The sequence below is a fragment of the Bufo bufo genome, chromosome 5 (assembly GCF_905171765.1).
Source record: "Bufo bufo chromosome 5, aBufBuf1.1, whole genome shotgun sequence".
NCBI classification, from domain to species: domain Eukaryota; kingdom Metazoa; phylum Chordata; class Amphibia; order Anura; family Bufonidae; genus Bufo; species Bufo bufo.
The window spans coordinates 83,371,121-83,659,478 of NC_053393.1; the positions used below are offsets into that span (position 1 = coordinate 83,371,121).

The following is a 288,358-nucleotide window of genomic DNA, read 5'->3' on the forward strand; positions in this document are numbered from 1 at the left end:
GAACATGAAATTGTTATTCAAGCAATAAAGTACTTTCTGGACACAAAAAGCACATGGTTTCACAAACGCAATGAATTTGTATTGATTTTATTGAGATTTATACTCACTATGCAACGGTACCTTTTATGATGCAAAGTACCGCGATGGGGACTCCTTGTGCACCGACTTTTGCAAATCTTTTTTTAGGGTGGTGGGAGGATAAAATAGTTTTTTCAGAAACACTTTCGCAATTTACGTGTCACATTTTATTTTGGGGCAGATTCATTGATGACGTATTGCTGTTTTGGGAAGGAGAAAAACAAGAATTTATAGAATTTGCAAATAGACTGAATGACAACGACATAGGTATGCATTTTACCTTTGAAATTCACTGAAATGAAATCCGACCTCGACAAATAGTCTCCTCCATTGGACTAGTTGGCACCCGACAGCATTAAAAAATGGAATACCGGTTGGGCAATATTTAAGAGCTAGGAGGAATTGTACTACGGAGGAGGCTTTTAAAATAGAAGCAGATGATCTATTCAAATGCTTCAGGGCTAGAGGTTATCCACGGAAAACCCTGAAAAAGGCCTTTAATCGAGCGAAGAGTCAGAAAAGAGAGGATCTCTAATTACAAAATAACAGGAATGACTGTGCACAGGAAACTAAAGTAATAAGTTGTAGTGGAACGTATGATGGTAACCACCAACAAATAATAAATATTTTGAAAAAACATTGGAAAATACTTACAAGTGATTCGGATCTGAGCAAGGTATTATCACCCTATACCAGTGTAACCTACAGAAGAGGACAGAATCTCAAGGACAAACTTGTCCATAGCTTCCTCCCTAAAATACAATCGGAAAATGAATCTTGGTTAAAATCAAAAATTATGGGGTCATTCCCATGTGGGAATTGCTCTCTATGCAAATATTTACCCAAAATTAAGAAATTCCAAAACCCAGTTCATGGGCGTGAATACATTATTAGAGATTTTTTCAATTGCCGAAGTAGCGGGATATTATATGTGGCATCCTGCACCTGCACGAAATTATATGTGGGCAAAACGGTGCAGGAATTAAGAAGGAGAATATCAGGACACATCAGTGCCATAAATACGAAAAAAGGATACTTCCCTCTATTGACATATCACATATGCCCATAACAACAACCTTGAAGTCCTTAAATTTTGTGGACTAGCAAAAAAAAAATTGGGTTTGAGAGGGTTTTTTCTATTTGTGCCATATTGTGTCAGTGAAAATGGATCCGTCCCTATTGACTTACATTGTGTGTCAGGACGGATCCGTTTGGCTCAGTTTCGTCAGACGGACACCAAAACGCTGCAAGCAGAGTTTTGGTGTCTGCCTCCAAAGCGGAATAGAGGCGGAACGGAGCCAAACTGAGCCAAACTGATGCATTCTGAGCGGATCCTTATCCATTCAGAATGCATTAAGGGCAAAACTGATCCGTTTTGGACCACTTGTGAGATCCCTGAACGGATCTCACAAACGGAAACCAAAACGCCAGTGTGAAAGTAGCCTATAGATACAAAGTATCAGTGCGTGTGAATTGTCAGCCACATTGTATCAAACTGAGCAATGTGGACTAGTGAGCTTAGAGGACCATTCATGGGTCCGAACATTGTAAGATAACTATCTGGACATGTAGAGCGGCGCTCTCCCTGGCTGTGAGCTCTGTGCTGCAATTGGACAGCGCTACAGCCAGGGAGAAGGAACGCCCAGGGAGAAACAGGGCAGACTCCTCCCTGGTTTACCGATAGTAGCAATTACCATACAGCACGGGAGAAGGTAACGGGGCCACAGCGGCGAACAGCATGTATTTGAACTCACAAGAAAGCTGATAAGTGAATGTAGCTTGCGAGAAGAGTGAAGCTACATGACAGCAAACTGTTAGGCCTCTTTCACACAGGCGTCCCGGATTTGCTCCGGATGCGTCTCGTTGCTCCTGAATGTGGTACCCAAACCCGAACCCAGACTTATTCACTGAAGTTCGGGTTTGGGCTGGGTGTTCTATTAATTTTATTATTTTCCCTTATAACATGGTTATAAGGGAAAATAATAGCATTCTTAATACAGAATGCTTACTAAAATTGGATTGAGGGGTTAAAAAAAAAATAATAATTAACTCACCTTATCCAATTGATCGCATAGCTGGCATCGTCTTCTTGTTTCTTCTTTCAGGACCTGCAAAAGGACCTTTGATGACGATAGAAATCTTCTATCTTCATTCAGCAGGACATGCGCTGACGTCACCGCGCTCACCACGTGGTGGCAGGAGCAGTACCAGCTCCATCAACAGCAGCCTGAGTCTACAGTCACTGATGAGTAGCTTTCAAAGTGATAAAACTACTCACCAACAGCAGGTAGACCTGGAACAGGACCTGAACCAGCAGGTGGTGGCATACTTGGACAGCATCCTGCCACCCAACATTGAAGATCCGCTGGACTACTGGGTAGTAAAACTGGATTTGTGGCTGCAACTAGCAGAGTTTGCCCTGGAAAATCTGTCCTGCCCGGCCAGTAGTGTGGCATCAGAGCGGGTGTTTAGTGTGGCTGGGGCCATAGTTACCCCAAGGAGAACCCGCCTGTCCACCCAAAATGTGGAGAGACTGACCTTTGTCAAGATGAATCAGGCATGGATCAGCCAGGATTTCCAACCACCAATGCCTAATGCATCAGACTAGATCATCCATTGTGCCACACCAACACTTTGATAAAAGAGACTGGTTTCTTCTGGCTACCTGTCTACTACTCTGATGCTGCAACCTGCCTGATGCCACACATCTGATGCCAAGTGCTCCTTATTTTACCCACCTTCGTCAGCGGGTACTGGTATGCCACCCACCACCCTACTCTGTTACCGGGTCACTTTGTGGTCTCCTGATGCAGTTGCTGCTGCCATCTCCAAATTATGTCACCTTGCCACTCTGTGGTCTCCTCATGCTGCTGCCATATCCAAACTAGGTCACCTTGCCACTCTGTGGTATCCTGCTGCTGCTACCATCTCCACATTATGTCACCTTGCCACTCTTTGGTCTCTTCATGCTGCTGCCAACTACACACTATGTCCCCTTGCCACTCTGTGATATTCTCCTGATGCTGCTGCTGCTACTGCCATCTCCACACTATGTCACCTTGCCACTCTGTGGTCTCTGGATGCTGCTGCTGATACTGCAATCTCCACACTATGTCACCTTGCCACTCTGAGGCCTCCTGATGCTGCCGCCACCTCCAAACTATGTCACTATGTCACTATGCCACTCTGTGGTTTCCTCATGATGCTGCCATCTTCACACTATGTCACCTTGCCACTCTGTGGTATCCTGCTGCTGCTGCCATCTCCACAATATTTCACCTTGTCACTCTGTGGTCTCCTCATGCTGCTGCAACTGCCATCTCAACATTATGTCACACTATGTCCCCTTGCCACTCTGTGGTATTCTCCTGATGCTGCTGCTGCTACTGCCATCTCCACACTATGTCACCTTGCCACTCTGTGGTCTCTGGATGCTGCTGCTGATACTGCAATCTCCACACTATGTCACCTTGCCACTCTGAGGCCTCCTGATGCTGCCGCCACCTCCAAACTATGTCACCTTGCCACTCTGTGGCCTCCTGATGCTGCCGCCACCTCCAAACTATGTCACCTTGCCACTCTGTGGTCTCCGTAAGCTGCTGTCATCTCCACACTATGTCACTTTGTCACTCTGTGGTATCCTCCTGATGTTGATGCTGCTACTGCCATCTCCACACTATGTCACCTTGTGACTCTGTGGTCTCCTAATGCTGCTGCCATATCCACACTAGGTCACCTTGCCACTCTGTGGTATCCTGCTGCTGCTGCCATCTCCACATTATGTCACCCTGCCACTCTGTGGTCTCCTCATGTTGCTGTCAACTCCACACTATGTCACCTTGCCACTCTGTGGTATCCTCCTGATGCTGCTGCTACTGCCATCTACACATTCTGTCATCTTGCTACTATGTGGTCTCCTGATGCTGCTGCCACATCCACACTAGGTCACCTTACCACCCTGTGGTATCCTGCTGCTGCTACCGCCATCTCCACACTATGTCACAATGCCAGTCTGTGGTCTCCTCATGCTGCTGCCATATCCACACTATGTCATCTTGCCACTCTGTGGTTTCCTGCTGCTGCTGACATCCTAACAATATGCCACCTTGCAACTCTGTGGTCTCCTCATGCTGCTGCTAATGCCATCTCCACATTATGCCACCTTGCCACTCTGTGGTTTCCTGATGCTGCTGCTACTGCCGTCTAAACACTATTTCACCTTGCCATTCTGTGGCCTCCTGATGCTGCCGCCACCTCCAAACTATATTACCTTGCCACTCTGTGGTCTCCTCATGCTGTTGCCATCTCCACACTATGTCACCTTGCCATTCTGTGGTATCCTCCTGCTTCTGCTGCTGCCATCTCCACACTATGTCACCCTGCCACTCTGTGGTCTCTGGATGCTGCCGCCACCTCCAAACTATGTCACCTTGCTACTCTGTGTTATCCTGCTGCTGCTGCCATCTCCACAATATGTCACCTTGCTACTCTGTGGTCTCCTCATGCTGCTGCTACTGCCATCTCCACATTATGTCACCTTGCCACTCTGTGGTCTCCTGATTAGTGTTGAGCGAACAGTTCGAGCATAGTTCGGGTCCGTACCGAATTTGGGGTGTTCGTGACACGGACCCGAACCCGAACTTTTTCGTAAAAGTTCGGGTTCGGGTTCGTCGTTCGGCATGTATTTTGGCGCATTTTGAAAGGCTGCAAAGCAGCCAATCAACATGCATCATACTACTTGCCCTAAGATGCCATCGCAGCCATGCCTACTATTGGCAAGGCTGTGATTGGCCAAGTGCAGCATGTGACTCAGCCTCTTATAAGCTTGTGCGCACGTCGGGACGTGCTCACTCCCGATGTGAATAGAACAGGGTTAGACGCAGCTGATGCTAGGGCGAGAATAGGCAGGGATAATTGAATAACTGGAAGCAAATTTCTCTCCTCCACCTGTGATTCATCTGAACAACTGCAGCTGAGCTGCTTTTTTGATAGGGATTGGCTATTTTTTAGAGTGGCCAGAGTGATTTTTCCATCCACATGTACCCGGGCTGACCGCCGGCCGCCATTTTGCGACTTGTAGTGCTGCAGCAGAAGCTGCCACAGTGTGCATTCCAAAGCTCCAAACAACACCTGGGATTCAGACCAATAGCGATTTAGCAGCACAGTCCAAGGCTATTTTTTTTAAAGGTTGTGCAGACCATTTTGTGGCACATGTTACTGGGCTGATAGGCGGCGGCTATCTTGGGACTAGTGCTGCAGCACAATCTCTCCCAACGTCCATTAATCACTTGTAATAGTGGTCTGTGCCATAGAAATCCTACATCAGGGACTTGGGTGTGCTTGTGTCACCCCTACTAATACCAGTCCACCTGTAATCCATACAGTGAAAAGCCATAAAGTATTCCAGTGAGGGAATTTTTTTTTTATTTAAAAAAGGCCAAGTTAGTTTATCTGGCGTTCAATATACTAGATACAGTTAGGCCTGCGTTTCATACATCTGGAATTAGCAAACTAATGTGCTGGGGTTGGGAAAACATATATGTACCCATACTAGAATCTGTCAAAGAAAGCGGTACTCACTATAACAGTCATTCCATCTGTAATCCATACAGTCAAAAGACTGAAAGTATTCCAGTGAGGGAATTTTTTTTATTTAAAAAAGGCCAAGTTAGTTTATCTGGCGTTCAATATACTAGATACAGTTAGGCCTGCGTTTCATACATCTGGAATTAGCAAACTAATGTGCTGGGGTTGGGAAAACATATATGTACCCATACTAGAATCTGTCAAAGAAAGCGGTACTCACATATAACAGTCATTCCCCTCTGTAATCCATACAGTCAAAAGACCTGAAAGTATTCCAGTGAGGGAATTTTTTTTATTTAAAAAAGGCCAAGTTAGTTTATCTGGCGTTCAATATACTAGATACAGTTAGGCCTGCGTTTCATACATCTGGAATTAGCAAACTAATGTGCTGGGGTTGGGAAAACATATATGTACCCATACTAGAATCTGTCAAAGAAAGCGGTACTCACATATAACAGTCATTCCATCTGTAATCCATACAGTCAAAAGACTGAAAGTATTCCAGTGAGGGAATTTTTTTATTTAAAAAAGGCCAAGTTAGTTTATCTGGCGTTCAATATACTAGATACAGTTAGGCCTGCGTTTCATACATCTGGAATTAGCAAACTAATGTGCTGGGGTTGGGAAAACATATATGTACCCATACTAGAATCTGTCAAAGAAAGCGGTACTCACATATAACAGTCATTCCATCTGTAATCCATACAGTCAAAAGACTGAAAGTATTCCAGTGAGGGAATTTTTTTTATTTAAAAAAGGCCAAGTTAGTTTATCTGGCGTTCAATATACTAGATACAGTTAGGCCTGCGTTTCATACATCTGGAATTAGCAAACTAATGTGCTGGGGTTGGGAAAACATATATGTACCCATACTAGAATCTGTCAAAGAAAGCGGTACTCACATATAACAGTCATTCCATCTGTAATCCATACAGTCAAAAGACTGAAAGTATTCCAGTGAGGGAATTTTTTTTATTTAAAAAAGGCCAAGTTAGTTTATCTGGCGTTCAATATACTAGATACAGTTAGGCCTGCGTTTCATACATCTGGAATTAGCAAACTAATGTGCTGGGGTTGGGAAAACATATATGTACCCATACTAGAATCTGTCAAAGAAAGCGGTACTCACATATAACAGTCATTCCATCTGTAATCCTACAGTCAAAAGACTGAAAGTATTCCAGTGAGGGAATTTTTTTTATTTAAAAAAGGCCAAGTTAGTTTATCTGGCGTTCAATATACTAGATACAGTTAGGCCTGCGTTTCATACATCTGGAATTAGCAAACTAATGTGCTGGGGTTGGGAAAACATATATGTACCCATACTAGAATCTGTCAAAGAAAGCGGGTACTCACATATAACAGTCATTCCATCTGTAATCCATACAGTCAAAAGACTGAAAGTATTCCAGTGAGGGAATTTTTTTTATTTAAAAAAGGCCAAGTTAGTTTATCTGGCGTTCAATATACTAGATACAGTTAGGCCTGCGTTTCATACATCTGGAATTAGCAAACTAATTTGCTGGGGTTGGGAAAACATATATGTACCCATACTAGAATCTGTCAAAGAAAGCGGGTACTCCATATAACAGTCATTCCATCTGTAATCCATACAGTCAAAAGACTGAAAGTATTCCAGTGAGGGAATTTTTTTTATTTAAAAAAGGCCAAGTTAGTTTATCTGGCGTTCAATATACTAGATACAGTTAGGCCTGCGTTTCATACATCTGGAATTAGCAAACTAATTTGCTGGGGTTGGGAAAACATATATGTACCCATACTAGAATCTGTCAAAGAAAGCGGGTACTCACATATAACAGTCATTCCATCTGTAATCCATACAGTCAAAAGACTGAAAGTATTCCAGTGAGGGGATTTTGCTTATAAAAAATAATATATTTCATTGTGGTGCGAGTTGAATCGCAACAATGAAGAAAAATACTATTAAGGGACGAGGACGCGGTCGTGGTGGTGTCCGTGGAGCCTCTGTTGCTGGTAGAGGACGTGGCCGTTCGGCCCCAGGCGCACACAGTAGGGAACGAACTCCCTCAACTAGCCGCCACTACTTCTCCAAGACAGCCGTGCCTTCCCTGCACATGCAAGTGTCCGATAAAATCAAGTGTGCACTGCGCAACGCCATTTGTGGCAAGGTCCACCTAACCACAGATACGTGGACCAGTAAGCACGGCCAGGGACGCTATATCTCACTAACTGCACACTGGATGAATGTAGTGGCGGCTGGGCCCCCGGCGGACAGTTCCTTGGCGCACGTCCTTCCGCCCCCCTAGGATCGCAGGGCATCATTCTCTGCCTCCTGTAGCCTCCTCCTCCTACTCGGCTTCCTCCTCCACTGCTTCCACCAGCTCATCCGGTCAGCCACACACCTTCACCACCAACTTCAGCACAGCCCGGGGTAAACGTCAGCAGGCCATTCTGAAACTCATATGTTTGGGGGACAAGCCCCACACCGCACAGGAGTTGTGGCGGGGTATTGAACAACAGACCGACGAGTGGTTTCTGCCGGTGGGCCTCAAGCCAGGCCTGGTGGTATGCGATAATGGGCGAAATCTCGTGGCAGCTCTGGGACTAGCCGGTTTGACGCACATCCCTTGCCTGGCGCATGTGCTGAACTTGGTGGTGCAGAGGTTCATTCACCACTACCCCAACATGTCAGAGCTGCTGCATAAAGTGCGGGCCGTCTGTGCGCGCTTCCGCCGTTCACATCCTGCCGCTGCTCGCCTGTCTGCGCTACAGCGGAACTTCGGCCCTTCCCGCTCACCGCCTCATATGCGACGTGCCCACCCGGTGGAACTCCACCTTGCACATGCTGGAGAGACTGTGCGAGCAGCAGCAGGCCATAGTGGAGTTTCAGCTGCAGCATGCTCGCGTCAGTCGTACTGCCGAACAGCACCACTTCACCACCAATGATTGGGCCTCCATGCGAGACCTGTGTGCCCTGCTGCGCTGTTTCGAGTACTCCACCAACATGGCCAGTGGCGATGACACTGTTATCAGCGTTACAATACCACTTCTATGTCTCCTTGAGAAAACACTTAGGGCAATGATGTTAGAGGAGGTGGCCCAGGTGGAGGAGGATGAGGGCTCGTTTCTAACACTTTCGGGCCAGTCTGTTCGAAGTGGCTCAGAGGGAGGTTTGTTTAAGCAGCAGAGGACAGGTTCACAAGTCGCCAGCCAAGGCACTGTACTGGAGGATGAGGAGGATGAGGAGGAGGAGGTGGAGGGGGACGAGGATGACGCAAGTTCACAGCGGGGTGGCAGCCCAGGCCCATCACTGGTGCGTGGCTGGGGGGATACGGTGGACGATGACGATACGCCTCCCACAGAGGACAGCTTGTCCTTACCCATGGGTAGCCTGGCCCCACATGAGCGAATATATGCTCCAATGCCTGCGCAACGACAGCAGAGTTGCCCACGTTTTAACGTGTGCAGACTACTGGGTGGCCACCCTGCTGGATCCCCGGTATAAAGACAATGTGCCCACTTTAATTCCTGAACTGGAGCGCGACCGTAAGATGCGCGAGTACAAGCCGCACGCTGATAGAGGCGCTTTGAGAGCATTCCCACATGTCACAGGGGAACAGGTGGAAGGTGAAGGCAAGAGGAGTGGCAAGAGGTCGCAACGCAGCTGTGTCACGGCCAGCTCATCTGAGGGCAGGGTTAGCATGGCAGAAATGTGGAAAAGTTTTGTCTCCACGCACAGCTATCTCACCGACACCTGATACGGAACGTGTTAGCAGGAGGCAGCATTTCACTACCATGGTTGAACAGTATGTCTGCACACCCCTCCACATCCTGACGGATGGTTCGGCCCCATTCAACTACTGGGTTTCGAAATTGTCCACGTGGCCAGAGTTAGCATGTTATGCCTTGGAGGTGCTTTCCTGCCCGGCGGCCAGCGTTTTATCTGAACGCGTATTCAGCACGGCAGGGGGCGTCATTACTGACAAGCGCAGCCGCCTGTCCACAGCCAACGTGGACAAGCTGACCTTCATAAAGATGAACCAGGCATGGATCCCACAGGACCTGTCCCTCCCTTGTGCAGAGTAGTCCTTATTAACTGCCTAAAACATGTCTTGTGTGGCTACGGGCCACTTCTTTATTTGATACAAATTTTATGAAACCCACAGTTGAATGAAACTCTTCTCTGTCTGGGCGCCGGGGCCTAACCAGATGAAAGTGGCCGGTTAAACTAACGGGTGACATGAAGCCATAACCTCTGCCATGCTACCTCTGTCTTCTGTCTGGGTGCTGAGGCCTAAGTCAAATAAGCGGTCTTCTGCTGTGCTGGGGGATATGAAGCTAATCTCTGACCTCTCTCCTCTGTCTGGGTCCAAAGGCCTAAATCACTGAAAGAGGCCTTCTCCTGTGGTGTGTGATATGATGCCAGAATATGTGCTGTGGGGCCTCTCTCCTCTTCCTGGGTGCAGGGGTCAAATAAACTAAATTGTGGCCTACTCCTGTGGTGGCTGATATGATGCCAGAATATGTGCTGTGGTGCCTCTCTCCTCTTCCTGGGTGCAGGGGTCAAAGTAACTAAATGGTGGCTTCTCCTGTGGTGGCTGATATGATGCCAGAATATGTGCTGTGGGGCCCTCTCTCCTCTTCCTGGGTGCAGGGGTCAAAGTAACTCAATGGTGGCTTCTCCTGTGGTGGCTGATATGATGCCAGAATATGTGCTGTGGTGCTCTCTCCTCTGTCTGGGTCCAAAGGCCTAAATCACTGAAAGAGGCCTTCTCCTGTGGTGTGTGATATGATGCCTGACTATGTGCTGTGGTGCCTCTCTCCTCTTCCTGGGTGCGGGGGTCAAAGTAACTCAATGGTGGCTTCTCCTGTGGTGGCTGATATGATGCCAGAATATGTGCTGTGGGGCCTCTCTCCTCTTCCTGGGTGCAGGGGTCAAAGTAACTCAATGGTGGCTTCTCCTGTGGTGGCTGAGATGATGCCAGAATATGTGCTGTGGGGCCTCTCTCCTCTTCCTGGGTGCAGGGGTCAAAGTAACTCAATGGTGGCTTCTCCTGTGGTGGCTGATATGATGCCAGAATATGTGCTGTGGTGCCTCTCTCCTCTTCCTGGGTGCGGGGGTCAAAGTAACTCAATGGTGGCTTCTCCTGTGGTGGCTGATATGATGCCAGAATATGTGCTGTGGTGCCTCTCTCCTCTTCCTGGGTGCAGGGGGTCAAAGTAACTAAATGGTGGCTTCTCCTGTGGTGGCTGATATGATGCCAGAATATGTGCTGTGGGGCCTCTCTCCTCTTCCTGGGTGCAGGGGTCAAAGTAACTCAATGGTGGCTTCTCCTGTGGTGGCTGATATGATGCCAGAATATGTGCTGTGGTGCCTCTCTCCTCTGTCTGGGTCCAAAGGCCTAAATCACTGAAAGAGGCCTTCTCCTGTGGTGTGTGATATGATGCCTGAATATGTGCTGTGGGGCCTCTCTCCTCTTCCTGGGTGCAGGGCTCAAAGTAACTCAATGGTGGCTTCTCCTGTGGTGGCTGATATGATGCCAGAATATGTGCTGTGGTGCCTCTCTCCTCTTCCTGGGTGCAGGGGTCAAAGTAACTAAATGGTGGCTTCTCCTGTGGTGGCTGATATGATGCCAGAATATGTGCTGTGGGGCCTCTCTCCTCTTCCTGGGTGCAGGGGTCAAAGTAACTCAATGGTGGCTTCTCTGTGGTGGCTGATATGATGCCAGAATATGTGCTGTGGTGCCTCTCTCCTCTTCCTGGGTGCGGGGTCAAAGTAACTCAATGGTGGCTTCTCCTGTGGTGGCTGATATGATGCCAGAATATGTGCTGTGGTGCCTCTCTCCTCTTCCTGGGTGCGGGGGTCAAAGTAACTCAATGGTGGCTTCTCCTGTGGTGGCTGATATGATGCCAGAATATGTGCTGTGGTGCCTCTCTCCTCTTCCTGGGTGCAGGGGTCAAAGTAACTAAATGGTGGCTTCTCCTGTGGTGGTTGATATGATGCCTGATCTCTGCTGTGAAACCTCTCTCCTCCATCTGGGTGTAGGGGTCAAAGTCTTTCAAAGTCGCCTTCTCCTGTGCTGATTGATATAAAGCTGATGGTTGTGCCATCTGACATGGTTGCAAGGGTCTGATTCAATGGGGGCCTACTCCTGTGGTGGGTGATCTAAATGCCTGATTCTCTGCTGTGAAACCTCTCTCCTCCGTCTGGGTGTAGGGGTCAAAGTCTTTCAAAGTCGCCTTCTCCTGTGCTGATTGATATGAAGCTGATGGTTGTGCCATCTGACATGGTTTGCCGGGGTCCCATTAAATTGTGGCCTACTCCTGTGGTGGTTGATATGATGCCTGATTCTCTGATGTGGAACCTTCTCCTCTGTTTGGGTGAAGGGGTCAAAGTAACTAAATGGTGGCTTCTCCTGTGGTGGCTGATATGATGCCAGAATATGTGCTGTTGGGCCTCTCTCCTCTTCCTGGGTGTAGGGGGTCAAAGTAACTCAATGGTGGCTTCTCCTGTGGTGGCTGATATGATGCCAGAATATGTGCTGTGGTGCCTCTCTCCTCTTCCTGGGTGCGGGGGTCAAAGTAACTCAATGGTGGCTTCTCCTGTGGTGGTTGATATGATGCCAGAATATGTGCTGTGGTGCCTCTCTCCTCTTCCTGGGTGCGGGGGTCAAAGTAACTCAATGGTGGCTTCTCCTGTGGTGGCTGATATGATGCCAGAATATGTGCTGTGGTGCCTCTCTCCTCTTCCTGGGTGCAGGGGTCAAAGTAACTAAATGGTGGCTTCTCCTGTGGTGGTTGATATGATGCCTGATTCTCTGCTGTGAAACCTCTCTCCTCCATCTGGGTGTAGGGGTCAAAGTCTTTCAAAGTCGCCTTCTCCTGTGCTGATTGATATAAAGCTGATGGTTGTGCCATCTGAATGGTTGCCAGGGTCTGATTCAATGGGGGCCTACTCCCTGTGGTGGGTGATCTAAATGCCTGATCTCTGCTGTGAAACCTCTCTCCTCCGTCTGGGTGTAGGGGTCAAAGTCTTTCAAAGTCGCCTTCTCTGTGCTGATTGATAATGAAGCTGATGGTTGTGCCATCTGACATGGTTGCCGGGGTCCATTAAATTGGGGCCTACTCCTGTGGTGGTTGATATGATGCCTGATTCTCTGATGTGGAACCTCTCTCCTCTGTTTGGGTGAAGGGGTCAAAAGTAACTAAATGGTGGCTTCTCGGTGGTGGCTGATACGATGCCAGAATATGTGCTGTGGGGCCTCTCTCCTCTTCTGGGTGCAGGGGTCAAAGTAACTCAATGGTGGCTTCTCCTGTGGTGGCTGATATGATGCCAGAATATGTGCTGTGGTGCCTCTCTCCTCTTCCTGGGTGCGGGGGTCAAAGTAACTCAATGGTGGCTTCTCCTGTGGTGGCTGATTATGATGCCCAGAATATTGTGCTGTGGTGCCGCTCTCCTCTTCCTGGGTGCGGGGGTCAAAGTAACTCAATGGTGGCTTTCTCCTGTGGTGGCTGATATGATGCCAGAATATGTGCTGTGGTGCCTCTCTCCTCTTCCTGGGTGCGGGGGTCAAAGTAACTCAATGGTGGCTTCTCCTGTGGTGGCTGATATGATGCCTGATTCTCTGCTGTGGTGCCTCTCTCCTCTTTCTGGGTGTAGGGGTCAAAGTCTTTCAAAGTCGCCTTCTCCTGTGCTGATTGATATAAAGCTGATGGTTTGTGCCATCTGACATGGGTTGCCAGGGTCTGATTCAATGGGGGCCTACTCCTGTGGTGGGTGATCTAAATGCCTGATTCTCTGGCTGTGAAACCTCTCTCCTCCGTCTGGGTGTAGGGGTCAAAGTCTTTCAAAGTCGCCTTCTCCTGTGCTGATTGATATGAAGCTGATGGTTGTGCCATCTGACATGGTTGCCGGTGGTCCCATTAAATTGGGGCCTACTCCTGTGGTGGGTGATCTAAATGCCTGATTCTCTGCTTGAAACCTCTCTCCTCCGTCCGGGTGTAGGGTCAAAGTCTGTCAAAGTCGCTTCTCTCTGGTGCTGATTGATATAAAGCTTATGCTTGTGCCATCTGACATGGTTGCCGGGGTCTGATTCAATGGGTGGCCTACTCCTGTGGTGGGTGATCTAAATGCCTGATTCTCTGCTGTGTAAACCTCTATCCTCCGTCTGGGTGTAGGGGTCAAAGTAACTAAATGGTGGCCTACTCCTGTGGGTGGGTGATATGATGCCTGGTTCCTCTGCTGTGGAACCTCTCTCCTTTGTCTTGGGTGCTGTGGTCAAGAATAATAGTAAGTGACCTTCTCCATGGTGGGTGACTTGAAGCCTGATTCTGTGCTATGGGACCTCACTCCAATTTAATATTGTTTAATTTTATTTATTTTATGTTAACTCATCATTTCCCTATCTACATTTGTTTGCAGGGGATTTAACTACATTTTGCTGCCTTTTGCAGCCCTCTAGCCCTTTTCCGGGTGGGTTTTTACAGCCTTTTTAAGTGGCCCTAAAGAGTTCGGGTCCCCTATTGACTTCTATGGGGTTTCGGGTTCGGGATGAAGTTCGGGTCGAGTTCGGATCCCGAACCCCGAACATTTTTCGAATGTTCGGCCCGAAACTCGTCGAACCCGAAACATCCAGGTGTTCGCATCAATCTCTACTGTCTGATGCTATCGCAACCTCCAAACTATGTCCACCTTGCCACTCTGTGGTTCTCCTCATGCTTCTGCCATCACCCCTCTATGTCACCTTGCCACTCTGTGGTATCCTCCCTGATGCTATTACTGTTGCCCCTCCAGACTCAGTCATTGTGCCATCTCTGGCCTCCTGATGCTGCCGCCACTGTCAGACTCTGTCATTGTGCCATTCTGTGGTCTCCTCATCTACTTCCACCTCACCACTATGTCATAGGGCCACTCTGTGGACTTCTCATGCTGTTTCCCACCCTCCCACATCATGACTGGGCCACTATTTTGCCTTTCGGCCTGACTGACATAATGATTTATTTGACCTTTCTTCTGATCTGTCAGAAGGAAAGAAAAACTAGACGCACAACGGATCTGTCTGAGTAGCAGCTGTAAGGTGCCTTATGGTCCCATCAGAATGGCTTATGATTTAGAAGCCAAAATTAGGAGTGGTACAAAACACAGAAGACATGCAAATATTCCATTCACATGTCATGTCAACTTACATCCACTCCTGTTTTATTTGGCATTAGCAATAGTGTTGAACGAGCATGCTCGGCCGTAAACAGTTTGGCTACAGCATTCTTGATGATCGACACATGGCGGTATTCGGCCGAAAGATAGTGTAGGGAGTGAATAAAAAAACTTTAAGTTGAAAAACTTATCAGAGACCCAAAAGTCCTTTTAAGGACTATTGTGTGTGGCAGCAATATCTATTTTTAGCGCATCCTGCCCCAAATAGCGTGCAATAGTTAGGCTGCTGCAGACAGTGACATAATCTGTGCTACATCTCCTGTGTAACGTGTGCACATCCCAAAAATATCTGTGACATCCAGTGTACTTTTTCAGTAGACAGTGTCCGCTGCAGACAGTGACATTACCTGGGTACATCTCCTGTGTAACGTTTCCTCATCCCAAATACCTGTGACATTCCGTCATTTCTTATTAGCCACTGGTGACATCAGCGACATTATCTGCGGCATTATCTCCTGTGTACATTTCCACATCCTAAATACCTGACATTCCCTGTAATTTTATATTAAGACGCTGCTGACATCAGCCGACATTATCTGTGGTATATCTCCTGTGTGTAACGTTTCCACATCCCAAATACCGTGACATTCCCTGTAATTTTTTATTAGCCGCTGGTGACATCAGCAACATAATCCGCAGTATTTCTCCTGTGTAACATTTCCACATCCAAATACCTGTGACATTCTCTGTAATTTTTTATTAGCCGCTGGAGACATCAGCGATAGTTATCTGCGGTATTTCTCCTGTGTATAAATTTCCCACATCCAAACAAGTTATAAGAGCTTCTAAAGCTCAGGCAGAAGAGAAATTAGCTCAGTCAGTGAAAAAAAGGCTGTAAGGCATTCTTCAGATACATAAATGAAAAAAGGATACTAAAACAAGGAATTACCAAATTAAAAACAAAAGAAGAAAAGGTATATGGAAGAAGATAAAGAACTAGCTGACTGCCTCAATGAATACTTCTGTTCAGTTTTTACAAAGGAAAATGAAGGAAAAGGACCTTAGGAAGAAGACTAATGAATCTTTTGATGCATGTGTCTTTACAGAGAAAGAGTTCTAGTCAGCTGTCTAAAATTTAATACAAATAAGTCACAGGGGCCTGATGGATATACCCCAAAGCTATTAAAAGAGCTTAGCGGTGAACTAGCAAAACCATTAACAGACTTATTTAACCAATCACTGGTAACAGGAGTCCATCCCAGAAGTTTGGAAATTAGCAATGTTGTGCCCATTCGCAAGAAAGGTAGTAGGGAGGAATCAGGCAACTATAGGCCAGTAAGCCTGACATCAATAGTGGGGAAATTAATGGAAACCATACTTAAGGAGAGGATTGTGGAACATCTAAAATACCATGGATTGAAAGATGAAAAACAGCATGGATTTACTTCAGGGAGATCATGTCAAACTAATCTTATAGATTTTTTTGGATTGGGTGACTAAAATAATAGATGGCGGAGGTGCAGTAGACATCGCTTATCTAGACTTTAGTAGGGCTTTTGATACTGTCCCACATAGAAGGCTTATCAATAAATTGCAGTCTTTGGGCTTGGACTCCCATATTGTTGAATGGATTAGGCAGTGGCGGAGGGACAGACAACAGAGGGTTGTAGTCAATGGAGTATATTCAGACCCTGGTCTTGTTACCAGTGGGGTACCTCAGGGATCTGTTCTGGGACCCATATTGTTTAATATCTTTATCAGCGAAATTGCAGAAGGCCTTGATGGTAAGGTGTGTCTTTTTGCTGATGACACAAAGATTTGTAACAGAGTTGATGTTCCTGGAGGGATACACCAAATGGAAAAGGATTTAGGAAAACTAGAGGAATGGTCAAAAATCTGGCAACTATAATTTAATGTTGATAAGTGCAAGATAATGCACCTGGGCGTAAAAACCCAAGAGCAGAATATAAAATCAGTATACAGTCCTAACCTCAGTATCTGAGGAAAGGGATTTAGGGGTCATTATTTCAGAAGACTTAAAGGTAGGTAGACAATGTCAAAGAGCAGCAGGAAATTCTAGCAGAATTCTTGGGTGTATAGAGAGAGGCATTACCAGTAAGAAAGAGGGAGGTGCTCATGCCGCTCTACAGAGCACTAGTGAGACCTCATTTGGAGTATTGTGCGCAGTACTGGAGACCATATCTCCAAAGGATATTGATACTTTGGAGAGAGTTCAGAGAAGAGCTACTAAACTAGTACATGATTGCAGGATAAAAACTTACCAGGAAAGATTAAAGGACCTTAACATGTATAGCTTGGAAGAAAGACGAGACAGAGGGATATGATAGAAACTTTTAAATACATAAAGGGAATCAACAAGCTAAAAGAGGAGAGAATATCTAAAAAGAAGAAAAACTGCTACAAGAGACATAGTTTTTAAAGTTAGAGGGGCAAAGTTAAAGTAATTTCAGGGAAGTATTACTTTACTGAGGAGAGTAGTGGATGCATGGAATAGCTTTCCCTGCAGAAGTGGTAGCTGCAAATACAGTGAAGGAGTTTAAGCATGCTATGGGATAGGCATAAGGCTATCCTTCATATAAGATAGGGGGCCCAGGGGCTATTCATAGTATTCAAGTATATTGAGCAACTAGATGGGCAAATGGTTCTTATCTTGCCAAACAAATTCGTATGTTTCTATGTTTCCACATCCCAAATATCTGTGACATTCCCTGTCATTTTTTATTAGCTGCCGGTGACATCAGCGACATAATCTGCGGTATTTCCTCCTGTGTAACGTTTCCACATTCCAAATACCTGTGACATTCCCTGTCATTTTATATTAGCCGCTGCTGACATCAGCGACATTATCTGCGGTATTTCTCTTGTGTAACATTTCCACATCCTAAATACCTGGGACATTCCCTGTCATTTTATATTAGCCGCTGCTGACATCAGCGACATTATCTGCGGTATTTCTCTTGTGTAACGTTTCCACATCCCAATACCTGGGACATTACCTGTCATTTTATATTAGCCGCTGCTGACATCAGCGACATTATCTGTGGTATATCTTCTGTGTGACGTTTCCACATCCCAAATTTTTTTGCAAATACACTTACAAATCCTACGGTACTGTACGTGTGACATACTTTCAAGCATATAACATTTAAAATGAAGAAGGCAAGCAGTAAGGGGACAGGGAAGTGGTCGTGATGCTGATGGTGCATGCAAGAGGCCGTGGCCCTGGGCGCGTTGAAACTGTGCCTGCTGCCAGAACACAAGAAAAACAATTATCCACGATACCAAGCATGATGTCCAGTTTGCAGGGCGGGCGCATGACAAGACTCTCAAAGTCAGACCAGTGCGACCAGGTTGGTCGGTTGGATTGCAGCAGATAATGCTTCCAGTAGGTTAAGCACCACCCTGTCTTCCACCAAGTCCAGTCTCAGTAGCCAAGAGTCTGGTCAACAAAATCCTCACCCTTGTCGTCCTTCCTCCCACCATGGAGAGTCTTGCAAGTGATACCACACTCGGATATTCCGAGGAGCTCTTTTCAGCGCCATTCCTTCAGTTCAAGCCCGCTTGAAGAGGGACATGAGATCTTGTGCCCTGATTCCCAAACTTTTGAGCAATCACAGTCACAAGAAATAGTGTTTCACGAGGTGGTTGATGATGATGAGACACAGTTGCCAGTAAGTCAACGGCAATTAGTGTCTCAAGAGGTTGATAATGAGGATGAGACACAGTTGTAAATAACTGAGGTTGTTAGGTCAACAAGTCAGGAGGATGACCAGAGTGAGGAAGTAGAAGAGGAGGTGGTGGACAATGAAGTCACTGACCCAACCCGGGAAGGGGGCAAGCCGAGCGCGCACAGCAGTACAGAGGGGGAGGAATCCCCACACCGCAACAGGCTGGAAGAGGCAGTGGGATAGAAAAAGGAAGAAGGTGGGCCACACCAAACAACTGCTCCCCGGAGCACACCCTTGCGGAAATCTCCCTTGCCAAGGGGTAGGTGTTCTGTAGTCTGGTGATTTTTTGAGGAAAGTGCGGATGACAAAATAATTGTAATTTGCAACCTGTGCCATACAAAAATGAGCTGGGGCGTGAACACTAGCAACCTCACCACCACCAGCATGATCCGCCACATGGCATCAAAGCACCGTAACAGGTGAGCCGAAAGCCTGGGTCCACAATCTGTGTCTGCTGGTCACACCACTGCCTCCTCTTCCCCTGTGTTACATGCTGGCCAATTTCCTGTCAAAGGTGCAGGTCCGGATGCCTCCCACCCTGCACCTGTAACTTTGCAAGCACCATCAGCGACCACATCCACTTTCCGTGTCCCAGCGCAGCGTACAAATGTCCTTACCCAGCCACCTACCCACACGCCATAGCACTAAATGCACAACTTTCCAAATCACTGGCGCTGGAAATGTTGCTATTTAGGCTTGTGGACACTGAGGCCTTTAGCAGCCTGATGTCAGCAGCCGTCGCTCGTTACGCAGTCCCCAGCATCCACTATTTTTCACAGTGTTCCGTGCCCTCCTTACACCAGAATGTGTCCTGTAACATCACCCGTGCCCTGACCAATGCAGTTACTGGGAAGGTCCACTTAACCACTGACACATGGACAAGTGCTTTTGGCCAGGGACACTACATTTCCCTGACGGCACACTGGGTGAACATTGTGGAGGCCGGGAGCGAGTTGTACCCTGGGATGGCATAGGTTCTACCGACACCAAGGATTGCAGGCCCTAAATCCATCAGGGCTTCCGCCACCACCTGCGTTAGTGGCTCCAACCCCCACTTCTCCTCCTCGGCCTCCTCCTCCACTTCCACCTCAGAATTGTCCTCTTGCAGCACCAGTAGGTCATCAGTTGGTAGCTGGAAGCAGTGTAGCACTGCAGTGAGGAAGCGTCAACAGACCGTGCTTAAGCTGATCTGCTTAGGTGACAAACAGCACACCGCCGCAGAGCTGTGGCAGGGGATAAGAGACCAGACTGAGCTGTGGCTCTCACCACTCAACCTAGAACCAGGCATGGTTGTGTCTGATAATGGCCGTAACTTAATGGAGGCTTTGGAGCTTAGCAAGCTCACACACATCCGATGCCTAGCCCACGTCTTCAACTTAGTGGTATAGTGGTTTCTCAAAACCTACCCCAATTTGCCTGAGCTATTGGCGAAGATGCACCGCGTGTGTGCCCATTTCCGCAAGTCATCGACTGCTTTCGCCGGTCTGTAAACGCTTCAGCAGCGCTTGCAATTGCCAGGTCACCGACTGTTGTGCGACGTGAGCATGCACCTGAACTCCAAGTTCCACATGTTAGCCAGGCTTTGTGAGCATCAGAGAGTAGTAGTAGAATACCAGCTGCAACATGGTTGTCGCCTTTCCAGTCAGCTTCCGATCTTCACAAGTGAGGAGTGGGCATGGATGTCTGACCTCTGTGAGGTATTAAGAAACTTTGAGGAATCAACACGCTATTATCAGCATCACCATCCCACTTCTGTGTCTACTCAAACGCTCACTGCTCACAATTAAGGCCAACGCTTAGCATGTTGAAGAGGTGGAATTGGGGAAATACATTGCACAGGGTGATAGCCAGACCACCCTCAGTTCGTCTTCTCAGCGCGAATTGGACATTGAAGAGAAGGAGGAGCAGGAGGCGGTTGCCTCCGCTACAGAGGGTAGTACCCATGGAAGTTTAATTCCATCTCTTCAGCGTGGATAGGCAGAAGAGGAAGAGGATGAGGGTATTGAGAGTCTTGCCTGTTGGGACTCTGGCACACATGGCTGACTTTATGTTAAGCTGCCTTTCCTGTCACCCACTCGTTTTACGCATTTTGGCCAACACCGATTACTGGTTGTTCACCCTTCTCGATCCCCGCTACAAAGAGAACTTCTAATCTCTCATTCCTGTGTTGGATAGGACGAGTAAAATGGTGCAATACCAGACGGTCCTTGTGCAAAAATTGCTCCAAAAATTTCCAGCTGACAATGCTGGGAGCGGAGTACGTAGTTCCTTGGGCAACCGAGGAGGGGAGACGAGGGGAAAACACAGCAGTTCCAACAGAGGCAGGTCAACACTCTCCAAAGCCTGGGATAGTTTGATGACACCCCGCCAGCACACTCACCCTGACATGCGCCCTAGTGTCACAAGGAGGGAAAAATTTGGGAAATGGTGAAGGAGTACGTAGCAGACCGTGTCAGCATCCTCATGATCCTCTGCGCCTACAACTACTGGGTGTCCAAGCTGGACGCGTGGCACGAACTTGCGCTCTACGCCTTGGAGTTGCTGACCTGCCCTGCCTCCAGCTTTTTGTCAGAGCAGGTATTTAGCACTGCTGGGGGCATAATAACTGATAAGTGCATCTGCCTGTCAACTGAAAATGCTGACAGGTTGACTCTTCTAAAAATTAACAAGGCCTGGATTGCCCCTGACTTCTCTACTCCACCAGAGGAAAACGGCTGAACATGAAAGCACTTTAAATGTGCTTTTTATAATGTACTGAATACACTGTATTCCCATGTACCCCTTCCACCACAAAAAGGGTATATGGTTCAGTCGTCCTTTTCTCATCCTCCTCCTCCTCCTCTTCCATCATATCAACATGCTTATTAGTCTGCCCTGGCATATCAATTTTAGAGGGTCAGCTCACCAGCAGGCCCTCACCTACAATCTTTTAGAGGGCCAGCTCACCTGCAGGCCCTCGCATATAATGTTTTAGATGGTCAGCTCACCAGCAGGCCCTCAACCATAATGTTTTACAGGGTCAGCTCACCAGCAGGCCCTCACCTACAATCTTTTAGAGGGTCAGCTCACCAGCAGGCCCTCACCTACAATCTTTTAGAGGTTCAGCTCACCAGCATGCCCTCATCTATGATATTTTAGATGGTCAGCTCACCAGCAGGCCCTCAACCATAATGTTTTACAGGGTCAGCTCACCAGCAGGCCCTCACCTACAATTTATTTGAGGGTCAGCTCACCTGCAGGCACTCGCATATAATGTTTTTGAGGGTCAGCTCACCAGCAGGCCCTCAACCATAATGTTTTACAGGGTCAGCTCACCAGCAGGCCCTCACCTACAATCTTTTAGAGGGTTAGCTCACCAGCAGGGCTTCGTCTACAATCTTTTAGAGGGTCAGTTCACCAGCAGGCCCTCGCATATAATGTTTTTTAGGGTTAGCTCAGAAGCAGGACCTCAACCATAATGTTTTACAGGGTCAGCTCACCTGCAGGCCCTCACATATAATATTTTAGAGGGTCAGCTCACCTGCAGGCCGTCGCATATAATATTTTTGAGGGTCCGCTCACCAGCAGGCCCTCAACCATAATTTTTTACAGGGTCAGCTCACCAGCAGGCCCTCACCTACAATCTTTTAAAGGGTCAGATCACCAGCAGGCCCTCACCTACAATCTTTTAGAGGGTCAGCTCACCTGCAGGCCCTCACCTACAATCTTTTAGAGAGTCAGCTTACCAGCAGGCCCTCACCTACAATCTTTTAAAGAGTTAGCTCAACAGCAGGCCCTCAACTATAATGTTTTACAGGGTCAGCTCACCAGCAGGCCCTCACCTACAATCTTTTAGAGGGTCAGCTCACTAGCAGGCCCTCGCATATAATGTTTTTGAGAGTCTGCTCACCAGCAGGCCCTCAATCATAATGTTTTACAGGGTCAGCTCACCTGCAGGCCCTCGCCCATAATTTTTTCAATGGTTAGCTAAGCAGCAGGCCCTCACCCATAATTTTTTCAATGGTCAGCTCAGCAGCAGGCACTTGCCCATAATTTTTTCGATGGTCAGATCAGCAGCAGGCACTCGCCCCTAATGTTTTAGAGAGTCAGCTCTGCAGCAGACCCTTACCCCTAATGTTTTAGATGGTCAGCTCAGCAGCAGGCCCTCATCCGTAATGTTTTTGAGGGTCACCAGCAGTCCATCAATCATAATTTTTCAAGGGTGTATGATGCCCTGCTCTATGTGTAATAAAGGGTATATTGTAGTGCCGGTTCCTTGTAATTTTTGGAAGCCTTTTCACTTAGTGCATAGGCTTTATGAGTGTAGGAGCCCCACTACCTGAACAATTGTACCACAATGTGAATGAGGCCCTCCATTATGTTATATACAGGTTGTATCGGAGTGCCTCTTCCTTGTAATTTTTGGCAGCACTTGCACTTTATATACAAGTAAATATACAGGAAAGAATGTTTCCTAACAATTTTTCCTCTAAAATCGATTTTATCTTTGGTTTTGAGCGTATTATTGTCAGTCTGTAAAAGTGGCGTACTACTCAGACAACATCGTTCCCAGCAGCAACCTGGGATTCCAAGATGCATCCAGACATCCTCCCCATGCTGTTCCTGAACCATTTTGGTGGTGTTTCCATCAATTTCTGACCATTTCCTATGAACCAGACACCCTCCCCTCTTCAGAGCAAGGGGTGCCTGGTTTAATGCTCGGGTTCTTTCATTAACTTCCATTGTGCACTTTGCTGCTTGATCAACACTAATTTGCAATATTGATGGATTATTGAGCAAATGCTGACCGAGTGAAGGTGTATGCTTCACAGACAGGATCCGTTTTTTGTGGGTTATTGTTCTGACGGATCAGAGGAAGGGCAAATTAATCAGTGACATCAACATAAACTTACTGCTGACACCCTCTCCACTCTGTCCATGGGGGCTCTACTTGTGTAAGCGTTTAATAGAACAATTTCTGTAGACTTCTACGTGAAATCAGCTGACGACGGTGTAAAAGGAGTGCACTTATTCTTGATGCTAACATCGACCTGTAAGGCTGAGTTCATACTTGAGTTATTTGGTCAGTTTTGGCCCCGTGACTGCCCTAATAAGTGAAGTGTGCAGTGATTCTAAGAGCGACGCCTGTCATCTGCATGTCATACTGACTCACAGTATTGTTTCACTACCACAACAGACTCCCAATGCGTTCTACACTGCTATAAAGGCTCTCTGCAGCCCGGAAATAGCTGTTTTTAAGGCAATTCACCGCGAATAAATTCGTATTGAAGAGAATTTTTCTGAAAAATTTGGCGAACCAGCCGAATCGAATTTTTTAAAAATTCACTCATCTCTAGTAAGGAACATGTACAAGATGTTGTGGTCTACAGGATTGGATACCAAGCCTGGATTTTAGGGAGTTGACCTGTAGGAGCACACACTCACATGGTCATTTTATTTGTATAGTCTTTGCTGTATGACCACTTGTGAAAAATAATAACGATAGATCATCCATATCACAAAGTGGAAGGGAGAGCAGCATGTTGTCATGAAAATACAATAAAATCTTCAGGCATAATTTTATTGAGCAGACTGACATATATAAAGGTGAGTTACATTGCAGTGAGTCCCTGAGGAACTGGTGCAGAGGATGGGAGTGGTAGTGGCCCTGATGAAGTGCTGTGTCACGGTATACTTCCTCAGACCATTGATTTTTGGGGATCAGTGGAAATGTAGTTTTTGAAGAATAAGGCCAGAAGTGAACGTATAACGGTCTCTTTTTACTAAGTGCATCATATACTTTTTAGTGTATTCAACAATTGGATGCAGTTCTGGGGTATTAGAGGGCCAGAGTAGTACTTGGAAGTCTTGGTCATGTCTTGCTGGAAAATCCCATCTGCCCCAGGGTAGACAATCAGCATGTATGGGTGTACGTGATCTGCAAGAATGGATTCATACCCAGATTGATTGAGAGTGCTTTTCATATGGATGAGTGGGCTCAGAGAATTCCATTGAAACATTCCCCAGACCATAACGCTGACACCACCAGTTTGTGTTTATCCACCAATGGTTGCAGGGTGCTTCTTGTCTGATGTTTCTCCCCTAACACACCAACGTCCATCCATTCGATGCAGCAGAAAATGAGACCCATCGGTGAAAGCAGACCTTTGCCAATTAGCAGAGATCTAATTTGATACTGCTGTGAAAATGGAAGCATTTCTGCCGATGCAACTTTGATAGCAGAGGTGCAGTGACCATCTGTATCCGTTTGCTTTGGAGCCCCATATGCTGTTGGGTTCATTGAACAGTTATTTTAGACACATGTATGGTAGCCCCTGGTTCCTTTTTGGCTTTGTAGCAGACATTCACCTTTCACATGAATGGCACATGGTGCCTCGTTATTTCCACATTATTTATTCACTATGGTGCTTTTTGTCCCGTTATTTCCCCCCCCCCCCCCGATACACTTTCACCAAAGCAACATGTGAACAGTTCACAAACTTTGCAGTTTCAGAAATACTGGCGCTCTTGGCCAAAGATGCAATAAACATCCCTTTTTCGCAACTCTGATAAATAGCCCCCTTTACCCATGACAGCAAAAAGGGATATGTGTGCAGATAGCCTATCACACACCCTATATACTTACCAAACCAGCTCACCACATCTGACTTCTTTCAGGAGCTATGCACTGCCAACAATGAGAGCAAAAATGGTCATAATAATGTGACTCATCTATACAATTTTGTGAGATTGTTTAATTTAGGCACTAAAATCTTTGCTCTTTCTGAGTTCAGTAGCCCAAGTGGGTGGTCCTATCAGTACCTGTCATAGTGAGCTACCTTCAGAACCGTGCTCAAGGCATGGCCTGGCAAGCATCCTGTAAAGAGCCTATAGACTGCAATAGTATTCTATTGCAGTCTATGGAACAAGTGATCAGAAAACCTAAGGGCACTAAGAATTATAGTTATACAAAAAAGTTTTTTAACAAAATAAAAAAACACTAAAATATTAATAATTCAAAATGAATCTAAAAATAAACAAAAATATTAACATAATTGCTATTGCAGTGTCCAAAAATATCCAAACTAATAAAATATTTTTCCTGCACAGTGAATGCCTTAATGGAAAAAAAATAACACAATTCAGGCTACTTTCACACCTGCGTTCGGGTGTCCGCTTGTGAGCTCCATTTGAAGGGGCTCACAAGCGGCCCCGAACGCATCCGTACTGCCCTAATACATTCTGAGTGGACGCGGATCCGCTCAGAATGCATCAGTCTGGCAGCGTTCAGCCTCCGCTCCGCTCAGCAAGCGGACACCTGAACGCTGCTTGCAGCGTTCGGGTGTCCGCCTGGCCGTGCGGAGGCAAGCGGATCCGTCCAGACTTACAATGTAAGTCAATGGGGACGGATCCGTTTGAAGATGACACAATATGGCTCAATCTTCAAACGGATCCGTCCCCCATTGACTTTCAATGTAAAGTCTGGACGGATCCGTTCAGGCTACTTTCACACTTAGAATTTTTTTTTTAACTATAATGCAGACGGATCCGTTCTGAACGGATCCAAACGTCTGCATTATAGGAGCGGATCCGTCTGTGCAGACACCAGACGGACCCACTCTGAACGCAAGTGTGAAAGTAGCCTCACTATTATTTGGTCACCTGGCCCCTCCCAAAAAATTATATAAAGTGATCAAAAAGTCATATGTACTCCAAAATGGTACCAATAAAAACTAGAAATTATCTTGCAGAAAACAATCCCTCGCACAGCTCTGTAGACAAAACTGTAACAAGATTATGAGTGCCAGAATATGGCGATCCAAAGCAATTTGTTTGAAAGGTTTTTAATTTTTTTAACTTGTTAAACATAATAAAACAACGATATAACTTGTCCCACAAGAAATAAGTCCTCATATGGCTAGGTGAACAGAGAAAGTAAAAAAGATGTGGGTCTTAAAGGTGGGGAGGAAAACACTAAACCACAAAAATCTTTAAGGGGATAATTCATACATTTCACGTTTCACAGAAGATTTCCCCACAAATATATATATATATCAGTCTGGTCAGCTCCTCCTGCTCTAAACCCTGCTGCCTGCATAATGCACTGCATTTCATGGTGTCAGGTTCCCTTTAACTTCCCAAACAGCATAAAAATGTTATCAGTCTTTAGTTCTATATTGAATAGCACAGGTTAAGTACTAATTACTAGTAATGTAACTGTATGCTGTAGACGGTGAAGCGATAGAACTGGCTTTCCTATCTTCCCCAGTTTGAAAGCTCAGCTGTTTCACTGCAAGAATTGGCTGCCAAGTCTACTCAGTATGTGCACATTTATTATGCTTATAATTAATAGGCCCTGTGCTTGCTAAATTTTTGGAAAGCAGTTCACAGCCTGCCCAGGTAATGCCTTCTGACAACGTTTTGAAGAATGATTATGTAATTTGGCAAAGTTCTAGCAAAAAAAAAGTAGCTTTTTTTCTTTTTTGTAATGCATAGCCTGCCATATGGCTTGAGACAAGGCTCAGCCAGATTCCACAGGCACGTATTGGATAATATCCCACAGTACTTGGAAAAGAATTTGGCTTTCTTGCCAAAATGTGGACTCTGTTAATCTCCTATTATTGTGAGGAAACCAATTCATCTGTATTAATTATAAACAAATTTTAATTACTTCAGTAAAAGCTCATTATGTACATATTGGTTGCCAACCCAAGTGTTTGAACCCTGTAAAGCTTTTAACGAAAAAAAATTAGGCTTACAAATAACAGTAATTTCTTTTTATTGAACAGGATAAACTGATAACATGTTTTTTGCCTGCATGTGGCCACATTCTTCACACTTCTACATTTTTCCTATAAGAGATGACTGCTAGTAAAATGCTGTGATTTGTATTTCATAAAAACAAACAGTAACAGGCGGTGAGGAAATATACAAGGATAACGAAGACTCTATAGCACATTAATTTACAGCACTGAACCAGGGTGTGGAAGAGTATGAGTGTATAAAGAGACCTATACCTCATTATATTTGATGCTATATATATTACTTTAATTTACAATCAAAACTGCAGTACTAACAGAAATCTCAAAGTGACTTTGTGAATAACTACATCACAAGAGTGAAGATTGTTTTTGCTTTATATTATCTATATCTATAAGTACACAATGAATCTGTAGTCCGGGTACTCAACGTTCTTTTCCTGGACACCACTCTGCTGTTGGATGGTGTGCATGTATCAGTTCCCAGAAATCAAGCATCTCCAAAAATTCTCAGGTGCCTGAAGTAGGCTACCAAACCAGACACATAGCAAGGAAATTCCACACACTTGTAAACAATTAAAGGGGTTGTCCCACAAACAATAGTCTACATTTTTCAAACCAGCATCATTTGTAATTAAATATAATTAACAAGTAGTATAGCTAATGAGCTATTCAATAAAATAAGTTTATATAGAACCATCTACTGGTTTATCTTTTCCTTATTGCTGTGTCCACCATGGCTGAGGTATATACTCATGCTCAGTTCCATCCTTTAACTGCCACTAGCTGTATCTGCTGTTAGACACTAGGACAGTTACAGAAAGAAGATGGGGCAGAAAGGACATACATGACCCCCTGAGAAAGGACAAGCCCCCCAACCACTATGAAGCTGGCATTTTGGCCATTACTATGAGAACTACTATGTCAATATTGTCAACATATCCTTTGGTTTAACACAGGCTTTCAAAAATAGGACATGTTAAAATTTAGGCTGCTGTCTGGACTGCTGAAGAGTTGTACTTATCAATGCAGCTAATATCACTGAGCCTTTGTATGCGTCAATGATTTCTGATATATCGATTAGTCTCTGCAAATCCTTTGTTGCTTGATGACTCCTAATGCTGCCTGTCTCGTTAATGTTGGAGACACAGTCCTTATTGTTGGAGACTGTGGCGAAACCAACCTCGCCACTGGGTTTTGGAGGGGCCTGTTTGCCAGCCTCTTGCCCCAGGATTATGGGCCCTCTTATCAGCCCATGCTAAACTTTTGAACCCCTGGTCTAATTCATGCCATTTTGGGATATGTTAAATGTCTATGTGTACTGTAAGCGGTGGGACATTGTATATTTGAGTAGTGATGTCTGTCTTATTGTCTCCACGTGTGTATTGGCGATTTCCCTTTGTCCTGAGAGATAATTGAATTACTCCTCGGTTGTCTCCAGGACAGAAGACATTGTGTATTCTCCTGCCTGTGATGATTACATTAACCCGTGTAAGGTAATTGTATCACAGGCAGAGGGGAGGATTTTGTGTGGGAGTGTTTTACTGTATTGTACGTGTTTATTGGTTGTTTTTACAAAACCCTGTGGGTGGTAACCTTGTTGGAAAATGTGTATAAGTCAATGTTTGTGTGTTCAATAAAGAGTTCCTGTTTTACCCTTCATCATGTTGAGGCTGGTGTTTGGGTAACTGATCAACACTAGGGGATTGCTATACACTGAAGATTTGCTATACTCCCCTGGCTATAACTACTAGCTCTTGTAAGAGCTGTTCCTGCTCTCTGGATTTAGGAGAGGTTCACCCACTGGAGCCTGGAGCCTTGTCGTAGGTCCAGGGTGGGTAGGAGACGGCGAGACCTCAACCAAGCTTCGGCAGTTCGTGGGGTCTGTGGCGGTTATGGTGTCAAGTGGAGTGCTTAGAGTCCTCGGGAAGCGCTAGGAGCATCCATCGACGGAGGTACCCGGTAGGGGTGCCAGGAGATCCGTTACAGAGACCATTGCCAATTGTACTTCATTAAGAATATCATTTGGTTATCTTATCAGGATATCATATTGCACCATGACTTTATGATTCCATGATTTTATGAGTCAGCTGCAGTGTCCTTAAAGAGGTTGTTCACCCCCAGGGTCCTTTTGGGCACATGCCCCAGTGAGATTGGACCTGTGGAGGGAATACTTCTTACCTGATCCCCGCCACCCCACTGCCACTGCAGATCGTGGTCTCCCCTCATCAACATCCAGTTTGATGCAGACCTCATGGCTGACTGGGTGCAGTGGTGATTCCCATGGCGAGGTGTGCCCTAAAGGTCTTTGGGGGAAGAACAATCACTTTAAGATCATGTACTGAATTTGGTTTATTACCAGACAATAAGTTCATGATGAACAGGAGATACACCAAGGCCACAATTTCACAGAAAACTTCCCTTTAATGGGGTTATCCAGGTTGCACCGGGATCCCATGTGGCAGCCACTTCCTGGATCACGTTCCATACATTGGGCATGGTCATGATCCTATCCTGAATCCTGGATCCTATCCCGCAGTGCATGTGTGAGTCTGAATCGCTTGCCACAGTGTACATCACGTGATCCTGGAAGTGGCCGCCATACAGGATTGCATTGTAACCCGAATAACCCCTTTAAGGGGGAATATAGTATGGATAAGTACTTTAGATCTCCTAAACGAGTGATTAAAAATCGGTTCCATAAAAATACAGATGTTGATACTTCACAGGTGACCTCTGATAATTTGAAAGCAATTGTAGGTGTAGTTGTAACTCTATCTAGCCCTCTGTTTCAATATCAACACAGCATTGTCTATTGAAATGTCTGTGGATTGCACCAAAAAAGTCCAAACCACTCTTGCCTAAATATTGAAGCTGTTGAGGAATAAAATAGTTCAATAATACATCTGGAGTCCAAGATGGGGGGAGCTCAATCTGTAATGATATGTTTTCCATTTGAAACATTTGCTAATTGTGGGTGATTTGGATAATATAATAGGACACCTTCACACACTGCAGATTTATTTGCAGTATTTTCTGCAACAAAAAATCAGTTCAGCTCATTTCAATGGGGCAGCAAGCACATGAATTTCTGCAAGCCCCATTCATATGAATTAAACGGATTTTCAGTTGAAGAAAATTCTGAAACAAAATCAGCAGCATGTGAAGGCACCTGTATAGTAAAAATAAGATTAGGGAAGATGATTTTAGGGAAAAAATGTTATTGCCTCCTTCTGTAAAGTTATCAGTGAATTAGGATGATATCTGGAGGCACTGCCATCTGTAAAAAATGTATACATGCTACGGTAAAAGTTAAGATAGCATTTTTTTAACTGATTAAACTTTGGATAATGAATTTGCTTTTTTCATGGTACAATCTATGATGGGCCTCAAAGCATTTCAGATCATTATAGACAGTGATGAGAAAAATAAATTGACCAATAGAATAAAGATCAATGCCTTTTTGGCTACCTTTATTAGGAAATAGAGATGAACAAATTTCTGGAAATTTGTTTTGGGTCCAATTCTAATGAATCAGTCTGAAGATTTCATTTGTCAATGAACAAATTCGACCCTGATCAAAAGTCCTCAGATTGTTATTGTAATTTCAAGTTATGTATGACACTCGGAGGTCTATGACTAATTTTTCCTCTTTTTAGACTCTTTTTTTGTTTGTTTCTTTCTTTCGTCTTTCAAGCTCTTTAAGGCAAAGACACCATTAGTAATGTCAAAGTGACAGTGACATATATAGCTATGGTTGACGGTGTTAGACAGCCTGTTTAATAAAACATCTCACTGTCAGATTCTCTTTGCTTTTTAAAATTATAAAAATTTCCAAAAATTCTCCCTTATTGGGGGCAGAAGTGGCAGTAGTAGCAGCGGCAGCAGCAGTACAGTATGATTAGTGATAGACAAGACAGAAAATGTACTGTGTAGGAGTAGTAGAGGCAGTAGGGGAAGCTGTAGCTGCAGCAGCAGTAGCACTATAGTATGTGATATGATGGACAGGCAGACCACGGCAGTGGCATCATGGTGATAAATAGCCACTGTTAGCAATGGCAGATCTATTTATAGGCATCATCCCAAAATGTGTGAAACTCCTCATGGATCCATTCTGGATTCATTTTCACAAATATAATGTTTTCTACACTGGTGGGGGACAATTCTAGTAGAACAGAGAAAAACAAAAATCCGTAACCCGTGAAGTGGTAGAAACGACACCGGGAAGGAGAGGACGAGCGCCAAACTTCTAATCTGTGATGTATATGCACGTGATGTAAATAGCAGATGGATAGATAAATACCCCGATAGATTAACATACAAGACAGACGGATATAGTATTGTTATCCTTGATTCTTAATGGTATTAGTGCCAAATTACCTTTGCTGTTATCAAAATACAACTGGACTAGACCCAAACCAAACTCTGGACACTTCCCACATAAGGAAGTATCTCAGACGGCGGTCAAAGAATATGCATAAAAACAGGTAATATGAGCCAAAGGCTTTTGCCACTCACTTCACAAGGGGGGTCACCTCCAGGATAAACTCAAGACACCTGGGGTGATTCCCCCCTGATCCGAGGTCGTTCGTAGAATAGTAGAGATCCAGGTAAGTGGACCAAATCTGCAGTGAGGATGGAAGCAGCAGCCGAATCCTTTACTTCATGAAATCTCTTTTTATTGCAAATAAAACAAGCTCAACGCGTTTCGGGGGTCCATATAATATCCCCCTTCCTCAGGAGCACATATGAAAGATAAGTGATGGTCTACAGATATATATACAGTACAGACCAAAAGTTTGGACACACCTTCTCATTCAAAGAGTTTTCTTTATTTTCATGACTATGAAAATTGTGGATTCACACTGAAGACAACAAAACTATGAATTAACACATGTATAGGCACGGTAGACGCCGCATTTTTGTGAGGGGAGGCGCCAGCACCACTACAAAAGGTGGGAGCGGCGAGCTCCCGGGTGACGCCGTCTTCAGCTTCAGCTCAGACGTCACTTCCGGGATTCTCCTGCCGGTGCTCACGCTCACGCTCTTGCTCCGGCGTCGGCGTGGAACGCGATCCCCCTGATACGTCCTCCGGTGGGTAAGTATGAGGCGTGCAGCCGAAGCGAGGGGCCGTACATCGGTACACACGGAGGGTAAGTAGGGGCGCAGACACCAGCCAGACACATTCATACTCACCAGCGGCAGCCGGATCACTGGCACGCACACCCGGTCCTTGCGGCGCATCAACCCGCCTCCTCACATGTTTTCGTCCACAGGTTGTCGCTAGTGGCAGTTCGGTATCTCGTACTAAAGCAGCGCTTACTGTGGGTGTTTTGAAGGTATTGTCTGGGGATGATAGGGCCGTGGCACTGCAATTCTGGGATTCGATCATCAAGTACATCTTCCTTTACAGGGCGCCAGTCTCAGTAAATAATTGAAGGTAATGGGAGAAGAAAAAAAAAAAAGGGGGGAGTATCTGCCTGTGGGAGAGGGAAGGGGGGGGAAGAGGAAAGAGGAAATGTTGGCGATGGTGACATTATCCTGCTGCATGATAGGTCGTGTAGGGGAAATTTTCATAAGGGGCAGTACGGCCCAGGTATTCTGCAACAATCAGCTGCGCCCCCTCATCGCTGGGGCGCTAGTCGCGCATCACCATGTATTGTCAGGCTCACGTGTCTGTCTGTCCTCTCTGAGTACCCAAATACGCTTAGCGCACGCGGGGCGCGTGTTTGCAGTTGGCTCAAGCTACGCGTGCCGGGTTTAAGGGATGGTAAATGTGGATCAACGGTCAATGATTTAAAAGCGGTCCGTGACGTGTAGCGCTCTGGGGCGAAGGGGGTTGGGCTCCAATGGTCAAATGATCGTGGTTAGGATTGTTACCTTCAAAGCTACATCCGTGTGTCTGCACTTACATTTTGTCCTATACGCCATTCACTACTAGAGCAGCGTTCGCTGTTGCATTACATTAATACTCTGCTCACTTTCAGATTGCATTCATACGGCTGCTTTATACCATGCTCCTCATATTCATACTCAGAGCTGTGCCCATACTAAGTTTTTAGGCTCCACTCACATCCAGAGCTGCATTTACCCACTTGTTCTTACATCATGTGTTATACTCCGCTTTCACTTAAAGCTGCATTTCTTTTCATTGCACATAATGGTTACTCTGTATTCTTACTAGGGCTATCAGCACACCGCTCTGATACTGCTCTTCCAATAAACATAGCTGCTTTCTTTTCAGGCTTACGTTTCTTTCCTCGGTGGTTTGTTACATTCCTTAGGCCTACCCTTTTCTGTTGGTGTTCTTTGAATACTGGTTGGCATTCACTCAGACTGGTCTCCTTTACTTCTGGTTCGCATTCACTCAGATTGATCTCCTGCCCCAGTTAACCAAATAGCTCCCTAGTGGACAGTGGGCCAATAGGAGTAAGTTCCTACAATGTTTTCACAGTTGATCATTTGTTTGTCATGACAAGGGTCTTCTTAGCGAAATGCAATGCCTCTGGCTCTTGTTTTTCTCCCATCGGTTTCAATGTCGCGGTTGGTTAATGTTTCGTTTATGCAAGTGGTTTGGATCACTAATGTCTATGCATTTTCCATTAGGTCTGGCTCACGTTTTAAATTACTTATCGTCACCGTAAGGTCATCCAGGTCAGTCTCTTGGCTCAGGGGGCCTCATGGCTTAGGGGGCCCGATGACCGTTCTTCATGTTGTTCATTAGGGGTACAAAATGGTGTAGGCTGGTTAGAGTCCTAGGTTGTCGGAGAGGGTCATGGTTATGCGAATCCCCAAGTCATACTGGAGCTGCATAAGTGGTCATAAAAAATTAATAAAAAAATATATATAATAAAAAATCCGCCATTAGAATCTCTCTCGCATGGCTCCGCCATTAGTCTCTCACGCATGACTTCTCCGTTTTAGTGTTACACATATGGCTCCACCATTAGAGTCTCTCACGCATGGCTTCTCCGTTTTCAGGTTTACACATATGACTCCGCCATGAGTCTCTCACGCATGGCTCTCCGTTTAGTTTCACACACATGACTCCGCCATTAGAGCCTCCCATGCATGGCTTCGCCATTAGTCTCTCACGCATGGCTTCTTCGGTTTTTAGGTTTACACATATGACTCCGCCATTAGTCTCTCTCGCATGGCTTCTCCGTTTTAGGTTTACACATATGACTCCGGCATTAGTCTCTCACACATGGCTTAGCCATTAGTCTCTCACGTATGGCTTCTCCGTTTTAGTTGTACACACATGACTCCGCCATCAGAGCCTCTCACGCATGGCTTCTCCGTTTTAGGTTTACACATATGACTCCGCCATTAGTCTCTCACGAACGGCTTCTCCGTTTTAATGTTACACATATGACTCCGCCATTAGAGTCTCTCACGCATGGCTCCGCCATTAGAGTCTCTCACGTATGGCTTCCCCCTTTTAGTGTCACATATGACTCCGCCATTAGAGTCTCTCACGCATGGCTCCGCCATTAGAGTCTCTCACGTATGGCTTCCCCCTTTTAGTGGTACATATGACTCCGCCATTAGAGTCTCTCACGCATGGCTTAGCCATTAGAGTCTCTCACACATGACTTATCCCCTTTTAGTGTTACATATGACTCCGCCATTAGAGTCTCTCACGCATGGCTTAGCCATCAGAGTCTCTCACGCATGGCTTCCCCCTTTTAGTGTTACATATGGCTTAGCCATTAGAGTCTCTCACGCATGGCTTAGCCATTAGAGTCTCTCACGCATGGCTTCTCCCCTTTTAGTGTTACATATGGCTTAGCCATTAGAGTCTCTGACGCATGACTTAGCCATTAGAATCTCTCACGCATGGCTTCTCCATTTTAGTGTTACACATATGACTCCGCCATTAGTCTCTCACGCATGGCTTCTCCCTTTCAGTGTTACACATGTCTCCGCCATTAGAGTCTCTCACGCATGGCTCCGCCATTAGAGTCTCTCACGTATGGCTTCTCCGTTTAAATTTTACACACAACAACGCCATTCGAGGCCGGCTGCGTAGTCCCACAACAAGTAAGTTCCATGTCTTTTTCTGCCTTCAGACCCGCTCGCATGGCTCGGCAATCTGTGGCTCGCAATACAATTTTCTCGCGGTGGCTCGCACGTGTGAATTGTGCCATTAGAGTCTCACTCACGTTATTGTTTTCCCTGACTTTTATTTTCTAGGTTGTTGGGTTTCATTGTTTTCTTTATTAGCAGTCATCCCAAGCCTGCCTTTGCGGACATCATCTTCTCCCAGGCATGCTTACTTCATCTACACACTCGGGCTGAGGGTGTTGGTGTCCGGCCTAAGTCCTGGGTATCGGTCCATCTTCCAGTAGGAGGTACAGTAATAAGGCGCAGCTTACGAAGTCTGTCATGTCTTCTGACACGACAAGTCCTATCACGACTACAGGCGCAGCATACACAGTTTATCACGACCTTAAGCATTTCCTGTCACAACTGCAGGTATTGTGTACGTTCTGTCCTTATTACAGGCAACATTAGCTCGTTAATCGAAATAGCCATGTATTCCTGTGGATGGTTCCCCAGGCCTGGTGGGTTTACACATTTCACTTAATTTACTACTACAGTAAGACGGCAGACACCATGCTCTGACTTGTGGGCCCTTAATAGGAAGTGTGGCCTGGGGAATAAGTAGAGGTAAAGTATTTTGCCACCAGGAACAGTTGGTGCCCGATCAGGGCCCTGGGCGGATGGTTGGAATTCATCTAGGCCCTACAAACAGATTCACCATTGTTTGTTTCAGTCTGCAGCTCTCAGGATTCAGACCTTCTCGTAATATGGTCATACGTTAGTCAACATAGGAGTAAATCGTTCCTGGTTACCGGCCACTCTTTCAATTGCATCAGCATTAACCATCTCCAAGAACAATGTGGCGGTACACATGACAAAGAGGTAAGGTAGATGGTAGTCACTGTGATATATACGGTATATTCCGCACCTCCATCGTGAAAGGTCTTTTCCGTTCAAAATCGGGTGTCGTAACGGTATGTATATATTTACTCCAAACAAGGTCTGCTCTTTTTGGCCCCTTCAGGCTGCCCTACCACGGCAGTCATGGCATAATTCTACTGCTTGTTGTAGATAGGGGTAGATAGGGTAGGTCCACCTTTCTGATAGCCTATCCGACCACAGGTATTAAGCAAATATATTGCTGCATTTGTGGGAGGGGAGGCTGATTACAGGGCTAATTACACGCACCTGTGGGCCCAGGCTGGCTGATTGCTAGGCTGATTATACGTACCTGTGGGCCCAGGCTGGCTGATTACTAGGCTATTCATAGGCACCTGTGGGCCCCGGCTGACAATGATTCAGCTGATCTCCCCTACTAGCTCTTGGCTCCGTTCCCCTCAGCATTCAAGTCTTCCTAAAGCACGTCCGGATCCTCCTCTCCAAGCTAAGGGTAAACCCGCGATCAATCACGGGGCATTCCTTTAGGATAGGCGCAGCTTCCGCAGCTTCAAATATAGCACCCTGGCGCACATCAAAGAAACTAGGTCGGTGGCAGTCTTCATGCTATACCAGGTACATTCCCAATCCACGCTCCGAAATGTCTTGTGCTTTTCAGAAGGTATTACTGTAAGTCCGTAACATGAGTCCTTTGTACCATCCGTGTCTCACGCGTGATTTTTGGCCCCTTTAGGCTTTCCTTACACAAGCAGTTCCGCCACACCCCCACTGCTAACGTTAGGGCTCATCATCTGCTAGCCGATCCGATCACAAGTATAGGCGCGGTAGACGCCGCATTTGTGTGAGGGGAGGCGCCAGCACCACTACAAAAGGTGGGAGCGGCGAGCTCCCGGGTGACGCGGTCTTCAGCTTCAGCTCACCCGCCCACCCACAGCCCTCAACTCACACATCCTTTCAAGGTGGCCCCCTTTAGGCTTTCCTTACACAAGCAGTTCCGCCACACCCCCACTGCTAACGTTAGGGCTCATCATCTGCTAGCCGATCCGATCACAAGTGGAATTATATACATAACAAACAAGTGTGAAACAACGGAAAATATGTCATATTCTAGGTTCTTCAAAGTAGCCACCTTTTGCTTTCATTACTGCTTTGCACACTCTTGGCATTCTCTTGATGAGCTTCAAGAGGTAGTCCCCTGAAATGGTTTTCACTTCACAGGTGTGCCCTGTCAGGTTTAATAAGTGGGATTTCTTGTCTTATAAATGGGGTTGGGACCATCAGTTGCGTTGAGGAGAAGTCAGGTGGATACACAGCTGATAGTCCTACTGAATAGACTGTTAGAATTTGTATTATGGCAAGAAAAAAGCAGCTAAGTAAAGAAAAACGAGTGGCCATCATTACTTAAGAAATGAAGGTCAGTCAGTCAGCCGAAAAATTGGGAAAACTTTGAAAGTAAGGGCTATTTGACCATGAAGGAAAGTGATGGGGTGCTGCGCCAGATGACCTGGCCTCCACAGTCACCGGACCTGAACCCAATCGAGATGGTTTGGGGTGAGCTGGACCGCAGAGTGAAGGCAAAAGGGCTACAAGTGCTAAGCATCTCTGGGAACTCCTTCAAGACTGTTGGAAGACCATTTCAGGTGACTACCTCTTGAAGCTCATCAAGAGAATGCCAAGAGTGTGCAAAGCAGTAATCAAAGCAAAAGGTGGCTACTTTGAAGAACCTGGAATATGACATATTTTCAGTTGTTTCACACTTGTTTGTTATGTATATAATTCCACATGTGTTAATTCATAGTTTTGATGCCTTCATAGTCATGAAAATAAAGAAAACTCTTTGAATGAGAAGGTGTGTCCAAACTTTTGGTCTGTACTGTACACATAATGAACAAATCAAAACAAATCGAAAACGGGCACCAAAAACTTGTGGGCATGGCTACGGAAGTGACGTCACACTCGGTCACCTTAGGGGTATAGAAATAAATCTAAATCTGTTTTACAGTAATCCCAAAGGAGGACCAACAGTGCTATGATTTGAATCAGCAAAATAGAAGAAAAATTAAGTAAGGAATCATCTGCAGTCACCTTGTCCGGCAACTGCAGATAAAACCGGACATGACATCAGTGGAACGCATGAAATTTGCATACAAGTATTCCACCAGACCTTCAGATGAAAGCAAAAAACTAATTCATACATATAAGTGACATAGTTTAGGATATATTTTACCTCTTCAATGGTGAAGATAAAAGGAATTGTCATGGTCCGTGCAGCTGCGTGTCAGCATGAAAGGCCGGGACCAGTGGAACGCATTTAGTGACGTCTGCGCTCAACTTGAACAGACCGGATGCCGACACCACAAGCGCACGGAGCTTAAATAAATGGGAGGCCCCATGAGATCCATGGCAACTGTGGAACGCAAGCAGGTCAGCGTGCGTTCCATCTCGATGCCAGTCCTCTCTATCCTTGCTGGGATAGAGTGTTTTTGTATACACTGAAAAGGAGCCGATGCCCCATAATACATATCAGAAGGGCTCACTTGCGCTCAAATTGTATATAAATGTGCACGCAGAATGACAATGTATATTTTAGGGATCACCAGGGGAGGCACAAACAAACCTTTAAAACATAAAGCGGTTAGTCTAAACACATGTATGTATATACAAACGCAAAATACAAATGTGATAGCACTCTGCAACCAGCATTCTGCCCTGCCTCTATGCCGGATTAGGCATTGGTGTACATTTTGGCCGAAGCGTAATAAGCCACTCACCACGTCAAGGTCGCCTCTATGGAGTGGTCCCTAACACTAGTTCCTACCTGTTTATGGGCCATGACAGCCACACAAAGTCCAGGGAATGCAGGTCAGCGTGCACGCCAAGCACACTCTGCTTTTAACCCTGTCCGGTGCCATTACAGCTTTCATCGGATCCAGGGATGCAAGTACCAACATGCATGCTGAGCCCACCATATACTTCTCCTGGAGCCAAATGGCTACTGGTAGGTTCTATATAAGCAGACTCAGTTTTATACTGTCTTTAAAACCAGCCTCCAGGACAGATATATATATTAATTGGGTATAAATAAATGAATAGTGCTTTAGTATTGAATTCATTCTATGAAATAAATTAATAAATATTTTTTTATATATATAAAACCGTTTTTGTCGTAGAGAGGCTTATCGATAGGGTACTTATAATTAGAATACAATATTATAAAATATTTAAAAAACAGAATAATTTACGGGCTAATTCTGTCAGATTTGGTGTGACAAACCCCTTCTGCTATGCTGAATACCTAAAGTACTTTGGAGGTTGGACAATACAGTACACTGTGCTACGGATCAGTCAGTATGGACCCACTGTGCCAACTAACCTGAGTGGCATATCGCTTACCCTAAGAGAGTTACTCTGGCACTTCCTCGGGATTCACCCTTTAACCCCTATACTGAAATCTGGACTTCTCTGTGGGTTTGCATTTTGAGCAGTCACTAAGGCCTGAAAGGATTTTTTTTTAGATCCAGGCATCGCACAGTTAACTTGGTTGAGTTTAGACTCAGGATAGACTTGCAGGGTGGAAAGTGGCGAATCACACAGAAGGCGGGCAGGCTGGAAACTAGACTGGAGCACAGACTGGGTGTAGAACTGAAACACAAACAGAACTGAACTGAACTGAACCAGAAATGCAGGAGCACAGAGGCATGATGGGTACTGGACTGGAACACTGCAGGAACAGACAGTAAATAATGTAGGTAAATCACAATAGCACTAGATCAAAAATCTGGTCCACAGAGAACCTAAAGCTCAGGTACCCTCTGCCTGGAGAGGGTGCCTTAAATACCCAGGGATCCTAAGCTTTTGGCTGCAAAAATTTTGGGGAGCATGCACTCTGGCACTTTCTGGCCACTGTTCCAATCTGCTGATACAAAAGTAAGGGAACAGAGTATGTGGCAGAGCACACATACAGTTCAGGTATGACTGAACCTGTTTTTTCAGGTGGTGCGTATCCATTTGCTGATGTGCATCAGCTTGGATCTTCAAAAAGGATTCCAGCAAACTGAATTGGCTGCTGCAGCTTCTACTGCTTGTACCGGTAGTACTATAAGAAATAGCAGAAGGTTAGTGTCTCATGGGGGGACATAGAGGGGCCTTCTGGTCAGACACACAAGCAACAGGCACTTACTGGGCAAAAGCAGTGGTGAGCTAGGTACAGAGCGCATCCTTGTAATACAACAAATTTGCCTCCCTTTCCCTTTGGTGATCTCATGCATGATATAATCATTGACCTCTTTACACTTCTACTGCTCCAACATATGCAAGATGGAATTCCAGCGAATTGGAACTGTGCAGATCAAGCAGTGCAAAGGCAGACCATCTGTCAGACCGTTCTGTCACTGCAAATCCAGGAGAGCATGCTTAGCAACATAAGAATGACTGAAATGAGCAGACACTTTCCTGGATATGGCCAGCACCTTCTCCAAGTGGCAGTGTGTTAAAAAAAAATGTACCACAAAATGAATCAAAGTGCCATGCAGGGATCATGTATTCTATGTCCCAATTGCAGCGCAGGCACAATGGTCCTGCCATTGTCCCTGGCCAACTTGAACAGTTGTACTTGGTGGGAAGAAATCCAGTAGGAAATTTGCTGCCTGATGCACATGGCTTCTCTCCCCCCCAGACTCATCAGTTTACACATATGAAAGGAGGGAGGTGGAGTAGATACAATGCTCTGCCCTGTTTCTTGAAGACCATTGAGGAGGATGTGGAGGAGGTGGATAATCACCTGGGTTAGGAGCCAGAACTACTCAAACGTGGAGGTGTCAATAGGACCTGACCTTGTTGCTGTGGTGTAGCGTCACCACTGCCGCTAAAGCATTTACCCAGTGGCTGTAAGAACTGCTTCATGTTTGGATGGGGTCATGTACCTTGCTGTACAGCAACAATTCCAAGGAGCTGCCCACATTCTCCACCATGTGACCATGTACAACAGTTCCCTAAAAGCACTGGAATCCACTAAGTTGTATGGCAGCATCTTTACCTCCAGCAACTTGGCCAGGTTGGAGTTCAGTTTTCATGCAAGTGGACTACTAGGTGCATATAGTTGTTTCCTGGCTACACATTACATTATGGATGACTGATGATGAAGTGGAAGACAAGGAGGAAGGGTAATCTGAGTGGGAGAAGCAGTAACTAATTAGGTTGATTATGATAATGAGGATAGTCTTGTTCCGATTGCTGTCCAGATTTTTCCACTGGATCTGTTGATGCTTCCTCATATGCTGCAATAGAGTGGTGGCTACATTTGTGTTTGACTGCTCACAGGTTATTTTTATCCTGCAGAACTTGCATGCTGCTGTAGTTTTGTTTGCAGGCACTGTGGAGAAAAAAATTCTAGATGGGAGATACCTGTATAGAGCTTGGCCGAGGTCTGACAAATTCTAAGCCATCTAAACCTAAAGGCATAACTCTGGGCATAAAATTCTCTCTTCCTTTGCTCTTGATTTTTTATAAACCTCCCCATTGTGTTCAAACCCTAGCACAATATGGAAGCAGGTGTTAAATCTGAAAGATGACCTTTTATTCCATAAATAATCCGCCATCCTCTCGCTGTATTCTACATTGTAAGGGCGCAACGTGTGCCTTAATTCATTTAGGAAAGTAAATGGCCGTGTTTACATATCTGTAAATGGCATTAGTAATGTGAGTAGGGCTGTCGCTCGGCAGGGAATGAAATGCGATCCGGGACGTGTGAGAGAGAACAGGCAGGCGGCTTTCCGATGATTTGCTCTGGGAGATCAGAGATGTACCCAGTTGTGTTGCAGATGTCTGCAGCATCTCACAATACTAAACCCATTTACAATGCAAATACCCTCGAGGTCGTGTTATTGGCCTTCAAAGATTCGGCTCCAGAGACTTCACCTTTTAGGAAGTCATCCTTGTCCCTGACTCTCGTGCCTTGTTTTTTTTCCTTCTAGCAGTCCTTGAGCTACTTTTGGTAAACAGCTTTTATGAGTGTTTATTTTATAATGGTATATTGCAGGTGGCAGCACAGCAGGTGTGGATGTTAAGGAACCATGTGAGCTTGTCTGTATGTGTCTCAGCAACGGTTTCCCTTCAACAACGGTTAATACAATTCTAATTCCTTCCAGGAACCACAACAGTAATATATTTCCTGCTTTTTTTTTTTGCAATTGAGGCTGAAGGTAAAGAAAAGTCTCATTGCTTAGTTCTATAGACAAGGATGGAGACTTGTAATGCATTCATTGGAGTGCAGCTTGCTTGTAATTATCCTCCTTGGCAGCTGAACGAAGGTGGTTAATATTTTAATCATAAATTAATGATGATTTCTACTGCTGTAATTTAAAACACCATAGAAAACAAACAGGAGCATCCAATTGTATGTGTGAAGCTTTATGAAGTTTAGGGCATGGCTACATGGTGATTTTGGGCGTGATGTGTGTTTTTTATTTTTATTTTACGGATTTATATAGCGCTACTATAATCCGCAGCGCTTTACAGACATTAGCATCACGCTGTCCCCAATGGGGCTCAGAATCTAACTTCCCTATCAGTATGTCTTTGAAGTGTGGGAGGAAACCGGAGTACCCGGAGGAAACCCACGTAAGCACGGGGAGAACATACAAACTCCACACAGATGTTGTCCTTGGTTGGATTTGAACCCAGGACCCCAGCATTGCAAAGTACCAGTGCTTAATGTGTTTTCCCTTACCTGCAGCAGGATCTGTGAAGCTATAATTGCTGGTCACCCCACTGATAGTAGCACAACTGCTGTGAAGAATATCCACTGTGTTGGACTTTCAGTCTATCTGGAGCAGTGTTCTTCACAGTTGAGCTAATTCTGTGGCCCTCAAGACCCTTGGAGCAGGAGCAGATGTTCTTGCTTCTTCACTCCTCAATAGCCTACCTCTCTATAGAACTATCTAGAACCCCCCATCCTGGCAGGAAGTAGGAACAGCTCACTCCTAGTAAGAGAAAGGGAATAGGAGGATAATCTCCATTCCTAAAGCCAACCATACCTTATCATTGCTGATGTACATTACTTAGAATAATTTGTAGGTCTGGGGCATTGCAGTAGAAGGATCACAAAACTTTTGAGGAGTTCGAAGGTTCAAACCAGCTTTATTAAAGTCTCCTAAAATAGTGTTAAACTGTCAAGCATCACTTCAGCAAAGGTTTGCCATCCTGGGTCATCTGTTGTCCAAGTTATGTGAATCCCATACCAGAAAAAATAATTGAACTGTTCCTTGGAACTGCTCATGGTAGAAGGTCACCATGGTAGACCAACCCTGATAGGTCAGGAATTGTTATCCTAAATGGCAAATCTTCCTAGCTTACTTCCCACACTGTGCTCACAAGGGCCCAGAAGGCTGAGATATAAGGAGCTGTCTGATCAGGTCCTTGTCTGATGGAGCTACCTTAGCTGTCTCTCTTTGTGCACCTTGGGACAATGATCACCATAAGCAACCCAACTAACCGAAGGGTGACTTTGCAGAGTTAACAAGGCAAAATCATTCTTTAACTACATCTCAGCTTCCTGGACACCTGTGAGTGTGACATTGGGAGAGAGATGTTGTGGTTAGCTGCAGCCACACTTTTTCAGGTTTGGAATGGAGTTCACCTTTAATAGTGTCTTGAGACAAAGCACTTCGTCAGATGGAAGAATTCAGAAGAGTATTGTCAAGGTTGTAACAGGAGGCATGTCATAAATAAGTCATTTCACAAAGGAAAATATACATTATTTATAGCCCATTGGACCAGAATGCTATGTATAACATACGATAATGGAAAATGTCCATTACTGTAACTGTTTCTTTTGAGCCAAGGCTACTGGACCCCAATGAGAAATCTGTAAAAGTGGCCCTCACCTGCCATGTATCATTTATAATGCTGGTGTTTTTAATTACAAGAATAATGAACGGTGTCCATTATAAGTCAATGGGGTCTATCAGGACTTGTGTAAAAACAGTTCCAGCATGGATCAGTTATGAAGAGAACCGTGGCAGTAAAGTGAACAGAGTCATAGGCCATGTTAACGATTGCATCAGGATTCAGGCCAGGTTCAGGCACCTAAATTCTGACATAGACCATTGAGCTTCCACTTAGTTCAAGTAAATAATAAAAATACATGGGGAATGATGAACACACATGTGTGCATACAAGCCACACATTAGCTCCAATTAAAGGGGTTCGCCTCTTTCTGGCTACTTGTGACGAATGTGTATGTAAGTATACATCCTTTGATATTTTGTGCCGTTTGCTATATTTCATATGCCATACCCCCTTCTAAGGCAAATCTTCTGTGCTGTTTGCACAGTGGTCCTGTCCCTACGATGGCCGCTGATGGAGGGTCATATGACCAGACACATGACTCAGCCTCCTCCATTCAAACACACTGCATGTGCAATAAACTCCCAAACTCTCAGGGTGGCATACCTTATGAAATATAGAAAATGGCACAGAATTTCAACAAAGGCTATATTAGTAAGTGTCTTATAGTCATCTTACATACACATTGGTCAACAGAAGTCAGAAAGTGGTAAACCCCTTTAATTATAATGTGACTATTCCACAGATGGATCTGCTGGCCAATCTCTAGCAGATGTCCAAGTTTCAGCTTTAGGCTAGTGACACATTTTATTAAAAAATCCAAGGAGGTGCAGTGTGAACATGGTCTAGCTGATTTAGGCATAAGAAGGTACACATGATCTGACATGTACATCCCTACTTAATATTGGTGACATACGAGAGTGAAGTGTTGGATGTTCATTACATGCATGGTCACTTCAGAACAGCCATATTTTGCTCCAATAGAAATTCCATGTGCAATGTATTGTCCATGTGAAAGATAGTTCCAGCTCCCTATGCTACATAAGGACGCAGCTGTCATTGTAGTGTGAAGATGCAAATTCTTACCAGCACAATCCAGGAATCTTCTCAGTGGAGACTAAGAAAGCAGAGGACGGTATATCCCTTGTTGCCTGGAAACCACCATAACAGCTGGCCTGGTACTAAACAACGTGTCCATGCATGATGGTGCTTTATAGAAGTGGAGGCTACAGAAAAAAATTAGACATGGGTGGTGTGGAGTAGGGGGGCAAATATAATTTACTCTTACATACCTGAAAACAAAATACTGTCCTCTCGAGTAATGTTAGGTATCTATGTCATTATGTTAGTGGTGGCAGCGCTGGCATCAATCCTGGTGGATCCTCTAGAATATTTGTTCTGATTTCTGGACACTTTTTTCCTTATTCTTTACTTGATAAACCCTGCTCGTCTCTGCTTCCTGGTCCCTCTCAACACACAGGAAATGATTGTTGGGCCAATCACTCGCCGCAGTAGTGACCCCAATCAGGCAATGATTGGCTAGCAGTAACTTCCTGTGTGTCGAGGCAGAGATTGGCGAGGGACCCAGGAACCATTGGAATAGGAGTGACAGGGGATTTTTTTGCCTTCCTCTGGATCAACTTGCAGGATAACAGGCCGAACTGGATGGACAGATGTCTTTTTTCGGCCTTATGTACTATGTTACTATGTTACTATGCGACATATCTCGAATTGGTGGCCTAATATTCGCCATCCATTCTTAAATTCTAGAATTCGTGATCTCCAGTCATTATTTTCTTGATTGCGAAAATCCGCAATCGGAAAATTCACAATTAAAATTTGGGATATGAAAATTCGCGATTAACACTACTCCTAAATTCAAAGACATTGCAGCCTTATCATTGGCCCACAAGCAAGAAGCAGTGAGAGATCATGGGTACTGATGAAAAATCGATAATATTCGCGATTACGAAGATATAGCACTATATTCTAGATATTCGCGAATTCTCAAAGTGCCAATATTTGCGATAAAAATTTGCGATTAGAATATTTGCGATCAATACAAATAATCACTTTAATTCACCCGGTTACTATAAAAGACATAATACCCTGTATGTAAGGCTAAAAAAAATAGGTTTATGTTGGATCCACTGGATCCACATATTGCACCTACCTGGAGCAGCAGCCACTTTCCCTGCAGAGACCTGGCAGAAGGCCAGAAGGCTGATGAGAGGTTAGATCATAGCTTTCACTGTTCATTGGCATTATTGACGGTATCTGCTATATTACCTGTGTATCAGAAGGACAATTACTAGGCATCCATCCGTGTTGCATCCGTGGCTTTCATGGTCCCATAGACTATAATGGGCGTGATGGATCCGTGAACACGGACAAAATAGAGCACACATCCGTGCTAAAAACACTGATGTATGAATACACACATTAAAATGAATGGGGGCGTGTGCTCTCCGTGGAGAACACGTACAGCACACGTCCGTGGAACACTGACGTGTGAATAAGGCTTAGCTCTCAATGACACTTCTGCACCTGTCCACAGGTATTTTGTCCCACTCCTCATGAGCAAACTGCTCCTGCCGTCTCAGGTTTGAAGGGTGCCTTCTCCAAACTGTTTCAGCTCCTTCCACAGATGTTTAATAGGGTTTAGATCAGGGCTCATAGAAGGCCATTTCAGAATAGTCCAATGCTTTGCTATTCTTGGATGTTTTTAGCTGTGTGTTTTGGGTCATTAGGGTGCCTTCACAGGCAGACGGTTTTGTGGCAGAAAATTCTGCGACTGAAAATCATTTCCATTCATTTGAATGGGGTAGCCAGCACATGGATTTCTGCGAGCTCCATTAAGGTGAATGGAACTGATTTTCAGTCGCGGAATTTTCGGCCACAAAATCTGCCGCGTGGGAAGGTACTCTTATCCTGTTGGAGGACCCATGACCTGTGACTGAGACCAAGCTTTCTAACACTGGCCAGCACATTTCACTCCAGAATGCCTTGATAGTCTTGAGATTTCTTGCACAGATTCAAGACACCCTGTGTCAGATGCAGCAAAGCAGCTCCAAAACATATCTGAATGTCCATGTTTCACAGTACAATGTTCTTTTTATTGTATGTTTCATTTTTGCATCTGTAAACATAGAGCTGATGTGACTTCTAGGACATTCTCCCTAAAGCTTTGTGGCTTGTCAATATGCATTTTGGCAAATTCCAGTCTCGCTTTTTTAGGATTTGCTTTCAACAGTGGCTTACTCCTTGGTTGTCTTCCATTAAGTTGGCTAAAATAGGAACGGAGGGTGCAATCTGACACTAATGTACCTTAACCTATAATCTCTTTGGAAGTTATACTGGGCTATTTGGTTACCATTCGTTTTATCCATATCTTCAATTTATCATCAATTTTCCTTTTGCGAGCACATCCAGGGAGGTTGGCTACAGTCCTGTAGACCTTAAACTTCTAAATGATATGTGCAACTGTAGTCACATGAACATCAAGATGTTTGGAGATGGTTTTATACCTTTAACATGATGTACTTTTCATCTTTCAAATAGGCAGACTGACTGATTCCAAGTTTGAAGACACTTGTGATGCTAATTACAGGACACACTTTAGTTTAGCGTGTCCCTATGGTCAAATTATTTTCAGTCTTTTCCAGGGGGACCATTATTTTTGTCCAGGCCAGTTTTCTTAGTTTGTTTTCTAAATTATTCTGTTGAACCACAGTTCAAAAGCAATGTCTTTAGTTGATTAAATTTTCAGTAATTTTTTATTTATTTTTACTTTTGGCAGTTTCAAGTTCTTTCAGTGTATTTTAGTGCCTTTTTTCCATCAGAAATGCTGTATATTTTGAAAGCGGACCTACCCTTACTCTGCTATGTCCTGACCTTCTCTCCCATCTTTCCCCTTTGGATTTAAAGGATCATGTCCATTACAGACACATATGTCCTATCCACAGGATGCCAGTTGGTGTGGTAGTACCATTGTTTGTGTTTCTCTCCTCCCATGTTATAGGGTTTTTATTCTTGAAACTGCCCCTGGAAGCAGCACGTCATAGCAGAACCTGAAGAGTAGAGGAACAATTCCGACAGGGGGGGGGGGACTGGCCATAAGCCTTAAAGGGAATTTTCCCGGCCCATGGGACCACCTGAGCCCTCCTCACTGCCGCTGGCCGGGTATGCTCTACTGGAGTAACTACAGGGGTCATTATTAGAGGATGTCAATTTGGACCAGCCTACAACATTCGGGCCACCTTTGTTTTTTTTCCAGGGCCACTTTAAGTTCCCAGTCCGCCCCTGACTTCCCCACTCACTGCCGTACAACAGAGCCTGACAACAGTGAGTACGAACAGGTTCAGCAATATACATGAGTTTCTCCTTCCACATCTTATTAGACATGAGGAGGAGAAGGATGGACTGTGGCTGGTTGCACAGAGAGGGATTAGAGCAGGGATCAGCAACCTCCGGCATGTTTGCTGTTCTGAAACTACAACTCCCAGAATCATCCTTTAATTTCTATGGAGGTTACAAGAACAGCTGAGTAAGTGTGCATACTGGGAGTTGTAGTTTGTGCCTAAGATTGCAGATCCCTGTATTAGGGAATTGTCAAGTGTTGGAGGAGAGCTGCAGCAGCCCGTCATATTACTCTGGGAACCCCAAGTTAAATGTATAGGTATACCGATGTAACCATAATGAAAACCTCCATGATTTACTTGCAGAGAATTATAAGGCAATACACAGCATCTATTCTTATTTTGTGATTAGACCACATTCGTTTTTTTAAAAGGATTAGGGCCCCTTCAGCTCATAGATATCAATGCAATCACCATGACTTTGCTCTTCAGCAGCTTATACAACACCAAAAGGACCTACTTATAATGGCAGTTCTGTTGCCTGAGGGAGCGGAAAGTTAATGAATGACCTCTGCCTCATATTTGTGTACATCAATTCCATGTTATGCCTTTGATCGTCCAGAGACACAATAACACCAATTCAGTCGACTGTAGAGTCCCCTCTGAAAGACCTCCATGTATGAGCCCAGAGTTCATGAGTTAAAAGTAGCATCGTGATCATAAAAAATTAACTCAAAAGAGTTAAAATGACGCCTAAATGTTTCAAAGGTGTTCTGGTTAACAGATGTCAGAAACGATGAAGAAATGTATCTATATCCTTCTGTCTATCTATCTATCTATCTATCTAGAAAAAATGAACTCCGCAGCACATCCAGATAATGAAAAAGTAAACAGAAGCTTTATTCACCAAGCATGCGACGTTTCAATCCTCTCAATGGGATTTTTCTCAAGCAGTGACATAGTGGGCAGTGCAAAGTACATATTTAAACATGTTCACATAATTAATCAATTACTGAGTAAATTACAAGCATTTAAAGAAAAATCATAAAAAGTGTACCCAATAGCAAAGTTATCCTTAAAAAAAGATATTTCATAACATTACAAACAGTGTTACAGTACAACCAATATCTGTATCAAATCCAGTATACAGTGTACAGACAAAAAGCATTATAATAGCAATCATGACTAGTTCAGGTGCAAATCATAATGATAATCAAACTGTGCAGGTGTACCTCAGTGAGAATGATGAATACAGATCACGGGGATGTGCGATGTAGACAAAACACATGGGTCGCGGCGTCTCAAGTGTGTCAATGCGCATGTCTTGAGGACCTTCCTGGGGCTCCCGATCACATGATCACCCCTTCTGGTCATTCTTTGTAATGCGCATGTCACAGGACCTGTGAGCATGTGACCACAGCATGTGATCATTACTCCGGTCATGTGTTTAAGTAAATCGTCCGGTCATGTGCTTCAGTGTATCACATGATCGGGATGGGCAAGTACCAGGAATACAAATGTTCAATGCTGGTCAACCACATAAACAAGTATAATTAGCACTTCTATTTCCAAGAATAGTTATGAGGGACATATATATATCACCAAAATTAAATAATATATGTACAAAATATGACGCAATGCATCTTCCTGAAAGTATAAAATTATGCAACTGGACATATGAAATAGTGGAACATATATGGCTGTGAGGGTGCCATACAGCGGATCAGAGCCGACTCAAGCGCATCGAATCTCAAGGGCAGTATCGTACATGGAGTCCCAGTCAATGAAGGAGAGAAATATGTATAACCGTATTCAACCGGAGGTACCTTATGTTGTATACAGCAAATCTATAGGTAATAGGCGGATGTACCGCCGCTTTCCTAGTTATGTAAAGACTTAATTTATACATTATTGACTCACTCCCTAGTCCAAACGAGGAGATCAGTAAGTGTGACTTATGCGGTTATCACAAAGTCCCAACCTGATTTGTCCAACCTGTCCGTTGGATACCATCCCTGGAAATCCAACACGGCAGAATCCGGACCGACCTCTGGATTCCGGGGGTGCATCGGGAGATATCTATAGACTGTAAAATCCTATCTCCAAAACTGATGACTCGAAGGGTCTGTCCAAATGTGAATACGAGCGCTTGAGTACAGCAGTCTAGTCACGCCAGGCAATCCAGCATCACCCACATATAGTCAACCATCCGTATGCAAGTAGAAAAAGAGGAAAAAGTATAAAGGCACTCAATATATCCGCGCACCCGGGCAAGCAAAGTCCGGTGCAATGCAAGCCAAAGACCTGACCGCATAGCCCAATGTGCGCAGAGACATGATCCCGCACCACTTATTTTAAAAATATTTTATTTCAATAAAGAATATATCTATGGAGTAATCGGTGTATATATAAAGGTCCCAATCTGATCCAATGAAAAACGTCTTCCCGCGTTCACCCTATATTGTAGATACACGCAATATTCACCAATATCCTGAGGATAATAAAAACAAAATATAAGAACACCTTGTTATATGAACAAGGGGCACAACCACTTAAAACTCAACATAAGAGCAGGCGAGCAGAACTGGGGGCGCAATCACCTAGGACAATAACCAGGGCCTATAATCGACATTCAATCCCTCTGGTTTTAAGGTGTTAAGTTTGGCAATCCATCTCATCTCACATTTCTTAAGAAGGGCAAGTCTGTTCCCACCCCTCCGTGGTGTGGGGATATGGTCTATCAGCATGCATTTAAGGTCCCGCTCCTTATGGTCCATGTCAGTAAAATGTTTCGGGACTGGAAGATCCATCCGTTTTTTACGGATGGTATATCGATGTTGATTGATTCTGCTTTTGAAATCCAGTGAAGTTTCCCCAATATATAATAACTGACATGGACACCAAAGGATATATATAATGAAAGAGGATTCACATGTCAAAAAGTGTTTGATGTAGTGCTTCTTCTGCGTGCGTGGATGTAGAAAAAAGCTACCTTTTTGCATGTAACGACAGTTGATGCAATTTAAGCATGGAAAACAACCCAGTTTAGGACTACGCAAAAAAGTTTGGCCCACCTCCTTTTGTGTACCTATATCAGTAAGGATTAATCTATCTTTTAGGTTCCTAGTTCTTTTATATGACATGAGGGGAGGGAGATGAAATTCCTCAATCCCCTCATGACCACTCTTCAAAACTGACCAATGTTTCAGAATGATTTGCCGAATGTGTGTACTATCCTCTGTATATGTGGTTACCAAGGGAATTCTCTTATTTGGTTGTTCACTCTTTTTGTTTTTCTTGGTAAGAAGCTCTGTACGTTTTTTATGTTGTATAGAGTTGAGGTGTTGTTGAAGTAACGGTACAGGGTAGTCCCTATCGATAAAGGACTGGGTCATGTTTTTAAGAGTGTCCGATAATTCGTTCTCATTACTGACTATACGTTTGGCGCGGTAAAACTGACTCAAGGGAAGGGATTTAACCATGGCCCTGGGATGTGCACTGTTGTACCTCAATAGTGTGTTACGATCGGTGGGCTTAGAATATAAGCCCGTCGATAACACACGATCATGTAAGGTAACCACAGTGTCCAAAAAATGTAATTTTTCACATGAATGTTCCAACGTAAATTTGATATCAGAATCAATAGTGTTCAGAAATTGAAAAAACTCCATGAGAGTCTCCTCTGACCCTGTCCAAATCAAAAAAATGTCATCTATGTATCGCCACCACTTCAGAACATGTCGGAAGTGGGGCGATACATAGATGTGTGTCTCCTCGAGGAAGGAGACCGCCATGTTGGCATAAGTCGGGGCCACATTAGATCCCATGGCGGTCCCCTTCCTCTGGAGATAAAAATGGTCCCCAAACAAAAAATAATTGCAAGTCAGCACCAAATGTAGGAGTTGTATTAAAAAGTCTTGGCATTTAGTTGAAAAGGTGGACTGGGATAATGCCTTGGTAACTACCTCAATCCCAAAAGTGTGCCTGATTGAGGTGTAAAGGCTAGTGATATCCAGTGATGCTAGGATCACATCAGATGTTAGAGAAACCTCAGCCAACTTATTCAAAAAATCAGAAGTATCTTGAATATAAGATTGGGCTGACAATGCATATTGTCTCAATACTCTATCCAAAAAGATAGAAATATTCGACAACAGGGAACCTCGACCAGACACAATTGGTCTACCCGGAGGGGTGTTGAGACATTTATGTATCTTGGGCAATAGGTACAGGAGGGGTGTAATGGGGTGTGAGACAGTGAGGAAGGTTCTGAGCTTATCATCAATAATGCCCGCCGTACTGCTCGCCTGCTCTTATGTTGAGTTTTAAGTGGTTGTGCCCCTTGTTCATATAACAAGGTGTTCTTATATTTTGTTTTTATTATCCTCAGGATATTGGTGAATATTGCGTGTATCTACAATATAGGGTGAACGCGGGAAGACGTTTTTCATTGGATCAGATTGGGACCTTTATATATACACCGCTTACTCCATAGATATATTCTTTATTGAAATAAAATATTTTTAAAATAAGTGGTGCGGGATCATGTCTCTGCGCACATTGGGCTATGCGGTCAGGTCTTTGGCTTGCATTGCACCGGACTTTGCTTGCCCGGGTGCGCGGATATATTGAGTGCCTTTATACTTTTTCCTCTTTTTCTACTTGCATACGGATGGTTGACTATATGTGGGTGATGCTGGATTGCCTGGCGTGACTAGACTGCTGTACTCAAGCGCTCGTATTCACATTTGGACAGACCCTTCGAGTCATCAGTTTTGGAGATAGGATTTATACAGTCTATAGATATCTCCCGATGCACCCCCGGAATCCAGAGGTCGGTCCGGATTCTGCCGTGTTGGATTTCCAGGGATGGTATCCAACGGACAGGTTGGACAAATCAGGTTGGGACTTTGTGATAACCGCATAAGTCACACTTACTGATCTCCTCGTTTGGACTAGGGAGTGAGTCAATAATGTATAAATTAAGTCTTTACATAACTAGGAAAGCGGCGGTACATCCGCCTATTACCTATAGATTTGCTGTATACAACATAAGGTACCTCCGGTTGAATACGGTTATACATATTTCTCTCCTTCATTGACTGGGACTCCATGTACGATACTGCCCTTGAGATTCGATGCGCTTGAGTCGGCTCTGATCCGCTGTATGGCACCCTCACAGCCATATATGTTCCACTATTTCATATGTCCAGTTGCATAATTTTATACTTTCAGGAAGATGCATTGCGTCATATTTTGTACATATATTATTTAATTTTGGTGATATATATATGTCCCTCATAACTATTCTTGGAAATAGAAGTGCTAATTATACTTGTTTATGTGGTTGACCAGCATTGAACATTTGTATTCCTGGTACTTGCCCATCCCGATCATGTGATACACTGAAGCACATGACCGGACGATTTACTTAAACACATGACCGGAGTAATGATCACATGCTGTGGTCACATGCTCACAGGTCCTGTGACATGCGCATTACAAAGAATGACCAGAAGGGGTGATCATGTGATCGGGAGCCCCAGGAAGGTCCTCAAGACATGCGCATTGACACACTTGAGACGCCGCGACCCATGTGTTTTGTCTACATCGCACATCCCCGTGATCTGTATTCATCATTCTCACTGAGGTACACCTGCACAGTTTGATTATCATTATGATTTGCACCTGAACTAGTCATGATTGCTATTATAATGCTTTTTGTCTGTACACTGTATACTGGATTTGATACAGATATTGGTTGTACTGTAACACTGTTTGTAATGTTATGAAATATCTTTTTTTAAGGATAACTTTGCTATTGGGTACACTTTTTATGATTTTTCTTTAAATGCTTGTAATTTACTCAGTAATTGATTAATTATGTGAACATGTTTAAATATGTACTTTGCACTGCCCACTATGTCACTGCTTGAGAAAAATCCCATTGAGAGGATTGAAACGTCGCATGCTTGGTGAATAAAGCTTCTGTTTACTTTTTCATTATCTGGATGTGCTGCGGAGTTCATTTTTTCTACACAATTTGGAGGTGGATCGCCTACTCAGCCGCTGGCACTCCGTTTGTACTATATTGACAGTGGTGCTGCCCACATTTCTCTATTTTTGATATTGCATCCAGTGGAGCTAAGCACACCGTGATACACCAGATGACTTCGGATACCAATCTTCCCACTGAGGACCTGTTTACACCAGGCGTCTTTTCGTATTCCCAGGAGCAGGCGAGCAGAATTTTGGGCGCACACAGAGGTGATGCAGAGTTTCTATCGATTCCCAACATTACAGATACAAAGCGGGACTTTGAACGCACTGCCAAAAAATTGGTGAGTCTTGATTTGCACCTTACTACATTGGGAGAATATTTTAAAACCAGCAAGGTTCCCCGGGGATTAAGAACACATTCGCAACCAACTATGTATATGCATGATAACGAATTCCGTATCAAATATGAATCTATTGCAAATAAGTTTGCACTGGATCTCATATTATTGAATATGGAATTCTTGCAGAAGGACTTGGCTGATACTACAGAAAAACAGGAGTCTTTACAATCCACATTGCAGTCTTTACTACCCACAGATGAACACCAGGAGTACCTGGCCAGGCTACAGCCGCACTTGGATAAACTTAGATCCGAAATTCAGGACACAAAACGCAGTAAATGGCAGCGTGATGCACTTGATTACAACTCAGGCAATGTGTACAATTGGACAGCCAATCATCAATCACAACAGCGATCTCAAAAAATGGGGAAAAAAAACCCCACGAGGGACTTAGTCCAAACACAACAACAACAAAATAATACCACTGTGGAGCCTTTTTTAGAATTTACGATGAATTCAGCAAGAAGAAACGAACGCGGCGTGGAGGCCGCAAACGTCACCGCTTCCGACATAAAGACAAGGAGCAAAAAACCATTGGTCAAAAAACGCAATTAAATGATACCAACATTGTGGTAAATATTTCCTCTCATGTTTTATCAGATGTACAGTTGAACGTTTTGGCCAAGGGACTAAGCTTCTGCCCTAACAGCAATACAGATTGGTTACAATTAGAAGCTGATCTCCATCAGTTTTTCCGTAGGCTGAAGCTCAGAACCTGGTTCTCAACACGTTCAACTATGACAAATATATGTTCTAATACTGAATTGAAACTGAGTGATTACAATCTATTTAACAAAAGTGATTTCATTCCACCGGTGTCTTCTCCTGCAATTGATTTATTTGTAGATGCGGTAATGAAAGATGTCAACACGCTTAAATTGAATGACAAGAAAAAGTTTTTGCACCCCAATATTACACAGACTGAGTGGCGTGCTGTTGATGAGTTAGTCCGTGACCACAGTCTCACTATCAAGCCTGCCGACAAGGGCGGTGCGATTGTGGTCATGGACACTCATCAATACATTGCTGAGGCAAACCGCCAGTTGGAAGATTGTGAGGTGTACCAAAAACTTCATACTGATCCCAAATGGGACATTGAGAGGAGAATTCAGAGCTTGTTACAAGAAGCCAGTACGGCGGGCATTATTGATGATAAGCTCAGAACCTTCCTCACTGTCTCACACCCCATTACACCCCTCCTGTACCTATTGCCCAAGATACATAAATGTCTCAACACCCCTCCGGGTAGACCAATTGTGTCTGGTCGAGGTTCCCTGTTGTCGAATATTTCTATCTTTTTGGATAGAGTATTGAGACAATATGCATTGTCAGCCCAATCTTATATTCAAGATACTTCTGATTTTTTGAATAAGTTGGCTGAGGTTTCTCTAACATCTGATGTGATCCTAGCATCACTGGATATCACTAGCCTTTACACCTCAATCAGGCACACTTTTGGGATTGAGGTAGTTACCAAGGCATTATCCCAGTCCACCTTTTCAACTAAATGCCAAGACTTTTTAATACAACTCCTACATTTGGTGCTGACTTGCAATTATTTTTTGTTTGGGGACCATTTTTATCTCCAGAGGAAGGGGACCGCCATGGGATCTAATGTGGCCCCGACTTATGCCAACATGGCGGTCTCCTTCCTCGAGGAGACACACATCTATGTATCGCCCCACTTCCGACATGTTCTGAAGTGGTGGCGATACATAGATGACATTTTTTTGATTTGGACAGGGTCAGAGGAGACTCTCATGGAGTTTTTTCAATTTCTGAACACTATTGATTCTGATATCAAATTTACGTTGGAACATTCATGTGAAAAATTACATTTTTTGGACACTGTGGTTACCTTACATGATCGTGTGTTATCGACGGGCTTATATTCTAAGCCCACCGATCGTAACACACTATTGAGGTACAACAGTGCACATCCCAGGGCCATGGTTAAATCCCTTCCCTTGAGTCAGTTTTACCGCGCCAAACGTATAGTCAGTAATGAGAACGAATTATCGGACACTCTTAAAAACATGACCCAGTCCTTTATCGATAGGGACTACCCTGTACCGTTACTTCAACAACACCTCAACTCTATACAACATAAAAAACGTACAGAGCTTCTTACCAAGAAAAACAAAAAGAGTGAACAACCAAATAAGAGAATTCCCTTGGTAACCACATATACAGAGGATAGTACACACATTCGGCAAATCATTCTGAAACATTGGTCAGTTTTGAAGAGTGGTCATGAGGGGATTGAGGAATTTCATCTCCCTCCCCTCATGTCATATAAAAGAACTAGGAACCTAAAAGATAGATTAATCCTTACTGATATAGGTACACAAAAGGAGGTGGGCCAAACTTTTTTGCGTAGTCCTAAACTGGGTTGTTTTCCATGCTTAAATTGCATCAACTGTCGTTACATGCAAAAAGGTAGCTTTTTTCTACATCCACGCACGCAGAAGAAGCACTACATCAAACACTTTTTGACATGTGAATCCTCTTTCATTATATATATCCTTTGGTGTCCATGTCAGTTATTATATATTGGGGAAACTTCACTGGATTTCAAAAGCAGAATCAATCAACATCGATATACCATCCGTAAAAAACGGATGGATCTTCCAGTCCCGAAACATTTTACTGACATGGACCATAAGGAGCGGGACCTTAAATGCATGCTGATAGACCATATCCCCACACCACGGAGGGGTGGGAACAGACTTGCCCTTCTTAAGAAATGTGAGATGAGATGGATTGCCAAACTTAACACCTTAAAACCAGAGGGATTGAATGTCGATTATAGGCCCTGGTTATTGTCCTAGGTGATTGCGCCCCCAGTTCTGCTCGCCTGCTCTTATGTTGAGTTTTAAGTGGTTGTGCCCCTTGTTCATATAACAAGGTGTTCTTATATTTTGTTTTTATTATCCTCAGGATATCGGTGAATATTGCGTGTATCTACAATATAGGGTGAACGCGGGAAGACGTTTTTCATTGGATCAGATTGGGACCTTTATATATACACCGCTTACTCCATAGATATATTCTTTATTGAAATAAAATATTTTTAAAATAAGTGGTGCGGGATCATGTCTCTGCGCACATTGGGCTATGCGGTCAGGTCTTTGGCTTGCATTGCACCGGACTTTGCTTGCCCGGGTGCGCGGATATATTGAGTGCCTTTATACTTTTTCCTCTTTTTCTACTTGCATACGGATGGTTGACTATATGTGGGTGATGCTGGATTGCCTGGCGTGACTAGACTGCTGTACTCAAGCGCTCGTATTCACATTTGGACAGACCCTTCGAGTCATCAGTTTTGGAGATAGGATTTATACAGTCTATAGATATCTCCCGATGCACCCCCGGAATCCAGAGGTCGGTCCGGATTCTGCCGTGTTGGATTTCCAGGGATGGTATCCAACGGACAGGTTGGACAAATCAGGTTGGGACTTTGTGATAACCGCATAAGTCACACTTACTGATCTCCTCGTTTGGACTAGGGAGTGAGTCAATAATGTATAAATTAAGTCTTTACATAACTAGGAAAGCGGCGGTACATCCGCCTATTACCTATAGATTTGCTGTATACAACATAAGGTACCTCCGGTTGAATACGGTTATACATATTTCTCTCCTTCATTGACTGGGACTCCATGTACGATACTGCCCTTGAGATTCGATGCGCTTGAGTCGGCTCTGATCCGCTGTATGGCACCCTCACAGCCATATATGTTCCACTATTTCATATGTCCAGTTGCATAATTTTATACTTTCAGGAAGATGCATTGCGTCATATTTTGTACATATATTATTTAATTTTGGTGATATATATATGTCCCTCATAACTATTCTTGGAAATAGAAGTGCTAATTATACTTGTTTATGTGGTTGACCAGCATTGAACATTTGTATTCCTGGTACTTGCCCATCCCGATCATGTGATACACTGAAGCACATGACCGGACGATTTACTTAAACACATGACCGGAGTAATGATCACATGCTGTGGTCACATGCTCACAGGTCCTGTGACATGCGCATTACAAAGAATGACCAGAAGGGGTGATCATGTGATCGGGAGCCCCAGGAAGGTCCTCAAGACATGCGCATTGACACACTTGAGACGCCGCGACCCATGTGTTTTGTCTACATCGCACATCCCCGTGATCTGTATTCATCATTCTCACTGAGGTACACCTGCACAGTTTGATTATCATTATGATTTGCACCTGAACTAGTCATGATTGCTATTATAATGCTTTTTGTCTGTACACTGTATACTGGATTTGATACAGATATTGGTTGTACTGTAACACTGTTTGTAATGTTATGAAATATCTTTTTTTAAGGATAACTTTGCTATTGGGTACACTTTTTATGATTTTTCTTTAAATGCTTGTAATTTACTCAGTAATTGATTAATTATGTGAACATGTTTAAATATGTACTTTGCACTGCCCACTATGTCACTGCTTGAGAAAAATCCCATTGAGAGGATTGAAACGTCGCATGCTTGGTGAATAAAGCTTCTGTTTACTTTTTCATTATCTGGATGTGCTGCGGAGTTCATTTTTTCTACACAATTTGGAGGTGGATCGCCTACTCAGCCGCTGGCACTCCGTTTGTACTATATTGACAGTGGTGCTGCCCACATTTCTCTATTTTTATCTATCTATCTATCTATCCATCTATCTATCTATACATCTATCGATCTATCCATCTAATCTATAATGTGACATCTAAATGAACTGTGGTATGTTTTATACTATATATATATATACTAGCTGAAGGACCCGGCTTCGCTCGGGTATATTTCATCTATTTCATTTAATGTTTGTGTGGGTCGTTAAAAGATATCAACACTATCCACTATAACAGTGACATCTACAGCACCCGCCCCCTTAACAGTGACTTCCACAGCCCCCCACCCCTTAACACTGCCCCCCCACAGTGCTCCATTCCTTTAAAATTGGACCTCCACAGCAGCCCACCCCCTTAACTTTGACCTTTACAGCAGCCTTCCCCTTTAACAGTGAGTTTCACAGCATACCACCCCCTTGACAGTGACCTCCACAGGGGCTCGCCCCCTTACAAGTGGCCTTTACAGCAATCTGCCCCTTAACACTGACCTCCATAGCGGACCATCCCCTTAACTGTGACCTCCACAGCAGTCTGCCCCTAGGGTGGCCAGAGGTCAAGTTTTAGGTCAAACAGTCCGGCTTTAATATTTCCTGTCCTCCATCTGGCGCAGAGCCTGGACAGACACAAGGATGTCCTTTTGAACAGCTCACTCTCAGACAGCAGCACTGTACTGTCTGAATGTGAGCTGCAGGAAGAAAGTCACCGTCCCTCCCACCCCTGCAGCTGACAGAAGTTGATTTTTAACTTCATTTTTTTCAATCCCTGTCGGCTGAGGAGGGCTTGGCCTAACAAGATCAGGGTGTGGCTTAGCTGGACCTAGAAGTTGATTTTTAACTTCATTTTTTCAATCCCTGCCAGCTGAGGAGTGGGAGGGGGCGTGTCCTAAACTGATGGGTGTGGTTTAGCGGGACCTGGGGCGGGATTTTAAATTCATCTTTTGAGGGTGGACACATTGTGGCAGGGGGCGTGTCTGGGCTCTTCCTGCAAGAGTGATGCCCCTCTGAGCACCTTACTGCCTCATTTGCATACCAAATAAACTGGATTTTCAGAGGATAAAAACATCTATTGCTGGAACAAAGGCACATCTCCTACAGCAGTGAAGAAAAATGGCTGGGTTGTTATGGAAACCTGGAGTAAAGCTGTGTATGTGGAGACTAAGGGCCTGCGAGCTTCTATTGGCTGATAAGGGTCATGTGACCAAGCTTCTATTGGCTAATGCATTTTTGGGGAATATCTCAGGAACAGTATGTGCTATAGAGCTGAGAACTGGTCTAAAACCTTCCCAGACACCTGATGTACCTGTGTGCCAAAGTTCGTGATTGTAAATGCGACGGTGCGGATTCCTTTAACGGACATACATACATACACACACACATACACTCAGCTTTATATATTAGACTAGCTGAAGGACCCGGCTTCGCTCGGGTATATTTAATCTATTTCATTACATTTTTGTGTGGTTCGTTGAAAGATATCAACACTATCCACTATAACAGTGACATCTACAGCACCCCGCCCTCAAAACAGTGACCTTCACAGCCCCCACCCCTTAACACTGACCACCCCACAGTGCTCCGTACCTTAAAATTGGACCTCCACATCAGCCCACCCCTTTAACTTTGACCTTTACAGCAGCCTTGACAGTGACCTCCACAGGGGCCCGCTCCCTTACCTTTATTTTTTCAATCCCTGTTGGCTGAGGAGTGGAAGAGGTGTGGCCTAACTAGATCGGGGCGTGGCTTACCGCAACCTAGAAGTTTATTTCTAACTTCATTTTTTTCAAACTCAGTCAGCTGAGTGGGAGGGGGGGTGGCCTAACCGGATCGGGGGCATGTCCTTTTGAACAGCTCTCTCTAAGACAGCAGTACTGTGCTATCTAAGTGTAAGCTGCAGGGAGAAAGTCACCCTCCCTCCCACCTCTGCAACTGACAGAAGTTGATTTTTAACCTTATTTTTTCAATCTCAGTTGGCTGAGGAGTGGGAGGGGGTGTGGCCTAACCATATCTGGGGCATGTCTTTTTAAACAGCTCACTCTAAGACAGCAACACTGTGCTGTCTGAGTGTGAGCTGCAGGGAGAAAGTAACCCTTCCTACCACCCCTGCAGCTGACAGAAGTTGATTTTTACCTTCATTTTTTCAATCCCTGTTGGCTCAAGAGTGTGTGGGGGCGTGGCCTAACCAGATCTGTGCGTGGTTTAGCAGGACCTTGAAATAGATCTGAATAGGCAGAGGAGTGGGAGGGGTGTGACCTAACCGGATCAGGGGCGTGTCCTTTTGAACAGCTCACTCTAAAACAGCAGTACTGTGCTGTCTGAGTGTAAGCTGCAGGGAGAAAGTCTCCCTCCCTCCCACCCCTGCAGATGACAGAAGTAGATTTTCACCTTAATTTTTTCAATCCCTGTCTGCTCTGGAGTTGGAGGGGCGTGGCTTAACTAGATCATGGGTGTGGCTTAGCTAGACCTGGTTCCGGGGTTTTAAGTCTTTTGAGAGTGGACACATTGTGGCAGGGGGCGTGTCTGGGCTCCTTCCTGCAAGAGTGATGCCCCTCTGGGCACCTTACTGGCTCATTTGCATGCCAAATAACCTGGATTTTCAGAGGATAAAAACATCTATTGCTAGATCAAAGGCACATCTTGAAATAAGGTACTAAGTGCTATTAGGCCATGGCTTTACTTCAATAGCAATTATCCTGGTGACAGATTTCCTTTAAAGCTCTCCTACAGCAGTGAAGAAAAATGGCTGGGCTGTTATGGAAACCTGGAGTAAAACTGTGTATCTAGAGGCTGGAGGACCTGCGAGCTTCTATTGGCTGATAAGGGTCATGTGACCAAGCTGCCTTTGGCTAATGCATTTTTTGGGAACATCTCAGGAACGGTACATCCTAGAGAGCTGAGACCTGGTCTAAAACCTTCCCGGACACCTGATGTACCTGTGTGCCATATTTCGTGATTGTAAATGCGAAGGTACGGATTCCTTTAGCAGACATACACACACACACACACATACTCTTAGCTTTATATTATATATATATATATATATATATATATATACACTGCTCAAAAAAATAAAGGGAACACTTAAACAACACAATGTAACTCCAAGTCAATCACACTTCTGTGAAATCAAACTGTCCACTTAGGAAGCAACACTGAGTGACAAACAATTTCACATGCTGTTGTGCAAATGGGATAGACAACAGGTGGAAATTATAGGCAATTAGAAAGACACCCCTAATAAAGGAGTGGTTCTGCAGTGGTGACCATAGACCACTTCTCAGTTCCTATGCTTCCTGTCTGATGTTTTGGTCCCTTTTGAATGCTGGCGGTGCTTTCACTCTAGTGGTAGCATAAGACGGAGTCTACAACCCACACAAGTGGCTCAGGTAGTGCAGCTTATCCAAGATGGCACATCAATGCGAGCTGTGGCAAGAAGGTTTGCTGTGTCTGTCAGCGTAGTGTCCAGAGCATGGAGGCGCTACCAGGAGACAGGCCAGTACATCAGGAGATGTGGAGGAGGCCGTAGGAGGGCAACAACCCAGCAGCAGGACCGCTACCTCTGCCTTTGTGCAAGGAGGAACAGGAGGAGCACTGCCAGAGCCCTGCAAAATGACCTCCAGCAGGCCACAAATGTGCATGTGTCTGCTCAAACGGTCAGAAACAGACTCCATGAGGGTGATATGAGGGCCCGACGTCCACAGGTGGGGGTTGTGCTTACAGCCCAACACCGTGCAGGACGTTTGGCATTTGCCAGAGAACACCAAGATTGGCAAATTTGCCACTGGCGCCCTGTGCTCTTCACAGATGAAAGCAGGTTCACACTGAGCACATGTGACAGACGTGACAGAGTCTTGAGACGCCGTGGAGAACGTTCTGCTGCCTGCAACATTCTCCAGCATGACCGGTTTGGCATTGGGTCAGTAATGGTGTGGGGTGGCATTTCTTTGGAGGGTCGCACAGCCCTCCATGTGCTCGCCAGAGGTAGCCTGACTGCCATTAGGTACCGAGATGAGATCCTCAGAGCCCTTGTTAGACCATATGCTGGTGCGGTTGGCCCTGGGTTCCTCCTAATGCAAGACAATGCTAGACCTCATGTGGCTGGAGTGTGTCAGCAGTTCCTGCAAGACGAAGGCATTGATGCTATGGACTGGCCCGCCCGTTCTCCCGGCACCTGAATCCAATTGAGCACATCTGGGACATCATGTCTCGCTCTATCCACCAACGTCACGTTGCACCACAGACTGTCCAGGAGTTGGCAGATGCTTTAGTCCAGGTCTGGGAGGAGATCCCTCAGGATACCGTCCGCCACCTGATCAGGAGCATACACAGGCGTTGTAGGGAGGTCATACAGGCACGTGGAGGCCACACACACTACTGAGCCTCATTTTGACTTGTTTTAAGGACATTACATCAAAGTTGGATCAGCCTGTAGTGTGTTTTTCCACTTTAATTTTGAGTGTGACTCCAAATCCAGGCCTCCATGGGTTGAAAAATTTGATTTCCATTTTTTTTTTTTTGTGTGATTTTGTTGTCAGCACATTTAACTAAGTAAAGAACAAAGTATTTCAGAAGAATATTTAATTAATTCAGATCTAGGATGTGTTATTTTTGTGTTCCCTTTTTTTTTTTTGAGCAGTGTATATATATATATATATATATTTAAAGCTGCAACATCAGAAGGAAATGTTCCAGGGGGTATTAAAAAAATAAACACACCATGATATGATACCACTCGATAGACAAATCTGTGCTGCTTCTTTTTATTAATCTCTGCCTATTTTAATGAGAAAATAGGGGGTATTAATTACATCTCATTATGTTAATATATATCTTGGCATGTTATGTGCATTGTAGACATAGGGTTGCATTGTCATGGTGCCAATTTCATAAGAAAAAGTTAATTAAAAATAATTGCACTAATTGTCTTAATTAAACATGTAATTAACATTGTTCTGAACATATTTTGATGATGCATATTTAAGCCTATTGATCTTTTTTTTTTTTTTTGTGCAAGTCGAGTTCCACAAAATAAAGCTGTTTACGCTTTACCATGCATCGACTAGGAAGGAAAGAAAAGTGTTGAAGGTCTTTTGCGGAGTGAATTCATGGTGGGGTGGGATTTCATGATGTTATGAAATATAAAAATTGGAATATAACAAAATATTCTCCTGATGGAGCTGGAAAGCAAGATCTATACTGACTTCATAAACATTTGTACCCACGGCCAGATACGTTCCTTTGATGTAGAATAGAGATGAGCGAATTTCTTGAAATTCATTTAGGGTCTGATTTGCACAAATCTGTCGTCATATTTGATTCAGGTCCGAATAAATTTGACCCAAACCGAAAAATGCCTCAACTGCCCTGAAAAATCATGTATGACAATCTGAGGTTTCCTAGGACTGTATCCAACCCATTTCATACTCTTTACAGCCAAGACAGCCCAAAAATGATACATTTTTCGTGGCAGATACCTTCTTATTTGTCTCCTTAAACTGAAAGCCACCATTTTGAGTGATTCATGAGAAATAAATCACAAAAGTTTTGGATTAGCTACAATACAAATTAGTTTGATAATTCATAATGAATTTGATTAGGGTAATTTAGAATTATTTCCCTCATGTCTAATATAGGAAGAGTATAGAAAAGTGATCCTCTGTATGGATGGTGTTTGATGGAGGTTGATCATATGCAAGAGAAGGGATTTACACCTCCTAGAAGAAAACGTTTTACTATTTATGTGGGGTGCTATTAGCTACCATGACTGTTCCTATCTGGTATTCATAGAGGGAACATTAACCAGACTGTTCAGGAGTGATGGTCAGTTCGGGAATGCCATTTTATTTTTTGGGGACGTTACAAGGCTTAGAAGTTTAGAAGCAAATGTTGAAATTTTTCAGAAAATTTCTAAAACCCACTTTTTCAGGACCAGTTCAGGTCTACTCCCCTCAAGGTATTCAAAACTGATTTTACAAACCTTGTTAACCCTTTAGGTGTTCCACAAGAATTAAAGGAAAATAGAGATAACATTTCAAAATTTCACTTTGTTGGCAGATTTTCCATTTTAATCCATTTTTATACGGTTTCTGGAAGGCAGATTTTGCTGGACTGGTTTTTTGACACCATGTCCCATTTGAAGCCCCCCTGATGCACCCCTAGAGTAGAAACTCCAAAAAAGGGACCCCATTTTGGAAACTACGGGATAGGGTGGCAGTTTTGTTGGTACTAATTTAGGGTACATATGATTTTTGGTTGCTCTTTATTATACTTTTTGTGAGGCAAGGTAACAAGAAATAGCTGTTTTGGCACCGTTTTTATTTACAACATTCATCTGACAATACCAAATATGACTACTTTTTTTGGTTATTTGTTTCAGTTTTACATAACAAAGCATTAAAAAAATTATTCTTTAGTGTCTCCACATTCTGAAAGCCATAGTTTTATTTATTTTTTGGGCGACTGTCTTGTGTAGGGTCTCATTTTTTTCGGGATGAGATTATGGCTTGATTGGCACTATTTTGGGGTGCGTATGACTTTTTGATTGCTTGCTATTACACTTTTTGTGATGCAAAGTGACAAAAAATGACTTTTTTACACCGTTTTATTTTTTATTTTTTATGGTATTCACCTGAGGGGTTAGGTCATGTGATATTTTTATATAGCAGGTTATTACATACCTAATATTTCTACTTTTCTTTTATTTATGTAAGTTTTACACAATGATTTCATTTTTTAAACAAAAAAAATCATGTTTTAGTGTCTTAGTTTTTTCAGTCCATAGTTCTTTCAGTTTTTGGGAGATTATCTTGGGTTGGGTATGATTTTTGCGGGATGAGATGATGTTAGATTGGCACTATTTTTGGGTGCGTATGACTTTTTGATCGGTTGTTATTACACTTATTGTGATGTAAGGTGACAAAAAATGGCTTTCTTTACACCGTTTTTTTTTATTTTTTTTTTTACGGTATTCACCTGAGGGGTTAGGTCATGTAATATTTTTATAGAGCATGTTCTTATAGACACGGTGATACCTAATATGTATACTTTTTTTATTTGATTAAGTTTTACACATTACCAGCATTTTTTTAACAAAAAAAAAAGATGTTTTAGTGTCTCCATATTCTGAGCCATAGTTTTTTTTATTTATTGGCGATTGGTTTAGGTAGGGGCTAATTTTTTGCGGTGACGGTTAGATTGATACTATTTTGGGGGCATACGCCTTTTTGATCACTTGGTGTTGCACTTTTTGTGATGTAAGGTGACAAAAATTGCCTCTTTTTTACACAGTTTTTATTTAAAAAATTTTATGGTATTTATCGGACAGGGTGGATCATGTGATATATTTATAGATCCGGACATTACGGACGTGGTGATACCTAGGATGTGTGGGGTTTTTTTTTCAGTTTTTTTATCATAAAATAAGGGGAAAGGGGCGTTTTTTTTTCTTTTATTATTTTATTAATTTTATTAAAAACATTTTTTGTAACTTTTTTTTTCTTTACTTTATTTCTGATGTTCACTTTTGGGGGTCTGATCCCCTCTGCAATGCATTAAAATACTGTACATCTGTACTGTAATGCATTGCCTGTTAGTGTATTACACAGAGTAATACACTAACAGGTTGCCTAGGAGACCCAGCCTGAGGCTGGATCTCCTCGGCTCCCGTAGAAGGCAGTTCTTGATGCCGTGCAAGTCATTGGGCAGCCTCTGCATGGCATCGGGCTGCCTTCTGAGGCATCGAGTCCCCGCCACAGCAGCGCGGGGACTCGATGGGCTCCCTCAAACACAAACCCCTTCTATGCCGCGGTAGCGGCATAGAAGGGGTTAATCTGCAGCAATCACCGATACGGCGGGTCACAGGACCCCCCTTGGCATTGACCCAGGGGGCCTGCTGATTGATTTCAGCAGCCACCCAGTTCCGATCACCAACCGCAACGCGGCGGTGATCGGTAATACACAGGGCGTACAGGTACGCCCTGTGTCCTTAAGTACCAGGACATCAGGGCATACCTGTACCTGTAAGAGGTTAATGTAGAAGGTTCAACGTTCAAATCCCTACAGAAACTTTTAAAAAATAGAGGCTTAATAAAACTTAAATACACAGGGTGTTCCCAACAGTAAAACATTTAATTTTATTCAGAAAAAAATGGATCAAAATGTAAAATATGACCAAATAACACCCATATTAGCCTACACCAATCTTTTTAACATGTGTAACCAGTATTTTTAAAATGTTTCTGTGGGGATTCAAACTCACAACCTTCTACATTATTGTATAATACAAGGAAACTTCCATGCTGTTTTTAACAGAAGATAAACTTCTATGAGGTTTTTCAGCACTAACTCAGCATTGAGCTTTATAGCCCAGTGGTTAAGGTTCTGGCTCTTAATGTAGAAGGTTGTGAGTTCAAATCCCTACAGAAACGTTTTTTTAAATAGAGGCTAAATACAGGGTGTTCCCAACAGTGAAAAATTTGATTTTATTGAGAAAAAAAATGGAGCAAAATGTAAAATATGATCAAATAACACCCGTATTAACCTACAACAACCATTTTAACTTCTGTAACCAGTATATTTCTGTGGGGATTTGAACTCAAAACCTTCTACATTACAGGTAAAAACCTTGGGCTATAGAGCTCAATGATACGTTACTAGTGAAAAACCTCATAGAAGTTTATCTTGCATAATGCAAGAGAAACTTCTACGAGGTTTTTCAGCAAAAACAGCATTGAGCTCTACAGCCCAGTGGTTAAGGATCTTGTCCTTGTGAGTTTGAATCCGTACAGAAACATTTTAAAAATAGAGGCTAAATGAAACTTAAATACACAAGGTGTCCCCAAGAGTGAAAAGTTCGATTTTATTGAGAAGAAAAATGGAGCAAAACGTAAAATATGATCAAATAACACCCGTATTAACCCACACCAACCTTTTTAACTTATGTAACCAGTATTTTTTGTTGGGAAAGGTGGCAACCCTAACAGCCCTCCCAACTCAGGGCCTCTATAGGCCTGCTCACTGCAGCAAGCTTAAGCCTCATCAGGAGTCATTTCGTAAATAATAATTTTTTTCTTTTCATCGCAATATTCTGACCGTCATAACTTTTTTATAGTTATGTCCACAGAGATGTGTGGGGGCTCATTTTTTTGCGGGACAATCTGTCGTTTTTGACAATACCATTTGGGTTGTGTATGACTTGATCACATTTTATTCAATTTTCTTGGGACATAAAGTGATGAAAAAAACTCGAAACGGCCTATTTTAAAAAAATTTCTGTTACGCCATTCACCATATGGGCTAACTTTTTAAAAATATTTTAATAGTATGGGCGCTTTTGCATGCGGCGATGCCCATAATTCAAAAAATTTTTTTTTCTTTTTATTTTGGGGAATGGGGGTGATTTTCATTTTTATGTTTTTTTATATTTTCAAAACTTAAAAAAAAAAAAATTATTTTTGGTAATTCCCCCAAGTGGACCACAACTTACAATCATCAGATGTAAATTGCGCCATTATTCTGTATAGAAATTACTTCATCATAGTTCAGTGCTGCCATCTAGTGGCCTGAACTGGGATATACTAACAATGAGCCTGGAAGCCTAGTACAGGCTGTGACTCATTTTTAGAACAGGGTGCTTTCCCTGATCTCCTCTGGGGGAAGAGCGCCTGAAGAGGAATCCCGCACTTCTGTTTTTTAACACTCACAGATGCCGTGAGTTAGGGGAACTCATTGCTGTGAGCGGAGGGTGCATGTGGCATATTCTGGGGCCATGAGGGTGAAGAACTGTGTGAGGAGCTTTACAGGGTGTAAATCTGTGAGGGAGCGCCCGAATCGACAGAATGTAATTATGTTGTTAGTACATTATTACAAGATTTGGGGCCCCACTTTTGATTTTGCCCAGGGCCACATTTAGTCTAAAACCGGCCCTGCCTACATGGCCTAAAATTACCCTATTTAGGTGCCCTGACATGGCATGTTTTGCTATGTCTAGCTCATCAGGGGTCAGTCAAAGTAAAGGTGGTCAAACAGCTGCCTGGTGATGGTTAGTACAGGGCATCTCAGGCTAACTACTACAGGCTATATTTGGGTGGCCAGACGTCCGGTTTTAGGCCGGAAAGTCCAGTTTTCTGGCTCCCTGTCTTCCGTCCGGCGCAGGGACTGGACGGACACAGGGATTTCCACCCTTTCAGTAGCTCATTTCAGACTGCGCTGTCTGAGCGTGAGCTGCAGTAACTGACTGAGGCTTCTCTCACCCCCAGTCAGTCACTAGAGCCGCAGACATTGCTCTCTGTGGCTGACTGAGGGGGAGAGAAGCACCCCGGCAACCCCCAGCTTATCTTCCATTCAGCAAGTTCTTCCAGCCGGCAATGGGGGGCGTGACTTCACCACGGAGGGGGCATGGCTTTACAGAGGTGGGCATGGCTGGTGAGGTCCGGCTTTCTGGGGTGAAGCCAGTGGCCACCCTAGGCTAGATACAGGCATGAGCTAACAGAATAGGGGGTGTCTAACCACACTCTACTGCTCATAAACAATGATTCTATAAGGGGACGAGTGATGGCATCAACAATTGCTCCTTCCTATACTCTGGAGAAGATCTCTTTCACTAATGAGTACAGGATTGTTGGGAAGAAACGCTTCCTTCCCGACAATTGTCTACTAAATCTATCAGTGTAAAGTAGTGTTGAGCGAATGTATTAGAATGTATGGGCTCCAATGAGCTGAAGTTAGGTATTCACGAAGTCATGCATTTTCCACTTTAAAATCAACTACTGAAGTTATTCAAAGAAGTAACACACGACTTTGTGAATAACAACTTCGGCTCATCAGAGCCCATACATTCTAATACTGTACGGAAATGGATCTCCGTACAGTATTATTCCGAAGTTTTAATCAAAGCAACTTCGAATTAAGCATTCAAAACTCGCTTCGTTCAACACTAGTGTAAAGGGACATATACATATACGTACACTAGAGGCAATGCAATTAACTCAGAAATCTATCTTCCTGTGAATATATTAAGTTAGCTCGTGCAGTGGCCTACCACCGGCCTGGATAATAGGGAGGGGGAAAGAGGCAACCGCCCAAGAGCCTCCACCACTGTCGTGTGCTTTCCAAATACTCTCAGCAACAACCTTTCTCCATTTTCCTGCACTGCTAGCTAGAAGAAATCCGGTGGTTGAGTATTTATGTACAGAATGGCTGCCCCCAAACACAACAATGTCTTTGGATCACGCTGACTTTGGTCGAACCTGCTAATTATCTAATTAGTAAGACATACTTAATAAAGCCACACATTATGTGACACTACAACGTTTTGCTCACAGTCCTTCCCCTACCTTGGTACATCCCTGGTCAGAGTGATATTCCATGAAGACAATTGTTCCTGTTATTGCTAACTAAACTAATATTTATCATTTCTTAAAGGGGTTTTCTAGTTCTATTATATGGATAATGTATCCTCATTAACCACCTCAGCCCCCATAGCTTAAACACCCTGAAAGACCAGGCCACTTTTTACACTTCTGACCTACACTACTTTCACCGTTTATTGCTCGGTCATGCAACTTACCACCCAAATGAATTTTACCTCCTTTTCTTCTCACTAATAGAGCTTTCATTTGGTGGTATTTTATTGCTGCTGACATTTTTACTTTTTTTGTTATTAATCGAAATTTAAAGATTTTTTTGCAAAAAAATGACATTTTTTACTTTCAGTTGTAAAATTTTGCAAAAAAAACGACATCCATATATAAATTTTGCTCTAAATTTATTGTTCTACATGTCTTTGATAAAAAAAAAATGTTTGGGTAAAAAAAAAATGGTTTGGGTAAAAGTTATAGCGTTTACAAACTATGGTACAAAAATGTGAATTTCCGCTTTTTGAAGCAGCTCTGACTTTCTGAGCACCTGTCATGTTTCCTGAGGTTCTACAATGGCCAGACAGTACAAACACCCCACAAATGACCCCATTTCGGAAAGTAGACACCCTAAGGTATTCGCTGATGGGCATAGTGAGTTCATAGAACTTTTTATTTTTTGTCACAAGTTAGCGGAAAATGATGATTTTTTTTTTTCTTTTCTTACAAAGTCTCATATTCCACTAACTTGGTATCTCTGTATTCAGGAGAAGTTGGGGAATGTGTTTTGGGGTGTCATTTTACATATACCCATGCTGGGTGAGAGAAATATCTTGGCAAAAGACAACTTTGTATAAAAAAAATGGGAAAAGTTGTCTTTTGCCAAGATATTTCTCTCACCCAGCATGGGTATATGTAAAATGACACCCCAAATCACATTCCCCAACTTCTCCTGAATACGGAGATACCAGATGTGTGACACTTTTTTGCAGCCTAGGTGGGCAAAGGGGCCCATATTCCAAAGAGCACCTTTCGGATTTCACAGGTAATTTTTTACAGAATTTGATTTCAAACTCCTTACCACACATTTGGGCCCCTAGAATGCCAGGGCAGTATAACTACCCCACAAGTGACCCCATTTTGGAAAGAAGACACCCCAAGGTATTCGCTGATGGGCATAGTGAGTTCATAGAAGTTTTTATTTTTTGTCACAAGTTAGTGGAATATGAGACTTTGTAAAAAAAAAAAAAAAAAATCATCATTGGAACAAAAATTTCAATCTTTCATGGACTCAATATGCCCCTCACGGAATACCTGGGGGTGTCTTCTTTCCGAAATGGGGTCACATGTGGGGTATTTATACTGCCCTGGCATTCTAGGGGCCCTAAAGCGTGAGAAGAAGTCTGGAATATAAATGTCTAAAAAATTTTACGCATTTGGATTCCGTGAGGGGTATGGTGAGTTCATGTGAGATTTTATTTGTTGACACAAGTTAGTGGAATATGAGACTTTGTAAGAAAAAAATAATTATTTCTGCTAACTTGGGCCAAAAAAAATGTCTGAATGGAGCCTTACAGAGGGGTGATCAATGACAGGGGGGTGATCAATGACAGGGGGGTGATCAATGACAGGGGGGTGATCAGGGAGTCTATATGGGGTGATCACCCCCCTGTCATTGATCACCCCCCTGTAAGGCTCCATTCAGACGTCCGTATGCGTTTTGCGGATCCGATCCATCTATCAGTGGATCCGTAAAAATCATGCGGACATCTGAATGGAGCTTTACAGGGGGGTGATCAATGACAGGGGGGTAATCAATGACAGGGGGGTGATCAGGGAGTCTATATGGGGTGATCACCACAGTCATTGATCATGCCCCTGTAAGGCTCCATTCAGACGTCCGTATGCGTTTTGCGGATCCGATCCATCTATCAGTGGATCCGTAAAAATCATGCGGACATCTGAATGGAGCTTTACAGGGGGGTGATCAGTGACAGGGGGGTGATCAGGGAGTCTATATGGGGTGATCACCACAGTCATTGATCACGCCCCTGTAAGGCTCCATTCAGACGTCCGTATGCGTTTTGCGGATCCGATCCATCTATCAGTGGATCAGTAAAAATCATGCGGACATCTGAATGGAGCTTTACAGGGGGGTGATCAATGACAGGGGGGTAATCAATGACAGGGGGGTGATCAGGGAGTCTATATGGGGTGATCACCACAGTCATTGATCACGCCCCTGTAAGGCTCCATTCAGACGTCCGTATGCGTTTTGCGGATCCGATCCATCTATCAGTGGATCCGTAAAAATCATGCGGACATCTGAATGGAGCTTTACAGGGGGGTGATCAATGACAGGGGGGTGATCAGGGAGTCTATATGGGGTGATCACCACAGTCATTGATCACGCCCCTGTAAGGCTCCATTCAGACGTCCGTATGCGTTTTGCGGATCCGATCCATCTATCAGTGGATCCGTAAAAATCATGCGGACATCTGAATGGAGCTTTACAGGGGGGTGATCAATGACAGGGGGGTGATCAATGACAGGGGGGTGATCAGGGAGTCTATATGGGGTGATCACCACAGTCATTGATCACGCCCCTGTAAGGCTCCATTCAGACGTCCGTATGCGTTTTGCGGATCCGATCCATCTATCAGTGGATCAGTAAAAATCATGCGGACATCTGAATGGAGCTTTACAGGGGGGTGATCAATGACAGGGGGGTAATCAATGACAGGGGGGTGATCAGGGAGTCTATATGGGGTGATCACCACAGTCATTGATCACGCCCCTGTAAGGCTCCATTCAGTCGTCCGTATGCGTTTTGCGGATCCGATCCATCTATCAGTGGATCCGTAAAAATCATGCGGACATCTGAATGGAGCTTTACAGGGGGGTGATCAATGACAGGGGGGTGATCAGGGAGTCTATATGGGGTGATCACCACAGTCATTGATCACGCCCCTGTAAGGCTCCATTCAGACGTCCGTATGCGTTTTGCGGATCCGATCCATCTATCAGTGGATCCGTAAAAATCATGCGGACATCTGAATGGAGCTTTACAGGGGGGTGATCAATGACAGGGGGGTGATCAATGACAGGGGGGTGATCAGGGAGTCTATATGGGGTGATCACCACAGTCATTGATCACGCCCCTGTAAGGCTCCATTCAGACGTCCGTATGCGTTTTGCGGATCCGATCCATCTATCAGTGGATCCGTAAAAATCATGCGGACATCTGAATGGAGCTTTACAGGGGGGTGATCAATGACAGGGGGGTAATCAATGACAGGGGGGTGATCAGGGAGTCTATATGGGGTGATCACCACAGTCATTGATCACGCCCCTGTAAGGCTCCATTCAGACGTCCGTATGCGTTTTGCGGATCCGATCCATCTATCAGTGGATCCGTAAAAATCATGCGGACATCTGAATGCAGCTTTACAGGGGGGTGATCAATGACAGGGGGGTAATCAATGACAGGGGGGTGATCAGGGAGTCTATATGGGGTGATCACCACAGTCATTGATCACGCCCCTGTAAGGCTCCATTCAGACGTCCGTATGCGTTTTGCGGATCCGATCCATCTATCAGTGGATCCGTAAAAATCATGCGGACATCTGAATGGAGCTTTACAGGGGGTGATCAATGACAGGGGGGTAATCAATGACAGGGGGGTGATCAGGGAGTCTATATGGGGTGATCACCACAGTCATTGATCCCGCCCCTGTAAGGCTCCATTCAGACGTCCGTATGCGTTTTGCGGATCCGATCCATCTATCAGTGGATCCATAAAAATCATGCGGACATCTGAATGGAGCTTTACAGGGGGGTGATCAATGACAGGGGGTAATCAATGACAGGGGGGTGATCAGGGAGTCTATATGGGGTGATCACCACAGTCATTGATCACGCCCCTGTAAGGCTCCATTCAGACGTCCGTATGCGTTTTGCGGATCCGATCCATCTATCAGTGGATCCGTAAAAATCATGCGGACATCTGAATGGAGCTTTACAGGGGGGTGATCAATGACAGGGGGGTAATCAATGACAGGGGGGTGATCAGGGAGTCTTTATGGGGTGATCACCACAGTCATTGATCACGCCCCTGTAAGGTTCCATTCAGACGTCTGTATGCGTTTTGCGGATCCGATCCATCTATCAGTGGATCGGTAAAAATCATGCGGACATCTGAATGGAGCTTTACAGGGGGGTGATCAATGACAGGGGGGTGATCAATGACAGGAGGGTGATCAGGGAGTCTATATGGGGTGATCACCACAGTCATTGATCACGCCCCTGTAAGGCTCCATTTAGACGTCCGTATGCGTTTTGCGGATCCGATCCATCTATCAGTGGATCCGTAAAAATCATGCGGACATCTGAATGGAGCTTTACAGGGGGGTGATCAATGACAGGGGGGTAATCAATGACAGGGGGGTGATCAGGGAGTCTATATGGGGTGATCAGGGGTGATCAAGGGTGATCAAGGGTGAATAAGGGGTTAATAAGTGACAGGGGGGGGTGTAGTGTAGTGGTGCTTGGTGCAACATATTACTGAGCTGCCCCTGTCCTCTGGTGGTCGATCCAAACAAAGGGGACCACCAGAGGACCAGGTAGCAGGTATATTAGACGCTGTTATCAAAACAGCGTCTAATATACCTGTTAGGGGTTAAAAAAAATCACATCTCCAGCCTGCCAGCGAACGATCGCCGCTGGCAGGCTGGAGATCCACTCTCTTACCTTCCGTTCCTGTGAGCGCGCGCGCCTGTGTGCGCGCGTCCACAGGAAATCTCGGCCATCGCGAGATGACGCGTATATGCGTGACTCTGCGCAGGGCTGCCACCTCCGGAACGCGAATCTGCGTTAGGCGGTCCGGAGGTGGTTAAAGGCCCTCCGTCATTTCCGTTTACCACCCTACTCGTGCTCTCCATTCTGTTAGGGACCTAAGATTTAAATCCTCTATAATTCGTACCTCTCACTCCCGTCTTCAAGACTTTTCTTGAGCTGCACCTACTCTCTGGAATACTCTGCCCCGGAATATCAGGTCAATTCCCAACTTCCCTACCTTCAAACGTGCCTTAACCCTTTCCTGACATGTGACGTAATAGTACGTCATGGCGGCAAGTGACTTGCCGCATTTGGACATACTATTACGTCATGGTGATCGGGGGGGCACCGGAGCGGTACGCGCCCGATCACTGCAGGGACCCGGCAGTCCGCCCTGCTGTATCCGCCAGCCCTATGGGTGACAAGGTAGCCCGATGCCATGCACAGGCTGCCCAATGACTTGCACGGCATCGGGACCTGCCTTCTACGGGTGCCCAGAAGATGCCAACATAAAGTAGACATATGGGGAAAGTTAAGTAATACATATTTTATGAGGTATTGCTTTCTTTTTTTAAAGCAGAGAAATTTTCATTTCGAAAATTGCAAATTTGGGATTTTTTCATAAATTAAGTTTAAATTTATTGACTTAAATTTATGACTATCATGAAGTATAATGTGTCACGAGAAAACAGTCTCAGAATGGCTTGGATAAGTAAGTAAAAGCATTCCAAAGTTATTTCCACATAAAGTGGCGCATGTCAGATTTGCAAAAAATGGCCTGGGCAGGAGGGTGAAAACTGACCTGGGGTAGAAGGGGTTAAAAACACATGTTTTTAGGCAGGCTTATTAAGCTTCCCAAAATGAATGTTCCCCGAGAAATACCCTTCCCCACCGACTGCTCAGGCCTGAACTCTATCTTCTAACAGTCCCACACCTGAAGCAGATTAGCCTACACCACTGCTTTCAGTTCAATAATGGCTTGAATCCTACTTATCACAAACAACTACCTTATGTGTCACCCCTAATTTATCATAGATTGTAAGCTCTTGCGAGCAGGACACTGACTCCTAGTGTTTTAGTTGTATATTAGCTAGTTACTTTTGTTTTGTACATGAACCCTATGAACCCTATGAAATTGTAAAGAATATGGTGGCGCTATATAAATAAATATTATTATTATTATTATTATTATTATTATTGATAAAGGCGATCAATAGCTGATCTGCAAGGGTTCGACAACCTACGATCAGCTGTTCTGCGGTAGCCCCGGCACCAGAAGTCAGTGCTAGAACTACAGCTCTATCCACTGTATGCAATTTGCAGGCAGCATGTTATAGAGAAGAATGAGCTGAGAAGACTGATATATAAAGTTGTGGGAAAAGATTCAGTAAAACTGGTAATTTATACATTTAAAGAGCATCTGTCAGCAGGTTTGTACCTATGACACCGGCTGACCTGTTCCATGTGCGCTCGGCAGCTGAAGGCATCTGTGTTGGTCCCATCTTCATATGTGCCCGCATTGCTGAGAGAAATGATGTTTTTAATATATGCAAATGAACCTCTAGCAGCAACATGGACATGGCCATTACACCTAGAGGCACCTAGCAGCTTTCTCCCCTCTCCCCATTGTAAAGGACTTGCATGTGTATGGGGGTTCAGGAGAGATAGTTGTTGGATGAACAGTTGTTTGGCAGATAGCTATTCAATGTGTAAGGTCACCTTTAGACAGAAGTAACTAATGCTAATTTTAGTATAGAGTCAGTTGCTTTAGAGTGAGTAAAATTTAATAAGATGCACAGACCTCACATCACAAGGCCGTCCGAGTTCCAAATCTATGCCAGATTTGTATGTGGTCGAGCTATCGCTGTAGCAACTACTGCACCCATCCTTGCCACCACTACCACTCCAGTCCTCCTCACCGGCTCTGATGGGCGGGTTTTAGCGCTGTCCTAGCCGTTTTACTGGCTAGGGCAGCGCTAAATCCCGCCCATCACTGCCGGTGATGTCACTGGGCTTCCTAGCAGCCCCATGGAGAGCCCGGTTTGTCACCGGATCGCCAAAAAATGCCTTTGCCCTGCACGATTTAGCGTGGGCAAAGGAGAGCATCAGAGCATGAACTTCTCCGATGCTCAAGTCAGGGGGGCTGCCTGGGTGAAAATGGAGGTATGTCCGGGTTCAGCTCTGAACCCGGACAACCCCTTTAACTTATGGCTTTGTCATCTAGAAAATTTTAATGTATAATGTATGACCAGTTTAAAGAGGTTTCCAAGTTGAACCAAAAATTACCCAGTTGGAGGAATGTGATAAAATGACAAAAGAAGCAATACTGACCAAATTTCCCTTGCTAAATCCAGAGCCACTGATCTGGTCCTTCCCACTGATCTTTATTAATATGGCCGCAGGCGTTCTGTTCACCAGGACAGGAAGGGGGGATCCTTATTTTTTAGATTGTGGGGGTCCCAGCGTTTAGAGCAGTTAGTCATCCACTATCCTGTCTATACTGTCATACTTGGCACAACCCCCTTAATGCCTCTTTTATTACCTTATCACAATCACCCCCTTCCCAACACCACCACCACCACCACCTTGGCCAATTTTTTGGCCAACTCAGAAAACCTCTTCAAGGAGTTGTGATCTTCTCAGGACCTGTCCGAGATCTAATCGTAGATCTCGATCTTACCTAGGCTCTATCCTGTCCCCATTGCAATCCATACATTTTCAGGGGTGATTTCTGTATTAGTGAAGGACCACTGAATAATACAGACATTTTGCATTATTCAGTATAACTTTACTTGCTATTCTCTAAATCTTTATTCTTTATTAATAGCTTACAAATAATATATGAGATGCATTTATACGCACTACAATATTTAAAATTCCAATTACATCACAGCCAAGTTTACAAGAAGTAAATGATGGTCTGCGTGGTGATGGGCACATGCGGGCTATTTATAAGCTGTTTAATCCTGGGCAGCCCTGCTAACCAAACAGTGCATACCATCAATATATACATAGTGTAGAAGCAGCATTTCACTGTACATCTATCAGCTGGCTCCAATATGTCAGACATCGTTTCGGGAAACTCACAGGAGCGGTCTGCCAGCTATCATTTTTTTAAATCATGGAAGGAAAATTCTCTTAAACACTTAGTTTAGTGGAAGCCACACAATTCATCAGAGACTTGTTATTTTACCCGACAATATACATCTTCCTTGGCTCTATTCATCAAAGTGTCTGGATCCTGACCCTGTTTTTTCAATATGTCTTTATAGAATTAGAGAGGTTTTCTAGTATATATCCATAAAAGAAAGGTTCTGCAGGATTCTAATATGCTTTGTGCGTGTTTGCCTTATGGCTTGAAAGATCTTTGTTAGCAGTCTCTGAGCATAAAGAGGCCAGCCCTGTATGGAGACTTACTGGAAGTACTCCATGGATATGGAGAGTTAATGGCAATGCTCCATGGGAAACAAATCTGCAAAGAGGCGTCTCCCAAGGAAAGGAACCATCTCGTCAGTACCACAAATTGGAAGTGGTTCCCGATGAGTCAAGATCCGACTTTCCTAAAAGCCTTGGGGCCAGATTTATCATGACTCTGACAACTCACTCCACTTTCACATATGGCTAAAGTCAGTTTTAGCCAAGTCAGATTTATGATCGGCCCTTTAAGACTGTAATAAATGTGGTTTGACGGTAGCAGTTTATCCGTCAGTAAGCAGCTTTACAAAAGTCGCACATCTTTACCAAAAAGTCGCATGTTCTATTAAAAAGTCTCAAAAGATAAGCATGGTCCTCACTGGAGTGAAAATGCGCATTTTTTTGCGACTTTTTTGCGACTTTTTAAATAGTCCCAATAGTAAATCTGTCTAGAGATTAATTTACATAAGAAAACACGCCCACTTTCAGAAAACTGGCGAGCATAGTGCAGAGCAAAAAAAAGTCGCAAATTTGTGCGCAGTTTTAGCGTTTGCGCATTTTTTTGCGACTTTTTCACTCCATTATTCTGACTTGAGCTAATGATAAATCTGGCCCTTGGTATTTAACAAGGGAATATAGCCAGGCCAGATATCCATCCATAGACAGTACCAAGGCATCTCACTGAGCCAGCCAGAATCCTTCTCCGTACTGACGAGGGGAAAGCACTCTGAAACAGCTGTCTATGGATGGATATCTGGACTGGCTATATTCCCTTGTATAAACCCGAGGATTGTTGGAAAGTTGGCTCTTGACTCATAGGGAACCACTCCCAAAGGGTGACACTGGTGAGATGGTTCTTTTTCTTGGGAGATACCTCTTTGCACAGTCTTTGAACATAATCATATTGTTTTAGTCAAAATTTTATGGGTTCTGATTTGGTTTAGAGCTTATTAACTTGTGTCTTTTTACAGATGCATGTGGCCGATCCAAGAAATTTAGTTCATGTCCTATTCTGGTCCATGTCTTTGAACATGGACCTGGTTATCAATTTGAGACAATTGTCTCTGAAGGTAGCCAGGTCTGTATCCAACCCGCACATATAGACCTACTGCCGTATTAAAAAATCATCCATGCTTTGTGTCTGCAATATTGCCAATTTTTAATATGGACGCCTGAATAAGGTCTTAGGGTTCTGATTTTTTTAGAGGATATAAAAACAGATAATGGATCTTTTTTTTTTGGTTTGTCCTGATGACTATAACTAAGTTCCATTATATAAATGTAGCCATGCACATCCGCATATTTACTACCATATCGTGCAGGATGTTTTGTGTTCTTTTTTTCGTGATTTTAAAAAATTTGTCTTGAAGGAGAGGCACCTTCAGGTGTGAATGCACTCCTATCTTGGGAGTAGCATTCATGTGCACTTTTGCCCTTCCTATCAAACAAGCCGCCTTGATTAGGTGGTACATATAGCTGTGCGTGCTCCTCCTCTCATTGGATGCTTGGTGCACACAGAGGTGACTAGGAGCAGCACACTATATGTGCAGGGTCTGCGTTCCTGAGCATAGATGCCCAACGGCATAGGTAGGTTTAGAGTAGGGCCTGACTGAGACCACCATGGCGCGGGTAGGTGGGCACAGATGTGTTTTGATCAAAATATATTGGCTGAGAGTCTCAGATTTTATCATTAGAGTGAGGGCTTAGTCCATATATTATGTTTGCATTTATTGTTTTAGTGCATTATTTTCTGTGATTTTATTAATGTAGCCATGCACCTCTGCATATTTAGTACCATATCGTGCAGGATGTTTTGTATCTTTTTTCCGTGATTTTTTTAAGTTGCATGATAACCTGCTATGTAATGGACATCTAGGTTAGTCTGAAACACACCTCCTGGGATATGGCTCAGGCTACCATTCTTTCCCTTCCTCATGCTTTATCCTGCAGATCTCTGCCCTCATATTTGCTTTTGTACATAAATATACGTCCAGGAAAGTCAGTGTATGTGGAGAGGATTTCCTTTACAGCAAATGAAGAATCATTAGAAACTACAGAAAACCAAGCCACTGGGCAGATGGACAGCATGATGGGGCTTAAATCGGGTTCTCCAGGAATTTATAAAATTACTGAAAATAGCATTTATAATGGCTAGTTTTCTCTAGGGTGCAATCTGGGGGGGGGGGGGATAGGATCTGTTAGCACACACAAAACCCATCTTAATAACACAGCTGGTTGGGTTACATCATAGACTTTCCTGTCCATCCTCTCTGAACTTCCTCTTCCCTCCCTTAGTACACACAGTTGATATCTTATCGTAATTCATGATAGCAAGAGTAAGAAGGAGACCTGAGATAGCTCATTAGCTCACTGCTTTGAAGAAACCCATCCAGCTATATTATTAGGATGGGTTTTATGTGTGCTAATAGGGCAGCAGCCATTTTCTTTCCCCTGCTGCTTGACCCTAAAGAAAATGAGCCATTATAAATAATAAAAGCTATTTGGGAATGTATTTATAATAAAGTAATATTTAGGTATTTTCTTTCATTTTATTTTATGAATTCCTGGAGAATCCCTTTAAGTGAGACTCCACAACTCTGATGTCTAAATACCTTACAGTCCTTTTCCATAGGCAGATTTATATTTGTGCAGTGAGCCCCTGAATGGCTGGTGCAGAGGATGGAAGTGGTAGTGGCCCTGGATAGCTGTCATGGTGTACTCCCTCAAACTGTTTCTTCCTGGGGATCAGTGCAGTGGAAATGTAGTTTGAATATTCAAGCGAGAAGTAAATTCATAACAGTCTTTCTTTACTTGTGGCACATCCAACAGTATGAAGTACAAAGTACAGATTCTGGCAGCAGATGAGGAGATATGGTGGATGATTGGATGGTAATTTGATAGCACTAGCAAGCACTTGCAGATATAGGTGTCCATGGGCTTGATGTTTCTATGGCCTAGCAGTGGTTTGAGTGATGGGTGTCTGAGCTGTAGTCCCTCACCTTGTAGCAGGGTCTGTAAAGCTGTATTTTGCTGGCTGATTACTCTGTTATCTTGTTGCACTGATGCTTTCTGGAAGCAGTATTCCTGATTTTGCTGATCTCTCTGGAGTGTTAGTCTCACAGGAGAATATTATCGGGTTCTGAGGAGTAGGAGCTCTGACATGTACTTCCTCTCCCTTCTCTGTCTGAACTATAACTCCCCCTCCTGGCAGGAAGCAAGTCCAGCCAACTCCTGCCAACAGGGAAGGAACAGGGTGGTTCGACCTGTTCCTGCCAACCATTACCAACCATTCCCTCCTCTGCTGGAACACACTGCCAACACAATGAAAAATACAAAACAACCACATTTACAGATACCCCCAGGTCTGCGGTACTGCACTTGTAAATGTCAACAATCAATGATATAGCAAACCAATTGGAGTTTGCTTAAAGAGACCCACCAGTAAATACAAACAGTTTTGGGGAGAAAAAGGAGATTCAGAGAGTGCTGCTATAAAAAAAAAAAACAGACCACATTTATTACAATTACTATTAAAGGGGTTATTCCCTCCTATAGATCCTACTTACCCCGCTCCCTGACACCCGCATCACTCCAGATCCCTGCACGGCTGACACTGCATCTCCCTGTCGTGCGGATCAAAACATCCTACGACGGGGGTGGGGGTGGGGGGGTTGCAGCCAATAGCAGGCCGCAACAGTGACCAGCCCCTCTAGCATCGTGAGATACATCACTTCCTTAACTCTCTACATAGGTAAGCATAAGTACAGATGAGCGAGACAAAATCCATTTGAAACTAATTGAATTGGACCTGAATGTTTTAAAAATTCAATGTGCATCAGGATCCAAATTTTTGGTGAATCTATTTGGGTGAATTTTATGAGAGCGAGAGAGAGAGAAATGATAAGAGATGGAGAGAAAAAAATGCCAGAGACTGGAGAAAAAAAATATGAGTTGTAGGAGACCTCATACAAAGATTTTCAGGCCAACTGGAGCACTTTCGATTTGGGTAGAATCGAATATATATATATACACTCACCTAAAGAATTATTAGGAACACCATACTAATACGGTGTTGGACCCCCTTTTGCCTTCAGAACTGCCTTAATTCTACGTGGCATTGATTCAACAAGGTGCTGATAGCATTCTTTAGAAATGTTGGCCCATATTGATAGGATAGCATCTTGCAGTTGATGGAGATTTGAGGGATGCACATCCAGGGCACGAAGCTCCCGTTCCACCACATCCCAAAGATGCTCTATTGGGTTGAGATCTGGTGACTGTGGGGGCCATTTTAGTACAGTGAACTCATTGTCATGTTCAAGAAACTAATTTGAAATGATTCGAGCTTTGTGACATGGTGCATTATCCTGCTGGAAGTAGCCATCAGAGGATGGATACATGTTCTCATTCTGTTTACGACAAATTCGGACTCTACCATTTGAATGTCTCAACAGAAATCGAGACTCATCAGATCAGGCAACATTTTTCCAGTCTTCAACAGTCCAATTTTGGTGAGCTCGTGCAAATTGTAGCCTTTTTTTTCCTATTTGTAGTGGAGATGAGTGGTACCCAGTGGGGTATTCTGCTGTTGTAGCCCATCCGCCTCGAGGTTGTGCGTGTTGTGGCTTCACAAATGCTTTGCTGCATACCTCGGTTGTAACGAGTGGTTATTTCAGTCAACGTTGCTCTTCTATCATTTTTGCCCACAGGACTGCCGCATACTGGATGTTTTTCCCTTTTCACACCATTCTTTGTAAACCCTAGAAATGGTTGTGCGTGAAAATCCCAGTAATTGAGCAGATTGTGAAATACTCAGACCGGCCCGTCTGGCACCAACAACCATGCCACGCTCAAAATTGCTTAAATCACCTTTCTTTCCCATTCTGACATTCAGTTTGGAGTTCAGGAGATTGTCTTGACCAGGACCACACCCCTAAATGCATTGAAGCAACTGCCATGTGATTGGTTAACTAAATAATTGCATTAATGAGAAATAGAACAGGTGTTCCTAATAATTCTTTAGGTGAGTGTATATATATATATATATATATATATATTGTGGTAATGTGAACAGTGCTGGAAGGCATGTTGTCCCACTTCAGGTACCTCAGATGGGTGAGACAGATAAAATCCAGAGAGTGGCAGTAGTTTGCTGAGACATTTTTGTATACATTTTCTGGGCTGGATTTTACTTGGACTGGTGGCTAGGCTTGGTAGAGGGAGTTGCCAGTCCACACCCTTCCAGTACGGGTTTTCCTTTCTACCTGAGGTGATCGGAGGTGAGGCCTGCTGTAATCAGGCTGGCATAAAGCGCCTCAGAGTAGGTCAGTCTAGGGAGAGATACAGAGACCCAGAGCAGAGGCTCTGTGTGTGGTCTCAGCTTGCCAGGCTGAGAGACCAGGGCATTGTGACAGCCCGAAGTTTGGGGAATGCTGTGACGCCGGGATTCAAGGGTCACAAGGCCGGAGTCGGAAGGACTGTTGGGCCACACTTCCCCATACAGGTACGGGACAGATTACAGCCGGAGAGGCTGGGGAACTACGGGCTGAGAAAAAGCCGCATATGGGTTCCGTGTGTGAACAGGGTTCTGTAGCTGAGTCAGGGCCACGTTAACAGGTGTAGTGAGAGCCCAGTCGGGCAGGTATTTGTTTTGTTTTGATGCATGTGGGAACCTCACCACCCCAGTGATTATTAACTGGACTGTTCCGTGTATGAAAATATGTCCCAATAAATGCAATGTTTGGCCCCGAAAGCTGCGGTGGACCACAATTCTTGTGAGAATGATCCCCCAAGTACAGCGATCCCTTACAATATATATAAATATATATATATATATATACATACACATATACTGTATATAGTCTTCGTAATGAATGCAGCCGTATTTATAGGAATATTAGCCAGCACATAGAGAGGTTAATCTGAGGCCGTCTGTGGTGGTAAAATCAATAGACGTGTTTGAGACATTATGTTCAAATATGGAGAACATCTGAAATTCTTAGACGAGCTCTCTATCCCTTTTCTCTATTCAGCCTAATCATTGTGTAATGGGTGTTCACAGGACTGAGGTTAACAACAATTGGAGAAATTCAATTTCCTTGACCGTGGAAACATTCTTTGGGGAAATCATCTAAGTCTGAGACATCACGAGATCCGATCATATTTATGCAAACCATTAATTAATCAATGGGATTTCCAAAGGCGGATCAAACCTCCGTGCTCCCTGTCTAATGACGCTGGCCGCTCCAGCACTGTAGTCTGTAAATCCATATGTCAGAGGCTCGGACTTAAAGGGGAACCTGTCAGAAGATTCATGCTTCCCTAACCAACAGCAGCATGAGGTACTGACAGGTTCCCACGTGATAAAGAACTAGAGGAGATTTATCAAAACTGGTGTGAAGGAAAACTGGCTTAGTTGTTCCATAGCAACCAATCAGATTCCACCTTTCGTTTTCTGATTGGTTGCTATGAACAACTAAGCCAGTTCTACTTTACACCAGTTTTTATAAATCTCCTCCTATGTTTTACTCTTGAATACTGTGGTGTTTCAGAGAAAACATAGGATTAAAAAGAGTTGGGCGCAGTGTCGGACTGGAGTACTTAGGGCCCACCAGTGTAACTGATTCTGGGGGCCCACCTTAGGGCTCCTGCACACTAACTTATTTTTTTCCATGTCTGTGCCGTTCACTTCATTTCAATGGGGCCGCAAAAAAATAAAAATAAAGACTCTGTGTGCATTCCGTGTCTGTATGTCCGCATGGCTGTTCTGCAAAATGATAGAACATGTCCTATTATTGTTGGCATTACAGACAAGGATAGGACTGTTAGAGGGCGGCCATTCTGTTCAGCATAATGTGGAATGCACACACCCGGTATCCATGTTTTGCGGATCCGCAATTTTCAGACTGCAATACATCCAACGGTCGTGTTCATGATCACTTACAGGGATAACAGAAATATGAAAGATGAAGTATGATGGCAGACATTCACAGCAACATGCACAAACATACATGCGGCAGAAGTTACACATATATGGATATCCTGTACTTAAGTCAGTCAGAAACAAGACACAAGCAGCGCACACCAATCACTCATTGGACCCATGTGGCACACAAGACACTTATACGTGCGTCACATGCCACTGATGCATATGTCACATACTACACATACACCACTGATACATAGATCATATATAGCACACACCAATCACACAAAGGAAACACGTAATGCACACACCAAGACATTTATACCTAACCCTATTAAGTGTGGCACACTTAAAGGGGTTAACGGGCTGTCTCACTTCAGCAATTGGCATTTACCATGTAGAGAACGTTAATACAAGGCACTTACTAATGTATTCTTATTCTCCATATTGAGTCTTTTCCAGCACATTATACACAGCACGTATCCATGGTTTTGACCACCATGTAATCCAGCAGCGGTGGCCGTGCTTGCAGACTGTAGGTAAAGGTGTTGGCCTATGAGCACTTCCAGCCTTTCCCTATAGTGTGTAAGCACGGCCACCACTGCTGGATTACACGGTGGTAATAACCACGAATACGTGCTGTGTATAATGTGATGGAAAGGGGGCAATATGGAGTATCACAATACATTAGTAAGCGCCTTGTATTAGCTGCATGATAAATGCCATTTACTGAAGTGAGAAAACCCTTTAACCCCTTTAAGCAAAAATGTCTGGCATGAAATTTACCAAATCTTAACCTCCTCATATTGTACATAATCTACATTATAATTAAAAGGGTTGTCCTACCATAATGACCTATTGCCTATCTACAGGATAGGTGATAAATATCAGATTGCTGGGGTCTGACTGCTGGAACACCCACTGATCATGAAAAAGGGATCCTGAGACATTCAATTACATTACCACCAATCTATGTACACAAGGGTCTTAAGACCACGTTCCCTTGATCATGGGGGTCCCAGCAGTCAGACCCCCATCAATCAGACACTTATCACCTGTCATGTCATAGCTGTGGGACCTTGTCACATTCCCTACCCTTAAAGGCTTTCTTTGGGTGTAAAAATAAATAAATAAAATTAAAATAAAAAATCTGGCCCAAAATATTTGTCAAACTAAAATAGAAATGCTCGTCTGTTAAAGGGCCTGTGTCCACTTTTCTAGTTATCCTCTATCCACAGGATCGGGGATAACTAAGTGATCTGTGGGAATCTGAACGCTGGAGCCCCCACTGATCCCCCTTCTTGACTGAGTGGCAGGTCGAGAATATGCCCTGCCTCTCCATCCATTCTCTATGGGGTCGCTGGAGATGGCAGAATACAGCGCTGGCTATTTCCAGTGGTCCCAAAGAGAATAAATAGAGCAGCAGGGCATATGTGGGGCCTGCCACACCATCAAAGAGGGGGAACAGTGGGGGTTGCAGAAGCGGACCCCACTAATCATATAGTTATGCCCTATGGTGTGGAGAGGATAACTTGAAAACTTGGACAACCCCTTTAAATCCTCCACCACTCCACCACCAGTATCTCTTTACATGGCAGCAGTGATGCCTGTAAATACGGAATATCATCACTACCACCATGTCAACCATACGTGTCAATACTGGAGAATATGACGCACTGTGCAGAATTTTTCGGGCATAAGTCCAACCCCCTTTGCAGGTCACAACCTGTAACAAAGTCCAAGCAAAGGCGCTAGAGGAGCAACGTGAGCAAAGTGCACAAACAGAGGATCATAACTGAAACAGAGGCATTAGGGTCACCTGAGGCAGGGTAATAGTGGGCATCCTGGAGCAGGGGTAACTGGAGAAGAGGCAATATAAGTGGTGCATTTAGAATGGGGGCATCTGGAGGTGGGGCACTAATGGGGGCGCACCTAAAGCAGAGGCATTAGGGTCGCCTGAGGCAGGGTAATAGTGGGGATCATGGAGCAGAGGTATTAGTGGGGCAACTGGAGAAGAGGCAATATTAGGGGTGCATTTAGAGTGGGGGCATTGGGAGGCATCTGGAGCTGGGGCACTAATGGGGGTGCACCTAAAGCAGAGGCATTGGGGGGACCTAAGGCAGAGTCCCCCCAATGCCACTCTGAACTCTGCAGAGAGCAGCACACATACACAGATCTGAGTCTACTATAAACAAATCCCCTATTTCCCCCTTACAGTCTCATACAGCTCACTACTGTCACACACCTGAGAAATCAGCCGAGCACTGCAGAGGAGTCATTCTCTCCAGCAGCCACAGTTTTCTGACAGCAGGGAGGGCAGGGGGGTGGCCAGACATGTTCTCTCCTCCTTCACAGCCAGCAGCCCCAGAAGTCTAAATGATACTACGGGGCCTCCTGTACAATGTACACCAGTAGGAGGCTGCATCACTGTGCGATACTGCCACCTAGTGGTTACAATAATTATCTCTCCTGAGAAACAAGAGAAATAATTACTCCTCCATCTTATCCAGGCGCAGGAGACTAGGGGCCTACCAAGGAATCCCCCGCCTCCCTGATGGGCCAGTCCAAGCCTGGTTCGGCGTGGGAAGAAGTGTCCACTTGGTAGTTCCCCTTGGGCAGAGAGAGCTAGGGTGCATTTCAGGTTCCATGTTATACAAGGATCTCTTACTGTCTACTGTACCTGAGTTATGTAACCCTTCCCTTGTCCATGGGCTGAAGATCTTGCCAATTTTCAGGAATAAATGTTTTTTTTTTACTTTTTCCCGATAATTGGCCTGTATAAATGTGTCGCTGATCACACAACCAATGAGAAAAACACTTTTGGGGTCATTTATCAAACTGGTGTAAAGTAGAACTGGCTTAGCTGCCCACAGCAACCAATCAGATTCCACCTTTCATTTTTCACACCTCTGGAAAATGAAAGATGGAATTTGATTGGAATCTGATGAGTGAAGTTATGGAAAATTCGATTTGGTTCCTTCTCCGAATTTCACAAAGAAATTTGTTTTGTGATGAATCACTACTACTTACTCGTAGTGGGCGCAATGACGGGGCTTTCATTGGTGATCGCGGCATCTGAGGTTACCATTTAGGCCTTTCAGGGTTTAATCAGGGTAAAAATAAATAAATACTCACCTTATCCATTTAATCACGTAGAGGCCGTTGCGGCCATCTTGATTGAAGACGTTGCGCAAAATCTTGCTTGGTGACGTGATGATATCATCACGCTGGCTGGCGTCATACGTCACCACATGTGAGATTTCGCTCAAATGGATGAGGTGAGTATGTTTTGTTTTTTTTATACCGCCAAACGCCATTTCAGGGAAAATTGATTCGTAACTATGAAGCACAAGAAAATTCGGCTTCGCAGCTAATCGAATTTCTCCTGAAATATGGATTGAAGTCAGTTTGTTTGACTTTGATTTGCTCAACACTAGTGCAGACTTTATCTTGTGACCTGTTATTTTTGCTTTTTTTTGCATTCTGTAAGGCTTGTTCTAGGTTCTACTGTATACTAATATATAGGGATGTGAGAGTCTGCTCAGTTTCTATCAGAATTCTGGTATTTTTGACAGCAAGAATCATGCTGCACACAAAACAATTTTTGCCATCAAAAATATCTAAACCCCTGCCGACAACTGAATGAGCCTAAATTGGGGATGTGAAATAAAATGAGGCGTACGGAAATACTTCTTTTACTAGAGGTGTGATAGATCTGTGCAAAAACCTTCAAATAAATAGCGTTAGGGACTCATACCAGTAAAGACTAGAGGTAAACGTGGAACAAACATATTTAAGCTCCGTTCACATTAGCATCATGGAGTTCCGGCAAAGCCTTGCCAGCTATGATTAAATTAATTTCAAATGAATCCCAATGATTTCTTGACAGATCCAAGGCTTTTGATGCTGCTTCGCATCCCCTCAGGTTTCCGTAATTTTTGCAATTCCGTAAATTACTGCAGCACTCCAGACTATGCTATTTTTGCCGTCAATGACGATGTAGACCAACGCGGATGTGAACAAAGCTTTAAAGAGCTCTCAGGAAAAAAAATCAGATTGCTACAAAAAAAAAAAAACATACAAAGCACATAATAAACAAAAAATGCTCAAAATAATCCTTACCCACCCCGACCCTGCAAATAAAATACAACAAATGGAATGACCCAATGGTTTTTATTGTCGACAAATTTTACTTTTCGGCTAGTTTTTCATCAGCACCAGATCCGCAAATAAGGGTTATAAAAAAACCACAATTAAATTGGAGATCAGATCTCATAGGAAGAGGCGTCAGAAACAATAGAACAGCGGCATTGCTTGCATTAACCCTTAGAACCCTGCTCGCTCATCATCAGGAGTCTCTGCATATTATTTCAGATTGTAACAGAAGGGACTTAAGTGCAGTTGATGACTACCTAAGCCAAATTTGGGAACAGAGGGAGAGAGCATTTAACAATATTAAACCTGCCTCCAAAACATTACAAGTGGTTTTAATTATAATTGACCTACATGTGTTATTGTATTTTATATCTTCATTAGCGCCAGGATGTGGTCCTTGGATGGGGCAGGAAGGACTGGTCGTTTGACATATTCCAGGGAGTGTCGTTGAGTGATGCTGCTCTAAGTTCACTTTCTTCATTGGGGAAATAGGGTTAACTTTTGACGTCTAGGCTTGACTCACACCAGGTGATGTCTTCTGCATCACTTCTGAGGGCAGGTTTGGAACAGTCCCTGAAAGTCTACACCAGATGTATACAGCTGTCTACCTATATTGTATTATACATTGTTATTGACTCCATTGCCATTGACTGTAAGCTTATAGTGACTCCCATAAAAAAAATATTTCTGTGGGGATATACATTTCTCAGTATAGAGCAGCATTAGGCTTTGTCAACGCTACGTTTCAATACAGTTGAGGCAAAGGTCTACCAGCAAAATGTATGACAAAAGGACAGCGATAGTCTATGGGGATCTTTGATGTCAGGGCGCAGAACATAGACCCCAAATATGGTGTACATCTAGCTTTTATACCCCACGAGCCATTCAACATTACATGCTATGCAATAAGATACAATGTATGCCATTCAGCTTACAAATAATACACACAAAATATTTTCTCCCCTGAATTGTACTTCAGTTTATTTTCCGACTTGTCATTTCACAAAATAATCATTACAGTAATAAAGTAACTCAAGCAACTCAAACATAGCAGCCATACCCTCCTGGTCCAATCATCACCCCCAATCGCAAACTTTATTATATCATCACTGATACATCAGAGGGATCGATAAAAGACAAGAACTAGAAGAAGACAAGTCAAAATTTGACCTGAATTTTCCCACAAATTTGGATTTGTCAGAATCAGAATTTCCTGAGAAAATTTTTTGGAAAAGAGTGAGAGAAACAGAGAGAGCGAGGGAGGGAGAGAGATTGATTTTCCAGGCACTAAATGTAATTTCGATTCTGGTAAAATCGATTCGTAACCGAATCGAAACTCAGGGTCGATTGAGACTTTTGTATGAATCTGACCCCAAAAATGTTTTAGGAAATTCGCTCATTTCTAATATGGACAATCAGAAAAAGTCGCTGCCTACAACTGTACCGTTTATATGAAAATGAATCCGATGATTTCCGCAGCAGAACTATAGGACTGCGCAATGATAGGAGTGATATTCCAATGGGATGCTGCTAAGAGATCTTTGTACGTATGTTCTGATGGAACATATTCCAGTATTGGGTAAATCGGTAGTCCAGGGGACCCTTGGGTCTCTATACCTACCTTCCCTTATTTTACATACATCATCCTCTTCAGAGATCCTCTTATCCTGAGCAGGTCTTCCGCCTTGGGTCATGCTGGGCAACCTAAAGACATTTCATGAAGAGACGTAAGGAGCAGTTACACCTCTTTGTTTTCAGCACCACCATTACTTAATGAAAAAAAAAAAAAAACAAACAGACAAAAAAAAAAAAGAAGTAACAGAAGGGGATTAGTGGAGACGAAAGAGAGAGGCTGGGATTGTAACTGCACTGTCTGCACAGTGATGAGTCCCAGGCAGAGAGGCAGCCAGGAGGAGCTCTGCATCCAGATGGCCAGGGAAAGTGCTGCTCTTGGGTTACTGCAGGGCAGGCGGCTTGGGAGCCTGTTACAAGTCCACCAGGTCTGAGAGAGAAGAGAACAAGGGAGAGTGTGAGTATAAAGAAGTAACTGGCAATGTGCTCTCCCCATTGTTAGCATTACTTGACCCCCTGTGACCTGTGCAAGACACAGATGTCTGCTACCTCTATCACCTCCCACTGCTGGGAGCCCTCCCACCCTTGCACCTGGGTAGCTGAGCCTGGCTGTCTGCTGCCAGTGTGCTGCTTGGCTTTACAGGGAGAGCAAGAGAAATAAACATTGAAGAGAGAAGAAGAAGGAGGAGGAGGAGGAGGGGAGGAAGAGATTGCAGCCTTATGCTGGAGATCAGAGCAGATCAGGCTCCTTCCTCCTCCATGACAGAGCCACATAGCCCTGGTCGCCTCTCTGCAGACCACCAGTGACAGCAACAACCCGTGACTTCTCCAGACCACTCTTGTCTGCAAACACCAGGATCTTGTCAGCTCAGACCCCCCACCCCAGTGGTGTTCCCCCCTCCCCACCCCCTGCCTCAGTCCTCAGGAGCTGTGGGCAGCTGGAGTTCTTCACTTAGTTTGGACTTGGATCATCTGGACTTGCAGCATTCCTCTTCTTCTCCACCACCACCACCACCACCACCTTGGTTATTATTACTTTGTGCACCCCTCCTTCTTCCCCTCTTTCACTTCTGCACATCAGAAAATAAGGAACTTTTATTTGCAGTTACTGGACAAGCCTGTGGCGAATGGTGGGAATTTCAAGCCCCTTCCAGTGTAAGTAGCCATCAAGTCATGTTTCAGTGCTTCTCAATGAGCTATTATCTGCCAGACCTGGGACCACTTACCTTGTTTCTCCAAACTGCAGCTATGCATGACAATTTAGAGGTGTTGCACAGTTTAAGGTCATGTCCTATAGGGATGGGTTGCACTAAATTAATACCTGAGATTTGTAGGTTCTGTCATCTTCAGGATTTTGCTTTGTTTAGTTTTTTTTTTGTGTGTGATATGCACATATTGCATTGATAATTTCATTGTTTTTCAATAGGCCATACAAATCCTGGAGATCAGCCTTCATTATGTGTGTTGGTATAGGGGTGCTTTGCCCACCACCTCTATGGGTGGCTATTAGTTATATATATATATATATATATATATATATGTCTGTGTGGTCGTTTAGTCATATATATGATGGTTTCAGCTTATATTGATTAAAAAAATATTCCTTTATGAAACTTGTGGTACCTGGACAGCAAATCCAGGCTATAACAGGACAGTCCTGGGAGGATTAGGTAGTAGTGGACAGCCATAGCTATCTATGCTCCAAGCAGGCAATATTACACGGAAAGCTCTAGGTGCTAACATGTATCCATGTATGTCCATCTCTGCCTCCTCTACTGTATACAGTCATACTGTATGTACACTATGGGGCGAGCCTGGCTGACATAAAACAGGAACTGGCTCACACTCCATATACAGTATGTGAATAGCAACCAAAGAGTAATCACTACATAGTGTCTTACCATATCCATGGCTCTGGAGAAGCTAAGTTGTAAATAATAATAATAATAATGATAATAATAATATCAATAATAATTAGAACAATAACAGTAGTAATAATAATAATATTAATAATAACAAATTAAATAATAATAGTCACAATTATAATAATAACAGTAATAATAGTAATAATAGTAACAGTTATAACAATAATAACAAAATTAATAATAATATTAATAATAACTAATTAAATAATAATAGTCACAATTTTAATAATAACAGTAATAATAGTAATAATAATAATAGTAACAGTTATAACAATGATAACAACATAAATAATAATAGTAGTAAAAATTATAACAATAACAGTAATAATAATAATAATAGTAGTAACAATTATAACTAATAAATAATATTAGTAGTAGTAACAATTATAACAATAACAGTAGTAATAATAATAATAATAATAATAGTAATAATAATAATACACATAATATAGCACATTACAATATTATAACCATATATTAAGAGGAGGAGTGTTTTCATATAGATATTGCCCCCCTTTATTGTATCTATTTGGATATAGGGCGGGTGAAGGTCCCTGGCTGTAAATCCTATCCCCCAGGCTGCCCCCTTTAATGGATTGATCTGCAGTCTGGGCCAGGGCTTCTGCTCCCTGGTATATAGGTGGACTGAGAAGTAGGTTTATTTCTTGCTGCTGGAGCCTTTAATCCTGTGGTGGAAATGGACAGGCATCTGGCCTGGCCGCCGAGCAGATTGAGCCTGGCCAGAGATAAGCAGGAGCAGCTTGGGGAGGCTGATAGTGTGCTCTGGGCTTCCTGGTGGGACACACAATGTCAGGCAGAGTTTCCTAGCTGTGGAAGCAGGTTTCCTTAGGAAACACAGGCAGCTTCCTCCAGTGTTTTTCAGGCTCCAGCAAACCTTTCCAGGAAATGATCAGTCAGATCAATAGGCACATTGACATTTTGCATGGAAAAAAAAAGAAGCTGAGTTTTGTGGGTGCAGATGCTCCTTATGGACAGGCATATGAATGGTGGGAGCACCCTGGTGGCTATGTGGCTGAGGGTAGTAGTCCCTGTATGTGGAGACTTAATACAACACTGCCACATTATTCCTGGGTCAAATCCTAGAAATCAATGGATGGATCCATAGGCAGCAGGATTATCTGTGTAGAGTTAATGCCCAATCCAGAACTGGCGAAGTTACCCTTGATATTGCAGCTTCCTTTCAGGCTATGCTGGGGGTTGTAGTTACACTGCTTTATTAGTGACATGGATGTTTCTTCTCCTGGTTGTGACTGATCTTCCATGGCTCATGCAGGAGATGCCACCTGATAATGGGATGTGACAGCCATTGTGTGTCCCTGAGAGATGGCCAGTCTGTATGGAGTGCCTTTATCAGGGCAGTGCACTTGGCAGCTCCGTGCACCTTTAATGATGTCTTTTTTTCCAATTAAAGGAGCTGATTATAGCAGTAGATAGCTGAGGGTATATTGTGAGCTGTGGGAAGCTGTCATGTGTCCTGTTATCTGCCATGGAGGGGATCTGGGGACTGGGTGCTCGGTTCTCACGCTCCAGTCCCTCCTCATACAGCAAATCATCATCCCAGAACCAGGTCACAGCATGCCCACAGTAATGTCATGGCCACAGTCACTTATATACACAGGTACACACAGCTAAGGCTCCTGAGCCTCTATCTATCTATCTATCTATATATCTATATATCTCTTATCTATCTATCTATCTATATATCATATCTGTCAATTTTCTATCTATAATCTATCTAATATTTATCTAGTTATGCACCTATCTATTCATATAAAAGGTCTATCTCTCTATCTATTTCTTTCCATCCATATATGTTTTTGTCTATCTATCTATCTATCTATCTATCTATCTATCTATCTCCTATCTATCTATCTAATTATCTATCTATCTATCTATCTATCTATCCATCCAGTATCTATCTATCTATCTATCTATCTATCTATCTATCTAATTATCTATCTATCTATCTATCTATCTATCTATCTATCTATCTATCTATCTATCTATCTATCCATCCAGTATCTATCTATCTATCTATCTATCCATCCAGTATCTATCTATCTGTCTATTTCTATCCATCTATATCATATGTGTCTGTTTATCTATCTATCTAGCTATCATCTATCTTTCTGTCTATGTCCCTCCATCGTTTTGATATATATATATAGATCATCTATCTGTCTGTCCATCAGTCTATGTCTCTGTCTATTTTGAATAATACAGATTATTAGCAGTTATACAATATTACTAGCTGCCTATATACACCTATAGATTGATATATACTTCTTTCAAACTAAATGTAACACATAATGTATAAAGACATATTTGTATCTATAATTATCTTTTCTAATTATAAACATAATTGCAGATATTTTAGATATTTCCAATTCCACACATTGAAAAGGGTAAATCAATAACGATTATTGTAGATTTCTGTGTCTGTCCTGTAACCTCCAGGACCTATAGGTAAAACTACACTTTACCACATACAGATACCAAAGAAGTGATATAATACACTGATGAGGTATAATATGGTGTTATATATCTAATAGTACTCAGCAGCTCCACCGGCTGCTTCTAGTTATTTGCATTTGTAATGAATCTAAAATCATAAATGTATTTAATGATTCAATCTGGATAAACTGATAATTGTTTGAATAGTAAATCTAAAAGGTTATATATATATATATATTCTAAAATATTTCATTATACACAAAGATAGATAGATAGAAATATAGATAGAAGATAGATAGATAGATAGATAGATAGAAGATAGATAGATAGATAGATAGATAGATAGATAGATAGATAGATAGAAATATAGATAGAAGATAGATAGATAGATAGATAGATAGATAGATAGAAGATAGATAGATGGGTAGATGATGAGATGTGAGCTGGTCATCTGCAGCTCCTCTCCCTCCTCACACTACAGGAGTCCCCAGGAGACACACGTATTTATAGACCAGAATAAACAAACTAGTCCCTAAGAGTTAGGTTCAGCTCTGCTACATCTCTGCCTTGTTACTGTGTGCAGAGAAGACCCTCGGCCGCCGCTCACATCCCTCCTGTCTGCATTACTGGAATAGACCCCCGAGTATGTGTAGTGACACCCCTCCCCCATCACACAGTACATACCTGCCAAGAGTGATCTATCATCTATTATCTACTATTTATCTATTCTATCTATCTATCTATCTATCTATCTATCTATCTATCTATCTATCTATCCATCTAATATCTATCTATCTATCTATCTATCTATCTATCTATCTATCCATCTAATATCTATCTATCCATCTAATATCTATCTATCCATCTAATATCTATCTATCCATCAACCTATTATCTATCTATCATGGGGTTAGACATTTTCATAGTAAGATAATTTAGCAATAAAATTACATGGAAATATATATTGCTGTTATGGAGGGAATGGAATAGTGTAAAACTGTCCTCAATTTCCTACCTCATAGCAATATCTATCTATCATCTATCTATCTATCTATCTATCTATCTATCTATCTATCTATCTATCTATCTACTGTATCTATCTATCTATCTATCTCTATGTATTGCACTGTCTATTATCAATCTATCCATGGATCCATCTATTATCTCTCTCTCTTATCTATATGTCTGTCTATATCAGTCATAAATGATGTGTTTGCCAATTAACATATGTTATATCTATCTAATATTTATCTATGATCTATCTCACATCTATTATCTATCCATCTATCTATCTATCTATCTATCTATCTATCTATCTATCTATCTATCTATCCATCTATCTATCTATCTATCTATCTATCTATCTATCTCACATCTATTATCTATATATCTATCTATTATCTATCTAGCTATCTATTATCTATCTATCTATCTATCTATCTATCTATCTATCTCATATCTATCTATCTATTATCTATCCATCCATCTATTATCTATCCATGTATCTCTCTCTCTCTCTCTCTTGTCTCTGTAACTTCAGCCAAAGAAGTGTAAAATAATATCAATGATCTGAGAGATGAAAGATTTCCCCCTTCCTGTCACCCTTGTATAAACATCAGGATTATCAGACCCTCTCCAGGCCGGCCCTCACCCCTGTATATAATGTCATATACAATCATTGTCAGTAATTAGCCTGAATCATTAATAAAACCCATTAGACACCATGGAGCTCCATATTCCTAAGCATCTGCTGGAGGAGAGAGGCAGGGAGATGCTGGGGGTTATATACTGGAATTTCCAATGTACTTATGATACCGGCACATATGTGTAATTAATACATAGAGGCAATGTGAATCTGATGTAGCAGAGCTGTGTGTGTCATTTGTTATACAGGGGACTCCACTATTGTGTTTGTTGTAGCAGCTTTCAGAATGGCAGCGGATCTGTTTCAGATCTTTAAGACATAGAGACATATTTCTTACCTGTCTGGAGGGGAACATTTGGGACTATTTTTAAAGTCCTTAAAAATGAGATCAGATTTAAATAATTGATTAAAAAAATTGCACAGTTGCTTTAATTTTTGACACTGGGTTCTCTGATGCAGATTATATTTGGGTTTGTGGAAAAATAAAATATTATTAACTATTCAAAATAAATCTCCAAAGAGCTTAATGACAAACTCAGTTCTGCTACATCTGCATGCCTATAGGAATAGATTTGGGGATGGAATAAGCTGCCTTCCTGGTACTAGGCGGTGAAGGTGCCATATTGCTGTATGTAGATTATTACATGTTTTCTGCTATTATTTGCATTGTCTTATGCACAGGGCATTGTCTCACTATCTGCTTTTGTATGAGAATCACTGTGTTACATCTTTGCCAGTATGCGGCCCAGCCCACCCCCTTCCTCCTGTGTGGCACACACCTTCCTCTTCTGTCTTCCCCCCTTGCCCCATGGCCTCCCGTCTTCCATGTGGGCCCTGCTGATACTGTAATCAGCCGGCGCACATTGCCTGTCTCCGCAGCCTCACACATTGTGCTGATGACAAGCCTCTGGCTCCAGATAAGCTAAGAAGGCTGCTTCATGAATACAGAAGCCTCTGGACCTCGCCTGCCCTCAAACACTTACTTTTTCCTCACCTTCCTCTCTTTTGTACTCATTTTTTTCATACATTTTGCCACATAATTATTTTTCTCATCTAATTCAGTTTTACATTTTAAAAGTCGATATGAGAACTTTTTAGAACCGTCTTTCATATATATTTTTACTCTATCTAATTAATCATCTATCTACAAATGTATCAATTATCTATCTATCTATCTATCTATCTATCTATCTATCTATCTATCTATCTATCTATCTATCTATCCATCTTTCCGACATCCAGAGGATAGGTCATCAGTATAAAACACTCGGAAAACACCTTTTTATAGTCTGCACACTCTAGCCATTTACAGAAAGGCCCTTACGCATGATTTTAGTTTTTGTAATTATTCATGTTCCGGAGTATGTATTTATTAGTAGTGATGAGCGGCAGGGGCAATATTTGAATTTGAGATATTTCGCAAATATTTGGTAGAATATTCATCATATATTCGCAAATTCACGAATTCGAGGTTATTTTCTCGATCGCGAAAAATCGGCAATGTAATATTTGCGTAATACGCGCGAAATACAGGTGTGGGTCACTTTTGCTACATTTTTCAAGCTGCTAGAAGTTTCCTGAGACTGGAGAAAATGGTCGGCATGGCAGAACATTACAATAGCTTTATATGCAGATAGAGTGCTCCAATATATTCGTGATTGCGCTAATCAGCAATTAATTATGCGCATATTTTGGCGCAATACGTGAAACTTCACATTTTAGCAGGTCTGACTACATATTACTGATTGGTGCACTATGTATTGTTGTGACATCACAGCACTATGTCTGTAGCATGTATGTATGGACAGCAGAACCTATCACACTACCTAACACCCTGCACTGCAACATCTACACTATATCAGGATATAACCTACACTGACTACCTCCCACTAACTATCTGTATTATATATATAAGCTATCTAACTAAAACTAACTAACTATCTAATGTAATGACACAGGAAAACTGACAGCACAGCAATCACACTGCTGTCTCTCTCTCTGATCTGCAAATTACTGCATACAAGGGCTGCTGGGGAGGTTCTTATATAGTAAGGGGTAGGCAACTTTCCTATTGGTTGCTAGGGATGTTGCTAAGCTCAGACAAAGACATTGCAGCCTTCTCATTGGCCCACAAGCAGAAGGGAGGTTACTGATGAAAAAAAATATCTAGAATATTGGAAAATCACTATATTCTAAATATTCGTAAATTCTCAAAGTGCCGTTATTTGCGATTAATATTCGCTATTCAAATATTTGTGCCCAACACTATTTATTAGTATATAGAGTGTTTGTCTTTGTGTGTATGAGGATATAGTACAAGTTCCTGTGTGTGTATGAGGATATAGTGTCTATATGTATATCAGTATACAGTATGTGCCTGTGTGTATGAGGATATAGCGCATGTGCCTGTGTGTGTATGAGTATATAGTGTCTATATGTATATCAGTACACAGTGTGTGCCTGTGTGTGTATGAGTATATAGTGTCTATATGTATATCAGTATACAGTGTGTGCCTGTGTGTATGAGTATATAGTGTCTATATGTATATCAGTATACAGTGTGTGCCTGTGTGTGTATGAGTATATAGTGTCTATATGTATATCAGTATACAGTGTGTGCCTGTGTGTGTATGAGTATATAGTGTCTATATGTATATCAGTATACAGTGTGTGCCTGTGTGTATGAGTATATATATAGTGTCTATATGTATATCAGTATACAGTGTGTGCCTGTGTGTATGAGTATATATATAGTGTCTATATGTATATCAGTATACAGTGTGTGCCTGTGTGTATGAGTATATATATAGTGTCTATATGTATATCAGTATACAGTGTGTGTATGAGTATATAGTGTCTATATGTATATCAGTATACAGTGTGTGCCTGTGTGTATGAGTATATAGTGTCTATATGTATATCAGTATACAGTGTGTGCCTGTGTGTATGAGTATATAGTGTCTATATGTATATCAGTATACAATGTGTGCCTGTGTGTATGAGTATATAGTGTCTATATGTATATCAGTATACAGTGTGTGTCTGTGTGTATGAGTATATAGTGTCTATATGTATATCAGTATACAGTGTGTGTCTGTGTGTATGAGTATATAGTGTCTATATGTATATCAGTATACAGTGTGTGCCTGTGTGTATGAGTATATAGTGTCTATATGTATATCAGTATGCAGTGTGTGCCTGTGTGTGTATGAGTATATAGTGTCTATATGTATATCAGTATACAATGTGTGCCTGTGTGTATGAGTATATAGTGTCTATATGTATATCAGTATACAGTGTGTGCCTGTGTGTATGAGTATATAGTGTCTATATGTATATCAGTATGCAGTGTGTGCCTGTGTGTGTATGAGTATATAGTGTCTATATGTATATCAGTATACAGTGTGTGCCTGTGTGTATGAGTATATATATAGTGTCTATATGTATATCAGTATACAGTGTGTGCCTGTGTGTATGAGTATATATATAGTGTCTATATGTATATCAGTATACAGTGTGTGTATGAGTATATAGTGTCTATATGTATATCAGTATACAGTGTGTGCCTGTGTGTATGAGTATATAGTGTCTATATGTATATCAGTATACAGTGTGTGCCTGTGTGTATGAGTATATAGTGTCTATATGTATATCAGTATACAATGTGTGCCTGTGTGTATGAGTATATAGTGTCTATATGTATATCAGTATACAGTGTGTGTCTGTGTGTATGAGTATATAGTGTCTATATGTATATCAGTATACAGTGTGTGTCTGTGTGTATGAGTATATAGTGTCTATATGTATATCAGTATACAGTGTGTGCCTGTGTGTATGAGTATATAGTGTCTATATGTATATCAGTATACAGTGTGTGCCTGTGTGTATGAGTATATAGTGTCTATATGTATATCAGTATGCAGTGTGTGCCTGTGTGTGTATGAGTATATAGTGTCTATATGTATATCAGTATACAGTGTGTGCCTGTGTGTATGAGTATATAGTGTCTATATGTATATCAGTATGCAGTGTGTGCCTGTGTGTGTATGAGTATATAGTGTCTATATGTATATCAGTATACAGTGTGTGCCTGTGTGTATGAGTATATAGTGTCTATATGTATATCAGTATACAGTGTGTGTCTGTGTGTATGAGTATATAGTGTCTATATGTATATCAGTATACAGTGTGTGCCTGTGCTGTTATGAGTATATGAGGTATGTGTCTGTGGGTAGGTGGCCATAAATATGTATTGCACGTGGCTGTGTGTGAGTATGCAGTGTATGCGCCCATGTGTGTCAGACTGGCTGCTGCAGCGTACATCTTGACTTTATCTGCCATCGCCTCCTTCCTCCAAAGCACTTCCCAGAGAGAGATTAGCAGAGCCTTTATCAGGAATTTGGGGTTAGTTAGTCAGTCCCTGCAACAGAACTGAGACCACAGGAAATTTATGATCTGGTCTGAGGACCGCTTAACTCAAACAGAAAATGGAGTGGGACTTTATTATCCGGAGGAAGTGAGTCACACGATGAGGGAGCTCTGATTTATCACCCATTTGACTTCCTTCATCCCATCATTTTTTTATCTGGAGGTCAGTCTGCTGATCGCTCACTTTCCTCAGCACATGTATATCCACACACATACCTATATCTTATACCTACACGGAGTATCGTCCACCACTGCTTTGTAGAAATGCGTCCTCCATCCTTTGCATTCAACACAAAACGAGAACAGAGCTTTAAAGGGGTTTTCTGAGAGGTTTTCCGGGACCCCCACCGATCTGCTGTTTGAAAAGGCAGCAGTGCTAACAGTAGCGCCACCATGGCCTTCTCTTAGCAAAACAAACCCAGCTCCATACATTGTATAGAGCAGGGGTGCACAACGTTTCCTGGTTGGGGGCCACATTGCCAGACTGAACCAATGACGAGGGCCGAAATTAAAATTTAAAGGTGTATTAACAACTGAAATATTGTACTTATGGCTTATTGAACACACATTATATACCATTAATGTCTAGTTACACTTCCAGGACTCCCATCTAATGGGAGAAATAAATGAAAAATACATCTGAGCAGCCACAAGACATAGGCATACATGTCTGTTACTAGATGGTTGGGGGCCGCACAGAATGGTATCAAGGGCCGCATGTGGCCCCCGGGCCGCAGGTTGTGCACCCCTGGTATAGAGGCTGTGCTTGGTGATGGGGCTGAGCTGCACCTAGGCCTTGTGAACGATGAACGTAACATCACATGGCCTAGGAAAATCTAGGGAAGGCCACGGAGCTACTTCAAGTGGCACTTCCTTCTCAATCAGCTGATTGGTCGGGGGTCCTGGGTGTCGGACCCCTATCGAGCATTATAAAACTCCAGGAAGACCCCTTTAACAAGAAGCTCCTTGGCCTAAATGCAAAATCTATAACACGGACCAGCATCGCTCATAGTACTTATCTCTTCATAGAGGTCGGTGGGAGTAAAAATAATGACTCCATATAGCCTATAAGCGCTGTTCTTAAATAGAATTATGATTAATTAAAGGAGTTTTCCAGGTGTTCAGTATTGATGACCTATCTGATCTGATCTGTGGGGGTCCATCCAGGGGCGTAGCTTAAGGCTCATGGGCCCTGGTGCAAGAGTTCAGCTTGGACCCCCTTCCCTCAGTGCTTTGTAGCCGGGGCAGGGAAGCACATAGCCGAAAATTTAAACAGCATTCCCCCATCCCCATGCCAAATTCTTGACCTAACCCCCTCCCTCCAGCCAGAGGACTAACTTGAACATTCTAGGCCCCAGTGCAAAATCTATAACAGAGCCCTCCCAGCATGCACTTTCAATAATACTGGTGTCTTCTTATGTGGCATAAGGTTCTTTGGGTCCCCTCAGGTTCCTGGGCCCGGTAGCGACTACTACCTTTGCACCCCCTATAGCTACGCCCCTCATCTCTCAGCTGTTTGAAGAAGATGCAGTGCTCCAGCTTACCAAGAGCAGTGCTTCACATTGTATAGAGGCTGTGCTTCGTATGGCAGCCCAGAACCCTTCACTTAAATAGGACTGAGTTGTGCTTAGGCCACGTAAACAATGAACATGACATCACTGGCCTAGAAAGTGTCCGCAGTGCCCACCAGAGTACCATAGCCCCTTCAAACAGCTGATCGGTGGGGGTGCATACACCCTAGACAATATTCTGTTTCCATAGACAGATTTTTGGCACCAAAGCTCTTTGTTGCTTGTATTACCTGTATGTCTATGGCCGGTTCAGGTTAATGCCCGTAATATCATAAGAAATAGGTCGTAGATGAACTTTGAGAGGTTGGATGACAAAGCCTTCTTTTAGGACATGCAGTGGAGAGAGCTGGATCCCCAATTCAGAACTTTCCTCTATTTCCTCTAAAGCTCCAACTTGAAAGGGGAACCTCTCTCTCAACGATCAGTTGTTCCTGAGGGTACCTGCAATCCCAAACTATGTTGGACAATTTTTGGAAGCCCCATAGCGGTGAATGGAGAGGAGACCACACATGAGCAAGACCACATTTATGGCATAGCCTATTGTTAGTATTAATTCTGTAAGGGGTTATGGGGGCTGTATACCCAACTCTTGACAGAACGTATTTCACCCGATCCTGCACAGGCACGCATAATGTCAATAGCATTACTTCCAGACATTACATGGTCTCCTTGAGCCCAGGAGATCAATAGGTTAAGACAATAAAGCCCCATTATTTCTCTTCCATGAACTGAACATATTGACATTTCAAGACTTCCAGTGCTTCAGTGCACATGATAAACCGCTACCATTTACGGAGTGACTGGCTGCAATGACACTTATTTTAATGTATGTCATCCGTGCCTTCAGGTTAGAGGAATTGTAGAGGAACAGGGAGGTATACTGGGTGCACATTTTAATGCAGTGAGCCACAGCAGAACATGGCAGTTTAATTACAGCTGGAATCACATGGTAGGAAGATGGCGGCTCTTCTGCAGTTTATATACTTTTTAACTTGCTTGGAATTTAGCGCTTCAGACAATGTGACTCATTGTGTTATCCTAAAGAACACAATAACTCCTACCGTAGGCTCTGCCGCAGCTGCTTAGCTTCTATGTTTCGGGATGTGCCCTCACCCTCATTTCGGTATGATTTTGCACAGCGCTTGTATCTGGAGACTCAGTGGGGTTCATACACTAATAAAGAGAGTGAAATCCACATCATGTTCTTTCTAATTGCATGTCTACAACGCATTGCACCCGCGCGAAAAACTCGCTCCTGTGAAAGTGGCCTTAGGGTGCTGCTGTATTTTTATTGCCATTTATTTGGTCTGTAAAAACAGCCTGAAATCTGTGTTTTTCACAAGCATTCTTTTTCTTTCCTTTGGTGTTCTAGTCTAGTTTTTTCAGACTTTTTAAAAAAAATTTAATATAGAGAAGTATGTTTGAAAAGTTGAAAATGTTACAATTTTTAAAAAAAAATGGAAAAAAGAAATAAAAAACGGCAGCAAAAAAAATCTGTATGTTTGATAATTTCCTATTTGACTAGGTTAAAAAAAAAACTAGGTAAAAAAGAACAGCGTTTTTTTGTAAAAAGGCATAGCGTGAAACCCCCCTGAGAATATTCATTAAGAGGAGGCACTTCTCCCCCTAAGTTATACCTATCACCTGCTCACAGTGGAACACCGAGCATCACAGCGGAGACCCTCAATATGTCTGCCTCTTCTCTGCGTAGGCGACAGATGTACTCTAAGGTAGCGTGGTGAAAACCGGTCGTTCTGTCAGTCTCCCTGCCTAAATGTTAGGTTTTGCAGCAGATCAGCAGGTGCCATGTGTAAATTTTTCAGAAGGCCGAGTGTCTGAATTCACAAAGGATGAGTGATAAGAGGGAAGAGACGAGCGCAATCAGTTTTTTTTTTCTCCCAGTGTTTTTCAATTTGTGCAGGATTTCGAGAGCTATTTTGTTAAACTGCTACATCTGCTTGAATATGAATATTGAAGCTCTACCACTAAAATAAACACCCTGTAATTTAGGAGCCTCTGTAATCTTTTGTTAATGCAAGTGGTTTTCAAAAAACATCAATTTTCTATTCTAAAATTTCATAGCCTAATGTGAATTTTTGGCTCTTATCACTTATCTTTGGTGGATAAAAATGGTGTTCTGCAATTAGAATGCACAGGATATGGCGGGTTGAATGGTTTACTTCAGATACCATTAGCGTCTGCAGAGATGCAAGCAATAAATCAAATGGCATATTTCGCATATTTTATATGGCATGTAGGGCATTTGTTGTTTGTGTAACGTCCCTCTGCTGTCTGATATTTTATATGAAAGGAGCTTCAAATTCCAAAATATAACGACAGAATTACTATTGTTGCCCTCTATCAACCCCGTGCACGTGAACTAACAACATGTTACACAACGGCAGTTATACTGACGGTCTAAGCACCATGAGGGCGTTTTGTGAAGCGGAGGAAATCATCTTGCATTAGGCGAAGTTCACATGGAGTATTTTCTGTGCTGAAAAAAACAAAACATCCTGATTCTGTTTCAGCTGTTTTTATTTTGATGTGGTTTGTGATGCGGTTTTTGATCCTACCCATTTTGATGGGAAGTTTGGATGTGGAATCCACACCAAGAATGAACGTGTCACTTCTTTATTCCAAGGGACAGTTTTTAAAACCAAAAGCGGAATAAAAAAGCACTAAATGCTGTAAATTAAGAGTTTTTTCCACTGATATCAATAGAGATGATTTGCATGCGGTTTGAGTGCGGTTCCTGGAAGCGGAATCTGCCCTGAGAGAACTCGCTTCATTTTGTATAGTATCTTCTGGGCTTCAAATTTTATATTTTCTCATAATACTATTACTATCAGATGATATTGTTAAAGTAAAACTCTAGTAGGGAGACAAAATATCTTCTGCTAGTGTCCCTTTCCCTTCTTCATTGGTTTCCATTCTCAAAAAATATAATACTAATCTTTTGCTCCATTATAAGGTATGGAGAACCTAATTTCTAGGGACAGAAATCATCAGAAATATGGCAGGTGACCACATGGCTCCCCAGAGGAGTCAGGAGCTTAGAGGTTTTCCACCTGCTTACTGCAGCCCGTGGTGTTTAGGAATAGTTAAAAAATATTTTGGGTGCTGCAAAACAAATACAGCCAAAAAAATTATATCCAGTAGGCAATTTAACAGACTTTTTGAAGGAAAACTGATATATTGTGTTATGCTAAGTGCAGGGCCCGAGGAGACGGTGCATGACTGGGATTCTTAGAAGACCAAAGACAGAAGTCATGCACTGCTTGTTAAGCTGGCCATACTCATTGGATTAATGTTGGCCAAACTTGCTGATCTGGAAGATTGGATGTAGGGAGGCTTCCCCAACAGCAGATGTCTGGGGAGAGAAGGATCGGGCAGTTGGACTTTAACATGCCTACCTGATCGGTCAGGAAGATTTGGTGTAGGGAGGCCTACTGACTCTCCTCCAACAGCAGATGTCTGGGGAGAGAAGGATCGGGAAGTTAGACTTTAAAATGCCTACCTAATGATCTGGAAGATTTGGTGTAGGGAGGCCTACTGACTCTCCTCCAACAACAGATGTCTGGGGAGAAAAGGATCGGGCAGTTGGATTTTAACATGCCGAATCCTTTCGTTGTTAGGAAATAAAAGGCCATCAGAGGTGTCTTGACAGTGGCTTATACCCTTTCCTTGTTTAAAACAAATGGGTCGAGAGTGTATGTGTATTGAGGAGAGGGAGGGTGAGGAGAATTAGCTTTCAGAAGAATAAGCATATGACCATCAGCTCCCTAGAAAGTGTGGCCAACTTTAAGCCCTGCATTACACATATCATATGTGGCCGTGTTTCTCTTTTAAAACAAAATATTTACCCTAAAAAAAGTAAAAAAAAAAACTGTCAGTATGCAGATACTAAAAATGAACTGTACTTGTAAAGCCAATGGGTAAAGGATCATATATGAAGTCCTCCTCTTGTCTTCAAAGGCAGGTGAAGCGTTAACTCACCTGTAACTTCAATCAGGAAACTGTGTTGTGTGATAATGATAGCTTCCAGTCATTAGAAGCACTAATTACTTTTCAGCTTAGGAACTTTTGGTGCTTAAGGGGGGTCCTTTTATGAGATAAAAGGAGCATAAAAGAGGATGTTATTTAGTAAACATTTAGTATACATTGAGGCAGGTTGTGACCCGGGGGCTGATGACTATTGGTCATGCCCAGCATGTACCATAGTGTGGAACTATGGCAGAAACGGGCGGCTCTGCCCAGATGCAATGGATCTTCTCTTGCTAGTCCTCGTACAGAAACTTACTACTGTTTACTAGACTTTGCCCATAATCGGTCCAACATCTCACTGAATATATTTATATGGGAAGGGAGGATTTTACTGGCTATGAAATAATTACATTCAATAGTCTGAAGGTTTTTCTACCCTATAGGGATAGTGATAATCTACAATCTAAAATATTGGGTAGTGATGAACACATTTCTTGACATTCAATTCGAATTTGCTTCAGCTGAATCAGTCGGGCAATTTTATTTGGGTACAAATACATTTACTTGAAGTGAATGTGTGTGCTATAGTTGCCCTGACAAGGTATGGATGACATTCTGAGGTCTAGCTCTTTAACACCAAGCCAGCATTGGTAACTTAAAGTGATAGTGACATAGATGGCTATGAGTAAATGCATGGCTGCTGGTGGTAACAAACCATCTGTTTAAAAAAAAAAAAATGCATTGTAGCATGTTTGATGTTTTTAAAGTTTTTGCTAAGTTTTCTCCCAAGGAAGAGAACCATTTTGCTTGTAATCCGCCTTCATCTTTCGTGTCTTCTGATCTGAAAAATGAATGACACCACTTCAAGAAATTTGCCCAAATTTATCTGACCTGAATTTTTGGAAAATTTGTGTCAATTTCCACTTGTTTAAAATCAACTTGCTCATTTCAGCTATCGGGAGCTGTTAATGCCAGTTTAAAGGGATATACTCACACCACCTCCTCGTCTCATTCCCTCTCTGTTGGTGTCCCGCAAGGCTCAGTCCTAGGACCTCTGCTCTTCTTTATCTACACTTTTGGCCTGGGACATCTCATAGAGTCCCATGGCTTTCAGTATCACTTTTATGCTGGCAACACACAAATCTACCTCTCTGGCCAGACATCGCCACCTTATTATACAGAATCCCACAATGCCTATCTTCCATATCATCCTTTTATTCCTCTCGCTTTCTAAAACTTAACATGGATAAAACAGAATTCATCATCTTTCCACCATCTTGCTCAACCCCCCAACAGACCTATCTATCACAATCAATGGCTGCACACTCTCCCCGGTCAACCAAGTCTGCTGCCTTGGAGTGACCTTGCATTCTGCCCTCTCCTTCCAACCACACATCCAAGCCCTTTCCACCACCTGCCGCCTCCAACTCAAAAACATCTCCCGCATCCGCGCTTTCCTCAACTTTGAATCTGCGAAAATGCTTGTACATGCCCTCATCATCTCCCGCCTAGACTACTGCAACATTCTCATCTGTGGTCTTCCATCTAGCACACTCACACCCCTCCAATCTATCCTCAACTCTGCTGCCCGACTAATACACCTCTCACCCTCTTACTCCTCTGCCTCTCCCTTCTGCCAATCCCTTCACTGGCTCCTCATTGCCCAGCGAATTCAGTTCAAAATACTAACAAATACATGCAAGGCTGTCTACAACCTGTCCCCTCCCTACATCTCTAAGCTACTTTCCTGATACATCCGCACACGCAATCTCTGATCCTCACAAGACCTCCTTCTCTCCTGTGCTCTTATCACCTCTTCCCACAATCGCCTCCAAGATTTCTCCCGTGCATCCTCCACACTCTGGAACTAGCTACCCAAAAATATCAGACTCTCACCTACAATGAAATCCTTCAAAAGAAACCTGAAAACCCACCTCTTCAGACAAGCCTACAACCAGTGACCCTGCTGCCACTATACCGCCATGACCAACTTCACCCGCACCTACTGTGTCCTTCTCCTATACCATGTAGATTGTAAGCCCTCAGAGGCAGGGCCCTCTCTCCTTCTGTACTAGTTTGTAACTCGTCTTGTTCATGTTTAGTGCAATTGTCTGTATTATGTATGTATGCCTCTTCTCATATGTACAGCGCTATGGAATGAATGGCGCTTTAATAATAAATAATAATAATACTGTATATGAATTGGAAGGGGTTGTAATATTGTGTTTATCCTGTAATATCTTTAAAGTAGAATTATGATTTTGCATAACACATACCATCATATAAAATATATACTATGTTTCACTTTTTACCTTTATGCTACTTTAGGCTATTGACACCAGTTTGACAACTCTTGGAGATGAAGGAAATTTGTCACCTGGATCATCGCTGTTAAAGTAAAGCTATTGCCCTATAGCGCTTAGTACCTTATTTCAAGATGTGCTTTTCTTTCATGGATGGTTGCATTCTATCATCTGAAAAACAATTTTATTTGGAACGCAAATGAGCCAGTAAGGTGCCCAGAGGGGCATAGTTTTCTCATGAAGGAGCCCAGACATGCCTCCCTCTAGTGCCCAACCCATCTTCATGCAGAGCCCAAGCCCACCTCCTCTCCACTCGTACATGAAGCTCCCTGCTGAAATATGTCCACCTACCCACCTCTACGTCACATTCAGGCCATAACTCCACCCACCATTTCCCTGATGCATCGTGTCTAAATCACAGGCTGAGCATGTCACTGGGCTCGGCGCATGCTCAGTTGCAGAGTTGAGACTGATGCCCTCAATTGGACAGAGTACTCAGGCACAGGCAATGTTAGGCACTGCACATGTGCAAGATTTTGGCCTGAATGGCCTGAATGTGACATAGCAGGGGGTGGGTGGACACATTGCAGCAGAGAGCATCATATCAGAGTGGAGAGGAGTTGGGCTTGGCTCTGCATGAAGGCGGGCTTGGGCATTAGCAGGAGGCATGCCTGGGCTGCTTTGTGCAAGAATAATGCCCCTCTGGGCACCTTACTGGCTCATTTGCATACCAAACAATTGTGTTTTTCAGAAGATAGAAAGCTACAATCCATGAAAGAACAGCACATCTGGAAATAAGATACTAAGTGCTAGAAGGCAATAGCTTTACTTTAATAGCGATGATCCAGGTGACAGATTTCTTTTAAAGAAAGTCTAAAGCTTTCATATATTTCAAGAAGAGGGCTAGGAACCTGTTATTTCAAGGTGGATTGGTCACCTGGCTCTTGGGTTCTCTCCAGATTTTTAGGCTATATTTAGGTAGGACTTTATATTTATGTTACTTCAGCTTAAAAAAAATGCCCTAACAGCATCAGTTATGTTTTTAGAAACTGGAAGATTCTAGTGGAACTTTTTTAAAGTCACCCTCCAGGCTCTCCCAAATTTAGACCCACTCCCCTCAGCAGATGTCTGAAAATGATCTGATAATCTGTTTTTTCTCATTGGTGGTTAAGTAGTTTGTACATTATAATTATTCTGACTTTGCGTTAATAACAGCCAGCCTTCTATGTACTGACTTCTGGTGTGCCTGTCATAGACTTATATTATACACAGCAGAGGCAGAGCTGCTGGGAGGAGACAGAGCAGGAACCAATGAAGAGACATGATGTGTGTCTTAGACTACCTTAGACTCCCTGTAGACTCTGTAGTTAAACTGTAGTAACAGATCATATCTCTGCCCTAATGGAGCTAAGCTAAAAAGCAACAGAACTGCAGGTAAACATCTTTGTAGGCATTGACTTACATATGATTTTTTAGCTCTTGACTGAACAGTCTTTTTAATTAGCTCTCACCATACTATTAAAGGGGTTGTTCGAGATTTTGATATTGATGGCCTATCCTTAGGATAGTTAATAAACTTCAGACCGGCAGGGGTCCCTTTAAATACTCTTTCTCTGTAGAGTTATGGACTGGGGCGTAACGACGGTTGAAAATGGGCTCTGGAGCATGAGGGGGTCCATTTGAGAAGATCGGTATTTACAATTACCCAGTTACAAATTTGGGATTTGGACCAGGAGCTATGCTTCTGAGTCTGGTGTTATCTTAACATCTGTGATTATGGGATCTTAAACGTTACCTTTGGTTGGGATATTGTCACATATGTTACCTATGAGATTACCTGATTGCCTAATTTGCCTACTTGAAACCAAAACAATTGGACTTCATATAGAAAACCCATTGGCCATTTTACCTATAAACTAAGATCATATTTCATCATATGAGTAATGATGAAATTAATATTTTGAATAATGAGAAAGGGTTACTTGTGTCATCCACCCTACTTTTTCTCTATACTGAGCCCATTACCAGAATGTTCCACTCCAAGGCTAACAATACCTGGAATTCTCTGTATTCTGTCTAGGACCATTTTTACAGTAGCACCATCACTATTCGTATTATGTGTATTTTTTTTAGCAGTGTGCATTATGTGAAAACAGGAGAGCAGAATCCTTACACACCACAGCGTCTCATCAATGCTTTGCTGAAGGTGCGACCCTGCTAGGGAAGCCTTCGAAAACCGCCATTTATTCAGAAGCCATTATTTCACATGTTTTTGCTGCTTTTGAAGTCACATCATCTATTTGTCTTCAGTTGTGGGATCAGCTGAGAGAACGTGGACTAAATCATATTTGCAGCTGGGCAATTACAATGCACCCTAAGATCTGTGAGCTTCAACCATGAACACAGATGCCTTCAAAGTTCTGTTTTTCTTCCATGTGGAAGTCATTGGCATAGAACAGATGCCTTCATTTTGGAGAAAACCAGCCTCTGGATATAATTGGTTCTCTCTTCCCATGTCCTCTAGGGACAGTCTATTGCAGATTAAATTAGATGAAAAAGAAGATGAACACAAAACAAAAGCTTTTCATGGTGTTTTCACCGTTTTTCTCAGGACGACTTTACTGTGGAGAGATTTCTCTGTATTTAATGTTACCACATTGTCTTTAGTACTCAGTAGCATAAATTAAATACATATATCACTATGGCATTTGAAAAGGAGAGCTCATCATTTATTTATCCTGATTTCTGGTTATAGTAGACAGATTATTAGAGTTAGTTATTAAGCATTAATGGTGAATGCCATTACGTTTGCCTTGCATTGTAATTTTGTAAAGCGTTTATTTTTAACAACCGACATGCATTTGCTGATAGTTAAAGTAGATGATAAGGCAGACAGGATGTAAGATAATCAGAATAAAGCGCTGTACACAGCACGGTGGAAGGGCTAATGGATCACTCCCATTAAAGAGACAGCCATTCAAAGATGGGCCTTGAGTTTGTAATTTCTCCTGAACAAAAGGAATGTGGACCTCTATGGTTCAGGAACCACTAAGTTGCGAGGTATGTAGATAGTAATGGCCAATTCTGTACCGCAGAGGAGAGGTTGCATTATGTCCTTACATATTAATATACATGGAAGGGTTATCTAGATTTGTAAGAAAAGCACATAGATCTAATCTGCTATGGCATTCATTTGACTTTTTGGATCTTTGAAATATCTGTGGTAACTTTTGCCTGGTATTTGGTCAGACTTTTGCATGAGTATTTGTAAGCCAAAACCAGGAGTGGAACCTAGAGAGAGAAAGTATAATGGAAAGATTTGTGCCTCTTCAGTGTTTTGGAGCCACTCCTGGTTTCATCTTAATTGAACTAAGATTGGTTGAAACCATGGACAGCAATGAAGTAGGTAAATGATACCAAACAAAAATATAAAGCTTTGATACAGATGTGTCCTTTTTTACCCTTTCTCTTGGCTAAAGATATCCTGAGATGATTTGCATGAAACCAAGTTCCAAGGAAAGAACATTTAAAGTATAATGCTTTAAAGAGTAACATAAAACATTTTTTTTTTTTCAAAGCTGGTCATCTCCGTCCACTCATCTTGAAGGACACAACTGTACATGGATACAATGGGGTGGAACAAATCCCAGAATCCAAGTAGCTGGAATTTTGCAAGTGTTGGCTTGTTTTTTGGGTTGTTTTCTATAGTTTTTTTCCCCAAAGGTCCCACTGAGATGTTTCTAAAAAAAAATTAGGTCTAAAAGTCTATAAGCAAAAAGTCACAGATGTAGCTAGACATTCTTTCACTTGAAGCAAATGTTAAGTTCTGAATGTTCTTTTAGGATGTCTGCCTTTCAGCTCTGCCAAGACGTACCTTATATCACCAATCACCTAGGCACATTTTGTGTCCACAACTCTCCAGTTACTCCCTTGTGCTAAAGGACAAACATACAGTAGTTGTGTTGAATTTGGAAGTGAGACATAAGGAGTTTTTTTTTAAAGACTTCTCTATACGCATGCCTCTACCAGTAGGGTTAGCTACAGGAGAAGGGCATTGTTGTTGCTTTAGACCTCCAATCATGGCTGCCTATGAATTTATATGGGGAAGTGTAGCTTCTCTTCATATTTCTAGTGACAAAATAACCTACTTCCAGATGTGGAAATGTGTAACTGTTACATAGTTAACTTCTTACTCATTATGGCAGCAATGACCCATTTTCCTTGGGGAAATATTGCATATACGCCAGATTTCTGTGAGAAAGGCTATGACACTGAACTGTATCTAGTGATGCTATAGAATTGTTTATTAGATCCTCTTACAATTTAGTCTGGTTGCGTAATTCAGAAATCTTGAAGAAATCATTGTCCTCAGATAGTCTCCTTGTTGACTGTCTTATTTAGACTGTTTCCCAATGGTTGTAGGGAATGTTGGATGCCATGTTATTCTAAATTAGGTTTTGGAATTTATATGAAAGCATCTCACGTGTCTTAAGCTCATCTCTCGCAGTGTATTAGTGTGGCAAGCCACCAACAAATGAGCTTTTTTTTTTTCATATGGCCATGGGCTGTGCATTTTTTTTAACAAGTGGAACATTTTATAAAAATGTGCTTCACCTGTAAAAACTATGCACAGCAGACTTCCACAGTATGTGAACCCGTGTAATGCAAATGGCCACTCTCATGGAAGGAATTGTCCCAAAGCTATTGGAACCGACGCCAGAACAGTTGTCAGGATCTGATGTGGAGGTTTCAAAATGTCTCGCCATATGTATTATGGGGGGCCCTGCTGTAGACTTTGCATTGAGGCCCAGGAGGTTCAAGGAGTACCTTGCAGAAGCTAGAAATCTCTCTCGTCCATTCTTTCTTATTTTCTTTTAGAACTTTTAGGCATAGCACAATATATTGAATCACCATAGCTTCCATGTAACATGTATTTTTTAAGGGAAAAACTCAGATGTTTGTATGTCAAAGAAAATGTTAATCAATGAAAGCCACCTGCACATCATAGACGTCACCTGGTCTTCCCTCTCGAGAGCTTGCCATGCAGCTGTCTTTATATGTGCATGTATCTGTTGATGAGTTGAAAGCCTTTGAATACGATTTTCTGTTTGCTCTCATATGAATCTATAATGTTCATATGAAATAAAATAATCAACCTTCATTGTCTTTTGAAGCCTGAAACCAGTACGTTATATGACAGATTCTCTATTACATGTCAATGTTTTTTTTCCCCTATCTTTGTGTTATGTAAGGGTTGTCCAGTTTTGACCACCCTGACTAATATTTGGTGACCCTGTATAGCTTTTGTAATGGACATCCAAGTGATGCCTTTGAAGGTCATCTATGGAAGTAAATGGGTATACATGCTACATCAGATTCAAGATCTGCGGTACTAGTACAAGTAGATGAGATTTTAAGAAATTTCATCCACATGCTGCAGGGGAAAAAAACGCAGATTTTATATCTGCAGGATGTCAGTTTATGGTGCAGATTTTCACAGTGGATTTCACTCTTTGCAATGCCATCTACCCCTGTGGCCATACCCTAATAGAGTGGGATCCCAGTTGAGCACCTAAAGCATGCTATACGAAAAGGGCATTATCTAAAGAAATTGAGTCCCATAACACTTCCGTAAATCTAAAGGAATGGAGTTTTGGTAAGATTCATAAACTGCAAGGGCATATTCAGATGTAGCAGATGTGGCACAGTTAAAACCACATGCGTTTTTGTCATATTCTTTGGTGCGATTGCAGTTTTTAGGTAAAACTCACAAAGAACCACAACCATATATAAAGCACAGCAGGATGCATGTTTTTTTAATACGGTTTTTGATGTGGTTATATCTACACTTGAAATGCTACATATGAATATACCCTAACATCAGAAGCGTAACTATTATTTATAGGGCCCCATAGCAAAATAAGATGTGGCCCTTACCACTTGGTGTAAGAAAATTAAAACAGCATAATAAATTGCAATAATTATAATAACATCATATATTATAAAACCCACATTATAGCAAAAAATCCACTATTGTTATTCCACACAAGACCTACAATTTGTACAAATCAGCCCGCCGACATAAGTAAATATCGATGGTTTTTCAAAATGATTTTTGAACTACTGCGAGGGTTCAATTTCTTAAGAACATAACCAAATGAAGACCAAATAGTGGCCATATGCCAAGGGAAATGTGTGTCTAATGGATAATGTCCGTTGATCATATCTGGTTCAATATATATTTCATATCTTCTGCCAAAAATGGCCCTACTGCCATTGAGGGCTATTCAACTTTTGTAGAGATGAGAGTGGGGGTGATAGTGGCATTTTTGGGGGCAGACGAAAGTACCACAAGATACAAAAGTAGACGGGAATTAAGCAGAAACCTCTCTCAAATTATTATTGCATTCTTTCTAAAAAAAGAAATACATTGCGCATATGGTTTAAGATTGATAAAAGAAATAGAGTTTTGTGTTCCAGTGATTACATTCCCATCTGTGATTAAGGCTGTCTGTCTACATCTGGCTTTCACATTATATCGCTGTAACAAGAATCCTTTATAAGGCAGGGTTCACTCTGTATTTTATATTAGTTGCAGTTCCAACTACTGCACGGACTTGGTTTTTCACATGTGGAGCTCATTACTTCATACCATTGAGAAAAAGTAATATTTCTTTGGGAATGTATGTTTCTCACAATTTCCATAGCAATGCAACATGTTGAATCTTTTTTTTATATCTTTTTACGGTCGTCTTTGAACATTACAGATTGTTTATGACATATTTTTGGATGAGTTATTGCAGTACAGTGGTCTATCGCTTAACATTTAGGCACAATGTAAAGCAGCCACAAATAGGGTATTGTTGGGGAAAAAGGGACAACTTGAACAGATGTAAGTGCACACAGGCATAAAACCCCTGTGTAATATATACAAAAAAGGATAATTTTATTCTTATTTTGGGTGTTTTACTGCAAAAAGAAAAAAATGTGAATAAAAAAACTGACTTGACCAATACTATCATGTAAAGAATAATACCACTACTATAAACACTATAGAGGAAATCTACTAGTAAAAAAAAAAGTCCATTGCAGTGAGATCCAGCAAATTTATCAAGTGGCATCCCCATCAGCAAAGCCTGCTCTTTAAAAATGTGCCATGAGTGGTGCCAAATCTCAGAAAGTCAAACACTATGGGGCACATTTACTAGTCAAATGTCCGTTGAAGTAAGATCCACTAGGTTTAACAAGAGTTGTTCCCATCAGCAAAGCCTGCTTTTTAAAAAAGTGCCACAAGAGTTGGCAAATCTCAAAAAGTCACTGTGGAGCACATTTACTGCTAAAATGTCCATTAGAGTAAGAGCCACTAGATTTATTGAAAAGTGTTCCCATCAGCAAAAACTGCTAATTGAAAAATGCCATGAGTGGCACCAAACCTCAAAAAGTCACATATTTTTGTGCAAAATTGTGCTTTGCCAGAAAACTGGTGTCCATGTGCTCCTATAAGTATAAAGGATGATTTCTGCTAGAGTTGCTCAACTTCGGTGAGAGGTGACGTCTTCATAAGTCATAATTTATATGGGATTGGCCATACCTGCTTGCAAAATCTGGTCTAGTCAATTCTCAGGAGCCATGTTGCCAATGCACCAAAGAATTTGCAATTGTAGGCTAATTTTTTTGGTTTGGTCATTATTGATGTCCATGGACGTTCTTATTACCTGAAACAAAATCTAACTGGTCCGTAGAGTGACCTAAATGGTCCCTACAGTAACCTGTCTATTTCTACAGCTTTATATCATTGAATGAGCTGTAGACTGGTATAGTGGCTTATGTGCCTCACAAGGCCCTCGATCCCATTGTATGTGGCTTCCAGGCCATTAGTGTATGCTAATAGGGAAGAAGTACAGTACAGCAGAAATTCAGGTTACATTGCCACTTGAATGAGTTATAAAGGAATAATGATGCCTAATTGACACTTAACACCACATATCATCACTGGCTCTTGACTCTATTTATAGTCAGTTGTAGAATTATTAATAGTGTGTGATGAATAATTCAAGGTCAAATGGATTTACACTACAAATTTAGCACAAATTCACGTTGTAGATGGTATGACTTGAATTCACCCCCTGTCTAAGGCTTCAACCTGTAGATAGACGTTGTGGATAAGTGAAGCACCAGGCATGGATTTATAGAAATCCAGGGGTCAACACTGTTCTTCCAAGATTTTACCATTCACAATAAATTAAGACCTCCAGTGAACTGAAATTAAGAACCTAGAGTTGGAGAAAATGTCTGGACAAAATATACTAGTGTTACCACAATGGCCTATGCATGTAAAACCTTATTTAGAGCTGAGGTGAAATATTATCCAGAGCTCGTAGGACACAACCCAGAGTGTTATGTCACTCGAATTCCTTCTTTTATGACAATGAGTGTGTTTTATACATCTACATAAAACTTAACCTTTAATGGAGTGGAAATGGATTGTAATAGATACAGTACTGTATCCAGCATACTGGATTTATGGCAATACCATAGCTTATTACCATAATTAATCAAAAATTGTACATTAAAGAGCACTATCTACTAAAATACTCATTGCAATTTTTGTGTAAGTTGAGTTGTCCTCTTATGTAAAGTTTTAAAGTTTTTGTCCCTTTCAAAGTTGGGTGACTTTCAGTATGGCCCCCATACTCCAAAGCTTAAATTAAATCTGTCACCCCCTACCAGGAAATAAAATGTTTTTGAATGTGTAGATGTGTACTTTTCAGATGAAAGAAACGCACTAGGTCCCATGTTGATGTGGCCCCAATTTGGAGATTTTAACTTCCATAGAAAAAGTGGTAGGAACAGTCCATTGCCTTGGTTTTTTAGTGTAGTAGTAGAATAGTTTTGTGCTACCGTGCCACCTCAGCATGTAAACCAATACTTAGAGGCGTCGTCCACTTTGGCTAATCCTTTTCTATATGACCCATTAGGGCATAATAACTATAGGGCATATGGTTGGTTCCTTACAAAGACCCTTTTTATTGAATGATGAAGAGGCTCTTGAGGGTATTACATGGATTCCCAATCTTTTTAAAAGGGGTATGTACATTATCTGGTTTCAACAGCTCAGGGATCCCAGCAGCAGGACTTCCCGTTCTGATAATTGCCCTAGGACCTTTTTAAAGGGAACCTGTCATCAACTTTATGCTGACCTCACTGAGGGCAGCATAAATTAGTGACATCAATGCTGATTTCAACAGTGTGTCACTCATGATCTAAAAGTAAGTGTTTGTTGAGAACCAGCATCATAAGCATTGCAGCTCAGGCCTTGAAAAGCGTCAAATCTACCTGAGAAGAGTAATGGTTATTCATAATCTCCTGCTCTCTCACCATCTGCTGATGATTGGCAGTTCTCTCCTAGAGAGAAAGGGAGAAAACTAGGTAGAAGACTGTCAGTCCTCAGCAGGTGGGCAGGAGAGCAGGAATTCATGAATAACCAGGACTCTTCTCAGGTGGCCGTGACTCTTTTCCTGGCCTAGTCTGCAATAATTGTGATGTTGGTTCACGGCAACCACTTACTTTTAACTTCTAAATGACAGACCGCTGAAATCAACTCACCTGTCTCTACTTTATTCTGCCGTTAGTATGGGCAGCATAAAGTTGATGACAGGTTCCCTTTAAGAAAGCGGTTGCCGAAAAGGGAAAAATACCTTCCTTTACATGGAAAAACACCAAAGATATAGTCTTCAAGGAAAATGTCCCAGCTGTTATTATATGCCAAAAACATCAGCAAATGTTTTAAAGATTTTGTGTTGTAAGCATCAGTATGACATAAAATGCAAACTGATTTGTACTATGTTACATGTACTTGGACCATCTTAAATATTGAACTACAATGTTTTCCAAGCCCAAAATGTTGCATATGGAGATTTGTTTCGGGTTCAATTTGGCCAAATCGGTCGATTAATTTGATCCAAGTCCAAATCAATTCTGCCCCAACCGAAAATGTTCCAGTTTGCCTTAAAATTTGTGTATGACACTCAGAGGTCTCCAATTTTTTCCCTCACATTTTTATATTTTCTCTCTCGACAAATCACCAAAAAGTCAGATTTGGATCCACCTCGAATTTTTAAATCAAATCGCTAAAAATTCGGATTAGGATCCATCTCAAATTTTTACAAAATTTGGGTCACATCGGATTATTTTAGGATCTATTTGCTCATCTCTAGTTGCATACATGAGTCCCACCATGACATTGTTGGATAACCAAAAATTTCTATGATGGTTCATTGCATTCTCTAAATACAGATACATTATAGCTAGAACCATGGAGCGCATGTTGATAACCAGTTTAGATGAAAAATACATCTTGAGGAACTGTCATGGGGACCATGTTTGCCCCCCTGGAGTCAAATTTACAGGATGGAATTCCTCTACATTATTTGAATACTAAAACAATGATGCTTTATATACAGCTACAAGAAATACTGATAATGATAACTATTTAAAATGTTTCCTTAAATAGCTAAATAATAAACTTGTCTCTGCTACATCTGTATCATTGTCCCCCTCGTTTTGTTATTTATGTCCTTATTGTGGCATCTTTATTGTGGTTCACTAGCCCTACACGTGATGCCTTTGTAAGATGCACTGGGCATCCTTGTATATCTTTGTGCACTGATCAGAGGCAGAAAACATCTTGCCCTCCTAGAATTGAGCTTTTCAAGTTCCAGGAAAGTCTGTATTTCCTCATGTAAATGTCTCCATTCAAGGACCCCATCTGATTTATCGCCCCCCCCCCCCCCCCACCCTGTTATGGAGAAGTGGTCTCCAGCACATTAATGGGCTCTGCCCCACACAGAGGTCTGAGAATAATGTAGCTGTGCTGGCTGATCCCAGGTCAGTATGATGCGTGAAATCAATTTATTTGAATCTCTTTGCCTCTATAGGAATTTGGCTGTTTGCCAGTTGTTTTCATTTAATGTCCTTTGTGTTGAACACAGACAAGCAGGATTGCTTTGTGTTTTTTCTCTCCCCTCCGTCGGTTGCTGCCTGCTCGCAACCATATTATACTCAATGATCTTCGAGATGTAAAGGAATGGATTTTTGGATTGCAGTGAAAGATTAGGGTGAAATTAAATTGAAAATGAATACACGCACAAACTATTAGCCAATTTACAATTCGCAAATCACTTTGTTGTGAATAATAGCAAGGCAAGACGGGAAGGCGACAGTTCAGTTCATTTCTACATATGGTATATATTCAGGTAAAGGAGGACGGGGTAATCACTTGTGTATTGTTGTCGTGGAGGAGAAGGCTTCCTGCTGGAATCCGTCTGTATTTTATGACGAGCTGTAAGCGGATTTTGGGGGGGGGGGGCAAGACAACAGTTTCAGTATTTGTAATTGTGCGGGCGATATAATAAATATAGCATTCTAAAATGGAAACACATAATAAATACTAATTAATGGTGCACATACCGGTAGTTAGTATACAGGTGTGTAAAGGGGTTGTCTGACTTCAGCAAGTGGCATTTATCTGTAGAGAAAGTTAATACAAGGCACTTACTAATGTACTGTGATTGCCCCATATTGCTTCCTTTGCTAGCTGGATTAATTTTTCCATTTCACATTATACCCTGCTCGTTTCCATGGTTACGACCACCCTACAATCCATCAGTGGTGGACGTGCTTGCACACTGTAGGAAAAAGCGGCGGTCTCACTGGTGCTGGGACCATGATTGCGCGGAGAGTCACCTACGAGCTGCTGTGCAAGCGTTCCTATGCGTGCTTACACGGTCCCGGCCACCAGAAAGGTCGACCCCTCTAGACAGTATAACAGATTTTAGTAGGGTTGACCCAGCAGATGCTCTTTAAGAATATATCAGATTTGTATATTAAGAAATTGGAGTCCTTAGCAAAATTCACTAAAACTTTTGGCTGTACTCTGGGAGGGGGGGGGGGGGGGGGAATTCACCCATTGGATATAAGGCAAAGAAAAGAGGTGTCCTTCAATGCAAAATCCAGATATACACCGTCCTGTTACCAGTTCACATGGCAGTACAGGAGGAGCCAGTCTGATCCCTCCATGGGTTTCCAGTCTTAAAGGGATCTGTCACCAGTGACCTCCCTATCCAGCTGTTTGCATAGACAAAGCTGCAGTTCAACTCATTAAAAAAGTGTTTTTCTTTTTTGATCTGAGGCCCCGTTCCCAAGTTATGATACTTGATTGACAGGGCCAGGCAGTGGCAGGGACAAGAGCAATGGCGACGCCCTCTTAAAAGGCCTAATTTGCATATTGAGAATAAAAATCATAACTCGGGAACAGAGCCTTGGTTAAAAAAAAAGTAAAACAGTTTTAATCAGGTGAAGTACAGCTATGTGTCTATGCAAAAATTTTGATAGAGAGGTCGTTGGTGACAGATTTCCTTTAATAAAACATAGTCCAGGGGGAAGAATGCTAGGGCTAATTAGGGATAACTTAAAGGGGTTGTGTCACGAAAAATATTCAACATTTTTCAAACCAGCACCTGGATCTGAATACTTTTGAAATAGCATGTAATTAAAAAATTTGTATAGCCACAGAGTTATTCGATAAAATGTATCTGTATAGCGCCACCTGCTGTTTATTCTTTTCCTTATTTTTTTTTCCTTCTCACTGAGCTGGTTGAACGTGCTCGGTTTAAGGTTCCATTCACACGTCCGTAACGTGTTTTGCGGATCCGCAAAACACGGACACGGCAATGTGCGTTCCGCATTTTGCGGACCGCATATCGCCGGCACTTATAGAATACGCCTATTCTTGTCCACAATTGCGGACAAGAATAGGACATGTTCTATTTTTTTTTTTCGGGAACGGAAATGCGGAAACCGGAAGCGCGGGTCTGCATTTCCGGAGCCGGGCCGCACATCATGAGGCCCCATAGAAATGAATGGGTCCGCAATTCCGTCCCGCAAAATGCGGAACGGAATTGCGGACGTGTGAATGGGGCCTAAATCTTCAACCGCCACCAGCCATAGGTTCTGTTAGAAGCTGTGGCAGTTACAGGGAGAGAGCTGCAGCAGAAGGGACACGCCCCCTGAGCTGCTAGGCTGAATAGAATCTAGCAGAGCAGTTGGAGCACAGAATGTGGAGATCTCTGGACCCATGTGCGGTACAGGGCTGGTTCTAGCTTTGTTGGGTATTGTCATGTAATATATGATCTCTGATTTTCATTTTTTACCTCATTCATGGCTCCACTTCTCCATGTAGCCTCCCCCATGTTTTCTCATTGTAGAAAGGAGGTGGAACCTGTGTTACTAAATACCAAAGACACCCCGTTCCGACGCTGCTGGCGAGTATGCATGGGGGCGTACAGATGATTATGATGACGGTGTCATCCGAGGTGGTCCTCAAGGTGATTGGCCATTGAGTGAAGCTGGGTATACCCACAGGCAAACCATAACCCTACATTTAATGTTTTGGTCAAGCAAGCCCCTAAAAAATAAACTATCATCAATCTCTATCGCTATGTCCACTTTTTAGGCTCCCATGGGGTCATCTCCGTACCCAAGCTTATATACACATCCCCTTGTTATTCTGTATCCCGATGACTTGATTTATTGAATTACTGTCACTTACCATGACGTTGGCCCATGTTTGTGCCGCCAAGGCTATTACTATGTACTGACTTATTGTTATTCTGGGAGTAAACGTATTCTTCAGTGTTCGTGGTAAGCACAATAAGTTGTCGTTTGCATCGCCTGAAGAAAAACCTGTCACTTGTAGAGAAATAATGTGCAAAAATCAAGAGAATATGAGCCGATCCTTTTATTTCTGAACAATGCAACACTTCTCCCTCATCACTTCATACAAAGCATTTGTAATCACAAATATAGCTGTTTTGGTGGCCTTGTCGGTAGAAGACCACAACTGATAGCGACACACTGCAGATTGCTTTTTATGTGATTGATATAAAAGTTATGTGAAGTGGGTATATAGGACTGTAATTTTACATCCCACTGCTAAGACGCAGACGATGTTTGCATTAAACCTCTAAACTATGAGAGGAGATCACTTCTTCAGGATTGTGTGCTTGCTGTGTTCTGCATGAGGAATGTTTTACATTAGACCACTCACAGTAGTGACACTTTACAGCGCTGCTGTAAAGTGTTTTGTGCAAGCATGTGCTCATTTTTAAGTGCTGATTAGCGGCATAATGTATTTTTGGATGCATTTGTACTATTCTGTGCTGTAGACAATGACCTCTGTGCTTTTCTAGATGCATGGCATCAGCTAAAGGAGATGCCCAGAAGGCTAGACCATCAACATCAGATTGGTGGCATCTCCACCGGTCAGCTGGCTTCCATTCACTTGAAAGGAAGACAGCTACAGTACCAATCACTGCCACTGACCAATGTATGGCGCTGTGCCTGTTCCAGAGCACCATGGCTCCTTCAGCCAGCAGACCTAGGAGATACTAGGACCTCCACCGATCTGATGTTGATGACCTACCCTTTGTAATTAAAATGAATGTCTCAGAAAAATCTGTAACGGGATTCTGATGTTCATGACCTATCTCCAAGATACATCATCAATATCAGATCAACGGTGGTCCAACAAGGGGTTGTCCAAGATTCTGATGTTGATGACCTATCCTCAGGATAAGTCATCAATATCAGATCGACGGTGGTCTGACACCTTGGACCTACCCCCGAATAGCTCTGTGACCTTCTTGCAGCTTACCAAGCACAATGCTATCCATTGGATAGTGGTCGTACTTGGTATTGCAGCTCAGCCCCATTCAGTTGAATGGGACTGAGCTGCGCCTTGGCCATGTCACCAATGAACATGACGTCACTGACCTAAGAAGAGGCTACGGCGTTCGCTGGAGCTAATCACGGGGGTGTTAGGTGCGGATTTGATATTGATGACCTATCCTGAGAATACGCCATCAATTTCAGAATCTTGGAAAACCCCTTTGTGTGTATACTTCTATATTACAAGCGTTGGTAAGGAGAGCTTAGGTTGCTAATGGCAACAAAGATAGTTTTGATAAATGAAGCCATAGGGCCTCATTGTTCAAAACGGTTTAGCAGTAAAAATAGTTTTTACTGCCCATGGCAACCAATCACAGCTCAGCTTTCATTTCTTAAACCGCTCTGGAAAAATGAAAGCTAGGCCTCATTTATCAAAACTGTCTTGGTTACCCCTAGCAACCAAAACTCATCGTTCTTTTCTTAAACCACTGTGGTAAAATGAAAGCTGCATTGTAATTGGTTGCTAAGGACAAAGCCGGTTGTACTAATACGTGATGAGTCCAGGAGCGGCCTGTCCTGCACATCTTTTACTGTAGTGCTGAACCAGCGCTGGCCTCTGTAGGGAATTACGGCTCATAAACAAGAGCGTCTCTGATAATCTAGAGCCATATGTCAGCCCTACACTAAACCCATTTCACGTACCCATCACCCACACTGCTCCCCCCCCTTCCCCTTACTGATTGAAAATGTACGGCGGAGCTACATACTGCTGACTTCTACACGTAGACCCGGAGGGGACATGTTTAACCCCTTTCTGACTGTGCTAATCAAATACATGTGCTGACTGCAAATTTGGGAGGGGGAGACATTTGCAGAAAGCTTCTATACACATGTATACTTGTCCACTACTTATATATATATATATATATATATATATATATGTCCCTATATTTTACGTCTGACCCACCTTAATACTCTATATAAAAGAGTATGGGGGTCATTTATCAAACTGGTGTAAAGTGGAACTGGCTCAGTTGCCCATAGCAACCAATCAGATTCCACTTTTCATTTTGGACAGCTCCTTTAGAAAATGAAAGGAGGAATCCAATTGGTTGCTAGGGGCAACTGAGCCAGTTCCACTTTACACCAGTTTGATATATTTGTATGCTATACATGTACAGGGTCCATTTAAAGATATAATTTTTTTTATATGTCCTTAAAAGGGTTTTCCAGGAATATCCTATTGATGGCCTATCCTCAGGATAGATCATCAATATGAGATGAGCGGGGTCTGTCACCCGGGACCCCTGATGACCAGCGCTATGAAGAAGCCGCGGCGCTCAGTGATCGTTTAGACCTCTTCCTAGGCCATGTGACGTCTCGTTCATCGGTCACATGTCCTAGGCGCAGCTCAGTCCCATTCAAGGGAATGGGGCTAAGCTGCGATGCCAAGCAGAGCCGCTATCAAATGGACTGCGCTGTGCTTGGTGAGCAGTGAGGAGTCCATGGTGATCACTCAGCAAACAGCTGATCGTGGGCGGTCCCGGGAGTTGGACCCTTGTCGATCTCATATTGATGACCTATCTCGAGGATAGGTCATCAGTATGATAATCCCAGAAAACCTCTTTAATGAATTCAGATTATGGGATGTTGGAGTGTCTATACCGGTTGGGTTAGGGATATCCACATAGCCCCTGTTTAGTCCCATATTAGTCCCAAATGTAGGCGTTATAACATGAACGTGAATAGACAAGTGTTATCATTGGCGCAGTACCTTATTTCACTGGGTCTTAGCTTTAACCCTTCACCTTATGACTTAAATTCTGTAAATTGGTAAAAAAATAAAATAAAAAATGTCCGCCACAAAGTATTCTATCCTGCATCACAAATCACACATCATTGGTATACACATCGATCGGTACTGATGGAGTGCTGTATACAGGTTGACGCGTTACGAGGGGGTCGTGAATGAATTTATATATGAATTTATGTCTTTCTCTTTAGAAGGATGAGAAAAAAAATACCGTAATATAAAATGATACTGATCGCTCTCAAGTGGAAGAGCAGAAGGTGCTATCAGTGAGCAGGCCAGGATGGGGTAGCGGGGGAAGGGCAGCCGGCTATTCTTGTGGAAGCTGATAGGCAGAACATTGGAGCCGAGGGTCCGGGGTCAGATCCATACATGCTTCCTTCTTATAATTACCCGCAGAGCAAAACATCTAAGTACAGGGTGTGTGAACGGCCTGTATCTGGGGCTGCAGATCACACATCCTGCCGGTCTGTGACAGCGGGCTATCTGTGCTCTGCCTGTGTTCCTTCCATTCACTGAGCCCATTGTGTGCAGCAGGGCTGGGTCAGGAACTGGCCGGGCTTCTCTCGCTGCTGACAGATGCCATTTTTTCCTCATACCTTGGCATATGCCCAGAGTATAGCCAGTGACTGATTGTTGAGGCGCAAGATATATTAGAATGATTTTATTATTATTATTATTATTTATTTATTTAAGATTATTTATTATTAAAGTGTAATTCATTCCATGGAGCTATATGATAAGGGGTAGACGTACATAACATATGGCCTTCCGGTATAGTGTACAGGCCATAATAGATTCTGCATGGACATTGACTGTTCTGCGTCTAACGAAGGGGCTCAGTGCACTTACCGCAGTGTCTGTGACGGGGGACTGCCGGGGCTGACAGCCACCAGTTTATTGCCATGTGCAGCTCAGCAGGTGGTGGTCGAGCCTGAACTTGCAGCAGTAGTCACAGAGGGACATTTACCAAATCTGCTACACCAGTTGTGTGTAAAAAAAAGTCGCCAGTGATACTCGTGTGTGACATTTTTGCATATTTTTGCGACATTTGGTCAAATTTTGCAGCATTCGGTGAGCCTCGCCACTTCAGTGGAGTGAAAAGTAGGTCGGGATCGCAGATTACAGCAACTTCATCTCTTAGGGTACTTTCACACTAGCGTTTTTCATTTCCGGCGCTGAGTTCCGTCCTAGGGGCTCTATACCGGAAAAGAACTGATCAGTTATATCCCCATGCATTCTGAATGGAGAGTAATCCGTTCAGGATGTCTTCAGTTCAGTCATTTTGACTGATCAGGCAAAAGATAAAACCGGTTTTATCTCTGGCGAAAAAAACGGAAGACTTGCCTGACTGCCGGATCCGGCATTTTTCACCATAGGAATGTATTAGTGCCGGATCCGTCCTTCCAGCATGCGCAGACCGGTAAAAATGTGAAGAAAGATACAAGACGGATCCGTCTGTCAGCATGACAAGCGAAGACACGGATCCGTTCTTGCAATGCATTTGTGAGACGGATCCGCTTCTGGATGCGTCTCACAAATGCTTTCAGTCGCATCCAGATCGGCGGATCCGGCAGTCAGTTCAGACGACGGAACTGCCCGCCGGATCACACTGCCGCAAGTGTGAAAGTAGCCTTATTTATCATGTGCGACACCACATTGCACCTGTAGCAAATATATTATTACTGTGCGCCATTTCCTAAATTTGGCACAACCTCACAAAGCAAAGGCAGACTTAAAATTGACACCAAAACCATTGCAAATAATAAATCCCCCCACCACCATGTGTATACAGGGAGTGCAGAATTATTAGTATTTTGACCACATCATCCTCTTTATGCATGTTGTCTTACTCCAAGCTGTATAGGCTCGAAAGCCTACTACCAATTAAGCATATTAGGTGATGTGCATCTCTGTAATGAGAAGGGGTGTGGTCTAATGACATCAACACCCTATATCAGGTGTGCATAATTATTAGGCAACTTCCTTTCCTTTGGCAAAATGGGTCAAAAGAAGGACTTGACAGGCTCAGAAAAGTCTAAAATAGTGAGATATCTTGCAGAGGGATGCAGCACTCTTAAAATTGCAAAGCTTCTGAAGCGTGATCATCGAACAATCAAGCGTTTCATTCAAAATAGTCAACAGGGTCGCAAGAAGCGTGTGGAAAAACCAAGGCGCAAAATAACTGCCCATGAACTGAGAAAAGTCAAGCGTGCAGCTGCCAAGATGCCACTTGCCACCAGTTTGGCCATATTTCAGAGCTGCAACATCACTGGAGTGCCCAAAAGCACAAGGTGTGCAATACTCAGAGACATGGCCAAGGTAAGAAAGGCTGAAAGACGACCACCACTGAACAAGACACACAAGCTGAAACGTCAAGACTGGGCCAAGAATTATCTCAAGACTGATTTTTCTAAGGTTTTATGGACTGATGAAATGAGAGTGAGTCTTGATGGGCCAGATGGATGGGCCCGTGGCTGGATTGGTAAAGGGCAGAGAGCTCCAGTCCGACTCAGACGCCAGCAAGGTGGAGGTGGAGTACTGGTTTGGGCTGGTATCATCAAAGATGAGCTTGTGGGGCCTTTTCGGGTTGAGGATGGAGTCAAGCTCAACTCCCAGTCCTACTGCCAGTTTCTGGAAGACACCTTCTTCAAGCAGTGGTACAGGAAGAAGTCTGCATCCTTCAAGAAAAACATGATTTTCATGCAGGACAATGCTCCATCACACGCGTCCAAGTACTCCACAGCGTGGCTGGCAAGAAAGGGTATAAAAGAAGAAAATCTAATGACATGGCCTCCTTGTTCACCTGATCTGAACCCCATTGAGAACCTGTGGTCCATCATCAAATGTGAGATTTACAAGGAGGGAAAACAGTACACCTCTCTGAACAGTGTCTGGGAGGCTGTGGTTGCTGCTGCACGCAATGTTGATGGTGAACAGATCAAAACACTGACAGAATCCATGGATGGCAGGCTTTTGAGTGTCCTTGCAAAGAAAGGTGGCTATATTGGTCACTGATTTGTTTTTGTTTTGTTTTTAAATGTCAGAAATGTATATTTGTGAATGTTGAGATGTTATATTGGTTTCACTGGTAAAAATAAATAATTGAAATGGGTATATATTTGTTTTTTGTTAAGTTGCCTAATAATTATGCACAGTAATAGTCACCTGCACACACAGATATCCCCCTAAAATAGCTAAAACTAAAAACAAACTAAAAACTACTTCCAAAAATATTCAGCTTTGATATTAATGAGTTTTTTGGGTTCATTGAGAACATGGTTGTTGTTCAATAATAAAATTAATCCTCAAAAATACAACTTGCCTAATAATTCTGCACTCCCTGTATGGTATTGTACACCTTGTTTAACCACATTGTGTGTATTACGGCTCTTGCAGGCGGCTGTAGCCGTTTTTGCAGTCCGCAAATAGCAGATCCGCAAAACACGGATACCCGCTGTGTGTGTTCTGCATTTTGCAGATCAGCACGTCCCGCCCTCTGTTAGAACTGCTTATTCTTATCCGCAAAACGGACAGGAATAGGATATGTTCTATCTTTTTTTTTACGGGGCCGCAGAACGGACGTACAGATGCGGACTGCACACGGTGTGCTGTCCGCATATTATGCAGCCCCATTGGAATGAATGGGTACGCATCTGGTCCGAAAAAAATGCAGATCAGATGCGGGCAAAAACTACGGTTGTGTGCATGAGCCCTTAATCAGTCTGGAGGGCGGTTATATACTCTATAATTGCCATATCCACTTCTAGATAGTCCATCTACAATCACTCGATTTTAAGTCAATCACTGGTGGAATTAGTAGACTGATCTCGTCTGTAGACAAATCGCGGTGTTTACATGAGGACAGGCAAGGTCATTTATTAAACTCAGTCATTTTTGTCATCTTGTCTCATTCATTACCTCCTATTGTATCTTGGTGATTTATTCAGTCACTTTGGCTGTGTCTGGTGGTGATTCCGATCACTGCTCATTAGCGCCACCTGGTGGATCTTACAAGTAAATGAGTCGCGCTGACAGCCCATTGCATTCCACACATTCCAATTAAAATCATGGGTTATCTATGTGGAGTTTGCTCTCAGCTGACGCGTGGACATAAAATATGGTCAGCCTGTCCACGAAGCCTTGCAATAGAGATACTTCTAGCTATCTGAATCACAATTCATACAATATATACCCAAAAATTCTTTGTTCAGCCTGATGATTTCTATGGTTTCTTCGCCTGGGCTTTCATCACAATATCTTTAAAAAAAAACATGAGAAACAAAACGTGCTCAGAAATATAATAGTATAACTTCAAATCAGCCTAATCAGAAATTCACACCACCCTCCATTGGCTTTTATCTCCATACAATGCATGGTACTAAGCAAGCAGGGACAGAAAATCCCCCTCACGTCACGTCGTGTTATCCAGTTCTTCAGATGATCTGTTCCGTACTTAGATCCATATTCATGGTGACTACAGTGGACATTAGGACTGGTTACAGTAGATCTTTAGTTATTTAAATGGTTTTTGATCATTGATATATTCACGGTTTATGTAATTCAATAGTATAGTTTGTGGGGGACTGGCGACGGCATGTGCCCCGGGTGCCAGGTGCCACCAAGTTACCCTACATTCACCCGGGTATTCGGATACAGGACTAAGGCAGCAAACTGAATCTTTGCCGCAAGTAAAGAAAATCTCCGATAGGAAGAAGAATCCATTGACGGTGACCAGTATTTGTCATCATCAGAGCTCAGTGACAGGGACTTTCTTTCCTTTTGTTTGTCTGTGACACTAAAATCGAAGCCTTTGGGTGTAAAGCGGCCATAGATTTTAGACGGCAGCTGGACAAACAAATTATGGGGGAGATTTATCGTCTCCTTTTGCACCTGAAAAGTGACACTAGAAAGCCGCAAACTATGTGTTTGTAACGTTTTAAAAAATTGTCACATCTCTCCGATTTTTTGCCGCCCTCTCCACTTTCCTAAAGGGGGCTTGGCCAGACACCCTGACTAATTTATCTTCATTTTCGGCTGCTCTGAGCTGTCCTAGATTTCTGTTTAGGCACATGGACTGCAGGAAGCGTGCTCCTCGCCGTAAATCAGGTGCATCCTCTGGTGGTGCAGATGATAAGCGCTGGTCTTTCATAAATCTTGCACTATGTCTCCCCCATATGCAGGCTTGCGTTCTGAAGCGAAATAATAAAGTCCCTATTAGACTTGCCGATGTTTGGACGGGACGAGCGCCAATGGACACGAAACACATCCATCAGTGAATGTGCAAGGAATGAGTACTACCGCGATTGGACTCTACCTTGTTCGGTCTAGCAGGGCCCTATGAGGCGGCTTATCTGTCCAAAGAAGAAAAGGGACTGGTCATGGGTGATCCAACTGCCCGATCCTTCTTTCCTCTCACAGCTGCCATCGGGGGGAGAGTCGGGAGGCATCCATATACATTAGATGGTCAGTCGGCTGGTCCCACCAAAGCTTTAGTCTAATGTTACTCAATGGCTGGGATGATGACTCCCATCATTGTGTGACGGAGTTCTAACTCAAGCACCAAGGGCAGATCTGTACAGAGAATTGAGTGACTATATAACTCAAGATGTCATCTTCATAGCCCTAGGTCAAAAAATGCTCCCTGACGCAATATTGAAAGTTCTTTCTTAAACGCAACGTTTCCACCACTTTCCTCATCCCGGCAATAAATTATAATTCAACCTGTCCGACCCCAATGCTTTTACGGGCAGCACTGTATCCATAACTGCTATTACCTGGAGTCGCTATTCCGAGATGAGAATCCACAGTCCTAATGTCTGTAGGACGACGGTAGGTGCTAGCTCCGCTGCTCGGCGATGTCAAGTCCATTACTTCCGTGAATGGGATTGGGAGGCCTTGCCTATTGTTTTAGTCATCATAATGCCATTCATGGCTTTCCCAATTAGCATTTATTGTTGCAAGCGTACAAGCAGAAAATGTGAAATTGGTCATGTCATGAATAGCTCAACACAGCGCCGGAGCCTTGTAATGGTGCCTGCAGTGTAGTGTGGGGTGGGTACTCCGAGCAGGCTGTCCAGATGGCAGCCTGCATATAGCAAAGCTGCAGGTTTTTGTCCCCGATGATGAGAGGAGGGAAGATTCACTGAAGCATATGCAATCACCCTCGCATTTTAACAAAACTAACTCACCATCAGTCACAACCCAGAGTGGCTGACATTAAAACAATGGCTTTTCAATAAAAATCTTAAGAGACCTTGTGCAATGAATTTTGTTGAATTTAAATACCGCCATCTATTTAGCCTGGAAGAATCACACGGTGCACACATCAGTCTGTTCACTTAATACAGCCTGACTGAATAGACAATCCTATTTTATTTCATAGACTGTTTGCAATTCATCAGGATTCTATGCAAAAGCCACCTGTTCTCTTAGCTGACGGGATCATTTATACACCACGAACATAGCAAGATGGAAGCTTGTGTATATTTGCCACCGGTCCGATCCACGCTGTGTGTATACATAGAAGCGGGAACGCAGGACATTATTGAGATCAAATATTGGCTTTGTGTTCCTTCACTGAAGTACATGTACATTAGCTATAGAGAAGTGGGAGACACAGCCGTCTGGAGATGTGGTAGTCATCCGATCACCACGTGTCTGTACTTTATTATGTCGACAGCTTCTATTAGTCTAGACATTGTAGTACTATAGCAGTACATTTCGTGGAATGCATAGGGTTTCATTGATTTCTCTGCTGATAGGAACCTAGGGCAACCTGCAGGTCTCGACCTACCCATGACATGGGTTTGCCCCATCAGTGGGACACTTTAGGAGAACTGGAACATTATAGGAACTGAAGAAAACATTGAACAAATTAGAATCTGAAAGCCCCAGCAATTTGCTTGTCCTTTTTTTCCCCCTTAATTTGAAGGGATCATTGAAGTCTCCATTGGTAGAAAGAGATCTGAGAGTGGAGAATGCGAACATTAGCAAGTCCGCCCATCCAAGCTGGTTTGCCAATAACTCATGAAGCCCACCCTAGGCTGAGGTCTATTGACCATTCATCAATGCTTCTTGGCCGATCATTGAGTGCCGCCTCTTCATTCAGTTTATCAAGTCTTGCACATAGAAAGGCAAGGAAAAAAAAAACCTTATTCAGCTTTGTTAAAGCCAACAAGGAGTAAAACTTGCCATTTGAACCGTTTCTGGCCCTTGGTTTTCCCTGTTAATGCAGCCCCCCTCCCTTTAGAAGAGCGCCTTTATTTGGATGGGTTAGGATATCTGAGACTATTCTCTTGCTCTGAATAGCTGGTGGCAGGAAAGAGCAGATGTGGTAGGAGTGTATTTGGTCGGGTGTATTGCTTTCAATTAGGATCAATCAGGTGTCAGCTTCTTTACAATGCTCTCACTTAATACCCACTGCGTGAAGTCATGAATTCTCCATGCATCACAACAGAGCAGCTTATAAGTAGGAGAACATAGCCAGGACCAAAAGCAGACGCACCACATCCTCGTTGACTCCTGGTCACTGCAGTCCTCCTCGCCCTCCAGATGCATTTTTATAGTACGTTAGAGTCAGGCCATGCTGGTAAGTTCTGCAGATCTGTCCACTTTGCAATCTATCCGCTTAGCACTTGGCTTGGGAAGACGCCGCAGTAGACGTGTTCATTAGGATGCTTTTAAGATGTATATGAAAACGTCTCTTGGTACCTTCTCTTTACACAGCGATAGACCCAGCCACGTTGTGTCTTGTGTTTTATCTCCATCCATCTTGGAGATGATCTGTGTCTTCTAACGCCTTGACCTATAAATACATTTTTAAATGATGCAAACTGTTATTGTAGCTGTGTTAAAAGAAAAAACACCTATCAAGGAATATGTATTCAGGGAGCGCTGCCAAAAAGGTTGAAGTCTGCAACTATTAAATAATGAGGGGGGGGGGGGGGTAAAAGTGAGCTTGCAGCTGGCTGCTGGAGGGGGAAAAAACCTGAAGTAGTCTCAGATGCTCAGGCATCCTGTCAAACCTTTCTCTAAAACCAGCTTTAAGGTGACAATCCCCAGGGATCCTGCTTCTGTTGACGTGGATCAATTTAAAGTGGCAATTACTCCAGTCAGATAACGACTTTAAAAGCTTTTTTTTTTTTTTTTTTTTAATGCAAGGAAAGGATGCATAATCACGCAGCTGATGGGAGGTGAATTTTAAGTCAAGGCGTCATGCAATTTTTTGTTCATCCCCGATTTTTCTCTCGGAGGCGTTGCGCTTTAGTCGGGTGGGAACGTGCAGTTGATACTGTCATTGACTGTAACCTGGAAGGGACAGGGTTAAACAGTCGGTGGGCTGGTCTCATGGTGACCAGCATTGAATGGTGAGGCAGTGTAAATCTTGGGGAGGGTGGGGGGGGGGGCCCCGGATGATCACATTAATGCGGCAGACACTGAATTGTGAATAAAGGCAAAAGATAAAATTTGCATTTAGGTTGTTTATTGCTCCTTTCTACTTTTTTTTTTATGGTCAATGTAACCTCTTTTAGGACTGTACAGGGTCCCTTGCAATGTTTCGCTTGATTGTGACTTTTGATTTTTGCTTTTTATCTCTAATTTGACTACGTGAGCCTTTAAAGCGACAGTCAAGCAAAATTGATGTCTCCTCCACCTCTAATGTTCTCTGTAACCAGCCTGGAAAGAAGATGACGGTAGTGTGCAGACCGCCGTAGGTCAGCGCGCGTACCTTTAGTTTGAGTCATATTAGCAGCTGCTGCCGACGATTTGGGGGGTTCTGCGGTCTTTTAAGGTGCCTAAGTCAGCTCTGCCCCTCTTGTATGTCTCAGCAGAGGGGAGAGGATTCTGTTCAGCAGACGGAGGAGGAAGACAGTCAGGGAGGAGGGGACATTTTGTCCCTGTTTAAACACCATAGATCTCATTAGTTGACTGTATAGAAGAAGGCTTGGGTTGAAATTGACATCAGCTAATGCACTGCCGCATGGAAAATGACTATCGAGGAGATGGATGTGGAGCGGGGACTGTAGGCTGCAAGAGTTAAAGGAACAGCTTGTGTGTCTTGAGCATTGCTGGAATGATGCAGAAGGGACTTCCTGAAGATCTGGAATCTAATAATTGCTCCTTCTCTCCTTGACTGAAACATACTCTGGCACAGGTACTTTATAGAGAGGCGGCGTGTGCTGTTCATGTGCTGCAAAGATGTTCTTCACAGACGCTGCTGAGGTTTAGGAAGGGTTATGTTCAAAGAGAGAGTTTGAAGCAGCAGTTATGTTCCTGGGGCTCAGCTTTTCTGTAGAAACCTGAGCGTGCTACATAAGACAGGCTTGTCAGGCGTATGTTTCTCCTATGAGGTAAGGATCTTATACAAAGGACTAAAGAGCCACTGCTGAGAGGAAAATAGCCAGCCTTCCATAAAGCAGCCTAACAAAAGCCTGCAGCTTTATGTATCATGGTGTCCATTAAAGCTTATTAGGGAAGAGTGCACTGAACCCAGAGAGGTTTCGCGTTATTCACTGGAAGGATAAACATTTAAGGGTGTACAAAATTCACGAGCAGGAGGACATGATTGTTAAGCTTTGAAAAGGCTTCGCAGGAGATACTTTGTTTTCATCTCCTATGGATCAGCATGGAAAAGGTAAAATAGCACAAGCTGTAAATGTTTGGAGACTATCAATCTGTGGTTCCATGGGGGGGGTAGGACCGCTGTGTCCCTCTTCTGAGCGTGTTTTTACACATACTTCAAGGGCTAACAAAGACAAGGCTTTTGGATACTTTTGTTCAGTGGGATGAATTGGCCTATTAAGAAAAAAAAAAAATAATCATTAAAAAAACTGTTTATTGTGACATTTCTGAAGCCAGACAAAGAGCGTGTTTACAGGTAATTGTGTGACGGAGTTTGGGTTTGGTGGGGAGGGGGGAAGGGGGGGTTCGTTAGGAATCCGGGAACTGGTTTTGTGACCTGTCAGAGGTAATAAAGCGAAGGGTTAATAGATTTTTTTTTTCCGGACTGTGTATTGTAACGCCTGCAATGATCTGGTTACCCGTCGTCTCTCTCTCTCGTTTTATGCTGTACGACCCCACGGAAGATGATGGCGCTACGTCGAGCACGGCGGCGATGGTAATCAGTGAATTGTAAGAGGCAGACCGTCCTGACGCTAGATAGAGTGAGACGAGTCAGCAGGAGAGACCTGGGCTTGTGCTAATTTGCACACACATCCCTGTCATTGTTCTGCCTGAAGAGACAGGGCTGGGTTCAAGGCCACATGTGCTCCTGTCATCGTTCACATTTCTGCTCCAAGTGCAATACGGAGTGTCAGCTCTCCATCTGTCTAGCATCATCCTGCCTGCAGCCAGCAGCCCGCATGGCCAGGCAGCCAGTCCAGAGCTGGAGCCTCTAGATCTGAGAGAGAGAGAGGACAAGGGAGAGCTGCTTCCCAGGGCTTTCTCTGTGCAGGATGCCTGGTAAGTCAGGATGTCTCCTTCTTCTTCTTCAACCTTGGATGCTTTGGTTAGATCGATACAGTATTACTGCATGTAGATGTGTGTTACTTACTATATCTATTGATGTAGGCACATACGGTATGTATGCATTCAGATGCTGTGCCTATAGGTGCGCCATATGTCTAATATATGGGGATACCCGGGGTGGACCGGTTTTACACCGTGTCGTCTGTAGGTTTTAGACATGAATTATTCTTCGTTTTTTCGATATGGCGCTTTCCTGGCTATAAATGGAGTATTACAGCACTTCTTATTTGGGCACGGTGCTACAGGCAGAACTAGTTACACACATAGTGAGGCTGGGAATGATTTAGTTTTTTTTTTTTTTGCTGAAATATGTAGAAGAAAATATTAATCTTGGATGCGTGTCCAGTCCCCAATTTAAGATACATTGCCAGTACAAACACATCTGGCTTAGCTGGAGAGGGCCAATGGAAAGAGCATGGCCTGGGTGAGTGTGTCAGGGGACAAGGTGGGCTGTGTAACACTTTCTTTGCTGCAGGCCCTGGAAGAATGTGCTGCTTGCTTGCTTGATGCCTCGCTCTTATTTAGGTAGGGCGCTCTGCTTTTTCGGTTTGCGCGGCCTGTGTAGCGGCGCAGATGGTGTTTTGAAACCTTATCTGGCTGCCAGCTTGCTGTGGCCACATTTGTGTGAAGGTATTGGCAGTTGTTTGAAGAATGTCTGCTCTTCAGGGTTGAGCTGTGGTCACAGCGCCGGGCTGGCATGTGTGGTTACAGCAAGAAGGCGGCAGCAGCGACAAGGTGCAGAAACCTCAATTGATTTTATGGTTGGAGGTTTAATTATATATTCGATAGGATGCGTTTAAAGCCCCGTTTCACTCCTGTACGACGGTACGGCTCCTGCACCTTTTTTCCTGCAATTGTTTTATTCTAAATTAGAATATTCTGTTTATATATCTTTTTCTTATTTGTTTTTTTTTATTTGTTTATTTTTTTATTTATTGAGTGATACATATTGTGACGTAATGTCTCGACCTGTCATAAATATGCCGTCCTTTAGTCGGGATCGGTTGGAGGCACGCATGGTTTTGTCACATTAAACAGTAGCATGACTGTGCCCAGATTAAGCCAGATGCCCCCTGATACATAACGAAAATGATATAAATAATCCTAATTGAATCTGTCATCGGTATTTATACCAAATTCCTTGTTAAACAAGCTTAAATTATTACTGCCTTCCTCTAAAAGTAGACGCAAGCACTAGTGTTTTCAAATGTTTGCAGTGAATGCCAGCAAGGCTTGCACTTGGAAACAGAGAATACATTCACAGCTGTGACTGTGAGCATGTGCCAAAAGAGAAATACTTGAGCGAATCTGACACTTGGCTATTTCTGACACCCATCTGTAGGGTTTTTTTTTAATACTCTTCGCTAGAATGAGCTGCCTCTCAATCTGTTTATTGCATATTTCAGCATTTTCATAACTATATTGGCTTCAGCGGTCACGTTTGTGCTTTGCTTAGAGACATGATTTGATGTACTGCTGATCGCTGGGATATCTGCCTTTAATGGGATCGGTGACTACATCTTTAACCCCTTGCTGGCCGCCTGTGCAGTTGGGTTCATGTTTAGTGGAAGTTATTATTAATGGAAATGATTGGTTATAACTTATAGTGGACAAAGTATCGGACGCAGTCGGATATCATTCGCTGAAATGTGTATTTGTGAAAACTGAACAGGTTGCAGTGTTATCGTAGAAAAGAGGCCTATCTGTCATCTATCTATCTATCTATCTATCTATTGTATCTATTATCTATCATCTATCTATCTGTGTATATCTATCTATCTATCTATCTATCTATCTATTTATCTATCTATCTATCTATCTATCTATCTATCTACTGTATCTATCTACTGTATCTATTATCTATCATCTATCTATCTACTGTATCTATCTATCTGTCTGTCTTGTATGGTGCTTAATTAGGGCCTATATTTCTATCTATTATCTATCTCCTATCTATCTCATACCTGTTTATCTTATCTTTTTATATGTCTCTTATCTATCATCTATCTATCTACTGTATCTATCTATCTATCTATCTATCTATCTATCTAATATCTATCTATCTATCTATCTATCTATCTATCTATCTATTATCTATCTATCTATCTATTATCTATCTATCTATCTATCTAATATCTATCTATCTATCTATCTATCTCATACCTGTTTATCTTATCTTTTTATATGTCTATTATCTATCTATCTATGTTGTACGGTGCTTAATTAGAGTCTATATTTCAATATATCAATCTATTATCTATTTATGTATCTGTCTATCTATCTATCTATCTATCTCATATCTATTATCCATCTATCTATCTTGTATAGTGCTTAATTAGGGCCTATATTTCTATCTATTATCTATTTATCTCATATCTGTTTATCTTATCTATCTCTATATGTCTATTATCTATCTATCTATCTATCTATCTATCTATCTATCTATCTATGTTGTATGGTGCTTAATTAGGGTCTATATTTCAATCTATCAATCTATTATCTATTTATGTATCTATCTCTCAATCTATCTATCTATCTATCGATATCATATATATTTATCTACAGTATCTACAGTATCTATCTATCTATCTATCGCATATCTATCTTTTATCACTCTAATCATTTGAGACTTTTCATTTACCTATTCAAAATAATTTTCAATGTAAGTTCTAGCAGTCCGCTCAATATTGAGTTTCATACATTGACTCAGTCTAGAAATAATTTGAGAGTCTATATTTTAACCCTGTGTTGTCCCTGTGTAGTGACATTATCCGTGCATATGTAAAACACCTCCTCTATGTAATTAACATTCAGGACAATGAGCCATATTTTGCAGCGGACAAATGAAAGCCAAACAAGACTTGTTCTCGGCTTACGATACAGTATTCATAATTTGTAAATGTAAAAAAAAAAAAGAAAAACACAGTTAATTCTGCAGAAAGCAGTGTCTTCTTTGGAAACGTATTAAGGCTTTCTCAAGTCCAAATGTAGCAGAGCTGTGATGTCGCTGTAGGTTTACCTACAGTGTTATGTGAAGCCACGGGTAACACATTGTGATATCAGGATGAATTAGGCCAGATCTGCTAGATCTTAGGCCTACTACATGGTGTTATGTAAGTGGTAGGCTGCCTGGAGGGTCCATCATATGTTTTCATGTGATTTAGGTGATTTTTCTCTAGATTTATAATTTGGGTTACAAATTGCAAAGGGATATACTGAATAGAGCTTCTTAATATTAACAATTAATAAGACATTAATAATCGTAATTAGCCCTTAGCAACTGTTAAAGGAAAGACTCACAAAGTCTGGAGTGATATAGTAGTGAGATTTGGCCACATCATTCATTATAACATATTAGCAGACTAGCAGACGGTATGTACTGATACTGAAAAACAGCGCCAACATACTCCGTAGCCATGTGCACAGATTGCATTCCCTTACAATGACCTGTGTCTCTAGTGATACTCCCTCTATCAGACACACACATCATGTGACTTAGGTCCGTAATGTTCATTGGTTGTCGTTACATCTTTTAGATTTATTTTGCATATTTCCTGGAGAGCATTGCCTTCAAAAGGGGTTTCCTGGTTTGCATGAACATTCTTTAAAATAATCATGTATGAAGGTCGCTGTCATTTTGTAATGTATTTCTTTTACCTTTTATTGCTCCTATTTTCCAGTCTAGGCTGTGATCACATGACCGTGTCCATGCGGCTCTTTCCTGTGACGTCATGTCCATGGGTGTGTCAAAGCAGCATCAGCGACAGTGATAAGGGAGTGTCTATGTAGCCAGATGGGTGGGAGGAGTTATAAACTAGCTGGGCGTTGTTAGGGGCGGTGCTGGAGCTGTGGTAGAGGAAGGAGAAGTGCATCATGGGTTTGGTTGGACACAGCAACAGGAAGTGCTACATACAGGATGTAACAAGCCAGAGTGATTTGTTTAAAATGGTGAAAACGGGTCAGGAGAGAAAAAAATTACTTAGGGACGATGTACATGAGGTGAGCAACTACATTAACACATCTGTTATAAATCATAGTAATCCCAGAAAACCCTTTTAAGGACTGCTTTCCTTATGCTTGATCTCAACAAGGGGAGTCAGTACCTTCATGCCCTTGTACAAAGATGTCCCTAATGCCAAACATATGAAGTGATTTACCTAGGATGAGATGTCACAACTCGCTGCACTATATGCTAAAAAGTAAATGATCCTGCATTCAATAATACACAGGGTTAATGTAATCTGCACCGAAGGATATTATTGGAACCTAGGTGGTACCTCTGGTTCCAATTATGGGGATTCCTACCAAGTTAAACTGAAACTGTACCCAATCAATACATTACACCAATGTATAATGCCTGTAGTCTTCTATAGTGTATATAGAGTCACCAGGGAACACAGGAAACATGCAGGTCCATCAGCTTGACCGTGAATATTCTACTTAATTCAGGTTAAGAAATATGTTTTAGCAGTTTGACAGCAGACATGAGCAATACAGGGACACAGATGTAGAGCACTGGTCTAGTAGGGAGCTCCCGTACATCTGTGTATCTACATAGCAGATGGTGCCATGACATTACACACTCCTACGTTTCCAGTTTAAAACTTAAAACCTTTTGAGGCTTGTTAAAAAAAAAAAAAAAGATGAAAAGTAATACAAAAATTACACATAATGGCCAATCAGATCTCGTCTTTTATCTTCTCAACTGCATTAGTATAATGATAGGTGGGACTTGGGTGACATGGTCCACCACGCATGCTGTTTTTTATGATCACCCCGTAGGTGCTACTTGCAGGTCAAAAATAATTTCTCAGTAGGTCTTACTGTCTTCCGTATTGTAAAATAAGGTTCTGCACCCATTTTTTTTTTTTTTTAAATATTCATTTTAAATCCCTTATTAACTCATTTTAATCAAATAATTAGAGGTAATAGGTCCAGAGGCACATAAACGGTTATCCATTGGCACAGGCAGAAGACATAGAAATCAGTATATGTTGCAGAGAGAGTTGGCTATTGTAGGATGTGTTTGATAAATGATTCAGTAGGTTTATTCTCCGATGCTCATATAAAAGCTGCACAGGTTGGACTGTTTTAGTATAGCAATAGGAAGAACAGATGCTGGCCTGCAAAATATGTCTCTATCGCCCGTGGCTCAATATGAGTCTGTTTCCATAAAAGGACAGTCGGTTATCAGTCAGCATCGGCCAGCAATAATAACCTTCCTTTAGAAGATGTCTTGGCATTGGGTCAGACCACCCTTTCTAGGCTCCTGCTCGCCAGATGTGCTTGGAACCGTTCCTTTTTCAAAGTTCATGTTTCAAAAATGGATTTGTTTTTAGAATCTGGTTTTACTTAAGACATCCCCATCGTGGAGTGCATTTCATAAATTAGCCACATATTTTTCTTAGCGGAGAACTTAACTGACTGTAATTTTTAACACATGGCTACATCATGTGAAATTTTCAAAACACTTGCACATAAGTTTAAGATGGTCCCAGTAGAAATGAGCCATCAACTCACAGCCAGAACCCCGATTTTATTTTATTTTTTCAATTTTATTTTTTTATAACATGTCCGTATTTTCCATTTAGTCAAGTGATATATCACAAAGACATCTTTCTGGTGTATTATACTAGCGTATTTTTTATTGAAAACCGTAAACCTTTTTACCATCTGCTGAACATTGATTTGGCATTTACAGCAGCTCGGTTTTTAAAGGGGTTATCCAACCCCTATAATTCCCCCCAAAATGCCCGGGCCCCTCATAATGGTCATACCTACATACCCATACCTATTGGCTCCTAATGCCTGCACGGCCGCCTCTGCTCCTCCCCATCAAAGCATTGGGGGGGGGGTTAAGCAATATTAGACCAGGACAGGAACGGGCGATGCTAGGGAGTTGGTTCCCGTAGCGGCCTGCTATTGGCTGCCCCCCCTTCCACCGGTGCCTGATGTTTTGATCTGCGCAACGGGAAGATGCAGAGGCAGCCATGCAGGCATCAGAAGCAAAGCGGGTGCATGAGAGCGGGGTAAGTATGACCAGTATGAGGGGCCCGGACATTTTGGGGGGCATTGTAGGGGTTTGATAACCCCTTTAAGGCAATTTTTTTTAGTGTTCTCACCATTGCTAAATTTTTAAAGTGATCTTTTGCCTAAAAATTGCAGGGCCTAAATTAATTTGGACCTAGAACAGCTAGATGTAGTTTTAATGGAAGGCATGGGTAATAGATGAATATATATTGTGTAGGGATGTGAAGAGCTCATATTTGCTGAAACTTTGGAAAGATCTCTGCAGAGGCAATGCATTTTAGAGTAGGACGGAGCCAATATTCTTGACGAAGTTTTAAAAAGAATCGGGTTCGGATACAACAATCCAAACCTGAGTCACTCAAACCTACTAATAATTATCAAACTATTCTCATTTCTATAAAGCTTTACAGTTCTGTGAATATGGGACTAAGAGACCTTGTCTATTTACTGTAGCAGCTTTCAACTTTTTGGTATTTGCAGTGTTTTCTTGTCTTTTATGAAGGTGTTTCAGAGGTGAGGCAATCAGGTCATGAATAAATAAAATCTTATGAAGACAACCTCTTTCATTATGCCTTTATAAGGCATATGGATGTCACAGAAGGTGGTCCACTGTGATGTCAGGGTCGATGTCAGGGTAGAAAAGGGACATGTTGGATTTCCAGGTGTCTGGTAGCAGTTTTCTCCCATCTCCCATTCGCAACACATGCGTGCTTGACAGATCCAAGTATGTGTGTGTATGGGTGAATTGGAACATAGCTGTCAGTTGAATGAGCATTTAGTCAAAAATTATATGTATAGTCAGCTTAATATCTTATAATAATAATAATAATGGTGACAGCATGTTGTCCGTTGCTTGTGGCCAACCGTATCTATCATACAGTATCCTATGTATGGTCTTAAAAGACCAAGGATTGTCTGTTAAGGGGTCACCTCACTGGACATGTGGTTCTCACCAGCTTACACCAATTTTAATATGGACACTCAGACCTTGTGGTGAACGAGCAGATTTTCCACACTTTCTCTTACTTGCCGGTATATTGCCAAGTCGTCACTACACTTAGCAAAAATGCCTTCTGTCCTTCTCTAGTCTGTTTATCCCATTTATTACACTATTTATATATTTTCAGAGTTTCAGGAGGGAATACCATTATTAGTAATGCAGCGTTTTCTTCATAAAGCCCCATATATATAGTCATATGTTTTGTTTTTAGCACATGATCAGAATCAGAAATATTTTTCAAAGAACCTTTAAGAGTCAACCCAACCTTCCAAGAATACATTATTGATCCAGAAGAAAATGTCATGAAACCCTCCTTCTCAGCCCTTTCACATTTTCCTAATATGTCATAGTAGAGAACAAAGGGAGGTTTTCAACATTTACTCCATAGATTGTGGGTAGAATTATGTTAACAGATCCTTTTCTATATTATCTTGAAAAACAAGTATTTCAGTCCCAAATTAATAGATGCCTTATCCACCAGTCCTCTTAGTCTTAGTCTTTCCAATAATGCTAATCACCAGAACGCCTCCCTCTGACTGAACACAGTCTATTGAAATCTACCATTTGCTTTCACAGTGGTAGAATAGTTAGATCTTTAAAGTTTATTTCCTGGAGATCAAGAGCTTTAAAATATAATTCTAATGGACTGACCCAAGTATTGATCAAGATTTCTTATCAAATCTAAAGAACAATTCAGTCATTAGCAATTAGAGTCATTTAGAATGATAATGCTTTTGGGTGTTGTTTTGGATTTTTTTTTGGTCCCAGTTTCAGTACTGGATCATTAAGTTTACTAATTGATGTAATAACGTAGATGTAGGCCATCTAGACTTATGTGTTGTGCTCATTAAGGATGCTTCCACCTATAGTTGTATGAGTAGTTTTGGTGTAATGCATTGTCTACATAGTGTTCATACCAAGCTTGTAAGGGAGATGTGTGTTATTCAACACAATGAAATCCCACTGGAGCCCTTAATTTTAGTGTAGATGGTCTTAAGAAATAGTTACCAACTAACAGCTGGTGGTGCAGATATCAGTCTATGACTTTCCAATAAGGATTTTATTTTTCTCAGGATCTTTGAAAAGATGAAAGTAACGTAAAGTGGAGATTTTTTCCGAAACAGCCATTTACATTCCTACCAATTCCATCTTCATATAGTTTTGATTTGGAGATTTGTTAGTACTTGGCTGGTCAGAAGGGATTCTGCTTGAGACTTGAGCTTCCCTTGCACATTTCTTTGGTGGATCCTATTTTTCAACAATTTAACGCTCATCATCAGCCAGTCAACATCTGTTCCTTTGGTTCTCACTTCATCATATGTCATCTTTTTTACAAGTCTATACTGCAAAAATGTCTAGTAAAATTTTAAGTAGGACACTCAATAAAAGAAAATGTTAAGGATCTTCATAGGGGTTGTCCAATAATCTATAGGATATGTGATAAGTGTCTGATCGCAGACCACCAACATTCATTAGAATGGACATCTTTTGTCCCCTCTTTGAGTGGAATAGGGCAGACTAGATGGGCCAAATGGTTCATTCTATGTTTCTATGGTGGTATATGTGTGCTGACACTCTATTCTAAGGCTATGGTACTGACGGAGATAGCTGAGTAGCTCCTTTCAAAGAGTGGTTAAATGGGACTTCCAATCTAGCGATAGGTAGGGATTCCAGTTGTACAATCCCCAGTGAGTAAACACTTATCACCTATAAGACGTGTTTAGCATAAGAATTTTATTGGCATATTTATCAGATATTCTTATATTCAATTTATCTATTTATTTAAATATTTATTTTTACCATTAATAGTGTCATAAAAACGCTTGACCAGTTTACATGACGAATTGCTCATGTGCTGATAGCTTAACATGAATAATTCATGTTTACACGCAGGTCCGCCAACCGGCTTTCCAGCTCTGAGCTCCAAAAATGGCCCACGACGGGCCCATTTCCGTCCATCAATGGCCTCTATTCATTTACACAGGGAATGGACTGCGCTTGCGCTAGTTCACCTGTCCGTCCCCAGTGTAATTGAATGGAGGCCACAGATGGACGGAACCCTTTATCGGCAGCCATGTATTGAGCGCAGCGCTGGCAAGCAGGTCAGGGGACCTGCATGTAAACATGAAATATTCATATTAAACTACTGTATATGACATCAGTGCTGATAGTTTAATAATGCTTATTTCTAGTCTCTGTTACCAGCAAACGTGCCGCTAGTAATGTATAGTGGCCAACCCTTTTAATGTATAACAGCCTTGAATGAAAGCAGGATTGGCACCTGGGATGGAAAAATAGGATGTATCCCCACTACCCAAGGGATTCTAAATGACTGCAATGATTATAAATCACTGTATAAGCAGCAATGCTACAGCCATGCTTTTATATCCACCATCTAACACTGAGCACCAAGGTAGGCAGTAATTAGATTTCAGTTATCACTCTGGTAGTTGTAATCCATGCGGATAATATTTATTGAATAAAAAGCATCTGAGATCTTCCCGTCTATTGACTCTAGCTGCTGTCTGCCAACTGCCTCCAAATGTGATTCCAAACCCTGTTGGCATTTGTGGATTAAGCAGAGAAAATTGTTTGCTAACCAGATGTGTAAGGAATAACAACATATACTAGTCTCCCCGGAGGAAGAGAGAGGTTTGTTTAGACCAGAAAACCCTCCTCTATCTGGAATTAACGCCTCATTTCCAAATCATTTCATATCTTTCCCACAATAATGAGCAGCTCTCAATTCTATGGAGGAAGTCGGTTCCCAATGTAGACAGAATCCATTCTGCTTCTATGTGTAAACATATGGAGATGGGATGTGCTTATTTTGGCTCATAATGTCGCCCTTTATCTGATGCACTGTGTGTCTGCTTCTTTTCAAACTGACCATAAATAAAAGCTTTCCAAGATAACAATTAGACATACACCAGCATTTGCATTAATGTCTAACAGGACTGGGCTTGTAAATTTGCGCTCTTCAAGAAGGTACAAAACTTCTTCACTAGTGCCGGGGATTGGAGGTAGCTAACATATACATCAGTGTCCAACCCTTTAATGAGATTAGTCAAGCAGGATAAACATCTGTAGCCAGATGTCTTGGGGTACCTACCCTACTTTCAGTAGGTGTCACTTGGAAGAGTTTTATTCCTTTTGGAAGAGAGCTCATTTGCATACTCATTTTTCCCATGGATCATTGCCAGTACTCCAAACTCCATCCTCAGCTGCATCTCCTTAATGAGAACCAATCTTCCCAAAGTCTGTGCTTGTAAACACGATTTTAATGACTATTCCTTATATACTGTATGTAACAATATGCAATATTTGGTGGTTTTTGTTATAACATTGATATATGTTTGGCTTTTTTTTAGTACCTTTACTTTTGATTTTGCCAAGACTGTACGAATTAGGAGGCCAATAACTCTAGGTGACCCAATGAGAAAAGTTGGGTTTTGGCAGCTCCAGATAATGTTTGGTTGAGTTAGGCCAGACTTTTTTCATGTACGCTTACTTATCCTTTTACAGAATTCCTTCCATAATCAAATAAAACTTAACTTTTAATAAATCGTATCTAAAAAGAAGACAAAATGCACAATAAATAAAAAAATTGGAACAATCTTACCAGTATGCTGATAATTCAGTTGACACATAAATACCAGACTGGTTGGGTTGATAGGGTTGATACCGTTGTTTTATGGGATGATACAATACAATATGCATATCCTGTCCCTACATTGCCCTGTCAGGTCTATTATGCCCTAATGACCAGTGATGGCCAGTTCGCAGTGTTCGCCGACGAACACATGCGATCTGCCATCTTTATTCCCAAGTCCGGCGATGCAGAGGTAAGTCCTTACCTGTGCCTGCGCCGCGAGCCGCTCTGAAACACATGCAGTCAGCGGGAGCAGGCAGTTCCGAGAACAGCCTTCATCGGCTATGGAGTCATCGCCCTGACATGAGCAGCCTCGTCCGGAACCTTGCCCTGTTGCCAATCTTTTAAAAAAAAAAACTATTAGGGGAAGTTGGTGGAGGGAATACCTGATATCTGTCAATACCCTCCCTAATCCAAACCTCAAACAAAAAAATATTAAAAATATATCAGAAATATTCTCAAAAACTTTTTGGGGACTTTTTTGGAGAATATTTATGATATATTTTTTTATTTGTTTTTGTTTGAGGTTTGTATTAGGGAGGGTATTGACAAATATCCGGTGTTCCCTCCACCAACTTCCCCTAATAGTTTTTTTTTAGGGATTGGCAACAGGGCAAGGTTCTGGACGAGGCCGCTCTTGTCAGGGCGATGATTCCATATTTAGGAGGTCATTAGGGCATAATAGACCTGACAGGGCAAGGTAGGGACAGGATATGCATATTGTATCATCACAAACACCCCCCGTCAGCGGTATCAACCCAACCAGTCCGGTATTCATTGTGTTTATTTTGTATTTATTGTGCATTTTTGTCTTCTTTTTAGATACGGTTTATTAAAAGTTACGTTTTATTTTATTATAGTTGCCCCTCTTGAGTTGCTAGTGGGAAATTCTAAAAGGGGGCATAGCACAAGTATACCACCATTTACTCGTACGTTGTCACACACTTTGAGATTGGTTTAGCATTCCTTCCATGACACAAAACCTGATCATTACTTTTGACAGGGGTTTGTGTAGAGGATTGAGATGGAAAGATCAACAATGGCCAGTCATGAATGTAGTTCGCTAATATGCAGCTTTTTCCTTGAGACATCAGATTCCAAGCTTTTTAAGCCTCTAATTCCTTTCAGCACAAAAGTCGATATTTGACTTTACAAATCAATAACTTCACAATACCCAGGATGGTTTAGATGGATGTGTTTTTTAAAGTGTAGTATCCTAATGAGGTGTCTCTGAGGGGAAGATCTGTAAGAGATGCAGATAGTTTTGAATAGAAAGAATGAAAGTAAGGCTCTCATTGACAGTCCTACATGTATTAGAATACAAAAATATTAGCTGCACTGGCCCCCAAAATATAAAGATACCCTGGTTTGTAGAAGCCACGATAAGTGGAGCAGAGTTTATTCTGCTTCAGTCTCTGATTGGTAGGACCCTACCCTATAGACCAGTGGTCTATACATAAGAATCTGTGGTCTCTGTCTGGCTTTAGGAAATGGGAAGAAAACGTGTAACTAATGCCCAAAGGCACATAAAAATGAAAACTTAAGGATCTTGTATGTAAACAGAATCATTTTCCAGAACTCTTTTTGTAAAATTAAGCCAAAAATGTGGATACAACATGTGCAAAGCTGAAAGCAGTGCAGTACTATAAGAATGAGGTTCCTGGTCTATGGAGCTTACAGTCTAGCTAGATGTGTGGGAGTCCAGAGAATAGATCAGACATCAGGCCTTTACTCATAAAGCAGAAGTGTTACCATGTTACATAAGGAAAGGAAAATAAAACAACTTGTTATCATAGGTAATTCCCTGTAAAAGCTCCAGCGTATCCTGCCCCAGCAGAGGATATCTTAGCTGGGTCCATATGGTCCCAGTTAGTTGTGTACATGTGTGATGGTGTAGATACACACAGGAACCATCTAGATGTCGACCTTTTGTTAATATTGGGTTTATGAGTTGTTTAGATAACATAGCGGACCGTTTCCTCTTCATAAAATGAATATAAATAAATAAACAGAATTTGGTTGTAATTACGGGAAACTTGTAATGATCCTGTTCTGCTGAGTTAACATACCACAGATCTGCAGCCGCTAGAGAATGGACAGGGACTACATTAGGAGGGATGCTTTTTAGTCTTGATGTTTAAGTGAAGTTTGCTGTCAATAATTGATCACTTAGAATTTGATCGATAGCGGTTCTAGAAATGTCTACATTATTAACTGTGCTGAAGGGGCATGTAATCCCCTCATAGTGTAAGTCACTCAGAATATATGGTATTCAAAGAAAACCAAATCCAAATCCAAATCCAAGAGCTTTATTGGCAGGACCAAATACATTTAGCATTGCCAAAGCAAAACCCATTCACAGCCCTGCATTACAACACAGGACACCCCCTCCCCCATCTCTTTCCCTCTCCCTCCCTCTGCATCTCTCTTCCTACATCTCTCTCTCTCGTCCTTCATTCATTTTAATTCGCTCTCTCTGTGTTTCATTCTAGCTCTCTCTCTATTTCCCATTCTTTTTCTCCTGCTTTCTTGTTCTCTCTCTATTCTTTGCTCTTTTTGTCTTTTTCTATGTCACTCTTCTCTTTTACTCTGTCTCTCCCCCTCCCATCACACCCCTCTCCCTACATCTCTCTCCTGTCCCCTTCACTCCTTTTCCTTCACTCTCTCCCTCTCTCTCCCTGTTCTTTTCTATCACCCTCTCCATTTCCTTTTCTCATTCTTTTTCTCCTCCTTTGTTCTCTTTCTAATCTTTCCTCTTTTTTAATCTTTGTCTTTCTCTATTCTCTCTTCTCTTTTACTCTATGTCTCTCCCTCCTTTTACACCTCTCTCCCTACATCACTCTCTCCCTTCCTCACCTCTTTTCTCTCTCTCTGCCTTTATTTCACTCCTTCCAACCTGCTCCCTATATTGTCCTTTCTTACTTTCTTTTTCCCTCCTTCTGTCTGTCTTGGTCTCTCTATTCTGTATTTCTCCTCATTTCACCTTTTTTTTTCTTTTTGTCTTTTTTGTCTCCTCTCTTATCTTCCCTTGACATCACTCTCCCTTCCTCACTCCTTCTCTCTCTCTCCATTTTCTTGCTCTTTCTATCCCCCTTACTGTATTTCCCTTTCTCACTCTCTTTCTTCTTCCTTCTATCTGTCTTGTTCTCTCTCTCTCACTCTCTATCCCTTCCTCCTCACTCTCTCCCTTCACTCTTTGTCTTTCTCTTGCTCTTTCTTCTCTCTATATATGTATATTTGTACTTTTTTTTAAATATAATTTATGGGGATCGGCATCTTTTAGATTTATGGGTGCATTATTTATAAAGCGTTTGGGAAATTACTTCACAATTAAGGGATTTGGTTTTGTTTCCATAAGATTTATGTAATCCTATTACTTAAACCTATAGTAATACTTACAGCATGAACCACGATGAGGAACCCTGCCATCCTCCATTTACTCTCTAGCTCCAATTAATGCTTAATAAACTACATTGCAATTCCTTTAGCTTTCCTTGAATAATTCATGGTTCGTACATCTAGGCCAAATAGTCCCTTGTTGGTGTGTGCCAATAGTCTACTTTAGTTTGGGATGGACTGATAGGGGGTTTGATCTGCGAGACATACAGTACCTGGCTCTTCTCTTATAGCTGGAAATGGGGATGTTTCTTTGGGTGACGCAACATTGGGGTGTATATAGAAAATAGATAGCAGCACAAATAGTAGTACCTTTTCTACAAACAAGCATGCTTTTACTTTGATATAAGTTGTAATCCATTGTTTCATCTCATTCACATGTATCTTCACTTAAATGTCTGTAAGAAAACCGTAGAAGAAAAACAGATGAATGTAATGTTCTGAGACTCCTGACCGTGATTCATGTTTAACGAATATATTCATAAATATATGCCCTCATATATTCTTATTATAAAAGGTGTCCCTTCACAAGAATATAGTCTGCTTTATGTATTGATGGGAATAGTAGCCATAGTCTGCTGACCAATTCACAGGGAAATTTAGTGAGGTTGTACAAGATAAGGCCTCAGGCGCACAACAGTATGTATTTTGCGGTCCGCAAATTGCGGATCCACAAGATACGGATTCTGTTCGTGTTACATTCACATTTTTTGTGGATTCATTGTCTTCAATATGTCCATGGTCTGCATTTTGTGGACAAGTATGAGACATGTTCTTTCTTTGTCTATTCCACAAAAAAATAGAATATATCTGCAAAATGCAGACCATGGAACCACTGAAGTCAAAGTGTCCAAAAAGTTTAAAAAATGCACACGGTACAAGGACCGCATCCGTAGTTTGTGGATCCGCGATTTTCAGAGGGTCATGTGCACGAGGCCTTATAAGAACACGGCTGCTTTCTCTAGAAACTGCATCACACTTGTCCATGTCTTGTGTGTGTTATTTTCTTTTTTGTTTGGGGGGGGGGGTGTGGATTTAGACAAACCTGTCTTGTGGCCAGACCTGCAAATGTAAGCATACTGGTAAGCGTACTGCTAGATCCCAGCTCCTTCTCCCTCTGTCCTCAGCTGCCTCTCTTGGGTCCCCCACCTGTCAACATCCATATTGACACTGCTGCAGCCATTTTACAGGAGGGAGAGTGAAGGAACCGAGAGAGAACAGTTAAGCATGCTTCCCTTTTGCAGGTCTGGCCATGAGGGGGGGTAGTTGCCAACCCCCCCCCCCCCCCCCCTCAAAAGATGTCCAACCCCATTAAAGTGAATGGGGCTAAACTGCAATATGCAATACATCAAATAGCCTGTGGACTTTTGGATTTTTCTAATCAGGGACAAATCCAAAAACATACAATCGGCCATATATTAGAAAATCAATACCTAGAACCAACATTTGGTAATTATGGTTTCTGGATGTGTGTAGTATTACAGTTTAGACCCATTTACTTCACTGGAGACAAACTGCAGAACCAGACACAACCCATGGTCAGATGTGGTACCATTTCTGGAAGCAGCCATGTTTTCTAAACCTGTGCAGTGGCAATCAATATGGCGGCACTTCCTCTAAAAATGGCCACCTCAGCAAAAAAGACATTTCAAGTGTGTGTAATAACATGTACAGCATTAAACAAAAAAATGAATGATTATTTTCTCTCTAGCCAATGTCATCGATTCTAGATGAATCACTTTAAAATAGAAGTTGTCCGGATACGAAGAAGACTTTTCATAGCTAGGTTGAACATGTTAACACAATTCATATTCTGGGGCCCGCAGCCAAAATTCTGGAATCGTGATTTGGTCCAGACGGTGCCGGGTAATGAGGGTGGGGTATGTGGATGGAGACGGTGACCATCCCAGCATGAGTGTGTCGATGATCACAGAATGTGACAAAAGCCAAAAGCGTCTCTAAGTTACATATAAATACAGTGCAGCTATGGTTTGTGTAGATGGTTTGTGTTACCAGAGACATGAGTGGTTGGAAGCCTTTATCATTGGTGTTGGTGAATGAATTAACTTTCATGAGGTTTGTGGTGTTAGGTTACAGCGGTAACAAAAAATGTTCACTTCCAAAGCACACTATGAAATATCCTGCTTTTTGCCTGGAAATCGATTGCCCCCTCTCACATTAAGCAATAACATATGTTTCTGTATTGTAGCCGAGTCCACAAAGTAGCTGAATCCAGACATTTTCTTAATATTAAATACATTTAATTTTACATACATTTGTCAGGACTCGCAGGGCTGTTTTCAGCTCCTTGTCCTTTACCTCCTAACTTTTTGCAAAGTTTTCTCTATAGTCATAAAACTGGGGATATTATCGGAACACCCTCAACCGATTTCCTGTGGATGGAAGATGTTTTTATGAAAGCCACCCATTGGGTGATTTACCAGATTATCAATGAGTAGTGAGCAAACATGGCTTATCTGTGATATACATAGAGCAGAAGAAATGAGTAATAAAGATGTGATGTCCTGTATATTGATATAGGGCTTATTGGGTTCCCTCCTTAAAGGGAACCTGTCAGCACAAATTTGGCCTCCAAACTGCCTGAAGTACCTTACAAGTTGGCTTATGAGGTAGGATCGTCACCAGTTGGCTTATGAGATGGGACCTGCACCTATCTGACATTGATGATCATTCCTTCTCCTCTCAGATAGGGTTTTCCTAATGGATGCTACATTACCCATCTTGCCTGGCTTTGCAGAGACAGAGGGGGTGTAGTCTAACCACACTGCACTGCTCTGAGTCCTCCGAGGGTAGCCATGACAGATCAGTGACACAGAGCTGCTGTTCTCTCACACTGCAGGGTCTCCATGTTCTCCTATGAGATGCAGTTTGAGCCTGTGTCTCTCTCCTGTCAGCTCTTACATGCTGGGAGATCAGTGTGAAGCTAGATCTCATAAAACTACACTTGAGAGTCAGCACACACAGATAGTACAGGCATTCTGAGTCAGAAGGTTTATATAACTGCAGCTAATCACTGTATACACTCACCAACTATATATCTGCACTCCTGGTCGTTTAGGTAGGGAAGACATTATATCTTCAACATAATACTGGGATATATAGCGAAACAAAGAGGGATGGTAGGGTTCTGAACGATGCCAGGAGAAATTTGATTGTTGATGATGTCATCCTGTACTTCATAGGAAGTCAGCCACATGGTAGAGACCGGGTTCTTGTTTAAATATTAGAGCAAGCTCTGGGCTGCTAGTCATATTTGAGATCACATGACCAGGTTCTGATAACTAAAATTAACAAAACAATATTAAGTTCTTCTAGGAGCTTAGTGGCTTGAAGGGGTATTCCAATCTCAGACAATGGGGCATATCGTCTTGAAAGTCACGGACGGCACAACACGCATGCGCAGCCACCCTCCATTCATCTCTATGGGGCCCCCAAAAATAGTGGTACACCCTCCATGACTTACAAGGTTCCGTTGAAGAGATAGGTGAGGGTCCCAGAGGTGGGACCCGCACCTATCAGACAATGGGGGCATATCCTAGTGATATGCCCCCATTGTCTGAGATGACACAACCCCTTTCATGATTAGAACGGTTGTTTGTAGCATTGGGGCCTTGGGTTCAAATCCATCCAAGGAGATCTGCATGGAGTTTGTATGCTTCTTCAGGGTACTGTGGTTTTTGTCCACACTCTGAGGGTACAACCCCATGGTCAGATTTCTTTTGGAAGCTAAAACCAGAAATGAATTAAAAAAAGAGAAGTCGTATCGCCCTTTATACTTTCTTTCTTTTTATGATCGATTACTGATTTTGGCTTCTAAAACTGCATCAGAAAATCTGACCATGTGGCCGTACCCTAACAGCATACGGACTGGCTAATTGGCCCTAATGTGTTTGAAAGAAATTAGATTTGAGAGGTCTAATGTGGAAAGGGACTGATATGAGACGGACTGATAACTATCTCTGTACAGCCCTGCAGAATAGGTTGGTGCCATATAAGCAGCAAAAATGGAAATCCTAATAAGGCCTCATGCACACGACCGTTCAGTTTTTTGCGGTTCGCAAACCGCGGATCCGCAAAAAACGGAAGCCGCCTGCGTGCCTTCCCCAATTTACGGAACGGGCGGCCCATTGTAGAAATGCCTATTCTTGTCCGCAAAACGGACAAGAATAGGACATGTTCTATTTTTTTTGCGGGGCCAAAACGGCGGCTCGGATGCGGAGCCAAACAACGGCCGTGTGCATGAGGCCTAAATCTGCACCTTGCTTAGAGATATATTTGATGTTTAATCTATTACATACAAATTGTGATCAGTTCCTACAACATAAGAAAATGGGCAATCATTCCAGCCTTGTTCTACCATTTTATTCAATTTTAATGACTTTTCAGGCTATTTTGCCACTGACCATTTTAAACTGTTTCATGATTAACTAACCTTTTCAATGCTCGGGGGATCTAGAAAACCTTTTTACTCTCCTACCATCTACCCAATTTTTGTGTACTCTGCAGCTGGCTCATTAGCGTAAAATTGCCAATTTATTTTTCAAAATAGTAGCTATTTCTGTGACACCAGCAAGCAGGTGGCAAATTGTTTACATTCTCTCGACAAAATTGCATTGTATCACAGGAGTCAAGCTAAAATCAATAATATTATCTCTTAACACCGCTTTTTGATTTTTCTGCTTTTGGTTTTTGCCATTCAAAAGAATTGCTCTGGAGAAGGTGATTTGAGAGCACGGCCCAGGCATATTAATAGAGATGGAAACCAGGTTAAAGTCATCTGAGGTTTCCAAAATCGAGTTGGAATTTCAAACATGAAAAAAAAACAGCATTGATTTAAGTCCTGGAAAATATTTTTAGAGGAAGGGGATACTGTTATCTTGTTTTTCCTTGGTGGATGGAACACTGTGGTCATTAGGATGTGGCTCTCCTCACCCTGCCTGCATTTCTGGGAGTGCTGACCTCTTTCGCTAGTCGTTGACTTGAATTAAGAAGGTTCTATAGTCGTAGAAATAGGTTTTGTTTATGTCAGTATTGTTCCTCTGACAATATCATGGGTATGTGGGTTGTGTAAATGAAAAGCTCTTCTGCCTGAACCCAAAGGGATCTCTGAGACTAAAGGATTTATTAGATACAGCGATCCAACATGCGATTATCGGGAGGGAAGTGTTCCTTCCCAGCAATCGCCTGCTCGTTAGTGGAGGAGACCACTGCTTTTAACATGCAGCGATCTCCTCCACAGTATGGAGACGATGGCATGAGTGATCGCTCGGCCCCCTTCTGACCATATCATCATTTTTAAGCCAGTTAAAAAATCTGGATTGCCCGATAAACGAGCATTTGCTCTTTCATTGGGTAATCCGCAGCAGCAGAATACATTCAGACAACCGTATTTATAGGTCACATCCATTCTGCAATTTTGCGGAACGGATGCGGACCCATTCATTTCAATGGGGCTGCAAAAGATGCGGACAGCATACTGTGTACTGTACGCATCTGTACTTCCATTGCTCGGGCCCGCAAAAATGATAGACTCTAGAGCATGTCCTATTCTTGTTGGATAAGAAATAGGCACTTCTAGGGCTGGCCATGTGCGTTCTGCAGAATGTGCGGACCGCAAAACACATAAGGCCGTGTGAATGTACCCTTACACTGCCAGATCATCACTAACGAGCATTATTACCTTGGTCCTTGTACCAAGGATATACTGGTTTGCTGTTGCTTTTGTCAGGGGAAGTTGGCCAGTCAGCTACTGTTTCCTGTAGAGCACTACTAATAGAAAATCAAATTGATGGTCACCAGAGCGACAGTGTCAGGCGTAGGGTCTGAGCATTGTAACCCTTTCAATGATGTCCGTACTTTCATATGGGATGTCAGAAGTAGGATCTGGGCATTGTAACCCTTTCTATGATATCCGTACTTCCATATGGGACAGACAATGTCAGAAGTAGTATCTGGGCATTGTAACCCTTTCTATGATGTCCGTACTTCCATATGGGACAGACAGTGTCAGAAGTAGCATCTGGGCATTGTAACCCTTTCTATGATGTCCATACTTCCATATGGGACAGACAATGTCAGAAGTAGGGTCTGAGCATTGTAATCCTATATATGATGTCCGTACTTCCATATGGGACAGACAGTGTCAGAAGTAGTATCTGGGCATTGTAACCCTTTCTATGATGTCCGTACTTCCATATGGGACAGACAGTGTCAGAAGTAGGGTCTGAGCATTGTAACCCTTTCTATGATGTCCGTACTTCCATATGGGACAGACAGTGTCAGAAGTAGGGTCTGGGCATTGCAACCCTTTCTATGATGTCCGTACTTCCATATGGGACAGACAATGTCAGAAGTATGGTCTGGGCATTGTAACCCTTTCTATGATGTCCATACTTCCATATGGGACAGACAATGCCAGAAGTATGATCTGGGCATTGCAACCCTTTCTATGATGTCCATACTTCCATATGGGACAGACAATGCCAGAAGTATGATCTGGGCATTGCAACCCTTTCTATGATGTCCATACTTCCATATGGGACAGACAATGTCAGAAGTAGGATCTGAGCATTATAACCCTTTCTATGATGTCCATGATGTGAGAATGTGAGAATTACTCGAGAAATTAGTCAACACCAGTGGTGGGAATTTCCCCCAGTGTCCTTGATATATAGCAGCAAGCAGTCAGTAGGTTGGATCTTCTTGCAAAATATACTGTAGATTGCCATAAACAGTAGTGTCTGTAACGTGCATTTCTACTTCTTTTTACGATGAAAGATTGGCTTCTTTGTATCCAAACCTGCTTTGCCAAGAACTTTAAGGGTTTTTGCAGCAAGGTAATAAAGTGATAGTAGTCTAGGCTTCTTGCCAAGTCCTATTGTAGTGAATAGGGAATTGAGGGCGATGTAAGAGAATTTTCCAGGCCATGAGTAGATTGTTATGGTTAGACATCAACAGAAGCTTTCTTCCCTTGGGGCAGAAAAATGTACAGATCCTCTCATTATCAATTGGGGAACAATAATTTTCAATAAAAATGCGTTCTGCTCCCTGCTAAACGGGATATTGTCTACATATAGATGGAATCGTGAATTTGTATTGTTACTTCTTTTGGGCAGAAAGCAGCAGATGTAAGTGTTTCCAGGTGTGAGGCTTCTGCTCCATCCTTCAGTCCAGCAAAATGAAATCAGGATGTTGCTTTGAAGTTATAGCTGGTCTATTAAGTTGTTCCCAATGCCTGTGTGTTTGTCTGTGTGTATATATGTGTGTGTGTATGTACATGTGAATGCGTGTGTGTGTCTATGCATATGTGTACTGTGACACAGTAAGGGTCCATTCACACGTCCGTGTGTGGATCCGCAAAACACGGACATTGGCGATGTGCGTTCCGCATTTTGCGGACTGCACATCGCCGGCACTTAATAGAAAATGCCTTTTCTTATCCACAATTGTGGACAAGAATAGGGCATGTTCTATTTTTTTCAGGAACGGAAATGCGGACCCTGAAGTGCGGCCCCATAGAAATGAATGGGTCCGCAATTCCATTCCGCAAAAAGCGGAACAGAATTATGGATGTGTGAATGGAGCCTAAAGGGAGTTGTATGTGGAGGCAGGTATTTTCCTCCCAGTGTGTGCTGCTGGACTAATTAGCAGTCAGGTAAGGTCAAACACCGGACTGGATCGCAGGTGCCGGTCCGGGTTTTTGTTAACACCTAGCTGCCTTTAAAAGACAGCTGGGTTCATGCAGAGGGGATCTCTGTATTGAGATCTGAGGCTTGTGCCGTGGAGGAGGGCTGAGACCTATGTGAGGGGAAACAGGCCGACTAAAGCCTGCTGATAGACTCTTGTTGGCAGAACAGGCCGCATGGTGTGAACTGACACCAATACTGCAAGGTGACTTTTTAGCTTGAAAGTGTTTTTTTTTGTTCTGTGAACTTTCTAACGTGTGAATAAACACTGAACTTTTGGTTTACAAACTGGTTGGTGCCTCTATACTGCGTCTGCTCCTCTATACTGCGTCCGCTCCTCTATACTGCGTCCGCTTATCCTGTTTACCAGAACGAATCCCCACAGTATGTATGAATGCATGCATATTCATATGCGTCTTTGTATGTGTAACTGTGTGTATTTGTATGTACATATGTGTGTATGCCGATGTTGAGTGCATTCATATGTATATGCTTTTTTTTTTTTGTGCGCGTAAATGTGTGTTAGGCTACTTTCACACTTGTATCGTTAATTCCGGCAGAGGATCTCAATACTGGAATTAAACTGATCCGTTTAGACTTTGCACGTCAGGATGCATCCATTCCATTAGGATACGGTTGTGTGAAATCAAGACGGAAAAAAACTGATCCGGTACTAAATACAATAAAAGTCAATGGGTGACCTGGTTTTTCAGGCACCTAAAAAAAAAAAAAAAAAACGGATCCGTCACCATTGACTTACATTGTTTTCAGTGCTGGATCCGTTTTTTGCGTTTTTATGACCGGACACAAAACTGCAGCTTGCTTTGGTTTTGTGTCCGGTAACAAAACGGATTACAGCCGGAACGGAAGACATCCTGATGCATCCTGAACGGTTCTCTTTACATTCAGAATTCATGAGGACTAAACGGATCACAATACCGGAAAACCACAACGCAAGCGTGAAAGTAGCCCTAAGTGTGCATGTATATGTTGGTGTGTATTTGCATGTATTTATGTTTACAAAGGGAATTGTATGTATATACAGTACAGATCAAAAGTTTGGACACATCTTCTCATTCAAAGAGTTTTCTTTATTTTCATGTCTATGAAAATTGTAGATTCACACTGAAGGCATCAAAACTATGAATTAACACATGTGGAATTATATACATAACAAACAATAGTGAAACAACTGAAAATATGTCATATTCTAGGTTCTTCAAAGTAGCCACCTTTTGCTTTGATTACTGCTTTGCACACTCTTGGCATTCTCTTGATGAGCTTCAAGAGGTAGTCCCCTGAAATGTTTTTCACTTCACAAGTGTGCCCTGTCAGGTTTAATAAGTGGGATTTCTTGCCTTATAAATGGGGTTTGGACCATCAGTTGCGTTGAGGAGAAGTCAGGTGGATACACAGCTGATATTCCTACTGAATAGACTGTTAGAATTTGTATTATGGCAAGAAAAAAGCAGCTAAGTAAAGAAAAACGAGTGGCCATCATTATTTTAAGAAATAAAGGTCAGTCAGTCAGCCGAAAAATTGGGAAAACTTTGAAAGTAAGGGCTATTTGACCATGAAGGAGAGTGATGGGCTGCTGCGCCAGATGACCTGGCCTCCACAGTCACCGGACCTGAACCCAATCAAGATGGTTTGGGGTGAGCTGGACCGCAGAGTGAAGGCAAAAGGGCCAACAAGTGCTAAGCATCTCTGGGAACTCCTTCAAGACTGTTGGAAGACCATTTCAGGGGACTACCTCTTGAAGCTCATCAAGAGAATGCCAAGAGTGCGCAAAGCAGTAATCAAAGCAAAAGGTGGCTACTTTGAAGAACCTACAATATGACATATTTTCAGTTGTTTCACACTTGTTTGTTATGTATATAATTCCACATGTGTTAATTCATAGTTTTGATGCCTTCATAGTCATGAAAATAAAGAAAACTCTTTGAATGAGAAGGTGTGTCCAAACTTTTGGTCTGTACTGTATGTGTAAATGCATACATTTGTATGTGCATGAGCATGTCTATGTATGTGCATGCACATTTGTACAGGTATGCTCTAGTGCAGGGATGGCCAACCTGAGGTTCTCAGGTGTTGCAAAACTACAACTCCCAGCATGCCTAGACTGCCTACAGCTATGAGTGTAGTGTTATAATAGCTGGAGAGCCACAGGTTGGCCATCCCTGCTCTAGTGTATGTGTGTGTGTTTTGCACAATATAGTTTTCTGCTCATGTGTACATTTGAAGTATATGGTTTCAAGGGCCACATGTGTGATATATATATATTCAAGTAGAGGCTGTGTATGAATGTGTTGTGCCTGAATACCATTTGTGTGCCTTTTATGTATTCCCCTTGCCCATGCAGTGTCTGCCACGGAGAAAACACATTTTCTTTTCCACCTGGCAGGTCCAGGCCCACAGGAGACAGGAGCAGCACAGAGGAAGCAGGTGATGGAATGTGAAGAAATAAGGAAGCCTAGAGACCCGGGCAAAAGATTGCAGTTGAAAACCCTGAGTGGGGACATTAATACATCGTCTTAAGGCTTGATGGGACATGTACTGCTTACTGTTCCATCTGGTGCTTATGATAGCTCGGCATATTAGCATGCTGCCAGTTCATAATGTATTCAGGGCAAGACAGCATCCCTTGCATACCAATTGAGGCATCTTCCCCGTGAAAGCTGCTTCTGAATTTCAATGATGTTTTTGCTACAGTGCCAGGACTGAGCTCGCCATCTCGTTCATAAGACAAACACCTACTGCTTTGTTTCCTTCAGGAGAATTTCAATGCATGTGTGCACCTTTCTTTTGTATATCCTTTGTAATTTAGGATTATATTATACCTGTTTCTTTGTCAGAACTGATATTCTAATACTATACATTGCAACCAAGTTTTAGGTTGAAATACTTTTGCGTATAATCGCGTTTTATAGAAGGATGTAACAGCTTCTGAATATTTTTAGCAAAATATATATATATATCGATCTTTATTATTTTCAGTATTTTGTATCAATATATTTTTGATTTGCCCTACTACGGGGGCAGGGGAAAGGATGTAGACTGGGGTCCCCATTTATACTGACTGGTGGGGGTCCAGCTGGTTACGTAATCCAACTCAGATGTGAACTTAGCATAAGGCTGACATCGTTCTGCCACAATATTGTGTCATGTTGTCCTGTTCCCATTAAAATAGACACATTTTTGGTGGATGAGGACATGATTTTTAGGCTTGTATACTTATGTCTTGCTTTTCAGGACTGAGATGACGAAATTGATGCTTCAGTTGCTTTTAGAAGACAATTCATGGAGATTATTAGATGCACATTATCACTAGAATGGAAGTAACTACCTGAACAGGGTAACAGGGTATGGGCCCAGCAACTCAAGCTGGCGATAATCTTTAGATAGATAGTGGCCAAATGTTCATTTAATTGACAGCTATTCCTCCGGATCCCCCATATACGTTTACGATCACTTGACCTTCATGTTTTCTCAATAGGGAGAGTGACCGTAGATTATCTTTCTTGAGTACAAGCGAATGGGCAAGTTAAAAATTCAACATGCCGACCCTTCGCTCTCATCATCGGCTGTTGGGGGATAGTCGGGAAACCACTGTACCCATTGGATGGTTGGGCCAGAAGTCTTCCCAGGATTAGCGGGTTCAGCTGACATTCATCTAATGCGACTCCAGTCCTCAAGGCCCACCTGCCGGTCATCATTTGAGAATATCCCACAGAATGAATACCTGTGTTAAGTCCTGATGATATTACCTGCTCAGTACTAAGGAAATCCTGAAAACATGACATGCTGGGCTAGCGAGATGATTGGAGTTGAAAAACGCAGATCTAATATGTATGGCCACCTTTAGGGGGCCCATCTCTACTTATGAAGGTGAAAAACTGCCTGAGATATCAAAGAAACTAGGAAAGACGCAATCATAGGCCTATCATATCCCAATGGGGTGGTGCCCAATACCAAGGTCGCTATCTTGCCCCATTGTTTTTACTTATACACAGGTCCACTGGCTACTTAAATGTCCTATCTAGCTACAGAAGAATTGTACCTGACCTAGTATTCTGCCTTATGACTTCGTATTCAATGGCAGAAATGCAAAAGAGCAAAATAAAACTGCACAAATCTAAGATCCAGTTCTTTTAATGTGAAGGAAAAAAAATCCATTCGCTTACTTCGAAGTGTTATTTTCCTTAGGATTCACAGTTTTGTCAGTGTCCACATACGTAATGACTTCAAATTGTATGTGCCAGAAATTTGTTCTGATATAGGTTTCTCTCGCTATTTTTTTCAACCTTTCCAAAATCAATTGTTAACAGGATTATGCTATGTATAAGATTTTTCACAGTAACTGGCAATTTACCATTGATAAGCGGGCTGTTATACCAACATGTGCAGAGATAATTGAGGGTCATTTTCTGTCTTTATATTGGAATTCAGGACTGAAGCCAGCCGTGCATCAGCAAAACGCTCAACTAATCCAGCTTCTCTCCCCAGGGGCTCAATGGGCTGCTGTGCCCCGGTGATGGCAGGATTTTAAAGGGACAGTTAGTCTGAAGAAAAGATGTATGTAGTGATGACTCAGGAAGGAAAGCTTAATGGCTCAAATAATAGCTTACAGCTTCTAGCATACAGAAGAGACGCTCATATTTATTATATTTTAAAATGAGTAAGCCTAAACGCGTTTCAGGCAGCTGCAGATCGAAGTGTAACCTTAATTCCCAGGGAGAGAATCGTCATCATTGTCTTAAGCTTTAAAATCTTCCTGTTGATTCTGGAAGCTATAATTTTATACCCATCTGCAGCCTGTAATATTATAGATACAGTGACATGGAAAGCGGTGTGGTCGCCCCTGTGTCTTGTTTTATTGCAGTTATATTTCAAGTACAGTCATTTGCAGACATTTTTCTCAATGTATACAATATTCATGTAGCCTATAAATATTTCATGAAGCAGTGTTACATGAGGGCACCATTATCAATATAGAGATCGTTTACTTCTTCTACATCTTTAGATTACATAGTTTTCGCTGTGTTTAAAGGGGTTGTCTCACTTCAGTAAGTGGCATTTATTATGTGGAGAAAGTTAATACAAGGCACTTAAGTATTGTGATTGTCCATATTGCTTCTTATGCTGGCTGGATTCATTTTTCCATTGCATTATACACCGCTCATATCCAGGAGTTACAGCCACCGCTGCAGCGCAAAAACGAGGTGCCCGGGACGGGAGCTGCTGCATGGTCCCGGCCACCAGACAGGCCTACTCTATGGATTGCACAGTGGTCAAAACACCTGGAAACGTGCAGCATATAATGTGATGGAAAAATGAGTCAAGACAGCAAACCAGGCAATATGGACAATCGCAATACATTATGCTACTTTGGAGCCATTACATGTTCTCTCAACCATGGCACCATCTACATGTCTCTCGTTGCTGCTCTTTATCGTAAGTTGGCTCTCCATCAGAAGGAAGAAACTGTTTTGATGAAGCCTTCTATAGGTAGCTACCCTCAAAGTCAATGTCCAACCCATTAAAGAGCCTTAAAACAAGACTAGGGATTTTAGCCAAGCTGAGTCTTCTCCAGAAGGAAGAGAAACCCATCTGCAACCAGCTGTTTTTGGGTCCCATCGCATATTGACTTACCCCTTGGCTACCTGTAGGTGATTTTAGAGAAATGTTTTTTTTTCACGGAGAAGAGATACATTGCTTAAGAGACTCCATACACCAGGTGGTGGTCTCCACAATGAGAAACAAAACCTGAAATCCCTGTGGTCATGCACCACTCAGGTCTCGTATCTTTTGCAGTATGGACATGCCAATGTGGAAAGCCCCAGGAAGACACATATAGTTGTGCTAAGTATAACACGGTGTACAACCTTTCCCCGACGTGTTCCTGTAACCTTTCTACAGTCATTTCTGGTACTTCACAAGACACAGGATAATTATATGCAGCATAGTAAATACATAACGTCATGCCCGGGACAACCATTTCAGTTTTATAACTTTCATAATGAAGCCAAAGTAAACATCCAGATGCAAGGAGAAGGGAATACAGCGTTCACACCATTGAACACATAATTGTTGAGGGTCTGACATGTATTTGTTATATAGAGCAGGATTTATATATACACGGCTTCATACATATGGATGCCTATAGATGTATTTCTGTCTCGGTTGGTCTGGTGGATTTACATAGTAATAAAACATGAACAGGAAATGATCCGAATGTCATTCTTCAAGGAGCCGAGTCATTTATAGCAATAAGTGTCAATGGGATTAGGCTATCAACATGTACGGTAATGCTTGTAAACAGTATAGAGCATTACAAGTCTGGATTAGGAAGCAAATAATTATTATACGACATGTTTCGTAGAGTCAGAAGAGTTTACACTAATTGAATACGAATGGCTACCATAACCATTCCTAAAATGTACAGCATACAAATGCAGGTGTCCGAGGCCCATTAAGGGAGTCTTTTCTGTGTGACCATAGGACTCTATCTTATGACTCTTGCGTGTTGATTTAGGTCATGGAACAATCAGGATTTACATGATGCCCTCAACAATTGGTATGGGTGGTCATATAGAAGAGCACAGAAAGTAATATATGTATCACTACCCACGTGGACTATTTAGAGGCTCCTACAAATTAACAGATTGAACAACACTGGTGTCCGTCACCCGTTACCCCACCCATTAGATCCTTCGGGCAGTTCTGTAAGGAGAACGGAAAGCTCCGTCCACTGTGCAGTTTCTGGAAATGGTATACTGCAGCTCACTTCCCATGCACTTGAATAAGAGCTGAGCGGCACTACCCCAGAAAGGCCACTATACAGTGGTAAGAACCTTGGCTTAGTCCACTGTATAGTATCGAGTGCTGCTAGCTGCCTGAAAGAGCTGATCAGGAAGGGAGGAAGGAGGCGTTGGCCCCCCACAATCTGATAATGATGACCATCCTAAGGCCATCAATATCTAAGGCCACTATACAGTACTAAGAACCTTGTGCTCCTGGCTCGGTCCACTGTATAGTATCCAGTGATGATAGCTGCCCAAAACAGCTGATCAGGAAGGGAGGAAGGAGTTGTCACCCCCCCCCCCCCCACACACACACACACGATCTGCTAATGATGACCTAAGTATAGGCCATCAATATCTAAGTACCACAAATTGCAATTAATGAATAAAGCGTAAAAGCTTCCCCTAGTGATGGATGCAGGTAGCCTGAATTTTATCAATGCACTCTATGACTATCCAGAATATTGGATCTCAAATCACTATGCAGATGTAATACAAAATGAATGACCGGCAAATAATTTTGTACCTATTTAGATTAAAAAAATAATGGAACCCAAGAATGGACAATCACATCTTTGAGAAGATTCTTCTTGGTAGGATAACTATAAGATGAGCAGAAATGAACAATCACATCTGCACCTATAGAACAGCCACCCGGTCCCCCATATATTAGATAATTAGGCAGCCCTTTCCATATTAGAACTAATGAATTAAAATGTGACTAAACCATTTGGGGGTCAAGGTGTTAAAAGAAGAGATTATAAGATACCAAGAAACAGCATTATATCTTGTACAGGGAATATAATGGTGAATCCCATTTTTTCTATGTAAGCACGTTTGATGATGATGATGATGTGGTTTTCATCTGCTGCGCGTCTTTAGTGCTCTTGTGTTTTATGGCTCAATAAAAGTGACATCTTGGATATTGCCAATAAGACAGTACAGTTTCCTATGTCTGAACCCAGTGTCATATATCTCTATATATTATGGGCTCTTCGCCCCCTTTACTCAGACAGGAGACACATATTTGGTGACAAGTCTAAGAAAAGGTCACGTAATGAGCCAAGACTATTATAAGCTTCAAAGCCATTACTAGTAAGTGTGAGCTACTCCTTAAGGCCAGCGGCTGAGACATGACATGTTTTACTGCTACTTCAACGCTTTACTTTTCAAAACATTATAACAGGCTAAGGTTTCTAAAAAGGGATGTGGGAGGCCGTGTGGGTAATTCAAGCTAGAATTGTCAGCACTTACAAGATTCTTGAAATGTTTCATGATGGCCAACAGTACTGTTAACATCTGGACATCTAATGAGACAAGTCCCATTTATTACAGTGAAAGCAGAACATTGTGCAGAGGATAATACAGCTGGCGTTCACTCCAGATTTATCATGTCTTTGCTCTGCTGCGCTCACTTAGGGTCTCTAGACAGTTAGTTCCTTTTTTCCTTCTGAACTTGTGACTGGCAATTTGGAGACATCACATTTGCCATCGTAAATCTTTATACTATATGGACTGAAGAACGGGAGAGCCAGGGCAATGAGAGTAACAATTACATATATTACCATTGTGTATGTTGTTCCCTCTCTGTGTATAAACTTGGAGAAACTAACCAGGTCCTTGTTTCCTTGGGAGGATCCAGTTGGTCTTCTAAGGAGTCTTACAGGCAATGCTTTCTGGGAAAACGTATGCAAATTAGCTCTCCTCCAGAGAGAAGAAAACTGACTCCCTAGTGCCACCTATAGAAATGTTCACCTCCAACCCATTAAAGAGCCTTAAAACCTGACCAGGGATATCAGCCATACCAGACACACTGCTCTGTAGACAGTGCTGTTTCTTATTCCTTCTCAGTACTGAGCAGGGTACTGTTTTGCCTGAGTAAGATACCTTTTGGGAAGTACTGGAGGAGAGCTAATTTGCATAACTTTTCCCAGGAAGCATTGTTTGTAAGATTCGTGACACCAGTGACCAGCTGGATCTCTGCAAGGGTACTGAAGTAGGAAATGTACCTGGGTCCTAGAGCTTCTGGGGGATGCAAACCCCTTTCCGACCATACAAAGACACTAGTATTATGAATGACATGTGGTGACCTTGTTATTTTGGACAGTGTTTCACATTGAGAACCAGGAGCTGTAAGTTACGTGTCTGTTATTGAGAACTGGGAGCAGCTCCTCTCTCTTTGAGTTACAACTGCTGAAACATCACTGAACTGATCTTTCATGACGTCATGGAAGCCCCTTTAGGCGGTTTTCCAAAATTGTAATATTGATGACTTATGCTCAGGATAGGTTATCAATATCAGATCTGCATGGTCTAAGACCCAGGACCCCTGCTAATCTGCTGTTTGAGAAGCCTGTGGCCTCCTCGCAGCTTGTCATGCACAGTGCCATCCATTGGATGGTGGCGATGCTTGGTATTGCAGCTCAGCCCCATTCACTTTAATTGGAATCCCTTTGTCATGCATTGCCCTCTCAGGGCAGCAGTAGGCTTAACACAGTGAATCTGTTTTAGCTGGAGTATTCCTTTGAGATATTATTAAATAAAAGTTGCGTCCAAAAATTATGGTTTTCATATTGACCAATCAACAATACCCTAGACAGAGAAAACTTTAATAGTGACCATATTGGATGTCTCTATGGTTTTACATTTATTGGTGATTATTCATAATTGTGGGAAAGCCCTTTTATATAATAGTTCAAATGCTTTTTATATTTAGTGGAATGTACTTTATATGATAGTGGGAATGCTCTTTATATGATAGTGGGGATGCTCTTTATATGATAGTGGGGATGCTCTTTATATGATAGTGGGGCGCTTTTTAACTAATAGTGGGAATGCTCTTTATATAATAGTGGGAATGCTCTTTATATAATAGTGGGAATGCTCTTTATATGATAGTGGGGATGCACTTTATATAATATTGGGAATGTGTTTTATATGATAGTTTGAATGCTCTTTATATAATAGTTGGGATGCTCTTTATATGATGTGGGGATGCTTTTTATATGTAGTGGAATGTACTTTATATGATAGTGGGGATGCTCTTTATATGATAGTGGGGATGCTCTTTATATGATGTGGGGATGCTCTTTATATAATATTGGGAATGCTCTTTATATAATAGTGGGAATGCTCTTTATATAATAGTGGGAATGCTCTTTATATAATAGTTGGGATGCTCTTTATATGATAGTGGTAATGCTCTTTATATAATATTGGGAATGTCCTTTATATGATAGTGGGGATGCTCTTTATATGATAGTGGGGATGCTCTTTATATAATAGTGGGGATGCTCTTTATATAATAGTGTGGATGCTCTTTATATGATGTGGGGATGCTCTTTATATGATGTGGGGATGCTCTTTATATAATAGTGGGGATGCTCTTTATATAATAGTGTGGATGCTCTTTATATGATGTGGGGATGCTCTTTATATAATAGTGGGGATGCTCTTTATATAATAGTGTGGATGCTCTTTATATGATGTGGGGATGCTCTTTATATAATAGTGGGGATGCTCTTTATATAATAGTGTGGATGCTCTTTATATGATGTGGGGATGCTCTTTATATGATAGTGGGGATGCTCTTTATATAATAGTGGGGATGCTCTTTATATAATAGTGTGGATGCTCTTTATATGATGTGGGGATGCTCTTTATATGATAGTGGGGATGCTCTTTATATAATAGTGTGGATGCTCTTTATATGATAGTGGTAATGCTCTTTATATGATGTGGGGATGCTCTTTATATGATAGTGGGGATGCTCTTTATATAATAGTGTGGATGCTCTTTATATGATAGTGGTAATGCTCTTTATATGATGTGGGGATGCTCTTTATATGATGTGGGGATGCTCTTTATATGATAGTGGGGATGCTCTTTATATAATAGTGGGAATGCTCTTTATATAATAGTGGGGATGCTCTTTATATGATGTGGGGATGCTCTTTATATAATAGTGGGAATGCTCTTTATATGATAGTGGGGATGCACTTTATATAATAGTGGTAATGCTCTTTATATGATAGTAGGAATACTCTTTATATGATGTGGGGATGCTCTTTATATGATAGTGGGAAGGCTCTTTATCTTATAGTGGAAATGCTTTTTGTGTAATACAAAACAATTGCATAGAAGATGTATTAAATTTCTTCTCTATCAGCGACTGATTTCAGCTACTTTACATGATGATAGCAGTATTTCACGTACAAGTGTGATCATGGCTTTGTACTCATAACTATGTCCAGCTTTTATTCTACCACTTCACTTATGAGAGCAGTAACCGGCTCAACTCCTCTGTCCTCATTGTCTGTAAAAACCGTAAATTATTCCAAGGCATTAAAAAGGAGAAGTAAAAGATGGGGGCAATTATGGTAGAAAATATATTCTGCTGGATATTTATTCCCCATTAACCGCTTGTTTGTGATGATTTGTCTGCACTGACTTGTCACTGAGGTCATGTAATAGGCATGAGATGTGTGATATCTAATTTATATATGGAGAGAATAAAAACTGCTTCAGATGACATTTACGAAAACACATTGCTCCCCTTCAATTTAAGGAGACGTTTTTAAGTACTTACAATAAATATAGTTTTTTTTTCAGGCTCCAATGAACACGTCCAGATATGTTCATGTTCACCGCCTGCAATGTCTGGGAAACTACATTTCCATCCCTGGAAGTGATGATTTTCAGCATTTTGATCAAATATTTACAAATATCCAGGGTTTGTCTTGCAGATGATGGATTTACGGATTGTGAATGTATATAAAATGATGTATTATCATTAATCTACATTTTTTTTGAATAAAGTCAGGTTACAGGAAAAAGGACGTCCATTATTATCATTATTTTTTCTTAAATAAACTGATCATAATGTGCCCTATTGTTCGAAACTTTAAAGGGTTGTCTCAATTGTGATTGTCCATATTTCCTCCTTTGCTGGCTTGAATCATTTTCCATCGCATTATACACTGCTTGTATCCAGGGGTTACGACCACGTGGTAATCCAGCAGCAGTGGTCATGCTTGAATACTATAGGAAAAAGCACCAGCCTATGTGCACTCCGACGGTCCCGGCCACCAGAGAGGCTGATGCTTTTTCCTATAGTGTGCCAGCATGACCACTGCCACTGAATAAGGCCTTATGCACACGACCGTGGTGTGTTTTGCGGTCCGCAAATCGCGGATCCGCAAAACACGGATGGCGTCCCTGCGCGTTCCGCAATGTGCGGAACGGCACGGACAGCCTTCAATATAAATGCCTATTCTTGTCCGCAAAGCGCGGACAAGAAAAGAACATGTTATATTTTTTTAGCGGGGCCACGGAACGGAGCAACGGATGCGGACGGCACACGGAGTGCTGTCCGCATCTTTTGCGGCCCCATTGAAGTGAATGGGTCCGCATCCAAGCTGCCGTTTTGCGGACCCAAACAACGGCCGTGTGCATGAGGCCTAAACCTGTATGAGGATGAGCAATAGCAGTAACTGTCGCTCATCACCTCAATATAGGCAAAATGACTGCTGTATGTAAATGCAGCTCTTTCCTCCGCTGACAAGCAGGGAGGGACAGCTCCTTCCTGATAATTGCCTGCTCAGTCAGGCAGTATAAATCTGCTTTAACTGTTACTTACGAACATTTCTATTGGTAAATTTAGGGTATTTCAGCCCCGATCCTAGACATGCCTCAAATTCACCGGGACTGGCTACTTGGGTAAGAGATTGGGTAAGGTTTACATTTTCAGGCCATATTGAGCCAAATTTGCTGGGATTGTCTCTGAAAATTCAATACAATGCCAACAATTGTGGGTCTGTGGGCAACTATGAAATTATCTGGGCTACATTGTTTCTTCTTCTACTTTAGATGAACTGATTTAAGACTGGTAATTTTTAAAGTGAACCACCATTTTAAATTAGAAACATGAACTTTGAGCTTATGCTGTGTTAGTTCGCAAATCTTTTAACAATATGGCAGAATATTTTGCTTTCCTCTGGCCTCTTTTTTTCATTATAGCATCATATATTTTATCTGCGACTGTGTTGGAAATATACAGTTAAAAAATCTGATCAATTTATGCTGCTATGTAAACTGGTTAGTAGAGATGAGTGAATCCCTCAAAATTTAATTCAGGTTCGATTTGGCGGTATTGGTCGATCGATTCGATTCAGGTCTGAATCAATACTACCCGAATCGAAAGTGACTCAATTTGCCTATAAATTAGTGCATGGCACTCTGAGGTCTTCTAGGACTCATCACTTTTCTTTTTAGACTCTTAATTTTTGTAAAGAAAAAAATAATTTTTTTCTCTCTCTCTATCCCCAAAATTAGCCCGAATTGAATCGCCAAATTTAGATTTTTATGAAATTTGGGTCCAGTTGATACTCTCATCTCTACTGTTTAGTTATATAGTGTCTGTAAAGAATGGACACTCAATTCAGAACAATACTAAAAGCAGGGCAAATGATAGAGGCGGACATTTGCTTATGTAGTCATCAGAAGAATACAACATTAAAAAACACTGGGCAGACATTGGAACCCTTATTAACTCTTTTCAGATGTCGATACATTCCCTAGACCATAAATATTAAAATGTTTACTTTTTGTTTAAGAGCAACTCCGGTCCCCGCTTACATATGGAAACGTTTAGCACGGCTGACATCTGTGCATGGATATCGTGCAATATATTTTTTCCATCTGTGAACCAAGCAAAAAGGCCTTCAGAGTTGACATTAAAGTCGTCATTGAAATGCTGATATATTCCACATTGTTTGGTAATGTAAACATCCATGGTACCTTTGCCCTGGACACACAACGCATGCATTTATGGCGGTGCAGATACCTTGTTTCACTAGAAGCAGCTTGGATGAATTAAATATCTCATACTACTTTTACATTGCTTGGACTCCTGCAGTAAGTCTTCATTACAAATGAGGAGCTTGATCTCAGCAACACGTATGGGTAATAGACACAGGACGGAGCCCAGACACATTTTTACATTGGGTCCCAACACTCATGTCAACTGTGAGTGTGATCAAAGGCTGTTCTGTTGGCCCAAGAGACAACTAATGATATCTGTTCTCCAAGTATGTGTAAACAGTGTGCTACATGGTCTAAAGACATGGAATAAACGAGGCAATGGCCTGAGCTCAAAGGATCTATTCAGCATGTTACTGTCTAACTGGGGAAAGAATAATACAGATAAATATCTTATTTTCCAGTGAATTAGTTGTTCTGTCTCAAATCCACAGCATCTTTGTAAGGATCTATTCTAGTACTCTCAGCTCGGGGTATAGCTATTGGGGGTGCAGAGTTTTCAGTCACTTCTAGGCCCCAGTTTCTAGAGGGTATGGAGCAGGGGGAAAATGCCCATGTGCCTTATTTGAAAACACCAAGATTATGTATGGCATATGGTAGCTAGGAAATAGTTACAGATTTTGCCTTGGTTCAAGGAGCCTTTTGCTGCCATGCCTCATTGTATCGCCCTACTATGTAAACACAACAGGCTATGTAAGGAGTCTTTACATATCTGACTACAGTTTAAGGAGCTCATACACATAAAAGCAAAGTCAGACAATAGGGACTGGCCAACTGTCTTATGTGTATTTGTGTGTACAGACACTCCCCAAACAGGTAATGAAGGACGTGTTGAACTGGAAATATCCCACTGGAAACACATGCACGCTTGGCCAAACCATAGGGGGTAGTCAGGATGAATTGCAGTTGAATTCGGATGACTGCTATTGGAGATGTATGGCCAGCTTTAGCTGTTGCACAGATAATACTTGTATCTGTGATTATCTGGTTGGTTTTGTCTAAGTGTGGCTTATTGCTAGAATATATCACCAATGTCAGATAGGTGTGGGTCCCACCTCTGGGACTCACACCTACCTTCAGAATGGGACCCCAGAGGTGATTGGAGAGCATCCGCACATGTGCAGCTGCCCTCCATTAATTTTGATGGGACTGCTGAAAATAGCTGAGCGCTGCCTTTCTTGGCTTTCTCCGGCTTTCCAATAGGAGTGAATGAAGTGGTGGCTCACTTGCAAGGTGTGTACTTTATTCGTTTCTAGAGGACTGCCATAGAAATGAATGTAGAGCATGCTGTGCATGTATGGTGCACAGTATGGTGCACAGTTTTCTTTTCGAGGCCCGTTCTGGAGATAGATGCAGGTCCAAACCTGTCTAACTTTGATGGCATTTCCTAGCGATATGACATTGCAGTCTCTTGTAATACAACCCCTTTATTCCCATTTTTTTTTTTATGGGAAACCTTTTTTACAATATGTTATTATTATCTAAGTCTATGCAACATTTATGTAGGACATAATTATGGGGATGGTACATGACACATGGGTTCAGAGAACCCCATCATGCACTACCCCTTCAGACCTTGAGGTAGACTTCACAAAATTTCTTCTGGAGTCTTCCTGAACTGTTTGGATCTTTGTAGTAGGTAAATTTGTGATTTGCTTTTTGTAAACCCGTTTTGTATGGAAACATCTACTTTATTGCTCATGAATCAGCCACAGGGGTCAGTAGAGGTGGTCTGTCATCAGCAGTGATTGATTGTCCTTTAGTGGTGTCCTCTTTTTCTGGACATTGTCCATTTGAAGAGGACAGGGATGTTTTTCTTTTGCTCAGTTGACGTTGAATGTTTTTTGCTGTTGAAGAAACCTGAGTGACTTTTATTTCCTTTCCCTTTGCTATAATCGAAAACAAAGGTTGTGGCCATTTGCATGCTTGGAACATGTTTCTTGAATTTGCCATTCCTATCTTCCACTTCACCAGAGGGTTGTATGTGTGCATGGGGATTAAGACTGACCCATTATATCACCATGTATCTCCATCATGAACTGATTGCTGTAGATGTAAAACAAGGAGCAGATGGTATTATTTTGGCTTCATTTAAATGACCTTTGGGTTTAAGTCTTGCTTGGTCAGAATCGAGTCTCCATTCTAAGCTAGGTCTTGAGTGACAGCCAAGTTCCTTAGTGGAAGTAAAACGTAATCATTGCCATTCCTCTGTTTTCTCAACTTAGATCATCCAAAAAAAAAATAAAAAATGTTGTATGAAACTGAAAACATATTCACTCGTGTTACTTAATTGTATCATAAAAGCAGCATGCTGTCGACCACAGTCCATTGAAAGCAAGACTGGCTTGAGCGGAGCACAAAAATAGCAAATGAGCGTGTGTCAGTCATGCCAGCGCTATATTTATTGTACTGTGGTGAGTGGTAATGACCGATATTAGCCATTATGCCACCATTGTCCTGCCATCTTTTTTTTTTTTCCATTGGCAGATCCTGCTTTTATTCTAAACAACAGCCTTTTTACTGGATAATTCGTTAAGAGAAAACAGATTGGCTGGGTGCCGTCCAAATGACAGAATGATGTTTTGTCGTAAATACTTGAATTAGAGGATACACATTGTGCCTTATTCCTGTACAGCAATCCATGAGCCGAAATCAACTCCCTCCCTTTACTGGTCCCACATGTTTCTAATCTGGGTATCTGGACAGTCTTTTCCAATAGTTCAGCATGAGTGTTAGCAGAATGGAATCCAGATGGACCACTGCTATCTACAAACTAGCTCTGGCAAATGTCCTCCTATCTTTATTTCTTTGGCAAGAGAGAAATACTTGCCTTTATTTAGATGGTGTGCTCTAATTGTCGCCCTTCGCTTTGTTGCTGTCTATGCTGAAAAGCAAATCATTCCATTGCTGATGGGAAAGCAAAGGTTGGATGAGGCAAGCCATCGTCAGTTATCAATCATCAGTAGTAATAAACACTAATTCGTTTTTATTAACAGATATTTATAGGGGTTGGCTTATTGCAGACATTGATGGCTCCTATCTCAAGAACGGGGGCTCCTGAAGTGAAGGAGAGTGCACCGCAATGGCCTCCTTTCTATTAACCATTATGGGACTGCCAGAAATAGCCGAGCCAGTGCTCCATTATTTTCAGAACTCCCATAGCAGTGAATGGAGCATGGCCGTGATTGTGCCATGTGCTCTCCTTCACTTCGGAGAGAGTGGGCATTCTGAAGATAGGAGCGGGTCCCAGAGGTGGCACCTTCACCTATCTGGCATTGGTGGCATATCCTAGCAATATAGCATCACTGTCTGAGATGGGAATACCCCTGGAAGTCTGCCCATACACCACCCGGGTCTGCAGTGGAGTCCACATGCAGATCGACTCTAATTGCTGAGCCACACCTATACTTTCCAGGCCACATCTGTACAGGCTGTTTGTTAATAGCATGCACAGGCACCGTCACGTTGATCCCACTGCTGGACCACATTGTGTACAGGCAGGCTTGGATGGCTTTACACGCTGTGGTGTTAATGCATATGATATGAGTCATTGCGATCGTCGCTTTACTTTTTGCAGCAAGTAAACATGAAATGATGGTCAAAAACTAAATACAGTCACTTGACAGTCTTGAGAAGCACTCAGGACTCCTCTATGTTGTTTGGTTGGCAAAACTGAGCAATGGCTACTTGTGATTACTATGATTTATGATATGGTATTGTACAGAGAACAGTAGCAGACGTAGAATCATAAATGTTATTGTAGCATGCAAAGCCACCCTTTGTATGAGTCAGTTTGGCAGTTTCTCAGCTGTAAGGGTATGTTCATACAGCTGATATGTTGAAGAAATGTTTTAAATGGAAAAATGAATTGTATACTTGTGCTTTTTGTGTTGTGTTTCTGCAATTGCAGAATCTGTAATGTTAATCTACCCTAGCACTCCTTTATATATTGTGCAGTTAGACAGTCCCATGCTATATGTCCTAGTAGGACATATGGTCAGCATATAGAAGGTTTCCTTCCTCATGCCTCATCTATTGCCGCTAATACTATTAGTGGCTCCCATTCTGGCAGAACCAGGCCAAGCATCAATTACATGGTCGTCCAATTTTTTGAATGGCAGCAATGTAATACTACATTTCTTCTGCAGTGGTCACTGTAGAGGACACGGCCCACCCAATAAAACTTCTCCTGGTTCTGGATACCAGGTGGTTAACAGCATTGTTTATTTTTGGGAACAACAAAAATGTGAAAATGCCAATGCAGAGCTGAGACCCATGTCCTGTCAGACACCGGCACCCCTGCTTTCTAGTCACAGCCAGATGATTGCTGTCTTTTACAGTGTAGGTATAATCAAGTCACAAATAATTGGCACAGAGCAGTAGGTGCTTCAAAAACAGCTACCATTCCTGTAGGACGGCAGAGGCAGTAGGTGCTGAAACAACAGCTACTAATCCTGTAGGACAGCAGGTTGACATTGTAGCACCAAGGTGGCCTTCACAGGAGAGATGCTTTGGCCACGTACAGTTATACAATAAGCTGTCTCAGATGAGAGGCACAGTTGTTGAATGTTATACGTTGTGATGGTCAAGGACATAGTTGCCCTAAGACCTGCTGTGGGCCATGCTCTCCTCCTTTTACCATTTCAATCACTGTTTGCCTGGTGTTACCACATGGACTGCAATGGAATCCAGCTGGAAAGACTATGCACCCATAGCACCAGTTACCAGCATCCTCCCTGGCTGTGGACTTCAGCAGGAACTGGCTCGTTACACAGAGTCAAAGTAATCACATAGACACACACCCAACACAGCCTCTCAGAGTGGAAGGGCATCTCCTTTTGTACTTTAGCCACTAGCCCACACGGGGAGTACAGTGCCCCTAGATCTACGTGCTCTCAAAACGGACCCTACGGTGTCATTCCCCACCAATCATTGCATCTAAGGGTCTATTGTATCCAGGAAAGGGCATGGCTAATATTAGAGTATTGTATACCAAGTACTACACACTTTACATATGGTAATATACAATATGACTATTATACATAATAGAGCATGTATGTAACCCATATATATAACATACACAGGGAGCTCACACTGTTAAAGGCATAGCATAAGACATGATTTTAGCAGCACCAATAACTGGCATTTGACTCTGGACCTGTAACAGCAAAAATAAATCACCCAGATGTACTATAATAAAAACACTGAATAAAACTAAAACTGCCCCAAGACCATTTAGGGGGTCTCCTCCTCACAGTGCTATTGATGGTCTGTCGTACTGGATCCAAATCTCTGTGTGTAAATCTATTGTCTTATTAATAATGTCACACAACTATACATGATAGAGGAAATTTCCCTGTTCGGACGTACTTGAAGACTGAAGGCTATGCCATGAAAAGAAGATAGACTGCATGTTCTTCCCATATTTGTCTGGTTTTCTGATGTTTAAAGGTATTTTCCGGGAGTTTTATATCATTGACCAATCCTCTGAATAGGTCATCAGTATCTGATCGTTGGGAGTCTGACACCAAGGACCCCCGCAGCCTTCTCTCTGCTTTTCCTAGGCCAGTGATGATGCGTTCATCGATCACGTGGCCTAGGAGGGGCTCTCCAAGCACAGCCGCTATATAATATATGGCGTGTGCTTGGTGAGCTGTTGAGAAGGCAGTGGCGCTCAAAGGAGTGCTGCTGTCTTTTTAAAACAGCTGATCGGTGGGGGTCCTAGGTGTCGGACCCCCACCAATCATATCCAGAGGATAGGTGACACATCAGTAAAAAAAATCCTAGAAAATCTTTTTAATTGAATTCCGATGACAATGGCTCCAGCGTGTTTCCGAGTTTGTATGTGTGGCCTTGGTAAGAGCTTCAGATTATAAATCTACATAGCGCTTGTATGCTCTCCCCAAGTTTTCTTGAGTTTCCTATGGGTACTCCGGTTTTCTCCCATTCTTTGAAGACATACTGATAGGAAATTTACATTGTGAGCTCCGCTGGGAACAACAAGCGATCATATTGTCTGTAAATTGCTGCAGAAAATGTCAGCGCTATATGAGTGAGTAAAATAAATAAAAAGAAAAATACATTATTACGGAATATAAGTAGCTACACAATACAGGATGAGTTTTATTATTACTATTGGACCTGTCAGCTGCATGTATATGGTGTTAGTACCTTTTCTTAGGGGTCTACTGCATGCGTTGTAACACCATGGATGAGCACAGTTGTCCAGTTTGTTGTCTGTCTGCAGATTCTGCCTATTTAATTGAATATTAGCCTATTCTGAGTTGCGTTTTGGCCCCGTGCCACTGTCTTCATCACAAGCTGCACACTTATCCTTTGTGCCGTCGAGGGCTGGGGTTGTTTCTAGTTTAATAGCTCACTGGGAAAATCTAGTACACAGGTGTCAGCCATAATCTCAGCCCACTTCTGAGATCCTTCAGCTAATGATTCCAGATGATGATGCAAATGTTTATTCATTTGAACCAACTTGACCTACAAAGAATGAAGTAAAAGGAAAAAGAAGCAAAAGGATCTGTGCAGCTTTCCTCCATATGACGTTCAGGTCAGCAGCACGCTTGCATGGGGAGATGCTGCTGAGCGACTACAGGGATTTATTAGCCCTTCCTGGTCCAAGTGACTGAAAATTTACCATCAGCAAATCACATTTCCGCAAAATACGGATGTGGTCCATGTGCATCACGCACTTTTCACACGCCCCATTGAAAAAATGCCTAAGAATTGTCTGCAAAATGGACAAGAACAGGACATGTTCTAGAGTTTGCAGAAATTGATCACTGGGCGTTACCATTCCCTCTGTCAATGGGATGGATCCCAACAAACTCTGATCTTGTCCAATCAATGCTAAGTGTCAAATTGTGTACAGATGCACCCTGTGGACAAGAGAAAAAGGTAACACCCAGTTGTCAATTTATGCATCCAATTCCAAGAGGAATAGCAAAGGGACGACACAACACAAAAGTTAAAGGAGTATCCAGAGATATTATTTAAGAGGGTTGTCCCATGACGACAACTTATCACCTATCCACAGGATAGGGGCTAAATGTCAGAGCTATTGGTGCTCCATTCCCTAGCCTTGCTTGCACGCAGTGATACGGTGCACCTCTCGATGCTGCAGCGCCGCACGTCTACATTCCTACCTTGCACTGTCTGCTTCTCTGTTGTCTTGCCCACCCCACCATATTTAAAGTAGCAGTCTCCTCTCTCTAATAACATGGCTAGATCTTGTAGGAACGGTGGGCTGTGAATTGCGTGCAATATTTACAGTAATTGGAATACACCTGTAATCTTTTCTTTTTAAGCGGCGGTATAAGCTGGACTATTTGTGCATTTTCCCCCCTAATGAACAAGTATAAACAATCCGCCGCTGTGTAAACGAAGAAAAAGCTTTTTACTATGTGACATATGGTATTTATCTATTGTTACCTCGGAACGAAAAGGAGAGAAAATAGGGTCGGAGATAGGGCCACGAGACTTGCAGCCGTATCAAAACAAAGCAGGAGAGAGGGCAGGCAGCAGGTGCTTCTTCCAGGGGGAGTCGGGGAGGATGCCGAGCGCTGCCAACAGCTCACCTGTAGAACAGAGCATCAGGTTTTGGATTGTCGGAGCTGCCGTAGGGGGATTCATTACCATCTCGCCTTTTCATTTCCTTCCTTTCTCTTCCATACTTGCATTATGGCTTTAGCTGCCATTGTGTCTTTTATGCTTATTCTGTTGAAGAAGCATCTGTGCACAGCGACAAAAACAATCTTTTAAAGATAATGGATCATGGTTTGATGAGTTCTGGGGTAATAGTCAGGATGGCACTGTGTATATGTCTAAAGTTAAGGTATATATTAGTGGTATATAACATTTAACCTTTTTTTTTTACCTCTTCTGTAGATCGTACTGAGAAGCGCTCCACAATGCCAGACTCACCTGTGGATGTGAAGACACAATCCAGGCTGACGCCTCCAACAATGCCGCCTCCCCCGACCACACAGGGAGCCCCAAGAACAAGCTCATTTACACCCACAACATGTAAGGAAACAGTTGAACCTCTTGGCTGTTAATGAAACTTTTTTATTGTCTGGCCTTCATCAGACAGATGGAGCTTTGTCCTTCGTGGGGGCAGGTTGTATATGGACTGTGAATGGTCTCATGCACTAAGCCGAATCATGGCTCCATGCAATCCGAGTTGTACAGAGCCATAATACAGCAATTAAAGAAGTTTATGAAAACTGCACCTCTAATGGCATACGTCTGCTTCAACTGCATTGTAAACTCCGGCACTCTGATCCGGTCACTGTATCCGGCATATATGCCAGCTTTCAACCGGCCAAAAAATACTACAGCAGCATATATGCTACATATATGCCAGAAAGCAGCCGAATCCCATTACAGTGAATGGTGATCCAGTGGTGCATGGTGGTATCCAGCTATGCCAGATATACAGTGAACTCCGGCAGTCCACCAGAATTGACTGCGAGCTAAGACTGCTGGCCTAAGGGATAATGCCTCTGTAATTCAGTGCACTATAAAGGCACCTTAAAGTGGTACATGTAGTAAGGAACCATAGGGGATGCCTTGTGCCTCAGTATAGACTCTGACAACAAGGCTTTGAGCCCTTAGCTTTCTTGCCTGGCTATGGAAATTCACTTCAAGAGGGATCTCCAATTTAAAAACTTCCAATTTTAGGATCAAGGCATCTAGTAAAGAAGCCCTTGAGATATGCTTCTCGAAATGTCTAAATAGTTAATTGAAATTTCTCTATTTTCTTTAAAAAATTAGAACACACTGGTCCTGACTAAAATATACAAGATTTAAATGTAATTAAGGAATATAGTCCCGATTTGAATGTGACCCATTGTTGACTCCATCTTGAAATTTACTATTTTCCTGCAACATTTTTAAAATAAGGCCATTTCATTTCATTGTGAAAGTCAAATATAACATAAAACTTTCCCCATAAGACCAAGTATTAGAGCTATGCATTTTTATTATCCCGGTGACAAGGCTAAAGTAAGTTCTCCGTATAAACATGATTGCTATGTTCAGGATAAACTGTGCAAATGGTTCACTCTTTAAAAATAGGCTCCTTAAAATGACACCTGAATGGGACATTCAAAAGTGTATTTCCTGCTGCTTTAATGCCACTGAAGTGGCCAATCAAACCTCATGAATTGGAAGGTGACACGTTGTAGGATAAGGCATTTTACTATTCTCCAAGGGAAAAAAATACAATGCGAAACATTGTCAGAATTGTCTAGAAATTGGGTTCCTTCTGGAGTTATTACAATACAACTAACATTTCGGTAGACTTGTTGACCAACTAGAATACACATATACATAGAGGAAAAATGCACACAATAGTCCACAGCATGTATATGTTTACTGTACATGGAAAATGTCACCGAAAATGGAACATACATGGGTTGGTTCGTATTCGTGTTATGGAATTCCATTATAGGTTTCGTTATGACGGAATATTACGGAATTTTAGGACAGAATGCAAATGGAAGCCTTTAAGAGAATACATGACGTAAAAAATAGTCCTGTCGACAGAATTCCATAACACAAATGCGAACCCGCCCTTGCATGTTCAATACCTAGTCTCAGGCAATGTATACAAATTAGAGTTTACTTTACTGCTAAACAGTGCTTTCTGTAGCCCCACATGGGACCATCTTATAGAACCCTTATTCGATGGCATGGATGTATTTAGTCCTTTGTAGAGCCCTGGTTGGTTCCATATTTGTTATTGTGTGAAGAAAAGCTGTAGAGGACTACCCTTTACTGAGAAACTATATTAAGTTTGTGGAGAGTTGATCCAAGGTTAATGAAAGGGTATCAGGCCCTTCTGTCGGTGGTGGGGTGGAGACATATATAATACTATAATAAGAGGTTCATTTTGACCATATACAGTAAAGCACACCATGGGGCAGTGCTACAGATTGATATGTGACGTTTTAAAGGTTCTTATATAGAGATGACAGCCTTATTTTTTCTTCTCATCAGTAACCAATGGCACAAGTCATTCACCAACAGCACTGAATGGAGCTCCGTCCCCTCCTAATGGCTTTAGTAATGGACCCTCATCCTCTTCTTCATCCTCGCTGGCAAATCAACAGTTGCCTCCAGCATGTGGTGCACGGCAGCTCAGTAAACTGAAGAGATTCCTCACCACGTTACAGCAGTTTGGCAATGATATTTCACCAGAAATCGGGGAAAGAGTGCGCACCCTTGTGCTTGGATTAGTGGTAAGAAGAGCCATGAAGTGGTTCAGATTGTACAGTATCATTGCAGTGCAGTACTTAGCAGTAATTAGATGACAAATGGGTTGGAATGACAAATGGGTTGGAAAAGTGACAACTATCACTGTACAAAAGAAATGTGCTCTGAGAAGTTATAATTACTCGTCTCCTATACAGTAGTAATAGAAAATAGTGTTTTCTTCATGCACTAGGGGAAGTTTAATTGTAGCTTGAATAATGTTTACCTACCATTAGGCGGCTATCTACGTATAGTATATGTAGTGCAATCTGCATATTTTGATCTTTTTCTGTTGCCTCTTCCACCTTTAAAAGTGCATGTTTTCTTTCTCCACAACTTCTCAGTGTGTTGCCTCTTCCTAGTGTGTCTCCCTCTAAGGGTATATTCACACAACCGTATTTCTGGGTCCCCATCTGTTCCGCAATTTTTCAGAATGGGTGCGGACCCGTTTATTTCAATTGGGGCTGCAAAAGATGCGCTGTCCGCATCTGTAGTTTTGTTCCACAGTTACGCAAAAAAAAAGATAGAGCATGTCCTATTCTTGTCCACAATCACGGACAAGAATAAGCATTTCTATCATAGGGCTGGCCATGTGCGCTCCGAACGCACACAGCCGCTACCCGTATCTTTTCGGATCCGTAATTTGCGGTGGTGTGAATGGACCCTTAGCCAGCAAAATGCCTGCTCGTCTAATGCTCTCCTCTCAGTATGAGTCTCACACAGACACTGTGGAAGAGACTCCCTCCTCCCCTCTCACAGCATGAGTCTCACAGAGTCACAATGCAAAAGACCCTTTCCTACTTCTAGAGAAAAATGAATAAAAAAAGAGAAGACAAAAGCACAATCATTTAAAGGGAACATGTTGCTGGATTTTTGCACCTTATACCACCAGTAAGTCTATATGATGCTGGGTAGACACGAGTGAACTCATTCTTAAGGATCAAAATTCGACACAACTTTTTGAAAAAAATCAGATTTGTTAGATTCAGGAAACCATTTCAAGAGAGAGAGAGATTTTACAGGAATTTATAGCACTTTCTGGTAGAATTGATTCATACCCAAATTGAAGTTTAATACGTTCACTCATCTCTAGTTGTAGGGATGCCTCCAGACTCCTTTTGTGACTCTTTTTCGGTAATTTACATAAAACATGTGCTGTATATAAACAGCTTTATTCATAATACCGTAACAGAGTTTGACAGTCAAGTCTAGTGCCCTAAACCCTGGCAGTATGATGATGTGCTGGTGGTTTACGGTATGAAAACCTAAGACGGGTTCCATTTAATGATGATGACAAAAATTAATTGGCTTTCAGTGTTGATGAGGAAGGAAATTTACGTATATGTCATATAACAGGATCATTGTGGAATATTGGAACGATGAGGAGACAGATTTATGTGCTCTACTCCCCAGATCTTCTACCTAATTTATGCGGGGGAAAAACAGGAGCAGGCAAAATCTAATAATATAACTATAATTACACAACTGTTTCTCGAGCTTTGATTTATTATTGCTTTCTCTTACCAGAGCAGTGATGTTTGTTAAGAGCTCTGTCCTTTATATGAATTAAAAAGGAAAGATATATCAAGCTGCAAATTAATTTTTATTCCCGAGGTACGACGATGTGTTGATTTCTAACTATAGTACTGATTGGACAAAAAGTGGTTTTCATCAAAGTCTTAATTAGAAATGGGCTCAGAGCTGGGCTCTCAGATTAAACTTGGTTTTTTAAGTCACTGTACATACTGTGTGGGGGTGTACAGATCCATCACTATATAACTGGACAAATCAGTGTAATGGGGGGGCTGTGGGAGTAACCAGAGCAAATAGCCAAGCGCAAGACACTCTTTCTTTTCTATATGTATACAGATCTCTATAGACCTATCCCTTGCCTGTGTAAGCAAGCTACCTTTCTGTAGTCATGGCCTCTGAGGTCAGTGCTCAGCTACCAGTTTGTAACCCAATATATCCAGTATGGTGAACAATAGACAAGTTCTGCGGTATCAGAATGACTTATCAGTCACCACTCCTCACATGTCCTCTTCAGTAAATACGTTTTAGTCAATACATATCTACATTCTGCCGATCCTTTGTTGGTCCTCAGGATAGGTCTCACAGCAATACCATCATTCTAAAATATAACTTTTAATATTTATATATAAAATAGTCAATAGATCCCTCTAATTTATAGATAATCGATAATAAAATGAAAAAAGAAAAGAAAAAAGGAAAAATAAATTGAAAAACTAGGGTCAGAATGGTATTAAGTAGCAGGATATTTGCTGTTAGATTAGTAGATGTTAGTGAAACCTATTTGGGGAGTAATGACCCTAATTCTGGCCCTAACGTAGTAGCCCTACCTAAATACGGAATAGCCGCCCCGATAGGGGCGATCCCGTTTCTCGTGCCTCCTATTGTCCCTGGTTAACCCTGTAGGGATGGATGCCTATGTAGTGAGGGACCCTAAAGGAACACCTGGGCTAATCTACACAAGAAAAATAATAAATGTATATAGATAGCAAAAAAACTGTGGATAGGTCATCAGATTGGTGGGGATCTGACTCTGTGTTGAGCTGTTTGAAGGGGCCACTGCACTCTTGCTCTGTAATGTTTACATGCATGCTGTGAACATACAAAAGAGGTGGGCACCACCAAAATAATTGTAGAACAGTAGTATCCACACAAAAAGAGTACACCGATACTAAAAGCACACCAAAGTTATCAACACTGAGATTTCCAACAACTGGCAATGTTCCCTGTGATTCACAGCTATTTGACACTTCCAATGTGTTGTCCCTGGTGCTGAACACAGCACTTTGAACTTTGAAGTTTTGAACTTTCTATGTTGATAACTTTTGAACCACAAGAGATATTGCAAATCTGATTTAGGCAGTTGATTTCTGAGAAAATTCTGGTCTTCTGATATGCTACATGACCCTCTTCCCATTGGAAAAATTTGCCCTTGATTCAATATGGCAGCTTTCAAGATGAAGGCCATGTTCCGGACTTAGGCTAAACGATAGGCCTCCTCATCCATTACTTGCTGGGGTATTCAGAAGTTTCATTTCCCTTTTGTTTCTGAAATAAAAGGGTGGCATGCTACTTTTGACTCACCCTGTGTGTATATATATCTAATCACAAAGAGAAAATGGGCAGGCAAACATTAAAAATAGTTAAAAAGTTTCCACAACAGGATGCACCAATAGCCCACAATGAACAGCACAAGCCCTGAATAGGGCAATATAAGGAGACCAAAAATCCTCTGAAAAAATCATTATATAAATAACATAAAGATAATGTGAAAATTAAATGAAAGTGCTGGACTTTCCAAAAAAACAATAAAGTTATGTCCTGTGGGGATAGGAGACACCCCACGTGTATTGCCGTCCAGCAGCTTCTTCAGGGGTAGCAGTGGTGCAGGAAATTACAGATTTTCATATCATTTGCTTTGAATGAGAGAGGAAGCTGCACTGCCGTCACAATGTAGATGACATGCAGGTAAACATTAAAGAGGAAGGAGCGCTCACACAAGCTCCGCAACCCATTTAAACAGCTGATGGTGGGGAGACAGACCCCATCGATCTGATATTAATGACTTATCAAGAGGATAGGTCATTAATATCACGAAACCGGAATAACCCTTTAAAGTAATTTGTTCAGTGATTACTGATTCAGCTTTTATATGATGTATGTTTTACCACTATTTCCCATGTAAATACACACACATGTCTATGTATATGTTTAGGATAAAATGTATTCCAAGGAAAATCAACTATTCCCCTTGTCCTTTCTAATTTTCTGCTGAAAACCTATTCCTACTGTTGAGTAATATGCTAAGCCTTGTATTCTTTTTCTTTTGCCATATCCAACAGAATTCTACACTGACAATTGAAGAATTTCATTCCAAACTGCAAGAAGCGACTAACTTTCCACTGCGACCCTTTGTCATCCCATTTTTAAAGGTATTGTACAGTTCATCGGTCTGGAAATGATTTCAAACCTTATTGTTGCTAGGTCACAAATGTGTGTTTTACTGTTTTGCTTTTAAAGAGAGAAAATGGAAAATAAATCAGAGCTGTAAGGACCGAGCTGTGATGGACACACTTATCTAGGTGACTCTTTGCCCTGTAGCTCTCTCTTTATGTTATTTCTAGTTATGGGGCGTGAAAGTGCCATGAGTGGATCATTTAGGATGGTTTAGTTCTCTGCATTTCAGTCAATGGCGCTGATGCTGGCTTAGAAAATGTAGCAATATTTAATGTCTTCTAGCTCTAATTTTGTTGACAAAAAAATTTACCCACATTTACCAAAATTTACCCAATTTTTTCCAATTTTGGAACCACTTTGAGAGCATATTGTTCTAATTTTACAGCTATTGCTAGTTCACTAATACACAGACTGCACAAAGTATTTAAGTCTAAAGATTTGTAACCATTTGTAAATACATGGGCTGGTGGGCATGTGTTCTCTGGGTGCAACAAAAAGCCACTAGATCTCAAAGGCTAATAGTTCTTCTGAACTGAATTTTTGCCATAGGTAGAGAGGAAGGCACAGCTGGTAGGGAACATGCTTTCCAAGTCCTAGGGGGCACCAATGAGAAGCCAGTAACACTCTAATATTAGTTTTTTTTTGCCCTTCTTCTGGATCAACACAGTAGGATTATAGCTTGGACTTGATCATCAATTACATAACTATGTATGTAAGGCAAGGTTCACATTTGCATTTGGTAAATCTGGTAGTCTGTGTGGCAGAAGAGCAGTCTACTGTAATTATATCTGGTGTAGCCAGATACTGTCGTGGCCCACCAAATCCCTATTGACTATAATGGCATTGGTCGGGTGTCCAAGAGAAGACCCAACATATTCCATTATAGTTAATGAAAATCCGGCAGACGTCGGCAGTGTCTAGCTATGCCACATAGGTCATTGAGGTAGTTTGCTTCTCTGCTGGAACGGACTACAGAATTTACCGAATGCAGATGTTGACCTAGCCTAGCACTCACTCTGCAGAAGATGTTATGCCCGTGATACGGCATACAAATGAATTGTTGAATCATATTAATGGGCTGTAGCCATATTTTACAATACACCAACGCATTTTCTATTATGCTACGGGTTGTAGTGTTTCTGTGTGATGCAGACAATATCGTCTTTTCATAATGAGCATCCACTATCTCTAGTGATTATCACATTAGTTAGTGGTTATGTAAAAAGCATGTTTTCATCATTCTTGTAAGTCATGACCTGCGGAGGGAAAACAATCTCTTTAACATAGCTGTGTTGTTAGGTGTTGTGCGTAGATTATCTGCCCACAAAATAGCATCAATACATATGTATAGCACATTATGTTCTTAACTCACACTAAAAAAACTTACACAGAACCTAGCTGTGTCAAGGCTGAGTAATTGCAGAAAATGATAGAGATGTATGCTCAGAAATGTTGCAGTAAACATGTGCTGTCGAGTACTTTAAGATGAGTGCGGTGTGATCTTGTCGCTAATGGTATGGTTCCCCCTTCAGAAATATATAATGGTATGTTATAAAACCAATGTGTTTCTCATGATGGACATTTTACCAGTGCAAGTTCAGGAAGCACAACGTGCCTCTCATCAGTGTCTATGATCAAACTGATAGACTTGTAAGTCTAAAACTTCTAATGTAATTCAATAAAATATCTAATGTTGCTATGAACGTAAATGTTCAAGATGCAATTTTTAGTATGTCAGACCTGTAGCTGACTATCTCCATTTGTACCTAATTTTTCTAAATGATTTTCTTTTTCTCATTAACATAATTGCTGAATGGCCTTTGTGATGGTCTTGGGGTGCCCTTTCTTATTACGGAGACCACCTAGTATGCATTGTATGATTATTGTAATGTATGAGTATTGTAGTCCAGCCAATGATGTTCTGTGTTTCTGGGAAATATATATCAAAATTAGCGTATCTTACTTACATATCTGCTGGCATCAGGGAGGCTTAGTGTTCTTTACTTTTTTTGGAAGGAAAGCTAATTTGAATATCTTTGGGTTTCTGGGAAACATATTCAAATTAGCTTTCCTTCAAAAAAGAAAAGAACACTAAGCATATCTGATGCCAGCAGAAGTAAGGTATGCTAATTTGCATATATTTTTCTCAGAAACACAAAGCAGTGTTGGATGGACTACAGTGGAAAGAGCACCATCAAGACCACCACAGACAACAAGAGCAATTTAATCTTGAGATGCTCAGTTTTATTTTTATTTTGCATGTTTCCTTTACTGAGGTATACTATGGGAACATTCAGTACTTTATTCCTTTTGGAAAAATAACTGGCTTGCATGTCACTTTTTCAGTGGAGTATTATGTGTGGGTCTCTCTTTCTCCTCTTTTATGAGTCCTGGGAGATTTAAGAGTGTTATATACCAAATTTTATGGCAATTGGCCCATATTTGATTTGGGTAGAATCTATTCAGACCCAAATGAACTTTTTTGAAAAAATTGGCAGATTGGAGATAAAATAAATTTCAAGAAGTTTGCTCAGCTCTAGAGTGAACATACGGTCTCCAAGCAGATGTTGGTCAGGTCTTGGTCAGATCCAAATCTGGTACTCCAGTGGTACAAGACAGCAGTCCTAACTTCTACCAATATTATCTATACTGAATGAACACCAAAACATTACTAAGTGCTTTAATGTTCAAATCTCACTGCACTATTCCACTCATTTTATCAATGTCATGCTCACAAGGGGTCATGGAGCTGTGATACGCGTCCATGGAGCTGTGATACGCGTCTTAATAGTGCACAGCAAATGATTGATATAACCGCTGTATAGCCATGTTTTATCATAAGAAATGCTGCCTATTACATACAGTAGTCAATAGTATAGGAATGAGGAGGTGCGATTTAGTTTCACTCTACAAACCATTATTAAACTGAGATAAAATTTTTGACCCTTCAGGGCCCCTAATTAGTTCGATGGGGAAGGGAAACCACAATTGTACACTAGTTCTTAAGTATGCAGACCAGCTTCCTATACCTCACTCTTCTGTGTGACATAAGGGTTACTATATTAGATGTGAAATGGAGTCACACCTGGGTGGAGGCAGACTTAATTTTTTAATATTTAACTTCACCAAGACCTGAAGTCCGTATTATGGTTTGCAATCTTTAAGATAAATCAAAAGTTGGCTTATCTGCAGGGCCCCCAGTACCTACATTAGTCATCAAAGCTCTTCTCCATACTGTAGCCACACAAGGTGGGTCATTGGAGTCCTCTTCTATATGTTCCACTGGTTAGAGTGTAAGAAAACTGAGCTATGGGGCTGTTGAAGGCAACCATGAATGCTTATGATAGGGTTACTATTCTTAGCACCGTCAATTTGGTTCAAACATTGGCAACAGCGCTGATTCTTGGCCATCTTCCAACAGTAGTCCATTCAGCTAATTAACATAATCACCTTGTTAACACTGTGTGCCAAATGCAGATAAACCTAAGGCCTAATTTATTTGAGTTGTCAATGAGTAAGCAGGACTGATTATGTGTGGACTGGTAGGTGGCAGTTAAAGAAGTGTATAGCACTCGACCCATATCCCTTGAAGCAGCGTACTTAAACTAATAAGCAAAGCTGTTTATAGAAGTGCCGGGTATGTTCGCTTCATAAAAGGATGCTTTCTTTATGAATTTTATCATGTTAACATCATCTCCTCTGTGAATACCGTTGAATTCTTTGCTTTGTAAAAAATAAAAAATATGCTTCTCTTCAGGGTCAAATTGGCTGCCACAAAAATTATATATATTTTTTTAAAGCAAGCTTCCAAGGACGCTTCCACATTCTTCTATCATAGCTGTGCGCCATATGGTCGCCATATCATTTACTTTGGATCACTGGAATCAAAGATGCAACTTTTTTTCTAATTTTAGTGCTTTTCCTCAAAGGAGACATTAATGACAAAAACCATATGGTTGTGGGAACACGGGGCCTTAATAAGTGCATTCAAACGCAGCTGTAACAATATGCATTAAAATCTTGTTTTCATTAAGCTAATGCAACCCGCAGACCCACGATTCCATTCTGCGTTTATGGAGAAACATTTACTGGAAGGATATTAGACACCATCCTAATTACCTAATCTGGCACCAGAACTAGAACAAACAAAATTGCTTTGTATTACCATTTTTTATTTTTTTTCAAATTGAAAGAACATGTTTATAGAATTGCTGAATAAAAAAAAAGGGGGGAAAAACAAAAAAAACACTTTAACCGTGTCATCGTTACTTTTGAATTTGTCAGAGGCAGCATTTCTGGTGTTCATTAGCTGTAAATCTATGAATCGCTGACTTTTTTGAAGGAATGAGAAGGGATTAGGATTTTTTTTTTGGACCGAGCTGTTTATTTTGTGTCAGTGCTGTTGTTTTACGCTGTAGGCCGCGGTAATGGTTTTTACACTTGAATTACACTTTATGTGCCAGTGATGCCTGCAGGGCATTGTGTGGGGCCATCTATCTTCCTACAGCCTATTAAAAATCTATTCTATAAGATGACTAAACATGGTATGAGTGTGTTTTAAAAAGGCTTAAAGAGGACCTGTCACCACAAAATGCAATGCAATCTGAAAGCACCATGGTACAGAGCAGGAGAAGCTGAGAAGATGGATATAGTATTGTGGGAAAAGATTTAGTAAAATTTGTAATTTATACATATCTTTGCTTTTTCCACTTCCTGGGAACAGCATTGGTACAGAAGGGAGGAGTTGCCAGTGACTACTCTGTATGCACACATATGCACAATGCTATCAATCATTGGTAACTCCTTCCTTCTGTACCCATGCTGCTCACAGAAGGTAGAAAAAGCAAAGATATAAATGTATAAATTACTGGTTTATTTTAATCATCACAGCTTCTCCAGCTCTATAACATGGTGCTTTCAGATTATATTGCATTTTGTTTGTCACCAAGATGGCCACACTGATTCTCAGACTACTTGATGAACACTGTGCATCAATAGTGTAAGACACTTCCTGCTTGTCCAGCCCTGCTCTTGGATTGGCCAGCACTGCTCACATGAGCACTGCGGGCCAATCTGAATGCAGCAGGAAGTGTCTTGGGCTATCAAATGAACAATATGTATCGAGTAGTCTGAAAAGTGGAGCGGCCATCTTGGATGGCAGAAGAGCTTCACAAGAATCAGAGGATCGGCAGCTGAAAAAATGAAAATGAGGGAGCTATGTAAGTATTTGGTTCATTCCCTAGTTAATGTGAATTTTTCCGTGAACCAGAGGGTTGCTTTAATCATTATTTGCTTCCTCATTGAGATGATCCATGCTTTTTTCACATTAGATATTAACTTTAGATCTAGTATTCATATTATACGAGGACTTATGTGGCTGTGACTGACCCTGACACTGCCTGCAGTGCTCAGGCACCATATTCCTGTACACTCTATAAAGAGATTTAAACATCCCTTTGAAATGGTAAAGGTGGATTTTTATAACTATTGTAGACAGATTCTAAGCACTTTATAACTTTAGGTTCTTTTTATGTTTAGATTGTCCTACATTAGTATTATAAGATCTATACGGTATTTGCTTCTGGATTTTGCATATAAACACTCTGTAGACAATGTACTGATGTTGGTCATGGCTTAAAGCCAGCTGGCATTGCCAAAAGTCATCTGCAAACAACATGGCTATTCATTTTTCCTAATTATCATCCTGGAATTTGGTCTGTGAGCTTGCATAAAATAAATCTATTTCCATAGCTGTACAATACAAATATCTCCAGCTGCAAATCCTGTCTAAGTTAACACACCTGGATGCCAAAGTCTTGGACAAACATTATCATTTCATTTCTGTCTGGGTGTTAACTACATTTCATATCGCAATGCATCACTCTCTGTATGACTGTTTAATCCAACGTTTGGGCACGTGGACCGGCTTAGGGTAGACCAACCTAGAGTACCCCATTAAATAGACCTTTGAAAGTGCAGAAAGCCCCAGAAGGTATTATAGTGGAAGACAGAAGTTGTGATAGTGGCAATGATAGTGACTGCAGTACTCAAGGTAGCATTACTCACTCTGGTGCTACCTGGGCCATGCAGTAATGGAAAAGAAGCAGCTTTGCTTTCATTGGGGGCACTCGCCAGCTTTTGGAGCTCCTATCTGATGGGCGTTGGTGCCCTTGGTGGAAATAGGGTCTTGTAGGTACAAGGAAGGTGTTTCTCACTGAGGGATACCATGCAATACTGTAGAGGTGCATATGTTGGTGCACAAAATGTTGAAGCCAGTTTGATAACCAAAACAGTTCTTTACTATAGGCAGTGGTAGCAATTAGCAAATACATAGTATCATGGTAGTAGTCTTACAGTTATTATCATACATATGTACAGGCAGTTTTCCCAAGGCTGTGTGTAGGGAAGAGTAGGCCATACACTAGTCCTCTCTGGATTTCACTTTTAGACTGTAGAATCTTGCCAATCTGGCCTAGGGGGTGCACTTTCTCTGTATTTTTAGATCTATATACTCACAGTACCTTCCATGGAGTGCAGTCATTTTAATATAGTAGGGGAACCTAAAGCTTATCCTCCCAACCACAATGCAGTAAAGTCCAAAACAGACAAAGATGTGCTACCTTCACTGGCTTGTATTTTTAAGCAATCTTCCTTGTATGGCCACTAAACCTTCTGGCATATCAACAGTTCTTTCCCTCAGGGGATGACACATATGGTAGCTATGCTTGATACTTTGAGTTTTGACTCACTCTGCTTTTTTCTGCTCATTGTCTCAGCCTACACACACCAAGACACCTCACTACTAGAGGAAGAGTTGGAACAAGCCCACACTTGGCAATTGTTGCTAAGGAAATAGCTGACCATTTAACTCCCTACTCCCAACACATAACTCTTGAGATGCATAATGTAAAATGACATCACAGTAACCCATTAAGCAGTGGGTCGCCAGCACATTGCAATAGATTTAAAGTAAACAGTTTTTTTTGCTGGCTCCATAAACAGTTTTCAGTTATGTTTTTTGGTCTGTGCATGAAGCTTGTTTAAAACACACCTGTCAGCAGCATCAACTAGTAAACCAGGCAGACTGCCTGATAGGCTTGATCTTGCTAATAAAAAAAAAAGATATGGTTTTGGCTAGAGATGAGCAAAGTTTTTAAATATTGGGATTTGGCAGCTTTGCCAAAGTTTGACAATAAATTCTATTCATTACTAATTAATTTGTCACAAATTTCTATATTAAAACCATATTCAGCCTGTCAATCAATGGAACCGTTTTTTAATGGCAACGTAGACAGAAGTGCACTTGTCTAATGGCCGTAAAAATGGTAATATGCTAGTGCAATAGGGCCTTCTGAGTTAAAAAAGTCATTCACCTCATCCACTTGCTCGCGCAGAGGCAGTCCACTCCTCTCTTGATTGAAAAAGACCTGCCAAAGGACCTGCGCTGAGCGTGATGACGTCACCGCGCACCCCCAGCGTGACGCAAGCAAATGGACGAGGTTAGCATTTTTTTTCCAGTTTTTTTCCTAAGACAACTCTAGCCGCCATTTTAGGAAAAATCATTTGTTATCACCAAACGCAAGGAAATTCGGCTTCACCGCAAATGGAATTTTTCCTAATCTTCGGATTGAATTCCACTTCAGATGCTTCAATTCGCTCAGCATTAGTTTCAGCATTCCCAAACAAAAAAATACTTTTATTCTCTATGAGGGCTTCACAGGTGCATCTCAGTTTCACAACTTTCCAGTGCTTGCCATGAATCTCGGTGCACTGAAGCCCTCATTTGAAAGGAATAAAAGTCTTTTGTCTCAGGAATGCTACAGAAAGAAGGATCAATACTACCAGGCAGTATGTCTTGTTCAATAGGGTTGATCCTGATGACAGGTGTTCTTTAAAGTGAAGTTGAGGCAAAAAATTATCTAACTACCCCAGGAAAGTAATATTTTGGGGGAAGAGATAAACCCAACTAGGCAAAAATATGTTTCCTTTTTGCCAGATTCAATTGAAATTAAATAAATGACAGCACGGATAATTCATTTCTATAAGAACTAGTATGCATGATCCCAACAAGTTTGTGGCATCAAAAGATCTTACCTTCAAGACGGCACACACTATCTGCCATTCCCAATGTTTACTTCCCCTTTATGGAAAATAAAATAACACACTTTCCTGCTTCAGATGTCATAACAAGATGTTCCCTTAATGTTTTTTTGTGTTTTTATAGGCCAATCTGCCTCTGCTGCAACGGGAACTTCTGCACTGTGCAAGACTGGCCAAGCAAAACCCAGCCCAGTACCTAGCTCAGCATGAGCAACTTCTACTGGATGCCAGCACAACCTCACCTGTTGACTCCTCCGAGTTGCTTCTCGATGTGAATGAAAACGGGAAGAGGAGAACCCCTGATAGGTAAATAAAACCAAGATCTGCTGATGTTGACATGTCAAACTTTTAGTATAGCTCTGCTGCATGTAAATTATAAGTAGAATAGATTCTATTAAAACATACAGTAAAATTATATTTCTAAGAAGTCCTGTCCTTGTATATATCTGAATCAGGTGCAGACTGCAAAGCATGGAACACAGATATTGTTTCATTGCGCTTTTGCTTAAATTGGATATGCCATAAATGTCCAAAAGATGCGGGTCCCACCTCTGGGATCTGCTACTAACTGAATAGAGAAAGTCATACATAGGCCTCATTCTCTCCATTCAGATCCCATCCAAAGGTGGGAGACATTTACAGCATATTTTATCGATATTCCAGAAATGTCCAGATGGGATAATCACTTTAGCACAGTTTAAACTTTTGTACAAAACTAGCATACAGCTTCAGTAAATGTGCCTCAATATTGAGTTTTGTTTATGAACAGTCTGCAGTACTCTCCTAAGCTCCCCCTAGTGGTTGCTGCAGGCAAGCAGAACACAAATAAGTTGTGTTTCCACTTGTTAAAATCCTGTGCTATAGCATTTATGTCAACCCTTTGGGTACATGGACTGCTGTAAGCAAATCTCTTATAGAATGTGTTGAAGTTTAATTTTGCAACAGAAAAATGGTCACTGATTCCACAGCAGTCTGTGTGTCATAACTGAGGCTCAATTTGTCAGAAAAGTAAAGTTTTTAACTTTTTTTTGTGCTGGAAAAAGCAAACACATCCTTTATAATGAAAGCGACTTTTCCTATTAGTCATAAATGTGTTGCATTCTACAGCTCATCTTCCATGACTCTAGTTATTCCCTGCAGACTAAATACATTATTTTATTTCTTATAATAAAAAATGTCTTATCTGGCTCTTTTACTTGCATGGGCCAAAATGCTTCCAAAAGAGAGTCCAGGAAATATGGACTAAAAATAAAACGTACATAAAACATGGTTAGAGGGAAAAAAGACATGTAAATTACAAGGTCTAGTCACTTTCATGTTGTTCCCTATTTCCAGTAGAACATAAATATAAGTGTAATGTATATGTGGTCTGAGTGGTTCCAGGCTTTATAGTCTTCATTCCTATATCAAGGAATGAAGCTAAATTGCATATCAAATCCCTATTATAAATACATGTCAGGATATGGATTGTTTTTTCTTTTTCTTTTCTTTTTTTGCCTGTAGTGATTTTTGAAATCTATCCAATATTTTTATATTTAAAAAATAAGATTTAAATAAATTACATTTTTTTTCTATACTTGTCCTAGATTTTGCTTTTGCTGATTTGAGTTTTCTGCTGATTTCATTCCAAGAATGTGAGAGCTATGACATGTCTAACTTTGCTACTCCTCAATCATCTATGGTCGTCTTATGTAACAGATTATTCTTCTACCATGATTTTATTTATTTTTTCTTGCTGGTGATGTTTGTCCGTTTTGGGGCTAGGACTGAGTTTCACTAAAATACACACAAGAGAAGTACAATAACTTGGATTTTCCCATTGGGCAGCTTGTGTCTTAAATAGATGAATACATCAGTTATAGTCCAAAATTAGAGGTTTTACGATCCAAAGTGTAGAAATAATAACTTCAAATGACATGAGGAAGACTTCTGATTTGAAGTTAAAAAAGTTTAATATTCCCAAAAACCCGCTGAACTAGCCCCAAGAGATTTACCATGTGGTGCAATATGAAAAATAAAAACTCACAGTCTTGAGCAATTCACATGGCTCTATTCACACAGTCTCTTTTTAACAGAGTCATGACGGATCTGTTTTCGAAGAAAGGATTCCATTTCCTCATCGTGGGGTCTGTCAGATGTTTGTCTTGAGTGCTGGTATTTTTGACAGCAAGAATAGCACGGCAGACTACTCGTAATGTCAAAAACACTGGCACCCTGATGGAACAGGGAAAGGGACAATGTGAACAGAGCCATCATGTGGGATGGAGCTGAGTGATGATTTATGTAATATATGATATATATTTATGAAAAACAATTTTTTTTATGAAAATATCTCTCCAACCAAAGACTTGGAAGAATGCACTAAAATGGAGCCGGCTTATAACTGTGTGTCTGTTGTTTTCTCTCCTTTGATGGGGTTATCTGTGCACACTCACTCTTTTCAAGCGTGAAATTAGACATGTCAAAAATTTTCGCCGGGAGCTATTTTTCATAAACTGATCACATGCAAATTTCTCCAACACCACGCTAATAGGAATTCAAAGAAAATTTAGTAGCAAAAAAAAAACAAAAAAACATAGAAAAGATGTTAAGAGCTATAATTTATGTGAGCATCGTGCCATATTTCTCTAAAGTCTTGGGGTCTGCAGGATATATATATATATATATATATATATATATATATATATATATAAATATAAATATAATTTGGCCACACTGGCATTATCCATTTTTCACCATATTATTATTTGCCTTCTACCGAAGACAGATGACAATTTTGGAATTGCTACATATCTTTGTAGTCAGTAACACAGCATTAACCTCATTGCACTTGCCAGCAGGACTATTTCCATCTGGAAGGCTTAGTAGGTAGAAAAAAACAATGTCTACCATGCAAGTAACTGAAAACATATTTACATTCACACCCCTTTTGTGGTGGTGTTTTTCATACACTTTTTCATTATGTGCATTTTTTTCATTTTATTTTATTTTTGCAAAAATGTAGATTTAGATTTATTAAGGTTTTAGCGGTCTGACAGTGAAGCTTTATGTTTTACTGAATGTTTTCTTGGTGCATATGGTCTAACACGGATGAGCAGTCACGGTGAGATTTTGGAGTCTATTAAACTGGCTCATTAAAAAGATCAATCTGTTTCAATAATAACACTGGGAGCCATCAGTCACAGAAAGAGTGAAAAAAAAGTCCTGACACGTGAGTGGAAAACACAACTGAGTAATTTGTCCATGACATGTCATGGTTGCAAAGAACTCATAGTATTTATCTCACTATTAGACTTCATTCCCAGCAAGACTAATAATTTGTTCTACCTCACAGGTTTTGTTTACTCCTTTTTTCCGGCTTAGTCTAGAGCAAATCTTGGGGGTTATTAAACCCGTAGAAAAGGTTCTATATCACAAGATTTTGCTTTTCTTATGATGACTTTTCTCCACCGCCTGGGAGACGTTGGTTGTGGTTGACTATGTATGTAGATGAGAACAAATTGAGTGCCTTCCCATGTTGTACATCATCTCCATGATGTCAAGCCTACGTAAGATCAAGAAAATACACTTAGATTACATTTGTAGTACATTACACATATTTTCTTTTCAGAACCAAAGAAAATGGCTTTGACAGAGAGCCTTTGCACTCAGAGCATCCAAGCAAGCGGCCATGCACTATAAGCCCCGGCCAGCGGTACAGTCCAAATAATGGCTTATCCTATCAACCCAATGGTCTGCCTCACCCTACCCCACCACCACCTCAACATTATCGTTTGGATGACATGGCTATTGCCCACCACTACAGGGACTCGTACAGACACCCTAACCACAGGGACCTCAGGGACAGAAACAGGCCTATGGGTAAGAGAATTGGAGATTTTGTTTGTGTTTCTCCATTGCTAGCATAGCTCTTTGGAGAATATTAACCTGATTAAATTGTCATTGTGGTCATTGTTGCAATGCATTGTATGGCAGTATTAAAAATGCAAAATGTAAGTCAATAAATCACATTTGTTATTGATTTAAGTGTAGGAGAAAATCACTTGAAGTAACAGGCAGCCGCTTTCTGAAAGTGGTAATTAAACACTGAAGACCTGACAGCCAAACTAGAGACGCGTATCTCCTACACTTACAATCAGATTTTATTGATATCAGTGGGGAGACCTTAGTGGGCACCAATCGTTTGACAGCTAGGTCTAAGGTACATTCTGACATTCTGTGTTGTCATGGTCTCTATCAAGCAGTATCTTCTTTTATTGTATTTATGATTTTTACTGAGTTTTTTAATTCTCTAGTGATTGATTTCTAAGTTTTGTTCCGATGAGACATCATAGTAACTCTCCACCAAAAAAAAACAACTCTTTAGGACTATTGTTGAAAGACTTCACTTAATCCATTTTTCAGAAAGGTGTTAATTGGTGCTACATGAGACTTTACATCTGCTTTGTCTAGGGTTGCACGGAGCACGTCAAGAAGAAATGATAGACCACAGACTAACAGACAGAGAGTGGGCAGAAGAATGGAAGCACCTTGATCATGTAAGAACCTCGTCATGTTTCTAAAAGACACTGGAGATCCTGGTGTTATTGTTGTAAAAGCATACGTAGTAAACCGAAATATATTGCCCTTTTCTGAGGTATTAATGGGGTTGTTCTCATATATCAAATATTAGATGTGCTCTACTCAGGTATGTACAATACCAGGGCCCCATATAGTCAAATGTTCAGGACCTCATAGACTCCCTCCAAAAATTCCCATTCTCCTTCTGGTAAACTATTATATACATGTGGTGGGCAACTAAAGGGAGGATGTTTGGGGAGGGATCATGTGATCATTATGAAGCATAAGGATTGTAATGTTTTGTGGGCCCCTGAGAGAGAAAGACAAGCAAAAACATGACCTTTAAGCAGACACATACAATAATTTTGGAGGTTCTTAAGGGGGAATAATTGGTGTCTGTAACATATTATTGGTTAAAAAATGGTAACTATTCATGTAAAGCATTGTGTGAGTCCTGTATGGATGCAGAAGGCAGCTGACAGGCGAGTGTGGATCCCCATCCACTATGCTGCCCTGAAGGTGACCTTGGCTTGCTGCAGAAGGATCATCTAGAACCTGAACTCCTGGGAATGAAACCATTTGGGAAATAGATGAAGAACATTGGTCGAGATTTATAAAACTGGTGTAAAGTAGAACTGGCTTGGTTGCCCATAGCAACCAATCAGATTCCACCTTTTATTTTCCAAAGGAGCTATGAAAAATGAAAGGTGGAATCTGATTGGTTGCTATGGGCAACTAAGCCAGTTCTACTTTATACCAGTTTGATAAATCTCCCCCATTGTGTTTTTTTTTTTCATGGGGGTAATTTATTTTTCATGGGGATATTGGACTTATGAACTTTTATATACATTGATCTAGAAAAATAAACACCAATAATAAAATATGAATTATGGAAGCAAATCTTTTCGTCATATTTTACGAAACGTTTGATGCCCCATGTAAAATAGAATTATTGCCCTCCATTCTCTATAGAACGTTGTCCTGTTTGGATAAAGTAGCTGCCTAAATTGATTTTTTTTCCCTCCGCCATGCTTCACTTGCCTAGATCATTTACAATATATCATCTTTATATCTCATACATTGTCTTCCCGTACTGTTGTCGAGAGCTAAATAATGGCATACATTCCCATTGCAGTTTGGATCAGTCCTATGCAAATTTCAAGCATGCAAGATTACCAAGTCATAATATATTTAAAACGAATAACTCTACCATCATCACAGATGGCAGATGAAAGTACTTTCCAAGTGTTTGGAAGCTAGGCTTAATGAATGTTACATGTTCACAGACAGATCTTATGTCTTTTTTGAACCATGGCTCTTTTATGCCATCGCAAAAGAATAAAAATAAATAAAAAAATGCTAACCCTAAGATACAGTTCTCATGCAAAAATATATGTGCAATATTTACCTTCTATATGTTGTAGCTCTTTTAAGGTTATGGCAAGTAAACAGTTTTTTTTTTTTCTCCTGAACTTGTCCTAACAGCTGTTAAACTGCATAATGGATATGGTGGAAAAAACAAGAAGATCCCTCACTGTGCTACGGCGATGTCAGGAAGCCGACCGGGAAGAGCTTAATTACTGGATCAGGCGGTACAGTGATGCGGAGGATTTAAAAAAAGGTAGCAGTAGCAGCAGCACCAGCCATTCCAGACAACAGAGTCCTGTGAATCCAGATCCCGTCCCCTTAGGTATATTAGCATAAACAATGATGGGTCCTTGGACCTTGGTCCTAAGGTTCTTTAATGACTTTTCTCTCCTTAGCTGTTTCTGTGAAAATCAATGTCATTTGATGAAGGTTTTTACATATTTATTATGTGATGACATGCTTTTTTTTTCTTTTGCCTTAGTGCTAGTAATGTAGCGATGATGGAATTGAAACCCATTTGATTGGGTTAGTCAATGGGTTAAGAGCAACCCCTGCCATGCTTTCATGCATGGGAAGGAGCTGTTGGATGAGCTTGTGGCCCATAACCTAATATTGACTCAGAAAACATGATTGACTCAATGCATCTGTCTTGTCAGGTGCCAGAAACTGTAGTTGTCTGAGATCCAAAATGTAGAAGTCAATGGAAATCAAATCCTTATTGTCTTCATTTAATAAAGCACCAACGTTCTATCAGAGCTGTACATGAGTAGGAATATATTCTAAAACACATGTCTAAGGATACCATGGATGAGGTAGAAGTGTTTGTCTTGATTGCAGTCTAGCATCCTGAGGTGAAGTAGTCTGTCTTGATATAAGTAGATTTCAAATTCATCCCTTTTGAATATCCTCCTGGTAGTCACATTGACAGCAGTGCTCCTTTGAAGCTTCTTCAAGGAAATGTTAGTGAGTTGCTTGAGATATCAGTAGCTATTGACATAGCGACCTTGGAAGTTCTGAGTTATTGTAGTTTTTCTCCAAGTTCACCAACAGGATACATGGTGCCATTTACAGCAGTCTGAAGTCTAGCCTGTACAGTTTGTGCAGGAATTCTCAACTTTCTTCAACTAGATCAGGCATGCTCAACCAGCGGCTTTCCAACTGTTGCAAAACTACAACTCCCAGCATGCCTTGACAGCCTACAGCTATTAGGGCATGCTGGGATTTGTAGTTTTGCAACAGCTGGAGGGCCGCTGGTTGAGCATGCCTGATCTAGTGTATAATAGGCTATGTTGATAATATTTAGGTTAATCCTTTTGAAACATAAGAGCACTTTGGCGCTACCTCTGGCAAAGCCACAGGGAAATTCTCCTTATATATACACCTAACGTGACTGTAGACTTTGATTAGCCAGGCGTAATCCAAAAGAGAGTCCTTTAGTCTCCATGCACATGGCCATATCCATTTTGTGGTCTGCAAACCACGGATCCACAAAATACGGGTATTGGCCGCATGAATTCCGCAATTTTCCCACTCCCATTTGTAGAAATGCCTATTCTTTTCTGCAAAATGGACAAAAAATAGGTCATGTTCTGTCATTGGCAAAACGGCCACACAGATATGGACAGCACATGGATGACATCCGTGTGCTGTCCTCATTTTTTGCGGACCCATAGAAATGAATGGGTCCGCGTGCTATCAGTAACAAATGCGAAACGGACATGGGCCCAAAATGCATGAGGCCTTAGGCATTTGTTTGCCCAGAATATCAGTAAAACTGCTTTATTGACCCCCCAGAATTATACCCCCCCAGAATATGATTTTTTTTGTTCAATGCGAGTCAAAGTCAGGCCTCTTGCACACGACCGTATGGCTTTTTCAGTATTTTGCGGTCCGCAAAAAAACGGATCTGCAAAAAATACGGATGACGTCCGTGTGCATTCCATTTTTTGTGGAACGGAACAGCTGGCCCCTGATAGAACAGTCCTATCCTTGTCCATTATGCGGACAATAATAGGACATGTTCTATCTTTGAACGGAATGGAAAAACGGAAATAAGGAAATGTAAGGCATACGGAGTACCTTAGTTTTTTTTTGGATCCATTAAAATGAACGGTTCCGTATACGGTCCTTATACAGAATGCAAAAAATGGAACGTAAACGGAAAAAAAAGTATAGAACTATATAAGCATCTGGATGATACATGGTCTACAGATGTGAGGCCGTTTGCCGTTGTGATATTTTTTTGTGTTAGACTTGGATTACTTCTGCTAACATCTGCCAAAAAATCTAAGTCATCTGATTTTTCATGTTTTTTTTTTTAACCATTACATTTTTTATTGCATTTATGTTGGCTCTACGCTCCTTGTTGGGCTGAACCACTTAAATGTATTATTCTAGTCTAAACATGGTGTGGAGACATGAACACCGGCCATCTACCCACTCCTGCTTTATTTCCCAACATATAATCAGTTTGAATCAGGATATTTGGAGAACAGACGACATCCATTTCTTTCCCTCGATAAAGGATTGAAATAATATATATGTGGATTACTTCATTGCCGTTCTCAAAAGTCATATGTAGAGTTATAAAAATAAAGTTACCCACATTTTTATTATTTTCCTCAAACTTTAGGTTAAATAAGGTTTAGCCTATGTGCTTTTCCACACAATATAAAATAATCGATAGTGCGGGCAGTTTTGTTTTTCTCAGGATTTTACAGCAAGTGATTTGTGCCAAAATAAATACTCAGTCTTTTATTGTCTATACCGTTTCCTCGGCCGCCTTCTTTTCATAGCTTTGCCCATGTGTTGCTTTCTGTTAGATTCCATCATTTTCTAGAGGCTGAGTTACATTTTATGAGTGTATGATTTATGATTTAAAGGGCCAGTAAGCCATAAACAGAATGTCTGACATTAAGAAGCTATTAGTCACATTCCCAAATTAAAAATTCCCATGCATTCACAAGCCTTGAGACATTTCACATTGAACTAGCATCTGCTGTGTAACTGAATACAAAGTAAAGTTTTATTTTATTAGATATTACAAGCCATTGGTTTCGATGGGAGCATAGGAAAATATCTGCCCCAACAATGTCAACTTGATCATGTCTTGTCACGCCTTTCTCGGTATACCAAGTAGTAATAAGCCAGAGCAATTGGATTTCTTGTATTTTTTTCTTGAAGATGTTTCACTAATCATGCGACTGGCGTTCACAATTGGGATGGGTATTTAATGCTGGAGATTCCATGTACAAGTTGTTCTAATTGAGAAAGCTAGTCTGATAAACAGGGAAACATTTTCAGAAAAAAATACAAGAAGTCCAGCCGTACTTTGCCTAGTGTGAGAGAGAGGGCTTTGCCTAGTGTGAGAGAGAGGAGTAAGCAGCCAGAAACCTCTGAGGTAGCTTATTTCACCTAAGAAAACAAAAGGATTGGTCATTTTGAAAAATAACAGCCCAAGCCTTCTTTCCCCTCTGACATCCGCTGTTGGGGGAAAAGTCAGGACACCACCATACACTTTCGATGGTTGGCTGATGCTTAATCTAATGCATTTGACCCCCTTAACCTGACATAGTTTTCTCAAATAAGAGGAAATTATGTTTTTACAAGGAATCACTTGCAAGGTAATGGAAAAATCTAAAGGGAATATTGAACCACTACAAAATAATGCTGTAATGGTCACAGATAGAGATTAAATTTCTTGAAATTCATTTTGTGTCCTTTTCTAACCAATCAGCCAGCAGATTCTACTCAGAGTATGAATGACTCAAAAGAGCTCAGGTTTCCCTGAAAAGTTGTGTATGACACTCTGGGGTCTCTTAGGACTGTATCCAACCCATCTCAAACTCCTTAAAGAGGCTCTGTCATCCGGATCAACTTTACCCCACCAGGCATATAGCCTGGTAGGTTTGATGACGCTGACAATAATAATACCTTTCTTTCTTAATTTCTATCCAAATTAAGTATTCGAGCACCAGGAGGTGGGCTTTTCCTCTTCGTGCACCGCTCCAGTGATGCCCCTGGTGCTCCATAACAACGCCCCTCTGCTGTAGTTTACGCCCCCTGCCTTTAGGTCTAGCAGTGAGATCCCATGCCTGCATACCCGTGCCCAGAACGGCGCGTGTGCGCCCAACATCTTCGGCTTCATTCCCAACTTGTCAAGATGCATAGTGCACAGGTGTGTAGGTGCAGAATCTCAGCTCTAGACCAAAGAGTATATTGCTGTCAATCTAAAAGGCAGGGGATGTGAATTACAGCGGGGCGTCATTATGGAGCACCAGGAGCGTTGCTGGAGTGGTGCTCAAACCGTATAAGCCCACCTCCTGGTGCTCGAAAACATAATTTGCATATTTTTTAATGTTAATATTTCTCCACCGCCGGCAACAGAAAGAAAGGTATAATTTTTGTCAGCCTCATCAACACAATAGCTTGGCAGGGTAGAGTTGATCCAGGTGACAGAGCCTCTTTAACGCCAAAGCAACATTAGTAATGTCAAAGTGGCAGTGACATATCTGACTATGGGTAAATGCATGGTTTCGTGGCAGATGCCTTCTTCTCTGACTTCAGACCTGTAAATTGGTGGCTGGCATTTTGAGAGATTCATCCAAATCAAATAGTAAAATTTGGTATATTTGAGACAAATTTGATTCATTTATAATCGATTTGCTCATCTCTAGTCACAGACATGAGTGCTTCAACATTTTGGGAAACTTTGCTGTTTTGAGGGTGGTAAGTGACCACTTTATTCCACTCTGCAATCCCTACTACCTATCCTCAATCCATTTTACAGAATTGGCCTTCCTCCATTCAAGAGTTTACTTTGGGGTCAATGGACCTTAACTTAGAAAGCAAATTCCCAGCTAAGACTTATGTTAATACAGAGATAAATTATAATATCGCTGTGACAAGACGTATGCCCATAAACTGAAGTCCTTACAAATTGTGCTGTTTTACTTTCAGCTATTTTAGGATGGCTGAGGCAGTCACATGCCATGACCTTATCTCCTCGTTAATGAGAAAATATGACTTTCTCTATATAGCTAAATGTTAACTCCAGTATTTTGGCTAGCAAACTCCCAGATAGAATAACACTGCAAATAATCAGATATAATTTGAGTCTGATGAAAAATCACAACAAAGTATTTTTAGTGCCTAATTTGTAATACCACATAGTTTTGTCATATATTTTTCACAGCTGTTCAACAGCTTGGCTAATCTGTTCTTGGAAGAGTTCTCTCTCCTTTCTGAAATATTTCTATGGTTACAACATTTAGTTTTCATTCTCACGGAGGAGCGGTTTATGAGGTAAAAACCCTTTATTGATATAGACATCTTACAATGCTAAGCCAATGTGACTGCAGGCTACTTCATGACATCCTCAGTGTGCTAGTGGGGTGGCGTGAAAGCAGTCAGATTTTTGTGCTACACAATTTTATTAATCTAGTTTTAAGGTGTGATTCAATTTATTCTGTGATTCATAAAGAAAATATCACTTCTAACATGTCCAATACCATTTGGATATTTGTGCATCTTTTTGCCCCGTTATAAAGAAGAGATTAGAGATTAGCGACTCCCTACTTAACATATCGAATTCAACCTGACTTTTCCACAAATAAGGGTCAAATCCAAATCAGTTTTTGGTTATTCGATTCAGGCATATCAAAATGGCATCAGCCATTTTTTTTATCAGAAGACAGGACAGATGAAGATGGAGGATGATCACATGACTCCAGGCGGTGTGTGTATACACATTGGCAGGCATTTGCCACAATAAATAAAAATATTTTTTTAGATTTTTTTAATGTAAAGAAATTTGAAAGTGCAGTTTGTTTTTAAAGAGGCAGTTTGTTACCCATAGTCATAGATGTTCCTGTCACCTTGTCATTACTAATTCTGTCTTGGCATTAAAGAGGTTGACTGGGGTTGGATATAATCCAAGGAGACCTCAAAGAGTCATACACGACTTTTCAGAGCAGTTGGTACACTTTGATTCTGGTTGAATTTATTTGCTGACTGGTTAGGCCAAATTGTTTCCAAATCAAGAAATTCGCTCACCTCTAGGAGAGGTGTGTTTCCCAGCAGATAACTTGCTATTGATATAACACAACCTACTTTGTGAAGCTCACTTTCCACTGTTAATTTCAAGGTTAATATATTCTATGGCAGGGGTCAGCAAGTTCTGGCACTTCAGCTTTTGCAAAACTACAACTCCCAGCATGCTCTATTCACATATATGGGAGTTCTAAGAATAGCTAAGCAACTGTGCATGTTGGGAGTTGTAGTTTCACAAAGAACCCTGTGTGTCTCAATGATAACAGGTTATTCATAAATACTGTCCATAATTCCTGCTAACTTACTTTGTGTGGAACAGATAGATGGCAGGATGAGACTACAAGAAGATTGTTTGTAGTCTGAAACTATGGAGACAATTAGGTCTGCATAGGAGCTGTAGACACAAAATGGTAAAGGAGTTCTCCAGAATTTTGATATTGATGGCCTATCCTCAGGATAGGTCATTAATGTCAGATTGGCAGGGGTCAGAAACCTGGCACCCCAGCCAATCAGCTATATGAAGAGGCTATGGCACTCCATGAACACTAAGGCCTCTTCCTAGGCCATGTGACATCAAGTTCATCAGTCACATGGCCTAGGCGCAGCTCTATCCCATCTAAGTGAATGGGGCTGAGCTGCAGTTCCACACAGAGCCGTTATATAATGGACAGTGCTGTGCTTGGTAAGCTGCAAACAGCCTCCTAAAACAGTGGATTGGTGGGGCTGTCTGGTATTGGACTCCGCCCTATATCATATTGATGACCTATCCTGAAGATAGACCACCAATATCAAAATCCTGGAGAACCGCTTTAATCAAGATTATTTACAGTATTGCCCAGGGGCATAGACCTTACAGGGAAATTTCCCAATGAGCCGATGCCCATGGGGCCGCCTACGCCCTCCTCGCGGCCAGCCAGTGGAATTTTTGGGGGATTTATTTTGTGCTGCTGGCAGAATTTTGTGATGGACTGTGGTATTTGGCTCTGTTGGACTGGTATAATGTGCCACTATACGGTATTGCTGGCCCCTGCCTTCCATCAATTTAGACCAACTACAAAACTGGACCACTTTTCGTATTTTTTCCAGGGCCACTTTAAAGGGAACCTGTCATAAACTTTATGCTGCTCATACTAAAGGCAGCATAAAGTAGAGACAGGTGAGTTGATTTTAGCGGTCTGTCATTTATAAGTTAAAAGTAAGTGGTTACCAAGAACCAACATCACAATCATTGTAGACTGGGCCTGGAAAAGAGTCCCGGCCACCTGAGAAGATTCATGGTTATTCATAAATTCCTCCTCTTCCTGACCACCTGCTGATGACTGACAGTCTCCTACCTAGTTTTCTCCCTTTCTCTCTAGGAGAGAACTGCCAATCATCAGCGGAGGGGCGGGAGAGCAGGAGATATGAATACCATGACTCTTCTCAGGTAGATTTGACTCTTTTCAAGGCCTGGGCTATAATAATTATAAAGCTGGTTCTCAGCAACCACTTACTTTTAGCTCATGAGTGACACACCGCTGACATCAGCATTTCTGTCACGACTTTATGCTGTCCTCAGTGAGGTCAGCATAAAGTTGATGACAGGTTCCCTTAAAGTTCCCAGTCCACCCTTGGTATTGCCTTACCTTCTATTTTAGATGTGTTCAAGCAGTTGACTAATGGTTCTGAAGGTGGGCATATCCTTTAGGGATGTTCAGACTTACAATGCAGGTCATTGACTTTATGGCTTCAGAACCATCCACTTTAGGCTACCTTCACACTTGAGTTGTTGTTTTCCGGTATGGAGATTCAGCAGAGAAAATAATGTTTCCATTTAGTCCTCATACATTCTAAATGGAAAGAGATCCGTTCAGGATGCATCAGGATGTCTTCCGTTCTGGCAGCATTCCATTTTGTGACTGGACACCTAACCAAAGCAAGCTGCGGTTTTGTGTCCGGTCATAGAAACAAAAAAAAAAAAAACTGATCCGGCACTGAAAACAATGTAAGGCTACTTTCACACCAGCGTTTTTGCTGTATCCCTCATGGATCAGCAAAAATGCTTCTATCATCATAATACAACCGTCTGCAGCCATTCTGATCAGATCCAGTTGTATTATTTCTAAAATAGCCAAGACGGATCCATCTCTAAAACCATTGTTAGTCAATGGGGGACAGATCCGTTTTCTTTTGTGTCCGAGAGAACGTATCTGCCACCATTGACTTACATTGTGTGTCATGACAGATCCGTCTTGCTCCGCTTCACATGGCGGACAGAAAAACACTGCTTACAGCGTTCTTCTGTCCACGATGGGGATGCAACCAAACGGAACGGAATGCATTCTGGTGCATTCCGCTTCGTTCCGTTCAGTTTTGTCCCCATTGACATTGAATTGGGACAAAACGGAAGTGTCCATCATAGGATCTCAATAGCGGAAAGGAAAAGCACAGATGTGAAAGTAGCCTTAGTCAGTGGTAACGGATCCGTTTTTTCAGTTTTGATTTCACACAACCGCATCCTAACAGAACGGATGCATCCTGATGTGCAAAATCAAAATGGGTCCATTTAATTCCGGTATTGAGGTCCTCTGCCGGATCTCAATACCGGAATTAACAACGCAAGTGTTAGCCTTAGTTGTAAAATTCTAAGATGACGTCTTATATGTAGCAAAATTCAAGCAATGGTATATTATATTATCAATGTATAAATGATTACATTACCCAGGACTCATGGATTTGATAAAATGTCACAGGAACTTCATGCTCCTATAGAATCTAAGTGCATATTGATATTAACCAGTTAAAATCCTCCAGTTAATAAATGCCTTGTGTCCCTGTTCCTGAGCCAGCCAAGCTTGACGCTGATATTTATGAGCCCAGGCTCACAGACAGCTCAGTCAGTGCTGCTCGCTGTATAAAATTTCCATTTGCATTAATTTCTTTGGAATATTTGCAATCTGTCAGAGAATGTCATGGTGTTATGCTGTCGACATTCCTACAGAAGGCACGAAACATCTGTGACAATGAGATTTTTGTGTACAGTAGACAATACTTGCAGCGTGATAACAGAGTGGGTTTTACTGTCAGTCTCAAGTACTAACAAATGAGCAATACTCTCAATGTGTTCTTTTTTTCTTTCCTTCTCTCCCTTCCTCCTCTGCAGAATCGCATCGGGAATTCCTTCACAGGCCCGGTTCTGGATACGTGCCAGAAGAAATTTGGAAGAAAGCTGGTAAGGATTGTTTAAAAACACAGACCTAGTGTTCTGGCAGATGTGAGCAGTTGTTAATGCACTGATGTGAGGCATCAGAAAAGCAGAGTGATTAGTAACGGAGCAAAATCGCAATAATCCTCAATAACTGCTCCAAATTATAATGTGGGTTTACTGCGCAATTCCTTTGTAGAAAATCTCCAACCCCAGGAGATACTATTGATCTTTTATGTTTGCTGTGTCATTACTATGTATGTATCAGGCTGTACTGTATTAGCGTTTTCGGAAAAAATGTAAACTGGTTAATAAAGTTTGCACTGAATTAATAGAATGTATGCCCTTTCATTTGTTTTATTTTTGCGTGTTTTTTATCTTTTTTTTTATACCTTTGGGTTTAACATTTTTGTATTTGAACTATCGTATCAAGGCTAAATGAAAGAAATGTCATAAACTTCTTCCACCATTCATTTTCTTAGCTTTGATATTTTTGATTGTTGAACATGAAAAATATTTTATTGCTTTTCTATCCCCAATATTCACTTTAAAGAAAATGTACTGAAACATATTCTTCCTATTATTTATGAAATAATTCCCATATGATTTGGCTTTAATGAAAGAAAAAATAATTAATGCCAGCACTGGCCTTTGAAATATGGGGAAAAAAAGTCCACCCTTACGCTAATAGAAAATCGCATTGATTGTAAAATTTGTACAAAATTAATTAATTTAAATAAAAGGTTGTAGCCATCGTAATAAAACATGACTGATACCACATTCCATAGATATTTCTTTTTCGGTAAGCAAGGTTTGTTTGCATTCGGTGATAAATATGCAAGCACCTTTCGAGCATCCTATCAATTCTCTGTGCAGATCTGTGTGTGCCTGTGGGACTAGAATAGGAATGCATAATTTAAATATAAATTGCCTGATTTGCATATACAATTTGTCAAGCTGTAGCTTTGATCGTAAGCAAAAATTATTGTCCTGTATTGCCACTTAGATAGAATTTTAATTCACCTTGAATATTCAAAGTAAATTAGGCCCAGAATGCATTGTTCACGGCTGTGATATTAGGAACCACTGCCTTCACCACAATCAAATGCCTTAGATTTAAAAAATTATAATAAAATTTAAAATAAAAATAAAAAATCACATACAATTTTTTTAATTTAATAAATAAAATATTTCTCAAAATTAAAAAAAGTTTTTCTAGAACTGAAGGCTTTTGCATTTCTAGAATATAAATATTCAATTCTACGGTGATTCTCCATTATTATCAAATTACGGTTGCATTTTCTAGTATTACATTTCAGCAAAAGAAAAAAGTGTCCTGGTGTTTTGCTAATGGCGTGTGGGAAAATTAATTTTTTTCCGTGGTTTGCAGATAGTGTCTTTAAAGATTGCTTCCTGAATCTTATTCGTTCATTCTTTATTTTTAATATCGGGTAATATGATTCTATTAGAAATCTATGTTCTTAATTAAACAGAACATTTAATTAAGGTGCTTTTTAAGCAAGTGAAACAATTAGGGGAAAACACTTGAATGAAACATGTCATAATTAGTTTTAATAGAGTGTTAATTGGTACAACGTTTGCCAAGTTAATAATTACTGCTTATTAAATTTTCAATTATTCATTGTCATTCTGGTTTGAATAAAGATGAAAATTAGATAAACTGGATCAAGTGGAAGATATCTTTCCATGATAATTCATTTAAATCATTTTCTTTTGAATAAAGTGTTTAGTCTGTCTTTATGTAATGAATAGGCGTGTGTAAGAAATGATAAATATAAAACTCATATTCTTTTATTTTTTTAATTATTTTAATGTTTCTACCTGCGTTAGAAACTAGGCTAACGTAGCCAAATGTATTGTTATATAAAATTCGATTCTGCTCCTTTGCTGAATTTTACAAACAAATCCGCTTCATGGCGAATCACTTCATCACAAAGCGCATTTCATTGTAAGTAGTGGGTGCAATGACGGGGAGCGGCGATTGTGCTGCTCCCAGTCGTTGTACCCCTTAGATGCCCATTTATACATGATCACGGCATCTGATATACATAAAAGAATGTAAAATAAAATAAAAAAAATACTTACCTAATCCATTTGCTTGTGATGGGCCAGCAGCTGTCATCTTGCTTGAAGGTCTGGCGCGAAATCTTGTGTGGCCCGAGATTACGTCATCACGCTAGCGTGATACGTCACCGCCCACTGGATTTTGGTCAAGATCTTCAATCAATATGGCGTCAGACAGCCCGTCGCAAGCAAATGGATCAGGTATTATTTTTTTGTTTTTTGTACACTATTTCAGGTTAAATCTAAATCGATTTGCTATTGTGAAGCATGAAGAAATTCGACTTCGTGGTGAATCTAATTTATCCTGAAATTCGAATCGATGTGTTTTTTAATGTGAAAGGATCAAAGCACATTATGTTAATCCAATTTCTACATATACCAGTGTATGTGTGTGTATAGAAAAAATAGGTGGTAGGACAGCACCACTTACTTGGATAAACTCAAGAGATTTTGCGGCGGTGCTCGTGGCGTCAGGTCTTGGCCTCAGAGACCCCCAAAATTACCATGTAGAGATGAAGAAGGTCACGGCACTCCAAAAGCTTCCTTATTCAGTGTTCTTTATTGCACCAAAAATACAGCAAGCAACGTTCGACAATACAGTCTTTATCAAGCTACATGATCTGCAAAGCGGATATTAAAACCTGTAGCTTGATAAAGACTGTATTGTCGAAACGTTGCTGCTGTATTTTTGGTGCAATAAAGAACACTGAATAAGGAAGCTTTTGGAGTGCCGTGACCTTCTTCATCTCTACATGTGTGTGTATATATATATATATATCAGTATTTTGTTCATACAGTATAAATCATAGTGTTATATAAATTGTGCTGCCATTTATGTCATGCTTGTTTCCTACTAAGCTTAGCCAAAAATTTAAATAATAATGGCATGGCTAATGGTCCTTAAATGGAATCTATTGTCAGAAAATAAATGAATTAAATTGTAAAAATACATTTCCATGTTATCGTTTATATGAAAAAGTTCCTGAAATACTGATGTTTTCACCCTGACTACTGAACTTCAAAATAGGCTGACACTTCCTGTTCTGTGGAGATCACTTTGCAGCAGTCATCTCATTATCATCATACGCAAGATCACAATGAAAGCTGGAGGCAGATAGCACAGAATCATACATAACCTCCTCCTAATTCCTGTATATTGACCTCTGCACTTACTATACATGTTTTCTGATATTCAGGTGTCTGCTGTAAAGCAAATCTCTAATTGCCATTTCAACACCTCAGGCAACATGGCTGCCTCTATTATCATGTAAAGAAACTAGACTGGGTTCAAATCACATTTCTATCATCCGCTTACCAGATCTGTTTAACAGATGCTCAAAAGACATACGCAAACAGGTGCCAAGGGAAAGGCATTTTACATTGATTTCAATGTTAAAAAAATGTTTTGGCGGATACCAAAGCGAAGTCTACCATGCTTTTGTGTCCAAAACAAAAAAAAGGCAGTGATGGATATGTTTCTTTTTTTTAACAGTGAAGTGTAAAGTGGGTGCCCTTCCATTGGCTTACATTTGCATACTTTTTCTGGTTATCTGTCAAACAGATCTGCAAAGCGGATATTAAAACCTGATGTGAACACAGTCTACGGGCTGTATTACATGAAAAGATTATGCAGACGCTTGTCGGGAGGGAAGCGTTCCTTCCTGGCAATCGCCTACTCATCAGCAGAGGAGACCGCTGCTATTACATGCATCAATCTCCTCCACAGTATGGGGAGGAGCGATCATTATACCATTGCTTGTCCCCATACTGACTAGTTGTTTGCCGGCAGCAGATCGTGATGAGACTGAACCATCTGCCACCAGCATAAAAATCTGGATTGCCTGATGAACAAGCGTTTGCTCGTTCATCGAGTAATCGGCAGCAGAATTACACTGCCAGATCATCGCTCAAGAACGTTACTACGAACACTCATTCGATCTGGCAGACAATCTGCCGGTGTAATACAGCCCTTAGAATATAATATGTAAGAAAATATTAAATCAGATTAAACAAATATATTTTATATCTTTTTACCAGTAAAAGGATGTGGTTTATTCTATTTCACTTGCTTTGATGTGTCTGGTTGAAGATGATGGATATTTGTATTTTTTCAACCAAACTGTCTGCGTCCCTATGACTGCACTAAATTGATGAACTGCGTACAGTACATGTTGTGTGTATATAAGTCACCTGCATCCTAGGTGCACAGGTTATAGTTTAATGAACCCTGCAGTGTATGTACAGTTTATTTTAGTAAAGATGGATTATGGTGAAATTCTGGTAGTTCCCAAGGTTAGAAATCACTATTTATAACATAGTCCAGGGGCAGATTGGCCATAGACCTTACAGGGAAATTTCCCAGTGGGCCGATGCCCAGGAGGCTGCCTGGGCCCTCCTCACGGCCGGCCAGTGGAAGTTTTTGGGGATATATTTTGTGCTGCTGGCAGTGTTTTTTTGATGGACTGTGGTATCTGGCTCTGTTGGGGTGGCATAATGTGCCTAAATATGGTACTGCTGGCCTTGCCTTCCAAAAATTTGGATCTGACTACATAACGGGGCGACTTTTAGTAAATTTTCCAGGGCCACTTTAAGTTCCCAGTTTGCCCCTATACAAGTCCCTTTTGAGGAATCGTGTACTTGTGTTTCTTATACGTGAGCAGTTTCAGTTCTCCGCCCTTCTTGGTGGACCTCGGCAGAACATGGACTTACAGAAAATATTCCACTTGTCTTACAGAAGAAGCTGTAAACGAGGTGAAAAGGCAAGCAATGACAGAACTGCAGAAAGCAGTGTCGGAGGCAGAAAGAAAAGCACATGAGATGATTACCACAGAGAGAGCAAAAATGGAAAGGACGGTTGCAGAAGCAAAGAGGCAAGCTGCGGAGGACGCCCTGTCCATCATTAACCAGCAAGAAGACTCAAACGAGGTAAGACAAAGACAGAACGACAACCCAAGCATCATGTGACCTGTGTAAAAATTATAGTGGCTCTGGACTTTCAGTAAACTTTTGCTATGTTATAGGTACATATCAAAAGTTTAGATTGGTTGGGGCCTGAGCACTGAGACCCCCACTGATCTCTCGCTGCGGGAAAAGAAGCAGGACAGACTCAATAGAAAGTCTGTGGACCTGTCTCATGCAGCCAGGAGAGAGAGCATGTTCTAGAGATCGGTGGTGGTCTCAGCGCTGAGACCCCCACTGATCTAACCTTTTAATATGCCCCTATGACATATCAAAAGTTCACTGAAAGTGCAGTGCCACTTCAAGTTTGCATTTTAAACACAGATTTCAGAAAAAAAATATTTTTCCAGATTATTGTATGGTCTACTATTAAAGCTGATCCAGTGCAGCATAACTTGTTTTAAACTAGCTAGATAGATAGATAGATAGATAGATAGATAGATAGATAGATAGATAGATAGATAGATAGATAGATAGATTAGATAGATGGATGGATATATGGATATGAGAGATAGATAGATATGAGATAGACAGATATTAGATAGATAGATAGATAGATAGATAGATAGATATGAGATATCGATATACAGACAGAAAAGCAGACATACTTGAAGAAGATACAATGAAACATTCTCTTTATTTACTCCTGTTCAGTGTAGTGTTGCAAGATTTTTTTTTCAAGCAAATCTCCTTCCAGTTTTGGTTATAAGGGACCCTGGACCATAGACAAATAGTTATGACATTGATAGATATATAGACAGATTGATATAAATTAGAAAGGAATTAGGTAAACAGATCTATTTTATTTATTATTTATATACCACCAACATATTCCACACTTTACAGGAATTTAACTCACTCCTAGTGGGACTCACAATCTAAGGTCCCTATCAGTATGTCTTTGGAGTGTGGGAGGAAACCAGAGTACTGGGACAAAACCCACACAAACACGGGGAGAACATACAAACTCCATGCAGATGTTGTCCTTAGTCAGATTCAAAACTACAACTCCAGCGCTGCAAGACACCAGTGCTAACCACTGAGCTGTCCTTAGGTAGGTTCATTTGAGAGAGATAGATAGATAGATAGATAGATAGATAGATAGATAGATAGATAGATAATAGGTGAATAGATCTATTGATTTGAGATAGATATATAGATTAATAGAAGTTAGGAGAATAGATAGATATGAGATAGAGCTTGAGAAAGGCCTCATTGTGTTGAGCTGAAACGTTGTGGTTTGGGTAAATAAAAAGGGGTCCACCACCTTTTCACGAACAACAGAGTGCTGCCTCATCTTGTACCTCTACATACATAGGCTCAACAACCTACAGCCTGGAGGGATTGTACCCGCACCTCTTGTGTCTACTGCTGCTGCCTTTTTGTTTTGCTCGATAGATAGATAGATATGAGATAGACAGTCTGATAGAAATTCGGTAAATAGGTGGATAGAATGATTTGTCATAGTTGATAGCAAGATCTAGATAGATAGATAGGTAAAAATTAGGTAAATAGATTGATTTGAGATCAGGGTGGATAAAAATCAATGATTTATAAAAAATTAAAAAAAAAAACTGATTTTTTTTTATTTAAATCAGATTTTTTCTATATAAAATGCTTTTTGAGGAAAATATATTACCATCCAAAGGTTATTCCATCATGAAATAAAGATTAGTTTTTTAAATTATGTAGAATAAGGCTGTACGTAGACTCCCATATTGTTGAATGGATTAGGCAGTGGCTGAGGGACAGACAACAGAGGGTTGTAGTCAATGGAGTATATTCAGACCATGGTCTTGTTACCAGTGGGGTACCTCAGGGATCTGTTCTGGGACCCATATTGTTTAATATATATTGCAGAAGGCCTCGATGGTAAGGTGTGTCTTTTTTCTGATGACACAAAGATTTGTAACAGGGTTGATGTTCCTGGAGGAATACACCAAATGGAAAAGGATTTAGGAAAACTAGAGGAATGGTCAAAAATCTGGCAACTAAAATTTAATGTTGATAAGTGCAAGATAATGCACCTGTGGCGTAAAAACCCAAGAGCAGAATATAAAATCAGTGATACAGTCCTAACCTCAGTATCTGAGGAAAGGGATTTAGGGGTCATTATTTCAGAAGACTTAAAGGTAGGCAGACAGTGTCATAGAGCAGCAGGAAATGCTAGCAGAATGCTTGGGTGTATAGGGAGAGGCATTGCCAGTAGAAAGAGGGAGGTGCTCATGCCGCTCTACAGAGCACTAGTGAGACCTCATTTGGAGTATTGTGCGCAGTACTGGAGACAATATCTCCAGAAGGATATTGATACTTTGGAGAGAGTTCAGAGAAGAGCTACTAAACTAGTACATGGATTGCAGGATAAAACTTACCAGGAAAGATTAAAGGACCTTAACATGTATAGCTTGGAAGAAAGACGAGACAGAGGGGATATGAGAGAAACTGCTAAATACATAAAGGGAATCAACAAGGTAAAAGAGGAGAGAATATTTAAAAGAAGAAAAACTGCTACAAGAGGACAGTTTTAAATTAGAGGGGCAAAGGTTTAAAAGTAATATCAGGAAGTATTACTTTACTGAGAGAGTAGTGGATGCATGGAATAGCCTTCCTGCAGAAGTGGTAGCTGCAAATACAGTGAAGGAGTTTAAGCATGCATGGGATAGGCATAAGGCCATCCTTCATATAAGATAGGGCCATGGTATTCAGTATATTGGGCAGACTAGATGGGCCGAATGGTTCTTATCTGCCGACACATTCTATGTTTCTATGTGTGTAATTTTTTTGGTAAATAAATTCCATTAATCCATTCACAATGTCATGCTCTTCCAGAGGTTTTTGTAAGATTATTGGGCAGTTTCTCTGCCTACAAGATATTATCACAGATGCTTGGTTTACTTTTGCAGTTCTCAAAACTGAATTTGACTCAGCAGAGATCACATGCCTCTTCTTCACAGCAAAAATGTTATAACATGAACAGAGTTGAGAAAAATACCTTAATCCTAACTTCTACAAACCTATGAATGCAGAATCAACCTAATCAAACTAATATGAAAAGTTGTTTAAATCTTCATCTACTTGCATATTATAAGTTATACCAGCAAGAATTAGTCTTTATGTAGAAAACTATGATTTAAATCAAGCCTTACTGACTAGTGATTTAAATCGTGATTTAAATCGTGATTTAAATCATTTTGATTTAAATCAAATCCACCCTGTTTGAGATAGATAGATATATAGGTAAAAATTAGAATAGATAGGCTTGAGCTAGGCAGGCAGATAGAAATTAGGTAAGTACATAGCAGCAGTAGTGATGCTCCTGTCTGATCACTGTCTGCGCAGTACAGGGGGTGACTCCCATCACATTGACATCAGCTATCTCACATTATTCCAGTGAACCTTATCTATTATTCAGTGATATAAATATAAAGCTATAGGTTGAAAACCTCCAATTACAAAACTATGCGAAAACAAAAACCTGGCACTAAGCTCCAGATTCAACGTGTAACTGTGCCTTAATAGGCAAAGCTAGAATTTAATTTGTTGCAGACGTCTTTGAGGATGAAAGACCCTTGTGGGATCAGTAGATGCCCAGAGTTTCATTTTAATGCATAGCAGATGAGTTCCCGAAGACAAAAGAAATAGATTTGCAACATCTGAAAGTTTCTCAGGAAGGGAAGCAAACTACTCCATGCAGGAATCAAATGAGGCCGGCCCATAATTGGCTTGGCATCTTCATGTTAACAAGTCAGATATTGATGAACATATTTGTACACATTCAATCGGAGCTTTGTTCTGTAACTGTGGCATGCTTTCCTTCTACAATTACGTGTCTTAAAGGGAATGTATGAGAGTAAACGTATGCTGGGCTAGGTATCTGTATGTACAATGCTGGGCTAGGTATCTGTATGTAGTGTTCTGCATTGTGGTCAATTCCATATCTATCTATCTATCTATCTATCTATCTATCTATCTATCTATCTATCTATCTATCTCTCTATCTATCTATCTATCTATCTATCTATCTATCTATCTATCTATCTATCATCTCTGTCTATCTATCTATCTATTTCATATCTATTTTTCTATCTGATGGCACTCAAAAGGGTTGTCTCACTTTAGCAAATAGCATTTATTATGTAGAGGAAGTTAATACAAGGCACTTACTAATGTATTGTGATTGTCCATATTGCCTCCTTTTCTGGCTGGATTCGTTTTTCCATCACATTATACACTGCTTGTTTCCATGGTTATGACCATTCTGCAATCCATCATTGGTGGTTGTGCTTGCACACTACAGAAAAGACCCCTGGCCTCTCTGGTGGACAGGACTGTGGGAGTGCACCTAGGCTATGTATTTTCCTATAGTGTGCAAGTATGGCCACCGCTGATGGATTACAGGGTGGTCGTAACCATGGAAACAAGCGATGGAAAAATGAATCCAGCCAGCAAAGGAGGCAATGTGGACAATCACAATACATTAGTAAGTGCCTTGTATTAACTTTTTCTACATGATGAACACCATTTTCCGAAGTGAGACAACCCTTTTAAATCTTTTATCAGGCAAAGGCCTGATTTATCGTAAGATTTCATATTTATCTATTAAAGGGGTTATCTAGTTTAGAAAACCCATTATCCACTTCTCTAGTAGGAATACGTGTCCCATTAAGGATCATTATTTTTAAGTTAAAATAAAGAGTATGTAAAAAGGGTCTGCTTGTCTCTAGAGATGAGCAAATTTCTCAAAAATTTGATTCGGCCAGTTCGCTGAATTTTCCCCAAAAAATTGCTTTGATTCGAATATATTTGCGACGGATCATGATAAAAAACGGCTATTTCCTGGCTGCAGAGAACCTTTATAGTGGTGTAGAACACTGTGCCTTGCAGTAACATGCATAGGGAGTCTGCTGTGGTAGTGAAATAATACTGTGAGTCAGTATGACATGCAGATGACAGGCGTCGCTCTTAGAATCACTGCACACTTCACTTATTTGGGCAGTCATGGGGCCAAAACTGACCAAATAACTCAAGTGTGAACTCATCCTTACAGGTCAATGTTAGCGTCAAGAAGACACTCCTTTTACACCGTCGTAAGCTGATTCCACATAGATGTCTACAGAACCTGTTCTATTAAACGCTTATACAAGTAGAGCCCCCCCGACAGAGTGGAGAGGGTGTCAGCAGTAAGTTTGTGTTGACGTCACTGAATATTTTGCCCTTCCTCTGATCCATCATAACAATAACCCCCAAAAAACGGCTCCTGTCTGTGGAGCATCCGCCTTCACTCGGTCAGCATTTGGTCAGTAATCTATCAGTATTGCTAAAGCCAAAAAAACAGGAGTGGATGTAAAACAGAGATGACACGTGAATAAAATATTTGCATGTCTTCTGTGTTTTGTACCCACTCCTGCTTTTGGCTACCAAATCATAAGCCAATTCTGATGGGACCATACAGGCCTTACAGCTGCTACACAGACAGGATCTGTTGTGTGTCTCATTTTTCCTTCCTTCTGACTGATCAGAAGAAGGGTCAAATAAATGGTGATTTCCGGAAGGCGAAACAAGGACAATAGCAACCCTGTCATAGAGTGGGGAGGGTGGTAACAGCATGAGAAGTCCACAGAGTGGCCCTGTGACATAGTGGTGAGGTGGAAGCAGCATGAGGAGACCACCAAGTGGCACAATGACAGGGTCTGGAGGTGGCGGGAGCATCAGGAGGCCACAGAGTGGCACAATGACAAAGTGTGGAGGTGGCAGCAGCAGTATGATTAGGCAACAGAGTGGCAAGGTGACATAGTGTGGAGATGGCAGCAACAGCCACAGCATGATACCACAGGGTGGCAAGGTGACATAGTGTGGACATGGCAGCATCAGGAGGCCATAAAGTGGCAGGGTGACATAGTGTGGAGATGGCAGCAACAGTAACAGCATGATACCACAGAGCGTCATGATGACATAGTGTGGACATGGCAGCATCAGGAGGCCATAAAGTGGCACGGTGACATAGGGTGGAGATGGCAGCATCAGGAGGCCACAGAGTGACATTGTGACATAGCATGGACATGGCAGCAACAAGAACAGCAGTAGCAAGATAGCACAGAGTGGCACGGTGACATAGGGTGGAGATGGATGATCTAATCTGATGCATCAGGCATTGGTGGGTGGAAATCCTGGCTGATCCACGCCTGATTCATCTTGACAAAAGTAAGTCTCTACACATTTTGGGTGGACAGGCAAGTTCTTCTTGGGCTAACTATGGCCCCTGCCGCACTAAACACCCGCCCTGATGCCACACTACTGGCAGGGAAGGACAGCTTTTCCAGAGCAAACTCGGCCACTTACGGCCACAAATCCAGTTTGGCTGCCCAGTAGTCCAGCGGATCTTCTATAACGGCTGACAAGGTGCTGTAAAAGTATGCCACCATCTGCTGGTTAAGGTCCTGCTCCAGGTCTACCTGCTGCTGCTGGTGAGTAGTTTCTTCACTATGTGGGTGAAGAAAGCTGCTCATCAGCGACTCTAGACTCAGGCTGCTGGTGCTGCTGTCACTTGCGACAAAGTCGAAGATCCAGTCAACCAATCAAGAACCGCTGGGTTGCTGGTCAAGACACGACCGCTAGCTGACATGTGGACCTGAGGCCTCGGGAAGAAATCGGTGCTGCCACGCCCCCTTACTCTGCTGCCATCTGTGCCTGCACCAGAATCATTTACGCCTCTGACACTCCCTTGCGCAGGGCCTGGCACTTCTCTGTCTGACATACTTTTAGCTGAACTAAATAAATTAAAGCAAATTAAAACACCCCTAAAAGTGCCAAATATATTTATCTTTTTTTACTGAGATAGGCAACTAAAGGATTTGAAATTGGCAACGAAACAATTTCTGCGTAAATAACAGCAAAAGTGAACTGTGCATATATAATTCTCATACTGGACTAAAATTGGCCACTAAACGATTTCTAAGTAACTAACAGAAAAAGTGAACTGTGAATATTTTTCTCCTTTTCTCTAGAAATATGACAATAAACACTTTTATCGCAAATAACACCAAATGTGAACTGCGTCTATTTTTCTCGTATTGGAGTGAAATATGACAATAAACGCTTTCAGCGCAAATAACAGCGAATATGAACTTAGTCTATTTTTCTCTAGAAATATGGCAATAAACACTTTCAGCGCAAATAACAGCAAATATGAACTTAGTCAATTTTTTTCTCTTTCTCTAGAAAATATGGCAATAAACGCTTTTACCGCAAATAACACCAAATTTGAGCTGCGTCTATTTTTCTCGTATTGTAGTGAAATATGACAATAAACACTTTCAGCGCAAATAACAGCAAAAATGAACTTAGTCTATTTTTCTCTCTTTCTCTAGAAATATGGCAATAAACGCTTTTACCGCAAATAACACCAAATGGGAGCTGCGTCTATTTTTCTCGTATTGTAGAGAAATAGGACAAGAAACGCTTTTAGCGCAATTAACAGCAAATATGAACTTAGTCTATTTTTCTCTAGAAATATGGCAATAAACACTTTTAGGGCAAATAACAACAAATGTGAACTGCGTCTATTTTTCTCGTATTGTAGTGAAATATGACAATAAACACTTTCAGCGCAAATAACAGCAAATATGAACTTAGTCTATTTTTCTCTCTTTCTCTAGAAATATGGCAATAAACGCTTTTAGCGCAAATAACAACAAAAGTGACCTGCGTAAATATTTCTCGTATTGTATTGAAATAGGCCACTAAATGATATCAGCGCAGTTAACAGCAAAAGTGACCTGCGTATATATTTATCTTTTTCCACAGATAAAAGCCAGTAAAGGCTTTTCAACATATCACTTGCACCCCAATAACTAATTGCTGGAATGACAGAGCTGTATTATAAGATTATCTGGATCCTCAAGTAATGTTTCCCTGCACTTGTAAATGACTTTTTTTCACAATGAGGATTTCCCTATGACTCTTAGGCCTCATGCACACGACAGTATTTTTTCACGGTCCGCAAAACGGGGTTCCGTTGGTCCGTGATCCGTGACCGTTTTTTCGTCCATGGGTCTTCCTTGATTTTTGGTCCACGGACATGAAAAAAAAGTCGTTTTGGTGTCCGCCTGGCCGTGCGGAGCCAAACGGATCCGTCCTGACTTACAATGCAAGTCAATGTGGACGGATCCGTTTGACGTTGACACAATATGGTGCAATTGAAAACGGATCCATCCCCTATTGACTTTCAATGTAAAGTCAGGAGTTAATATACCATCGGATCAGAGTTTTCTCCAATCCGATGGTATATTTTAACTTGAAGCGTCCCGATCACCATGGGAACGCCTCTATGTTAGAATATACCATCGGATTTGAGTTGCATCGTGAAAACTCATATCCGACAGTATATTCTAACACAGAGGCGTTCCCATGGTGATGGGGAAGCTTCAAGTTAGAATATTCTACGAACTGTGTACATGACTGCCCCCTGCTGCCTGGCAGCACCCGATCTCTTACAGGGGGCTGTGATCAGCACAATTAACCCCTCAGGTGCCGCACCGCACCTGAAGGGGTTAATTGTGCGTATCATAGCCCCCTGTAAGAGATCAGGCAGCAGGGGGAAGACCCATATCCCTCACCAGTTTGAATATCATTGGTGGCCAGTGTGCGGCCCCCCTCCCTCCCTCTATTGTATTATCATTGGTGGCCAGTGTGCGGCCCCCCCTCCCTCTATTGTATTATCATTGGTGGCCAGTGTGCGGCCCCCCCCGGCCCCCCCTCCCTCCCTCTTTTGTATTATCATTGGTGGCCAGTGTGCGGCCCCCCCTCCCTCTATTGTATTATCATTGGTGGCCAGTGTGCGCCCCCCTCGGCCCCCCCTCTATTGTATTAATATCATTGGTGGCCAGTGTGCGGCCTCCCCTCTCCCCCCCCCCCCCGATCATTGGTGGCAGCGGAGAGTTCCGATCGGAGTCCCAGTTTAATCGCTGAGGCTCCGATCGGTAACCATGGCAACCAGGACGCTACTGCAGTCCTGGTTGCCATGGTTACTTAGCAATATTAGAAGCATCATACTTACCTGCTGCGCTGTCTGTGACCGGCCGGGAGCTCCTCCTACTGGTAAGTGACAGGTCTGTGCGGCGCATTGCTTAATGATCTGTCACCTACCAGTAGGAGGAGCTCCCGGCCGGTCACAGACAGCGCAACAGGTAAGTATGATGCTTCTAATATTGCTAAGTAACCATGGCAACCAGGACTGCAGTAGCGTCCTGGTTGCCATGGTTACCGATCGGAGCCCCAGCGATTAAACTGGGACTCCGATCGGAACTCTCCACTGCCACCAATGATCGGGGGGGGGGAGGGAGAGGGGAGGCCGCACACTGGCCACCAATGATATTAATACAATAGAGGGGGGCGGGGGGGGCGCACACTGGCCACCAATGATAATACAATAAAAGGGAGGGAGGGGGGGCCGCACTGGCCACCAATGATATTAATACAATAGAGGGAGGGGGTGCCGGGGGGGGGGCCACACTGGCCACCAATGAAATTAAAACTGGTGAGGGAGGGGGTCTGCCCCCTGCTGCCTGGCAGCCCCTGATCTCTTACAGGGGGCTATGATACGCACCTGAGCGGTTAATTGTGCGGATCACAGCCCCCTGTAAGAGATCGGGTGCTGCCAGGCAGCAGGGGGCAGTCATGTACACAGTTCGTAGTATATTCTAACTAGAAGCGTCCCCATCACTATGGGAACGCCTCTGTGTTAGAATATACTGTCGGATTTGAGTTTTCACAAAGTGAAAACTCAGCTCTGAAAAAGCTTTTATGCAGACGGATCTTCGGATCTGTCTGTATAAAAGTAGCCTACGGACACGGATCACGGACATGGATGCCAATCTTGTGTGCATCCGTGTTTTTTCACGGACCCATTGACTTGAATGGATCCGTGAACCGTTGTCCGTCAAAAAAATAGAACAGGTCATATTTTTTTGACGGACAGGATACACAGATCACGTAGGCAGATGACAAACGGTGCATTTTCCGAGTTTTCAACGGACCCATTGAAAGTCAATGGGTCCACAGAAAATCACGGAAAACGGAACAACGGCCACGGGTGCACACAACGGTCGTGTGCATGAGGCCTAACTAGCTTCTGCACACGTCTCTCCTTGCCTGTGAAATGATTCCTCTCACTATCCTTTCCCTGCACTAGTAAATCGCTTCTTTCTTTCCTTCTTATTTTTTTTTACAATTAGTTTTTCTTTCACTCTCCCTAGCGCCTGCATACACGTCTGTCCCCGAACAAAGTATGTTAGTGAATAGCAGACTCTAAGATGGCCGCTGTATTTATAGGGCTGTGACATCACTGGGCTGGCTGGCTGCTGATTGGCTGCATGCATGGCATTATGAGCCATCCCGCCTTCCAGGAGTTCCTTGCCCGATGTCCTCACACGTGTAGCTGCCATTGTAGCTGGCTAGCCGCTATGTTAGGAACAATTGTGATTCGTTACCACGAAGCGTGAGGAAATTCGCATTCGTTCAGAATCAAATTTTTCCTGAAATTCCTGAAAACGAATTTGACTTTGTCAGCTTCTATTCGCTCATCTCTACTTGTCTCTCTGGAGGACCCAGGACATTCATGCATTACATGGGCAGCTCATTGATTTGAAGGAGCAGTTTGTAATTCAATGTTTCCCCTGTGTTAGCTCTGCAGGGGAATAGTACACTTGTTGCCAAGTTTTTAGACAACTGATTGCCTATTATGGTACTCTTCCTTTTTTTTTTAAGTGGACAATCCCTTTAAACATTTCACCTTTAATTATTTTATACTTTATTCCTATTATTTCATCAGTTTTACTCTTGATTAAATTTTGTTCTGTGTATGTATTGGATTTGATTATTATTAGGAACTGCTTCCTGTTTTATGATCCAGGATATAAAGCCCTCATTAGACAGGTCATAGTTAATTTCAACCTAAGACAAGATATAGTCCTGGATTTATCTATTTCAGGCTGAGGGATGTGGAGCTCCTATCTTATTACTGTAGGCAGACCAGCTTTATCCATGTAATAACCCATTATTATTGCCAATAATGTAGTATTCTAGAACAATGGGAAATCACCTTAATATGGGCTGACAATGTAGGAGCGCAGAGGTGACAAGCAAGATTAGTCAGAACTCATTACAGCTTTTATATTGTATATATGAAAACTGCTTTATATTGCAGCTATATCATACAATGAGATTAATTAGACGCATACACATACTACATGAGAGGGGGGAGAAGAAGGAGACAGTAGATAAGGGAAGTGGAGGCAATGTATGGCCAAAACCTCCAAAAGAACTGGCAGGGCCAAATCTGGTTCTGTTATGGTAAGCTTGGATACTGGTGATGCCACAGAAACTATGGACTACTCGACTGTCTAGAAATTCTATAGCTGTGTGTGACCATCCTCTTCCAAATGTAGCTAACATATTCCTGTGACCTGATAGACTTCCTTTGCAAGCATGAGAGATTACAATAGTACTGGCGATCAGTAGCTGGGATATGGATTCCCTCCAGGTGATTTTAGCAGTATACAATGCTGGAGGCCACAATATCAGACCCTCTGTGTCCAACACTCACAAAGTATGAACTGACCTATATTCTACGTTGTATGCAGGGGCGTAGCTAAAGGCTCATGGACCCTGGTGCAAGAGTTCAGCTTGGGCCCCCCTTCCCTCAGTGCTTTGTGGCCAGGGGCAGGGAAGCACATAGCCTTTGTGCAGCCTGAGGAAAAAATTGAAACGGCAGCCCCCTCAGAGGTGTAACTTGCCCTGCATGCACTTCCTATAATGCTGGTGTCTTCTTATGTAGCACAAGGGTTTTTGGCCCCCCTCAGGCTCCTGGGCCCGGTAGTGACTGCTACCTCTGCACCCCCTATAGCTACTCCCCTGGTTGTATGCCAGGAGGGCAGCCTCTGGGATCTTTATAGAGATATGTAGAAGAAATGTAAATTGCTAATATCTCAGATGAAGAGAGCTGAGTTTATCGTTCTATGACATTTTTGAATCATGATATTTAAAATAACATAACATAGTAGACTTGGCAACAGATGGCTCAAGATATGGTGATATCTAATGAGTTGTGGCACATGAGAAACTGACAAATTCACACAGTCTATGCTTCTATCATTAAAGTTACATGGAAATGACTGAGTAATACTGTAATACAGCCGCATTGGACAGCTTCAAGAATCAGGCCCCCTTCCATGCATCTGATCCAAGCCTAAACAACCTGGAACCTGTTAATAGAGATGAGCAAATGAATTCGGAAATTTTACCCACATTTTTTAAAAAAAATCGTATTCTACTGAATCCGAATTTTGTGTGGTTTGTTTGGGGAGAATGAGAGATTTTTCCAGGCAATCAGAGCACTTTCTATTGAAGTTGAATTTATTCGGACCCAAATCAAATTGGACGGTTGAGTTTTCAAAAACGAACCCAAATCTAATTTTATGAAATTCACTTATCTCTAGTTGGTAACTACTGTTTTGTTCAATAAAACCATGAGAGGTCTTAGTCTTGCTACTATCTGAAATCGGACTGTACTATAGATCTAGGGGAGGTCTGGATCTTACAAGTATCTGAAAATGGACTACCAAAGAACCACATGTGGATCTATTTAGTTGACTAAGATCACAAGAGGTCTGAGTGATGCAACTGTAATAAAACCATTTAATCCCAGTCTAAAATAGAAATTAAGAATAATAGATTATGGGTGCGTATTGTAATTTAAAGGGAACCTGTCACAAGTTTTATGCTTGCCAACATGAGGGCTGTATAAATAGGTGACTGAGGGCATGAATGACACATTGGTCACTTACTATTTTTGACCCAATTGTTTTCTTAAAATCTTTCATGAGAACCCCAGTGATGGCTAAGCGCTGGAGTCCTAATATTTACGAGCTATGGCTGCGTCCACCCTCCCACGGATGATTGTCAGCCTCCTTTGTATACTTTGTGTGGACAAAAGCTGTCAGTCAGTGGTGGGAAAGGGGAAAGCTGGGATCTCATGACTATTGGGAGCTCATGAATATCAGGAGATCATGCACCAAATTGAGTAGACATTTTTTTCATACTTGGAGTGACCCAGAAATACTGAACAAGTCAAATAAATAATTTCCATGTTTCATTACAATGTCTAGTAAAAAAGCCCATTGTTGCATGCTTTGAATCTATATGGGAAAAATTTGCATGCTATGGCAAAAGTAAATATATCCTGCATCCATTTGCTACGTGTAGTAATAGGTTTTGACATCTCCAGAACTCGGCTAAGTTTAGACAATGTAAACCTGAAACCAGAAGGAGTGAATTAATAGCAGGTGATGCCAGACATCCAGTCTACAACCTCAACATTTAACTACCAAAGGGGAAAAAAAAACATCTGTTTCTGTGTTTGGAAACTATTTTTTTTCTTGGGATATTTTGAAGTGTTTTCAAAAGATGGGAACAATTTTAGAAATAGAAAAAAAAGTTCCAGCACATGCATTTGTAATTATCTGGTTCATTCTGTATACTCTATGCTTTTGAATGGAGCCACATCTGATTTTAATCTGATGGAGCCAGTAAGTATTGGACAGATACCATATTTCCACATGGCAAACTTTCCAGTACCTTCTATAGTCTCATAAAGGCAGATATAGATGTTTTTAATATGCAATTTTATACAGTCTTTCTATAGATATATTGATCTTAACACTTTAGTTTCTCAGTCTTTTGCTCATTATGAGGGCTGATGCAGACACCCATATTAGAGCTCTCTTTTGTACAGAGAATAGGCCATAGAAGTATATGAGGCATCTACAGTACCTCTTTATGTCATCAATTTCATACAAAGGTACAGTATGATGGAATGTTCCATCAGATGCTATATCTATAGAGTTATAGCTAGAACAGAAGCATTACTTCTAGGGAGGGAATATCTCCATACATGAGTCACCAGGTGCAACCTGTATGGCAGCACACCGTACTATGACTCCCATATAGGTTGTGTACCTGTATGTATCAGACAGAAAAAGAATGTCAGATGCTCCATGAGAAGCCGTATTATGGAATATTGTATACTTGATTCTAAGGAAGAATGACCCCATAAATCAGTGCCATACAGCACTATAGAGTATGGAGCCAGAGAGACTTGATTTACCTCTGTGGCTGCATACTTTGTTCTCATGTCTCTCATCTTCTTCCCCATCTTTTGTCCTTTGCCATTATTCAACCCTTCAGTGCATACTGAAAACTTACCTATTCCAATAAAGGTATGATCTGGCCCACTGTAGGTTTTTCTCAACTGCTCTTCCATCCTTGTCTCCTTGGGAAAAGCAAAGTTTCCCACTCATTTCCTAACCTACTATCTAAACCCTGTTCCTCATAGATTGTAAGTCCGTATGGCCATGGTTCTCTTTCCAAATAGACATAGTTCATATAATATGTACATTCTGTATTGTTCTGGGTGTAGGTACCGTAGGTTTCCTCAAATTCTCTTCCATCGTCTCCTTGGGACAAGCAAAGAGTTGTGTACTTACTTCCCAAACTCTACTATCTACCCATTATTCTTCATAGATTGTAAGCCTGTATGGCCAATGTTCTCTTTCCAAATCGATATAGTCCATATATACATTCTATATTGTTCTGGGTGTATGTTATCTGCAAAGTGGTATGGATTGTCATGGTGCTATATAATTAAATGATAGTTTTATGATCGTATGTCTCGTAATTGCCATTGAGACCTCTTGGGCTAGTTGCACACTAGCGTTAAAATATTCCGGCAGGCTGTTTGGGCCGAGGAACAGCCCACTGGAGTTCATTGTTTCTGGCAAAGCTGGATATGGCGGGAGTACCGCCAGACCCCATTGACTATAATGGGACTTGGCCTCTTTATGGCATTAGCACAGCATGCAATGGTTTTTGTCCGGCTGAATCCTGGCACTGATGCCAGAAATAGGCCAGATACATGCCGGGTCCAATTATAGTCAATAGGCTCCATCAAGGAAAGGCAGTATCCAGCTATGCCGGATATAATGATGAACTCCGGAAGACTGTTCCTCTGCCGGAACAGCCTGCAAGAAGATTGAAACACTAGTGTGCAACTTGCCTTACTGTGAATGACCAACTTAATAGGAACAAATAATAATTGTGGCTGTGGATATAGATCGATTCCTGCAGAAAATATTTTTTTTCTATATTAAACATTTCTGTTATACAACAAATGAGACAAAAATATATTATTGAAAGTTTTTCACATATTATTTGTATGTTTATTGGTATTTCCATCTGGGTTTCCAAAGGTTCCTTTGATTGAAATCAAAGAGACTAGAATCAGAGCTGGTCCCTTTCAGCAAAATACATTGTTTATGGCACCGTCAAATCTCATTCCACCTTTTATTTTAAGGCTTTTTAATCAAAGCTTTGAAAACTTTCAAGTAAAGTTTGGCAGATGAAGGAAAGATGGTAACATATCAAAAGCATTTTATAGACTTGAAAAAGAAAGTAGCTTAAAAGAGGGGAAAAAAAATGTATTTTTGAAAGTCAGAACATGTCTTTGCTGGTAGCGTCTTCTGTCATCTGCTGCAGAAAAACCGGAGCAGATTGTTTACATAGCATTTTGCAATTTCACTATAATAAGGCAAATTCAGTGGATTTGCACAAATGTCTCACCATGTGTTCAGAACACATTTCGTACTTTTTCCACCTGTGCTTGTAATTTACAGTTCGTCTAATGTTACTCTTTGAAGCAATGAACATAGTTAAACCATTAAATGTTCTTACAGAATCTTCCTTTTTTTTCCCCTTTTTTTTTTTTATAGAGTTGCTGGAACTGTGGACGGAAGGCAAGTGAAACCTGCAGTGGCTGTAATACTGCCCGGTATTGCGGATCATTCTGTCAGCACAAAGACTGGGAGAAACATCACCATATCTGTGGACAGACTCTTCAAGCTCAACAGCAAGGAGAGACTCCAGCAGTTAGCTCCTCTGTTACACCCATCAGTGGTGCAGGAAGCCCTATTGACACTCCACCAGCAGCTACTCCTCGATCGACCACTCCAGGCACACCGTCCACCATAGAGACAGCTGCCCGTTAAAAAAAAAAAAGACAAAAATTTGTTTGAAAACTTTACAGATTCAATGAAAACCAAGTCCTCATTCTCAGATGTTCAAAGATTTAAATGAAGTATCATATTTCATTGCTACAATAACAATGGACTACTTTTATCTTGCGGTAGTAGTGTGAAGGCCAGTAACGGGTCACAATGACTTCTTATGGAAATCAAAGATATCTTTTTCTTTAGAAAACTGAAAGAGCGTAAAGAATATAACACAATGCTAGATTTGACCTCCTCCCTGGTATTTTACAGTAGCTGGGATTTAAAACTAGATGACCTCATTAACAAATGCTTTACCAAACAGCAAACCAAGAGATTGCTAACTGCTGTTGAGAGCAAAAAAAAAAGCTCATATGAAAAATAAAATCACATTGTTCTTTGTAAAAGGGGAAAAAAAATCAAGATGAGCCCCTCAAGGGCATAAGCGTTGGATACAGCAGTAGACATTTTAACAAGAAGATGAATGGCGTCCATGGGTTACGAACTTTGAAGACCCGCTACAAAAACTCACAGATGTGCAGCAGATTGGAAGCAACCACAGATGTTCATCATTTTTTTTGGTTTCTGAAATAAATACAGTACTATCCAGGTCAACACGATGAAAGATGAGTTGCAGTGGGATATATGAAATGCCACCATGTAAAAGCTTTTTTCCTTTGATACGGAATGGTTCTCATCCAATAGTTAAGTAGTAAGTTGGCAATCATGACACCAATCATTTGCCCCAAAAATAAACTTTTCGATGCTCAATCTCTTTTGCAAGGTTCCACAGAGACAATCGGGTCTATTCTAATATTTTTTTTTATTGAAAGCGACAAAAAAGATTTAAAAAAATGTATACTGTGTGGCTTCAGCTCCAGCCCACTTTTAAACAAAAAATAATTTTTCATCCCATACTGTTTCACCTTAAAAGCTAGTAGTTCTCTCAGTGTTTCAAACACTCCTGTCCTGTGAGGTTCCCCAATGGTGTGTTTTCTTGTAAATGTGATGGACAAATGTGAAGATGCATCGTAGTTCTAATCATGCCCACATTTAACCTCTTTATTCTTAGCTGGTGAGAAACCCTTCTCTTTCTATGCTGCTTTTATATCTGTAAATGTAAGTGATAAATCTCTAGTAGTACAAACAGCCCTTTTTTTGTCTTTAAGAAAGGAAAAAATTAACGACGCTATTTACGGGAGCTGCTAATTCACTCTGTTCTAAGATTTTTTTCTGAAAACTAGCATGCTTCACGGAATGCTAACCTATTGGTGTTTTTGTAGGAGGGATGTACATAAATGTATTTTTGCACTGTCACAATGACTCCCTAGGCATGCATTTTTATTTTTTATTTTGGCAAACTCCTTTTTGACTATTCTAGGTCCACCTCACCATTCGATCTATCAGTAGCATAGAACCATAGTGGATTTTTTTGTTTTATCTTCAAATTTTTTTATGTTGCCTTTTTTTAAAGATTCACAAATAGCAACTTTTTAATAAAAAAATTAAAAACAAAAACAAAATATCACGTCAATGTTAAAGGGCAGTGCATGTGTATTGCTGTAAGACTATGTATTTCTGATTTTAACTATGATAATGAAATTTCCAAATGCTGAGGTGTAGATTGACGGCTTTAACTGCTGAATGTCAGGTCATACAGTATTAAACATAAAAGGGAAGTCAGCCAAAGACTGATCTTAAGGACCAAAATGAAAATTTCTTAAAGCACCAATACTATATTCCAAAAGATCAGCAGGTTAAACATGTCCAGTAAGGTACAGTGTGAATTCATTGAACTTTTTTTTTCTAATGTCCAGTGTCCAGACCAGATGTGTGGGTTCAATAAAATTATATAAAAGATAATAAGAATAGCCTAAGTCAAGGAGGGTCCAATGTATCAGCCCATCTGTACTATATCTCCCATGAGATCATGCCCGTTGGAGGGAAATATGTCTCCTGCATAGTCATGGGACATGTAGCTTTATTTTTTTGATATATATTTATCCCTTGTTAAGGGCCTGGTTCTGTGCTTTATGTGAATATTGCAAATAATGGTTTATGTAGACTAAATACTTACGTCAGAGGTTACAGGTCAAGTACCTATAAAGCGTGGTAGAATACCATAATGCAGTACTTTTACACTACTATTTAATGACTTTATTTATGTTGTTTGTCATATTTTTGGTTTGTTCTGGATTATACTGCATTGTGAATCGGTCTATAGGTGCCTCCATCAAGGGCAATTCTTGCAATTCTATTGGGAGCCAAAGGATAAACATATACGTAATGAAGCACATGACCAGGACTTTCAACAGGTGATTTCTTGCCATGGTGCTGCCAGATCCATTGACTTTCTCTGTGTATTAGTAGTGTCTGTGTATGACACTGGACAGTCTTTTCTATTGGAGCTCTTGTACGATCAGTGTAGGAAGGAATGAGAAAATACAATTTGCAAAATTTCTGGTAATTTACATAAATCATATCATCTGTCAATCCATATAAGCTGTTCAATTATATGACAGCTGTTTTTTTCTGTGTAAAATATGGGTTTGTGACAGTACGTCTCATTACTTTAATTCAGGGCACCCTGAGAGACATCAGATACTACTTCCCTCCTCCTAACTTTGAGCTCTTCTTCTTTCTTCTTCTTTCTTTCTTTCTTTCTTTCTATTTTGCTACAGTCTCCTCAGTGGCAAAAAGTTTCACTCTACCTCTGACAGCATGTATATTGCACCAGTAGCTATCAAAACTGGTCTAGTCAAACCAAATGGGCATAAAACAGATACCAAAAGCAAAGCTCATACAGCTGCAAACCATATCACTTCTTGGTAACAAAGCAGACCTCATTATCTTAATAAAAAGAAAAAAAATTACTTTCCTTTTTTGCTTGTCATTTAAATGCAGGCTATGTGAGAGTATAATTTGTAGGTATAACACAATAAAAGTAAAAAAAAAAAATTCTCTTCATTGGATATAACTAAATGGTGGTCGCTGATAAGCTTAGGGCACCCTCTCGCTAACTCTTGCCCCTCTATTTCTTCCTTCTGGTCTTTCTCTTTAACCCTGTCACATGATAGGGCCGCCTATTGTCTTGTTTTTTTCTTATTTCCTTTTTCTTTTCTTTTCTTTTTTTTTTAAGCTTTAATTTGTGTAGGTGCATGTCTTGGGGATTTAAAAATACAAGGCTGGTTTACTAATGCAAAGCATGCCTAAGTCTGGAATACTTAAAGTTGGGGTGGGGTGGGCTAAGGTGACTCCATGTTGTCCGAACTCTCTAGAGGACAGTAAATCAAATTGGAGACTGTTGAAATGCAGATTTAAAGTACTTTTTTCTAAATCATTAAAGTTTTATTTTATTTTATTTTTGGTTCTGCAACGTTATTGTGAAAAAAAGTTGTTGTGCAATACTTAATTCAGACATGTACCACAAGTTAATGGTAGACTAACACTGGGTGAATGGGGGGAGGGTAGACATCATGCTTTTGTCAGCATAATCTTGAGCTTTCAAGTCTACTATGTCTGAACTGTGGGTTCTTGTTTATTCTTTTCCTTTAGTTGGACTGTAATGTATGGTCTGTCAACCTGTGAATCTTTAAAGTATGATTCAGGTATTGTTGTATTCTTTACTGTGTAATAAAAACATTAAAAAAACTTATTACATTGGTTCATTTATTATGATGTAGATCAGTCATTCTAAAACTGTGAGGTGCCTTCTATATCTTGATGAGGTGCAGCAGGACTCAAATATACCAAACTCAGCAAGACAGTTTCAGGATCCCTGGAAACAATGCTTCTGTCCCACAAGATGCGATCTATGACAGATACCTTCATGTAGGTAAACATGGAACTTCCTTTTCACGGCTGAATAGGTGGGACAATGGAGAAGGTAATTGTTGTGCTGACTTTGGGCTGTGTGACTGGTACTAGGAGCACTGACGCTGATATCTTATATCTGTAGCCAGCACAGGTGTCACTCTATATGGTATGACTATGGTTTGGCTGATGAGTCTAAAAAAACATGCCGTAGATTAATAGAATAAAATGAGATTCATCATCAGATTCCCATGAGGTACCCAATTTAAAGGGTTATCCAGTTTCACATGGTCTAAGCTTGATGAATAACAGTTTTCAGTCAACAGCACCTATGGGTGTTTTTTATGGTTTGTCTTTCCTGGAGGAGAGTGGGGTACGTTGCCTGGCGCAAGGCCAGGCAACAACACATGGATGAAACTACTCATGAAGTCAAAGATATTGCAGCCTTCTCATTGGCCCACAAGCAAGATGCAGGGAGTGATCATGGGTTCAGATGAAAAAAAAATTAGAATATTTGCGAATACGAAGATATAGCACTATATTCTAGATATTCGCAAATTCTCAAAGTGGCAATATTTGCGATAAAAATGTGCGATTAGAATATTCGTGATCAATACTAGTGGTCACCTCTTTCATGACGTCATGCACCTAAGGTGTGTGCTATCAATCAGATGTGATTTAGTGGTAAAACTATATTGTTTTTTACACCAGGATAGCATAGTGTCCGCTTTGGATTTTTTTCCTACATAAACCAGATTTTGCAAGTATGACAGCATAGCCCCATTAACTTCAATGAGGCTGAGTTGTTGTTTCCATGCATTGAATCTTGTCAAGAGCAGCACTGTGTACAGCTAATACCGATAGATGTCAGTATTTCTTTTTTCAGGAATCCCTTGAGATCCTAGGGATTCTAGTGGTCAGAACATACAATACCTTTAGGTAATACATTAAACATTTTTTTATCCTAACTAGAGATAAGTAAATTGATTCAAAACAAATCAGATTCATAACAAATTTCACAAAATGCGTTTCATGTGTTGCACTACAAAAGAAACATCAGCTTTTAAAGAAACAGTACTAATTTTTTTTATGTGCAGGAGCCAGCTTTTTTGTCTAAAAACCAAAGCAAAGCTTCTACTGTTTATACTTGTTCAATAGGCATATTTTAAATTTTCATCAGCAGTGTATATATTAGTTACACCCAAGGGATGTCATAATATGATTGTGTTATTTTGCCCCAAAAACCAGTTGCAATTTTTCTATTTGTAAGTGAGTATTGCAATAATCATGTTTAAGTTGGCCAAGAGCAGTGTACTGTACATTTTGATCATACACAGGGGATGTCCTATTATACCTATGTTTTTCCCCCAAAAAAACAGTTCCAATTTTTCTAAGTTTTATAACTATTATACAAAGAACTTAAATAAGAATATTGTTCAGAACAAGCCACTGTTTATTCCCATACTACTTTTTGTGTTTATAAAAATAGACAGGCATATGCCCCTGTTAAGGCAAAATTCTTGGATGGCTTGTTCTGAACAAAGTCCTGTTTTTTCTGATACACCATGTGTATTTAAAAATCAGCAGGCATCTGCCCCCAATAAGGGACAATTTATGGAACATTTTTTAATATTAAAAAGCATAAATCAGACACTGTTTTTAAACAGGGTGTTTGTTAACACCTTCAACCATGCTTTTACCCATAGCTATTGTACATATATATATATATATATATATATATATAGTACAGACCAAAAGTTTGGACACACCTTCTCATTCAAAGAGTTGTAGATTCACACTGAAGGCATCAAAACTATGAATTAACACATGTGGAATTATATACATAACAAACAAGTGTGAAACAACTGAAAATATGTCATATTCTAGGTTCTTCAAAGTAGCCACCTTTTGCTTTGATTACTGCTTTGCACACTCTTGGCATTCTCTTGATGAGCTTCAAGAGGTAGTCCCCTGAAATGGTTTTCACTTCACAGGTGTGCCCTGTCAGGTTTAATAAGTGGGATTTCTTGCCTTATAAATGGGGTTGGGACCATCAGTTGCGTTGAGGAGAAGTCAGGTGGATACACAGCTGATAGTCCTACTGAATAGACTGTTAGAATTTGTATTATGGCAAGAAAAAAGCAGCTAAGTAAAGAAAAACTAGTGGCCATCATTACTTTAAGAAATGAAGGTCAGTCAGTCAGCCGAAAAATTGGGAAAACTTTGAAAGTAAGGGCTATTTGACCATGAAGGAGAGTGATGGGGTGCTGCGCCAGATGACCTGGCCTCCACAGTCAACGGACCTGAACCCAATCGAGATGGTTTGGGGTGAGCTGGACCGCAGAGTGAAGGCAAAAGGGCCAACAAGTGCTAAGCATCTCTGGGAACTCCTTCAAGACTGTTGGAAGACCATTTCAGGGGACTACCTCTTGAAGCTCATCAAGAGAATGCCAAGAGTGTGCAAAGCAGTAATCAAAGCAAAAGGTGGCTACTTTGAAGAACCTAGAATATGACATATTTTCAGTTGTTTCACACTTGTTTGTTATGTATATAATTCCACATGTGTTAATTCATAGTTTTGATACCTTCATAGTCATGAAAATAAAGAAAACTCTTTGAATGAGAAGGTGTGTCTAAACTTTTGGTCTGGACTGTATATATATATAGTAAGAGTTTATTAACCCATCTAGCAACAACGTTTCAGCTCTACTCAATGGAGCCTTTGTCAAGCTGTAATTTGGCTCGGCTGCACAGTGGCACAGTGTGGTAGGGGGAACCGTGAGAGGTTCTGTGGCAGGGAAGGGAGAGATGAGCGCCATCTATGCAATTTGCAAAGTGCAATACACATATAGCAAACTCAATAAAAAAAAATTAATTACATAATTGATCCAAAATTCATGATTATAAAGAAAATCTTCAAATATAAAAGTGTACAAATTCATCTTATTCATGACATAATTCATCATCTTCCATTGCGTGATTTAGAAAAGTGTCTATAATAAAGACATCCATATAAAATCCATATTATATCCATGATTAGTGAAGGGACGTGATTATAATATAAAAAGAAAATCAGGTGTACATGATGTGTTAAATAAAAACTTTATCACATCATGTACACCTGATTTTATTTTTAAATTATAATCATTGTGCCAGAGAAAACGGATCTGTCCCCATTGACTTACATTGTGTGTCAGGACGGATCCGTTTGGCTCAGTTTCGTCAGACGGACACCAAAACGCTGCAAGCGGAGTTTTGGTGTCCACCTCCAGAGTGGAATGGAGACGGAACGGAGGCAAACTGATGTATTCTGAGCGGATCCTTTTCCATTCAGAATGCATTAGGGCAAAACTGATCAGTTTTGGACCGCTTGTGAGAGCCCTGAACGGATCTCACAAACGGAAAGCCAAAACGCTAGTGTGAAAATAGCCTTAATCTCACTCTGACATTCTTACTATTGTTGTCTTTGTCCTAAAGTGGTTGAAAGTGGAGGGAGAGAGAGAAAAATTAAATTAAAGTAAATAAAATTAAAAAGAGAGAAAGACAAGAGAGAGAAAATATGATTCCTAAGAAACCTCAGAGTGTCATACACCAATTTTCAGGCCAACAGTTAGGGTAGAATCAAAATTTCTGGCTGATTCATTAGAATCGGACAAGAAACAAATTTCAAAGATACTCACTCATCTATACACCTATTACGTGTATCTATGTTAAGCCTCATTCACACGTCACTGTGCCACTTACGTGTGCTATTTGTGTTCTCCACAGACTGCACATGTACCCATGCATTTCAATGTGTGTACTCACACATCAGTGTTTTACCATGATCCGTGGACCTGTGGTTTTAGCATGGAAGCATCCTCTATTTTGTCCATATCCATCACACCCATTATAGTCTACGGGTCCATGAAAACCACGGATGCAACATGGATGCCATTCGTGATTCATGGATCATTAGGAAGAAATGCTTTGAAAATTATTTTTCAGCTGCACAATGTCCGTGGAACATGTTCACGGAGGCATCACTGACCGTCTTTTCATGGAATTGAGCACAGATACGGATGTGTGAATGAAGCTTTAGATTTTAACTTAAAAACAATCCTACTGGTTCTCAAATTGACCGGATATAATAATTTTTTTTATTTTTTATCTACACACGGTAAAGGTAAGTATTCCTTAAAGGTATTGTCCAGTCCTTTTATAGTGATGGCCTTTCCTCACAATAGCTTCAATATAAATGTAACATATTGGCTTTTTATCATCAACCGAATCCTTAAAGTGCGAATATGTTGATATCCAAATTTGACATCAGTTCAGATTCAATTCAAGTAGACGCACCAAAACCGCATATTTCTTATTTGCAGTATTTAATCAGGAAATTTGTGCATTCATCTAATATTTCATGTTCAAGCACATTCTCCATATAAATGTCCATACCCAGCATCCAGTGTGCATAATGGGTTACAGTCAGGATTCAGCGCATACAGCGCCCAGCAAGCAAGTTGCTATGTTTCGGGGGTCCACCTCCTTTGTCAAGCATGCAGTAATGACTGTAACCCATTATGCACACTGGATTTCATGCTAGGTATGGCCATACTCATAATAGGCCACCAGCATCTGATTGGCCTGGGTCAATACTCCACACTTCACCGATCAGCTGTCCGGAGGTTCCTCCAGCCCTGCAGCCACATAGCTCCTTCCATCGTGTCGTGGTAGCTGCTTACTGCAGTGCTGCTCCCATTGACGTGAACAGGAGCAGCTCTGCAGTCTGTTGCACAATGACTATATATTGTGCTGTTTGGCTAATTGAAGTGATCAAATGATACATTAGACTTCTAGTAATAAGCACCCCCCTCCTTCTCAATGGTGATTGACAGGCTGTGTAGAACAGGCTCAGGATAGATCATTAGTTTCTGATCGGTGGGGGTCCAACACCCGGGACCCCCTACCTATCAGCTGTTTAAGAAGGCACCGGCACTCGAAGTAGTGCCACGGCCTTCTCACAGCTTAGCCTAGGCCATGAGACATCACGTTCATTAGTCACATGGCCTAGCGCAGCTCAGCCCCATTGAAATGAATGGGCTGCGATACCAAGCACAGCCTTTATACAATGTACGGCGCTGTGCCTGGTGAGCTACTGCAAGTGCCAGTGCCTTCTCCAGCTGATCGGCGAGGATCCCTGGGTTGTCAGAACCTGATCAATCAGATACTGATGACCTATCCTAAAGATAGGTCATCAGTATAAAAGTCTTGAAAAAACCCTTTAAAGGGTTTCTATCACTTCGTTTCACATAATTAGCTGTCAGACACTAGCGATCCGCTAGTGTCTGCTCTACCAAACCATCCTACTATAATAGGTTTTGGGGCAGCCGTTTTGCTAAAAAAAGAACTTCTATCGATATGCTAATGAGCCTCTAGGTGCTATGGGGGCGTCATTAGCACCTAGAGGCTCAGTTTACCTTCACAAACTGCCGCCGCCCAGCGCATCCCTCCAGCCCGCCCATCTCCTCCGGAATGCGATCCTCCCTGTGAACGTATGTATTCGGCGCATGCGCAGTGAATGTCTGACCGCTTCCCTGCTCAGACATCTCCACTGCGCCTGCGCCGATGAGGTCATAGTGCTCCGTGGAGATGTCTGAGCAGGGAAGCGGTCAGACATTCACTGCGCATGCGGCGAATACATACGTTCACAGGGAGGATCGCATTCTGGAGGAGATGGGCAGGCTGGAGGGACGCGCTGGGCGGCGGCAGTTTGTGAAGGTAGACCGAGCCTCTAGGTGCTAATGACGCCCCCATAGCACCTAGAGGCTCATTAGCATATCGATATAAGTTCTTTTTTTAGCAAAACGGCTGCCCCAAAACCTATTATATTAGGATGGTTTGGTAGAGCAGACACTAGCGGATCACTAGTGTCTGACAGCTAATTATGTGAAACGAAGTGATAGAAACCCTTTAAATGGAACAGATCAATATTTGTTTAGTTATGGGGCGCTGATGGATAGATGCAGGCCGCTGTCAGTCCCAGATTAGCACTAGTGATGAGTGGCATAGGCAATATTCGTTTTCGCAATATTTTGCAAATTTTTTGCATAATATTCGCAATAAATTCGCGAATTCTCGAATTCGTGATCTCCAGTCATTATTTTGGCGATTGTGCAAATCAGCACTAATGATGCGCATATATTTTGAGCAATACATTCAACTTCACATTTTATCAGGTCTGAGTACATATTATTGATTGGTGGACTAAGTATTGTTGTGACATCACAGCACTATGTCTGTAGCATGTACAGTCGTGGCCAAAAGTTTTGAGAATGACACAAATATTAGTTTTCACAAAGTTTGCTGCTAATCTGCTTTTAAATCTTTGTTTCAGTTGTTTCTGTGATGTAGTGAAATATAACTACACGCACTTCATACATTTCAAAGGCTTTTATCGACAATTACATGACATTTATGCAAAGAGTCAGTATTTGCAGTATTTGCAGGACCTCTGCAATTCGACTGGACATGCTCTCAATCAACTTCTGGGCCAATTCCTGACTGATAGCAACCCATTCTTTCATAATCACTTCTTGGAGTTTGTCAGAATTAGTGGGTTTTTGTTTGTCACCCGCCTCTTGAGGATTGACCACAAGTTCTCAATGGGATTAAGATCTGGGGAGTTTCCAGGCCATGGAGCCAAAATGTCAACATTTTGGTCCCCGAGCCACTTAGTTATCACTTTTGCCTTATGGCACGGTGCTTCATCGTGCTGGAAAAGGCATTGTTCTTCACCAAACTGTTGTTTGATTGTTGGAAGAAGTTGCTGTTGGAGGGTGTTTTGGTACCATTCTTTATTTATGGCTGTGTTTTTGGGCAAAATTGTGAGTGAGCCCACTCCCTTGGATGAGAAGCAACCCCATACATGAATGGTCTCAGGATGTTTTACTGTTGGCATGACACAGGACTGATGGTAGCGCTCACCTTTTCTTCTCCGGACAAGCCTTTTTCCAGATGCCCCAAACAATCGGAAAGAGGCTTCATCGGAGAATATGACTTTGCCCCAGTCCTTAGCAGTCCATTCACCATACTTTCTGCAGAAGATCAATCTGTCCCTGATGTTTTTTTGGAGAGAAGTGGCTTCTTTGCTGCCCTTCTTGACACCAGGCCATCTTCCAAAAGTCAGATGCTCTCACACCTGCCTGCTGCCATTCCTGAGCAAGCTCTGCACTGGTGGCACTCCGATCCTGCAGCTGAATCCTCTTTAGGAGACGATCCTGGCGCTTGCTGGACTTTCTTGGACGCCCTGTAGCCTTCTTAACAAGAATTGAACCTCTTTCCTTGAAGTTCTTGATGATCCACGTATAAGAAGATGGGACTACAACTCCCAGCATATCCAAGCCATTATTATGTATTATCAGAGTACATTATAAAAGGAAGTATAAGAGGAGAGGACTTCAACTCCCAGCATACCCAGGGTGTTGTAATGTACCCTGATATTACATAACAAGCTGGACATGCTGGGAGTTTTAGTCCTCTCCTCATACATCATCTTGTAATGTACTCTGATATTACATAACAGGAGGTATAAGAGGAGAGGACTACAACTCCCAGCACTTCCCTGGCACTTACATTTAATCCTTCACTTCTTCCCATGCAACACTGGTCTTCTTCTTCATTACTTTTCTGCACTGCTTAGCTCTGCCTCCTGTTCTAGTCACATGATGGTGAGGTCATAGCAGGTCCTTCATTTCCCCCCCCTTCTCTGCTGAGCTCCGCCTCCTGCAGGTGACATCATGGCAGGCCCTACAGCTCCAGTAGAAGAGTGTTGCTGGTGTCCGGAGCTGTCAGTTTGCAGAACAGCACTGTGGTAATGACTTGTGTTATGTGTACAGCACTGCATTGTACAGTTTTTCAGCTGTCCGCCCGTCCCCTTCCAGGGATGCTCAGCTGAATAGCAGCCCTGAAGCAGGGGGCCCCTTAGAGGATGGGGGCCCTGGGCAATTGCCCAGTTTGTCCCCCCCCCAATGCCAGACATACATGGATCAGACTTGTTTTTTCTGTGTATTCCTCAGATGCACAAATTGAGATCTGGGGAATTTGGTCATGTTCCTCAAACCTTTCCTGAGCAATTTTTGCAGTGATGAAGGGTGCAAGACCACTGCCATTAGAGAATACTGTTGCCTGGAAAGGGTGCAACAATGTTTAGGTAGGTGGTATGTGTCAAAGGAACATCCAAAAGAAGGTCAGGAGTAGGACTCAAGATTTCTAGAAGAAAATTGTCTATAGCTATCAACATCTTACTACCATGACTGAAGCAGGAGTCACGAGTATTTAATGCTGGAGATTTCTTAGGGCTCTTTCACACTTGCGTTCTTGTCTTCCGGCATAGAGTTCCGTCGTCGGGGCTCTATGCCGGAAGAATCCTGATCAGTTTTATCCTAATGCATTCTGAATGGAGAGAAATCCGTTCAGGATGCATCAGGATGTCTTCAGTTCCGGAACGGAACGTTTTTTGGCCGGAGAAAATACCGCAGCATGCTGCGCTTTTTGCTCCGGCCAAAAATCCGGAACACTTGCCGCAAGGCCGGATCCGGAATTAATGCCCATTGAAAGGCATTGATCCGGATCCGGCCTTAAGCTAAACGTCGTTTCGGCGCATTGCCGGAGCCGACATTTAGCTTTTTCAGAGTGGTTACCATGGCTGCCGGGACGCAAAAGTCCAGGCAGCCATGGTAAAGTGTAGTGGGGAGCGGGGAGCAGTGTACTTACCGTCCGTGCGGCTCCCCGGGCGCTCCAGAGTGACGTCAGGGCGCCCCAAGCGCATGGATCATGTGATCACATGGATCACGTCATCCATGCGCATGGGGCGCTCTGACGTCATTCTGGAGCGCCCCGGGAGCCGCACGGACTGTAAGTATACCGCTCCCCCGCTCCCCGCTCCTACTATGGCAACCAGGACTTTAATAGCGTCCTGGGTGCCATAGTAACACTGAACGCATTTGGAAGACGGTTCCGTCTTCAAATGCTTTCAGTACACTTGCGTTTTTCCGGATCCGGCGTGTAATTCCGGCAAGTGGAGTACACGCCGGATCCGGACAACGCAAGTGTGAAAGAGGCCTTATAAAAGTAATTCTAACTGAGAAAGCTAGTCGGATAACTATAATACAAGTCGACTTGCTGCCTCCATCGACAGGGCTCATTTCTTATGATCAGTCTGGTCCCCATCGGTTGGATCCCCGTCGATCAGACACTTATGCCCTAACCCAGGAATGGCCAACCTGCGTCTCTCCAGCTGTTTCAAAACTACAACTCCCAGCATGCCCAGACTGCCTACAGCTATCATCCTACAGCAGGGCATTGTGGGAATTGTAGTTTTAGCTGGAGAGCCGCAGGTTGGCCATCCCTGCCTAACCTGTTGGATAAACCCCTTAACCACTTCCTGACTGCACCATGTAAATATATGCCCGTTTTCAGTAGGATACTTTATTTAAATAATATTTTGAGATAATATATTTCCTTCTTACCTTCTTAAATCATTGAATCATCTCTAATTACTGCAACTAGAAATGTCCCAGTAGAAAAACACCATTGTTTTAGTGGAGTCCTAACGAAGAGGAAAAAATAGACTATATGGGTCTAGCCTTTCACTCACCATTGGGTTACTCTGGACCTTCTCCCCAATAAGTATACACCCTTGATTCATTCTGTCAAGACAAGAGGAAATAACTGCCATTACAGCACACAGCTTTTCTCGAATTCTAAAGTCAAACTACACTGCTCAAAAAAATAAAGGGAACACTTAAACAACACAATGTAACTCCAAGTCAATCACACTTCTGTGAAATCAAACTGTCCACTTAGGAAGCAACACTGAGTGACAATCAATTTCACATGCTGTTGTGCAAATGGGATAGACAACAGGTGGAAATTATAGGCAATTAGCAAGACACCCCCGATAAAGGAATGGTTCTGCAGGTGGTGAGCGCAGACCACTTCTCAGTTCCTATGCTTCCTGGCTGATGTTTTGGTCACTTTTGAATGCTGGTGGTGCTTTCACTCTAGTGGTAGCATGAGACGGAGTCTACAACCCACACAAGTGGCTCAGGTAGTGCAGCTTATTCAGGATGGCACATCAATGCGAGCTGTGGCAAGAAGGTTTGCTGTGTCTGTCAGCGTAGTGTCCAGAGCATGGAGGCGCTACAAGGAGACAGGCCAGTACATCAGGAGACGTGGAGGAGGCCGTAGGAGGGCAACAACCCAGAAGCAGGACCGCTACCTCCGCCTTTGTGCAAGGAGGAACAGGAGGAGCACTGCCAGAGCCCTGCAAAATGACCTCCAGCAGGCCACAAATGTGCATGTGTCTGCTCAAACGGTCAGAAACAGACTTCATGAGGGTGATATGAGGGCCCGACGTCCACAGGTGGGGGTTGTGCTTACAGCCCAACACCGTGTAGGATGTTTGGCATTTGCCAGAGAACACCAAGATTGGCAAAGTCGCCACTGGCGCCCTGTGCTCTTCACAGATGAAAGCAGGTTCACACTGAGCACATGTGACAGACGTGACAGAGTCTGGAGACGCCGTGGAGGACGTTCTGCTGCCTGCAACATCCTCCAGCATGACCGGTTTGGCATTGGGTCAGTAATGGTGTGGGGTGGCATTTCTTTGGAGGGCCGCACAGCCCTCCATGTGCTCGCCAGAGGTAGCCTGACTGCCATTAGGTACCGAGATGAGATCCTCAGACCCCTTGTGAGACCATATGCTGGTGCGGTTGGCCCTGGGTTCCTCCTAATGCAAGACAATGCTAGACCTCATGTGGCTGAAGTGTGTCAGCAGTTCCTGCAAGACGATGGCATTGATGCTATGGACTGGCCCGCCCGTTCCCCAGACCTGAATCCAATTGAGCACATCTGGGACATCATGTCTCACTCTATCCACCAATGTCACGTTGCACCACAGACTGTCCAGGAGTTGTCAGATGCTTTAGTCCAGGTCTGGGAGGAGATCCCTCAGGAGACCGTCCGCCACCTCATCAGGAGCATGCACAGGCATTGTAGGGAGGTCATACAGGCAAATGGAGGCCACACACACTACTGAGCCTCATTTTGACTTGTTTTAAGGACATTACATCAAAGTTGGATCAGCCTGTAGTGTGTTTTTCCACTTTAGTTTTGAGTGTGACTCCAAATCCAGACCTCCATGGGTTGAAAAATTTGATTTCCATTTTTTTATTTTTGTGTGATTTTGTTGTCAGCACATTCAACTATGTAAAGAACAAAGTATTTCAGAAGAATATTTAATTAATTCAGATCTAGGATGTGTTATTTTTGTGTTCCCTTTATTTTTTTGAGCAGTGTAGTTAAGTAGTAGCTCCTGGGCTCCAATGAAAAATTGTAACAGGGCCCCTAATTATCACATATCCCTTTTTGTGTGACAGACAGGGGTGGACTGGCCATAGACTCTACAAGGAAATTTCCCAGTGGGGCGATGCCTAGGGGGGTAGCCCAAGTCCTTCTCTGAGTATATAGTGATTTGAGGCTCTCAGCATTAATTAATGCCAGGTGCGTCAGGTACTTCTGCACCTGGCTGGAGACCATAGGTCCCCTCCTGCATTCAACTGTATTGTCGTTCTCAGGACGGCAATACAGTTGAATACTGCAGCTGGGGTGGCAGTAGTTTATAGTAGCTGGACTGTCGTATTTGGTTCTGTTGAGGTGTATTTTGTGTTGCACAAAAGTATTGCTTGCCCCAACTACTTATGTAGGCCTCTCCTTCAGTCAAATTGGACCCATCTACAACATGCCGCCACTTTTTGTTTTTCTCCAGGGCCACTTTAGGTTCCCATTCGGCCCCTGGTGACAGAGAGGTCTATAGCCTCACCACTGCTATGTTTGAGTCCAGAAAAGTTTGACATAACCCTACTGGGGCTGTAATAGTGTCCATATTTTTTTTTTAAGAAACAGGTATCACAAGTGACAGAAACAGACAAGGAAGGATTTTTATTGACTGGTAAGTTATCTTTTAATACAGGAGGAAATGTACTTTAATTTTGAAATTCATCTATAAATGATTGCAAAGCTATTAAATATTGCAGTAAAATGTACTGAACTTGTACCTCCTGTGGTTTTTCAAATTTGAAACTGCCTCTTGAGTTGCTCAGTTTATTATGTTCTTATGCAGAGTACATGCGGTTTTAATCATGAAAAAAATACCCAGTATGATAATTTCTTATTTTAGACTTTATTAATGATAATAAGGAATGAATAATTCAGTGACGTATCAGAATTGCATGGTTCATAGGTTGCTCTTCATAATTGAACCATGTACAACAAAGTATTTTAAGCTTACTGAAATAAAATCATTGCTATAGTTTTAGTGATATCATTATATGGCCTACTAATATAACATAGGGGTTGTCTGCTTTAGAAAACACATTTTCAAATGACCTACTCTGAAATACTGAGACTATGAATAGCCAGAACAAAAATTGTCTACAAAGAGCATCTCTTGCTCGGGTGAATTAGTTGGTAAATATGTGAAAAAGGTTTTCTCACATAATCTTGCTGTACTAGAAAGGAATTTGTGGTGCGACTTCCGTTGGTGCCCCCCTGGTGCAGGGTGCAATAATAGTCTTTAATACCAAGGACTACAAAGAAGAACTCGAACGCCAGTAAGCTGACACTAACACATACATTATCCTACAAAATGACCCTACACCAACAATCCGCCATAAGATCCAATTAGTTCTCGATAAACAGCTCACATGTGGCATCATTGATCAAAAGACAGTTGAATTTCTCACCAACCACCCTCCAATAACAACCGTGATATACATCCTACCCAAAATACATAAATCCTTACAAAAACAACCCGGACGCTCAATTGTTGCATCAACCGATTCAATTCTGGCCCCAGTTTCCATCTTCCTCGAAAAGATCCTCACTCACCTCACCCAGAAGGCCAAATCATACATAATAGACACTAATCATTTCCTCAAGAAACTCAGAGAGATCATACCAGTAACTCCAGATAGCATCCTAGTTACCTTTGATGTTAACAGCTTGTACACCAGTATCGAACACAAAAAAGGCATTCTCTCCACAAAATCGCATTTAGAACATTCAAACTACGATTCCAACATAACTCAACTTACACTCTAACTCCTCGATATCGTCCTAAGAGACAACTTTTTCCATTATGGTGATACTTTTTACTTACAGACATGTGGGACCGCAATGGGAGCGAACGTGGCTCCGCCCTATGCCAATGGATACATGGCCCACTTCAAGGAAACATACATATATCCATTACACCTCTTCAAACAATTTGCTACCTGCTAGTTCAGATTCATAGATGATATCTTCTTACTTGAATTTACACATTTACTCAACCTCCCAAGACCAGAACTACAATTTACTTTAAATTATGATACAGCTTGCATCAGTTTCCTGGATACAAAGGTTCTAAAAGACAACGTGGGCAACATTAGTACTGACCTATACACCAAACGGAGGAGTCTGTTGCGATCAGTCTATTACTATAGCTGCCACCCCGCCTCTACCAAAAACTCTCTTCCATGATCACAATTCCACAGCATTAACCGTATTGTCTCCGATCCCCTGAACTGTAAAGCACAACTCCAAACCATGTCCAACAACTCCAAACTATGGTTCCTCGAAAGAGGCTATCCAAAAAAAACTACTGGACAAAGAGATAGCCTATACACCACATCAGACTAAACCCACCAAAGAAACAACCGAACGGGTCCCCTTCATACACATCTACCACCCTCTGATGCCCACGATCGAACATATAATCAAGAAACACTGGCCATTACTTAAAACTGTTTATCCCACCTTTCCAAACTCCACCACTTATGTGCCTTAAAAGATCCCCCAATCTCAGAGATAAACTCATTAAAGCCGACATAGGCAGCCAAACACCAGAACCAAGACAAACCTTCATTAAAACTCAATGTCACGGTACGTTCCCTTGCCTTCATTGCAGTTGCTGCTCTAACATCATAAAAGGTGACCACATTACACATCCCACACTGGCGAATCTTATCCTGTCAAGGACTTTTTTACTTGTGACTCAACGTTTGTGATATTTCTAATTAAATGCCCCTGTGGACTCCTCTACGTGGGAGAAACCACACAATCTATACGTGACCGCATCATTAGCCATAAATCAACCATTAGATGTAAGAAGAATTGGCTACCACTCCCTGACCACTTCAACAACACCAACCACAATATTGCACAACTAAAATTCCAAATGATTAAAAAAGTACGACTCCAAAGACGTGGCGGAAACCAGATACGTCTACTAAAGGAACGTGAAGCATTTTGGATCCACACGCTTCAAAGCCTGTCCCAGAAAGGCCTTTACCGGGACTTTAATCCTTACAGTTGTGTTCAAAATAATAGCAGTGTGTAAAAAGTGAATAAAGCTCAAAATCCTTCTAATAGCTTCTATCTTCATACACACTAATGCATTGGGAACACTACACATTCTATTCCAAATCAAAACAGGAAGAAAAATCTATCAAATTTGTGTTGAATATTAGACTGTTCAAAAAAAATAGCAGTGTTTGTATTCTTTACAAACTCAAACATTTAATATATAAACTGAAAAATGTTTGAAGATTTTGCTTTACTTTGAATCACTTAACCCCTTAAGGATCTGGCTCATTTTCACCTTAACCTCTTAAGGACTTAGGGCGTACCGGTACATTCTAAGTTTAAATCGCGATTGCGGCGTGGCGGGGGTTAATCGCAACAGGATGTCCGCTGAAATCATTCAGCGGGCATCCTGTCACAACGCCGGGGGGGTCCCGTGACCCCCCTGTGTCAGCGATCGCCGCAAACCGCAGGTCAATTCAGACCTGCGGCTTTTACCATATCCGGCGGTTGCGGGCGGCGGTGCCATTGGGTCCCCATGGGGCTGTGAGCCCCCGGGATCTCACAGGCCGGAAGCTGTATGAGTAATACACACAGTATTACTCATACAGCCAATGAATTCCAATACAGAAGTATTGGAATGCATTGCAAAAGGGATTAGACCCCCAAAAGTTCAAGTCCCAAAGTGGGACAAAAAATAAAGTAAAAAAATAGTTGAAAAAATAAAGTTTGCCCCCCAAAAAATTAAAAGTTTCAAGTAAAAATAAACCAAAAAGTCATTTTCCCCAAATAAAGTAAAAAAAAAAGGTAAAAAATAGTTTGCCCACCAAAATAGTACCAATCTAACCGTAACCTCATCCTGCAAAAAATGAGCCCCTACCTGAGACAATCGCCCAAAAAATAAAAAAACTATGGCTCAGAATATGGAGACACTAAAACATCATTTTTTTGTTTCAAAAATGATATTATTGTGTAAAACTTACATAAATAAAAAAAAAAGTATACATATTAGGTATCGCCGTGTCTGTATCGACCGGCTCTATAAAAATATCACATGACCTAACCCCTCAGATAAACACCATAAAAAAAAAAAAAAACTGTGCTAAATAAACCATTTTTTGTCACCTTACATCACAAAAAGTGTAATAGCAAGCGATCAAGATGTCATATGCACCCCAAAATAGTGCCAATAAAACCGTCATCTGATCCCTCAAAAATCATACCCTATCCAAAGTAATCGCCTAAAAACTGAAAAAATTATGGCTCTCAGACTATGGAAACACTAAAACATGATTTTTTTTTTGCTTCAAAAATGAAATCATTGTGTAAAACTTACATAAATAAAAAAAAAGTATACATATTAGGTATCGCAGCATCCGTAATAATTTGCTCTATAAAAATATCACATGACCTAACTCTTCAGGTGAATACCGTAAAAAAAGAAAAAGAAAAATGGTGTAAAAAAAGCCATTTTCTGTCACCTTACATCACAAAAAGTGTAATAGCAAGCGATCAAAAAGTCACACGCACCCCAAAATAGTGCCAATAAAACCGTCATCTCATCCCGCAAAAATCATACCCTACCCAAGGTAATCGCCTAAAAACTGAAATAATTATGGCTCTCAGACTATGGAAACACTAAAACATGATTTCTTTTGTTTCAAAAAAGAAATCATTGTGTAAAACTTACATAAATAAAAAAAAGTATACATATTAGGTATCGCCGCATCCGTGACAACCTGGTCTATAAAAATATCACATGATCTAACATGTCAGATGAATGTTGTAAATAACAAAAAATAAAAACGGTGCCAAAACAGCTATTTCTTGTTACCTTGCCTCACAAAAAGTGTAATATAGAGCAACCAAAAATCATATGTACCCTAAACTAGTACCAACAAAACTGCCACCCTATCCCGTAGTTTCTAAAATGGGGTCACTTTTTTGGAGTTTCTACTCTAGGGGTGCATCAGGGGGGCTTCAAATGGGACATGGTGTCAAAAAAACAAGTCCAGCAAAATCTGCCTTCCAAAAACCGTATGGCATTCCTTTCCTTCTGCGCCCTGCCGTGTGCCCGTACAGCGGTTTACGACCACATATGGGGTGTTTCTGTAAACTACAGAATCAGGGCCATAAATATTGAGTTTTGTTTGGCTGTTAACCCTTGATTTGTTACTGGGAAAAATGGATTAAAATTGAAAATTTGCCAAAAAATTTAAATTCTGAAATTTCATCTCCATTTGCCAATAACTCTTGTGGAACACCTAAAGGGTTAACGACGTTTGTAAAATCAGTTTTGAATACCTTGAGGGGTGTAGTTTCTTAGATGGGGTCACTTTTATGGAGTTTCTACTCTAGGGGTGCATCAGGGGGGCTTCAAATGGGACATGGTGTAAAAAAAACAGTCCAGCAAAACCTGCCTTCCAAAAACCGTATGGCATTCCTTTCCTTCTGCGCCCTGCCGTGTGCCCGTACAGTAGTTTACGACCACATATGGGGTGTTTCTGTAAACTACAGAATCAGGGCCATAAATATTGAGTTTGGTTTGGCTGTTAACCCTTGCTTTGTAACTGGAAAAAAAATATTAAAATGGAAAATCTGCCAAAAAAGTGAAATTTTGAAATTGTCTCTCTATTTTCCATTAATTCTTGTGGAACACCTAAAGGGTTAACGACGTTTGAAAAATCAGTTTTGAATACCTTGAGGGGTGTAGTTTCTAGAATGGGGTCATTTTTGGGTGGGAAGATTTGTTTCTAAACTTCTAAGCCTTGTAACATCCCCAAAAAATAAAATATCATTCCCAAAATGATCCAAACATGAAGTAGACATATGGGGAATGTAAATTAATAACAATTTTTGGAGGTATTACTATGTATTATAAAAGTACAGAAATTGAAACTTGGAAATTTGCCATTTTTTACAAATTTTTGGTAAGATTTGTAGTTTTTTTATAAATTTTACCAGTGTCACGAAGTACAATATGTGATGAAAAAACAATCTCAGAATGGCCTGGATAAGTCAAAGCGTTTTAGAGTTATCAGCACTTAAAGTGACATTGGTCAGATTTGCAAAAAATGGCCAGGTCCTTAACCGCCTCACGTCCGCCCATAGGATATAAACGTCCTATGGGTGGACGTCTATTTCTGACAGCACGTTTTAAAACGTCCTGTCAGAAATAGCAGCTGCACGCTAATCGTGCAGCTGCTGATCGGGTTGCCCGCTGTCAGTGACAGCAGGGCAACCCAGAGATAAGGCAGGGACAGTGCCCAGGTGTCCCTGCCTTCACGATCGCTGCAGACACAGCGCTCACCGAGCGCTGTGTCTGCAGAGCAGGAAGCGCTGTGCGCTTCCTGTTCCGGCCCGGCGGTCATGTGACCGCCGGGACCGGAGAGTGCAGGGGCTGTGTGAGGTCTCTCAGAGACCTCGATCAGCCCTGCTGTGAGGCTGTACAGCGCAGGATTGCTGCTGTACAGCCTCTATAGGGGTGCATTTGTCCTGTAACTGGGGCTACTATCTCAGCCCCAGTTACAGGAGAAATCAACTGTGAAAAAAAAAAAAAAAAGTGAAGTAAATGTCCCCCAGAGGTCTTGTATGACCTTATGGGGGACGAAGAGTGTAAAATAAAATAAAAATAATATAAAGTGTTGAAAAAATAAAATAAAAAAAAGGTTCACATGTAAAAAAAAAAAAAAATCCCAAGTAAGGAATAAAAAAAAAAAAAAAAAAATAGAAAAAATAAAATAAAATAGATATATTTAGTATTGCCGCGTCCGTAAAAACCAGCTCTATAAAAATATCACATGACCTAACCCCTCGGGTGAACACCGTAAAAAATAAATAAAAAAAACTGTGTCAAAACAAGCAATTTTTGTCACCTTGCATCACAAAAGGTGCAACACCAAGTGATCAAAAACGCGTATGTCCCACAAAATGGTACCAATAAAACCGTCACCTCATCCCGCAAAAAATGAGCCCCTACATAAGAAAATCTCTCAAAAAATAAAAAAAACTATAGCTCTTAGAACATGGAGACACTAAAACATCATTTTTTTGGTTTCAAAAATGCTATTATTGTGTTAAAGTGAAACAAATAAAAAAAAGTATACATATTAGGTATTGCCGCGTCCGTAAAAACCAGCTCTATAAAAATATCACATGACCTAACCCCTCGGGTGAACACCGTAAAAAAATAAATAAAAAAAACGGTGTCAAAACAAGCAATTTTTGTCACCTTGCATCACAAAAGGTGCAACACCAAGTGATCAAAAACGCGTATGTCCCACAAAATAGGACCAATAAAATCGTCACCTCATCCCACAAAAAATGAGCCCCTACATAAGAAAATCTCTCAAAAAATAAAAAAAACTATAGCTCTCAGAACATGGACACATTAAAACATAATTTTTTGGTTTCAAAAATGCTATTATTGTGTAAAACTTTAATAAATGAGAAAAAGTATACATATTAGGTATCGCCACGTCCGTAACAATCTGCTCTATAAAAATGTCACTTGACTGAACCCCTCAGGTGAACGCTGTAAAAATAAATAAATAGAAACTGTGCTAAAACAACCAATTTTTTGGTCACCTTGCCCCATAAAGTGTTATAATGAATGATCAAAAAATCATATGTACCCAAAAATAGTACTAATAAAACTGGCACCTTATCCCCTAGTTTCCAAAATGGGGTCACTTCTTGGGAGTTTCTACTGTAAGGGTGCATCAGGGGGCTTCAAATGGGACATGGCATCTAAAAACCATGTGGAGTTCCTTTCCTTCTGCGCCCTGCCGTGTGCCCATACAGCAGTTTACGACCACATGTGGGGTGTTTCTGTAAACCGCAGAATCTGGGTAATAAATATTGAGTTTTGTTTGGCTGTTAACCATCGATGTGTTAAAGAAAAAAAATGATTAAAATGGAAAATCTGCCAAAAAAGTGAAATTTAAAAATTCGATCTCCATTTTCCTTTAATTCTTGTGGAACGCCTAAAGGGTTAACAAAGTTTGTAAAATCGGTTTTGAATACCTTGAGGGGTGTAGTTTCTACAATGGGGTCATTTATGGGGGTATCCACTATGTAGGCCCCACAAAGTGACTTCAGACCTGAACTGGTCCTTATAAAGTGGGTTTTGGCAATTTTCTTACAAATTTGAAGAATTGCTTCTAAACTTCTAAGCCTTCTAACGTCCTAAAAAAATAAAATGACATTTCCAAAATGATGCCAACATAAAGTAGACATATGGGAAATGTTAAATAATAACTATTTTATGAGGTATCACTTACTGTTTTGAAAGCAGAGAAATTGAAATTTAGAAAATTGCGAATTTTTCAAATTTTTGGGTAAATTTGGGATTTTTTCATAAATAAAGGTGAAATATTTTGACTCAAATTTATGACTATCATGAAGTACAATGTGTCACGAGAAAACAATCTCTGAATGACTTGGATAAATAAAGGTGTTCCAAAGTTATTACCACATAAAGTGAGATATGTCAGTTTTGCAAAATTTGGCCTGGTCAGGAAGGGGGCAAAGGGCCCGGATGGGAAGTGGTTAAGGTGAAATAGGGCTTAAGGACCAGGCCATTTTTTGCAAATCTGACCAGTGTCACTTTATGTGGTGATAACTTTAAAACACTTTGACTTATCCAGGCCATTCTGATATTGTTTTTTTGTCACATTTTGTACTTCATGACACTGGTAAAATTCATTTTTATTTATAAAAAAATACCAAATTTGCCAGAAATTTTGAAAAATTTGCAAATTTCCAAGTTTCAATTTCTCTACTTCTATAATACATATTAATACCTACAAAAATAGTTATTACTTTACATTTCCCATATGTCTACTTCATGTTAGGATCATTTTGGGAATGGCATTTTATTTTTGGGGGACGTTACAAGGCTTAGAAGTTTAGAAGTAAATCTTGAAATTTCTCAGAAATTTTCAAAAACCAACTTTTTAAGGACCAGTTCAGGTCTGAAGTCACTTTGTGAAGCTTACATAATAGAAACCACCCAAAATTGACCCCATTATAGAAACTACACCCCTCAAGGTATTCAAAACTGATTTTACAAACGTCGTTAACCCTTTTACGTGTTCCACAAAAATTTATGGAAAATAGAGATACAATTTAAAAATTTCACTTTTTTGGCAGATTTTCCATTTTAATATTTTTTTTTCCAGTTACAAAGCAAGAGTTAACAGCCAAACAAAACTCAATATTTATGACCCTGATTCTGTAGTTTACAGAAACACCCCATGTTTTAGTTTTTCCATAGTCTAAGAGCCATAGTTTTTTCAGTTTTTGGGCGATTATCTTAGGTAGGGTCTCATTTTTTGCGGGATGAGATGGTGGTTTGATTGGCATTATTTTGGGGTGCATATGACTTTTTGATCGCTTGCTATTACACTTTTTGTGATGTAAGATGACAAAAAAATGGCTTTTTTTACACAGTTTTTTTTTTTTTTACGGTGTTCACCTGAGGGGTTAGGTCATGTGATATTTTTATAGAGCCGGTTGATACGGACGCGGCGATACCTAATATGTATTCTTTTTATTTATTTATGTAAGTTTTACACAATAATTTCATTTTTGAAACAAAAATAAATCATGTTTTAGTGCTTCCATAGTCTAAGAGCCATAGTTTTTACAGGTTTTGGGCGATTATCTTGGGTAGAGTATGATTTTTGTGGGATGAGATGACGGTTTTATTGGCACTATTTTGGGGTGCATATGACTTTTTGATCGCTTGCTATTACACTTTTTGTAATGTAAGGTGACAAAAAATGGTTTATTTAGCAGTTTTTATTTTTTTAAAACAAAAAAAATTATGTTTTAGTGTCTCCATATTCTGAGCCATATTTTTTTTATTCTTTGGGCGATTGTTTCAGGTAGGGGCTAATTTTTTTTAGGATGAGGTGACGGTTAGATTGGTTCTATTTTGGGTTGGCGTACACCTTTTTGATCGCTTGCTGTTGTACTTTTTGTGATGTAAGGTGACAAAAAAATTGTTTATTTAGCACAGTTTTTATTTTTATTTTTTACGGTGTTCATCTGAGGAGTTAGGTCATGTAATATGTTTATATAGCTGGTCGATACGGACGCGACAATATCTAATATGTCTATATGTCTTTTCCCTATTTTCTACAAATTTTTTTACTTTATTTTTGGAAAAGGATCGCGGAACCGCACGCGGGGGGAGGAAGGACCGCAGGACGAGAATGCTCGTCCTCTAGCGCTAAGTGCCGTCGATTTAGGACGAGCATTCTCGTCCTGGGTCGTTAAGGTGTTAACTATTATTTAGTTGTATAACCGCTGTTTCTGAGAACTGCTGTACATCTGTGTTGCATGGAGTCAACCAACTTCTGGCCCCTGTGAACAGGTATTCCAGCCCAGGATGATTGGGCTACATTCCACAGTTCTTCTCTATTTCTTGGTTTTGCCTCAGAAACTGCATTTTTGATGTCACCCCACAAGTTTTCTATTGGATTAAGATCCGGGGATTGGGCTGGCCACTCCATAACGTCAATCTTGTTGGTTTGGAACCAAGATGTTGCACGTTTACTGGTGTGTTTGGGGTCGTCGTCTTGTTGGAACACCCATTTCAAGGGCATTTCCTCTTAAGCATAAGGCAGCATGACCTCTTCAAGTATTCTAATGTATTCAAACTGATCAATGATCCCTGGTATGCGATAAATAGGCCCAACACCTTAGTATGAGAAACATCCCCATATCATGATGCTTGCGCAACCATGCTTCACTGTCTTCACAGTGTACTGTGGCTTGAATTCAGTGTTTAGGGGTCCTCTGACAAACTGTCTCCGGCCACTAGACCCAAAAAGAACAATCTTACTTTCATCAGTCCACAAAATGTCTCTTTAGGCCGGTCAATGTGCTCTTTGGCAAATTGCAACCTCTTCAGCACATGTCTTTTTTTTCAACAGTGGGACTTAGCTTGGCTTCACATAGGTGTCTTCTAACTGTAACAGTACTCACAGATAACTTTAGATCTCCTTTGATCTTCCTGGAGCTGATTGTTGGCTGAGTCCTTGCCATTTTGGCTATTCTTCTATCCATTCGAATGGTAGTTTTTCGCTTTCTTCCACGTCTTTCAGGTTTTGGTTGCCATTTTAAAGCATTTGCGATCTTTTCAGCTGAGCAGACTATTATTTTCTGCACTTCTTTATATGTTTTCCCCTCTCCAATCAACTTTTTAATCAAGGTACGCTGTTCTTCTGAACAATGTCTGGAACGACCCATTTTCCTCAGAATTTCAGAGAGAAATGCACTGTAACCAGCATGTACAACATTTGCTGCCTTCCTTCCTTAAATAAGGGCAATAATTGCCACCTGTTTTTCAAAGAATGAATGAACTCACTCATTGAACTCCACACTGCTATTATTTTGAACATGCCCCTTTCAATTAGTGATTCAATTACACAGAATCAGAAAACATGTATGTCATGACTGTTGGGTCTGTTGGATTTCTATTACTCTTCTACATCTGCTAGTAAATTAATTGCCATGTAGAAATAGCATTTTAACCAAAAACTGTGATTGATCAGGTTAGTGATGTCTGACTGCTATTATTTTGAACACAATTGTATGTCTAAACAATTTTGTTGATTCCACAGTACCTGTATAAGGCCTTGCATGTATTTGTTGATCTTCACTAACTTATGATACTTTCTTTTCAGACCCAATGATCTCCCGTGGGACCTCCCAAAGGTAGTATGCACCTCAGACCGGCAACCCCCTTCCACTCTTTCTCTTTCCCTTCTCTTCTCTCACATATCATACTTGCCACACATCACACATAATACCACACACTCTTCTTTCTTTTCTCTCCTTTCACACATCACACTTGTCACACACTACACACACTCATCCTACCTACCCTCCTCACACCACACACACACACACATACTCATTCCACACTATACTTACACATTTACACTACACCACATACACATCCCACTGCACATTCCACTTTCACATACATGCCTCTCACATTAATTTATCCCCTCTCTTCCACAACATTTATATTGTTCACTTATTTACTACATTCCTTGTTTTCATCAACTCTTTCATACAATCATACAATTCCCTTCTTTATTCTATATTCGTTCCACACATCAACATAATTTTGCCAACACTTTGCCCTCCTTTTTACTCTCCCTCCCTTCTCCAATATGGCCGCTTTCTCTTCTGTAAGATTCTACAAGATCTCGAGATAATCACGCCACCACATACTCTGAAGCGCATAAAAATTTGCGAGACTCTGCAGGATTTCACGCGTGTCAGTCGCAAACGTGGCCTTATAGACGCCACGCCTGGTGTCACACTAGTCTCCACCTTCCTAGCAGCGCCAACACGCTGTGCCACGGGTACCACCTCGTCTCCTATCTCTGGTAATCCTCCTTAAACCTTTCTACCAGCACGGAGGCTGCTGCCCTCTCCACTCAACCACCAATATACTTATTACCATCTGCATATTACCCACATATTATCTATGGATTGCTAGTTCCTCATTCTTATAAGGCTGTTTATATATTTCCTCAGATCTTATACTGCTCCTCACTCACTACCATGATGTTTGTCTCTGACCTGTACATATTATGGTTTTATGATTATGCATATTTTCTACTCTATCATTATGTGCTATTATGTACTATTATCATGTATTATGTACTATTACTATCTCCTATCCCCTATGCTCCATTATTAAATCTAATTTTTCTTGAGATTTAGCTAAACCTTTACCAGAATATTCCATTCTCCAAGACTCTAGCTTAGGATATCCGATGTACCTCCAACATAGTCCATAGCCTCTCTACACCACATATAGGCTACACCTATTGTTACCGTACACAAATTTACCCTTCTTCTTAGACATTAACTTTTGCTCTCTACTTGAATTCCACCCTCTTCTCTTATCACTAATGCATTCCTTTTTTTTTTTTTTTTGACTCTTGTGACCAAGAAAATAGTCACAGTTGAGTTATCGGCAATTGTTCCTTGTAATTTTGCTTCCTTTGGAGGACTTGTCAAAAAATTAATAATTTTCCTTTGCATCTAACCCGTGAGTGTGCAGTGGTTCTTTTTTTCATTCACCCCTGGTACAGGGAGGCAGCTAGAGAAGGTTGTACCCAGATAAGATATTGAAAATGATTGGGGGCAGTAATGATGTTCTAGTCCAGTGGTTCTCGACCTTTTCATGCTAAGTACCTCCTAGTGACAAGAATTTTGACAAAGTACCCCCGAAGAAGCTAACAGTGATAAATGTTAGCAAAAAAAGCCTATCGTCATGCTGCTGTAATAGGGTCCGTCTAGGCTTCTGTCAGCAGTTCCTTCAGATTTGACAGAAAGAATAGCGCAACTAATCTTCCAGTCAAAATGACAGACACTTCATTACTTTTTAAATTACATTCCACATTATCAAACATACAGGAGAATACAGCAGCATATACCTCTTACATCTGTGATGTCTCCTCTGATGTTCTCTTTCCTCATCTTCTCCATTTGGTCCAGACCACCATGATGATTTCTTTCAGCCATGTCTTGTCTCTGCAAAGTTTGTCTCACAGACTTCTTAAGTTCCTACTTTTTTATCGTCCACCCAATTGTGCTCCCCAATATTATACTGCAGAAACAGATAGTCCCGTTAAAAATACTAGTACGACACAGATAGCCCCCTTTTCAATATTTATTGACACACAGTGGCCTCAAAGATAATTGTGTCCAGCAAATAGTGCCACTGAGAGTAATAGTGCTGTAAACAGTGTCTCCCCTCAAATTTTTTGCTAAGCTGATACTGTGGCAGGGTGCTCCACACAGTTACTCATGGAGTTGTTATTACTATTAGCTAGACATGTAATCTTATGTACAGACAGCCATTTTATCATGTGCTTCAGTGTTAATGCAAATGTTATAGTACATGCTATCTATACTTATACTTGCTATTTGTATTCTTGTAGTTTTACCAAACAATCCTGTTTTACCAATAAACAAGTTAGACTACAAAGAACAGTCCTCTTATTTGGAAGACAGGAATGGTTTATGCTGAATGTCAGACTGCACACTGTGTGAACGTGTATGAGGACAGAACAATCCCAGTAGAAATAACGCATCCATAATGTGTCCGAGTAGAAAACAAATGCCCCCTTATAACGCCACCAGTAGTAATAAAATTCCCATAATGTGTGCCAGCAGAAATAAATTCCTAATTATAGTGTCCTCAGTAGAAAAAAAAACTTATAGTGATGCCTGTAGTGCTAAAAATCCATTTACAATGCCACCAGTAGAAAAAAAAATGCCCTTTTATAGTGCCCCCAGTATTACTAATGCACTCTTATAGTGCCACATGTAGAAAAAATGCCCCGTTATAGTAACGCAGTAATGATAATTCCACCTTATAGTCCTTCCAGTAGTACAAATGGCCCCTTGTAGGACCACAAGTTGCAAATAATGCCCTCTTTAAGTGCCCCAGTAGTACTAATGCCCCCTTGTAATGTGTACCATAAGATAAAAATGGCCACTTATAATGTGTGCCATAAGACAAAATTGCACCCATACACTAGTTATTGTATTAATAATGTCCCCATATGGCCATCCCATTTATAATAATGACTCCCCTACAGTGGTCCAAAGAATGATCCCAAATAAAAGTTACAAACCCAAAAAATCACCTCCATGCCGAGGTCTCCAATGTGGTGCAGGACACAGGCCTCTTCTGGCCTGCGTCCTAAGCTGCTTGAGGCCCCGCTTAGGCGGTCAGGATGATGATGACATCATCCCGCTGCCTCTAATAGGTTTAAGGCCTAGTGTCTGTGGCCTATCAGAGTGAATATCAGGGCAGGGAGACATCGCCCCCATGCCCCACAGCGGCATTTAACTGTATGACTTGAGGTTGGCGATACAATCAAAGGTTAGGTAGGCCCTCCCACATGCCCCTTCACGCTGCGGCACATTACCCCTGACACTGGCAGCACTGACTGTGCACACCCCCGACTGGTAACACCCATCTGCAAGTAATTAATTCAGAACTTCTAGCAGGAATAATAAAGGAATGGCACATCATAAAGTCATAAAAATAGAAGTGCAGAATCCAGAAATGTTATTACAAGGGAGGTGCCTGTACAGTCGTGGCCAAAAGTTTTGAGAATTACATAAATATTGGAAATTTGAAAAGTTGCTGCTTAAGTTTTTATAATAGCAATTTGCATATACTCCAGAATGTTAAGAAGAGTGATCAGATGAATTTATAGTCCTTCTTTGCCATGAAAATTAACTTAATCCCAAAAAAACCTTTCCACTGCATTTCATTGCTGTCATTAAAGGACCTGCTGAGATCATTTCAGTAATCGTCATTCTCAGGTGAGAATGTTGACGAGCACAAGGCTGGAGATCATTATGTCAGGCTGATTGGGTTAAAATGGCAGACTTGACATATTAAAAGGAGGGTGATGCTTGAAATCATTGTTCTTCCATTGTTAACCATGGTGACCTGCAAAGAAACGCGTGCAGCCATCATTGCGTTGCATAAAAATGGCTTCACAGGCAAGGATATTGTGGCTACTAAGATTGCACCTCAATCAACAATTTATAGGATCATCAAGAACTTCAAGGAAAGAGGTTCAATTCTTGTTAAGAAGGCTTCAGGGCGTCCAAGAAAGTCCAGCAAGCGTCAGGATCGTCTCCTAAAGAGGATTCAGCTGCGGGATCGGAGTGCCACCAGTGCAGAGCTTGCTCAGGAATGGCAGCAGGCAGGTGTGAGCGCATATGCACGCACAGTGAGGCGAAGACTTTTGGAAGATGGCCTGGTGTCAAGAAGGGCAGCAAAGAAGCCACTTCTCTCCAAAAAAAACATCAGGGACAGATTGATCTTCTGCAGAAAGTATGGTGAATGGACTGCTGAGGACTGGGGCAAAGTCATATTCTCCGATGAAGCCTCTTTCCGATTGTTTGGGGCATCTGGAAAAAGGCTTGTCCGGAGAAGAAAAGGTGAGCGCTACCATCAGTCCTGTGTCATGCCAACAGTAAAGCATCCTGAGACCATTCATGTGTGGGGTTGCTTCTCATCCAAGGGAGTGGGCTCACTCACAATTTTAAGAAATATCTGTTTATTGATTTTCACAATTAATAGAGAAAGCATCTTTTGACATATTACAGGTAAAGTAGAAGACAAGTAATACAAGAATTGCAGATACAGAAAAAATATCAATATTGCAACATCTCCCAAGTTATAACCATTTGGGGTTCGTATATTAGAAATTTAAGATCATATTGCTTTCATATGACCCTATCATGGAGCATAGCTAAGATGTCATGGTATACAGACACAATGTTTAACCCTGCTAGCTTAGCGGGGGACATTAATTTACATACAACAAATCTAACGAACGGAGGCTTAGAACAACCTTCTAACAGCACTCAGATCGCAAATCACATTCAGGATTCTTGTCTCATCTTGGTGGGATGAGTATTGTGAATAAGCATAGGTTAGCTTCCTCTCAAGATTAGGAGACTCCACTGCCATGACAAACCACAGCACCAAGCGGTATTAGCACAGACATTTCTTTCGACTGACATTACCACAGTGATGACAACCAAAATGGTAATGATATTTTGAGTTACTAAACAAGAAGTCTTTAATAAAATTGTGTTGTTAGTATGTTACCAACATATAAGTGTAAGAGTGTATAAGTGTATAGGTAAGTTAAAACGGGTGAGATAGCATAGCCTAGGACATAAGACCTTACTAAGGGTTTCTAAATTTCTTCCAAGGGCTCCACAGTCGTAGGAACTTGGAATGAGACCTATTTGCCCAGCTATTTAGTTCTTCCATGAGGCAAAGTTGGTCGACTTTCGCTTTCCACTGGGAAATGGAAGGAGGATCTGGGCTAAGCCATCGCAGCGGGATAAGCGATCTAGCTGCCTGGACAAGCCATGTGGGGAGATCAAACGGTCTGGGGGACCAGCCCTTAGAAGGTAGCCACAAAAGAACTGAAATTGCTGAAAGCTGAAGGGAGGAGCCGCATATCCGATTGATTTCCTTTTCAGTGTGAGACCAGTAACTGGTGATTAGCGGGCAAGACCCAAATATATGACCAAGTGTGCCTTTACCCTGAGAACAACGCCAGCATACATTCGTGTTAGATAAACCCAGCTCACTCACAATTTTGGCCAAAAACACAGCCATGAATAAAGAATGGTACCAAAACACCCTCCAACAGCAACTTCTTCCAACAATCCAACAACCGTTTGGTGAAGAACAATGCATTTTCCAGCACGATGGAGCACCGTGCCATAAGGCAAAAGTGATAACTAAGTGGCTCGAGGACCAAAACGTTGACATTTTGGGTCCATGGCCTGGAAACTCCCCAGATCTTAATCCCATTGAGAACTTGTGGTCAATCCTCAAGAGGCGGGTGGACAAACAAAAACCCACTAATTCTGACAAACTCCAAGAAGTGATTATTAAAGAATGGGTTGCTATCAGTCAGGAATTGGCCCAGAAGTTGATTGAGAGCATGCCCAGTCGAATTGCAGAGGTCCTGAAAAAGAAGGGCCAACACTGCAAATACTGACTCTTTGCATAAACGTCATGTAATTGTCGATAAAAGCCTTTGAAACGTATGAAGTGCGTGTAATTATATTTCACTACATCACAGAAACAACTGAAACAAAGATCTAAAAGCAGTTTAGCAGCAAACTTTGTGAAAACTAATATTTGTGTCATTCTCAAAACTTTTGGCCACGACTGTACTGTAGCTGCTAAAATAGACATGTCAGGAGCGGTGACAGGTCCTCTTTAAATCACAAAGGTGAAAACATTGATGGACGTTGTGATATAAATCATCATTATCCAATGGGAAAATATAATGCAGTTTATCATTCTTAATGAAGAGAAAAAAAATCCTTTGCTTGGCATATCACTTTCTGCTCTGTTATCAGCGTGCAGATGGAGTAAAACACGATAGCAGTGAGCAGCACATCATGGCACAGCCTGTCTCTCCCAATTAATTTCAATAACGTCGGCTAGTTACTTCTGAATTAATCTTGAGACGTGTCACAAAATAGCAGAGAATCTCCATGCAATACCTTCCCATGGCCTATCAGCCGCTACAATAAATTCTGCTCCATCTGCAAATGCGGCCAAGGATTTCTGTGATCTGAAGAAACTAGCCGTGCAAGCGTTTTTTATTTTTATTTTATTAAAACCTTACAGTAAATATTAATTGGAAGTAATTAATAATCCATAGACAGCTTGCCCGAGCACTCACAGGCATAAAACAGAGGAGTCGATTTATGAAAGATGGATAAATTACGTTGGCATTTCTGGCTTGTTAAGAGACCTTTATCAAGGCCAGAGCTTCAGTGTAATTTATACTCGCTCTTAATATCTCCAGTAATCTGTTTAAGACTTGTGAGCGCTCCAGCTGACTTATCTATTTATATCTACATAAATACATTTATATTTTACATCTCTGCCATTCCTGTGCCTGCCTGAGGATGGTAATTGGATGGACAACTAAATGGAGCGTTACATTATGGCCGATAGCTTGTTCTTGGGTATACCTGAATCAGCAGAGCTAAATATCAGGCCACTTCTAAAAAACTTTCTATTGTCAGTTTCTTATTTAATTTTTTGGGGGTAATTTGTGAAATCTGTAGTGTTTTACCTCTAAAAATAAATAAGGCAAGTTACCAAGCTAAAAACAGTTTGATGAATAAAGTAAAATAACAGATTATTACTTTGGGAACCTGCTGTTGACCAGGGGCGGATTGGTCATAGACACTACAGGGAATTTTCCCGGTGGGCCGATGCCCCACAGGGCCTCCCGAGCCCTCCTTACTGCGACTGGCCAGGAACACACTATTGGTGGCACTATAGGGGTCTTTATTAGAGAAAGTCCAGACAACATGCTGAAGGTAGGGCTGGCTTGTTCTTGTGGCCCTCATCTCGCTTGCCGAGTGCTGGCTTGTCTATTTCCAGGACTACCATAGAAGTGAATGGAAAAGTGGCGGCGCTTGCACAGTGTGCTCTCCATTCACTTCGGCTCTTTTCATAGCTACCATAGCAGTGAATGGAGGGTGGCTGCACTTGCGTGGTGCACCATCATTCACTTTAGGGGCCCTGTCCTAGGGGTGGCAACTGCACCTATCTGACATTGGTGGCATGTCCTAGCGATATGCCACCAATGTGTGAGATGGGCCAACCCCTTTAAGTAAAGACGATCCCACAGGTGCTGCAAGATGCTTAAAGAGTATCTGTCAGCATGATTAAACCTATGTATTAAACCAGGCATACTGCCTGTTAGGGTTGATCATGCTGAGGTAAACGATCCCTTAGTAGTTGAAATCAGTGGCTCCGTTGTAGAGAAATCTTCACTCTAATACAGTACATATGCTAATTAGGTGTCTGGTGCACTGAGGGGCATGAATAAAACTCCTCAGAGCACTGCCGCTCCCTTTGAGTGACAGAGCCAGGCATCCTCCCTGTCTTCCTGCCTAGCCCAATGTACACCTTCCCCAATGCCAAGATGTGAACTGAGCATGCGCAGATACAACATTCAGTGAGGACAGTGAGGATGTCTGGCCCTATCACTCAAAAGAAGGGGGGAGTGGCTAAGGGGGAAAGGCGGTGGTGAAGCGTTGCTCTGAGGGGTTAGTGCAGCCCCCCAGTGCTTCGAACACTTTATTAGCGTATGAATTTAAGTGCAGATTTCTATACAGCAGAGCCACTGATTATAACTACTAAGGGATCGTTTAACTCAACATGATCAACACAGGCCTGGTTTAATATGCTTGATCTTGCTGACAGATGCAAAGCTTATGAGCCCCAGTGCACAATCTGCACCAATCATATTATAATTTACCAATCATTTATAAAACTGGGCTCTTCTTATGTGGTAGAGAGACTTTGGGCCCGGGTGTGATGGCTGCCTTTGCACACGTTATGGCTGGATTCACATAAGAATATGTGCAGTGACCAACATATGTGCAGTTGGCCAACAGGCCAACGCTAGTGATAGGATTTTATATGTTACCTGTCCTTAATATTAATGTGTTATGCTATGCTTGCACTCTTTCCTCTAGTTAGTGCTAGACAGGAGTGTGAGCAGCTAGCAGCATTTACGGTCCTGTAGCATTCTTCAGAACAAGTTTAGCGAAAGCCAAGAAACAGAGAAGTATTGTAGATCAGCATTTTTAAGGTTGAGCAGCAAGTTATTTGCCAATATTACCAGACGCGTTTCCGAGTTGCGCTGACTCCTTCTTCAGTGGCCATAATAAAAAAAAAAAAGTATGGACTGTTATTATTTAAGAAGAAGAGCAACTACAGAGATTCAGGAGATTCAGAAAAGGAGATTCAGAAATCAGTATACTAATAATGATATACTTGCATAGCAATACAAAGCATCTATTGGAAGTGACTGTTTGCACAGTGACGTTGAGTATCTTATTACCCTGGAAAGAAGGAAACACTATATCATTATATAAGTTCTATTTTTAAACTACAGAGACAATATTTAAATATCAGTATAATACTGGACTTCAAAATTGCATCCAATTACATCGCAAGAAACATATGCATTAGATAGGGATTATATGTGGAATTTCCCTACTGATTGCTTTGTGGGAGGTGAAGACAATCTCAAATACAGTTGAAACCAGAAGTTTACATACACTATATAAAAAGAGACATATGCAAGTTTTTCTTAATATCTGACATGAAATCAGAATAAACCGTTCCTGTTTTTGGTCAATTAGGATTACCATAATTATTATTATTTGCCAAAGGCTAGAATAATGACAGAGAGAATGTTTTAAGGCATTTTTATTACTTTCTGCAATGTCAAAAGTTTACATACACTAAGATTTAAGCAATTCTGGACTGCCCGTATGATGATGTCATGTTTTTGGAATCTTCTATTAGGTTTGTTGCCAACATCTGAGTTAGGGCTCATTCAAACGGCCGTATGCTGTCCGCAAAAATGCGGATCCGTTTTTTTGCGGACAGTTCAGCATGTCCGTAAAAAAACGGATTGCATTCCGTTTTTTTGCTGATCAATAGACTTCAATAGGGCCATGTCCTGATTTTCACTGACAAGGATCGGACATGTTTCATTTTTTTGCTGAGCCGTGCAATGAAAGAAAAGGGCCCCATAGAAATGAATGGGACAGCATCTAATCCGCAAAAAAACGGATCCGCATTTTTGCGGACAGCATACGGCCGTCTGAATGAGCACTTAATTAGTGGTTGTATTTAAATGCACACCTAAAACACATTGCTTCTTTGTGTAGCATCATCGGAAAGTCTAAAGAAATCAGCCAAGATATCAGAAAGAGAATTGTGACTTGAGTGCAATTTCAATATACAAAGTACAGATTGGCGTGGTATTAAAAAGCAGGAAGTGCTATACAGATCCTGCACTTGTGGTCCGCTGCTAATGACAATCCCCAGCAAAAATGCATACAATGGAGGATGCCTGCAGCGGACCACAAGTACCACAAAGGACATCCTACACAGGATAGCAAATGTGTGAATGTGATAAACAGTAAAAATAATATAACAAAAACAAAGACAGATGCACACTGATGTCTTAATAACCCTCATACTGGTGTAAAATTGAGAGATTAGCCAATATATCCTACTTGGAGGACATGTCTGAGCATGAGCACCGCGCCAAGGTTTCTCAAGTAGCACGGGACCTAACGCTAAACCTACCTGGGCCTTATGGGCAATACCAGGAGCCAGTGGGCGAATTACAGGAGCGCAAGGTCCAACTCACAGCAATCTTCCAGTAAGCTCCAGCATGTGACTATGCATACAATGGAAGGAGGGAGAGAGCTCTGAGCCCCACCCAAGACTGGCTGATATAGCCTGGGCCTCACATGTGCACCAGAATGCTGCCTGTGGATGGAAATTAAGGCATATTCAGACTAGGAGTTTCTACACCTCCAGAAAATTCAATATACAAACTACAGATTGGCGTGGTATTAAAAAGCAGGAAGTGCTCAACCCCATATGCAGTGGTGCATCTATACAGGGGGGGCAGATCCTGCACTTGTGGTCCGCTGCTAATGGCAATCCTCAGCAAAAATGCATACAATGGAGGATGCCATAAGTACCACAAAGGACATCCTACACAGGATAGCAAATGTGTGGATGTGATAAACAGTAAAAATAATATGACAAAAACAAAGACAGGTGCACACTGCGGTCTTACTAACCCTCATACTGTGTCACGGATGTAGTAGGGGAGAACACCAAAAGACAACAAGATGGAAGGGAAAAGACACTAGGCCTCACCGCTAGGGAAGGAAAAGGGTCACCACCTATGAAACCCTGCTCCTGGCCCTAACTCCTATCCGTATGGGCACTTCTCGATGGTAGAGATGCCCATACACAGGAACCTAGAAAACCCTGGTGGCCCTCAGATGCCCTAGACTTAATGACAGGGCAGAGACAACCCGCTCCTTCCCTGGTGAAGGAACCAGCGTCTCACTGAGGTCTAGTAAACAACAGAGGGGGGGGAGGAATACAAAACAAGCGGAATACTTAACTTCTAAGGATGATGGATGATGGATGATCAGGACTTCAACTAGAACCACACTCCAGCTCTTCCAACACCAAATGAAGCTATCCAGAGCAAGGAGTGATGGGTGAAGTCAAACTAAATAGGGGGAGGTAAAGGTCACATGATCCACACCTGAACAGGAGGTGTGGACATAGAAGCAACACACAGACAAAGTGAAACCAAAAGATGCTGTCAGATCATTGATGAGCAGATAATCTTTCAGACCTTCTCAAACCTGTCACCGGTGTGACAGTACCCCCCCTTCTACGGGTGACCTCCGGGCACCCAGGACCAACCTTATCAGGATGAGCTCTGTGGAATGCTCTCACCAGACGACTAGCATTAACATCGGTCGCTGGAACCAACATCCTCTCCTCTGGTCCGTACCCTCTCCAATGAACGAGATACTGGAGGGATCTCCAGAGAACTCGGGAGTCCACAATCCTGCTGATCTGAAATTCCAAATTGCCGTCCACCATGACAGGAGCGGGAGGCAAGGAGGACGACTCAACAGGTACAACACATTTCTTTAACAACGATTTATGAAATACGTTATGGATTTTTAATGCCTGAGGAAGTTCAAGACGGAAGGATATAGGGTTAACAATGGCAGTGATCTTATATGGACCAATAAATCTTGGTCCCAACTTCTAACAAGGTATGTTAAGTTTAATGTTTCTTGTAGACAGCCACACAGAATCACCCACTCTCAGGTCCGGACCACTCATACGTCTCCCGTCAGCGGCACGCTTATACCTGTTGCCCATCTTTTCCAGGTTATTTGGGATTTTCCACCAAATAGAAGACAAAGAAGAGGAAAATCATTCCTCTTCAGGAATGCCGGAATTATGAGCACCAGAAAATGTACCAAACTGTGGATGGAACCCATATGCCCCAAAAAACGGCGACTTATCAGTGGATTCCTGTCTACGATTATTTATAGCAAACTCAGCTAACGAAAAAAATGAAGACCACTCTTCCTGATTCTCTGAAACAAAACATCTCAAGTAAGTCTCCAGATTCTGATTAGTGCGCTCCGTCTGTCCGTTCGACTGAGGATGAAAAGCCGAAGACAAGGACAATTGTACACCCAGACGAGTACAGAACGCTCTCCAGAATCTGGAAACAAACTGAGTCCCTCTATCGGACACCACATCAGAGGGAATGCCATGTAGTTTCACAATGTTGTCGACAAACACCTGCGCAAGAGTTTTAGCATTGGGTAGACTAGGTAATGCAACCACCAGAATCACGGTCTTTCCTGAAGAATTTGGTAAATCCGTGATAAAATCCATGGACAAATGGGTCCAAGGTCTGGACAGAATGGGCAATGGAAGCAGAGATCCAGAAGGCCGAGTATGTGTCACCTTAGCACGTGCATAGGTACCACAAGCTGACACATAGTCCTCAATACACTTACGCAATCCCGGCCACCAGAATCTGCGAGAGATGAGATCGATAGTCAATCTGCTCCCAGGGTGCCCAGCAAGCACCGTACAGTGATGTTCCTCGAACACCTTGTGACGTAATTCGGGGGGAACAAACAATTTCCCCTGAGGACAAGAGTCCGGAGCATCCTCCTGTGCCTCCAACACCCTGGTCTCGAGATCAGGATAAAGAGCGGAAATAACTACCCCTTCAGATAAACAGGGCGGTAAGTGACGATGAAGTTAAATCTGGTGAAAAACAATGACCATCTGGCCTGCCTTGGGTTCAGTCGCTTAGCCGACTCCAAGTAGGCCAGATTCTTGTGATCCGTAATTACCGTAATAGGATGAATTGCTCCTTCCAACCAATGCCGCCATTCCTTGAACGCCAACTTAATGGCCAGCAATTCCCTATTCCCCACATCATAATTCCTTTCAGCAGTCGAAAGTTTTTTAGAGAAAAATGCACATGCGCGCCATTTACTGGGTGAAGGACCCTGCGACAATATTGCTCCTACCTCAACCTCTGACGCGTCAACCTCAACAATAAATGGCTGAGACACGTCCGGTTGCACCAGAATAGGGGCCGAAGCAAAACATTCTTTCACAGCAGAAAAGGCCTGTAATGCCGCATCAGACCAGATAGAAATATCAGCACCCTTCCTAGTCATGTCTGTTAAAGGTTTAACCACCGATGAATAGTTCAAGATAAATTTATGGTAGTAGTTGGTAAACCCCAAAAACCGCATAAGCGCTTTCAGATTTTCGGGTCGATCCCAGTCCAACACGGCACGGACCTTCTCGGGATACATACGAAAACCTGAGGATGAGAGCAGGTAACCCAGAAATTGCACTTCCTGTACAGCAAATACACACTTTTCCATCTTAGCATACAACGTATTCTCTCTTAGGATCTGTAACACCTGTTTCACATGATCCTGATGAGTCTCCATATTAGGCAAATAAATTAGTATGTCATCAAGGTATACAACGACAAACCTCCCCACCAGATGATGAAAGATGTCATTGACAAAGTGTTGGAAAACCGCAGGAGCATTGGTTAACCCAAAGGGCATGACCAGGTTTTCAAAATGACCCTCAGGGGTATTAAATGCAGTCTTCCACTCATCCCCTCCTTGATCCTTACCAGATTATATGCCCCCCTCAGATCCAATTTAGAGAACACCTTGGCACCAAGAATCTGACTAAACAAATCCCGGAAACAAAGGAAGGGGGTAAGGATCACGGATGGTAATACGATTGAGCTCACGGAAGTCCAGACATGGTCTCAGGGTACCATCCCTTTTCTTTACAAAAAAAAATCCAGCAGCCACTGGGGACTTAGATGGTCTAATATGTCCCTTTGCCAAACTCTTGGTGATATACTCTCGCATAGCCTTTCTTTCGGGTCCCGAAAGATTATACAACCGAGATTTGGGCAATTTAGCTCCGGGAATAAGATTGACGGGACAGTCATACTCCCGGTGCGGAGGCAACTCCTGATTACCACTCTCAGAAAACACATCATAAAATTCAGAAATGAATGAGGGTACAGTTTTAGTGCTAACCATAGAGAACAATGCATTAAGACAGTTGTCCATGCAAAAATCACTTCACTCGAGAATCTGTCTCGCTTGCCAATCGATGTTAGGGTTATGTTTGCTTAACCATGGTAAGCCCAGGGCTTTTTTTCTGGCGGAACGCACCGGAACGGCGTTCCGCCACCTTTTGACATCGCAGCCTGCGATGTATCAGCGGGGAGGGACTAGGAGGAGGAGCTGGGGGCCGGTACGTTCACTGTGCTCTGGCCCCGCAGCTCCAGTAGAGACTTATAAAATGTGTAATTAAATGAATAATGATTCATGCTGCCCCCTCTGTAGTATAACTTTCAATATATTGTACTCACAGGGCTACTGTTATCGTAATGCAGGCCGGCCGGGCAGACGAGCGGCAGCGTCACTGACTGACGTCACGTGCCTGCGCCGCCTACCTCATTCATAAAGTAGGCGGCGCAGGCACGTGACGTCAGTCAGTGACGCTGCTGCTCGTCTGCCCGGCCGGCCTGCATTACGATAACAGTAGCCCTGTGAGTACAATATATTGAAAGTTATACTACAGAGGGGGCAGCATGAATCATTATTCATTTAATTACACATTTTATAACTGTACTGGAGCGGCAATGGGGGGTCTGTGGATGACACTGTTATGGGGTGGGGGTCTGTGGATGACACTGTTATGGGGTGGGGGGGTCTGTGGATGGCACTGTTATGGGATGGGGGGGGTCTGTGGATGGCACTGTTATGGGGTGGGGGGGTCTGTGGATGGCACTGTTATAGGATGGGGGGGTCTGTGGATGGCACTGTTATGGGGTGGAGGGGGGTCTGTGGATGGCACTGTTATGGGGTGGAGGGGGGTCTGTGGATGGCACTGTTATGGAGTGGGGGGGTCTGTGGATGGCACTGTTATAGGATGGGGGGGTCTGTGGATGGCACTGTTATGGGGTGGAGGGGGGTCTGTGGATGGCACTGTTATAGGATGGGGGGGTCTGTGGATGGCACTGTTATGGTGTGGAGGGGGGTCTGTGGATGGCACTGTTATGGAGTGGGGGGGTCTGTGGATGGCACTGTTATAGGATGGGGGGGTCTGTGGATGGCACTGTTATGGGGTGGAGGGGGGTCTGTGGATGGCACTGTTATGGGGTGGAGGGGGGTCTGTGGATGGCACTGTTATAGGATGGGGGGGTCTGTGGATGGCACTGTTATGGGGTGGAGGGGGGTCTGTGGATGGCACTGTTATGGGGTGGGGGGTCTGTGGATGGCACTGTTATAGGATGGGGGGGTCTGTGGATGGCACTGTTATAGGATGGGGGATCTGTGGATGCCATCCACAGATCCCCCACCCCATAACAGTGCCATCCCCAGATCCCCCATTAAGAAATGCTATCCCCAGATCCCCATTAACTGTGCCATCCCCAGATCCCCCATTAACAGTGCCATCCCCAGATCCCCCATTAACAGTGCCATCCCCAGATCCCCCATTAACAGTGCCATCCCCAGATCCACCATTAACAGTGCCATCCCCAGATCCCCCATTAAGAAATGCTATCCCCAGATCCCCATTAACAGTGCCATCCCCAGATCCCCCATTAACAGTGCCATCCCCAGATCCCCCATTAACAGTGCCATCCCCAGATCCCCCATTAACAGTGCCATCCCCAGATCCACCATTAACAGTGCCATCCCCAGATCCCCCATTAACAGTGCCATCCCCAGATCCCCCATTAACAGTGCCATCCCCAGATCCCCCATTAGCAGTGCCATCCCCAGATCCCCCATTAACAATGCCATCCCCATCTGGGGGGTTTCTTTGCTGGGCTGGACTTTTATAGCCCCCCAAATTATACTTGCATCCCTGTTCTCTAAAGGGGTGGTTTTAGGGGGCGGTCCTAGGGGTGGGTAGGGGCATGGCCAGGGGAGGGGGGGTGAGTTCCACCACCTTTTCTCTGAGAAAAAAAGCCCTGGGTAAGCCCAACACCAACGGAGCAGGCAGACCCTCCAACACATAACAGGAGATAGATTCCTGATTCAAATCACCCACTCTTAAATGAATGTCATTCACTACCTGTGAAAGGCATTTTTGGGCGAGTGGTGCTGAGTCAATTGCAAAGACAGAAATACTATTCTCTAATGCATTAGTAGTCAACCCGTGAATGCGTACAAACTGTCCATCAATCAAGTTAACTCCTGCCCCACTGTCGATAAAAGCATAGATTTTCACAGTTTTGGACTCTAGCGCCACCTCGTCTGACAGGAGAAAACGGGTACTACCAGAAAAAGACGAAAGTAGGTTTTCTTGCTGCCCACCCACGCTACCAATAGTAATTTGGGGATTAAACTTTTTTTTCCTTTGGTTTACACCTTGATGCTGCAAGTACGGACAAATATTTACAAAATGTCTCTTCTTGCCACAACAAAAGCAGACTCCTTTCACATGACCCAAGCTTTTGCCAGTAGTTCCAGGAGTAGCTCCTTCTAACTGCATAGGTTCATCACAAGGCACAACCACCCGAGTCTCTCCACCATAAATGTCAAAGGAAGCAGTACCCTTATTGGACAGTACGTTCTGAAGGTGAGGACCCCTAAATCTCTCCCTCAGGTGTCTATCGAGACGTACAGCAAGGGACATAGCTGCTTCCAATGACTCAGGATTTTCATTAAATGCCAATGCGTCCTGCAGTCTCTCAGAGAGACCCTGGCAGAATTGGCTACGGAGAGCAGAATCGTTCCACTCTGTATCCGTAGCCCATCTCCTAAATTCAGAGCAAAAGGTCTCCGCAGAACGTTCTCCCTGCTGCAAACCCCGTAACTTGGTCTCGGCCTGAGAGATCCAATCCGGGTCATCATTGATAAGACCCAAGGCTCTAAAGAATTCATCTACCGACCGGAGGGACGGTGATCGGGTCGGCAGAGAAAAGGCCCAAGATTGGTCATCCTCTTTAAGTAATGAAATAATCATACCCACACGTTGACACTAATCACCATAAGAGTATGGACGAAGCCTAAAGTATAATTTACATAACTCCCTGAACCGGATGAAATTGTCACTTCCCCAGGAAAACCTGTCCGGGAGAGCTACCTTCGGTTCAGGGCAGGCCTGGAACCCACCACCGGAACCAGCAGCCTGTGGGCTCTGAATCTGCAAAACCATCGCACGGATGTCTGCTACCTCCAAAGTCAGATTCTGCATCTGTTCGACCAGTGCAGTCATAGCATCCATAGCTGCACAGATCAGAACAAAAAATGGCGGTATGGGCAATCTTTCAGTAACCTCCAGCATGCTACCATGCATACAATGGAAAGAGGGAGAGAGCTCTGATTCCCAACCAAGACTGGCTGATATAGCCTGGGCCTCACATGTGCACCAGAATACTGACTGTGGATGGAAATAAAGGCATATTCAGACTAGGAGTTTCTACACCTCCAGATAATTTAATATACAAACTACAGATTGGTGTGGTATTAAAAAGCAGGAAGTACTCAACCCTATATGCAGTGGTGCATCTATACAGGGGGGAGAGATCCTGCACTTGTGGTCCGCTGCTAATGGCAATCCCCAGCAAATATGCATACAATGGAGGATGCCTGCAGCGGACCACAAGTACCACAATGGACATCCTACACAAGATAGCAAATGTGTGGATGTGATAAACAGTAAAAATAATATAACAAAAACAAAGACAGGTGCACACTGATGTCTTACTAACCCTCATACTGGTGTAAAATTGAGAGATTAGCTAACATATCCTACTTGGAGGACATGTCTGAGCCGTAGCACCGCGCCAAGGTTTCTCAAGTAGCTCGGGACCTAACGCTAAACCTACCTGGGCCTTATGGGCAATACCAGGAGCCAGTGGGCGAATTACAGGAGCGCAAGGTCTGACTCACAGCAATCTCCCAGTAAGCTCCAGCATGTGACTATGCATACAATGGGAGGAGGGAGAGAGCTCTGAGCCCCACCCAGAATGCTGCCTTTGGATGGAAATAAAGGCACATTCAGACTAGGAGTTTCTACACCTCTAAAAAATTCAATATACAAACTACAGATTGGCGTGGTATTAAAAAGCAGGAAGTGCTGAACCTCATATGCAGTGGTGCATCTATACAGGGGGTGCAGATCCTGCACTTGGGGTCAGCTGCTAATGGCACTGGTTCTGTGCCCCTGAGATGAACGTGCTTTAGCCGGACATGTGCATATCAACCCAAGAACAAAAGCAAAAGACCTTGTGAAGATGATGGCGGAAGCTGGTAAGATTGTGTCAATATCCACAGTGAAACGAGTACTGTATCAACATGGGCTGAAAGGCAACTCTGCCAGGAAGAAGCCATTACTCCAAAAGAAACATAAAAAAAGGCAGATTAATGTTTGCAATGCACACAGGAACAAAGACCTACATTTTTGGAGACAAGCCCTGTGGTCTGACAAAACTAAAATATAACTTTTTGGCCATAATGACCATCGTTACGTTTGGAGGAAAAAGGGAGAATCTTGGAAGCCTAAGAACACCATCCCAACTGTGAAACACTGGGGTGGCAGCATCATGTTGTGGGGTTGTTTTGCTGCAGAAGGGTCTGGTTCACTTCACAAAAGAGATGGCATCATGAGGAAAGAAGATTATGTGGAAATACTGAAGCAACATCTCAAGACATCAGCCAGGAAGTTAAAGCTTGGGCGGAAATGGGTCTTCCAAATGGACAATGACCCGAAGTATACTACCAAACTGTTTACAAAGTGGTTTAAGGATAAGAAAGTCAATGTTTTGGAGTGGCCATCACAAAGCCCTGATCTCCACCCTATTGAAAAGTTATGGGCAAAGCTGGTGTGAGCAAGGCGGCCAACAAACATGGATCAGTTACACCAGTTTTGTTAGGATGAGTGGGCCCAAATTCCGACCAACTATTGTGAGAAGCTTGTGGAAGGATATCCAAAATGTTTCACCCAAGTCATACAGTTTAAGGGCAATGGTACCAAATATTAATAAAATGTATGTAAACTTGACTTTGTAGAAAGTAATAAAAATGCCTTAAAACATTCTCTCTCCCTTTATTCTGGCTTCTGGCTTTTGGCTTTTGGCAAAAATTAATAATTATGGTAATCCAAATTGACCAAAACAGGAAAAGTTTATTCTGATTTTATGTCAGATGTAGTGTTGATCGAGCACCAAAGTGCACGTCTGCTTCGGTCGAACACATCAGTATGCTCGTGTGCTCTACCGAGCATCTGAGCACAATGGAAGTCAATGGGAGAACCGCAGCCACCCCCTGTTTGGAAGAGAAGAGTGTGTCTGGTTCACAAAAATAGTTTAGAAATTGATGGAAACCCCAGCATTAAGAGGATAGCTGGATGCGTCTTGAACTCCTATTATCTACAACATAAAATAGACAACCACACAAAGGCTATATGCCAAAAGCCAGGTATGTGCAAGCCATCAATCTATCCATGAGACAGATAACAGGCTGAGTCAGCATACCTTACTATGGCAGCCTTGTGCACTATGAGACATTCCAAACTAGCTCTCATCTGACTGAGAGCCAGTAAGCCTCAAAGTTACTTCTGATCTGTTGAATGGCTTGGGTGGACCTGCACACCAAGATCAATATCATTAGGGTGACAAAAAGATTTCTGATTGTCCTAACATAATATTCCATAATCTTTCTATACAGTTCTATCATGTAAAAACTAATTTGTATAAACATGGACATATGGGAAAGACATCAAAATTTGCGATCTACACTACTCATGAACAGCGCCATCTATTGGTTTCATAGGCTAATGACAAGACTATTAGACTATGAGTCTTATGACAAGACTATTAGTGTAGCCTTTTGCATGGAAAATTCACGATAAAAATTTGCGATTAGAATATTCATGATCTATGAAACCAATAGATGGCGCTGTTCATGAGTAGTGTAGATCACGAATATCCTAATTGCAAATTTTTATCGTGAATTTTCCATGCAAAAGGCTACACTAATAGTCTTGTCATAAAACTCATATTTTAATAGTCTTGTCATAAGACTATAAAACCAATAGATGGCGCTGTTCATAAAACAAAACAATTTGCATGGAAAATTTTCCATGCAAATTGTTTTTCAGCTGAAAAACAAGGCAGATTCTGCTCATTTGCATGTCTTTTCCATATGCCCATGTTTATGCAAATTCGTTTTTACATGACAAAACTGTATAGAAAGGTTATTGAATATTATGTTAAGACAATCAGAAAACTTTTTGTCACACTAATGATATTGATCTAGGTGCGCAGGTCCACCCAAGCCATCCAACAGATCTGAAGTAACTTTGAGGCTTACTGGCTCTCAGTAAGATGAGAGCTGGTTTGGAATGTCTCATGGTGCTCAAGGCTGCCATTGTAAGGTATGCTGACTCAGCCTGTCATCTGTCTCATGGATAGATTGATGGCTTGCACATACCTGGATTTTGGCATATAGCCTTTTGTGTGGTTGTCTTTTGTATGTCGTAGATAATAGGAGTCCAAGACACATCCAGCCATCCTCTTAATGCTGGTTCCAAACCATTTTGATGGGGTTTCAATCAATTTCTAACCTTTTTCTTTTAACCAGACACTTTCTTTTCTTTAGAGCAGGGGGTGCCTGGTTTGATGCTTGGGTCTTCCATTGACTTTCATTGTATTAAATTTTACTCGAGCACCTGCAGTATTCGACTGAGCACTCCGATGTGCTGAGCATAGCGATGCTCGAGCCGAACAGCAGTTTGGCCGAGCATGCTCACTCAACACTAGTCAGATATTGTGAAAAACATTCATATGTGTCTTTTTATATTGTGTATGTAAACTTCTGGTTTCAACTGTATCCACCCCATCTATAGCAAACAGAGAGAAAACTACAATTATATATTCCATGTTTTATTCATGCACCTGCGTGTTGTTATATATGTTATATATGTTTTTAGTTTTTTATTCATTTTTTATATTTTATTGACCAATAAATAAATACAAAGATATGACTAACTTTTTGTTCTAGGTTGTTCTAAGTGTAGTGTGCCTGTCTATATTTAGAATATAACTATTTAAGATTGACAGGATAAGTCATAAAGACAGAGCACCTTTATCCATAACAAAAAAAGAGGGCGAGTCGCTAAATCTAATATATATCTTCCAAAACTGGACTATAAATTTAAGGTACAGACAAACCAGGGGTAAAAAGTTTTTCTCTAACAGCATCTAGTGACATTAGTATTCTTATAGTTAATCAAAGGGTTATTCCCAAGTAAATATTTATGGCATATCCACAAGGTATGCCATAAATGTCTGATAGGTGCAGGACCAGTTGCTATGAATGGTGAGGTTGCAGCACATGAGCATCTCTCTCCATTTACTTATATGGGAGTTCTGGAAATAGCCGAGTAACCATGCTTAGCTGTTTTCAGAAGATTTTTTTTAACACATTACTGTGTTGTGTTGCACCTGTTGAATAAATCATAATTACCTGCTCCCTGCCACTCGGTTCCAGTTCTCTGACTCCCTTCACAAGTTTTCCGGTCTCTGTCCTGTAAACTTCCAGATGGACAGGGTCAAATGCAATGCTGCAGCCAAGGGCTTGCTTCAGCGGCCCATAACCCAGCAGTGACCTGATGTTTGAGGATCCGTCACCCCTACTTAGGCCAGTCATTAGCTACAGAAACACACATGACCCTGTCCGCCCAGAAGTTTACAGGACGGGGACCAGAAGACTGCTGTGGCAGGTAGCCTGAACAGAGCGCCGAGAGCAGGTCAGTATGAGTTTTTCAGCAGGTCCAACAGAAAGTCCCCAAAGCTAAACAACCCTTTTAAGTTTTACTGTATATTACAGTGAGAAAGTGTAATGAGGATCTCTGTACACAACATATTACAATTCATTTTAGAATATTTTTGAAAGGATAAATTGATAAATTACCACATATAATGGACCCTCTGTTCCAAGCAACATGTTCATTATATCACGTCTTATTATATCATTCATGGATTCTGCACGTGTGGCGAGCATGTTTATAAACACGAGTGCAGATCGGGGGGAAAGAAACAGCTTGCCATTTGTCACACCAGACTCCGATATTCTATTTAGAGATACATAAAGAGGAGAGAAATGTTATATGTTGTGACTGTCTGGTTGCAGAAGGTGCTATCTTTCTTACAATCTCCGTCCTACAAATGTCCTATCTTTTCCCACTTCTTGAAGCAAAGTTAAAAGTGGCGTGCTGCTGGGCTGCCAGAGAGAATGGGCATATATTTCATTTTGGTTAGAGGTGATGAAGCAAATGACAGGCGCAAATTATGCTGGTAGTAGGGGTAGTACTCAGAGAATCTGCAAAGTCATTACTGCTGGTTTAAATGCTCTGTTTGATGCCACCTCCTGCAAAGTCCACTGCAGAAACTGCCACATACTATTGCATCAGAGCTATAATAAATGACACAGTCGTTCAGTGGGGTTTCTGTGTTCACTATGGGGGTGCTCAAAATCAACTGTCACCAGAACTTGTAACATGCATTAAGAAAATGTATATTAATGCTGATGATGTCAAAATACATTTCGATGAACATCATTCATTGCAGTAAGACCAACATAGATCACACTGTGCAGCAATCACTGAATGGACTAATCTCCGGAGGAAAAATATGAACAGATAAAAGGCTTAGAAGACAAATAGGACTCCAGCATGACTACCTAATTGTATGTTCTTCCATTAAGTGAACTTTAGCAAACACATTTTTGTCCGTTAGTATGTCTCTGCCAGTATAGCTAGGCAATCTCGATGCTATGTCTATGTGTAGTCCAGGAAAGAAGAAACTGCCATTAGGTAAATCCTCCCTACAAAACTAAGACTTTGTTCACATTTGTGTCTGTCATTCTGTTTTTCTGTTCTGTCTAAGGAGCACAGATACCAACATCACCGGTTATACCTCATTGACTATAATGGGTCCCATCAGGTGTCTGTCATTTTATCTGGAATGTTGGATAGAATCTAGAACTGAGGCACCTAATGGAGTCATCAGCACAGATGTGTAATTTTAACCCCTTATCCCAAAGTCATGTAAAAATAAATTGTGGTAAGGGTCACGTGTGTGGGATGGCTGGTTATGATCCAGGATACAGAAGCTGTGCCATTACCTTTCTGAAAGAAGGCTGATACCGATAGCCACCCTTATGTGCTCTTGACCGACCCTGGATTTTTAACCTCTTCTGCATTGATCAATGCTGATTAATGTGCTGACAACAGGAAGGGGCTTCATTTGCCAATTCCCGTAAGCTTGGCACTGCAAAGCGGGGATGATGGTTTTATACTGGCGGCTTTCGACTTGTATGTCCAACATTTACGCCTGTCAACCCTAACAGATACCTGCACATTTTTTTCTGTATATTGAAAGATCTCTGATGGGGTAAATATGTTTAAAAATAACTAAATCACATTTAAAGCACAACATTTACAAATTACAAAAATGGAACCGGAAATATGCATAATAAACATTAAACACTTTTTTTTAGCTTGTTTTTATTGAAAGTATAAGAATTTACACGTAAAAGGTGAATGTCCAGTCTAAGAAGTAAGAAATAATCTAAATTCTTCAATAGACTCTTTTTTAAAATAAAAAGTGTTGGGGTGGCCCCAACACTACACTGGGTCCATCAGACACTGTCGAGGTGTCAACATATGTTGCTGCTCTCTGGAAGGGATGGTAAGGCGTGGTGCACCCCAATGCGAAATAAGTCCAGAGAGTAAGGGTTTGCAGTGTACTTCTTTACTGGAAGAACTCAAGAAATAAGGCATTGAGTTGACTTCTCCATTTTCCTCCATGGAAGGAGAAGGCTCATGTTGATGAAAGGGCTGAGCTAGCTGTTTCTCTCTCACAAGACTGGTGGCCGAGGGTCTGTGGCTCAGTCATCTACTTGGCTCGTTGGTCAACAGCATCACCATGTCAGCATCTTCCTCTGGTTCCTCATGCAATCTGGCAGAGTCTCTCCTACTAAGCACTAATCCCTATCTGCAGATAACTAAGAGCTCTGACTGCTCTCCTTATATACAGTTTCTAGCTGAACTATAACCTTGTAGTGAGAGGGGTGGTGTGGAGAAGCACAGCCTAAACAGACACAATGTTACAGACTTGTATAGAGTTTCAATTTAAGTCTATGGTAATGAATATGCAGTTTTTCCAGATATAAACAACATAGAAAAACTAGTCAGAAGGCCAGTGTGTCTGTTTTTTTCCCTCCAAAACTTTGCACAGCTAGAAAGTCATGAAGTCTCTCAGTATTAGTTGGCTGTGCATTAACCTTTGCCACAGTGCAGATATAGTATCATAAACGTGCAAATTCACAGGATGTATTACAATAAACATATAAATGCAGTTCAACAATATGATACAGTGTAAGTGCACACAACAGCTTAAATCACAATGCAAGTTAACCCATCAAAGAGCTGAGCTGCAATTCCATGGACAAGAGGGTCACTTTTACCTGGAAAATACCCAGTGCTCGTTATATCAGCTTTCTTTTTCACTGTGCCTAATTATAAATCTTGACATAATATTTTTTTGTTTTAATTGTATATTTGTATTGTGTTTTATTTACATGGTTATGAGATTAGCTATCTCACATGAGCTGCTGCTGCTGCAATGTCAGCTGAAGAGATTTCCTTTATAGAAGGTATCCCTGTTAGTGGGCAGTGATTTTAGGGAAGATCCATGGTTGTATTTATTTCATAATGAAGCACTGTCGTGTTGGCAATGAAAACCTATACCCGGGATTGTCCATTTAGTTCTTCCAGTAGCTAAAAAATGTATTTGGAAACAATGGATTGATCTACAACGAGCAACACTACAAATGTTTCTGGAAAGGATGGAGAAGTTGATGCTTCTTGAAAAACTGGACACAACAAATGTTCAGGGTTTAGCTCTAGAGAGATACAATGCCTGATGTGGTAGTTATATTGAGAAGGGGCTGACTTAAAGGGAGTCTGTCACCCCATTTGAGCATATTAGACTGATCAAATAGCGTTATATGTGCCACCCAGAACTTAAAAACGGTACCTTTGTTGTATCTAATGGAGTTTTCTTTCAGCCAAAAATGAACTTTTAAGATTCTGTAAATGCGCCCTCTCAAGTGCCCAGGGCGGCGTCTCAATCGTCCGAGCCCCAGGCAGCACCTCCTCAACGGCTCATAACCCCGCCCTCCGTGTGCCTCTGCCCGCCCGTTTACTCCCCTCCTCTCTCCTTTCCCACTGCGCTACGAATTTGACCGCGCAGCCGCAGTGGAAAAGGAGAGAGGAGGAGAGTAAACGGGCGGGCAGAGGTACACGGAGGGCGGGGTTATGAGCCGTTGAGGAGGTGCTGCCTGGGGCTCGGACGATTGAGACGCCGCCCTGGGCACTCCATTAGATACAACAAAGGTACCGTTTTTAAATTCTGGGTGGCACATATAACGCTATTTGATCAGTCTAATATGCTCAAATGTGGTGACAGACTCCCTTTAACGAGTGCTTGTGGTAATTTTAATAGAGGACTGAGGTAGCTATATGGTTGAAAGGAGTGAGAAAGGAGATCAGGACGGACACCTGGAGAAATGGAGGAGTAAGGAAAGGTAGTTATATCACTGTTTAATATATCACTGATTTAATTTAATTGATGATTGTTATTAGTGATAAGCGAAGTTATCAAAACTTCGATTTGGATGCTTCTCCAAATTTCTCAAAGAAATTTGCTTTGTGAAAAATTACTTTGTCACAAACCACATTTCTTTGCAATTACTGGGCGTCCCCTCCTATCATTGAACCCCTCACATGCCGCGTTCATCTCTGGTCGAACCTTGAGGGTTTTTAGGGATTAATTTGGTGAAAAAATAAAAAATACTCACCTCATCCATTTGATAGCATAGAGGTCGCCGCGGCCATTTTGATTAAAGAAGATTGATTACGTAATCATGCCAGCCAGTGTGGTGACGTCATACGTCACTGTGTGCGAGATTTTGCCCGGTATCTTCAATCAAGATGGCTGCAGCGGCGTCTTCGTGTGCAAATGGATGAGGTGAGTATGATTTTTTTATTTTCTTCCCTCATTTAAGGGAAAATTTATTTCCACGAATCATGAAGAAATTCGGCTTTGTGGCAAATGTAATTTTTCCTGAAATTTGGATCGAAGTCCTCTTTGGAAATTTTGATTTGCTAAACCCTAATTGTTATGTATTTTGGAAAAATTGCAATAAAATAAAGTATGTAAAAAAAAAGGTCTGTAAAAAACTACTGCTTTCAATGATGAAGAAAATAATCAAATATCACAAATAGAGATGAGCAAATTTCTCAAACATTCAATTTAATCTGTTTGCCAAATTTTCCGAAAAGAATTGATTCAATCCGAATTAATTTGTGGTGAATCTCGTTAACAGCTATTTCCTGGCTGCAGAGAGCCTGTATAGTGGTGAAGCACACTGTGCCTTGCAACAACACGCATAGGGAGTCTGCTGTGGCAGTGAAACAATACTGTGAGTCAGTATGACACGCAGATGACAGGCGTCGCTCTTAGGGTACTTTCACACTAGCGTTATTCTTTTCCGGCATTGAGTTCTGTCCTAGGGGCTCAATACCAGAAAATAACTGATCAGTTTTATTCTAATGCATTCTGAATTGAGAGCATTCCGTTCAGGATGCATCAGGATGTCTTCAGTTCAGTCTTTTTGTCTTTTCAGGACGGAGATAATACCACAGAATGCTGCGGTTTTATCTCCGTCCAAAATTCCAGAACACTTGCCGGAATGCCGGATCCGTCATTTTTTTCCATTGACATGCATTAATGCTGGATCCGGCATTGCAGTCATGCGCATGCTCAGAGTTTCACAAAGACAGAGTGTGGAGGTGGCGGCAGCAACATGAGGAGGCCATAGAGTGGCAAGGTGACATAGTGTTGAGGTAGTAGCAGCATCAGGAGACCAAAGAGTGGCAAGGTGACATAGTGTGGAGGTGGCAGCAGCATCAGAAGACCACAGAGTGGCACAATGACAGAGTGTGGAGGTGGTAGCAGCAGCATGAGGAGGCCACTGAGTAACAAGGTGACATAGTGTTGAGGCAGCAGCAGCATCAGGAGACCAAAGAGTGGCAAGGTGACGTAGTGTGGAGGTAGCAGCAGCATTAGGAGACCACAGAGTGGCACAATAACAGAGAGTGGAGGTGGCAGAAGCAGCATGAAGAGGCCACAGAGTGGCAAGGTGATATAGTGTTGAGGTAGCAGCAGCATCAGAAGACCACAGAGTGGCAAGGTGACATAGTGTCGAGGTGGCAGCAGCATCAGGAGACAACAGAGTGGCAAGGTGACATAGTGTGGAGGTTTGCAGCAGCATCAGGAGACCACTGAGTGGCAAGGTGACATAGTGTGGAGGTGGCAGCAGCATCAGGAGACCACAGAGTGACCTGGTGATGGAGGAGGCGTGTGGCACTAACAGTACCCGCTGATGATGGTGGCTGCAAGAAGGAACACTTGGCATCAGATGTGTGGCATCAGGCAGGTGGCAGCATCAGAATAGTAGCTGAGCAGGTAGCCAGAATAAACCAGTCTTTTTTGTCAAGGTTTGGGTGAGGCAGCATGGATGATCTATTCAGATGTGTCAGGCATTGGTGAGTGGAAATCCTTGGTGATCCATGCCTGATTCATCTTGACAAAGGTCAGTCTCTCCACATTTTGGTTGGACAGGCGAGTTCTTCTTGGGGTAAATATGGCCCCTGCTGCACTAAACACCCGCTCTGATGCCACACTACTGGCCTGGCATGAAAGCTTTTCTAGGGCAAACTCAGCCAGTTATGGCCACAAATCCAGTTTGGCAGCCCAGTAGTCCAGCGGATCTTCAATGATGGCTGACAGGATGCACTCCAAGTATGCTACCACCTGCTGGTTCAGGTTCTGCTCTATGTCTAGCTGCTGGTGAGTAGTTTCTTCACTGTGCAGGTGAAGAAAGCTGCTCATAAGCGACTCAAGACTCAGGCTGCTGCTGATGGAGTTGGTACTGCTCCTGTCACCCCACCCACCACTAGCAGCCATGGCAGTGGAACGTGAGCGCAGAGGGCCCCCCGGTCAGACCTGCGAGAAGATGGACGATGGCGCAGATAGGCAGCGGCCAACTAACTACATAGGATGTCTCTATAGTAGTTCAGTTTGTCCTCCCTCTCAGAGGGTGTAAAAAACACCCCCATTTTGTACCGGTAGTGAGGGTCTAACATGGTGGAGAGCCAGTAGTCATCCCTCTGCTGAATGGTAACAATTTGGTTGTCACTACAGAAGCAAGTGAGCATGCATCGGGCTATTTGCACAAGTGACTTGGGGAAACTCCCTGCCTCCATCTCCACTGCATACTGCCACGGGGTGTCCAGGTTAACTGCCTTATCTTCCTCATCTCCCTCTTGCTCCTCCGCTGCTCCTGCTCCTCCTCTCCTGTCACTTGTGTAGAAAAACCACCCATTTCTTTATACATTGATTGTGCTCCAATGTCCTCCTCTTCCTCCAGTTCAGCCCCCACAGGGCTCATGGGGCCGTGAGATGTAGACGCCATGTCTCCAGTCCCCTGACCAGACAGATTTACCAGCATCTTTTTCCAGGATATGAATCAGTGGAATGACGTTGTTCATCCACACAACAGCTAATAAGCCCTTTTTCTTGCTGCCGTTAATGGCAAATAATTATTTTTTTGCCACTAATACACCCCAAAAAGGGCTGTAATTTTCTCACTTCACCACACAACGGCTAATAAGCCCCTTTCCCCCCCTCAACTAATACACTCCAAAAAAAGGCTTTAGAACATATAACTGCGGGCGTGAACGGCAAATATATATATTTTTTGCCACTAATACACCCAAAAAAGGGCTGTAATTTTCTCACTTCACCACACAATGGCTAATAAGCCCCTCCCCCCCCCCCCCCCCACTAATACACAACAGCAAAAAGGCTTTAAAACATATAACTGCGGCCGTGAATGGCAAATAATACTTTTTTTTGCCACTAATACGTGCCAAAAAGGGCTTTAATTTTCTCCCTTCAGCACACAATAGCTAATAAGCCCTTTTTTGCCCACTAATACACGCCAAAAAAAGGCTTTAGAACATATAACTACGGCCATGAACGGCAAATAATACTTTTGCTAAAAAGCCCCCCCCCCCCCCCCCCCGTAGTCGGTGTCCGCTGTGGACAGTGACATTAGCTGCGCCACATCTCCAGTGTAAAGTGTGCGCATCCAAAAAATATATAACATCCACTGTACTTTTTCCGTGGACGGTGTCCACTGCGGACAGTAACATTAGCTGCGCCACATCTCCAGTGTAAAGTGTGCACATCCAACCACTTGGTGTCCAAGCTGGACACGAGGCACGAACTGGCGCTCTACGCCTTGGAGGTGCTGGCCTGCCCTGCCGCCAGCGTTTTGTCTGACCGGGTATGCTAGTGGCATTATAACAGATAAGCCTGTTAACTGAAAATGCTGACAGGTTGAGTCTTATAAAAATGAACAAGGCCTGGATCAGCTCACCAGCAGGCCAGCACCTAAAATCTTTTAGAGGATCAGCTCACCAGCAGGCTATCAAACACAATTTTTAAAGGGTGTATGATGCCCTCCTTTATGTGTAATAAAGGGTTTATTGGAGCGCCGGTTCCTTGTAATTTTTGGCAGCACTTCCACTTTATATACAAGTAAATATACAGGAAAGAATGTTTCCTAACAATTTTTCCTCTAAAATCGATTTTATCTTTTGTGTGTATTATTGTCTGTCTGTAAAATTGCTGTATTACTCGGACAACATCGTTCCCAGCAGTGACCTGGGAGTCCAAGATGTATTCAGACATCCTCCCCATGCTGTTCCCGAACAATTTTGGTTGTGTTTCCATGAATTTCTGACCTTTTTCTATGAACCAGACACCCTCCCCTCTTCAGAGCAGGGGGCGTCTGGTTTAATGCTCGGGTTCTCCCATTGACTTCCATTGTGCTCAGGTGCTCGGTAGAGCACCTGAGCATCCCGAGGTGTGTGGCCCGAGCACCCGAGAACTTTGGTGCTCGATCAACATTATTCCCCACTAATGCATGACAAAAAAAGGCTTTAGATGCCCCCCGGCAGAGTTAGACAGGGGTTTAGGTCATTTACTGGGCGGTCTAGCTGGGTTGTTGGCTGGGTGAGGGACGGCAGGGGGGTCGCCGTTGCAAGCATGGAGAGTTGGCGGGGGTTTTGGTAGACCCTCGGGTGCTGGGAGGCTGTGTCGGGGGCACGCGCTGGCTTAGTGTCGGTGGAGATGCAGGCAGGGGGACCGTTGGAAGAAGAGACCATTAGGTTAGATGATAGCGCAAAAGGGAGGTTTACGTTTGTTTTGAGGGCCTATTGGGGGCACATCTGAAACAGGAGGTGTGCGAGCGAATATA

The 288,358-nt window shown here is 41.9% G+C and overlaps 1 protein-coding gene across 5 annotated transcripts; it reads left to right on the forward strand.

Annotated features, from left to right (window-relative positions):
* Window positions 1–92,094: 92,094 nt before the first annotated feature.
* Window positions 92,095–234,845, forward strand: RUNX1T1 (RUNX1 partner transcriptional co-repressor 1). Of its 5 annotated transcripts, none has more exons than XM_040432750.1 (11): window positions 92,095–92,891; window positions 180,443–180,580; window positions 182,558–182,799; window positions 186,685–186,774; window positions 195,024–195,205; window positions 198,510–198,760; window positions 199,352–199,437; window positions 200,945–201,149; window positions 210,021–210,089; window positions 214,882–215,072; window positions 230,927–234,845. In XM_040432750.1, exons 1-11 carry the CDS (start codon window positions 92,864–92,866, stop codon window positions 231,200–231,202), a joined length of 1,758 nt encoding a protein of 585 aa, XP_040288684.1. In that variant the 5' UTR covers window positions 92,095–92,863; the 3' UTR covers window positions 231,203–234,845. The 5 variants fall into 5 exon arrangements, with proteins under 5 accessions (XP_040288684.1, XP_040288687.1, XP_040288688.1 ...); XM_040432753.1 differs by lacking the exon at window positions 92,095–92,891 and adding an exon at window positions 135,644–135,764 and having other exon boundaries at window positions 230,927–231,202; XM_040432754.1 differs by lacking the exon at window positions 92,095–92,891 and adding an exon at window positions 135,895–135,960 and having other exon boundaries at window positions 230,927–231,202.
* Window positions 234,846–288,358: the final 53,513 nt, after the last annotated feature.

Coding starts and splice junctions, on each gene's coding strand:
- RUNX1T1 (XM_040432750.1), top strand. CDS start 92,864: ATGGTGGGAATTTCAAGCCCCTTCCAGT. Junction 186,775..195,023: donor TTGTCATCCCATTTTTAAAG/GTATTGTACAGT, acceptor GTGTTTTTATAG/GCCAATCTGCCTCTGCTGCA. Junction 199,438..200,944: donor AATGGAAGCACCTTGATCAT/GTAAGAACCTCG, acceptor TTGTCCTAACAG/CTGTTAAACTGCATAATGGA.